Source organism: Vanellus vanellus (assembly GCF_965231255.1).
Source record: "Vanellus vanellus genome assembly, chromosome: Z".
NCBI classification, from domain to species: domain Eukaryota; kingdom Metazoa; phylum Chordata; class Aves; order Charadriiformes; family Charadriidae; genus Vanellus; species Vanellus vanellus.
Window position 1 is genome coordinate 34637495 of NC_138908.1, and position 288358 is coordinate 34925852.

Sequence of the window (288358 nt, forward strand, 5' to 3'; positions counted from 1 at the left end):
GACCGAGGCGCTTGTCTGGAGTGCAATGACATGGCACGTGGGGCCTCCTCCTCCTCACTGAGCTGGAGCCTGACTAGGGGATACTTCTGGAAGGAGTACGCTGCAGGCCTCACAAAGGAAAAGGCGAAAAAATATGAAGGAAGTCAACCCTGTGCCTGCCCCGGAGTCCGCAAGCGAGCCGCTCCCCAGAGCTGGCTGAACGAGTAACGCTATCAGTGATTGAAAAATCGGTTCGGGGCATGCGCACTGATCTCTGCCACTCCTCCCCTCCCCCTCTCCCCCCCCCCCCGCATTTACACAAAAAGCTGATTAACCGCATCTCCCCTGGGTCAGACTGGTCTTGTCGACTGCCCCGCTGCAGGGCCCCGTTACCTTGGGCCGCTTCCTCCCTCGGAGCCCGCCTCTCACCGCCGCCAGCCCTCCCGGAGCGCCCCGCCGCCCTCAACTCCCGGCCCGGCAGCCCGCGCGGGAGGGCCGCCGCCCCGGCGGGGTGTTTCCTCTTCCTCCCGAAGCGCCGCCGGGGCGGGAGGAGGAGGAAGGGGCCGAGAGCGCTCCAGCGCGGCGGGCAGCCCCGCCGCCGCCGCCGTCGCTGCGGCAGCGGGCGGAGCGGAGCGGGAGGCGGCGCCAGCAGCCGGCGGGGCCCAGAGTCACCGTGTCACGGCGCCCGGGAAGCCGCTGCCGCCGGATCCGCCCCCCGCAGGGCGAGCGAGGGAGGAGGAGGAGGGAGACCGGCTGCTCGCCGCCTCTTGTATTTTTGCCCCCTTCCCGGCCCTGCCCTCGGCCCCTCTCCTCGCACCGGCGCTCCGTGCGTGCGGCGGCGGCGGGGGGCCAGGCCGCAGCGGCGCCCAAGCAGCCCGCGGGAGCCCCGAGACGGGCTTGGGCCGCTGCCTCTGGACTAGGATGTCCCGACATGAAGGTGAGCGGCGCAGGGCGCGAGGCCGCGGCGGCGGGGGCGCGTCCCGGGGCCCTGCCCGGCGTTAGGGCCTGGTGCGGCGCCCTCTCGGGCGGATCATCATGGCGCCGCCACTGCCGGGAGGGGGGCCCGTGGAGCCGGCGGCGGAAGGAGGCCTGGGCGGCGGAGGGCGGCGGCCGGGCCCCGCTCTGCAGTGTCATGGGGAGGGGAGGCGGCCGCGGCCGTTACGGCCCGTCTCCCCGCGGGGCCTGCGGCGGGCCCGCCTGCATCCCCCGCCGCCGCTCCGGGCTCGAAGCCGGGGCCTGCTGCCGCGCGGGGCCGGGAGCGGGCCGGCGGCGGGCGCGGGCAGGGAGGCGGCGGGGGGCTGTTCCGCCCCGCTCCTCCGCCTGAAGGACAGGCGGAGGGAGATGGGGCCGGGCCGGGCGGGTTTGCGGCGCTGCCCGGCTCCCGGCGGGCCCGGCCGGGGTGGGCGGCGGCGCGGGGCGGCCTGCCGACGTGTCGGCCGCCGCGGCGGGTCAGGTCGGGCACGGTGCCCCGGGGGGGCGGTGGGCCAGGGGCCCGTGCCGGGAGGGCGGCCTGGCGCCCCGGGGGAGCGGGCTAGGAGCGGGGCCCCGCGTGGTGCCGGGGGTCGCGCCCGGCGGGCGGGTAGAAGAGCCGGGCCCCGGACGGGGCCTGGGGGATGAGGTGTGCGGGCAGCCTGCGTGGTCGTGCCTGAGGGGTGGCTTGTGTGCTGGCAGCACTGGGAGCTGCCTGTTTTCACTCTGTTTTGGCTTGTGGCAGAGGAGACCAGTGCTGATGTAGTGGCATGGTTTGAGGCGTTAAGAGAGGCCTTCAGGGAAACGTGTTTTGTGTGTATGTGTGCCCTGGTCACGCTGTATTTACCGCCGGGGGTGAGTTGAGTGGATAGTTCAGAATTAGTCAAAAAGAGTAGGATGGAGAGAGAGCTGGAAGCTAAGAAAAGAATTTCTACAGGAAGAAGATGGGAGTGTGAAAACAGGAGAGAAAGTCGCTCGATTTTCCTGTCCTTACCACCGGGTAAGGTACTTGGACTAATATTAAAATACTCTGTAAAGTCGGGGTTTGTCTCCTGAAAAGCTAACTTTCTGCCATGTTAGGAACTTAATTCAGCACCTGTCTCCATTTTCTCTATCTTACCTAATTTTTCATTTCTCTCTTATTTAATCTTAAAATGTTTTGATTGAAATGTTACAGGAGAACTCAACATTTGTGGCTAATAATGTTCGCTTCTTATTTATGATTAAAGATGCAGTTTCTGACAATAGTGAATTAAATGAACATTGATCACAAAGTTGTTGTTAGGGATGTGGAGTTATGCAGTCTGTAATCTCTGCTGTGATGCAGAGATTATCCACTATCCACGATAGTTTCTTTAAAGTGCAGTAGTAGAATACAAGCTTTTCTAGCTTGAACGGGTTAAAATTACGGGAGTGATATTTTGTGTTGTTCTTTGGTGTCTTTCAGTGGTAAGTGCATGGACTGTTATAAAAGGTGGTGAAGTTTGCTAAAAAGACATTTCAGTCCTGGAGCAGCCTTTTTGTTAAGACAGAGCAAATTTGAAAGTAGGTTTCTTTGTAAGTATGTTTCTGATGGAGACTATATCATAAATTTTTCTATTGTGTGTTAGGTTCTGTTTGTAGCAGGGAAAATTACATTCCCTTGCTTGGATATTTGTTGATATTTTTAGGAGTCACTGTTAACAAAACCAGGCCTAATACTCTCTTGCTGAAGCAGATTTATCAGTATTTGTTCTTTCTAGACATGCCCTGTTAGGAAAAAATGGAAACAATTTTCTTTCTTTCCTGATAAGTGAGTGTGAGTTTTGGTAACTTCGTATTACAGATGTAGACTCCTCAGATGTGTGTCTGCACACACACATGCTTGAGTGTGAACACTGTGAGATTAAAAATGACATCTGCCACTGTATCATTGTGATATATTTTTATTAAAAATATACTGTCTCTTAGTTTCTCAGTGTTTCTTTTCTTTCTTCACATCAGATGTTTTGTTGTAGTCAACTTTAATTATATGCCTCATAAAAAATATACCTCATATTAATATGGGAGGCATGCTGTTCCAACTTCATGGAAAAGAGGTTTGGAGACTTGGTTTTCCAGATTTCTAACAAAACTTTAGAAATTAAATATTCAAAAAAAGTAATTATTGTTTCAGATCTGTGTCGTGTCATTCACAGATGATGATTTTTGATCCAGTGTGACTAGTTTGGGAAGGGCCGTCTTGGAAGAATAAGGTATAGGGAAAAACAAGTTTTAATCATGTTTAATCAGTGATACGTTTTCTGTGTGTTTCCTTTAAAATGGCACATCGTGGAAGTTACAAGACTCATTGATTGCTCCTGACAGAATCTGGATGTTGTACCAATTTTATGATGGGAAAGGCTGTCTCTGAAAGGGTAGATGCTGGATAAGTTGGAATTCCAAAGTCTTGGGACTTTATGTCCCGTGAAGCATCTGATGGAGATTTAAGCTTACTTTCCATCGGGGTTTCTTGACTGTTTTCTTTGGTGTAATAATCCATAAAATATAATCTGTTGCTTTAAAAAAAAAAAGAGAGTTGTTGCTATCCTTCAGAAAAAGTCTGACCACAGCCTGCCTTTTCACTGTGCTCTCATTTCACATGAGTCTGGGCTCACGTTTCTCCTGAATTCAGGAAAATGGGCACAACTAGAATTTATTGTTGCTCTTTCTTGAAGTGTTCATTCCGTGTTTAAAAGACTTTGGCAATACTGTCAGAAGTAGCTGTGTTTATCCAGCTCTTGCTATTATTACTAGTTGTTTCTAATTTTTCAGGACCATTTTTGTTCTGTGATTTAGTGTTAAGAGACTAGCTCTTATGTGCCTTTGGTTTTCTAGAATGTAACATGAAGTCACCCCCTGGTCTTGGATTTTGTGTTGTTTCCTTTATAGGAGCGACACACTATGTTTCTCTGGGTAAGCCCCTCTGTTGAGGAGTATGTGGTGGTGTAATATTTGGCAGCCTACAAGGAGCAGATAGGTAATTTTTTTTTAAACTCTAGAAAGTGTAACAGAAAGTATTATGCATATGGCAGATTTTCTTTCTGTGGATGCATTTTCTTTCTGTGGATGTGCATCTGGTAGTGATTCTCTTGTATGGCAGTAGACACCACCCAGGACAGCAGAAAAATAGAGAATGACAACTTCCAGGAATATCATTGGAAGACTTTTTTGCAACTTCTTATGTGAAACTAGTTTGCTGTGGTATTACCGGTCATACAAGGGCCTGGCTTCAGGTTCCCTACACCCAGCACTCCAGGAGGCTCCTAGCACCACACTGCCTACACCGCTTGATTCTTGGTCTTGCACACTCTGCAGCCCACTTCCAGCCCCAGTTCCATACTTTGTTTCATATTTTCACTAAGGGATATATTCTTTAAGCTTCAAAGAGCAAGCAGCAATGCAAGTGGTTGTTTTTGATGGTGCCTGTTTGTCAGTGTTTCTTACGAATCGGCAAAGCTCTGCAGTTAGTCCTAGTCCCACGTGAAGCAAAGTTGTGAATGGATGGTGGTAACAAAGCTAGGAAGGGAGAGCAGTGACTGTCAGGACCGTGTGGAGTTTCCAAATGTTCTCTGCTGGCTTCAAGCTCTTTCTGTTTGAGGGCTCCTCTTTTTTGTGAGTGCATGTATAAATGTCTTGCATAGAGATCTTTAAATCAAGTGTTTATTTGTAATAGAAGGGTAAATAAGTACATCTTAAAGAAATACACAGAACTTGGTCTTTGAAATTCTAGAAATCTGAGTTACATTTGAATACATACCAATCACTTGAGAACAGCTAATGTAAGGGTAATGTTAGCTCCAGTGCTCTAGCTGTACAATGAACAGATTAGGATTCTGGTCTGATGACATTTTCTGTATGATCACAACACAAAACATAAACAAAACTTTTATCCCTAACAAACTTTTTGAATACATTTAAAGCAAGAGTAATTGCTACCCCTTGTAATTATGCAATAGCTGTGTCATACTTGAGCTGCAGAAGGGTACTACAAACTTCTGTCAAGACAAATACTACTCAACAGTTAATGCGTAACTTATAATATTTCATCTAGTGTCAGTTATAGAATTGCCACTAAATGCAGCATTAATCTATTTTTGCATGTAAAGCTCTTAAAACAGGCAATAAGATGACATATTTTTCATACAAAGTACTCAAGATACTGTGTTGGTGAAACACTGCATTTAATAATGAAACCTGCATCTATGAGACCAGTTATAAGTTGCTGCCCTCTGATGCATTTGAATACTTTGCTTATGTCTTCTCCAAACATAGAATTTTGCTGTTCCACAATGCAGAAGAATTATAAATTCTTTATGTTGTTGCTTAGATCTATTTTTAAGAAAATAAATCCAGATTAAGTTGTACAGGTAACATAAAACAGTGAAGTTTTTTGAATGTGCACAAATATTTGACTCCAACAAAGCATTTTCTAACTGCATACATTAAAGTATTTCATACTGCTGTTAGTGCTACTCTATGGTAGCGTATTAATGTATATAATTACAGCTGTAGTGCAGTATCCGCAAATGAGTTAATGCGATAACTTAACTAGCAAGAGCTATGTTTAGGACACAAAAAGTGTTAATGTTAAATGTAACTAGCTGTAAATGTGATTGGAAATACTGTAACACACTGATTTATTATTAAACCGTTGTTTGTTTTCAGTAAGAAAAAAATCACCATTTAATAATAAAAAGATCTGGACACATAGGTGATATTTTGACTTGATATACTGGTTTTGAGGAAGCTAGGTTTTCACTTTAAAAAAGGTTTCTGGCTCTGGTGGTTTAGGAAACATACTGTCTGTAAACCAATATGCTGCTGTCCTTGCAGAGTCTGTGAACAAGGTCCTCCAAAGATACCTGTAAAGAGAGACCATTTTTTTTCTCTGAGGTTTGTGATAAGTAATGCCATAGATCAAATCCTCTTTGGGAAACAGGAGAAAAAGATTAAATTGAAATGATCAGTGTTAAAGGATTGATAGCCAGTATCTTAAGCAGAAAAATGAACAGAACTGTGATAGTTTTAACATTATTGGGTGGTGGTGAAGAGAGAAGCCAATGGTGAAATAACTTTTGCTTCCAAATGTTTGTCTGAACTAGTGACTAGAAGGGATTCAGGGGAAGTTTAGAGAGCCATGCAAGTTGCTTGAGCAGTTCTGGACAAATAAAATTCGTACATGTTAAATAAAAAGAAGAAAGCTTTTCAAATAACTTTGCATGTTTACATTACTAATAACATTTGAGGAAAAGTTGTGGGTGTCACTGTTCATAGTTACGTCTTTGTTGTTACTTCAGGTACTGTTAAGAAATACAAAAGCAGAGTAATAACTAATACAAAAAGTGTTACTACATTCAAGAAACTGCTGGACACAGAAGCAGATTTGAAGAACAGTGCTCAGGAGTTAGGATGGGCCAGAATTTAGCACTACTAATTCAACCTTCTTTGAGTATCTGCATTGTGTAATTACACAGCTGCATATTATCTACTCCATGCCATCCCTGCCTCCTTTAAGGTGCGCAGGAAGGGTTTGTATGTTAGGCCACTACTCTGGGTTTGGTAGTATACAGCAAATGAGCAGGTAGAGACATTACAGAAAGACAGGATGGTTGAGGTGTTGACAGTGGCGTTTTGTTGTGGAGAGCTGGATCGACCCTCCTGTCCACTGCTGCAGAGTTTGTGTGAACTGCTAGGCAAATCACTTCAGCAGGAATTCACAGGTGGCTGTTAGCTGTTTGTTCCGGATGTTATGAAGGCCTGATTAGGGATTTTGGGATCAGAGCCTTCATGACTGCAACTGTAGTAACTGAGCAATAAACTTTGAAAACACCCCACTTAACTCTAGAAAATCAGAGCTTCTGAAAAATCTGTTCTTTGGCACCTCAGATTGGGCAACTGGATTCAGTGGTCTTGCAGTTTTAATCTTTACATGCCTTAGTTTTTCTCTATTTCAGAAGAAGGAAGATACTGCTTAGAAGTGGTGTTAAAGTTAATTCTTTGATATTTGTGCTGCACTGAAATGCTGTAGAGAAATGCTTGCGGGGAAAAGGCAGTGAGAAAATCCATAGGCAATGCAAAGTTTTTGAAGTGTGTGAAAAATAAAGGCTTAGACAGACCAGTGATGATAAAATAAATAGAGACTTTTCTTTTAGTTTACTGAACACCACATGCCCTGGTGCACTGAGTGAGGTGGTATTCTTGTAGAAAGGGATGTAGTTGGATTAGCTTGCATTTCCTATGGATTCGGATCATGGGTTGATACTAGGATACATATATTTTAATATGAGCAAGGCTGTGAGTTTTCATGGTTCTTGTTCTTGGAATCACTTGGCCTAATTCCTCCCCATGCAGTGCATTCTTCCCTCTACAGGATTTAGAATAGATGAGTGGATTTGGTAGCTGTAGGTTCTGAAAATGGAGAAGAGGTGTTCAAGATTATCTATAGGCAGCAGTGTTGCTCACCTGTACAGAAACAGCACTATAAGGCATTGTGAGCAACTCGGGCACATTGAGTTCAGAGAACTTGAAAAGAGTGCTGTTAGTGATTCGGGACACATACGAGGGAGAATTACTGTATGGATGGAAATTGAAAAGGTGTTTACCTCACAATGGCTGATATGGAGAGGGAATCTGAAAGAAAGGCATCATCTGTGTGACAGTCAGAAATCTCCCTTTTCGAATACAAGAAGATATTTCTTGAGTTCAAGAGTATGATTAAAACTGAAGTACTTTTTCATACAGTATGTAATGAGATTGTGGAGAAATTTTTCACTGAAGATTCTTGAGGCTACTTAGTATCCAGATTAAACAACTGAAGTTTTGAATTTTATCTTAAAATTGATACTCCTGGTCTCTTAATTATTTCCAATTTGAATGTGGCTGTCAAGTGGCTCAAATCTTTTGTCCCATTTGGTTCCTACACCTTTCCCTGAAACATTGTCTGAACATCTGGTTTGACCAGATGCTTACTCCAGTTGTTTTTTTGTACGTATGGTCCTTATGATTATCCGCATTTTTATCTCTGCGTAGCACTACTATAATATTGACACAATGAAGTAAGACGGCTTTGAATTAAGTGTGAATGTAGAGACAAGCTCATTAGATTCATTGTTTTGAATATATGTATAAGCCCAAAGTTTCAGTTTAGAGCTATTAAAATAGTTTTATTTGCCTTATTGACATTTACGAAGTTAAGTGAGGTCTGTACCAAGCGAAATTGTGGGACATTGTCAAGAATTCATTTTATTGCCCATTTGTCACCCTGCAGTGAATTTTGTGAGTGTGTATTTTTTTGCTGTTGTGATTGCTTTATTTGGAGCTTCTAGGAGACTTTCTCTAAAAGTCACCCCATTTTCAGCTGGAGACATGGGCAGAACTTTTTTGTTACAATTAAACAGGGAACCTGGCCACAGGAGACCATGATGTTGCTCCCATTTGCATGTGGGATATCAGGTGAAGATCTTGTCTTGCCAGAAGGCACTCAGGACAGTCTCCTGTAGATAGGAATTAGTGGTCTTGTACTCAATTGTAGTGAGTTTTATAGATGCAGGTCCATTCTTCCAAATTTTTGACTCATTGGGACATTTCAGTGGCATATACTGTTTGCAGCTATCACTTTATACAACTTCCCTACATTACTTAAAATTTCTTTTTAATTCCAGTATTCACATAGAATTTCACATTTTTATCAAAATACTATTGATCCTGTTCTACATTTGAATTATATCCCACTGTCATCACTGACAAAATCCAGCTGAAGAAAGACATTAATAAAAAAAAAATCTTTTTTTTTTTTTTTAAATATATTGTGAAAGTAAGATGAAGCAACAGACAAAGTTTAAAAAACAAAATCATAACTCCATTTTTTTTTTTTCTTACCTCAGGTCAGATTTGGTCTTCCCCCATCACTTCTGCCACTTCCTGGTGCCAGATTCTTTTTGGGAGGCAATGTTTCTTGTCTTGACTGACAAGAGGTGCTGTCTCTGGTAGGATAAATTATCTTCTTTGCTTTCCGTCTTTTTGGCTTTAATCTCTTGTCTTTCACCCTCTTATTTCCATGTCATTGTTCTTCCTTGCCTTTACTATGCTCTTCCTCTCCTACTTTCCTCCTTAGAGTGCTCTAGGGTGGGATTTTCAAAACCACCTGGGGAAGCTGTAGACCCATGTTGGATTCAAGTGCAATAGAAGTTTAATGCCTGCCTCTGTAAGACTCTTCAAAAAGCAAAGCTCTAGTGTTTCTTAGTAGCACAACTACCCCTTGCTTATTTCAGAAAATGGCTATTGCTGAAAATGTTTCTAGCCAGTGGTTTCTCTGACCTATTACAGAGATGGATTTGTGTTTTGGTTTTGTTTGCTAGATGAGATGAGGTGGCTTTGGTAGCGAAAATGTTACTTACTAGTCTAGGACATGACTGTTGAATTCTTTAATTGTTGAGGAGAGTAATTGTTTACAAAACTCTTTAGTAACAGTTGATTCCTAGTGTAGATGATATTTAAACTCCGACTTCTGTTAGCTTATTGATACTAAAGTAGCCAATATTCTTGGCTGAAGGAGATTATTGGCCAGCTCTCACTGTATGTAACGTAAAAAATGGAAAGGATGAGGTGGAGTCTTTCCCTATAAAGTTAATGTAGAAATTAGCATGAATTAATGTGACAGATGGGATAAAGCAGTTTGAGAACAGCAGTATTCATATTCAGATTGTAATTTTAAACCAATTTCTAAGTAAATTTTGTACAGAGTTGCTTTCCAGATGCTTGATAGTTTGGCGGGAATTTCATGGCAGCTTTAGAATTACTTGGAGGCTGAATGAAGGTGTCCTGGAGGTGCCTGATTGGAGAGCAGTGCTGTGAGCTGTTAAATAGATTATACTCTCTGGATAACTATCTCAAGTATCCTACCTCCAGCAGCAATAGATCACACAAGATTTTCAAGGTCAGAAATGCATTAGGATATAGTCATGTGAGGACTTCTTGTGTGATGGTCAGTAACTTCTGTTTTTACTTCCAAATTCTGGTAAGAAACAATGTTCAGCTTTACTGGTAATGTATTTTTGCATAACTTATCAGTTTGTGTGTGTATTAGCTGTGCATATGTCGTGATGCTTAGGGACATGGTTTAGTGGTGGTTTTGGCAGTGTTAGGTTGATGGTTGAACTTGATGATCTTCAAGGTCTCTTCCAACCTAGGCAATTCTATGATTCTATATGCTTAGAAATTGGTGTTCACCTGGGATGAATTTGAAACTGCTGGGAGTCTGACTATAAACCTTTGTGGATTGGAATTTCTTTCATGATAGTTAGGATGAAATTGGCTCTGAAGAAATATGTAGCTTGGGCACAAAGGCTTGTCTGTGCTCAAGATACCATCACCTCACTTTCACTTCAACAAAGCAAATATTTGAATTACTGCAAATATTTGCATGTGTTTTTAATATAGGCATTAACGATGAGATGTGCCTAACACAAATAGTGTCTGAGGTGTAGATTGTCTCTGGCAAGTGGAAAATTTCTGTAGTGAGAAGCACCTTGTGATTCACTGATGAAATTGACTCTGTGAGAGCAGCTTCACCAATAGTAATAGTGGTGGAACATAAATCGCAACTGGACAGACATAGTTCTACCACTGCAGTTTCTGAAGTTTCTTCTGACTTTCTCTTTACTTTCTGACAGCATACCAAGAGTTCCTTATTCTGGAAGACTTTTGTGAGGAGCTGAGAAAACGGCTTCAAATTTGTTCTCATGTTATTCCAAACTGCTGTCTGAAGTTTATTTAGAAGCAGAGGATCTGCAGGATGCAAATTCTCAAGTTTAACTGATGTCACATTAAAAAAATAATATAAATGGAGGATTTTAATAGGTTTTGGGGTTGTTTTATAGTTTGTTATGACATTATTCAGCTCTTAAGCATTGCGTCCGGTTACTGGGAGGTATCATTCTCATTGTACCTCAAAGCTCAGTTAATTTTTTGTTCCTGAAAACACTAGGAATTCAAGGAGCGGATTGTTGAGAACTACATGCCAGAATACAGTTATCTGTCCAAGAATAAAGTACTTTGGGGTGATAATTGATTGAGGTGCACAACTCCAGACTCTAGCTTTGAGGAATACCATGATGTATTTTTTCACAGCAAATATTTCATGTCATCAGCTGATGAATACTGTTTGTAGTGCTTGCATTAAAATGTGTTGAATTTCTTCCAAACCTATTTTTCCTTTCTTCTAATGTCCTTATTCACAAATTAATGCTTTTGAAGAAAGAAGACACTTCCTTAACTTGTGTAATATGACATTGCATTGTCAGTAATCTGTAAAATGGCGCTGCCTGCACGCTCTTTCATAGTGCTAAGCGTTTGGAGATCCTGGCGGTGTATAGCAATTGTAAAGGTCCATACTGTAGTTTCTTCCACTTAATCCAGGAACTCTAGAGAAGCTGCTGGGACTCTTGAGAAACTACAGAGGACATAACTTTCAATGGTCTAATGACCTATATTCAAGACAAAGCAGACCTTAGGGGTAAAGAAGATGTAAAGAAGTTGTGTGTAAGTAATAGGGTTGTGAATCCTTTTGTTTTCCTTCTGCAACAGTTGTAGAACTAGAAGATGTTTTACACAAGAAAAATGGACTCAGTGTTGGCTGTACCATAGGCTCTAAGTTGCTGTATGTGGGTCTGTTACCTGTACTGAAAGATGTCTGCAAATAAAAAAAAAACTTCAAAATTTTACCTGTAAAATATATTTTGTGGACAGTATTTCAGGTGCGATGTCATACCTCTTTCTTCCCGAAAAATTAATACAGAATTGTAAACTTTGGGAAGGTAAGAGGTGCTGGATTGCTTCTGAGTTTCATTGCTCTGCTGAGAGGTGTATAAGTGAAGCTGTAGCTGCCAGCTTTAGCACATGTGGAAGAGTCTGGAAGGAAAGTAGTTAGCACTTACTGTTCCCTGTAGGAGCTGTGTGTTTTAACAGTCTATAGAGAGCTCAGAAAACCTTTTTAAATAACAGTTGGTGTAAAGTTGTACCGGGAATGTGGACATTCTGTTTTGCTGAATGAATGAGCTGAAGGTCTGGCTTTGTCTCTGCTCCCCATTGACAGCACCTTGAAGACTACCAAGGTAAATGGAATTTCACACAGTTATGGGTATCTGTAGACTAGAAGGCTGTGCTGTTGTCATGGTAAAACTGGTTGCATGTTTGACATACCCAAATCAAACTTGAGAATCCAACACAGTGTGCAGTGAGGTGGTCTTAAAAAATATTTATGTGCTTAGAGAAGGTACTAACTACAGAATATGCAAGTATGATGGTGAGTGGTTTTGCTCATAAACATCTGAGAACCTGAAACAGCTCAGCAGTTTAGTGGGTGGAAACTACCTTTCTGTGTGGAATTCAAGCGGAGTCAGTGGGAAATGTAGAACAGATCTTGTAGGTTAGTCTGAAAATGTAAAGAAAAAGTTGCTGGTTTCAGTGTTAGGAATACACTGTGTCTGTACTTCCAAGATGCAGAAATTGAGGTAAAACAGTAAAAATATCTTTGGAGTCTCCAGCTTCGTTATCTAGGTTTTCTTCAGTAGTATCTTTATATTATAGCATTTTTTTTTTTTTTCTAATAGACAGGTCATTTAAGAACTTATTTCAGTGAAGGTCTATCAGGTTTGTTTGTACAGTTGATTTTTTCCCTTGTCCTTAAAATACTGTTTTGTGCCTTTTGTAATTGCAGCATGGCATCTGAGCCTATAGTAAGGAGTGGTGAGACCTAATGGGTTTTGACACTCCCTATCCTTGTTTCTTAAAAGTACGAAGTGAGGTACGTTATATATTTTGATAAAATACTGTATTACTAGGCACCTGCTTTATTCTTGTATTTCAGCAAATAAAGAAAAACATCTCTATAAATTGCTGTTACTTTTATTTAGAAAAATTTCTTTTGTTAAAGCTTAATTTCCAAATTTTTAGAACTCTGGGAAATAAGATTATTTTTTTTTTTAGTTGTCATTCAATCATTAAATTAGGTTCCTGTACTAAGTATTCCTCTGGGACTGTAAGTTTCAGACTGTTTTCATCTGGGTGTTGATCCTTTGTGCAAATGCAGTTTTCCAAATGTTTTTGAGGTAATTTATTTCTGAATGTCATCTTCTAGAGCGAGGCTGAATGACTGTCTCCTATTCAGAGTAAGGATAAGGGGCTGCAGAAGGCTTTTGTCTGAAGGAAGGTGACAGGAGTTGTGGTATCTGTCTGACTATTCTGTTGTAAGTCAGAATGCTTGGCAATTTGCTTCATTAAAATTTAACATAAGGATTTCAGAGATCTGAGTTTTGGCTGGATAGAAAAAATTTTTTTTTTGTCTTTATTCTACCTTTTAGCTTTTCTACCTGCAACAAAACAGTTACATTGAAACCACAGTGATTGGTGTGTTCAGTGTTATTGTTTTCCCCCCTCCAACTGAAAACAGGTGCCCTGAATATGACCTTAATGTATCTTCAGTTTCTATACAGATAAAGATAGAGATTGTTTTTTCTCTTTGAAATTGGAGGTGGCTACTTTCAGTTCTAGGAATAAAAATTAACTCTTCCTTCCTGTCTTGAAAGTTCTTAATTTGATTGGGATTTTATGGCAAAATAATAGTGAAGCTGATAAACTTGAAATTTCATGTTTTCTACAGTAAATTGATCCTCTGTTATCTGGTTTGACAGACTTAACTTTCTTTTCATGCTTGTCCCAAGTGATGCTTTCCTTTTTAGTATGTTGGATTAAAAATCCAATTGTGTAGTGTTTTTCCTGAGAATCGGGTTTACTTTGAGGACAGGTTTGAACAGAAATATTTTTTTTTTAAAGCAGTTTTTCTTAAATAAAAAAGTCTTGTTTAAGAGATCGAGCTAATTACAGTAAAAAGACTAAGGTACTGAAGATTCATTAACTGTGATCTGTAAATCAGTGATGACTTTTAGTGATTGAAAGCTATTTAGGAAAATTATCTGACTCATTTTCAAGTAGTTGGGGTGGTTAGTAAGTTATTCTGAAAAGTAAGTTGGATATCTTTGTAAAGGATGGATAGGTCTGTCAGGGAAGCGTTCAGAAGGTAATATTCTGATAATCTTTGGTTTGTTATGCATACGTGGTGTGAGATGAGACGAAAAACAAGTAATAAAGCTAAATGGAAACTCTTCCTTATGAGAGGAAGAAAGAGAAAGGTAGGCATGTGGTATTGCTGGCAAATGGTTGGGTTGCCAATCCAAGGAAGATATAAGCAATTAGCAAAGAAGTATGTGCCATGGAGAATCGGAAAGAAGGGGATGGAGGAATGAAACAAACTTCAAGCCTGACCAAAGTAGGCATGAAACCTTTTTTGCTTTAGGTTACTGCATTTCCCACACTATTTTTCTGGTGTAGCTTTCACATCATAAGCAATTGTAGTTTGCAGGCATGTTACTGGCCTGAGAAGCTGTTCACTGTAACAAAGAGTGGGAGTAAAAGTGGTTGCCAAGACAGTCTGTTTATGTTCCTACCAAGAAAAATGCCTGAGAAAGCCCAGGGTAGAATATTACTACTACTTAAAGGAATATGCTGTAGGTTTTCAACCTCCTATTACCATCTTTTAAAATAAACTTATCATTCTACATTGTGTTCAGAGAAATTATTTTTACAAGTTCTTAGATGTTAGGGAAAGATAAAATCATTTTATGACATAGTGGTACCATTCAAAATGGTGATTTTGAAGGTAGGCTGTAAGTGTGAAAGTAGTGTTGTGCTCCTCTCCGTAGACTTAATTGGGTGATAGGGAGGAATCTGGGTATGACTGTCTGCCGTGTATCAGACATCACTGCTTTCTTTAGTGAAGAGGAGAACCACTTCTTTCCCTCCCAGCTGCTTTCTGCATGTGTTTTCCTGACATGAAAAGTCTGTGTTATTCCTGACCACTTTGTTCAAGTCTTTACTGTGAGTCTCAGCTATCCTGAGAGGTGTCACAAGGCATTACTGCAAGAGCTGGACCACTTGCTGCATGAAGACTTTTCTGTCTTTCACTTCTAGCTCTTTGGTTGCCCAACCAGTGCTGTCTGCTTCCTGCACTGCTGCCCGTACTCGATTTTACCTCTTGTCTGTGCTGCAGGGTAGAATAGCTTGCCACGTTTGTCTCTTTGGGGAATGTTTAAGAGGGTCAGGAGTGAGTCTGATAGCGCAAAAGGAAGTAAAGCTGAGTGTGTATTCCAGACACGAGAGCTATGTGTATGGTGTACCTGAAATAGAGTACTTAATTTCTGCTAAGCTTTTTTGCAAAGGTAAGAATTTGCAAGGAAGACAGATGAATTCTGTCTCTGCCAGCTGTGTTGAGTATTGATGTTTTTCTCTTTTATTTGCCTGAAACAGTGGCTCATAGAAAACAGGACTCAAGACTATTGAGTCTTCAAGCACTTTAACTTCTCTGCTCAGTTGAGTCATGCTGCTGAGTTCTCTCCCATGCCTGATGGCACATGTCTTATTTTCCTTGTATGTTTTTCCTTGTTTTATCAGTCTTAAATAGCACTCTAAACCACAATATGCAAAGGTTTATTATCTGAGAAGACCACCTCTTAGTTCTTACAGGGCTCAACAGAGCCCTGCAACTCAAACAGTTCTTCTGTTTAATTTCTCTTTAGGATTTTCTCAGTGTTTCTTATACAAATGAGTTTTATATGTTTGTTATTCCTCCCCTGCCTGCCCATTTCTCTTTTATTTGGTGTTTGCCTGAGCTGGATATTTCTGTTGTCTCTTTAGTCCTGAAAGAAACTCAGGAACCTGGTCCTGTCCTATTAAATGAGAAACTTTGCCACTGATTTTACTAGATACAGGATTTAGCCCAGCGCTCTTACTGTTATTTTTTTTTTTCCCTGGCATTGTTTATGGCTTCCTCAGTTTAAGTATTTTTTGTTAATAGAATTCACATGCTGTTTACCATTTTCCAGATTAACAGCATTGTTAAATAAGATCATGTCTGGTGCCAGTTCCCTTTGTAATGGAAAGCAAACTTTCTGTGTTCTGATAAATGTGTTGCAATTTGTTTAATGTATTTACATTATTTTAGCAGGTTTTGATGGTCAACTCAAATTATATTAATTGATTTATGTGAGAAAGAGTATCAAATATTAATTTAGAATCCAAGTGTGCTTGACTGCAAATTCTTGCAATGTACACTGTTCCTAGTTCTACTTTAAAAGTCTTAAATATGTCTGGCAAAACCTTTCACTGTGAGTCAGTTCTCATGACTGGTTCAGTATTCTGCTGGTTTCTAAATGTTTAGATGTGTTAAATGTAATACTCTATTCAGAAAAGGTACCTGACATTTTTTGTTGAAAATGTAGAAGTCTGCGGTACTCCAAGTGAAAACATCTTTGTGCTGTAGGAGGCCAGGACTTAAAACTATAACCTAATTTTCTCTGTCTGAATTCAAGGAACAATTACTGAAGACTCTGACCAGGATACGAAGCCTAGAAAACACTGTTTAGATTGTCAGTAACTATTTAATATGCTTTTTTTTTTTTTTTTTTTGCCTAATATATCTGGAGAACTTTTTTTTTTTCCTGTTTTGTGGTGTTTGCAGTAACTTACAAAAGTAATAGAACAGAAAATAGAATGCATAGAAATATTTTTTTAGGTGATTTCAAACTCTCCTCTAGTAAAGGTGGGTTACGCATTTATATTTTGCTAAACAAAATTCATTAGATAGAAGCAGAATAGCTAGTTAAAAAATGTTTTAGAATTGGTCTCCTGCAGCTGCTTTCTTATCTTATCTGAAGGAGCTTCCCAGGACTCCTGTGAACTTGTTAAAATCCTTTTTTTATTCATGCTTGCTTGCTATGTTTTTGCACAAGGATGTGTGTTACTTTGTCTGTCTTTTCGGTGTAGACAAGTTTGTTCTCTGTTACGGAGGATGGGAAGGTGTTCTACCTACCTTGTCATGAAAGTAGTTGTTTTGCATCGTAGGCTGTATAATGAATCTTGGTAAAATGATGTCTAGATAGTAAGTCCAGAGTTTACAGCAGCCTTTGGAGCAGTTTCTGGTTTATGTGTGTGGTGTCTCAGCATTATATTTAGAGAGGTGAAAGAATCTGCAGATTTGGATGTAAAATGTTTACAAAAGAAGTGATTGCTGTTTTTTTGTGTGGAGAGAATCTATATTTAATATTGACAAGACCTGATTGAGGTTATGTGTGTGTGCTTGTACAGAACCTGCTTTGGCCTATTTCAGGTAAGAATAAATGAGCAGTATTTAAATTTCACCTTACAGAAATACTTGTATAGTATCTCCTTTTTGAGTGATTTGGTACTTGGGCAAATGAACTTTACAACTGTTTTTGGACAGTGACCAATAAATTCATACTGATTTTTTTTTTTTTTTTGGTTGGTTGGATTTTTTTTTTTGAAAGAGGTAATATTTAAAAGAAAGGTGCATGCACATTACTAGTTGGCTGTTACATGATCCATCTGGAGTTCTGAGAAAACAACTTTCCTCTTTTGGCCAGTTTCAGCTAAAGTGGTAGTGAAACCACCACTGTTTCTGGGGTCCATTTAAAAAAAATTAAAATGTTCACTCGGTGTTTTTATTTGCATTGATGGTGGCAAAGTTCTTGGACCTGCTGTATAAATGTCATTGGTGTCATGGGATGCCATCTACTGGGCAATATGATTGGTACATATGAGATATGTAGAACCTTCCTGTGAGGGCAGTAAATCCTAAAGTAAGGCTACTTAGGAATTTTTTGATTAAGAAGTTGAAGAACTACAAATACTTTGTTAGCATTTCAGTATGTTTTTTGAAGGATTAAAAACAGCCCTACCTGTTACGTTTAGATATTGTGGCCTTATTCTCAAAGTTGGATCTGTAAAAGAGATGTTGAGTGATATTTTCAGTGTTCAGTTAATTTTTGATGGTGTTTTAGGGAAATATAAATGATTGTAATGGCTGTCTTGTTCTTTGGCTGATTTTAGTACTACATTAGTAAAATAATTTGTGTAATCAAATAGAAATGGATGGACTGACTTACACTGGTTACAAATTCAAGCTAGGAGACGGCAAAATGAAGCTGACTAGCATAATTTTATTTCATCTCTTACCCACAGGCCTTAAGATAATAAGTTTAATTACCTGGCCAGATACTAGTTTGCACATGGGACACCCCTCCCTGACTGCCTCAGTGCCCAGGATGGACTGCTCTGAGGATGAGACGTATTCTGTTGCACATCTGAAATAGAGATACGAGGCAGTCAGCTGTTCGAGGTTCTCGTTGTGGTGTCAGAATTGGAAGGCACAATGAATGAATTGAGGAATTCCAGAGAGAAAAGGACAGTTTCATGGGAAAGGACTGTTGCTGTGGGGAGTCGTGTCTCCACTCTGCATGATTCCTGCGTAGTATTGGGCATGTTCTGCAGTGCTTACTAATTGCTTGTTCCTGATAACCTAGATGACTGAAACTGTTCTGTGTATAACTTCTACAACTTGGAATGTGAAAGCAAAAATGGAAAAACTCCTTTTGGTAGCAGGCTGACTGATCATGTGTTAGGACCAAGGCTTGAACTTGCTGGGCCAGCCATACTGCCTGATTCTTTCTTTTTAGACTAGCTCTAGACAAGTACTGGACACTGTGCAAGTGGGCTTCGTGAAACTTGTTGATGACAGGGAGACAACAAGATTGGAGGGGGTCTGTTTCTACTCCAGGCTCTGAAGAGGAAGGATGAGTACTGTTCAGAAAACAAAAGCCTTTTTCCCCCTTCTGGTCTAATGTAGGCCTGATTACCTCCCTTCCCTCCCCACTTTCTTTCCAGTTCTAAGTCAATGTCATCTCTGCCTACAGCTTTAATGCTACTAGTTATTTTAGCAGACCACCTAGTCTGGTTGCTGTTTCTTCTAGTCTGCTATAGGAAGATATTGCATGTTTAGCATGCACGCAGAATGCGTGAAGGGATGGAGCATTTTTAGTTATTTTAAGGATACGGTGTGTGAATTTTCTGTTTGGCACTTAGAGCTGCAAGGGTGATGGAGCATGCTCTGTGTTGTAGGTCTTCTTGATGTTTGTTTTCACAATCTGCTTTAGTAAACACATGAGAAAAAATAAACAAAAGTCAAAGTTCTATGGTTTGGCTGAATTTCTGGTGAAATTTTCACAGAAACAGCAGAAGTTTCTGTTTCTAGAAATTAACCTCTCAAATTAGGCAGTAGTGTGCATTAAGATATGAGGCTATTAAAGTAAGAAACACTTGGCTTTTTTTTTTTTAATGTTAGGAAAATATGTGCCATTTATTATCTTCAGTCTTGGGGGTAATGAGGGGTAATAGAAACATTTAGTCACTGAGGGGAGCTGTTTTGGAGCCAGCCTGACCTGCAGTGGAGTGGCAGATCTTAGTGCACAGAGGACTTTCCGGAGGTAGGGAAATGCCAGGGCAGCAGAGAGACCCACCAGGAGCTGGCAGCTCTTGTGGGGTACACTGACAAGGCCTGGGCATTGCCAGAGCAATCGTGGCCACCCCCATGCCTTTACAAAGCAGCCCAGAGAGTGCGAGGGACCAGGAGCATGGCCAACAGAACAGGCAAACAGAGCATGGGGCATCAGCCAGGGCCTGGCATGGCTGTTGGCGTGGGAGAACACTCAGGGAGGGTACCTCTTTGAAGGAGGGACATTGCACTGGCCTGAAGTGGGAGACTTCAAGTACACATAGCCCAGCAACCAGGCATTATTCTGTGATTATCTGCACAGGTCAAGGACACTCATCCTACCTGAACCTCAGGGCAAAACAGTGGGCACTGGTCTGAGAGCAAATGCTGCAGCTCTGGCTCAGGGGTCTGCACTATCTACCCCAGCAGTGGCCAATGCCTCCACCGAGACGGAGCTGCTGAATGGAGAGGCTGTAGTGCAGACCTCAGAAAGCAGGAGGTGCCTAGACCTTTCTCCTGGTGCAGGGATAGGTGGCAGACCTGCCTGCAGAAGGTGTGCTCAGGTGGAGGAACTCCTGCAGCAGGTGGCTGAGCTGCAGCAGGTGGTAAGGGGGCTGTGTGACATCAGGGAGGCTGAGAATGAATTAGCTGATTCCAAGCCCAGTCTCCAGTGGACCCACAGCCTAAGGCCAAACAATCAAAAAGTCCCCCATCAGAACATGCAGAAGTGAGGGGGTGCAGTAATGTGGGAGAAAGGAAGCTTGCAAAAGCAGGGATCGGGAGGAGAAACAGACTTCCCCCAAAACCTGACATGCCATTGCAGAACAGCTTCACTGCACTGCAGATAGAAGAGGAAAGACCAGATACATCAGGATTGACGCTGGAGCTGAGTAAGGCAGCCGAAGAAAAAGCAATAGGTGATAGTAGTAGGTGCCTCTCTTGTGAGAGGTATGAAGGCAGCCATTTCCTGGCCTGATGCACTCTCTAGAGAGGTGTGCTGCTTACCAGGGGCTCATATGAGAGACATCACTGAGAGGTTACAAAGCCTTGTACAGTCCACTGACTATTATCCACTGGTGGTGTTTCACATGGTGGGCAGCAGTGATACTGCCAGGAGCAGCCTGAGGAGTATCAAGAAGGATTGGAGAGCCCTAGGAGCAGTGGTAAAGGAGTCTGGGGTGCAGGTAGTTTTTTCATCACTCCTCTCAGTCAAAGGGAAGGGACTTGGAAGGGCCAGTCAAATCTGGTGAATCAAGAAATGGTTACAGGACTGGTGCCACAGCCAGGGGCTTGGCTACTTAGACCATGGGACTCACTTTGAGAAACAAAGTCTACTGGGGCCTGGTGGGGTCCATCTGTCAGAGAAGGGGAAGAGCATCCTTGTTCATAGGCTTGCCAAGCTGGTGAAGGGGGCTTTAAACTGAAGGTGCTGGGGCAGGGGAACCTCAATCCCTTCCACTCCTACCAGTATGATGCCGATGCCATCAGTAGATGCCCAGAGAAGGATCACAGGTCAGCAGGATAGCACCTGGAGTGCAGCACAAAGGAATTCCAGCTGCTCCAGGCAGTAAGTTAGCTTGAGCAGGGGCCCACCTGAAACGCCTCTCTGCAAACACAGGTAGCATCGTGAAGAAACAAGAGGAGTTAGAGACGTGCACACACCTGCAGGGCTACGATCTTCTTGGCATCATGGAGACATGGTGGGATGGCTCCTATGACTGGAGTTTTGGAATGGAAGGATACAGGCTCTTTGGGGAGGACAGGCAAGGAAAACAAGGAGGGGGTGTCGCCCTCTGTATCAAGGACCAGCTGGAGTGCATGGAGCTCTGCCTGGGGATGGATGAGGAGCAGAGTGAGAGCTTATGGGTGGGGATTAAAGGGAGGGTACAGACAGGTGACGTTGCAGTGAGGATCTGCTGCAGGCCACCCGACCAGGAAGATGGAGCGGATAAGGACCTCTGTAGACGTGTAGGAGCAGGCTTGTGTTCACAAGCCTGGTCCTAATGGGGGACTTCAACCACCCCAATATCTATTGGAGGGAGAACATAGCAGGGTGTAAGCAATCCAGGAAGTTCCTGGAATGCTTCGATGATAACTTCCTCCTCCAAGTGACAGAGGAGCCAACGAGGAGAGGTGCTACGCTGGACCTTGTTCTCACCAGCAAGGAGGTGCTGGTGGGGAATGTGAAGCTCAAGGGCAGCCTTGGCTGCAGTGACCATGAGATGGTGGAGTTTAAGATCCTTAGGGCAGTAAGGAGGGTGCCCAGGAAGCTCACTGCTGTGGACTTCAGGAGAGCAGACTTTGGCCTCTGCAGGGATCTGCTTGGTAGAGTACCATGGGATAAAGCCCTGGAGGGATGAGGGGCCCAAGAAAGCTGGCTAATATTCAGGAATCACCTCCTCCAAGCTCAGGAGCATCCCAACAAGGAGGAAGTTGGGCAAAACCGGCAGGAGGCCTGCATGGATAAACAAGGAGCTCTTGGACAATCTCCAACTCAAAAAGGGATGCTACAGAGGGTGGAAGCAAGGACGGGTAGCCTGGGAGGAATACAAAGAAATTGTCCAAGCAGTCAGGGATCAGATTAGGAAAGCTAAAGCCCAGATAGAGTTAAATCTGGGCAGGGACGTCAAGGGCAACAAGAGAAGTTTCTATAGGTACGTCAGTGATAAAAGGAAGCGTAGGGAAAATGTGGGCCCTCTCTGCAAGGAAGAGGGAGATCTGGTTACCTGGGATATGGAGAAGGCTGAGGTACTCGATACCTTTTTTGCCTCGGTCTTCACTGTCAAGTGCTCTAGCAACACTACTCAAGTTGCAGAAGGCAAAGGCAAGGACTAGGAGACTGAGGAACCACCCACTGTAGGCGAAGATGAGGTTCGAGACCATCTAAGAAACCTGAAGGTGCACAAATCCATGGAACCTGGTGAGATTTGTCCACACATCCTGAGGGAACTGGCAGATGACATTGCAAGCCATTATCCCTCATATTTGAGAAGTCGTGGCAGTTTGGTGAAGGTCCCGCTGACTGGAATGGGGGAAGCATAATGCCCATATTTTCAAAAAGGGAAAAAAGGAAGACCCAGGGAACTACAGGCCAGTCAGCCTCACCTCTGTGCCCAGCAAGATCATGGAGCAGTTCCTCCTGGAAACTCTGCTGAGGCACGTGGAAAATAAGGAGGTGATTGGTGACAGGCACCATGGCTTCACCAAGGGCAAGTCATGCCTGACAAATTTGGTGGCCTTCTATGACAGCGTTACAGCATTGGTGGATAAGGGAAGAGCAACTGATGTCATCTACCTGGACTTGTGCAAAGCATTTGACACTGTCCCGCACGACGTCCTTGTCTCTAAACTGGAGAGACATGGATTTGAAAATATGGTCCACTCAGTGGGTAAGGAGTTGGCTGGATGGTTGCGCTCAAAGAGTTGTGGTCAATGGCTCAATGTCCAAGTGGCGACCAGTGACGAGTTGTGTTCCTCAGGGTTCAGTATTGGGACCGGTACTGTTCAACATCTTTGTTGGTGACATGGCCAGTGCGATTGGGTGCTGCCTCAGCAAGTTTGTTGATGACACCGAGCTGTGTGGAGCGGGTTGACATGCTGGAGGGAAGGGATGCCATCCAGAGGGACCTGGACCGGCTGGAGAAGTGGGTCCACGCCAACCTCATGAAGTCCCACCAGGCCAAATGCAAGGTCCTGCACGAGGGTCGGGGCAATTCCAAGCACAAACACAGGCTGGGCGGAGAAAGAATTGAGAGCAGCCCTGAGGAGAAGAACCTGGGCGTGTTGCTTGAGCAGAAGCTCAACGTGAGCTGGCAATGCACACTTGCAGCCCAGAAAGCCAACCGCATCCTGGGCTGCATCAGAAGAAGTGTGCCCAGCAGGTTGAGGGAGGTGATCCTTCCCCTCTACTCCGCACTGGTGAGACCCTACCTGGAATACTGCATCCAGCTCTGGAGTCCGCAACACGGGAAAGACATGGACCTGTTAGAGCTGGTCCAGAGGAGGGCCACGAAGATGATCAGGGGGCTGGAGCACCTCTCCTATGAGGACAGGGTGAGAGAGTTGGGATTGTTCAGCCTGGAGGAGAGGAGTCTCTGGGGAGACCTTACAGCAGCCTTCCAGTACCTAAAGGGGACCTACAAGAAAGATGAGGAGGGACTCTTTATCAGTGAGTGTTGTGATAGGATGAGGCGTCATGGTTTTAAACTGGAAGAGGGTAGATTTAGATTAGATATTGGGAAGAAATTCTTTACTGTGAGGGTGGTGAGACTGGAACAAGCTGCTCAGAGCAGTTGTGGATGCTCCATCCCTGGAGGTGTTCAAGGCCAGGCTGGATGGGGCTTTGAGCAACCTGGTCTAGTGGGAGGTGTCCCTGCGTGTGGCAGGGGGCTTGGGACTAGATGATCTTTAAGGTCCCTTCCAACCTAAACTATTCTATGATGCCATGATTAGAAACAACCAGTTAAGTAGAATGTTTTTCTGTAAGGCCTAGGTCACCGTGTGGCATGAAGACTACAGATGAGATAGTTGATATCAAGGAAATTTATTTAAAAAAAAAATAAACAAAAAAAAACCCCAAAAAAAACAAAACACACACACAGCAAAAAAACCCAAAACAACTTAGTGAAAAAGCATCTTGCACTGAAATGTATGAGATGCATATTAAAAGTAGCCTTAGTTATGATCTTCAGAACGTAAAATTTTAATGCAGTACACAGGTTGTAACCTTGTGATGCCTTTTTTGTCATACAAAATTTTTTAATTTTGACTTGTGTGGTTAAGCTGGGTTTTTTGGAAGCTAATTTTGAAAAGTAGGAAATGTTAAAGTTTGTCTAGCCCCTTGAAATTCAGTTGCACTCTTGCATGTAATTCTCTCAGTCTTTGAGAAGGGCAAACCCATTTAGGACGTCAGGTAAGATAGGAAAAAATGCTTAAATAATTGTCACTTTCTTTTTGGAGAACAAATCATTGACAGACCAATTTTTTGTTAACATTGGACATTAAATAAATGCAGTGATCCTCACTCTGAGCACTGATAATTTAAAAACAGTACCCGAATTACAGGCCAGAAGGTTGATTTTTGAACATTTTGCTGCTGACAGGAATGTTAAATGGTGAAACTACTACTCATGAATCTAATGTCTTCTAGTGTGTTGCTAAAACAAAGGAGTTTTGTTCTCAGGGATCACAAGGATTAAATACTGTTTCAGGATCTAAATGTTGCTGTCTTCACTGTTTGAGTAGTTCAGTTGCAGGCTTCATCTGAGTTTTAAATGTTTTCTAGTGACTAGTGGATGGCAATTTTCTCTTAAAAATTAAACAATATATCCAAAGTACTGATAAAGTTTAGCAACTTACATTGTTTGAGGCAGGAACATATTCCAGTGTCTCTCTATAGCTTGTCTTTGATCGTGTATTCTTCATAAGAAAAAACCCAAAACTGCTGAGTTCTCCACAGTTTCTCAGGTCATTTTTAGGCCAGATTATTGGGCTTTTAATATTAGTATCTGAGAAGGCCAAGTGTGTGCATGTGGGGAAGCCCTTTGCTCTGTTACAAATGGGTGTCTGTTCAAGGCAGTAATGGCTTGGGACATTCAGGACACCTTTAATTGATGTTGTACTGTAACTTTACTTGTAGCTGTAAAAGCAGATCAATTCTGGTGTATGTAGTATTTGAACTACGTGTCTGTCCAGTGTTGTTCTCTCTATTGTGAAATCAGATTATGTGCTCTCTTTGGTGTCTCTGTTAAAAGTAAAAGCAACTTCATCTGGCTTTAGTTAATTCCAAGCAAAATCAATTCTATGTCATAAGAGCAAATTATATTTGGCTATCACAGTCAGAATATGAAAGGTGTTGGAGACAGGGGGGTTGTTTTGGCTTTGTAGTCCCCCTTCTCCCCCCCCCGACGTGACTATTCAGCATGCTATGTATAAAATGCCTGTGTGATAATATCTTCCCTGAAGTCATTGTCCTGGACTAGATGAAGATGTGGGATGACTTGACATAAAAGCAGTAATTTTATTGATAGAGTAAAGTATGTTTTATAGTACTGTTACGTATCATGATTCATTTCACTGAAAATATGAAACTGGAGAGACTGAGACTGCTGATATTGCGAGAGAATACTGCTGAAGAAACTTTCAGAGCTTGAATTTTGATAATTAAATTGAACCAAAACACTTCAGGCTTTTAGCTCAATGCCACCCTCTAGTGGAAAAACATTGCATTAAAAAATCCTCACCATTCTTTGTCAGTGAGCAGCAAGGTTTTAATTAGACATGATGTGTTGTGCCGGATATGTGTGTACTTGTATAGCAATAACAAAGTAGAAGATTTGAGCAAGACACCTCTATCATCTATGATAATGAAAATTTAATCCATAACTAAAATGGATATTTCTGACTCTCATCATTCCAAATCATTGCTTTGCAAAAGGTGACTCAAAAGTTCTCATTGAATAGCAGTTCATTCAGGGTTAATAGGATTTCATTCAAGGATTCTTTTAAAAGTCAATAGTTTTTGTGTGAGTCAGAAACGTATGCTGACTATTGAAGTCTTTGTCACACATTGTTCAGGCTCTTTTGGTTGGTTGGTTGCTTTTGTTCCCTGCTTCAAAGTGAACCAGTCCAGACCATGTTTTCTCAAAACCTGTGATTAATATGGATGCATCCAGTTTAATCTGACATTCTTGAATCTGTAATGTAAGTGCTGTATTCACAAATGTAAGTTAAATACAGGGAAATGTTGGACAGGCATCTAGTGAAAGACATGCTGTGCTGACTAGAGTACGTTGTCTTCAAGTATTTACGTTTTGTGCAGGGAACAGAAATGAACTTTTGGAATTTCACAGAATCACAGAATTATCAGAGTTGGAAGGGACCTCTAGAGATCATCTAGTCCAACTCTCCTGCTAAAGCAGGATTGCCTAGAGCACATTACTCAGGACTGCATCCAGGCGGGTCTTGAAAATCTCCAGGGAAGGGGACTCCACAACCTCCCTGGGCAGCCTGTTCCAGTGCTCTGTCACCCTCACCGTAAAGAACTGTTTCCGTGTATTTGAACGGAACTTCCTGTGTTCTAACTTGTGCCCATTGCCCCTCGTCCTGTCACTTGGAACCAATGAAAAGAGTCTGGCTCCATCCTTCTTCAACCCACCCTTTAGATACTTGTATGCCATAATAAGGTCTCCCCTCAGCCTTCTCTTCTCCAGGCTAAAGAGTCCCAGCTCTCTCAGCCTTTCCTCATAAGGCAGATGCTCCAAGCCCTTAATCATCTTAGTTGCCCTTCGCTGGACTCGCTCCAGCAGCTCCCTGTCCCTCTTGAACTGGGGAGCCCAAAACTGGACACAGTATTCCAGTTGTGGCCTCACCAGTGCAGAGTAGAGGGGGAGAATGACCTCCCTCGACCTACTGGCCACACTCTTCCCTATGCAGCCCAGGATTCCATTGGCCTTTTTGGCGACAAGGGCACATTGCTGGGCCATGGATAATTTACTGTCTACAATTTCAACTATTTCAGTTGATGTAAAGATTAAAGTACAGAAAAAAAACAAAATCAAAGCTTTGATAAGAAAATAGTAGAAAGAATAGGGTGTGCAGAGCTTATTTGCCTGGGTATTTCAGTTTCCAGATCCCCGGTTGGATAGATGAGTGAGGTTTTGGCAGCCAAGTAATAGGCTTGAAAAGGAACAGGAAAAACTAATGGACCTGACTTTGAGACTGTTTTAAAAAGGGAAGAATAAATGACATAACCTCTGGAAAAGAGGTCCTACTGGTTTCAGGGTGCAGTCTGGGGATTTAAGCATGGGTTTTGCTCCCAGAGATTTTTAATTTAATTACAATTTTCCCTATTGTGCTTTTCATCTTCTGTTATGCAAAAGGATATAAAGGTAATATGGTACATGCCCTGCTGTCAGCCTGTTTATTGAAGGGGAGCACGTGGTAGTTGTGGCAAAGTATTAACCTTGAAAGATAGAGACAGCATGCTTTCTACAACTCTGTTATTCTCTTGGTCTGACTTCAGCAGCTGTAGTGATGTGTTATGCTAATGTTAGTTTTTCTGTTCAAATCAGACTGGACTTTCTGATAATTGATCATAAGAAGCAAAACTCATCTGTTGTTTGAAAACCTTGTTGTATATTTCCACTGGAAATGTTCTTAAGTTTTAACTACAAACATTTTGCTATGATTTATGTTTATGACTGGATTTCTCCAAAGTTAGTATCACAAAGGGTTGCAGTTCGGAATTATATGGAGAAGTACCAAGGGTAAATCGTGCTTGACCAATCTGATAGCTTTCTATGATGTTATAACTGGTTGGCTGGATGAGGGGAAAGTCGTGGATGTCATCTACCTTGACTTTAGCAAGGCTTTTGACACTGTCTCCCATGACATCCTCATTAGGAAGCTGAGGAAGTATGGGCTAGATGAGGTGACAGTGAGGTGGATTGAGAGTTGGCTGCGGGACAGGACTCAGAGGGTTGTGATCAGCGGCACAGAGTCTAGTTGGAGGCCTGTAACCAGTGGTGTCCCCCAGGGGTCAATACTTGGTCCTATTTTGTTTAATATATTCATTAATGACCTGGATGAGGGGACAGAGTGTATCCTCAGCAAGTTTGCTGATGATACCAAACTGGGTGGGGTGGCTGACACCCCAGAGGGCTGTGCTGCCATCCAGCGTGACCTGGACAGGCTGGAGAGCTGGGCAGAGAAGAACCTAATGAGGTTCAACAAAAGCAAGTGCAAGGTCCTGCACCTGGGGAGGAAGAATGCTAGGCACCAGTACAGGTTAGGGGCTGACCTGCTGGGAGATAGCTTGGAGGAGAAGGATCTGGGGGTTGTGGTAGACAGTAAATTATCCATGGCCCAGCAATGTGCCCTTGTCGCCAAAAAGGCCAATGGAATCCTGGGCTGCATAGGGAAGAGTGTGGCCAGTAGGTCGAGGGAGGTCATTCTCCCCCTCTACTCGGCACTGGTGAGGCCACAACTGGAATACTGTGTCCAGTTTTGGGCTCCCCAGTTCAAGAGGGACAGGGAACTGCTGGAGCGAGTCCAGCGAAGGGCAACTAAGATGATTAAGGGCTTGGAGCACCTCCCTTATGAGGAAAGGCTGAGAGAGCTGGGACTCTTTAGCCTGGAGAAGAGAAGGCTGAGGGGAGACCTTATTATGGCATACAAGTATCTAAAGGGTGGGTTGAAGAAGGATGGAGCCAGGCTCTTTTCAATGGTTCCAAGTGACAGGACGAGGGGCAATGGGCACACGTTAGAACACAGGAAGTTCCGTTCAAATACACGGAAACAGTTCTTTACGGTGAGGGTGACAGAGCACTGGAACAGGCTGCCCAGGGAGGTTGTGGAGTCCCCTTCCCTGGAGATTTTCAAGACCCGCCTGGATGCAGTCCTGAGTAATGTGCTCTAGGCAATCCTGCTTTAGCAGGAGAGTTGGACTAGATGATCTCTAGAGGTCCCTTCCAACTCTGATAATTCTGTGATTCTGTGATTCTGTGAAGTATTTGCACTTAGAACATGTGTAAATGAGAACTTCTTAAAAACACGTGTCTTCAAGTAGGAACAGTCTGGATATTGGAGAGAACACGTGACAGGAGGAGTTTGTTGCAGAGAGGGTTACATCTGCATTAGATCAACTGTTTTGAGCTTAAAGGAGAAAAATGGGGAAAATACAACTTATGGGAGAACCGTGACTTAATACCTCGTCTGGAAGTGTGTTAGTGTCTGACACATTGAATGTGATGGTGCAATTATTTGAACAAGTAGCAGAGATTTAAAAGAAATCACTTATTGTTTGTTCCTGTATTACACATGGTAAAGCTTCTGTTCGGCTGCTACAGAGTGGAGTAGCACAACAAAAAAATGCAAAAAAAAAAAAAAATAAAATCTGTAATTAACGCCAGCCCTCTGGTAGTTAGGCTTAAAAATTAGGGAGGTGGCCTATGTGACTATTTCATTCTGGCAATTTTATTTCTCTCAAGTTGTCTGTGCTTGTACCAAGTTATGAAGAATATGCCTTAGCTGATGCTGAAAGAGGATGTTGCTTAAAACCCTGCCTTTAATTGTATACACTAGTTTCCTTCTTGGAGGCCCTTAAGTCGCTGCTGCAATTGAAGGAAGTTTGTGTTAGACTTGATATATTACAAGATGATGACACTTCTACTTAGTTAAGTAACTAAGAGAGAACTGAAACCACACAGAAAAATCAAAACCTTTGGAAGCTATAAAGCCTTTCTCTGACACAGGCAGTGTGACTACTACCTTACAGTGCAGAGATTTAGCTAGAGAAAGAAAAAGGGTGGAGAGAACTGATGCATCCTAACTTCAAAAAGCACCCTAACTTTTTTCTGTTAATTAAAACAGAAAATGTCCCTAATTTCTACCCCACATATAATGTCAGGGATGGTTGTAGTGTTCTTCAGAATTAAAGTACTAGGAAGTCTGAAAGTAAAGTCTGAAAAGCTAGTGGATTTTTGTCAGTTGTTTTGCTTATTGGTTTTTAATCTTGATCAGCTGTTATATACTGTTCAGCGTTTGGCCCAAGGTTCCTAACTGAACAGTCAAAATACTGGTCATTACTACTAGGTAAAGAGATTTTATAACTTGACCTATTATTATTTCAGGTGCTTGAGTTTGCCCTTATTTTACTTTAAGAATTCAAGATTCTAATTTTGGGACAGCAGTATCTTTTAGAGACATAAATACATTTCAAAATTGTCAGCTGCACATGTCAGAAATGACTGGCTCCTTTTAGTTGTTGAGAGGCATTAGCAACAAATCTGCCTCTTATTTTAAAAAAGTGTATTTATTGCTGTTTTAAAGCAATTTTATTTATTTACAGGTGTCAGCTGTGATGCATGTTTAAAAGGAAATTTTCGAGGTCGTCGATACAAGTGTTTAATTTGCTACGATTACGATCTATGTGCAACTTGTTATGAAAGTGGTGCAACAACAACAAGGCATACAACTGACCATCCAATGCAGTGCATACTAACAAGAGTAGATTTTGGTAAGTGATAATTTCAAACTCTAGTAATTTGCTGCTATGTTGTTTCTATGTTTTTTCACGTTTCTACTTATTAATCACTTTACCCATTAGCACATTGTAAATAAAAGCAAGTTCTCATCTTCTAAAACCAGGCATATTTTCTTTGATTTTAGCATACAACAACTGATGTATATATTTCTTTTAATTGATACATAGATTTTTTTTAATCTTTTTTTATTTTGGTCTGCTAACATCACGTAATAAATATTCTTAATAACAATGACTACTCCTAACTAACTTGCAGTTCAGAAGACGTGGCAACCTTCTCCCCCAGTATGCTTTACGGAAGTGCCACAGTGTACAAGCAGAAAAATCCTGGTGAGGTTTTGTAGGAGTGTTATTCACTGGTGGCTTATGTGGAACTGTAGGTACAGCAGGGGTAGTGATGGAGTGTACTGAGTATGAAAGACTAGTAGCAAGGACTAGCATGTAGTGTTCTTGGAACTCTTTAGAAGATTTACTAATTTTAGACTTATTTCTGACTGTCAACCATGTCAATATTTAAAATAAAAAATAATTGTTTCTGTTGCATCTTATTTGTAACAGGTTGTAACTCTTGAGGTACTTCTGTGACAAACAGCTGCTATACGTCGAGCATCAGCAAGATCTTAGATTTCACTTATATGTTAAGTCCACAGGGCTAGCATTTTAATACAGGTTTTTTTTTTTGTGATTCTGGCTGTATTGTTCTTTGTTTTGAATTCTTTAAATGTGATGATTTCTTAAAAGCTGGAGTCTTATGAATTGTAAATTACTTCTTTACCTTTGTGATCAAAACACAAGTAAAGTCTATTTCTTTATTGCTCTAAAGATTAGAGAATAGTTATATACAGAAACATGCAGTTGTTTTCTCAAAATGGCCTTTGAATGAAGATGTCCTTCATTGTCTTAATTCTCAGGCCTCCACTTGCCCCAAGACTACCTGGTCATGACTTCAAAAATCCAGGCCCATGGAATCCAGGGTTTGGAAGGAAATAACTTAGTGCATTATCAAAAATGCATGCCACCATTTTAGCTTGCATATGTTTCTTCTTGGGCTTCTTTTTTTTGGTCTCACTAATGAGGTAAAATTCTCTGTGTACAGTATATTAATTCAGGGTTCTGGTCACCGTTTGAGATGCACCATTCGAACTTCTTAGCCCCTTAGCAACAGTTATCCTTGGATGTTACACATGGGCTAAAAGAACAGCATTGCCATAAACATCAAAATCTCATGATAGGGATAAGGGGACTGAAACGTGCTTGCTACGAACCTTAAGCTAATAGCAGATGTCAAAGCTTTCTGCATACTGCAGTGAGGAAACTTGTTCTAAACATTACTCTCTTAAAAAAAAATGCTTATCATCAGAACCTAAGAACATCTAGGAAATGTATTTTGTTTCTTGTAATGTCACTATTTCTCTTTTGGAAGTCTTTGATAAACATACCTTTTGGTTTAATGCATTTTATTTGTGTATGTTGTCGGGGCAGAGAGGAGTTATTTTTTACTTTTCAAGTCTGCATGAAGAATACAGGTAGCAAGGTGGAAGAAGGTTCACAGTGAACTATTGAGATGGGTAATAGGATTCCAAGGGCTACTCCTGCATTGCTTGGTGTTTACGCTACTGTGGCTTCTTTAAAGAAGAATAAGAAAACAAGCTTTAGAAATTTCATATGGCTTGATATCCGAGCATTGTTCCCACAGAACCACTGTTAGGAAAAAAAAAAAAAATACTGTAGCTCAGCTCTGCAGCAAGGCTCCTGGTTAGATTAGCACTGTAGAACAAGAACAGAAAAGAATGCATCACCACCAGATTGTGAACCATAGCAAAGGTTAATGGCAGTGGAATACTAGTGACTTAGTAAGCTTATACACTGGAGAATTAATTGAGGAATACTTATAAATAATATATTCCTTAGGGCTCAGGAAGGTCTGTGACATCATTCTTAAAATGCTTTTCTTTCACAGTTTTGTGTAGAATGTAAGACATAAAGGAGTGTGTCTTTACAGTGTTGTACAGATGCTTAGAGAAACTAGGGTAACTTTTCAGAGGGCCTTGAGTAGCCAAGGAGATCATGTGACTTTGAGGAACATCCAAAAAATTAGGAGCTAAGGTATGTTAAGTTTAATTAGAAAATCAATAGTGAATGGTAGGACTAATTTAGTGTGACCTGTTTCAGACTTGTCAGGATAGCTGTACTAGTGAATATTAAAAATCACCAAGGAAGCAGATATTAATGGGTTAAAAGAAAATAATCTCAAGGGGCAGATTGTCAGTGTAAAACTAAATAACATAGAAGTAATAAAGACTTTAGTTACATGCTAGTGACATGAGAAGTCAAATTAAAGGAGAATGTTTTCTAATGTGTGACAGCATGAGTAAGGAGTTTTCCTAAGTAAGGAAAACTTCAGTACAAACACAGAATGGAAGGCTGTTAGTATAGGTAGGTGTGTGACTTGTAGTTTCCCTAGCTATTGACAAACTTCGGTACTGTTGTCTGTTACCAGGTTTGATTCAAAGGTATGGAAACTTTTTAATACAAATAAACTTAGAGTTTTTGCTGATGGTGGGGAAGGAAGTGGACAGCTGGTGAAAGATAGAGTTTTGCCAAGGAAAAGGAAGCAGGGTGGGGGGATCCTTCCATTGCAAAACTGGTGCAAGCTCTTCAGTGGCAGTCAGTGACATTTTTCTAATTTTAAAAGTGTGCATGGGGATCAGTGAGTCATTTGCTCAAGGTCCGTCTGCAGCTGATGAAAAGGACCCTGTACTTCTCGTTTCCGTCACCGATCCAGCCAGCACTGTCTATGTACAGATAACTTTGGAGTTCACTTAAGTACTCTGTGCCTAAAGCTGTGACCAATTTCAGGTTTGTGGTGGACAGTTTATCGCATGGATGGTCCTATGTGTCTGGGATTGTTTCAGCATAGAAAAGGTTAAATATTTTTTACCTCCATGAAAATTCTGATGCATTTTTAGGGTTGCTAGGTACTGTAATGATGTTGCAGAGCATATTGTGAGAAGGTGGACTTCTTAAGGTGCTCTGAAGGAGCTTTTGTTGTCATCTTGATACTTTTTGATTTATTTTCCCTCGCCAAGACTTGGACTAGTATAGGAGCCCCTATAAGAACACTGAAAACAAATAAAAAGCTGTAGTGCTTTCTGGCTACACATGTGTTCACTAGTTGGTGTATTTGTCTTTCAGGGGTTGGTGTATGACCTAGTATTAATTTTGAAACAAGATGGGATCCAGGACAGTGTCAGTGCTATTGATCTTCAGTCTCCACAAGAGACACTGGAAAAAATGCTTTAACACATGCACCAAGAGTGATATGCTGCTGTAACAGGGACAGAGCTTAAAATAAAATATGAAGTCTCATAGGTAATGACAAGTGGCCTTTAAAGCACAAATCCAATTAGTTTATTTCTGAGAGGTCAAAGAGTAGAATTGCAGTAGGCCTGCGTAAAGAACAGGAATGTGCTTACCGGGCAGTCGTTGTACTTTTATGCTTTTTGTAGGACAATTTGTCAGGACAATGGAGAAGTTCAGAGCAAATATCCTGGTTTTCTTTATCCCAAAAAAGAATCCTAAGCTGTTAGTATGCTTTATGATTTTAAGCATGTGGGTTGCACACTACCCCCACCATTTTAAAGGGCTTGTACTGGCAAAGAAATTAATACAAATTGTTAGTAGAATTCTCTGCAAAAATTATGCTGCGTTACTTTGATGAAAGTACAGAACAAGCGTACCTTCACTTGTCAGGTCAAGTGCTTATGCAACAGAAGATTCTGCAACCTTTTGTGCCTAATTCTTAGGCAAAGGGAGCTGCTCTTTTGTGATTTTTTTTTTTTTTTTTTTTTTTTTTTTTTCCCCAACCGCTAGAACAAGATCTCTCTCGTAAGCTCTGTCAGAGCATCATAGAATAGTCTAGTTTGTTTGGAAGGCGACTCTGGGGATCATCTGATGCACCTTCTGTTGGAAACAGGGACATAAGTTGGACTATCCCATCAAGCCAAGTCTTGAATATTTCCCGCGAGGGATCTTTCACCACTGCTGGGCCACCTATTCCAGTGTTTAGTTCCTACAATGAATGTTGGGCTTTTCTTGTTTGTTTCCTGTTATTCAAACATAATTTCCTCTGAAGCAGCTTGTGCCTGAAGCCTGTCACTATGTGTCCTTTTGAAGAGCACACCTCTGTTTCCTCTACAACTACTTTTGCGGTATAAAAAGTTGGAGATGAAATCCACCTTGAGTCTTCTCTATGGTAGATGAACCCCATTTCTTCAACTGTTCTTATGTCAGGTTCTCCAACCCTCCGTCTTGGTGGACACATATGTGTGTGCATACACACAACACACAAAAACTCTCATAGTGCCTCTCCATTTTATTTCAATATTGAATTGAAGAGACACAAACTGAACCCTATGTTGCTGGTGTTGCCTAACAAGTGCCAGGTAACCTGGGATAATCATATCTTTTCATCTGATGGCTGTTCTCTTACTGACTTAGCCCAGGTCATCATTTGCCTTCAGTGATGCTGGGGCACACTGCTTGCTTATGTTTGGCTTGTTGTCCACTGGGATCCCCCAGTCCTTTTCAGCAGAGCTGCTCTCCAGCTAGTTGACCCTGCCTTTGAGCAGCAGCTGCTGTTTTTGCACTGGTCAGTATTGGTAAACAGGCTGCAAATCCTCCGTCATCTTCATTAGCAACTGTGCTCATTCATGGCTTCAACATGTGGTTCTTACAGTTAGGGATCAGCAAGACCAGGGCTGCCTCACAAGGAATAACAAACCAGGAGCTGAGGGTGACCACAGCACAGGCAGGAGCAGTGTGCTCACAGACGGGGTGTGCAGGGCAGGGTTGGTAACAGGAGGAGATCCTGTTGATGGTCTCAGACAAAGCAAGTATAACAAGTGAGCTGTGGGGTCCGTGCAGGAAATGCATCTAAGGCAGGGTGGTGTCTGGGTGCAGCTGCAGCATAGTTTGTGGCCAGATGGTCTGACCTTAGCTGTAGACCATTGGCAAAGGGTGTGTAGGGTGTGTCGTAGAGGTCTGCTTTGAGGCTGGTCAGGGCAGCTAAGGCCTATTGGGCAGCTCAGGGCCCTGAGACCTGCTAGGGAAACAAAACACCCAGTTGCTGCTGGATGAATAACTAAATACCTGCCATGTAATCATTGTCAGCCTCACCAGCATGTCTCACACTGAAACAATTAACCCAGCGCTATCTGGCTGTGAGGTTGAATACCGAGATTGGCAGCTGATGAAATGGCATGAAGAAAAATGGAGGATGTAATGTTTCTTCCTGCTAGACATAGCTGCCCTGGAACCTTGCTGAAAGATTGAAATAGTGATGCTCTGTCTGGGAGGAATGAGCAGCTGTTTCCAGATTCAACAAAACTGGCATTTTACTCTAGCAAACATGGCTCTTGCACTGCCATTGTAGTGAAAGGGGAGAGTTCCAAGTGAGGTGAGTAGAGATCCCACCCATTGAGAGTAGATCCCTACAGTCTGTAAAGCAGGACGTTGATTAACAGAATATTAGTCTAAATGAGTATTACAGCTATATCACTGTGTATCTTTGTTTCATAGGATCAGTCATAAGATAATTCTGATTGGAAAGGATCTCTGGAGGTCTCTGGTCCAACCTTCTGCACCAAGCTGTGAGATCAGACCAGGGTAGTCAGGGCTTTGCCCACCTGGGTCTTGAAAACCTACAGGAATGAAGGTGGCACAGGGGCTGTTTGGGTATCTTGTTCCACTGCCTTTGTACATGGGGGGAAAACATTTTTCCTTATATCCTCTTGTCCTCCTGTACTGCAACATTGTGAAAAACCTGGCTGCATCATAGAATCCTTATGACTGGAAAAGACCTTTAAGATTATCAAGTCCAACCATTATCTAACTCTACCAGGCCCACTTCTAAACCATGTCCCTGAGCACCATATCTAGATGGCTTTTAAACGCATCCAAGGATGGCGATTCAACTTCCCTGGGCAGTGTGGTCCAGTCTTTGATAACCCTTTCAGTGTAGAAGTTTTTCCTGATGTCTAACCTAATCATCCCCTGGTGCAACTTGATGCCATTTCCTCTTGTCCTATCAGTTGTAACTTGTGAGAAGAGACCAATGCCCACCCCTCTACAACCTCCTTTCATGTAGCTGTAGAGAGCAATAAGGTCTCCCCTCAGCTTCCTTTTCTTCAGACTAACCAACCCCAAATCCCTCGGCTGCTGCCCATAAGACTTATTCTCAAGACCCTTTACCAGCTTTGTTGTCCTTCTCTGGACCCTCTTCAGCACCTCAATGTCATTCTTATACTGTGGCACCCAAAACTGAACATAGTACTCGAGGTGCGGCCTCGCCAGTGCCAAGTACAGTGGGACAATCGCTTCCCTAGTCTTGCTGGCTACACTATTCCTGATGCAGGCCAGGATGCTGTTGGCCTTCTTGGCCACCTGGGCACACTGTTGACTCATGTTCAGCTGGCTGTCAGTCAGCACTCCCAGGTCCTTCTCTGCTGGGCAGCTTTCCAGCCACTTCTCCCGAAGCCTGAAGCACTGTGTGGGGTGGTTGTGGCCCAAGTGCAGGACTTAATACTTGGCCTTGTTTAAGCTCATACTATTGGCCTCAGCCCATTGATCCAGCCTGTCCAGATCCCTCTGAAGAGCCCTCCTACCTTTAAGCACATCAAGGCTCCCACCTAATTTGGCATCTTCTGCAAACTTACTGAGGGTGCTCTCAAGCCCCTTGTTGAGATCATAAGTGATCTCCTGTCTTGTAGATATGGGAGTAGCTGTTAGTTGATGCAAAGCTGTCTGCTCCAGGCTGAATCAGTTATGGCCCTGCAGCTTCTTCTTGCAGGGTGAGTGTTCTAATCCTGCCATTTTAATGGCTGCCTGCTGAACTCACTTCAGTTTGATGTCTCCCCTGTACTAGGAGGCTCCAAACAAGATACAGTGCCTGGATGATGCTGATGGGTGCTGAGCCGAGGGGATCACCCCTACTTATACTGCTCTAGGCACATGGTTAGCTCCTGCTCAGCTTGTTGCCCCTCCTGCACCCAGCACCATCTCCTCAGAGCTGCTCCCTGGCCCTGCTGGCATCGCTGCCCAGGTCTGCCTGCCTGGTGTAGGGCTTGGCTGAATTTCATAAGATTCCTGTTGGCCCCATTCCTTTATGCAAATATTTATAAATAGAGGGTAGGTAAGCATTATTTCTTTAAGTTTATAGCAGAATATCTAGCAGATTTTAGAATGTTTTTTGTTCAGAAAATCTGCAGCAAACCAGAACTAACAGCAGTTTTAAGAGTAATATTGTTTTGAGTAGTATGGCTACTTGATCAGTGATATATATGCTTTGTAAAATGTGGTGTGTTGCCACCATTTAGTTTCTTCAAATATTAAAAAAAATCAAACAACTTACATAATACCAACATTTTTATCTATGTATCAGATTGAAATTGCATTACTCATGAAGAAAAGTGAAACTAAAATTCCTGACTGCTGTGTACCTTTGCAAAGAAATATGTCTTAACAGAAAGCAAGGACAAGCTGTTACAAAATGTAGTCCTGACTTTGAAAGATTGATTTTTATCAGACTCGATGGGGAAGGTTGATTTTTCTCAGACTAGACTCGATGGGGGAAGGGGGTATTATCAGGCTTGCCTGTGACAAACCAAGGGATGATGCACGAAGGAGAGGGGGGTGCTAGCGAGGGCCTGCAGCTGTTTGCTCCAAGATGTGCTGGCTACACTGCAGCACACTTAAAGGCTTATGTAGATGGGCCAGGAGCTCCTGGGGTAACAGGAGCCAATGGGGAGGCATTGTTAATACACCCCAAAGGAATGCTGCCTGGAGAGCAGTGCAACTGCTCCATCCAAGTCAGCCTCAATGAGGACACAGCTGAAGTGCCTCTATGCAAATGCACATAGCATGGGGAACAAACAGGAGGAGCTAGAGACATGTGCACGCCTCCAAGGCTATGATCTCGTTGGTGTGACAGAACCGTGGTGGGATTGCTCCTATGACAGGAGTGTTGGCATGGAAAGTTACAGACTCTTCAGGAAAGACAGGCAGGGGAAACAAGGAGGTGGTGTTGCCCTATATGTTAACAACCAGCTGGAGTGCATGGAGCTTGACTTAGGGATGGATGATGAGCTGACTGAGAGTTTATGGGTCAGGATTAAAGAGAAATCAGGAGCAGGGCACATTACAGTGGGGGTCTGCTACAGACCACCTGACCAGGAAGACCAAGCAGATGAGGCCCTCTACAGACAGATAGGGGTGGCATCACGTTGGCAGGCCCTGGTCCTCAGGGGTGACTTCAACCACCCCAATGTCTGTTGGAAGGGTAACACAGCCAGACGTAGGCAATCCAGGAGGTTTTTGGATTGTATTGACAACAGCTTCCTTCTCCAAGTGGTAGGGGAGCCAACAAGGAGAGGAGCTATGCTGGACCTTGTCATTACCAACAAGGAGGGGCTGGTAGGGAGTGTCAAGCTCAAGGGTATCCTGGGCTTCAGTAACCATGAAATGGTGGAGTTTGAGATTCTCGAGGCACTGAGGAGGGTGTGCAGCAAGCTGACAACCCTGGACTTTAGGACAGCTGACTTTGGCCTCTTGAAGAATCTGCTTGGTATGGTGCCATGGGATGAATTGCTGGAGGGAAAAGGGGCCCAGGAAAGTTCATTAATGTTCAAGGATCACTTCCTCCAAGCTCAGGAGCGATGCATCCCTACAAAGAAGTCAGGCAGAAAAGCCAGGAGGCCTGCATGGATGAACAAGGAGCTCCTGGACATGCTCAAAAGTAAAAAGGGGTGGAAACAGGCGGGTAGGCTGGGAGGAATACAGAGAAATTGTTGGAGCAGCCATGGATCAGGTTAGACAAGCTAAAGCCCAGATAGAATTAATTCTGGCCAGGGACATAAAAAAAAAAACAGTGAGAAAAGAAAGACTAGGGAAGATGTGGGCCCTCTCCAGAAGGAAATGCAAGAGCTGGTCACCCAGGACAGAGATAAAGCTAAGGTACTCAATGAGTTTTTTGCCTCAGTCTTCACTGGCAAAGACTGCCACCACATTACCCATGAGGCAGAAGGCAAAGGCAAGGACTGGGAAAATGAAGAACCACCCACTGTAGGTGAAGACCAAGTATGAGACCACTTGAGGAACCTGAAGGTGCATGAGTCCATGGGACCTGATGAGATAGATCTGTGGGTCCTGAGGGAACTAGCAGACAAAGTTGTTAAGCCACTATCCATCATATTCGAGGAGTCATGGCAGTCATGTGAGGTTCCTGCTGATGGGAAAAGGGGAACATAACCCCTATTTTCAAAAAGGGGAAAAAGGAAGACCTAAGGAACTACAGGCCAGTCGGTCTCACCTCTGTGCCCAGCAAGATCATGGAGCAGATGCTCCTGAAAACTCTGATAAGGCACGTGGAAAATAAGGAGGTGATTGGTGACAGGCACCATGGCTTCACCAAGGGCAAGTCATGCCTGACAAATTTGGTGGCCTTCTATGACAGCGTTACAGCATTGGTGGATAAGGGAAGAGCAACTGATGTCATCTACCTGGACTTGTGCAAAGCATTTGACACTGTCCCGCACGATACCGTGGTCTCTAAACTGGAGAGACATGGATTTGAAAATATGGTCCACTCAGTGGGTAAGGAGTTGGCTGGATGGTTGCGCTCAAAGAGTTGTGGTCAATGGCTCGATGTCCAAGTGGCGACCAGTGACGAGTTGTGTTCCTCAGGGTTCAGTATTGAGACCGGTACTGTTCAACATCTTTGTTGGTGACATGGCCAGTGCAATTGAATGCTGCCTCAGCAAGTTTAATGATGATACTGAGGTGTGTGGAGCGGGTTGACATGCTGGAGGGAAGGGATGCCACCCAGAGGGACCTGGACCGGCTGGAGAAGTGGGTTCACGCCAACCTCATGAAGTCCCACCAGGCCAAATGCAAGGTCCTGCACGAGGGTCGGGGCAATTCCAAGCACAAACACAGGCTGGGCGGAGAAAGAATTGAGAGCAGCCCTGAGGAGAAGAACCTGGGCGTGTTGCTTGAGCAGAAGCTCAACGTGAGCTGGCAATGCACACTTGCAGCCCAGAAAGCCAACCGCATCCTGGGCTGCATCAGAAGAAGTGTGCCCAGCAGGTTGAGGGAGGTGATCCTTCCCCTCTACTCTGCTCTGGTGAGACCCTACCTGGAATACTGCATCCAGCTCTGGAGTCCGCAACACGGGAAAGACATGGACCTGTTAGAGCTGGTCCAGAGGAGGGCCACGAAGATGATCAGGGGGCTGGAGCACCTCTCCTATGAGGACAGGGTGAGAGAGTTGGGATTGTTCAGCCTGGAGGAGAGGAGTCTCTGGGGAGACCTTATAGCAGCCTTCCAGTACCTAAAGGGGACCTACAGGAAAGATGAGGAGGGACTCTTTATCAGTGAGTGTTGTGATAGGATGAGGCGTCATGGTTTTAAACTGGAAGAGGGTAGATTTAGATTAGATATTAGGAAGAAATTCTTTACTGTGAGGGTGGTGAGACTGGAACAAGCTGCTCAGAGCAGTTGTGGATGCTCCATCCCTGGAGGTGTTCAAGGCCAGGCTGGATGGGGCTTTGAGCAACCTGGTCTAGTGGGAGGTGTCCCTGCGTGTGGCAGGGGGCTTGGGACTAGATGATCTTTAAGGTCCCTTCCAACCTAAACTACTCTATGATATAAGGAATGCTACTGTAGTTCTGTCTCATTACTAGCCTCCTGCCAAGTTTAAGAATGTATTAGTTAATTTAAATGTTAAATGCAAGCATTGTGTAGCTATAGATGGATGAGAAAGCAAAACTGCTCATATTTTTGATTGAGTGAGTTTTCACATTAAATTTGGTTTTGGTTTTGTTTTTTTTTTTTTTTTCATTCAAGAAAAACTATAGTGTCTAAATACTGTTGAGGTTGAAATCTAACTTCCTAAACTGTTGTTGAGTACTCCTTAAACAGTATTCTGATCCTTTTACTCCTTTGAATTCTTCCTCTAACTGATAAGCTGTGTGGGTAATGAATCTTATCCTAGAAGGCTGTGGTTTTCTTTTTTACTAAGCAACCTTGTCTTCCTAGGTGCTTTGAAAAGAGGACTTTAGAGGTCCAGAGGATTTTGAAGAGTTATGGACCCCTGCTTTAGTGTAGGAAAGTGTTTGGAAAGAACCAAAATATATTACCTGAAAGATTTTTGTGGTCAGCCATCATAACAGTAATACAACTGTAAATGAAAACAGTAATACAATAGTAGGTTGCCTTACTTCTGCAGACGTGGAGGCGTGGCTGTACTTCCTCTAATTGTTAGGGTCTTAGCAAGTGAACCTTTGATAGTCAATAACATGACTGTTCATAAATTTTAGGATTCTTGATGTAAAAACAAACAGATGGAAAAATGTGTTCTGTAACTTCAACGCTAAAATTAGACACAAAGATTCATGATATCACCTAATTACCAACCTGGTTTTGTTTTTTAATTTATGTTGTAGGTTAAAAGAAAATTTATCTGGGGACCTGTATTTCAGATTAGAAAAGGGACAGATTTTGATTGTAAGATATGGAGAGAGATTAAAGTTGAGGGGGGGGAGAAAAGAAAGGGAGGTATAAACTTCCAAAGGAAGAGTATTTACGTTCGCCAGTGACTGATTGCATGTCTGACAGGTGCATTTTTAAATTTTTTTTTTTTTGTTAGATGAAGGTGTATTTATTTGGCATGTGCATGTCCATTTGCTGTGTATTATGAGAAAGATAGGTAAGGAGATATGAGTGGAAGAACATGCAGGAATATATATAATTAGGAGGCTGGAAAGAACTCAGATTTTTATTTTTTTTTTTTTTAACTAATAAATGGCTTGTTTCATACTCTCTAAAAGCAAGGGTGAGAAACACAGTACTCATCAAACTTCTCCCCTGTGTGATAGAACTGTGTACTACTGGAATTCTTGATCACACAATCACAGAATTATCAGAGTTGGAAGGGACCTCTAGAGATCATCTAGTCCAACTCTCCTGCTAAAGCAGGATTGCCTAGAACACATTACTCAGGACTGCATCCAGGCAGGTCTTGAAAATCTCCAGGGAAGGGGACTCCACAACCTCCCTGGGCAGCCTGTTCCAGTGCTCTGTCACCCTCACCGTAAAGAACTGTTTCCGTGTATTTGAACGGAACTTCCTGTGTTCTAACTTGTGCCCATTGCCCCTCGTCCTGTCACTTGGAACCATTGAAAAGAGCCTGGCTCCATCCTCCTTCAACCCACCCTTTAGATACTTGTATGCCATAATAAGGTCTCCCCTCAGCCTTCTCTTCTCCAGGCTAAAGAGTCCCAGCTCTCTCAGCCTTTCCTCATAAGGGAGGTGCTCCAAGCCCTTAATCATCTTAGTTGCCCTTCGCTGGACTCGCTCCAGCAGTTCCCTGTCCCTCTTGAACTGGGGAGCCCAAAACTGGACACAGTATTCCAGTTGTGGCCTCACCAGTGCCGAGTAGAGGGGGAGAATGACCTCCCTCGACCTACTGGCCACACTCTTCCCTATGCAGCCCAGGATTCCATTGGCCTTTTTGGCGACAAGGGCACATTGCTGGGCCATGGATAATTTACTGTCTACCACAACCCCCAGATCCTTCTCCTCCAAGCTATCTCCCAGCAGGTCAGCCCCTAACCTGTACTGGTGCCTAGCATTCTTCCTCCTCAGGTGCAGGACCTTGCACTTGGTTTTGTTGAACCTCATTAGGTTCTTCTCTGCCCAGCTCTCCAGCCTGTCCAGGTCACGCTGGATGGCAGCACAGCCCTCTGGGGTGTCAGCCACCCCACCCAGTTTGGTATCATCAGCAAACTTGCTGAGGATACACTCTGTCCCCTCATCCAGGTCATTAATGAATATATTAAACAAAATAGGACCAAGTATTGACCCCTGGGGGACACCACTGGTTACAGGCCTCCAACTAGACTCTGTGCCGCTGATCACAACCCTCTGAGTTCTGTCCCGCAGCCAACACTCAATCCACCTCACTGTCACCTCATCTAGCCCATACTTCCTCAGCTTCCTAATGAGGATGTCATGGGAGACAGTGTCAAAAGCCTTGCTAAAGTCAAGGTAGATGACATCCACGACTTTCCCCTCATCCAGCCAACCAGTTATAACATCATAGAAGGCTATCAGATTGGTCAAGCACGATTTACCCTTGGTAAATCCATGTTGACCACTTCCAATAACTTCCTGTTCCTCAACGTGTTTGGAGATGACATCCAGAATGAGTCGCTCCAATACCTTCCCAGGGACAGAGGTTAGACTAACCAGTCTGTAGTTCCCTGGGTCCTCCTTCTTGCCTTTTTTGAAGATTGGAGTGATGTCGGCCTTCCTCCAGTCCTCAGGCACCTCTCCTGTTCTCCATGACCGTTCAAAGACGATGGAGACGATTGATGTCTGGATTGAGCTAACAACAGATACTTTTACCTGCATGATAATCTATTTACCTCTCTTTTCAGGTTGGTTGTGGCCCTGTGCCCTTTGCTCAGCTGGGAAGTTGGAGTTGGTACTTCTGCCTTACTTGAAAATACTTAGATTCATGAAGCAGTGAGGTTTATAGGTAGAGGTTTTTAGACCACTTGATAATTTTGAGAGATTTTTTTCTTTTTAGATACTGGATGCAGAAGTTACTTTTATATGCAAATACTCTAAAATAAGATGATTTGCCCCTTTTCACTTGCTTGCCCCTTTGAGTCATCATCTTCTTGTTTTATCCAGACAAGTATATAAGATGCCAGGGCTTGGAAAATTTCCAGAAATGAGTCTGCTCAGCTAAAAAGAGTCCTCAAAGCAAATTTGGCTTGGTGTTCTTGCCTGTGTGTATGTTTGCAGTGATGGAGAATTTCTGTTTTCCAATTGGTAAATAGGTATTCAGTTATCATCATGAGGATCGTACCAAAGCTTGAGGAAAATCAGAGGACCAACTAAACAAACTGTCATTAGCTTTTGTTGTGTTTGTGACAGGTGTTTTTGCTATTCCCACAGGCATACAGAATTTTTTTGCAGAAGTTCTTGTTGAATTATTGAGTTTCAGGGAACAATACAGTGTTTGAGTGTGCAGATTAAATGCAGTTAAATTTGGAATTCTTCTTAACTATTCAGTTCAAAAGTTTGGCCACCTTACTTGTTTTGTTCCCAGCATCTATTTAAGTTCCAACCCTGTTGTATCCTTAGGACACTGAAAAAGTGACACTGTGGAAATAAGAATGCTTTTAAAGCTTTCCTTTTTGCTATATACTGTAACGAATTGTATAAGGAGTTGCTTTAACTAGAATTTTTCTTTGTATAATTGCAAGGCAGATTCTCCCATCCATCTTCATTGAAGCATTTTGCATTTATCTGTTCTAGACAACTATAATTTTTAATCTTTTGCCTTACAGGTAGGTTTTTCTGAAAGAATGTCTGTTCCAGAATCTGTATGGCTGATCCATTTGGAGACTGGTTTAGTGACTGCTTAGAACTTTGCCCCGTGTAAACCTTGTGTGTACTTTCCTTGTTTGAAACCATGACATATGTATAGTCTTCATATTTGAGTATGCTGCAGCATATTGGTAATCTTTTTACCCCCACTCAGTTTTTTTGGCCACATCAGAATGAGAGTCCGAATGGGATTCTTGGGGAAACTTTCAGAGGAGTACACTGTGAAATATGTACTGAAGTGGCACTGATTAGGAGCTCCAAAATCTTGAAGTTAGAATCATAGAGTTGGAAGGGACCTCTGGAGATCTAGTCCAACCCCCCTGCCAGAGCAGGGACACCTTAGAGCAGGTTGCACAGGAACGCGTCCAGGTGGGTTTTGAATGTCTCCAGCGATGGAGACTCCACCACCTCCCTGGGCAGCCTGTTCCACTGCTCTACCACCCTCAAGGTAAAGAAGTTCCTCCTCATATTTAGGTGGAACTTCCTATACTCAAGTTTGTGCCCGTTACTTCTTGTCCTGTCACTGGGCACCACCGAAGAGCCTGGCCCCATCCTCCTGGCACCCACCCTTTAAGTATTTATAAGCATTGATCAGGTCCCCCCTCAACCATCTTTTTTCCAGACTAAAGAGACCCAATTCCCTCAGTCTTTCTTCATAAGAGAGGTGTTCCAGTCCCCTAATTTTGGTAGCCCTATGCTGCACCCTCTCCAGCAGTTCCCTGTCCTTCTTGAGATGGGGAGCCCAGAACTGGACACAGTACTCCAGGTGTGGCCTCACCAAGGCAGAGTAGAGGGGGAGGATGACCTCCCTTGACCTGCTGGCCACACTCTGCTTGATGCACCCCAGGATGCCATTGGCCTTCTTGGCCACAAGGGCACATTGCTGGCTCATGGTCATCCTGTTGTCCACCAGGACTGCCAGGTCTCTTTCCACAGAGCTGCTCTCCAGCAGATCAGCCCCCAACCTGTACTGCTGCATGGGGTAATTCCTCCCCAGGTGCAGCACCCTACACTTGCTCTTATTGAATTTCATAAGATTCCTCTCTGCCCAACTCTCCAGCCTGTCCAGGTCTCTCTGTATGGCAGCACAGCCTTCTGGTGTGTCAGCCACCCCTCCCAGCTTTGTATCATCAGCAAACTTGCTGAGGGTGCACTCTATCCCCTCATCCAAGTCGTTGATGAATATATTGAACAGGACTGGACCCAGTACTGGCACCTGGGGAACACCACTTGTCACTGACCTCCAACTAGACTCTGCGCCCCTAACCACAACCCTCTGAGCTCTGTCTTGCAACCAGTTTTCTATCCACCTTACTGTCCGTTCATCTAACCCACTCTTCCTAAGCTTCCCTATGAGGATGCTGTGGGAGACTGTGTCGAATGCCTTGCTAAAGTCAAGGTAGACCACATCTACCACTCTTCCCTCATCTATCCATCCAGTCACAACATCATGGAAGGCTATCAGATTAGCCAGGCATGATTTCCCCTTGGTGAATCATGCTGAGTACTTTTGATAGCCTTCTCTTCCTCCATGTGCCTTGAGATGACACCCAGAACAAGCTGTTCCATCATCTTTCCAGGGATGGAGGTGAGGCTGACCGGCCTGTAGTTCCCCGGGTCCTCCTTCTTGCCCTTTTTGAAGACCGGAGTGACACTGGCTTTCTTCCAGTCCTCAGACACCTCACCTGTTCTCCAGGACCTTTCAAAGATGGTGGAGTGGCCCAGCAATGACCTCTGCCAGTTCCCTCAGCACTCTCAGGTGCATCCCATCAGGGCCCATGGACTTGTGAATATCTAATTGACCTAACTGGTCCCTCACTTGATCCTCCTCAACCCAGGGGAAGTCTTCCTCTTTCCCTGTTACTTTCTCCAAGGCCTGGGACTCCTGAGGGCCTGGCTGGGTAGTAAAGACCGACGCAAAGAAGGCATTCAGTAACTCCGCCTTCTCCGCATCCTCCGTCACCATGGCTCCTGTCTCATTCAACAGTGGGCCCACAGCTTCTCTGGTCATCCTTTTGCCTCCAATATACCTGAAGAAGCTCTTCCTGGCAAGGGATGTCAAGCTCAACAGGTTTAGTTCCAAGGCGGCCTTGGCTTTCCTTGTTTTATCCCTGCACACTCTGGCAGCATTCTTGTAATCTTCCCAAGGGGTTAGGCCATTCTTCCACTGAGTGTAAACTTCCTTCTTCCACTTGAGCTTGTTCAGAAGCTCTCTGCTCAACCAGGCAGGCCTCCTGCATCCCTTGGCCAATTTCTTGCTCTTCGGGATGCACCGATCTTGAGCTTGGAGGAAGTGGTCTTTGAATACCAACCAGCTTTCTTGAGCCCCTTTTCTTGAGCCCAGAGCTCTAGTCCACGGGATCCCCCCAAGCAGTTTCTTGAAGACATCAAAGTTAGCCCTCCTGAAGTCTAAGGTTGTGATTTTGCTTCTTGTTGTTTTGTGTGTAGTGCCCATGATCCTGAACTCTATCTTTTCATGATCGCTACAGCCTAGGGTGCCCCCAACCTTAATGTCCTCCACCAGTCCCTCTGTGTTGGTTAAGTTCTGTGAATTATATAGGTCTTCTCTGTGTTGTCTCTGAAACAGTCTCTGTTACACCCTGGACTTGGAGCAGGTCAATTTTATGTAAATCTTTATTGCATATCGTGTAATTAAGAGAAGAACGGGAGACTTGAAAATGAGACTGATCACCACCTGGAAAATGTGTGCTGTAATTCTAGAGAAGCTATTTGTCCTGGCTTAACCCTGGTCCGCAGCTAGAACCACGCAGATGCTTGCTCACTCCCCCCAGTTCGGATGGAGACAACAATTGGAAGAGTAAAAGTGAAGAAAAAAAAACAACTTGTGGGTTGAGATAAAGACAGTTTAATAGGCAGAACAAAAACTGTGCACACAAGCAAAGCAAAACAAGGAATTCATTCGCTATTTCCCATTGACAGGCAGGTGTTCAGCCATCTCCAGGAAAGCAGTTGCTTAGGAAAACAAATAGTGTAACTCCAGGCATTTCCCCCTTCCTTCTTCCCCTAGCTTTATATACTAAGAATGATGTCACATGGCAGGGAATATTCCTTTAGTCGGTTGGGGTCAGCTGTCCCGGCTGTATCCCTTCCCAGCTTCTCCCTCCGCCCCACCCCTCCAGTCCCCACTCGCTGGTGGGTTGGTATGAGGAGCAGAAAAGGCCTCGACTGCCTAGCAACAACTGAAAAAAAAACCAATCTGCTATCAACACTATTTCTCATCCCAAATCTGAAACATAGCAGTATGCTAATTGTTAGTAAGAAGGTTAACTCCATCCGAGCTGAAACAATGACAATATTCAAGTCAAAAGATAGTTGTGCATGTAAGTAAATGCAATTGGTTCATCTTGTAGGATGATGTTGCTTAACACCTGTACGTAGGGACTGTCATAGTTCTGAATGCTAGCGGTGCAGTCCTGCCTCAGACCTAGATTTTTTTGTTTCTCTGGTCATCTGCCAGAGTAATTGTAGTACTAGTCTACTCGTATATGATAAATGCGAGCTTACTGTGAGTAATGGAAAGATAGTTTTAAAAGCTTTGACAAGGGGAAATTTGCTGCTGTTCTTGTTTTTGAGCATTCAGAACACACTCTAAAGCTGATGGATACTTATAAACCAAACAAGCAGACTTAAGAGTTTGTAAGAAGCTTTCTTCCAATCTGGTAGTATTGTCATCTTCAGTTGAATATGGTATATTTAAGGCCAGTGACCTCTCCCACAAATGTGCTCTTCATAGCTTCTCTGATTCTTCCCATGGATTTATAGGGGATCAAGTAAGGACAGATGTTGTGAATTAAGACATACCATATGTCTTGTTGTTAGGATGCCAGCTGAATGCCTGACAACCTGTCAAGGAAATGCCTGTCTTTCATGTGTTGGGTGACTCAGATGCATTCAGAACTGAGTCCTGATACATGTTGTGCAACAACCTTTGGGATTCCCTCTAATGATGATTCCAGGCATCTGTTTGTGTCAGTACTATATAAATGACTTTCAGGTTTTGGGGTAGGGCTGCTAATCTTTTGGGCGTGTCTTCCAACTTATGTTCATGCTGACTTTCAGTCTGTATAATTCTCCATTTTGATCATATCTGATATGCAATTCCATTGTCTAATGAAAAGTTACTTCTGTGCCTTATTGTATAAAGCATGTAATGGAACCTCAAATGCTGCTTTGGAGAACTGAGACTTAATTGGCTCGGAACTTTTTATTTTGGGTAGTTGGACATAATGTTTTCCTCATGTGTATGTGAACCTAAATTCAGGATGGCACTCAAGCTTAGTGTCATAGTTAATTTGATGAACCAGTTAAAATGCTCAGTGTGTCAGTCAGTGTTTCTTCTTTGCAAGGCTGGCTGTCTAGTTGGGCTTTTCTTACCATGCCTGTTAAAGGGATATCTTTCTCTCATCTGGCAGCATTTAAATTCTCTGGAAGCAGTGTTCAAATAAGGGGAACAGGGACTTCCTGAACATAAACTTTATTCTGCAGTGTGTTCAGTCTGATTCTGTATCTTTACCTCTGCATATTAGCATGTTACTAATAAGTTCATTTCCTGTATTGGTCTTGATATGTTAGCCCTCAAAACTTAATAATATGTAAAATGCTATCTGTTAATTTAGTGAATTACAGATATGTACATTTCTTAAGCTTACACATCATGTTTTGTAAGGCTGCAGAAATAAAAATGTTGTTCTGTTCTTTCTAGTCATGTCCTAAAGAGCGGTAGTAATAAAAGATGTCAAACCTTAGGAAGCTGTGACTTAAGCCATCAGAGGGACACGTTCCTCACAGATTAGTTAGATTTTTGCCTTGTGGTGCAGAACATGAGTTCTAGTATCTGTTCAGACTTGTCCGATTTTTAATGTATAGCAGCATATTTATAACTCTATGAAAATATTTTTCAGTTACTTATTAATGAGTCCTAGAAAAAAATGTCAGTGAAAAGATTTTAAATTACTTGCTGGAGAAAATGACACTTTTTATCTTGATGTGAATGTAAAGTTAATTCATGTTTTCTGTAGAATACGTGATGCCTTCAGAGTATGAGGCAAGCATTCTTTTCTGGCATGGTTAGATAAATTTTCATGTTAAGTTTGGAAAACTATGTTAGCAACTTCAGAGTGCCTGCTTTCACTGATAGTGCAAAAGTGCTTAAATTCAACACACCTAAAAGTTGCAACCAGTGTGTAACAGATAATCAGATTCCTTTTTCACTATCAATCTTCCATATTACATATTTGAGACATTTCAAAAACTACTTACTCTGAAGCAGTGTTTCAGCTATGGCAGAAATATTGACATGTGGTGTATCACTGAGGACTTTGAAATTTTAATGTAAATTTTCAGGTACTGGTGAGAATTCAGCTTTTGAAAACTCATCTTGTGATTGAAAAATACCGTAGATGACCCCAGTACATGGGGTAAGTAGGGTGGGAGAAGAGTGAAGGTTTGGCGGTGTCAGCATCATCGTCATAGTTGCTTCTACTGAATATTAGAAAATTATGTTATGTTTGCTAATGAAAATGAAATGTAGTCTGTCTGGTTTTTGTCATCAGTAATTGAACACTTGAATATCAGCTTGTGGCCTTTGTACAACATTAAAATAGCCATTTCAATTGAATACCAGATTAATTTGGCAGTGATTACATTGAAGTGCATTTATAAACAGAGGTTTACATGAACAAAATAAATAATTCTACTGCTTTGAATTAACCTCTATTTAAACACTTTCTGTTCCAGATTTGTACTATGGCGGAGAAGCTTTCTCTGTAGAGCAGCCACAGTCTTTTACTTGTCCTTATTGTGGGAAAATGGGTTATACGGAAACATCTCTTCAAGAACACGTTACTTCTGAGCATGCAGAAACATCAACAGAAGTGGTAAGAAGCTTCAGATTTGGCTTTCAGTTGTGGTAGAGATATGTTAAAAAGAGTCTCTCTTCTGGAAAATTAGTATCCTCCTGTTCTTTTTTTCTTGAAACATGAGTTTATTTGAATGCTTTGTAAGAAGACATATGTATGTTTGACGGTGACACCAAAATTCTTCTGTTTCGTGGGTATCATAATATAATAAGCTTGCTTTCTTCTTTCATGGTTGCTGTTTGGTTTTCCTGATGTAAAGGCTGGCATGTTTAGGAGTTTATTATCCTGTACGACAAAATTTAGAACCTTCTTGTGGTTATTCTGTGTAACTGTGTCTCCCTTTTTACAACCAGTATGTAACTGGCCTGGAAGCTCATAGCTGCACCAGTCTTTGGTACCTGTAAGAGAGAGGAAGACATGCAGACAGTTTGGTGTGTTTTTCAAGTAGCTTTTGTAATTTAGCTGGTATATTTATGCAGTGGAAGCTGTCATTCTTTTGAAAATACTGCTGTTAAGGTAGGGTTTTTTCTCCCATGACTAACGATTAGGACCCTCGACATGGTTAAAAACACACTTAAACAAGTGTCAACAGAAATACTTTAATCTGGGGTGTTAGCTCCTGCTATCCTGATTGTCTTTGGGAGTAGGAGAGACTAGGTTAGCAGAATGACATCCAGGGTGCTCTTGTCTGGTTAATGCTGTGGATTACTCATCACTAATACATTGTGAAGAAAATACTTATAAATAGGCTAGCTATTCTAATCTTCTAGTTTTCTTAACTTCCAAGGAATTCTCTGGAAGAAAACGAACCTCTTTCATCTACAAGCCTATTGAGGATCTTGTGCGAAGGAGTGATAGGAAAGGTGGTGCGTCTGCCTCTGAGATTCAAAGGTGTTCTGATATTTCTTAAAAACATAAGAAGCAAAACAGTTTACTTCACAATCAGTTGCACCGGAGGATCATAATTTAACTTTGTGACACACTGCAATTTTTATTGTCCCCTTGAGTTTTTCTTTAACTCTGCAACTTTGAAACATAGCATCAACCACTGAATGTTCCACATTTGGGGCACTTTCTTTGGTGGCTTAGTATTGCAATTCTTACTTGCACCACTTGATGTCAGTGATACGTTCCTGACACAGAATGTTGAGATTCCAGGTTTTTCAATTTCATACATCCTTGTTTGCAGCTGTGACTTCTAGAACTCATTACATAAAGCCTAAATTTGTGATTCTAGACACTTGCAACTCCACTGATTGCTAAAAGTGTTGTATGTGTGTAAAAAAAAAAAAAAAAAAAAAAAAAAATCATTCTTTCCTTTTTGCAAGTCAGTCTGCAATGTTGTTATATCTTTTTATATAGTTCTATATCTAGCTTTCTTGATAAATGGTTAGTGTGTGTGCACATAAAACTACTTGGGTACTGCAGCCTTACTGTAGATAGTGAAAGGCCACAACATTACTAAAGAGGAAAATATTACGGATTCTAAATGTTTGTGGTCTTAGCCTTTCAAGCAATTATTTCTGCTTAGATGCTGAGCTTGTAGCCCTTGTACTATCTGTGTCTGTCCAAAAATGTGTTTTATTTTAGATACGTATTTTTAGATCTTTAATGCAAGTTTACAGAGATGGAATTTCTTGTATTTTACAGCCCCCCCGCCCTGTTTTTCAAGGAATAAGTCAAAGAATTTTTGCTCCATTAAATTTTGCCATTTTCATGTTTGGAGTGGTGCACTTCCCCTGTTGAACTTCATGAGGTTCCTGTTGGCCCGTTTCTCCAGCCTGCTGAGGTTGCTCTGAATGGCAGCACAGTTCTCTGTATTCTCTAATCTAATCCTTTTCTACCGGAGGAATGTCTTCCTTGCTCCAGACTTTTCCCCTGGTCTCTAGGGCCTGGAATTCCTAAAAGGCAGTCTTGCTAGCGAAGATTGAGGCAAAGGACACATTCAGTACTTCATCCTCTTCTGTGGCTTGTGTAACCAGGTCCCCTGTCTTTTAAGCAATGGGCTCACATTTTCCCTAGACTTCTTTTTGTTGCCTTTGTAACTCTAGAAGCCTTTCCTGTTGCCTTTGATGTTTCTTGCCTCATTCAATTCCATTTGGGCCTTAGTTTTCCTTACTTTGTCCTGGGATGCTTGGACAATGTTTCTGTATTCCTCCAAGAATTTAGTTTACCCTAGAAGGGTAACCTCTGTATGATTCCTCTTTGTGTTTGAGTTTGGCCAGGAGCATCTTGTTCATCCATGTAGGCTTCCTGGCATTTTTGCCTGACTTCATATTCATTGGGATGTGGAGCACTCTTGGGCTTGGAGGGGATGATCCTTGAATATTAACAAGCTTTCTTGGAGCCCCTCTACCCAGGGCCATATCCCACGTGACTCCTCCAAGCAGATACTTGAAGAGGCCACAGTCTGCTCTTCTGAAGTCCAGGGTTGTGATCTTGTTTTCCTGTTTTGTCCCTGCCCTGAGGATCCTGAACTCCACCATCTCAAGGTCACTGCATCTAAGGCTGCCTTTGACCTTCACATCCTGAATGAGCTCCTCCTTGTTGTTGAGTATGAAGTCCAGCAAAGCACCTCTCTTTGTGGGCTCCTCTGTCACTTGGAGGAGGAAGTTATCATTAGTGCAATCCAGGAAACTCTTGGATTACTGTCATGCTGTATTGTCCCTCCAGGAGATAATGGGGTGGTTGAAGTCCCCCATGAGGACCAGGGCCTGCAAGTGTGAGGCAGCTTCTATTTGTTTGTAGAGGGCCTGATCCATTTGTTCTTCCTGGTCAGGTGGCCTGTAGTAGACACCCACCACAATATCACCTTTGCCTGTCCTCTCTTTAATCCCAATGCATAAGCTCTCCATTGGTTGTTCTTCCATCCCCAGGTGAAGCTTCATGCACTCCAGCTGCTCTCTCATATAAAGGGCAAGGCCCCCTTCCTCTCCTTTCTAAAGAGCCTATGTCCCTCCATTGCAACACTCCAGTAATGGGAGCCATGCCACCATGTCTCAGTGATCCCAAGGAGATTGCGGTCCTGCAACTGCACTCAGACCTTGTAACTCATTGTGGTCATTCCCTATGCTGTGTACATTAGTGTACAGGCACTTTGGAGAGGCACCCCAGCAAGTTGAGGTCCTGGAGAGGAGCTCCAGGAGGAGAGCTTGATATTTCCTTGAAGGTGATTGTTTTAATTCTGGGTACTTTAATTGAAAATTAGACTGGTGTCTATGGGAGTAGTCATAACTTTTGTGATTAAGTCTCTAAGGTTACACACTGAAAATAATAAATCATCTTATTTTGGTGAGTATTAAACCTCAGAAAACTACTAGTATTGCTTCATTGGTAAAAGTCCAAGGGTAATGGTAAGTGTTATAAGGCAAGTGCAGAAGAATCTGGCTGTCAGTATGATGATTGTTATTGTTGGTGTTGTGTTTCAGGTCAGTCGCTGTTCCAAATAAAATACAGCATTCAACTAGAAGTCTTCTAGCATTGTAAATACAAACATTTTAGGAAAGTTCATGAGATGTCGTCTTTGAATGTCATTTCAGAACAGAGACACAAATTTTCTACTATTACATTGCACTGCAGCAACTTTCTTATGTTTACAAAGGTGGTAGCTAGGCTCCTTGTACATGAACTTCAGGGACTAAGTTGGTGATAAAGTTGAGGAGAACTCTTCTTGCAGGAATGAAATAGACAATCTGAGAATGGTTCCTGTCTCATTCTTGAAGACTACAGTGTGGCTTGTGGAGGTTACAGAGATACTGTTGCTTAAAGTGGTTACCTTGTATGTAAGTAGGGAAGCAGTGGTAATATTAACAGACTTCTGGAAACTAGCAGGTATTCTGTGAGCATGGCTGACTTAGGGCTTGGCAGTAATCTTTCAGGTGTCTTTCAGGGTAACATGATGATTTTTCAATATAAATGATCATAACTTCAGAAGAAACTTCTGACAATGTTTTCTGTTCATCTGTACCATTTGTTCATGCATGTTCTGTTATTTTTAGCTGTGTGATGCTTAATCAGTGATGCTGCAATCTTTGTTGTGATTTTGCCAGAGCTTACGCTTAACTAACTGTTTATGTTTAACAATGCTTCAGTAACTTTTCCCAGTCAGAGACTTCTTGGAAGTTTAGTTCATGTTTAGAATTGCGGTTAGGATACTTAAATGCCTTCCTTCTCATTGTTCCTTATAACTTTTTCTTAGCTGATGTTTTTCTGAGGACTGTATCTCTTTTTGGGCAAATATGTGCTGTTCATAAAGCCTTTGTCGTCTTAGCAAAAGAACTTTATTTTGCTTTGCTGCTTTCAGAAATGTGTGATTCTCATGTTGGGGCTCTGTTTCCTCAGAGTGGCTTAAATGAAAAAGGATTGCTTTCAAGGTATTGTCTCCTGTTGGTATGAAACACCTTCTTGAAGATTAAGCAGCTTATAAATAAATGTATGGACTTTAGAACTATCTGTCCAATGTCCCTACAGGGTAGCTGTATGATAAGTTGGCATAGCTGAGTATTTATATTAAGCTGTAATAAGATGCTTGTAGTGTGTCTGCTTGTATGGCTTCTGTAGTGGTGAAAAATCTGGGAAAAGTTCTGTGAAGAGAAATGCTGAACATTGAAATTAGATGGGAAGGGGTTATAGCAAAAAGCTTTCAAAATGCTTGGTTTTCTGCACAGAGCTGACTACTAAAATTAAAGTGGCATTAAAGATGTAGCAGTTGCTGTCAAAAGCAGCTGAGATTTTACAGTAAACTTATTTCAAGACCTTGTCCTCACTTCTATAAGAGTAAGAAAGATGTGTGTGCTATTATATCTTAATGCCCATGGTCTTTTGAGATCTACTGTAAACAACTTGAGTATATGCATGGTGAGCACTGGCCACCTGGGCTTTGTTACAGCCAGTGTTGCTCCATAAAGACCAAGACCATATGACTGTGAGGAACACAGAGATAAATTCATAGAGAGAAGTTGCATTTAACTGTCAAAATGCTGTTAATTTGAGCGCTTAACATTTGTGGGAAGAATTTTGTGGAAGGGATTTTTTTTGTCTGCCATCTGTAAAACTTTAAAATCAATCTGCAAAACTACTGTAAAGAAAAATGGAAGATGCTTTTCAAGCTGTTTATGGAGTTATTCAGAAAACAAGTCATAATTATGGCAATTGTAATGGCACTGTTTGTGTGATGAAAATCATACAGTAAAAGATGTCTAAATTAGTGTCTGCACTTTAATATGTTTTCTGGGTTTTTTAATATGTTGCTATCCAGGTGTTTGTGAATATCTAGAATATGATTTTAAAGCACAAGAATCAATGTCTAATGATTGACTCAATGGTATGACTTCTGTTTTGTGTAAAATTCATAAAGTTGGGTTTTTTCTTCCTTTGTCATTTCAGATTTGTCCAATATGTGCAGCATTACCTGGAGGGGATCCGAATCATGTCACAGATGACTTTGCAGCTCATCTTACACTGGAACACAGAGCTCCTAGAGATTTAATATCCTTTCCAAGTTGAGGCAAAGAGGCTAGCCTGTTTCATCTAGTAGCTATGACTGCTTGCTTTGATTTTTGTAGTGAAAGGGTTGTGCCTCTGATTTTCCTGGAATTTAAGTTGCTAAAGATCTGTGTGTCAAAAATAAAAAGGTTCATTTGCTAGTTTAAAAAAGTATAAATACCAGATTGTGAACAGACAGTAGGTACACTTGACAGTGCTTTTTGCTCCAACAGCTCCAACTTTGACACTGAGAGATTTTTCTACTTGCACCATGGTATATCTGCCTGATCATTCATCTTGGTGCTGCTTTATGTATCCAGATTCAGTGGTGTGCTGTAGATATTTGTGACACGAAGATGATGATCTGAGGATGATTTGAGCTTAGCTGGTATTGATGAATGATTTTAAACTTGCTTAACTACTTTTAACACCATGTTTTAATCACATAATTTCATAGTGTTACTGACATTTTGTAATCTAATTCAGAAACTTTCAAATTTCCTGGGAAATAGGATGTTGTCTTTCAGTTACCTTAGCAGCGGGTTATGCAGACTGATCCATGCTTGATAGCTGAAGAGCTGCAAATATTGGGATTTTTTTGTCCTTGTTCTAGGAATATTTTTCTTCTTTTTTTAATCCCCCTCTCCCCCCCAGATTAACTGACAAAATATATTTTGGTTTGGGCTTCTTATTTAATGAGAATCAGGCTACATAGCCTACCTACAGTAAGTAATTTCTGTGAAGTATTGCTTTGTGTCTCGTTTAAACAAACTGACGAAAAGACTATATTACTACTTTGGTAGTGGCTTTTCTGTTTAAATATTTTTAAAAAGAAAAAAAAATAATCTAAGCCCTAGCAACTGGAGTGAAAAAAAAAACCAAAACAACCATCCTAGCCCTAGCAACTGGAGTTGGTTACCCTAGCAGAAGGGAGACAGCATTTAAGGAGATGGCTCCATTTCAGTTGTGTTTGATTGCCTTTAAGTTAAGGATCAGAACAGACTAAATGCATGTGTTCATTACTACACAATAATTGGATAAGTGTAAAGGAATTTGGGTGTTTATTGGCTGTGAAGGAGTAACTAATACAAAGAATAGTACAAAGTTAGATAAAAACAGTTGTCTCTACTTCACCCTCTCCCTGTGGACAGGAGTAGGGCTTTCAGCAGTTGGGAGGAAGAGGGTACTGAGTGCAGTGGCTCTGGCCATGTGAGCTTGGTCCCAGGCATCCCTGGAGGTCCTCCATGGTAAGGTGTCCCCCAAGGCAGAGTTGTGCCATCCTCCCTTTTGGCTGGAGGTGGGATGAGACTGATGAAGGGAGAGCATCTTCCAGACCATTGGATCTTTGCTGGCCTTTGGATATCTCTGAAAAGAGTGAGTCATTGAGCAATTCTTGTATTAGTTTAGTTCTGCTCTTTCTACCAATAGTGAGTTTTTAATAGCACCTGCCTAATATGCTTTTCTAACAAAATTTACATTCATAATAACTACTTATCAATGTACCAAATGTCAAACTGTGGGCCTCCAACATTAGCTTAACTGCTCTGTAGGCCAGGAAGTTTAAATTTTCCCAGTTACAGAGATGTATCAGAGATGCCACCAGATGACTTAGTTTGGGAATATTTGAGCTAGAAAAATCAATCTTTCCAAATAGAGTAAGGCTTTAATGTCAGTCATCCCAAAATGGATCTTTCTCAGATATATTTTGGGAATACATTATCTGTGGTTCAGCACTAAAAACAATGCATGTAGAATTTTCTACTTTATTGCTTCAGTGATCAGTGTTGTCAAGTCTCCAAAACCTCGTAAGAAGTGTATCCTGAAGTGACTATTCCATGTTGGGCTCTACATCATTTCTAGCAACAGGCAGGTCTAAAGTAGGAAAAAAGGGAGAGGAGATGCCCCTTTTCATCTAGGTGTGTCCCTTATTCCTACAGTCTGGGGGCAACTTTTTAAAGCCCAGTTTCTTACTTTAGGAGGAAAGTGTTTGAGAATTCATTAAATACAGCTTTTCAGCATCAATCATACAAATAGTTCTCGCATGGCTATTCAGTTTAAATGTTCTGTAAAATCTTTTGGTAATAGCCAGAAGTTCTTTCTTGCCATGAGAAGCTTAGTCATTTCTTTCAGTCTTTAGTTCTTGACCTCCATGACATCCTGAGTTTCTGCACTGTAAATGGTGTTTTATCCAAAGTACATTGGACTCTACTCTTACATAGTAATGGATACCATACGAGTGGGAATCATACTATTATAAAAATAAAGGTCATGGGAAATAGGAGGATTTAAGCTACAAGTCTAGTAACAGTGAAAGAAAATATTCAAGCCTATGCTATTTCATTTTGCACTGGTGAATTATACTAGTGATTTTTGAAATAAAAGGAAGACTTACCTGGATTCTCTTGGAGGAATGAATGTTAGCAACTTTCTGACAAAATTAAACTTTAAATAATTTGTTTATTGTCTCTTAGTTTATATGCGAAAATATATAAAAGTTGTGACTTGAAATATAAGCATCTGATATGGAGAAGGGGGGGAAAATGGGAAAATGAAAGGCATCAGTGTCATAAGTGGAATTAGTGGTATTTCTTTGGCTAAAAGAGGAAAAGAGAAACAAAGGGGTGTGACAGCAGGGAAACCTGCTGAATACTCTGGAAACCTACAATTTCTTGAGGACTGAAATGATGACATTTTTTGGATAAAAGCATGAAGTACAAAAGTCAAAAGGAATACAGTAATTATTATGTTCTTTTGATAAGAATGGCAGTAAACTTTTTTATTATTTTCAATACTTAACATAAGAATTGGGGAAGGAGAACAAAATCCCTATGTCTCTTTAATAAGCTTGGCTGAACGTGCACTTGCCAGAGTTTTCAGATTACTGAGTAGAAAACTTTTGATCTAAAAAACCCTCAGAAATTAAACCTGATGTTTCTTAGATATCATAAGCTAAAGAGATACAGAGAGTTTGGTGTACACAGCACTGGGTATCTTTGAGTTCAGAACAGTCAGTCTGATGTGCAGCATAGCTACAGTGTAGCTTAGCTTTGCTTCAGAAGTTGAATCATTATTTTGTGAATGAAGAATGGTGTGCACCCGAGTATTTCACCCATGAAATGTCCTTGTCACTTAATACTCAATGCCAAACAGTTCTGTTTTTCTTAACTTCTTCGTTACGATGAATCCAGTGGTGTTCGGCATGTACGTAGGATGTTCCACCCAGGCCGGGGTTTGGGAGGCCCCCGTGCACGTAGATCAAACATGCACTTTACTACCAGTTCTCCTGGTGGGCTTTCATCTTCTCAGAGTTCGTATTCTCCAAGCAATAGAGAAGCCATGGATCCTATAGCTGGTAAGAGCTATAACCATGAACTTTACCCCGGTGTCCTTCTTACACAGAGGAAGTAAAATTCAAGGTGATAATAGTTGCCACGCTTTCCGTTGTTACAAAGCTGCATGTATATATACGCTCCACAGTGCAAGTGTGATTGATGGCTGCTTGCAAGTGAGTGGTGTGCTTGGCTGGGTTGTCACAGGGCATGGAAATGCTGAAGCTGAAACCATTACTGGTAGCTTGTGCTTTTATTTCTAGATAGTTGTAAGGCTTATTCCCAAAGCCAATCTATGCACAGGTATTGTACATTTTTGAGTGATTGTGTCCAGTTTCCATCACATACTTTAGTACATCTCATTTTGATTTTCCACATGGATAAAGGTGTTTATGGAGGAGAGTATCTGTCTCAATGAAGATGAAATTAGCTGAATTTGAGTATTAATGGACATTTAAAATGTGTTCAATTTGTATTCAGGCTGACTGCCAGACTTGCTAATATCATGGATTTTTTTTTTTTCAGGTGTACTTGCAAATTCTGATATAGATGAAATGTTGCAAGTATTTACAGTGTATTTCAGTCAAGTTTAGAAAAACTGAGTGGGGGGGAAGGGTTTCTCATTTTCAACACCAGAAAATAATTAAGAAGTGTCTTAAGGATTCCCAGGAATAACTTGTTTGGAGTATGTTTAGCTTTGATGTGACAAAAAACTTTTTTCAGAGGGAAGAAAAAAAAGAGTGAAGAAAATTCTGAAAACAAATGTAACTTTCCCTAAGGGGAAATCTAAATGTTTTTATTCAGTGGTCTTTGACCATGCCAGCATAAGTGTCAGGGAAACCTCAGAACTTCTGCCATACTCCACCTTTGCTTCCGATGCTAAGAAGGCGTAATGTTTAAACTGGAGCTTCCTACTATCATGTTGTGACTTCTTCAGAGGGAGGTAGCCAGCCAGGCAGCTCAATGAGTCATTGCCCCTGAAAGGGAAGCTGTGGCTCTACTGCCTTCCTTAATCATGGTCCCCTTGCCTGCCTTCTGCTGTCTCTGCTGCTCTGCTGGCCTGCTGTGACCTATTTAACACATTAAATTAGCTGGGAAGAGGTATCCCATCAAGAAAAGAAAGTAAGTTAAGTGAGATCACAGGAGGGTCTGAAAAGGACTAGAGTTTGTTCAAGGAGGGAGGTGTTTGTGAAGTCTCCAGTGCAAGACCTTGTCTTTCTCTTACAAGGGCAGCTAGTTCAGTAGCCATTCCACATTTAACTGAGCTGAAGTTTGTTTTCAGCCTTACGAGGCCTTCCCACTTAGCAACATTAAATGTGGGATAGAATGGCATTCTTCTGAATCTTGTCTTATTTGGTGGAAGATGTGTTTTCACATTTAGAGTTCAGTTGCTTACTGAGCTGGGTGTCATACCAAGACTCTGTCTCGAGCTCCCATCTGCTTCCACATTATGGTTTCACTATACTCTAAGCTTTAACTTACAGTGAGAATAAATACATCAGAATCTTGTCTGGGAGTTTGTCTTCCCTTTTCCTGGAGTAGTAAATAGGAAAGACCACAAGAATTTTTCTGTTTAAAATAAATGAAGTTTATAGCATCTTTTACATTTTTCTCCCTTTTTTTTTTTTCCTCCATGTGGCATTTTCTAGTAATTACAATGGAATTAAGTTATTTAATCTCAGTATTAGTGTCAATGCTGATAAAAATGACTTGACCGTCCTGACTTTCTGACATGGAAAACGACTGTGTTTTGCTTTGTTCCTTCAGAGAAAGCCTTATTTAGAAGAATTATATTTTGTTAATGCAACAGAAGGAAAATTGTCACGACCTATATAGTTACTTTGTAATGTAGAGGCGAGGGGCTCTCTTTCTACTTTAGCCTGGAGAAGAGAAGGCTGAGGGGAGACCTTATTATGGCATACAAGTATCTAAAGGGTGGGTTGAAGGAGGATGGAGCCAGGCTCTTTTCATTGGTTCCAAGTGACAGGACAAGGGGCAATGGGCACAAGTTAGAACACAGGAAGTTCCGTTCAAATACACGGAAACAGTTCTTTACGGTGAGGGTGACAGAGCACTGGCACAGGCTGCCCAGGGAGGTTGTGGAGTCCCCTTCCCTGGAGATTTTCAAGACCCGCCTGGATGCAATCCTGAGTAATGTGCTCTAGGCAATCCTGCTTTAGCAGGAGAGTTGGACTAGATGATCTCTAGAGGTCCCTTCCAACTCTGATAATTCTGTGATTCTGTGATACTTGCTCTGCCCTTGCATCAACTACGGCAAGCAGGTGATGTAAGAAGTACCTTCTATACGGGTTGCAGAAGAGATTCTGCAGTAATGCACTAAGCAGTAATTTGCTGCTGGTAGTTCTATCAAAAAATTCTCTGTGCATGAAACTTGCTATAAGCATTCTATCCCTCTGAATTGGAGGACTTAAGGACAGGGGTTTCCTTGATTGCTAGGCCTCCTCTGTACTTCTGGCAGAAATAAAAATTCATACAGCAAAAATGCTTGACCACTCCAGTTTTGATGTGAGGCAATTCTTCACTAAATATTTTTTTATTAAGTATTTGAAGTAGTATTGTGATATTTCTCTCTTTGCTGCAGTACAGCTTCCCTTTAAGATATTGGGAAGGGGAAGCCTGTGCTTTGAGGGAACATTTGTAGGGAGGAAAATAAAATCGCCAAACAAAGCCAAAATGAAGTCACTTAGTCACTTGCTATTCTGACTTGAAGTTTCAGAGAATTGATGTGGAGGACATAATTTGTCAGGCATTCCCTGTAGATTGGCTCTCCTGTTACTTTGAAGGCATTAAAGCTTGACTTATTGGAATAAATCTGCATAAATGAGTCTTAATCTTCCTTACTCTTTGAGGCATTGAATGCTAGGACTTTTTTCAAGAGCTTTGTAGGCTCTTCAGTATTATTTGTTCTTTGATTTTATTGAAAAAAACGAATTGATACACTGGAATTCAGGGTGTATTCATTCTCTTGTGTAATACTTAAAATCTTTTATCATAGAAACTTTCTCTTCTCTGGCAGAGCTTTTATCTCAGCTATCAGGTGTGAGGCGTTCTGCAGGAGGACAGCTCAACTCCTCTGGCCCTTCTGCTTCTCAGTTACAGCAGCTGCAGATGCAACTGCAGTTGGAACGACAACATGCACAGGCAGCACGACAACAACTGGAGACTGCACGCAATGCAACTAGGCGCACCAACACGATCAATGTCAACACCACTATGACACAATCTACAACAACAACCAACACATCTAACGCAGAAAACAGTCAGCAGACTATCCAGAATTCCCAGTTTCTTCTTACAAGGTAACTTGTTCTGTGTACTTACTTGTATTTACCTTTTACCATTTCTGTTTGCCTTAGTCCTGATACAGACATAGAGTTCAATGAAACTTAAGTGTTTGGGGTTAGGCAAATGCCCTAGTAAAATGGTGTCTGATCAAATATATTGCAGAGTTAACAGGCTAATTAATCATATAAAATACATTCACAGTAGATGTCAACAGTGGTCGCAGACTGTGTAATACATAAAACTTGCTTCATCTACATTTCTAGCATGAAAGTAAACCCAGTAAGTATATCCAAAAGATGCAATTGCATCAAAAAGTAGCACTTTATAGCTTGCCCAAAGGGAATTATTGTGCTTTTAGAAAGCTAACTCCAGGAGCTGGCTGCATAAATATCCTGTAGTGGTCTAGTGTTCGCAGTAAAGGAGAGGCAATCTCCCAAGTACACTACTTGTTTTGGTGCACCTAGGAATGTGTTCCGAGGATTTGACTCGAGTATGGATTTCTGCGACTCTTGAAAAGGAGGCTGTTTTTGAGTTTTGGCTGAATAAGTTACTCATGACTCCAGGCAGGGGACTTCTGCCAGATCCTTCATCAAGTCTGTAGCCAACATACTGTGCTTTTGCTTGCATTTGTAACATCTTTCCAAACCTATGGTCTGTCTGCTCCCAAGCAATGGGCAAATGTTAGTTGCTACATCTCAATTTCAAGAGGAACAAAAGGAATATTTCTTAACTAAATTGTGCTTGTTTCCACTACTACTTTGAACAAAACAGGTGCGTTTCCAGTAATACAAGCATATAGACTTGAGCCATGAAGGAGAGGGAGAGAGTCAGAAGGTAGTATTGTTCAATAGGAAAGTAATCTTCAGTAAAAGCTGAAGGTTGAATAGGGGTTTATATATTAATTATTTTAGAGACTGGATAACAAAGCAAGTAAAGGATGCCATTAACTAACAGAATAATTATCTAGAAATTATACTCAGATGCCAGGGTTATTTTAAAGAGGAGTCACCCACTATGTCATACCAGTTCTTTTAAAAGGTTGGCTATTGACCCGAAATAAATCTTTTCTACATCTCCCCTGCTGCACCCCTCCATACATACTTTTGTTTGTCTGTTTGATATTGAGAAAGAGTGTGGGCATTTTAACAGCTCCTGCATCAAGAAACCTGGATTTGAGTTAATCTAACTTTTATCTAACTATAATACCATGTGACACCTTTCAATCAAAAACTAAGTATTATTAATCAAAGTTCCTGCAAGTGTCACAGATGGCAACTTTCAGAGTTGGAGCAAACAATTTCCTTGCCTATCAGGGCATGCACTATAACCTAAGAGAAGTGGTGGAATGGATGTTGTATCATGCTTTGGGAATCCCTAGGCTTTACACTTGCAATAGTGTATTCTGTGGCATATGTGAACTTCAAAGTTGACCTAGAAACAAAACAGGCGTGTAATGAGCATCTAGGAAATTACAACAGCCCTTTTGAAAAGACTCCTAAATAGCGGGAAACCTCAAAAATAGTTTTTTGTTTTCCTCTAGCTTTAGGCTGCGTTTTGAATGCTTTTGTAAACAGGGAAGGGGTGTTTGTTAAATGTATGGCTGTTGTACTGAGGTGTTGGAGGTTGCCAGAGCTGTACATGTTGAAGGGCAAGAAGGACTATCCTGAAGGAGCGGTTTTTGAGTGCCTTTTGGCATCTGTCAGTAGTGTCATCAGTGAAATGGGCTTTCACCAACTGCTTGTCTTCTCTTTCCTCTCTACTGTACAGGTTGAATGATCCGAAGATGTCGGAAGCAGAGCGTCAGTCAATGGAAAGCGAACGGGCAGACTGCAGCCTGTTTGTTCAGGAGCTTCTACTGTCCACTTTGATGCGGGAAGAAAGTTCTTCCTCAGATGAGGATGAGCGGGGGGAGATTGCAGATTTTGGTGCTATGGGCTGTGTAGATATTATGCCTCTAGATGTTGCTTTAGAAAACCTAAATTTAAAAGAGAGTAATAAAGGAAACGAGCCTCCTCCACCTCCTCTTTGATGACATCCCACTTTGCAGACAATGTCCTCTGTGCTGTATTTGCCAATGAAAGTGGACAACAACTATCTTGGGTTTGTTTTGGTGATTGTAATTTCAGGTCTGTCACTCTTGTTACATTGTGTACATTCAAAAGAAAGAGAGAAAAGATATATATGATAATCATTTCCACTTAACTAATTTTTACTTCTAGCAGGTAAATGTAGGTTGCGGTGCAGAGCAAAAAGCTCTGTGTCCTGTACCTTGACATGCAAAAGGCTCTCCTAATACTCCACATTCAAACTGAAGAGGAAAAAAAAATGAAAAATCTCTAATGAAGCTGCTGTGTGTATTTATGAATATTAATGAATAAAAACTGCTTGGATGGTTTACCTTAACTACTGCATGACGTTTTTTGCATCGTGCATGAGTTTTAGTGACCTTGTCATTTAAAAATTTAAATACAAGGAGTAAAACTATAAAACCCACAGCTTTCCCATTATTCAAAGGTTACGTGACAAAAGGGTTAGTGCTGACTAGCAGTTTGTGGCCACAAAGTAGCTTTTGAATAATACGTGACAGAATAACATCTTTATGTGCTGTTTCTGCACAACATGGAAACTCTGCAGTGGGATATATTGTCATGACCAGGGTGTGGCATTTTGCTGTATGTGACCATTATGTTGCCCTGTTAGCCATCACCTCAGTGTGGAGTTGAACTTCATTTTATGCATCTGTAGGAGACACAACAGTAGGGCCACTGCTGGAAGCCACTGCAAGGGGCTTTTGCGTACCCTAAAATCAAATGGTGTTCACTTTTGTTTAAAGTTTTTCCTTTTTGTGGTTGTTAAAATTTTTTTAATTGTTAAAAATGTTTTATTCAGGTGTAGACAACTCATATATTCACTGTGTTTAAACAAAAAAAAGTTACCCTGGATCATGTTGGTTTAGTTTAAAAAGCTTTTCACAGTCTCAATCATATTTTGATTTATTTATGTATTTGCTTCATAGTTTGCAGAGACCTGTCAGTATCAGCAGAGCTTGAGGAGTTGGATTCCCAGAATGTCAGTATATTACAATTGAATTCTTAATGCTAACTTTAGCACCTTTTATTTATTGTTTCTTTTGGTTATTTTTGCTGGTATAAAAAAGTTGAGAAACCCTTTTAGTTGAATCGTGCCACCTACATGCCTATACTGTTAACCCTACTGGTTTGGGAAAAAAGAGGGTATGGTGTTCTTGTGCACAAACATTTATAGTAGCCTCAAGATAAGAACAGAAGGGGTGTGTTTGGTTTTTATTTTCTTCCCCCCCTTTTTTGGGGGGGTGGTTGGTTGTTGTTTTTTTTTTTTTTTTGAATGTTAGATTATTTTTGAAAGTTAGATTATAAAAACAAAAGTGCACACAGCTTCTGATGAAATTTAAACTAAGCTTATATGATAGTGCGCTTCCAGATCTTTCTCACCTCACCTCCTCTCTCTTTCTCTTTCTCTGTATCCTTCCATCTCTGCAGCATTGCTAGCATTTTAGAGTAAATTTACAGACTTGAACACCAGATGGTGTTCTCAGCAGAACTGTGATGTGTATGCTAATCCAAAATAACAGCAGCAAAGAAGCAACCCCATAGACTGAAGTTTAAGTTCCTTTTTAAAAAAAAAAAAAAAAATCCTCAAATTGTGATTGTTTCCATATAGAGCAGTACTAGCTTTGTTTTCTTTTAGGCTCTGTAACAAAATATTTCAAGGGAAACTTTACATGAGGCCTCTGGTTATCCTGAGAGTTAGCCCCAGTAGGGATGTTTTTTATTGGTTGTTGAGGATTTTCAAGTTTTTCAAGCTGTAGTCTTTTCAAACACATCTGCACATTACAGTAAGACACACGGTTCAATAAAGCATTTTCAATACTGCTGTTTAGTTGATTTTCTTTGGTTTTCATGTATTACCCAGACAGTTTCGTTCCAGAAATTTCTGCAGCTGTCCTTAATTCCAACTGTATACAAAATCAGTTCATGTAGAAATCCCAGGTGATTGACATAATCATATTTTAAAACCACATGCTTTGGCAGGTACTGAAATATGTAATCCTAAACTCTTCACAGGTAGGTGAATTCAAGTTTCCATAAAACAAGATGCATTTAAAATAGGCTCTACTCAATGTGGTGGTATTTAGAATTGGTGTATGGCTGGTCTCCAGAGGACACTTGCGTTACATGACTTCCAAGCTCCACTCCGCTTGCTTTGAAGAGGATACAAATCATTATTATCCATGTTTATTTAGAGAGTGAATATATGCTGGCTGGGATTTAATAGTATTCTTGGGCATCACATTAACTCCTACGAATCTTCAGTTGTTTGGGGCTTTTTTAGGTTTAGAAATAATACAAAGTGGCTACTAGGAAGGTGTTTATTGCAAAATTCTTGGAATGCAGTGAAACCTGTATAAGACACCAGTGTTTGTTCATAAACTCTTGGTGGGAGCCCTCACAGAGGTTTGATGCTGCATACACGCTCCTTCGTGTGCAGGTTCGTTTCTGGGATGGGAGAGGTCCCAGGCTGCCTGTGAGGTGCATGTGATAGGCCAGATCTAGTGCACCAGAGGCTGCGTCATCTTTTACTGCGCTGTCAGTGGAGAGTGTGCCAGCTTTCATTCTGGCTTCAGTCTTCAGCTAGTAAGGACTGCCAAAGAGCCTTTTCAGGGGAGGAGGCAGAGAGAAGGGCATATATTTTTTGACAATATTTTACAACAGTTGAAGGCATACACAGACGTTGTTTGAAGGTGGTGGGGAACAAGACCCACCAGCCTATCCATGGAAAGCTTGGAATTGCACAGTGTTCTCTTTGCAACTTCTGATCTCTGTTAGACGTCTGTTATTTTTTTCTGTGTGGGTGAATCCTAAAGAAAGACACTTCCACAAAGTGGTGTGATAAACAACAAAAATGCATTTTAACTTCCACCTCCAGTTTTAATTTTAGTTGTAGTTATTTACTGCCTTCCTCAATTTCCTGGCATGTTTTAGGGGGTCAGGATTTGTTGCTTTTTGGGGTTTGGTGGTTGTGGGTGTTGTGTGTTCTGTGGTTTTGGTTTTGTTGTGTTTTTTTGTTGTTGGTGGTGTGTGTTTGTGGTTTTGTTTTGGTTTTTTTTTTTTTTTTTTTTTTCCCCTTCCTCTGCCCTTATCTCTGGAAAGGTTTGTAAGACCACCTTTGTCAGCGTGGAGTAATGCTCCCAGGTAGCTTGTGGACATTGTAGCTTGGTCCAGAAGCCAAACATTGACGTGTTTACATTTTGCAGTTTTGAGACAAATGTCTGTTGGGAAGGAGTAAAGGCAATTCTCTGTTACCAGCCAGAAGTTCCAGGAGGCAGAGATGCTCTGCTGCCTCCTGGGGCTCTCGGAAGACCTGAAAAAGGGAAGCAGTTGGATACATTTGGTATGTGAAGTCTTTTCCAGTTTAGTCACTTAATCTTTCTTTCCTCTTCCCTGACATAGCTGACCTTCACTTCTGGATCTGCCTGCTTTGCCAAATAAATGGGTCGCCTTGCTGTTTTGAGGTTGTTTTATTCTTTTAGCTACTAAGGAAAAGGAATTAAGTATGTGTGCCTAGCACTGCTGGAAACTGCCCTCTGCTGTGTTGTGTCCTGTGCTGATGTGCGGAGTGACACCGCCCTCCTGGGTGGGCCTGCAGTCTTAGCAGCCAGTCTTGTGCAATCTCCCTGCAAGTGCACTGCACCTTCCTACAGTGAATACAGATGTGCTGGACTCTGCTTTGTTGCACAAAGGATCTTGAGACAGGCCTATGTGCACAAAGACTGATGTGCAGATATTTACACGCACGATGTAGTGTTTGAAGTTACTTGTGGGAACTGTGCAGCTTCTAGCTTGTGCTAGTGCATGTCCTTTTAACACAGCAGTGGCTGTTGCCTCCTGCAAAGAACATCTAACACAACACAAGGATAAACACACTTTGGGTACAGTGGTAGATGCAGCTGTGGGGCACGTGGGAGAGGTACCAGTGGATGACAACCTGCAGTGCTGGCCCTGTTGGGCCAGCAACTGTTGAGGGGCAGGGTGAGGGTTAGGGTGAGCCACAGTTCCCCACACACCCTGTGGGGCATAAGGAACTGGGTAAATGATGTAGGGAGGTCACTGTGGCCTTGCAGGAGTTGATGTGAGGAGTCTGAGGCACAGGGAAGGAAGGAGGGAGGCAGGAACAAGGGATGCTGATGTGGGTCTCAGAGCACTGGGGTGGGCGTGGGGGGCACTGGCAAGGAAAAAACATGCAGCAAAAAGAAGGAAAGGTTGGCAGTGTGTTAAATAAGACAGCAGAGGGGATGGTGGTCGGAGGCAGGAGATGCTGAATTAATGACCAAGGTGAAGAGTGTCTGGGGTGGGGGGACAGAAGACCAGAGTGACTCACTACCAGCTGGAGGTGAGGGTCTGGCAGCTCCCTGCCTCCACCTTACGTTGTCTATAGCTCAGGAGAGAGCTGGCCACCCCTTCTGGGGCCCTCCTGCCCTCCCCAGCCAGCAACCATCTCCCACTCCCACCCCATTACTGCCACAGTGATGCTGCAGCCCATGGCAGCACCTGGCAGCAGCAGGCAGGCTGGACTGAGCTGGCACCAGGGGATGCAAGCAGGGGACCCTACTGATTTTGCTCTCCTGCAGGGGTGCAGCAAGGTCTATGCACGTCCTGCTCACCTCCAGCACAGTGCATGACACTCGTGGGTGCAGTATCTCTGCTGCTGTCTCTTTCACAACTAACAACTTACCCATGTCTGACACTGCCTCCTCCTCCCACCCCAGGTGGTAAAGCTGATTATCAATGCAGAAAGGAAAGACAATTGTTTCTGTCCGTGTATTAGCAGTGGGTTCCCCTCACCCCTTCTTTAGCTATCTCTGTAGCTAAACTTCCATCAGCAAGAGAAAAATTGTATTGTATTACTTCAGCCGTTTAGCCTTGGCCCTTTGACAGGCAAACCACATCGGGCAATTCTTGCTGTGACGGGGCAGCCAGATCAGACGCTTTCCAGCAAAAGTCAGGAGTTTTGTGGTTTCTGGTGTACTCCGGCTGCTGCCTTCCTGCCATTCACCTTCTTTTGCACAGTTCTAAGAAATGCACTTCCAAGATATTGCTTGTATTTCTAAGCATCAGACAGACTGTGCTTCGTTGAAAGTCTAATTTTTTTTCCTGGCTGTTCCATAGTGACTGATTATAAGTGAGTGCATTTAAAGGCAAGGTTTGTATTATCTGTTACTCCCATGCCACTGAGGTCCCTGTTAATCACCAACTGGACCAGCTACCATGATCTCACACAGCAGAACAGCACTTCAGGCTCAAACCAGTAACTTCAACATGAACTGTGCATTTGCCTCAGTTTATAACCAAGTAAAGGAAAAACAAGCATTTCCGTTTTATATAAGCATTTATTTACAACTTGTTTAACAACTGTACACTCTTCTGTCACCTTGGAAGCATTAGTGTATTTGACCGGGAAAAAAATATTAAACCTTTTGATTCCAATGATCATTACTGAGTATTTTTTTTATCTATATACAGATATGTATATTAATACTGCTACCATGACAATCTGGTAGTTACACCATTTGTAGATGAACTGAAATGGGAAATTAATGTTTTGACACTCTAGGAATCCATTCTTTTACAGAAAATGTATCACTGGCAACTTCACAAACAGTTACTTTGATAATTGGTCAACACTTAATTCAGGACTGTCAAACAAGCTGCTATTAAGAAAGTAAGAGAGTATTCTATGCAGCACAAATGAAGTTAGTATATCAGAGACATGCTGGAGATCACCTCTGAATTGTGAGCTCACAATCACTTCATGACAGAGATGCTAAGATAATCTAAGTAGCCAGCTTACTTGCTGAAAGTTACTGGCTCCACCTGACATCTCTCTGTTGCATTAGTGAACTCAAACAATTCTTGTCAAGCTAAACACACTTAACATACAAATGTCTTCAGGCTCAAAAACAGTAGATACTTAGTCTAATTTGCACAGACCACTTGGAGAAATGAGGTACTGCTCGGCTTCACCTTGGGACACATGCGCAGAGGCAGGTATACAAAAACAGTCATCCCCTCCTGCCCTGCACAGAGCCCCTGGTTTCAGGGTTCCTGCACCCAGCCTGGCTTGGGGCAGGGTGTAGTCCCAGCCAGAGCAGCACTTGCAAATGAGAAACAAACCATGCTGTTAAGACCCAACAAAAAGAAGTTTTTCTAGTAACACTTGCCCTGACACGTAAAAAGGGATCAATGGCTGGGACCTGGAAAGACAACAAATCCTTTAGCTCTCTGTTGGACTCAGTCTGATGAAAGTGCTGCTGCCTCTGCTGCAGGGATACCTGACTTATCACCAACAAAACCCAGATCCTGCCTGCAGGTCATGTCAGACTTCACTGTCCCAGGTCCTGGTGGACCAGGAAAGACATATCCCCTTCCAGGAGTCTTTCCGGACTGCTGTCAGCCAGAGCACCTGGCAGCCATAGGCTCCCCAGTCTGGTACGGTACCCAGAAGGGAAAACACCACACACTTCTCACCGGGATCTCAGTGCCTAACCTTCCCTCTCCTACACGGTCTGCTTGGAGCCCATTCCTACTTGCCCTTCCCGTGGCTGGGTGGCACAGACCGCCCTGTGGGGACATGATCTGTCTTTTCTCCAAGCCATTCTGCACAACACTACTGACACAGTGGATATCGGAATCCCTGGCAACTGAACACACAGGTGTCTCAGCGCACGTGGTGCAGCACTGCCCAGAGCCTCACCTGATGGGCCAGGGACAAGGCATGCACTGTGTTTTGTGACCAGAAGTGACTGCAGAGACTAGTGGAAACATTTCTCCAGCATCGGGGTGCTCACATGGAAAACAGGGCTGGTGGTTACGCTAGTGCTTGGACAAGCAAAACCATGCACGGAGAAAGCGGAGTACACATGTTCATACTTTTGCATTTTATACTATTTACTTTATATTATTAAGATCCAAGTGAGCAAGAATGGGGTTTCCCTAGAACTGGACTTAAACCAAACCACTTACAGTACTCATCATTCAGACTCTCTTCAGACTTTCTGGCAAGTCCTATGGCTTAAAAGCCCCTTTCCCCTTTTGTTACACACTAACTCCTATACAATAAACTTCTTAACTTACAACACTACAGCACTCCCTCGTCTTCTGAATCTTGCCAGTACTGGATGTCCAATACAAAACAAAGATACAGTAGTACAAATGTGCAGATATTTAAGAATATTAAATAAGCAGCTTTTTAAATTAATATAGGCAGTACAAAGCATTTTGAGTTACACTGTCTACATATGGCAAATCTTATAGCTAAACTTCATCATACAAAGAAACAGCCAAGCTAGTGCAATTGGAAATTAAATAGCTAAGACTGCAATAAGGAGACAAAAAAAAGAAAAAAATAGTACAGGTGAAAGATAAACGACCCAAATTATGAACTGGCAAGAACAGTCTGCATAATACTGAAAGTGTAGACGGCTTTCATATTTATCTCCATTCACGTTCTTTCCTCAGATTGTTTTAACAACTGTACACAGATTGAAAAAAAAAGTTTCTGAAAGAAACCGACAACATAGCTAAAATGTAGAGAGAAAGATACAACAGCCACAAACTACTGTGTATATACATAGTAAAGAAGCAGGCAGTGTCTGTGAACAAAATACCTCCCGGTAGTTTGCCTGGCTCGGAGATTATCAGATGAACCTTGCCTGGTTTTCTAAGGAAGATGGGATGGCCAAGCAGCAATTTGTTAGTCATTTCTCCTGGTAAAACACCTCCTTTGTTTTACTTTAATTATTTAAAGAGTCAAAGTGGATCCTTTAAGGGTGCAGGTGCTTTGAAATTTTAACAGTAACCAAAAGGCGCTTATAGGAACTCATTAAGACTAGATTTTTATAGTTCAGAATATGAAAATCTTGTAAGAAGTCTTTGTGTTAATACTGTTAAGCAGAATTAAATAAAGTGGACAGACGGAAGTAAAATCGAGAGCTGACAGCGCTCCGTCAGTTTGCAGAACACCTCCTGTCGAGTTCTGAATACTGGATTTCCTCTCTTCTAGCCTCATAGGAGACTTTTTGTGAAGAGAAACAGTAAATGGAAGCGGGAAATGGGAAAGCCACTCCCCAGGATGGTAAACTTCTCTGCAAGTAGATCCCCCTTTGAAATCAGATGGCCATGATTCTTAAGTGTAGAACTGGTTAAGTTTTGGTTATGCAGTCTGGACAGAAAAGCAAGTCATGCACTGAACAGTCCCTGTTATAATAATGCTGCAGGTCATGCAACCACATCACTGCAAATAAAAGAATAAAGAAGAAAGTTAAAAAGCAGATAAAAAATTACCATTAAAAAAACAGAGAACAGAACAGGTATTTTTCAGAGCAGTTGAGTAAGGCCGTCTTTACTTAGAGTTGTGCAAATTGATGGCGAAAACATCTTTGCCAGAGCAACTCTTCAAGCTAACAGGAAGGTTACATGCCAGTAATTGGAAAAAGCAACAAAACAGCCTTGAATAATATCTAAATTTAGACATAATTCAGACAAATTTAAACACTTCTGAGTAAAGTCCTTCAGGGCACCATTCTCAACACAGCTATGGAAACTAAGTTTGCACAGTGATGAAAGAGTCTCAGGCATTCCTGCTGTCTGTGAGTACAACAGTTAAAAAACCAAAGCAATATAAAGTGAAAGGTGCCTGTCCTGCATGTGTTTACATACTAAAAGACAATCAGGGTCATAATGACTGTCTGAGCCTTTGAGCTCTGAGCACCACCAAAGACTTTTACGTTTCATCCTGTGTGTTAGGCTACAACAGCATTACTGTCACACTACAATGGAAAGTTCTATCTGTTGCATGCAAATACAGGTTTGAATCGCAAGAAAATTATATGTATTCTTGTTAAAATAAGCTGAGTAGGAGCCACTGAGCAGCCCAAAGAGCACATCACAACGCTGTGGAAGTGAATCGAAGTTTCAAACAGAATTGGGGAGGTTGGCGTATTTCTCCATCCTTGCTGATGCACCCTATTTCTTGGCCAGTATAACTGGATAGATAGATTGCTTTACTAATACAGCTATGGTGCTTTCAGCTTCCCCAAGTAACACAAATACCCCTAACACAGCATGGCATAGAACTAACTGCTTGTTCTCATTTTCACATGCACTCACTGTGATGTTACAGAGCAAAACAGCTTCACCAGGCTGAAACCAAAGCATGCAAACTGTTTCTCTCCTCACTTCCTTCTCCATAGTATTGCACTGGTCAAAAATGATTCTAAGAACAGTTCCCGTGACAGAAAAATCCAGGTTAAATACATAAGGAAGAATAATTATAACTAAATTCAAGGACTTATTACAAAATTCTGCATTTCTGCTACTAGTCCCACACCTTGCATATTCCTCTTTTTTTCCTTCTCATTCACCAACCCAGAATAATAAGCGTAGTTGAAAAACAAGTAGAAACATATAGACATAAATGGAATAAAAATTTTAAAAAATTAACACATTCAACACATTCAAAGCAGACCTCGAGAGTGTAAGTTGAGTAATCATTGTCTGCTAAGCTTGCTTGGCACTACGTGGGTGCATAAAGTTACAGAGTTCAGGATTAATAATATGAAGATTACTCTAGTTAGTCTATAAAAATTAGAAGTTCAAGCTACATAAGCATGTATCCATTCTATTGTGCATAAACGAATATAATCTACTCCTTTAATTTCACCTGGCTATTACTTAGTTCAGACTTATTTAGTAGCACTTCAAATGTCCTGTTGCACATAAACAGAAATGACATTGTATGTTTCTCTTTGAGAGAACAGTACTTTTGAGAGGCCTTGTAAACTCAGGACAGTATATTCTCTTTCAAGGATGTAAGAAATTAATCTTACAAGGATGTAAGAAATTAATCTTTCCTGACTAGAAATCATAATCTTGTTCTAAATAAAAAAAAACTCTGTTAATTTCTTTCTCTTGGAGAACTCCTTCAAAATTAATATTTTGAAGCTACCTGTTGAGGCAGCAACACTTCAGAAGACAACAGAATCCTCTAGGTTGGAAAGGACCTTTAAGATCATCAAGTCCAACCATCAACCTAACACTGCCAAAACCGCCACGAAACCATGTCCCTATGTACCATGTCTACACACGGGGATGGCGACTCCACCACTTCCTTCAGGAGCATGTTCCAATGCTTAACAACCCTTTCTGTGAAGAACTTTTTCCTAATATCCAATCCAAACCTACCCTGGCGTAACTTGAGGCCATTTCCTCTTGTCCTATTGCTTGTTACTAGCAAGAAGAGGTCAATTCCCACCTCGCTACAACCTCCTTTCAGGTAGTTGTAGAGAGCGATAAGGTCTCCCCTCAGCCTCCTTTTCTCCAGTCTAAACAACCCCAGTTACCTCAGCTGCTCCTCATAAGACTTGTTCTCCAGATCCCTCATCAGCTTTGTTGCCCCTCTCTGGACATGCTCCAGCACCTCTACATGACCTCACACCACTTGTGACCGGCCACCAACTGGATTTAACTCCATTCACCACCACTCTTTGGGCCCAGCCATCCAGCCAGTTTTTTACTCAATGACAAGTACACCCATCCAAGCCATGAGCAGCCAGTTTCTCCAGGAGAATGCTGCAGGAAACAGTGTCAAAGGCTTTACTGAAGTCCAGGTAAACACTATCCACAGCTTTTCCCCCATCCACTAAGCGGGTGACTTGTCATAGAAGGAGATAAAGTTTGTCAAGCATGACCTGCCTTTCATGAACCCATCTGGACTGGGCCTGATCACCTGGTTGTCCTGCATGTGCCGCGTAATGACACTCAGGATGATCTGTTCCTTAACTGTCCCAGGCACTGAGGTCAGACTGACAGGCCTGCAGTTCCCCGGATCCTCCTTCCGGCTCTTCTTGTGGATGGGCATCACATGTGCTAACCTCCAGTCAGCTGGGACCTCCCTGGTTAGCCAGGACTGCTGATAAATGATGGAAAGTGGCTTGATGAGCACTTCTGCCAGCTTCCTCAGTATCATCAGGTGGATCCCATCTGGCCCCATAGGCTTGCGTGTGTCTAGGTGCTGAAGCAGGTCACTCACTAGTTCCCTATGGATTATGGGAGCTTTCTTCTGCTCCCTGCCCCTGTGTAGTAGCTCAGGGGTCTGGGTACTCAGGGAACAACCGGTCTTACTGGTAAAGACTGAGGCAAAGAAGGCATTAAGTACCTCAGTCTTTTCCTCATCCTTTGCTACTGTGTTTCTGCCCCTATCTACTAAAGGACAGAGATTATCCTTAGTCCTCCTTTTATTGTTAAGGTATTTAATAGAAACTTTTTTTGTTGTCCTTAACAGCAGTGGCCAGGTTTAGTTCTAGTTGGGCTTTGACCCTTCTAATTTTCTCCCTACATAGCCTCACTACATCTTTGTAGTTCTCATGAGTGGCCTGCCCTTTCCTCCAAAGGCCATAAATACCCCTTTTTTCCCTGAGTTGCAATCATAGCTCTCTGTTCAGCCAGGCTGCTTTTCCCCCAATGGCTCATTCTTTGGCACATGGGGACGACCTGCACCTGTGTCTTTAAGACTTCCTTCTTGAAAAACATCCAGCCTTCTTGGACTCCTTTGCTCTTGAGTACTGCCTCCCAAGGGACTTTGTCAACCTGGCTCCTGAAAACACCAAAGTCCGCTCTCCGGAAGTCCAAGGTAGCAGTTCTGCTGACCCTCCTCCTTGCTTCTCCAAGAATCGAAAACCTCTTCTTTCTCCCGATGCAAGGCACAAAGTTGAAATGCAGTGCTCTTGCCAATATAGAAGGGAGCTGGACTGCTCAGGTTTGGGAAGGGACATGTGTCTGGGCTGTGTGTAGTCTGTAAGGTTCAAAACCTCATTCACTGAATTTCTTGCTTATCCAGTCTTTAAAGTGTAACGATTCACCTCTTCATTTTAACAGCACGCTAAATGTATCATACTGCCCACGTCAGTTAATACAGTTGTTCTAAGGAAGGGCTTCTGAAAAGGTTTCTTTATAAGTGCTTTTTGTCCTGAGATCCCATTTCAGCCATAATCCAGCTATTGAACTACTCTGTAGACAACACCACTGAAGTATGACTACTTGGCTTAAAGGAAAAAACATCACTTGAAAGTATTTCCTGGTGGAGCAACGTCTTTTAGCTACTTATTTGCACAATACCGGTGAGGAAAATGCCTGCAAAATTTGATAAACTTGTTTTGGAGATACCGAAGTTTATCAATACAATATTACTGCAAAACACAGAGTCCACACTCTACCTCAAACTCAAGTGCAAAAACCCATAGAAGTCAGTATTGCATAGCTGACTTTGAGTGCAAAAATACCTCCCTCATCAATCCTTGCTAAAATTCAAAATGTTGGGCAGGAATAAAAATCTCTATAAAACGAGTAAAATTCAGGTACTGTTTTGCTTCATAAAGAAAAAGAAAAATCAGCCACATTCAGGACAGTCTTCCTCCAAATCACTAACTAGAAGAAAATCAAGCGGTGAAATTAAAATATTTTCGAATTAACAAATCTACAGAAAATGTCAACACATCAAGACAATTAAAAACACTAAAAATCATCCAGGAAGCTGCTAAGTGGATAGTCTCATATACTAGAGAACTGAGGAAAAGTAAAAGCTACTTGCACCAAGAACTTCCTCTTAAATTTTCTTGACAACTTGCACATACCACTTACTGTTTAAGATCATCACAGAGCAGTAATAGGAATATTCACTGTTAATTCTTTCATAAACAATGAATATAAAATTGCTGGTGCTCCTCACATGAATAGAAAGCCACAGAAAACTTGCAGAAGCATTACTGCTATGTCAAATGACATCAGAAAAGGACAAAATCACCATTTGCTTATTTCCAAAGAGATAATGAAAAGCATCTTGTAGCCATTACATATTTACTTCATTTTACAATATATAAAGCTGTGTGCTCCAGTCATTTATTTTCCTTTGTACTGTGGATGGAACACACAATCTTTAAATTAGATTACTTCAGTTTTCACAGCACATGAGAAATAAACGTTATGATCCAAGCGGTTACGTGTTCCTACCAAGAAAATGGAGAACTTGAATATTCTTTTCTGTTATGTCTGATCAGATATTCTTACTTAACTCTCCACAGAAGTATACAAACTGGACTGCACACACATCCTTTAAAAACAGAAACTAAGCTTCAGCTCTGAACAATCAAAATATTAATCCATTTAACTGTTACCTTTTATTGGCATTAATTAAAGTCTTTCAGAAAGATTATTCTGGGCAGATCAATAGCGCTCAAGAATGTGCTCTCATGAACTCTTCAGCTGTTTTATCACTGCCCTGGAGAATCTTTTCTCTTGAACCTCAATCTGTAGGGGTTTATTTGTAGTGTATGAGGACGGAATATAGCATTAGTTTAATAATTATCACTACAATTTTGATGTAAATATTCTTTGTTGCACCGGAAAAGTGTTCCTAAAAGCTTCTTAGAAGTATCTAATGTACTGAGAGAATTCTGGTTTACAGAATTCTTTTGCTTATATTCTTTTATTACTGAAGATATGACAAATAGACCACATTCATTGATAGCTCATCTATACATGTGCTTATTCCCTGAAGTCACAGTCTAAGCCTCTTCGTTTTCTTAGTCCCACACTACTTCCAATGCTACATATCAAGCAAGGAAAACAATGAAGCTGAACTCTTTCAATAAAGAAGCTGTTCTTGTGAGAAGGAAGGTTTAATGATGTTCAGCAACTGCATTCATCCACACCTGAAGATTAAGGATTGATGTATGCAGCAAATAATAGAAGTAAAACACTGAAGAAGGTGGAATTAAATTCCTGATGATTACCATTAGAAGACAGAACAAATGACTCACTGGAAAATGGACAGCAACAAAGTATATTTCTGTAAGATTACAGTATATTTTTAGTTTTTTATATTCAACACAAATTCTGAGAAATACCAGAATTGCTACAAGTTTGAGAATTCTCAAAAGACAAAATGCTTGTTCAATCTTGCCTAACAATTACTATGAGCAACGGCAAAAGACAGAATCAACATTAGTCTTGTTTTGCTCTTTGATGCTATATAATGATGCTATATATTCTTGTATTCCTGAACCTAACTATAGAAAACACTACAGTGTCTTATCTTAAGGGAGAAGGAAAAACTGACCAAAACCACAAAGCAGGAGATAAAAACAAACAATAACCGAAAAGTGAAAGAAGCCACGAGAGACAGGAAAGTAAAAGCTAAAATTGAAGCTCCTAATCAATATTTGTGCATCTCCTAACCATCAGGGACATTTGCCTGTCATCAAAACTTTGGAGGCAAAATAGTAAAACAAAAGTTAAACAAAAGTTAAATCTTGCTAGACAACACATATGACTTCTTGTCCCTTTAGTATTCCATATATCAGTAAGAGACAGCAAAATGAGCTACAGAAATTGTCCTAAACTTCCTTTATATTGTTATCCTTCTGCACAGAAGATACTTCACTATCTAATCTTGCAAGTATAGCCCAGACATGTCATCGTTGCATATGTAAAGAGAATTTTTAGAAAAATTGAGTTTTTCCAAATGTGAGGAATAGAAGACAAACCTACATGCAGTTAATAGATTTCAGCATCTGCTTTCATATCATGGGGGGTGTGGGGTGTGGAGGGGCGTGAACAGAACTGATATATTTTTTCAGACACATATTGAATGCATTTCTTAGCCCAGATTAAAACAGACGATGTACTTGAAGATAAAACAGTACCTAAAAGTGTCCTTCATCTGTTCCTCACACTTTAATGTCAGTGTGTTTGTTTTCATTATCCTTTGCTCATTTCACCCAAATGGTGAATTAGCATTAACCTTCAGATAATAAATAAATGCTAGTATGTCTTTTCTCTAAAGGGATTTATAAAAAAATGTTTTCACTTGGCAGGGCATTAAAATTAAGTATAAGAATAAATCTGTAAACCAGACTGCATGTGCATTAGGGACCAAACAGTCTCTCAATGCAAAATGTTTAAAACTGGAACACCACAAGATGTATGTATATGAAACTTTCAACCCATACTCAGGCCCTCTCTGTCCATCAATTCTTTGGCAAAAGTGATAGGGAGAGCATAGAATTAGTCAGGGAAAAAGCAGAACGTTGTAGGAACAGAACCTAAATTAGTAGTAGGGGCCACCATCCACCCCACTAGTCAACATGAAGGTGCTACAATGAGTGACGTACAATTACCCAGCTACACACTAAAAAGGCAGTACAACAAATTGCAGCCAGTTTCCAACAAAGTCAGCAACAAACTCACCTGAAGGCACTGGTACCATTAGTAAGGCAACTGATACAATTATACCCTGAATCGATATATTACAAGCAAGTCTTTTGGCAGGGGATGACAACTGGAATACAGTAACATCAACAATATTAATCAGGGCTTTGATCCATTATGTTCATCTGTAATTATAAAATTTTAAAGCAAATGTCCTTTTTACATGGATGATGCAGTAGCATATTAGAGCATTTCTCAATCTTTTTATAATATATATTAAGCATACACTTTACCAAGAAGAGTGGAACAAACCATTTGAAAATATCCAGCTCTGTCACCAAAAGAGCAAGACCAGTAGATAAAGAAAAACCTGGAAAAAAATCATCCTGCTTCCTTATTAAATGCTAAGAATAAGAGCAATCTTTGCATGTAGGAGATTAAAAAAAATAAAAATAATTCTTTTTGCTATTGGTAAGCTTTTTCGTAGCAACTATATTTCACAGTAATATTATATACTAATTTTTAATTTCTGTAATTAGTTTTCAGCATTTTCTTGAAGCAACAGGTTACCTGATGAAATAGAAAGCCTAATTCCCTCTGAACAAAGACTGTCTTATAAAGCGTAACAAGGCTTATAGGCACAAATGTATCAACTGTGACAGGAAATTTATATTGTTACACAGCCCATATGAGGCTTTTCATAAGAGACCAGGCTTCATACAAGACTGTTATACAGCATGCCTCTATATGTTTTCAAAACTTTGGCACATTCAAAAAATGCAGAGAGAAAAAGAGAGAGAGAGAGAGAGAGAGAGAGAGAGACGGACTCCAAAAAATATAAGCAAAGGGCATTACAGAACAATGAGAAACCATAATAAAACCCTTTCCTGAACTGTAAAATAATAATAGCAACACGGGAGAAAGAGAAAGGATGCTGGCTGATTTTTCTTGAATGTTGTCACTTGCAACAGAAGTGGCCTGGATCACAGGGCAGTTTTCTTTCTAAGGGCAAGGCTTCTCTACCTTGCTGTTGCTGGCTGGACATGACCAGGGTAAGATCTCCTTGTGCTCGTGGCTTGCCTTTGTCTAGCCAGGAAGGACTGTCCTGAGCCTGTACTAGCCAGTCTATCTTCTGCTGCTTTTTTATGCAGAGTCATTCCCTATGGACAAAGAGAAACTTCTCAGTGAACACCAATACATAACACTGAACAGCTTTACTCATTTAAGTTTTATTATCTCCTTCTTCAGCAGCACTGGCTAAGCTATTTTGAATTTCAAACAAAAAGCATTGTATTTTCAAGGATAAAGCTAAAATATGCTTCCTAATTCTCTGTATGTTTCCCCCCCCCCCGCCCCTCCCCACCTCCAGTCATTGTCCAGGTTTGGAGTAACTCTTGAGAAGGAGGTCCCCCAGTGTCCCAGATATGAACATATGCTTCTCCACATAAACACATGGAAACTGGACAAGTCTTTTCAAAAGTGCTTCCCCTCCCCACCTTGGTCCCCTTCCGCATGTTGAGCCAGAAGATTACTTTTCTTCTGAATATGCTTGAAGTATTACCATCTCTGAAAATACCAGCTCACATGGCAAGAGTACATCTTGAGAGAAAGTATGTTTTCAGCAGGAGTAAATGCAAGGAGGAAATGAGGGAATCTGTGATGGGTTGTGTAGTTGTGTACAAAAGCAGAGGCTAACTAGAGAAAGAGACAGACAAAGCTATCAATGCTCATCTTAGTGCTCATGACAGCTCTCAGCTCTGGCTTGTCTTCTGCTTGTCAGTGAGACTAGCATTACAAAATTGGTCAAGGACACTAGTCACTTGAAAATGCCTTCAATACTTAAAGGATTCAAACACTCCGCTTAAGTACCATTTTTGGCTTACTATTCATGGACATAACAAGAATGTAGAACAGCAAGAAGGAAATTCTTTCAAGGGAAGACAGAGAGAAGGAATTTGAACCCTGTGATGAAGCAGAATGAAACATGGATGTTACACAGGTCAGGGATTCTTTCTATCTGAAGAGCAGTTTCAGTGCAGCCACACTCTGCCAAAGAGAAGGCTTGAACACATTTGATGACGGTGAAAAATCTCCCAGCATACAGGTCCAGCAAAAGCTGTATGGCTGCACAGATCACTTCCTTACAGTTTGCATAATTTAAGTGAGGGTCTTGCCTCTGTGCTCATCCTTTGAATGGGGCTAAACTTGCACCCAAGTTAAAGGGGCTGTTTCTCAGAGCACTTACTGTAGCAAGTAAATTGTATTGCTTTTCTTGTGTCCCTTCATTAGAAACAACTGGAAGACTAGAGAGTGGAGAATCAAAGAAGAAAGTAAATTTGAGCACTGTAAAGTCAGTATAACAGAAGGGCTGGTATTGCAAAATAGTAATCTGAGGTATCCTTCCCTCTAGAAAGTGCCACTTCTTGCTTTAAAACTTGAAAATAACAAACATGTTCTTTTTCATTTACCCCAAGGTTATCATAGGAACACACTCTTATATAGTGATAGCTTAAAATTATTAAAAAGCATTTGCTTCTCTGTGTGTTGAAAATGCTTTTCAAATAAAAAAAAAAAATGGAAATGAATGAGTACTGTTACAAACAACCCAGAAAAAACAAATATTAATAGTTACTTTCCTTTTTTTATTAACAAAAAGTTTGGGAGATTCTTACCATATTGTACCAGGCACTAACAATAAATTTCTCCTCCATTTCTCTTTGACTTTTTGTTTTTTCATATTCTTTCTATAAAACAAACATCAAAAAGGCATACATTTAAACCAACATATAATAAAAATACTAGTCTACACCTAAAAAACAATGAGGAAATATGCATCTACCAGGAAACATGAGGTTTACTACCTCCAATGAATGAAACATTCTGTCCCGCTCCTGCAACTGATTTTTCAGAGCCTGAATCTCAGGAGCTGCACCCTGGTTCTGTTTAGGATCTAAGGTGCGGATCACCTGTAAGAGAAAAACAGTTTCTTTTTAATTAAATCCTGCAAAAGCAATCTAATTGAAGGGAAAGACATCAAGGAATTACAACCTTTTAAATGAGGTTAAGAAATAAAAAAGTGACATAAAACATGTCAGTGCTAAGAAACGACACTCCGAAATGTGAACAGAGGGATGTGCAGTTTTAAGAGGCTGACTCCTGTAAAATAATCTTGACAGCAAGCATGACAGAGGCTCTGCCTCTGTCCACCAGCCATGATATGTTAGAGCACCTGAACCTCTTCTACAGGACTGTGAAACAAAACTACTGATAGGAAAAAATGACACCTAAGAGGTTCACTATCCCAGATTCACATATGCAGTTCCTACTCCTAGCTGCACTCCCTTGAGAAGTACCACTTTGGTCCTTATAGAAAAGTGCCATGATTCACCTCTGTGGAGTACTAGGTGCTGTCATTTCTAGACAGCACTGTTAAGCCAAGAAGCATTCTATGGCACATGCATGATCATTATTTTACTAATAAGATGAAGGGACACCTTGTTATGTTCATATGTGTCATCCACCATAGGTACTACCAAACACAGAGCTAAACAAAGAACAAATGCAGCAAAATGCCTAGATTCATAAGAAAAGAGCTTAAAACTTTTAACAACCCCTGGATATAGAGAAAGAAACTTCACATCTCTTGTCTTTCTACCCATTTCAGAATCATGTCCAGATGCTAAAATAAAACAATGCTTTAAATTTTAGTAGGTCATTTTTACCAAATGGTAGTCATGAAGGAAGATTCATAAAAGTATACTATGTTTCTATGAAAATACACATTAAATCTTGACACAGTTTCTGTAGTGGAAGCCTATAGTAATTGTACTCTTCACCAAAAAAAAAATTTAAATTACTGAAAGTTGATAAGAAGATCAGAAAAAGCTATCCAAACTAAAATAATTAATGTTACTGTTGTATAAAACACCCTATAGTAACATAGTACATACAAAGAAACAAATCTTATTGAAAAGGGACACTGTGACTCTGTCTTTCACTGGAATACTCTGAGACACAGTCAGCAGCATAAGATGTAAAAAAAAAAAATAAAATTAAAAATTATTTGCTTAGATTTCCTGAAGACTTTTGAAACATCTCACAAGAAGTCATTGAGGAAACTACAAAGAGGTAAAGGAAAGAAGCATAAAGCTTTGCCAAATTAGGAACCTACTTACAGATTCCAATTTAACGATACACAGCCATAGTAAAGACCTTGATACTACCATGATCAGATGAATAGAGACACTGGCATGCTTTTAAGAAACTCTAACAAAATATCAAAATATAGCAAGAAAAGAAATGGGACTATGATTGAGACCACAATATTGCCATTTCAAAGCTGGTAGTATACCCACATCCTCAATATCATACTTAAATACTAGCCACCTTCTGAACAGAAGCATTTATTAAACAGTTAAGACAAAGAGAATGCTGAACGTCATCAGAGAAATGTAACAGATCTCAAAGGTGTTTCAGTTAAAAAGATCACTTTACTTGGAAAAAGCATCAATTGAAGAGTCTATCAAAACAGTTTCTAAACCAGCTAGCTAAACCACAACATGATTAGAAATCAGGGGCAAAAGGTGAATAAAGAAAGCAAAATCAAATTTAAATTGGAAACGATGGCTCTAGCACATGTGTAATTAATTACCTCTGCTTGTAAATTCTTTTGAGTCCCTCAAAAAGAATAAGGAAGTTCTGCAAGCAGTTAGGACCTGATGAAATCTGAAGTAGCTAAAAGCTATATTTATGAAAAAGTGTATCAAATTATCTGCTTCAGGTAAGACAGACATTACTGACTGAGCACCACAAGAAGTCCACCATCCAGAAACACACATAAACAGATGCAGCCACCTGTGAAGGAAAGAATGCTTTTCCCTCTCTGCCAAACTGTTAAAACCAGAGTTCGTTGGTGTCCTGGTTCCGGCAAGGATGGGGTTAATTTCCCCAAGGAGCCGGCAGGGGAGGCACGTATTCCATACCACGTGACCCATGCCCCGCTATAAAAAGAGCTAGCCGGGGAGGGGGAGTCAGTCGCCACTCGGGGGCGGGCTGCGGGGGTGCGGGTCCGGCCGGTGCGCTTCGCGGCGGTACTGTAATTGCGTTCTTATATTCCTTTACCGGTGTTATTGTTTTTCTTTTTTTCCTTCCCTTTGTCTGTTCTGTTAAATTATAATATTTCAACCCACGAGTTTTGCCCTTTTCTGCTGATTTTTCCCACGGCTGTGGGAGTCGAGCGAGCGGCTGCGTGGTTCTCTGTTGCTGGCTGAGGCCAAACCACGACAGTTGGTCTAACTGTGCCTGTACTTGGTGTTACTAATAGGCTATATCTCTGTGTACAAAGAGGCAGAACTCTTCATGACAACTGTGCCAGAAGTCCCCAAAAGCCCCAGTACAAATGCTGCTTAAAGAGTACTTTTGCTTCCAGAGCTTCCTTGGAGTTGGTTTGAATGGGTGGTTTTCCAATTCTAAAATGCAGTACAGCTATTTCAGTAATTTCTATACTACCAGTCCTAGTATGGACACTGCTTTAGCTGATCTATACATTTGTCACTCAGAGACAAAAGTCCAAAGAATTTCTGCAAAGAAATAGGTTATCACAGCATTAGAAAGGGTTTAACACCCTTTCCTTGTCATCAGCCGACATGAAAGCATGCTTAACAAGGTTTGTCTGGGTGACACTCAAAAATCTGTAGCAGTGGTATACATTTGTGCAGAGGCATCAGAAGGGAACAGTCATGAACACAAAACCAGAAATCTTCTGCATAATTAATCAGTATTAGGTACCATAATGGTAAGTAGATAGAAAGAATTCACTGGGTCTTCCTTCTCTTTCACTTGCTAGTGTGTATACAGATGCCTCCTGTATTTTCATTCCTGCAGAGTTGACATGGATCATTAACGTGGAACACATATACTTACACTTTTGGCCTTTTCCAAATACTTTTTGTATCGCTCTTCCATTTGCTTCATTTCCTCCTCCTTTTTCCGTAAAGCTTCTTGTAATTCTTCAATTTTGAGGGCTTTATGCCAGGAGATGCACACATTGGAAAATAACATAATTATATTATGTTTATTTTAATGTTTTTCAACAGAGATTTAAGGCACAGCTAGAATTTGTTTCAATTAAGAAAAGCTAACATAGGGAACCTGATGTAGCAGATACTATAGTTTTAATGACTGAACAGCTCAGAAAAAACATTAAAATGTGTACTACTATATAATCTCATGACATGGCTGTTTTGTACACAAATTTTTCGCTTCTTTAAATTATGAAAAAATAAAGAGAAATGGAATCATAAATCAATCCCATTACTGAACACACTTAGTAAATGAGTTTACTAATGAATTACAGATTTCATATCATCTTGGTATAACTCAGATAAATGAGTTTTCCTATTTTATGTAAGATGAATAATTCTTAAAAGGCACAGCTCTTGCTTAAATCTGCTAAGCTGTAACACTGGACACAATTTATCAGACTTGTGACATGAATATACTCAATTTAATTTTTCCCCTACAGTCTCTTCTACCAGTGTCCGAAAATATTCTCAAATTAAAACAGGGTTCTGAAAACACACTGAAGGAACATATATCGGGAGTAAAAAGAACCTGGTGATGGCAGCAAGGATCTCCTAAATTAGGGTCTTAGGAGATATGACAGCTATGACCAACTGAAGTTCAATGACAGGTATGACAGTGACTCAGTATTTCTATGGCCATCGTCATTTCTTACTACAGTGGTGTCTAAAACGTGACTCCCTACATTTCAAGTGTTAGAAGCATCTTTTTGGTCAACATAGCTTCCAGAGAAATTAACAACATACATATCAATGCCATTTAAAATGCACATTTTGTTTATCTTGCACCACCTATAGGTATTTTAATTAAAAACCTTCCATGTGAAATACTTTACAAAGAAAAGAAATGGACAGCACAGGTAACTCACAACTGTTATTGCATCTTGGTTCCAAATCTTCAATAATAGCTCGTTTCTTCTGTAGCTCATTGTTAGCTTCATGGAGCTTCTCACTGTAACAAACCATAATAGCACATATTGTTTTCCCAAGATTAATACTGTGCTTGAATGAACATTAAGCGATACAAGAAGTCCTCAGCGATATATTTCTGAGAGCATGACTGGTATTTCCTTTGAGGCATGAGGACAAATAACAATGTCACCATGGAAATATTTGTTAAATAAGCTGAAAAACGTTACAGTGTAACATTGTTACAGACCTGTAACAACAAACAGCTTCATTTTTCAGTAATTATACTTAATTTAGAACTTACAGTTAATTGTACTAAATGTACATGCCTAAAATGAATACTTGCCATTGAGATTACATTGAGAAAGAATGGCTAAGTCCAAATGCAGCAGAAACTACTGTTTTTGGGGTTTTTTTGCAAGCCAGTCATAAAGTAAACAGCTTTTTGCATTTTAGGGAAGTAAAACAGGTGCAGAAATAGCAGACCAAAATGTTAACACTTCCTTTTATGCCATAATGTATAGTAAAAAGTAAACAAATTAATTTTAACATGCTTTTCTGAAACCAAAATTACTTACTCCTCATGAGTAAAGATTTACACAATATTACGCAAAGTTTTCTAACCACCACAGAATGATGGTTTCTTTACTGCTCTTACTGCTTTCACAAAGGTTTTCTATGAGATGAAAATAGTATCTGAACTGCAGACTCCCAAACATTCCTGTGTTATCTAATTTCTCTTAGTTATATATTTTCCAGATGCATGATTAATCACTGTCTGCCTTCCTTACCATATGGAAAACAATTTCAAATGGCAAACAAAATAGGCAAAAAAAAAATACTTACAGATGTTCTTCAAGTTTCTTTTTCAGAAGAATTGACTAAAATAGAAAGTTAAACAATTATTTTAATATATTGCAGATATTTAACATAATTTCAAAATTATTTTTAAATACATAATTTTGGTATTCTAACCAAAATCCAACTTTTTACTTCAGTCAGTTTTAGATCACAAAGCATTTGAACTGGCACCATCACTTATGTCTGATCATTTAGGAGACTACTGTCCTCTGTGGTAGCAATCCTTCTCTCCACAGCTGTGTAACTTTCCTGAAATTAGAGTGCTTTATAACTTTAAAAATATTTTCCCAGGAACTAGATCAACAAAAGCAAGATCCATAAGCAATAAAATTCTAAGGCAATTGTTTTAACTTCTTCATTACTTCTGTAATTAGACTTAATAAATTAACCTGAAATGGAAAGTGCAGCAAAATTCTCTAGAAGAGCTTTCCTATCAATATTGCAATGCAATTTGCATGAAGACATGTAGCAAATTAGTCAAAGTAAATTCCTGTCCCCAACCAGAGGGAGTAGAATGTTTGTGACTGGAGTATAGCAGAAATTTACCCTTTTTCTGTTTCTCATCTTTACTGATTACAGACACAAAAAATATCATACAACTTACAGTGTTCCACTTTCTGATTAAATCACATTTAAATAAGCTCTTTGAATAAAAGCGTCAAAGAAAATTTCATTTTAATTTTAAACTCACTTCATATACAGTGAGTATCTTTCAAAAAAATATACCCAATAAATGTCTATAAACTGACAGTAGTGTTAAGTAAATAGAAAGCCATACTCACAATAGCCTTGAGCAGAAGCCCATGCCAAGAAACAGAGATGACATTAGTATAAAGCAAAACAGCAGCCAACAGAAGAAACTATTTAGAAAGTCATGAACAGAAAAAGTTAAAGCTATGCATTTTTCACACATGCACATTTTTCTCCTTTGTTCTCATCAGCAGTTTCATCCTGTAAAATTTTCTAAAACATATCACTAAAAGCAAAAATATAAAAATAGTAAAGAAGCATATTTGTAAATCATTGTGTTTAAAACAGAATTTCAAAGCAGAGCACTTGCTACTTAAAGTAATTTTAAAACAAAAATCATACAATTAACAGGAGAAAACAAAATCGAGAAAATATGCAGTCTACTGGGCTACAAACAAAATTAAGAGATGCATGTGTTTTTGTAGAGTGATTCTGAACTGTGTTATTGCTACACTGATTGAATACAAGACAAATGTAGAATATTTAAATCAGAAACTGCCTTTTTGGTTTGCATTTATCCAGTACCAATCACATTGGAGGTCTAGCATATGACTGAACGCCATGAAAACAAAAGATAATATCATCAACAAAATTACTTCATTGCTTTTTCTCCAATGGCCTTTCAACAAAGGTTTAGACACCTAGCCAACAGAGACAATTACCATGTGCACCCAAAAAAGGTTTGAGCTTTGTTACAGTGTAAATACTTCGAAATAATGTCTTTGATCACGCTCCTGGGTCATGCTTTTTCATTATTTCAAAGTTGGATCTCCTTATTGCACTAGAAGAAACAGGGGGACCATGTAAAAACAAGCCACGGTGACTTTACTGACTTCAGAGTCAGAAATTTGTAGCAGCTAAGGATCTGCGGGTTTTGACCATTTGGCTTTTTACTTTTCCAGTCAACAACTGCAGTACAACAGAACAATTGCAGTAACACCATCTTTTCTGTAACAATTAATGTTTGAATGCATCTTTGTTGGTCACAAAGTGTTTGAACTGGCACCATCACTTATGTCTGATCATTTATGAGACTACAGGTTGGTTTAGACAAGAAAGGGAAAAGTTACCAACAGTGCCCATTTTCCTAAGATAAGAAAATAAAAAATGAACTCAGCTTTTCTTTTGCAATCCTTGTATTGCACTTGGAACAGACAAAACTACTTGTCAACATTGATTCCACTGGTATATTTTCATATATATTATTTGCACAGTACCAGCATTGTTGTGGGAGTAACCCCTCTCCCATCTAGACAGATCATATGTTCTCACAAGCAAGAAACTAACAACGATAAACAGCACACACAATTAAAAGAAGCAGGACTGAGTTTACTCAGAGTAATTTACCTGAGACGAGATTAGGAAAAAGAATAAAATGTAAAACGTGCAATTCCAGCCACCCAAAGATCCTGTATATACTTGTAGCAAGGCAGGTAAATTCAAATAAATTATGCTACAAATGGGCAAACATTACTTTTTTTTTTTTTTTGAAGTCTCAGACAGTTTCAAAGCCATATATCCAAATCCTCTGCTCCTAAGAAGTAATCACTGTAACTGTTGTTCTGTCATAGGAAGACCAGTCTCTTATAAAAAATCCCTATTAAAAAAAAAAAAAAGTGCTTCATCTAATTTTGAGCTAGTTTTAAATTTAACTTCATTCAAATGTTTTATCTGTTCACAACAGAAGAACATTTCTATAACAAAACTGTAAAAATAAGCAAATGCACACTTGCTATTTTGCTTTTTCATCCCACAGCTAACAAGTTCCACTTACAAAACACCAGAAAACAATACTATGGTGTGGTTTTAGAAAACAGGTATCCTCCCCAGTATTTAATTGCTGCTTTTCTTTTAAACCAAAAAAACCCTACAGAAATAAAGCCTTTTTGCTGGAAATTTATTTCATGCTTAAAAAAGTCATAAGAACAGGTCTGTCCCCTTTTTGAGGACAAAGAAGATGACAAAAGTTATAAACAGCACCACGAGGGGTGGTCAGATGCTAAGAGTATTCACAGAATCAGAATAGTTTAGGTTGGAAGGGACCTTTAAAGTTCATGAAGTCCTACCCCTCCTGCAATGAGCAGGAGCATATTCAATTAGATCAGATTGCTCAGAGCCCCATCCAACCTGACCATGAACGTTTCCAGGGATGGGGCATCAACCACTTCTTTGGGCAACCTGTTCCAGTGTTTCACCAAATAAGCAAAGCAGCTGAACTTCAGCGGTAACTGAACAGGTAACTGAATTTTGGAGACCTTTTAGGGAGTCAAGTCAGGAGTACTTAGTAACAGCAGGCATCAGTAACAGCATATAAGGCCAAGACTGAGTATTTAACAGTATGAGAAACACCAGACGTGGTATGGATTTTGCAAGACTAGGTTCAGTGGGGCAGAAGTACCTAAAGACAGGTTGCTTACATAGAGAGGGATTAGGGCAGAGAAAGGGAAAACAAGGATGACAAAAGAGAGTGATAATAAGGCATGCAAATGATGTAGTCAAAGCTGCTCAGGGTACCTGTTGAGCAGCCCTACACATGACCACTGCATTCTGGACAATAAATCAAACCTGCTATTCTGATCACACCAGGCATGTCTGAGTTGATTCTGTAGTCTGGAAGACCAGAGTAAGGAGGCCTTTCCCCTGCTAGCAAGTCAACAGCTAGGATGGACTAATCATGCATCTCAACAGGATGTGTCAGCGCCCATTACAGGCCTAATGGCACTGATATTTTCCTAACATCTGCCTTCCAGTGCACTTCAGTACAAAATCAAAATTGCTTCCCCATGTGGACCTTGGCAAGCAGCATGTACCATTGCAATGATATTTGCCTGGGTTAGGATGGTGCTTTTACCACTTTTTGGGCAAGCCCAAAAATTACATCAACTTTGAATACAAACAAAAACAAAAACAAAAACCACCCCAAGCCCTCATCATACATCTCTGGACAGAATACAAATGGGATCTTTGGTTTTCTGGGTGGAGCATAGTTACATTGTAAGTATACAAAAATATAGATTCCAGTGCATTGTTGCAGAAAAGTAGTGAAAAACAGAGGAAATGTGCTGTAAATGATGCACCAATGAACTGTATGTCATGTCTGTCCTTATCCTTTTTCTCATACTTCTGAAGAATCACTCTATTTGAAAGGATATCTTAAGGATAACTCAGGTGGTCCCAGCACAACTTCCATCTACTTAAGAAGCTGGGTTTAACTTTTAAGTTTGCTGTGCTTTGTGTGGAAGACTGGATGAGGTGTCCACACCTTCAGAGGTTCTTGCAGCTTCAATACTTCTCTGAGTCTACATTTTCTCTTTCGCATCTTTAAAAGAGTAAATTAAATCCTACACACTGGACTCAGCAAAACAGCTCATGGGATTAGTGCCTATAAATCACCACTGGCGCAGGCAGACCTACGCAGAAGCCAGGAATGCAACAACTGCATCATGAACTTGCCAGTTCTGATTTGACAAGGGCTGCCTGGTACACACAGCAGGCTGTACTGTGGTGTTGTGATGGTGGTGATTTGCTGTTAACAGAATCATCTCAGATGATGCCTACATAGGCTGCAACCAGTCCTGGAAGTGAGCTGCAGAAATGTCCTAAATTACTGTCCAAGCCAGAGCCTCAAAAAAGAGGGACACAACTAAAGTTGCAGTAAATAAATTCAGTTGGACAAGGATCATTTACAATACTGATTATCTGAGAATATTTTTTTCATATACATGTTCATCCAGAAAAATCTGATTTTGGCCAATAACCAAGACAACAAAGAATATTTCAGACTCACGTAATAGTATGGACCTATTTTTAAATGCATTCTAAAACACATTCTAATTTACTTAGGAAAACAATCTTATTTGAACTTGATTAGGTATTTTTCTTTCATATTCTGAAAATTAAGAGGATAAGCTAAATTAAACACACTCTGAAATGAAAATAAACAGCTCAAAAACTTTTACTCTTTTATATAAATTAGTTAAAACAAATCCACAAAAATAGAAAGCAACACATTACAACTTTTTGCCAATTAGCAACACAATACACTGAGATTGTGAGCATACACTGTGCACGTACAGTCCAGCAAATCACTGCTTTCAAAAAAGTTCTAGAGCTTCTTCTCTCAAATACAGGAGATGGCAAACACAATTTTTGAGTGGAAGACTGAAAGTTGTTTTCCACACTAACTCTGCCACAATGTGTATTCTTACATTAAAAATAAAGTTAACTCCGTTTACGGAAACAGAAAATGCTGCATTATGTTGAGGACCTAATTATTTGACTTTTTTTTTTTTTAATTTTGGCCTGCCTGGGCTTCCACTGGCAGGAAAGGCCTTCACTTTCATTATGAAAACTAAACAAAAAATAACTTCAGATACTTTATTAAGACATGGAGAATTAACATTTCCTTAATTCCTTGCAAAACTCTCTATTCTCTATTCTAACACTGTTTACTATCAGAACAGACACAATTAATCAATTAAAACACACTTAACACCTTCTCTACATAGGATAGTTTTCTTTTCTAGACATGTCTTACTATGTCTTACATGCTATTTACAGAAGCACAATTTAGTGACAACACCATATGAGTAAATATGGAAAACTATCAGAAATCTCTATTTGCATACTTCTTTTACATATTTTTTTTACAAAAAGGCAAGAGTTTCAAAAATGGTAACTACTTGAATGTAAGTTTGATGCACATTTTTACTTACATCTTCAGCTTTTGAACCTTGATCCTGCAAAGATTTTTGTAGTTCTTCAACCTGGGACTGCACTTCTAGAAGTCTCTGATTTACCAATCTAGGAAAGAGACAGTATTTTGTTTTTCAGAAAAAAAACAAACAACTGCAAAAGGAAGCCTGAGATTTTTAGTTTCCAGTGTTTTCAGGTCATCTACACAAGAGATGCAATACGGCATTTAATTCACAGAAAATTTACAATAACATTTAGTTAGAGCATACAGCAGTACCAGAGATTATAGCCTGTAGTCATCCAGAACGTTCTGATACTCTTCCAAGACAACATAAATGTATGTATTAAGAAATCATTTCTATATATGTGAAACAAGAGTTTCTGCCACTCAGTTTTACTGTGTGAGAGCTGCTAGCTTACTGCTTTTACACAGTCACAGAATCCTATAAACCTGTAGGTTGGAAGGGATCTCTAGAGATTGTCTAAATCCAACCTCATCCTTAAAGCAGGTTCACTTACAGCAGATTGCTGGGAACCATGTCCAGTCCAGCTTTGGACACCTTTAAGGATGGAGGTCTGACAATCTCTTTGGGCCTCTCTTCCAGAGCTCAGACCCATACTCCATATTGTGTCTGTTGCATCTTGTCAATCTCCGAGAAGAGTCCAACCCTGTCTTCTTGACACTTTCCCATCAGACAGATGTAGATCACAGCACTATCTCCTCTATGACACCTTTTCTTTGGCCTGAACAAACACAGTTTTAAGTCTTATCCCAAATATCACATGCTCCAACGTCCCTCACCTTAGCAGTATTCTGTTGCACTCCTGTACATTCAAGTCTTACTTGTACTGAGGAATTCAAAATTGTATGCTATGTACAGATGCGATCTCATAAGTACTCATGAGAGGTGAATGACCATTTGCCCAGACTGACTGCTTGCACCCTGGTGAGGACAGCCCGGTTCACAGTCAGCTGCAAGGTCCTCAGCCGACACATCCTCCTTTGCTGCCCACTGGAACCCCACAGCTTTTGCAGCAGAGCCGCTCCCCAGCCCACTGGTCCCACCCACCATTGCCAGGCTCTTCCCAGCCAAGGACAAGGCTCCCATCAGCTCATTTCTCTGGACTGCTGAGCTCCTCTAAATAACAGCTCTCCATTTCAGCACATCAGTCACTCCCCCCAATCTGGTACCATGCTCAAACTTGCTGAGAGTACAGTCCCTAATGTCAGTCAAGTTGTTAATAAAGGTGATGAACAGCATCGGTCCTCGTATTCATGCCTGAGGAACTGGGTGCCAGTTGGACTTTGTAGCACTGATGATAACACTTTAGGCCCAGCTGCCCAACCAATTTTCCACTCACTTTACTGTCCAGTTTATATTCAGTTTATATCTATCTATTCAGTTTATATCTAACAATTCCGAACATAAGGATACTATGGGAGACCGTGCCAAAGGCTCTTCTAAAGGTAAGTACCATCCACCGTTTCACCTTTCTTCACATAGGCAGTCATCTCATTGTCAAGAAAATTGGATTAGTTAGGTAAGATTTGCCCTGAATAAATTCATGATTGCCTTTCCCGACTACTTTCTTGTCCCTCACAAGGCTGGAAACACATTCCACATGGACTTGGTTTTTGAAATTCCTAGAAAATGAGTTGTGTCTGACCAGTCTCCGTAGTTCTCCGGACTCTCTCTCTTGCCCTTCTTGAAGATGAGTGCAGTATTTACCTTTTACCAGGCTTCAGGAACCTTCCCCAATCAAAGGGGAAGATTAGACAGAGAGCAGATTCAAAGCTTCGATAGAGAGCAGCCTTATAACAATATCAGCCAGCTACCTTAGCATGCTCAGATACGCGCTATTTGTTCCCATGTATGTCTGTATGCTGATTGGCTTAATCTAGCAGGGTCAGTTGGAGCAGGCTACCCAGGAACACATCTTGTTGGGTTTTAAATAGCTTCAAAGACAGAGACAACCTCTCTGGGCAACCTATTACAGTGTTCAGCAACCCTTCCAGTAAAAAAAAAATAAATGTTTTTACATAGCGGTGAAATTTAATATGTTTTAATTTCTGTCTACTGCCTCTTGCCCTGTTACTGGGCATTACTGAGAAGAGTCTCGCTCCCTCAGACTCCCCTTATATGAAAGATGCTGCAGTCCTGTGATTACATCCTTGTGGCATTTCACTGGACTGACTCCAGTAATCACAGAAATCACGGAGTTTCAGAGTTGGAAGGGACCTCTAGAGATCATCTAGTCCAACTCCCCTGCTAAAGCAGGATTGCCTAGAGCACATTACTCAGGACCGCATCCAGGCGGGTCTTGAAAATCTCCAGAGAAGGGGACTCCACAACCTCCCTGGGCAGCCTGTTCCAGTGCTCTGTCACCCTCACCGTAAAGAAGTGTTTCCGTGTATTTGAAGGGAACTTCCTGTGTTCTAACTTGTGCCCATCACCCCTCGTCCTGTCACTTGGAACCATTGAAAAGAGCCTGGCTCCATCCTCCTTCAACCCACCCTTTAGATACTTGTACGCCATAATAAGGTCTCCCCTCAGCCTTCTCTTCTCCAGGCTAAAGAGTCCCAGCTCTCTCAGCCGTTCCTCATAAGGCAGATGCTCCAAGCCCTTAATCATCTTAGTTGCCCTTCGCTGGACTCGCTCCAGCAGTTCCCTGTCCCTCTTGAACTGGGGAGCCCAAAACTGGACACAGTATTCCAGTTGTGGCCTCACCAGTGCAGAGTAGAGGGGGAGAATGACCTCCTTTGACCTACTGGCCACATTCTTCCCTATGCAGCCCAGGATTCCATTGGCCTTTTTGGCAACAAGGGCACATTGCTGGGTCATGGATAATTTACTGTCTGCTAGGACCCCCAGATCCTTCTCCTCAGAACTACTTCCCAGCAGGTTCGCCCCTAACCTATACTGGTGCTTTGCATTCTTCCTCCCCAAGTCCATGTCTTTCTTGTACTGGGGAGGCCAGTATGGGACACAGTACAGTCAAAAGTATAATGCATTGTTAGAAAGTCAATTGAAATGGAGAACAAAACTTCTTACCTGTTTTCTGTCTCCAATTCATTCTTCCGTAAGTTTGCATCATCAAGAAGGCTCTGCAACAAGGCGATCTTTTCATTGTCAGAACCTTCTTGGTTCAACTTTAACATCTTGTTCTCATGCTGAAGGCGAATGAGTTTCTCCCTAAAAACATGAAATACAATTTTGTTGAAAAAAGTATGCCAATCTCTATAAAGAAGAAAACAGTTTGCCCCAGGAGGTGTAAATATAATGTAAAGATCATCTTCACCTATATAAGGGACACAGCTGAAACAACAATCATGTCTTCAAACCCCCCGATTAAACAAACCTGATTACAGGAGGTGTACCTGTAGAAAGCACAACACAAGGAAGTTGCTTGAGTGCCCCTATTATATCTGAGTACAGGTGGACAGATTTATAGGTAGAATGTGGAGAAAGTAAATCTTGTTGCCAAGTGTTAAGGGAGGTTGTATTCTCAGCTGTCACTGAACTACTGCCTGAACCTGGGCAAGTCACTTCTACCCTGTTGGTATATTTTCAGAGAATCATAGAATCATTTAGGCTGGAAAAGACCTTTAAGATCATTGAGTCCAATCATTAACCTAACACTACCAAGTCCACCACTAAACCATGTCTCTACACATCACAGTCTACAGGTGCCTTAAATACCTCCAGGGATGGTGCGGCAGATGCACCTGCCCTGACAAAGACCTGACAAAAACCCACCAAAATTTCCATCTCACAGCTCTTGTATCTAACAAAGACTTGACAAAAGCCCATGAAAACTTCCCATCACAACTTTTGTCATGGCCACATGGTGGTGGCCTGCACATATGCATTTCAGTCACATTTGGTTGAAAGGTGAGGATGTTGTGGCTCTCAACCAATAAGAGGTGGCATGACCATATATGACCACATATCAGATTCAATGAGGATATAAATGCAGCCTGCTGGAGGGCAAAGTTTAAGTCATACTCCTCCTAAGCAGCAGGTATGCAGTCAGAGACTCTCCCTGTCAACCAGGATGCCACATATGGTTTATCTCATATATAGGTTGAGAGTGGTCATGTTATAGGTAAGTGATGATGCACATTTTTGAATCATTTCTTGAGTCAGTCATGCAGTATTAATTCCTCGTACATTCTGAACCTCTGGTTTACTGATGTTGTTGGAGTGTTAAATGATTTTGATACTACCTCATTGCCAGTTGCTTCTCTGCTAAACAGTTTTTGGTTGGAATAAAGCTTCTTTTGAGCTTATCACCTGTTTATATTAGATTTTGTGAGCCTCTGTGATAGATGGTGACTCAATCACTTCTCTGGGGATAACCCTTTTTGTGAAGAATTTTTTCCCAATATCAAATCTATACCTCCCCTAGCACAACTTGAGGCCATTTCCTCTTGTACTATCACTTTTTACTTGGGAAAAGAGACCAACACCCACCTCGCTACAACCTCTTTTCAGGTAGTTGTATAGAGAGTGATAAGGTCTCCTCTCAGCCTCCTCTTCTCCAAGCTAAACAACCCCCCTTCTCTCAGCTGCTCCTCATAAGACTTGTTCTCCAGATCCCTCACCAGCTTCGTTGCTCTTCTCTGGAAATGCTCCAGCACATCAATGTCTTTCTTGTAGAGAGAGGCCCAAAACTGAACACAGTATTCGAGGTGGGGCGTCACTGGTGCCAAGTACAGGGGGACGATTGCTTCCCTAGTCCTGCTGGCCACACTATTTCTGATACAAGCCAGGATGCTATTGGCCTTCCTGGCCACCCAGGCACACTGCTGGCTCTTATTTAGCTGGCTGTCAACCAACACCTCCAGGTCCTTTTCTGCTGGGCAGCTTTCCAGCCACTCTTCTCCAAGCCTATAGAGTTGTGTGGGGTTGTTGGGACAAAAGTGCAGGACCTGGCATTTAGCCTTTTTGAATCTCATACAATTGGCCTTGGCCCATTGACCCAGCCTGTCCAGATCCCTCTGTAAAGCTTTTTGACCTTCAAGCAGATCAACACTCCCACCCAACTTCACGTCATCTGCAAACTTCCTGAGGGTGTACTCAATCCCCTCATCCATATCACTGATAAAAACATTAAACAGAACTGCCCCATCATTGAGCCCTGGGGAACAGCACTTGTGACTGGCTGCCAACTGGATTTAACTCCATTCACCATCACTCTTTGAGCCCAGCCATCCAGACAAGATTTTTACCCAGCAAAGGGTACGCCCATCTAAGCCATGACCAGCCAGTTTCTCCAGGAGAATGCTGTGGGAAAATGGTGTCAAAGGCTTTACTGAAGTCCAGGTAAGCAACATCCACAGCCTTTCCCTTCATTCACTAAGCAGGTCATCTTGTCATAGAAGGAGATCAAGTTAGTTAAGCAGGACCTGCCTTTCATAAACCCATGCTGACTGGGCCTGATCATCTTGTCCTGCACATGCCGTGTGATGGCACTCAAGATGATCTGCTCCACAACACTGACCCAGCTCTGAGGTCATACTGACAGGCCTCTAGTTCCCTGGATCCTCCTTCCCTCCCTTCTTGCAGATGGGTGTCACATTTGCTAATCTCCAGTCAACTGGGATCTCTTTGGTTAGCCAGGACTGCTGATAAATGAAAACCTCATGAAGTTCAACAAGGCCAAGTGCAAGGTTCTGCACCTCAGTCGGGGCAATCCCAAGAACAAATACAGGCTGGGCAGAAAATGGATTGAGAGTAGCCCCGAGAAGGGCTTGGGTGTGGTGGTTGATGAGAAGCTCAACACGAGCTGGCAATGTGTGCTTGTGGCCCAGAAAGCCAACCACATCCTGGGCTGCATCAAACAAGCATGCCCAGCAGGTTAAGGGAGGTGATTTTTCCCCTCTGCTCTGGTGAGACTCCACCTAGAGTCCTGCGTCAAGCTCTGTGGCCCCCAACATAAGAAGGATCTGAACATGTTGGAGCAAGTCCAGAGGAGGGCCACAAAGATGATCAGAGGGGTGGAGCACTTCTAGGAAGAAAGGCTGAGAGAGTTGGAGTTGTTCAGCCTGAAGAAGAGAAGGTTCTGGGGAGACCTTATAGCAGCCTTCCAGTACTTAAAAGGGGGCCTACAGGAAAGATGGGGAGGGACTCTTTAGTAGCAAGTGTCATGATAGGATGAGGTGTAACGTTTTTAAACTTGAACATCCATTGCAGCTCTCCGGTTGTGTGAGCCACCCAGCCATGTTTCTGTGATGGCAACTACATCATAGTTTTCTAGCTCCACAACAGCTTTCAGCTCCTCCTGTTTGTTGCCCATGCTGCATGTATTGGTGTAGGTGCACTTCAGCTGGGCTATTGATCCTGCTACCTTTTGGGGGGAGAAGCCCTAGTCCCTGTGTGACCGTTTTCAGGTGTTTCTGTGGTTTCTAATGCATCAACAGCTCTTACATCTTTGCTGCTGTGTGCATTTCCATCCCCCACCTCCACTGAGATGGCAAAGGTGCTGCATGCATTAGCACAGTGACATTTAAAATGTGCTCATTGTGGAGCAGACTGAAGGACTTTGCTAGCACATCGTCCCTCAAACATTGGCATGCCACTCCCAGGCTCATTGCTAGTAAGCCTGGTTTTATCCCTTCCCCCCTTCAAATCTAGTTTAACACTCTTTCAATGAGCCCTGCTAACTCCTCTTATCATCTAACTTGTTCATTTCCTCAGGTGTAACTGACAGGCCACAGACTGAACCTGCCTCACAAAACTCTTCCATTTGGTCTCCAGGTCTTCTCTATGAACAGAGGAAGGTGCTTGAGCACAGACCCATGCTCTGTCCCCACAATGGGGAATAGGAGAGCAGTAGTAGCTACTCCTATGGGTGGGCGGCCTTGCGCAGTCTTCCCCCTTCATCAGCAGAAGCAGCAGCCCAGACCTCCAGATCTGGAAGTTCGAGTCCTACAGCAGCTACTGCTACTGTTCACCTCTATCATGTAGGCATGGAGGCCAAGTTTAGCAGCTGCAAAGAGTATGCATAGATGAATTCTGGATTTTATACAAGCATATATCTTCATGAGCCAAAGACGAAAAACCAGTGAAACAACAGGCTGTGCTTGAATATTTATTGCATTTAGGGTCCTGTCCTCTATCATACAACCATGTGGAAGGACTATGGAGTAATCCTTCATTATCACTGCCTCAAAAAGTTTTTCATCGCTTCGTTATTTCTAAACAAAACTAAAACCAATTGCTCTTCTAGTAAGGTGCAGCAGCACAGCTGGAAGGAAAAAAATATTTTCTATTATTAGCATTCCAGAAAGATATTTTACTACTGAATGATATGTTTTGACCCATATTGAGCTTTCCAAATGTTAAAATATTGTATCAGTATTGGCAGAGATAAAAGAAAAGGTATCTTGAAGAGCTAACAGATTTCTGAGATGCAACTGTCTTAAAAACTTCTAGTATACTGGCAAAGCTGAACATGGCCTGCAACATCTTAAGATATAATGATTTTCAGCTCTGCCAGTGCTGTTCTTCCTTTTAATAGTCTGCAAACATTTGCCATGATACAAAATGGATTTTTTATAATTATATATAAAATAATGTAGGTAATATATATTAATATAGATATTATAATGTAATCTACTCTTCCTTTAGCAATTTTAGTAATTTTTTCCTTGTACAACACCACATTTTTGTTACAAATATTCTTCTCTGTTAATGCACATATAAGCTGCAGTTATATGAACTCTCCATAGGAAAAGAAGAGACATGATGTGAGGACAAAAGGTTTTTTTGTTTTCTCTTTTTTCCCCCACAAACTCGAGAGGTCAACTGAATTTTGTCTTAAGTACAACAGCTCCTGTTGTGCAGAAATCCAAAAGGAGAGAAAAAAACCCCAAACATTAATTGTAGAAACTTTCTGACACTGAAAACCAACTAATTATCTATGGGTACACTGTAAAGGTTAGTAAAACAAAGCACACATTAGCTTACTTTATTTCAGGAGTAATAATTTCTGCTGCTAAACTGTCTGAAGGCTCTTGTCTTCCCAGAGGCATCAATCCTGGGTTAGGAAAAGTAAGAAATTCAGGAAGCAGACCAGTAACTTTTATCTTTAAAAGATCAGAAGTAAATACTGTTCTAGAAGTTTACAGTTTTAGAGTAATACTAGACAATGGAACATGACACAAAGTCAGGCTACAGCAAGACAGACAAGCACTTTCATTTGGAGAATAATCATTATTTCTGTCTTCACCCATTTGGATAAAGTGATTTTGTGGTGTATTTTCTGCTCATTAGCTTATCTAAGAACTAAAAAGCTGTGCAACATTACACATATAAATAAATTGCAACACATGAAACATCATAGACACATGAGAAAACAGTATCTCTCTAAAGAAAATTATGTAACTACACAGAAATCTGAAACACATTATAAAAATAACACATCAGGGAGGAGACTAAAACTCCTGATTGGCTGAAATAACATTTGAAGTTTTCAAATGCTTACAAAGTTATGAATAGTCAAAGCAGCTTTTCACTGTTGATCTTAGAGGAGCTTAAATTTATTCTGTGCTAAACAAAAGTGCATTCAATACTCTTCGGAGAAGTCCTGTAAACTTTAGAATAGACGCATTTAATCTCCTTATTTGTCCTATACCTGTAGTGGTGAGTTGACCCTCCTGAGCTTGTACACATCTGAGCTCTTCAATAGTTTCTTTCAAAGAATCCCTTTCTGTTCTTAGTCTCTGAATAATTAGAAAGAGAATGAATATCAGTCTTGGCACTACAAATCCATCTTTAACAGTACACAAGTCGCAAAAGACACAGCGTTCAACACTTTAAAAAGAATTTAATGCAACTCTAGAGATTATTTTCAAATTAAGGCATCTCACTCTATTTCATAACAGAATAAATATAAATATATATACACAATCTGAACAGTGGTTTTTCTGAGAAGGGTTGCTGCTCTGTATTATACTTAGGGGGGTAAAATTATCAGGGTATAAGCTTACAAAATCAAGAGATTAGTGACACAAAGTTCTCGTACCAGGTAGTAAAGAGCATCCACTGGGGACACCCACTCAGCCATCCTCCTTCTTCCCCTCATCGGGGCTGATTCCAAGGGAAAGGGAAGTGAATTAAGAGACCTTAGACTTTTTCCTCACCAAGAAACCAGCCAGGAGTGAAATAAAAAGCAGCTGAGTACACAGTCAACACAACAAACAAACCGCATTAACTTTGTTTGCCTTTCAACAGTGAAAACATGAGCAGCATTTCCATATTCCCTTCATCCTTTGTGTCAACTGGTCTTGCCATTCACCAGCATCTTAGCTATGGAAGAAAACTAGTTGCTTGAGGTTCAATCCAAAGAGAACTGAAGAACAGGACTCAACCACCTTGGGATCTAGACAGATGGGCTCTTCAGTAGCATCAGGTAACTACTCTCCCAATTTGGCACAAGCCTTTTTTGGCAAAAAATGAGAATCTACAGGTAACATCAAGTTTGTTTCCAGAAGGCTGCCAAGATTCAAAAATGAAAGGAGAAAATGGCAACTATGTAAAGATCCAAGCTGTAGTTTGCTCCAAAATCAGACATGTCCAGTGTTACTAGAAGTTCCAGGACAGACCTTGGCTCTGTCTAGGTATGGAATTGTGTTAGTTGACAGCTCCTTGCATTTCATCCTATTAACAGTTTGATTCAAATACATTTTATATTTCAGCCCAAATGGATCCAGGACATGGAATCACTTTGGCAAAGAACATTTTGGTGAAGTGTGACAGAGGTTTCTGCTGTATTTCTGAATCCTGCAAGGTGAACTCTGGTGCAACTGTCAGAACGATCTGAATAAAGTGGACATTCTATTAGCACTGAAAGTCACTTCAAAAACATCACAGGTGAAAAAACTTTTTTTACCATAAATACTATAGAAGAACAGCCACACAGAGGAGTGCTCAAACTCAGCTGCTGAAAGCAAGGGTTGTGCAGCCTGCTATCATCAGTCAGAAAACACCAAGCTGATTAAACAAATGCCAAACTATTTTAATGAATAGAAGAAGCTCTAGGGCTTCAGGCTTCATTTGTACACTGCAGACAGAGTCAACTCATTAAATTATCTTAGTACTTATCATACAATGCACCACAGAGGTAAAATTCCAATCTACGTAGCTGAAGATATCAAACACGCTACCACACTTTGCCAGAACATAAAGACAAGGACAAAATCAATGTCAGTAACTGTTTCCAAAGTATAACTGACAAGATACTGCTCGGGAGCTTGTGACTTGTGGTGGGCAACCTTACTGATACATATGTGATAAAAGGGAACAGAAAGAGTAGGTAACACAGATAGTGAATCACTAATTCAAATGTTGAGAGACTTCAGCTGTATTCTACTTCTCAGAGGTGCACAATCATTCAAAAGAATGTACTGAAAAACAACATCCACCCCAAAAAATGCTACTTGTCAGGGAGTAAAACAGAAAACTATGTGACAATGGCCTGCAATTCAGATCCTTTGTGCAAGATGAAATGGTCCACCAAGCAATGGGTAAGCCACAGACACAACCTTATCATTGTCAAACACAACACCACTGGAAAAACAGACTTTAAATAAAGAGCAGGAAAGAAAGTCAAAGCACAGTACGAATACATTTACTATGGGCATTCCAATCTGAACTTGAAGGGCAGATGGAAGTGATACCAAGAACAAGTGTCCACAATAGTTTGAAAATATAGTAAGATATGAAAAATCAAAGACCTATTGAACCAAAAATAGCTGAAAACTTTCAGTTCAAACACTATTCAAGTGCAGGGGCTGGAAATCTTGGAAAGAATTGGACAGGAGATATGACAAGTGATGGAAAAGCCTACAGAGATTCTGACTGACAGATAGATGGACTTATACTTAAAACAAGCCTAAGAAATTGCTAACTCAAAGTGCAGGCCTTGGTTTGAGGTAGTTTGAGGCACCTGTGTATACATTCTTAATAAACAAGTTGAAATAAACTGGTGGGAAACAATAGTGAGCAAGAGAAGTCTGAAGGATCATTCTTGGCAAGACAGGACAGAGCAATTAATAGCGGAATCACTAGAAGTCAATGACAGCAAGGAAGGGAATAGACCGGTATCCATCGTGTGTGTTCCGTGTTGGCAGTACAACAGATCAATAAGGAGCTGTTATAAAAGGCCAGATTGCCACAAAGGACACATCCCCCTACATGACTCCTAAGCTTCTTGCTGCAGTACTGAGTCATGACTCCATGAAAAGAAGCATACTGATGGTACCTCAAAGAATGCTTTAGAAAAAATGCAACAGGAGTTTAGTTCTAGGATGATACTGCAGAAACCCTACTTTAAATAGTTTTTCAGAATACATTACAATTACCCTGGTTGTTTATTAAACTTCTCATGGTAAATGGTCAAGAAACAACTTCAGATCCCAAATATGAAGGCTTTTCCTCTTAAAAATGGGTTGTATGTGTTTTTGTACAGTCACCTTATTCCATGCTGTACAGTTCTTAGGTTTAAAAAGGAACTTGTACACAAACATTAGAAAATTTTAAGTGAAAAAAGACTTCCTAATTTAAAATCTTGCTGTAAATGGCTAACTTTAATTACCATATCTCTGTGTTATAAAGGACAAAAAGTTGCCATCACTACTACCAAAAAATAACACCTTGGCACTTACATCTTTTTCTTTTTGGAGGCTGTCTACTTTTTCTTTCAGTCGTTTGCATTCATAATCTAATTTATCAGCTTTCTTGGATTCTTCAGATAACCTGTTTTGTAGTTCAACTGCCTGTGAGAACAAGAATCAATAATTTGTCTGCAAATATTAAAACAAAATACACAAGACAAAGTAGCCAATTACCATGCACCATGAGTCATGTTGTAAACAAGTGAAATAGGTAACTATACAACATACTAAAAACTGCTTTCATCAGTTGTTCTGTGTTTCAGCAAAATGAACAGCATTCAAATATTAGGTCTCAGCACAAGCAAAAGAAGCAAAAACTGTGAAGTATTTTCAGTACATCTTAAACCAAGCATGGTTTGCAGGAAAAAGCTATATAGTTCTATGGCTCAAAGAGCTTAGAAAAAGTAGAAAAATTCTTCCTGCAGTCTGAGAAGCCTAGGAAAAAGAAAAAAAACTCTGAAGAAAGCAAATTATCTACACCTTTTGTTAACTCTATTTCACAAGCCTCACTCAGAATTCAACCACAAGTTTGTGCAGTCAGGTAACATTTCTTAACCTGAGATTTTCCTAATCATTTTTAATACACTAATATAATGATTCAGCCACAGGCTCACAGTTTCCTTTATTTCAGAACAAAACATTGCTAATAAAGTCGTATGTATACTTTTCACTATAGATCAGTGAAGAGCTTTTAAAATTAAACAAGCAGAAATCTGAAAACTGAGCAGAAACGATCAGTGAATGGGAGGCAAATCAGTGAAGTCTTGCCTTTTCAAAACTCTCAGCCTTTAGTAGCAAAGGCTCACTCCCAGAACATTAGTACTGCAGAGAGCTTGGAAGCAAGTAAGCTGAATAAAGACTGACCTGCAAGCACAAAAGCTGAATGAAGACTCAGCTAAAGATGTACAGCTGCTTCTGAAGCAATTCATAAGAAGGCTTTTTCATGGCTTTTAGATTACAGAGAAAGTGATTAACTTAAACTGTGAAGCAAAGCGGTAGCCATACCTACATTAAGACTGTCTAATGCTTCTAATTACCTTTTATTTCCAATGTGTTTAGCGATAGCAAAATAACTACCGGGCCTAAAAATCTGCATGGTCTTAAGTCTTAGAGAAGGACCTTGCTCTTCTTGTTCTTAAATTAAAGGCTGCAAAAAAGTACAGGCCTGCCATTTCTGAGATTCTCAGATTAAAAAAAAAAAAAAAAAAAAATCAAAATGTTCACATGAAAATATTTAATTTCTCAGATGTGAAATCTATCACTGGGGCTACAAGAATAACTGCGAGTATAAAAATAAAATTCAGGCCTGCACCTGTGATTGTTCTACCACTTGCAAAATAAGTATATTTTCACCTCAAATGGAAACAAATGCATTATGTTTGTAATCACTCATGCTATGGTAATGGTATGTAGGAAAACACAGCAGGAAACAAATTGTCTTAAATCAGGACTTGGGAGTGTATAGAAAGATATACAGCTATATGGTAATGCAGAGGATTAAAAAAAAAAAAAAAAATGAACTGCCATCACATTTACTGAGGATTATCTGACATGTGGAATGAGTAGAGCAGGAATCTTGCAGCAAAGAAAATCAAGACATACTGTTAAAAATATATCAGAATGCACATGCACAAAGGGGCTGAATTAAAATCACAAAAATTAATCCTGGAATCTTCACGTTTCAATTCTTCATGCTACAACAAAAAGTTTCTTAGAAAATGCTTGTGCTTGCTTTCAGAAAAGTGAACAAAACCTCTTAAATAAATAATGCTATTACATCTCTCACCACTAACCTCATCTCACAGAAACTGCTGGGTGGGGTGAAGATGCGATTTCCTTGCAGATCACTATAGGAGTTTGAACCACGCACTTTCATCTGCAGAGTACAGAGCTCCTAAGCCAAAGAAACAACTCCTCTGATAGCACCATCATAAGTGGGGTTGGATGCTTCCCACACCAGACAAGACACATTCCACTACAGGGCCACAGTGGTGCTCAGCAGTGACATAACATCAGAATCCTTATTTATACCTGGCTTAATTCTTATAGCACAATTTAGTATTCCCAGAAATTAACTTTGTGACAGCTTATGATTCGCAGGCAGGTCTCAAAAAGAAGCCCAGCCTCACAGACACTGTGTTCATTTTGAGGCACTGTAATTAGGTGAAGAAAACTCATATGCACCATGAGACACCTGAGCTTTATTCCAGTCTCAGTCAGTGAAATAGTTTTGTATTGTAGAGGAGCTGTAGAGGAACAGCTCCTCAGGCATTAAATCCTACCCATAAAACACAATGAATGATGAAGAAAAGCAGGAGTCCTTTTGCAGCACAAATGATGGGTCTGCCCTTTCCAAAATCCTTACTGTTGGTGAAACAAGAATTATCAGATGCAGATGTCGAGGTTACACAACTATATCACATGCTTAGCTGTTCAGTGGAGCAAAATATTTATTGCCAGTAAACATGATACAACTCATGTATGAAAAAAAGGCCATTGCTTTCTACATTCACTTTTCCCTTTGATTGTCTGTTATTTCAGCGTTTTTCTTGTCCAAGTTCTTTTTTTCTGGTGGAATCATTTGGGCTGTGTTGACAATTACCCCATAGAGGCTGAAGCTAGTTGTCTCAGTAACTAAGGTGCATGGAAAAAGCTATCAAGCCTTAGGGACACACATTGCTTGTGCACTTGCAATGTTGTTAGTGGTTGTTTCTGTATTTCTATTCTGTCATAAGATGATAAATTGGGACCTCTGTGCCATGACCATTCGAGGCCATGAGCAGGCATAAATACAGAGCAGGCACTACTACTCTGACGAACCACACTCTGTCTGGCCCTGTAACAAGAATGATGTCCTGTCAATGTAGCATAGAAGCAGAGAGAAGATCAAGCTGATCTTCTACCTTTACAGAACTAGAATCACATGGCACTTTGATAAGCAGGAGGCCTTTCACTCCAGAGAGTGTGCTGGTGACACATTTTGTACCCAGCTGGGTGCGTACAAACAACAAGGATGATATGGGACCTTCCCTCTTCATAACTTGACAAATTCAGATGTAACTAGAACCTTAAAAACAAAAGAGTTACTTAACCACAGGAATAACTTACCTTAGCTGTGGTGTGTTCCTCACTGCTGGAAATTTGTAAGTGAAAAGCAGATACTTTTTCTGAAAAAAGAGGCTCTAATTCAAGCCCAACTACCGAATACAAATTAGGAATAATTTGAGAAGAAAACTTAACATCTGTTGATGTTTTAAAAGTAAGAAATACTGTTTATTGGCAAACTAATGTAAACTTGAAATAATGATAAGAATTGCAGGAAAGGAGGCAAAGGTAGTACCTACAAAACATTGAATTGGCCAAAAAGGCCAATGGAATCCTGGGCTGCATAGGGAAGAGTGTGGCCAGTAGGTCGAAGAAGGTCATTCTCCCCCTCTACTCTGCACTGGTGAGGCCACAACTGGAATACTGTGTCCAGTTTTGGGCTCCCCAGTTCAAGAGGGACAGGGAACTGCTGGAGCGAGTCCAGCGAAGGGCAACTAAGATGATTAAGGGCTTGGAGCATCTGCCTTATGAGGAAAGGCTGAGAGAGCTGGGACTCTTTAGCCTGGAGAAGAGAAGGCTGAGGGGAGACCTTATTATGGCGTACAAGTATCTAAAGGGTGGGTTGAAGGAGGATGGAGCCAGGCTCTTTTCAATGGTTCCAAGTGACAGGACGAGGGGTAACGGGCACAAGTTACTACACAGGAAGTTCTGTTCAAATACACGGAAAAACTTTACGGTGAGGGTGACAGAGCACTGGAACAGGCTGCCCAGGGAGGTTGTGGAGTCCCCTTCTCTGGAGATTTTCAAGACCTGCCTGGATGCGGTCCTGAGTAATGTGCTCTAGGCAATCCTGCTTTAGCAAGGGAGTTGGACTAGATGATCTCTAGAGGTCCCTTCCAACTCTGAAAATTCTGTGATTCTGTGAAGTCTTCTAAACACAAGGAGCTGTTTGTTCATAATTTCTTTTTTACTTTGAGGTATTAGCCACATTAGAAGACAAAGTGTTGAACAATACAGAGAACTGTTGCATTGATGATATCTGTTCTCACCTGTCTCTTGTATGTTTCCAGCTGACTGCGTGCTGCGTTGGCCTTCCTTAGTTCTTCTTCCAGGCTCACGGTATTTTGCATGTATATTGTATTCTTCTCTTCTAAGAGTTTCACTTGCCGTCGCAAATCACCCAGGTCTTCCAATTTCTTTTTGTATGACTCTACCTGGCTTTCTAACTTGGCTACTTTATCAGAAGAATGCCTGGAGGGACAGATTTGTATCAAATTTGTACTCTGAAAATTAACAAAATGAAATGTCCTGAAGCTTCCTCAGTATTTTGCCTTAATGCAGAATACATTCTGAGACATCATGGGGAGAACAAGAAAGTAATCGTATGCTCCTATTACTAATGTTTTTACTTTTGTCTTTTTCCCTCCCATAACTATTTGTCAGCTCAAAGAGTTGCTGATGAAGGTATTTTTAGACACTATCATTCTTCCTAATACAGCCTTCTTATCTGCTTCCAATCTTAAAATAATAGTTAAAGCACCTTCACTCCCACCCATTTTCTTTCAATTCTAAATTGATCCACAGTCCTGCATTTTACAGGGTAAAATATAAAATTTTCTACCCTTCAATTTGTTTGAACAATAGCCAGGAATAAAATCATAAAGATCTATCTCCTGGGCAGCATATACTTGATGACATGGAAGTACCATAACAGCTTTGAGCCTGAATCCTTCTTGTCCTGGTTTCAGCTGGGATAGAGGTAATTTTCTTTCTAGTAGCTGCTGTGTTTTGGATTTAGTATGAGAATAATATTGATAACACATATTGTTTTAGTTGTTACAAAATAATGTTTACATTAGTCAAGTTTTTTTTCAGCTTCCCTTAGAAGCTGAGAGAGAGCATATACAGGACAAGCTGGTCAAAGAAATATTCCATACCATAAATTTCACAGTCCATATATAAATGGGGGTTGCCCAGGGGGCAGGAATGCACAATTGCTGCTTGGGACAGACTCGGCAACCAACCATCAGGTGGTGAGAGTGACTTGTGTTGTATCACTTTATTTTGTATATTCTTTTACCATTATTATTATTATTATTATTATTGTTATTATTTTCCTCTTCTGTTACTGTTCTGTTAAACTGTCTTTATCTCAACCCACGAGTTTTTTTTTCCCCTCTTTTTCTCCCTCTTCTCCCAACCCTACTTGTGAGGGAGGAGGCGAATGAGCAAGCAACTGCATGGTCCTAGTTGCTAGCCGGGCTGAAGCCACGACACTTTAAAAAAAAAAAAAAAAAAAAAAGAAACACCAGGCTCCGTTCATAATATTTCAGAGTTTTTTCAATCCATCTGATGCACTTCCAGGATAGCCCTCACTCCCAATCACTCACACCCCCACTACTATTACTGTCCCCAGTTTCATTTTAGAACCAACTGATTGACAGACTCAATTTCCTATGAAATCTGGAGAATCCTCCATTGAATTGATGGTCAGTTTATGGGACACTGGGGCAAGCCAAATCTCCCAAATCACACATGAAGTGCAGAGCCTCTCCCTGGGCCAAGGACTTACTTTTTGAACTCATGCTGCCCACACAGATATTTTATGGAATTGTGCAGTCTGATGGGTTCATTCCTTATATTAATTACAGAGGAGGTAAAGACAGATAGCCTTGGTAGAAAGCTGCTGGTGAATTAGAAAAAGCAGTATTAAAATAAGCCTTGCTAGACTGTTCTGGATAACCCATGGCATCAAGACGCCACTACTGAAGGATTATGTTCCATAGTAAAAAGGGTTTCCCTACCCTATAAACCCCTAGCATCATCAAGTCATGAGAACTTTGGGTGCTAAAATCCAGCGGCAAAGAGAACTGTAACAAATGTTGTTCATATTAGCATTATCAAAAGCACCACCCAAAGTTCAAATAATGCAAACCCAGGAAAGGAAGTGGTCTAGTTCCCTGATGAGAACAGATGACCAAGGCCTGATGAAGGTGAGTAGAGAATACTGAAGAGACTAGTGAGTGACTTGTTATGACCATGAGATGGTGTAGGACTACTAAATTTACTAATAGTTATTGATTAGATACGTAATACTAATACATACATAATACTAGTAAGTACATAATACTCATTTACTTAAGCAGAATTGTGTGGTGGTCTGTGTACTTAACTGGAGGATCTGAAAGAACACTGACATTGAGAAAGCTTTTATATTTAATATCACAATTATTTAAACAAAAGCTAATGAAGACTAAGTACACAAATTATATAGATTAAAAGTTAATAGTTAAAAAAGGATTAATGGAACAGAGTTTACCTGAGTACATCTATCTCATCTTTCAAAGACTGAGCCTCTTCTGCCAAGGTAGTAAGCTCTTCTGTTTGTTGTCTCAATTCAGCAATTTCCTTTTCTAGTTCTTCACAGCGTATACGATAGTCATCTTTGGCAGCTTCTAATCTGTAGAAATGAAGTCAAACAGAAAATAATTTCTCATCTTCAGCCACAGTTACTTTTCCTGATCATCATGCTCTCTAAAAACACATGAAACAGCCTTCTGGTGCAGTGAAGGAGAACAGCAGCCCAATCAATATGCTTATACAAAAATGTAGAAGCAGATTGAATTTTTTGAGGCTCCTAATTTGATATCAGTCTTTCTATTTGGAAGATCACGAGGTAATGTATGTTCACAGAAAGAAAAATCCTGAGGTTTTTCTGTCACAGTAATTTTTCACAACGGAAGCTCAAGCAGAAATTTCCACCTCTTTCATCTTGGGGCATACAAATTTTGAGCATGACATCTTTATCCAAGGACTTTGTTCAGCTGTTCAACTCCTACACACCTTCAACAATATTGACCTGTCAGATATTCTAAATGCTGTAAGGGCTCTCCCCAAGGTGGCTTTATTTATTCACTTATAAAGAACCTGTGCCTGCCCAGTACCTCTAAAAAAAAACAGGTCATGCATTTAGTTATCTACTTAGTATGTAAAGAACTCAGACCAAAGTTTCTGGAATGAACTACTTGCATACAGTACACACAGACAATGCTGCATTAATCTGGCAGTGAACAAAGGGAATAACTAAGAGAAACTTTGTTAAAGCATTTTGAACACATGGAAGAGGACACAACTTGGATCATGAAGTCCTATTGTCATTTTGATCTGAAATTAAAATAAGAACAATCCAGAAAAGGAGGTACGGGCATGAAAAAAAGGTATTTATCCATTAATTCAAAGAGTCCAAAAAGAATCTACAAGAATGGAGATAGTCAGTAGGTCATCTAAACCATATACAACAAAGATTTGGATTGTGATAGACCCGAACTGTCAAAGAGGCCAGACTGGGAGAAAAACTGTTGTATCACACTGGACGTCAGTTAAGCTGTACATATGTTGTGTTTGGTCAGGTAGAGCTGGAGAAGGAACACACACAAATTGCCATTAGAAACCACATGCTATGAAAGCAGAGGAAGGAGGTAAAGGAGGCTGGGAGATGAGTCTCATGTGAAAAGGGTTTAGAAAGACCTTCAGAACATGAAACTAGAGTAACAGGCAGTGCAGATATTGCATCTGGGGAGAAAACCTGTTCAAACAGTAACTGATAATAAACTGAGGTAGGAATCATTCCAGAGCATGGAGATGAATAAGGAGAGATAAAAGAGGACATAAGAGACATCACTATATCATTCCTTTACGTGGTCAGTGTATAGAAAGAAAAAAAAACAAAAAAAGAGAAACACTGAACATTTTTCAAGAAATTGAAGGCAGAGGGTGTGTCTGAACATGCAGGAAAGAGGCTTAGCAAAAGGAAGTGGAAAAAGAGCAAAACAGGTGAAAAAGGAAAGTTACATAGCAGCTGACATAACAATTAGAAAAGGGCAACCATAAGAAGACAGAAAAAGAAGAAAAACTGCTAGTGTAAAGAAATACCATAGTTTCACTCACAAAGGATACGGAACAAGAATGAAAAGGAGATGGTGAAATGGACCAGCTTTCTTCAGCAGAATAGGCCTACAGAGCCTGAAAGCAACAATCAAAAGGACCAGGCAAGACATTTAAAGAGGAAGTGTCCTTCCACATGTTGAGGAAATGCAAATGAAGAGCACAGCTCACTTGTGGATAATCTCCAAGTTTCAGATATGAAACAATTTGTTTTCAACTCAGAAAAGGATACACCTTGCTGTATAATAACACCACCTGTAGTACTGCCCATAGCAAACTTTCAGGTAGGAATTCCTACACCTTAAAAATACAATCAGAATAATTTACATAGAGGAAAGCATGCTACTTTTCATTCTCACTGATTTTGAAAAACATGGGTGAAATGATTGCACACAAACAATTCAAAATAACTTCACAGAGTAGAGAGTGACATGTATACAGCACTTCAGCATTAAGAAATTATGCCTTTTTTTCATGCTGGAGCTTGTAAAGAGGTAAATCGTAACATGTGCATCACTGTAAAAACTTCACTAATGTGGTTATACCACCCATTACACTAATTCATAATTGCCATCAGGACCAGAAGCGTATAAGTCATGTCTGTTGCCAGCTACAAACAAACAATCTAACCAAGCATAGCTTTTCTACCTGAATGTTTCCTCTTGGAGTTGCTCTAGTTGTGTCTGCAGCTGCAAGTGCCTACGACCTGCAGGGCTGTTGGGATCTTCAATAGAATCAGATTGATTTAAACGTTCCATCAAAATCTGGTTCTCGGCGAGCAAGCTGCTCTTCTCCTCCTGGAGGGCTGCAACCTGTTGTAATAAAAGCATAAACTGGAATAACTGAGCTATCCAGCTATAAAGAGAATTTTTTTTCGTGTGCATAATAAAGCATCAATACAACCCACCAATGGAAACACACAGGCTTCAATAATCACATTCCACAAGAATATACTGTAACATTAATAGGTATTCAATTGCTATGTGATGTAACCAACATATTGCAACATTAGGGGCAGATTTATCACTTAACTGTATTTCGCAGAAGCATCTAAAGAACAACTCTGTTATAATAAAGTCTGCATACTTTCCCAACAAACAAATAAAACTAGCACTCTACAGCAAAGCTGCTAAAATTGATTCCTAAAAGAAACAATGTCTATCAATCACACAGAATATCCAGGTCTGGATACCCAAGAGATGGCTATGCCCTTCCTAATTATTTTTTTCAAATCGAGTGGCCAATTGCAAGTAGACCTGAAACAGCAACACAGTCCCACACATGACTCATTTTCCGCCAATGTTGTGAAATCAGGCAGTAGTGCAAAGAACCCCAAGTGCTGCAACTCAAACAACAGCTGAAGCATGGGTTCATATATTATTAAATAGAATAGAATTAACATGCAGGAGAAGGAGGGGAAGAGAGGGAATGTGAACATCTCAACAGAAGGAAATGCTTCAATAAGAAGCATTAAATCATCAAATACACCAAAATCAACCATGACACACAAATCAGCAAAACAATTATTGAACAGCTTGGCAAAAACCTGAATTATACTCCAAAGTAGGGTTGCAACGGCAATGCCTTTTGAGGCTTCCACTTTACACTCCTCATGTCTTCTGGATGTGGTATGCTTGATTTACAGTAAGGCTTAGCCTAAATCCATACACAGCTTACAGACTACAGTGATTTCTGATTGAGATTTAACTCTTAACTGAAACTGTTGCAGCAGCATAACCTCTATTAGTTCTCTAATGCAAGAGTTGAACCACACAGCTCAACTCCTTCCTACCTGAATAAAAAAAATAAGTCTTGTTACTGTGAATCATCTTAATACTGGCAACACTGCATCAAGGTAAGAAAACAATGAAATTCATTCTGCTAGCACAAGTAAAGCAAAATAATTACTGATAAATTTTCATCTCCCTTTTAAAAAATATGTTTCCACACTATACTTACTGTTTTCAGCCACCTAAAAACTAACACATCTCTTCGCCACTTCCAAAATAATATGTACAATATAGCAAACCTACCTGCATATCTAACTCATGACATCTTTGGGCGATTTCTTCTTTTGTTGCTAGTGCTTCATTTAATTCTTCTGTAGTTTTCTTCAGCTGCCATGAACAACAAAGATTTATAGTTTCACCACTCTCTGTGAAGTGTCTAAAAATATTCTGAACTACGTGACATCGTAAAATTATTTCTACATTTAGGTAATACATTAAATTTTTGGAAAACTGAAGTAATTCTGCTCTCACAAAGAAACAGAGAAGCAGATATGACTACTGTTCAGTTTGTGTGATAGTAAAAAGTAAACATACCTAAAAGTAATATTTGGTCTTACAAAAAATGTATCAGAATCATCACATCTGTTCTATGAATTGAGTCAAAAGAAGAACTTGGCTCTGAAGAACTCATCAACTCTATACACTGAAAAAATTGTCACTGCCACTTTTCTTTACGGATGCAAAGAACACATAATTTCACTTTTCAGTCTACTTTTCAAATACAGAAAGGACTGGAAGGTGGAATACAGGGAATGGACAATAAGGGTAAAATCTCTCTAGTCATGGGAAGCTATTCTTAGTGCACAACAGGAATACAACACAGTGAGGGAGAAGTCTGCGCTTCTGAAAAAGGGCACTGAATCTTGTAAGCATTAGGAAATATTCAGATATTTCCCTTCAAAGGCTTTATGTTCAAAGATGTGTATCTTGCGTGTTTGCATATGAGTGCAGTTAAGACAACAAAAAAACAGCTATAAGAAAATTGGCCTGATAAAACAGGTGCATGCATATTATGCATATATATATAGATATGTATTATTATATATGATGAATTTCAGACGGCCTTTCACAAATGGCATCATAGTATCTAATTTTTTCAAGTTTAGTTCTCAAGGGCCTGTAGACATACAGAAATCAATTCCCTCTGCCAGAATTTACATACGTCTGCAAAGAACACATGGTAGAGAAACACAAGGAACACCACTGTACTATACTTCTCAATTAGAAAAAAAACTGAGAAAGTAGGACAGTGTTAGCATGAGGTTAAGCTAGTAAAAAATCAATTTGTTTTGCATATTCTTTACATATATCAGATAGGGAAGGATTCTTTTTGAAAAATTCTCTTGTATATTGTAATAGTTCCCACGACTGCTTTAAGGATTTTTGAGCCAAATCTATGGGCTTTTTTTAAACCTACTTTGGAAGTAGGAACTGGCAAAGTAAGTTTTCTTCAAATATTACACATTATTTTATCCTTCTTTCTCAATATCGAAAAATTTGCACCAGTCTGCAGTTTTGTCAACAGCTGAACTTTATTTTCCAAATTGAGTTTTTTTCTCTTTTAAATACACAAAATGGCTAAATTCAATTTGTAAAGCAAAAGGACTTGAAATACTGAAATTTAGTTTTCCAATCCTTATTTGAATTTCCCACAAAACCATTTCACAATTAAAAAAAAAGACACACTTCTTAATACAGCAAAATTACTTGCTACTGATGTGCTATGATTGAAGGAAAAGAAAATCTAGTCTTAGATACCTGCCGATCAAGGTCAACGTAAGCATCATTTCCAACAGAGACTGGAGACTCTTTACTCATCAACTGCAATTAGATTACACTGGATTAGAAGAGCAAGGATTTACTTTTATATTAAAAGCTAAGCTTCAATGAAATACCAAGTTGATTTTAACTTCTGGGAGCTTCAATCTGATGTCATTTGGAAGTTTTCAACTTCATCTTTATATATGACATATGCAGAAACAAGTACAGAAAGAAATCTTTAGCATTTACAATGTTGAAAGCACTATAAAAAAAAATATTACATTGTCTCTTTTTCTTCTGAAAATGCACATTCTTTATCTATGATGAAGCCTACAGTACACTCTGCTAAGCATTTTGCTGAAGTGGCTTGGAATGATGGTAGCTATCAACACAACGTGAAAGACCTGCTTTTAATTGTTCTCTGCCAGTCATTTTCATTTTTTGATCACCTGGAAGTTCAATTCAATTTATTTATGAATTTTACTAAAGTTGGGGAGCTAACTCAGATAATTGTGCAAAACAAAGACAATCAAAATCCCTGCTCTGAAGTTGTCTGTAATTTGAAAATTTGAAAAGAAAGTCTATAGAGAGTACTCCTGAAATGAGTATTACATTTCCTTGTATACTAACCTATTTTGTTGCAGGAATGGCTGGTAGTGGTTTTAGTCTAGAAAACATTACTTTTAGCCATGACTTTAAAAAAAAAAAAAAAAAAAAAAGGCAAGCAGGCAAGCCCCCTTCAATTTACTGATGTGCTTACTGAAAGATAAAAAGCTGATAAGTAAGTTTTCTTTTCTTTCAGTAACTCAGTGATCAGATACACAGGTAGTTAAAACAAACATAACAAAAGTTGTAGCCCAAAGACCTCCTCCCCACCACCTCCAGGTAAAGTTATTACTGAAAGTTGTAAGAGACAAAAAGGAACAGTCTTCCAACTGAGAAATATGTTGTAACTAACTCAAAAGGCAGCATTACAGAACTGCACTGACATCCTGTCAAAATGTTTTATGACTTCTCCAATGACACAATTCATGGACATTACAATCAAAAAGGCCCTATCCTAACCAAAATCAGGACAAGATTTCTTTCCTAAGGCCTCCTGTCCACCCTGGTTACTCTCTCCAGAGACAGGACTTCCTTTATTCCTTTCACAAATCAGTGCTTTTACATTACTTTTCACTGGCAAAGTTCTTCAGATACACAGCACAGAGTTTTCATTTCTTCTCCATCCTTTCTGTTTATACCACTGTGTACAAGAGAAAAATCTGTTTGACATTTACGTCATTCAAATATTTATACACTCAGTTTCTCTCCCTTTCCCCATCTCCTCAATTGGGATTTAGCCATGTACCACATGCTTAAATTCATCTATCTGTCCTCAACAGTCCTGCCAGACTTTGACAATGTTTGTTGCTAACTGCTGAATTCCTTCCATTTTGTCTACATCTTTACAATGACAAACTACTCTGAAACGAAGCATTCCATGAAGCCTAGATGTTCTGTAACAGTAATTAGAAGGTCCCTAGCCTCAGAGCTGTCCCCTGAAAAATGAAATCACATGTCTTTTTCATTACCATATATAGTGGCAGTATAAACTAGTATATCAATTTAGGGCCATGTTTTCTAAGATGATTATCATTTTGCCATCCAAAACAAGAATTTCCAATCCCTCTCTGCTCTGTGATGTTTATACATATTTCAGTTACTCCATTTCCTTTGCTACTGTTTAAATGCTTTCCCATTTGATTAACGGGCATATCCATACTAAACAAATACTGAACTCTTCACCCTATTGTATATCCCACAACACTATTCACAAACACACTTCAGACGCTAAGTAAATTCCACCTATTAAGCCAGTACTTTCCAACAGCAGGTCCAAGGCTGCATGCAGCCTATAAAGGCAAACAATGTCTCTGATAGCCACCACCCCTTTCTGGCCCTAGCACAGCTTCCTCTTCAGAAACCCAGTTTAATGGGCCTGCCCGAGACTTACTGTAGGAGGAACACAAAAGGCCATACAACCCACTAGAGGCCACTGTGGTATTGCTGCTTTCTGTGGATTATCATAAAGGAATCAGGCTGAGGCCAGTAATTTATTCCTTTTTTTATTCTTTATTCTTCAGTGGGTTTTGCCATCTCTCCCAAAACTTCCTATCCTTGAGAACCCTTAGCAGAAATGTCCAGAAAAGAGGACACTAGCTGGAGAAGGATTAGGCAGTGCACATACATGGTGTGGGCATAGCGTGACTGTTATACAGAATTTGTGAATTTAATTGCACAGGGTGCATCAGGAACATCACGCAAGTACGCATGAGGCACTGAGGGCAAAAGCCACAGCACGTATACAGACAACTCTGTGCAACAAGAGGCATTTTTCAATCTTATCTCCTGTGATATGGTCAGGATGCTAAAGAAGAAATCTAAGGGATTGTCAGATTGCCAGATTACTCACAAGTAATACAGGAATCCAAATTCTGCTGATCAGTTAACAATAAACTGAAGTTAAGAAGTGGGGTGAAAAGGGAGAGTCATCAGGCTGGAGGAGTGCCTCCATCTTTTCCCTTTACATCTCCCCACATGTTGGAGAGGACAGCAAATGTCTTCATTATGCTTGGCTTCTGGACTGCCTCAAGAGAATAAAAAGCAGAAGGAAGGGGGCCTTCTCATTCTCCCTCCACAGCTGCAAGTTTGGTTTCTTCAGGAGCAAACTACAGGTGAGCATAAAGCTCTACCTTCACAATTTAGCAGCACTGGAACTGGTTTTTAGCTCCAAACTCACAATTTAGCTTAAGTATAGTATTATAATCTATTTTCACATGTCCCTTTAACAGATAATGATGTGCAGATATTTTACAAATGAATTGATTATAAAAGGGGAAATCAAAAAAGTTTCTGCAAAATCAAGCAATTACATTAAGCCTCTACAGTTGAAGGAATAGTCTGCTTAAGAGTTTCCCACAGTGAAAAAGCAAGCAACTAGCATTTACTTCCTTCCCCTTTTCCTTGTTTATTTTGCATATTTAGAATGAAGACTTGAAGTAGCATAAGTATTTTTTCAAGTAATCAAAGTGTCATTTAAAATCAAAAGAGCTTATTTTATGGTTAAGAAGTCAGTCTGGATTTTACATGGTACAATAAGCTGGACAATATGACAATTTTTATAATTCTTTGTCTAGTTTTATGAGGAGCAGTTGTCATTCAGTGTTAATCTATACATTTTCATGCTTATAGCTTTGGCACAATGTGTTACAAAATACTTGTAGATCTGCTAATTTTATATTATTAAAACCTTCACTTTTTAACTGCTTTGCTAATGAAATGCGAACAAGTTGTGTTGTCATGGATACATAAAGATTAGAGAAGGGGTAAAACTATCACAAAATCTGCATGCATGAATAATCTGAATTATGAATGCCTTTTTTTCCCCTACACATGATTTGCATGATTTTGCAAATGCAGCTGCACTACTTAGTTGATGATGTTAGAAGCTCAAAACATTTCCTTTATCTGAAATGCTTCCTCTACAGTTGCTAATATTGTACAAGCTCATTTAAGTGTCCATGAAACAATGTCAAAATCCAGCTTCTGTATTCAGAAGGGTTTTTTTTTGTTTTTAATGGCATTATTTCTTTGTTTGCTTTTTAAGAGTCAATTCTATGTATGACACATTCCTTTAATGCAGCTGGACTTTCTTCTTCCTCCAGACCCAAGGAAATATTTTTCTATCATTTTCAAAATTTCATATTCAAAAGCCACTTTTACTTCAGATAAGATGAACATTTAAACAGTCAGGACAAAATAGAGGGGGAGAAAAAAAAATAAAAAACAACACAAAACCAAACAAAACCTACTTTGCAGAAGCAACACAGTTGGTATTAATCCAGACAGGAAGTACCTTCTGCTCTACACCCCAGGCAAGTTTTGACACTACCTCTAGTATTTTGCTCTTAAAAGCCTATTCTGACTCTAAGTATGACCTGCACTTACACCTGCTAAGCGATCAAGTTTTGAGATGTTCTAAACAGCATCAATAATGAACTTCGCTGCTCAAAGAAAATACTTGGAAAATGACAGCAGAATTTCCAAAGCATGTCAAGGAAAGGAAAGAGAAATACATCGTGGCCAAAATAATTTCTGTAAGGAAAGACTTTGGGCCTTCAAAAAAAAAATCTGCAAATTATGAGATTAAAATTATACATAGTAATATATTAATTGCAAATAATAATAAATTATAATAACATAAACAGAATATAGGACTTAATATGTAATTATAAGTTATGTATGGTATTGGATATTCTGTATATTCTGTAATATATTTTTTTTGCAATATTTTGACAGCTATATCATTCTCTGTCTTCTATCTTGTGCATAGCTTGCATTTAGAAATGCACATCTGCAGATCAGAATCTATGAATCTAGGTGGTGGCAACACACCAGATCAATTTGACTGTACTGAAAAAAATAACAGAAAAGTACTGTTCAATTTATAAAACCTGTATAGAGCAAGACACATTTTATTATCAATATTTTATTTTAAACATTTAAATATGTGAAGAAAGGAAATGCTGAAGAGTCACAACTTATTAAAAAAATGAAATAATATAATAAAGTTTAAAACATAAAAAACTTTTTCCATTTAAAAATCAGCTTCATGCAAAAAACAGGGCAGAGGCTTGTTCTACTGTGCCTCATGAAGTATTTTCATGAGTAAGATGATTTATGAAAACCAAAGTATCAAAAAACATTTATATGTGCTTTGCTGAAACAGAAAATTTAATTACATAATACATCAGCAAAGCTTAGAGAGGTCTTTTTACATACCTGATTTTGAAGAAAGAGTACCTGCATGTCAAATGGTTTGAAATGTTCGGATTAGGTGACAAACCAACTTTTCAAATATGAATATAGAGCTATTTTCCTAGACAGTTTATTTTGGTCCCTCCTACATATTGCTCAGTCCAAGTCACTTGGATTCTGAGAGCTGCTCTGAGTCCAAGAAATAGAAAGACCTCCTTAAATCCAGTCAAGTTTCACCCATCCAAAGATACAGACTGCAAGTGCAGTTCTGAAAATACCCTCTAGATCTAAACTCATGTCAGAATCATAGCATATTTAAAGTTGAAAGGGACCCATAAGGATCACTGAGTCCAACTCACTGCTCCTTGCAGGACTACCTAAAACTAAACCATATGACTAAGAGCATCGTCCAGATGATCCTTGAACTCTTGACAGGCTTGGTGCCATGACCAGTTCCCTGAGGAGCCTGTTCCAGTGACCTACCACCCTCTCAGTGAAGAATTTTTTTCCTAATGTCCAATCTGAACTTCCCCTGCTGCAGCTTCACAGCATTCCCTCCCATCCTGTCACTAGTCATCAGAGAGAGATCAGCACCTCCACCTCCACTGCCTGCTTTGAGGAAGCCATAGACTGCGATGAGGGCACGTCAACCCTTCTTTTTGCCAAGCTGAACAAACCAAATGACCTCAACCGCTTTACATCAAGGAACCCAAAACTGCACAGAGTACTTGAGGTGAGGCTTCACCAGCACAGTACAGACTGGCACAACCAGCTAGCTATGCTATGCATGATGCACACCAGGACATGGTTGGCCCTTTTGGCTGCCAAGGGACAATTTTGACTCATATTCAACTTGTCATCAACCTAAAATCCCAGATCTCTTTCTACAGGGCTGCTCTCCAGCTTCTTGTGCCCCAATTTGTACATATAACCAGGATTACCCCGTCCCAGCTGGAGAATCCAGCACTTCCTCTTGTTGAATTTTAAATGGTTGGTGACTGCCCAGGTCTTTAGTCTATCCAGATCTCCCTGTAAGGCTGCTCCACCCTTGAGGGAGTCCACAGCTTCTCCTAGTTTAGTATCATTGGCAAGTTTCTTTAATGTATATTGGATTCCTGTGTCCAGATCACTTATAAAAACATTAAAGAGCACTGGCCTTAAAATTGACCCTGGCAGAACCCCACGGGTGACTGGCTGCCAGCCCGATGTAACCCCATATAATATAGCTCTTTGAGCCTGACCCGTGAGTAAATTGCTCACACAGCATATTATGGAGTAATCTAAATGTATGTTGGACATTTTGTCCAGAAGGATACTGCGAGACAGTATCAAAAGCTTTGCTAAAATAGAAAAACCCCACATCCACTAGACTCCCCTTGGTCAACTAGACAGGTGACCTTGTCATAAAAGGAAATTAAGCAGCACTTGTCCCCTTGTGAACCTGAGCTGGCTATGACCAATGACTGCACTGCCTCTTGAGTGTTTTCCAGTAACTCCCAGAATAACCTTCTCCATAATTTTGCCAGGCACTGAAGTGAGACAGGCCTGTAATTACCAGGGTCTTCCTTCTTTCCCTTCTTGAAAACTGGGACAACCTTTGACACCTTCCAGTTGACTGAGACCTCTCCAGACTCCCAAGATCATTGAAAAATAATGGAGAGAGATCCCGCTCTCAAAGTGTCTCCAAGTTTTGGAGACACTTTCTGGCCTCTTCATTGTGCACCTGAGACCTTCCTCATGCGATTCTGAATGCCTTGGATTTCTAAGCAGCTTTGAAGGTAGCATTAAAATCACTCAGAACTGTACCACTATCTGAATAGTAAGCTTTTTGATTGACTGAATGTCACAAATCTGTTCCAGAAGAACAGACCCTCATCCTGTGATTTCTCCCCACATCTACTCCTCATCCCTGAGAAAGAGCACAAACACTAAACAAGTTCAAAGCCTACTCATGAAATCCCAAAAATTGTGGGCTGCTTCAGATCTGGCTATTTTATCAAATGAGGAACATTTTTACAAAAATCACACAGGAGATTTTCAACAGAAGGATGGAGAATAAGAAAAGGTTTACTACTTAATGGCAGTGCAGAATAAAGTGATGCTGAAAGTTGGGTTTAATAAGAGAGGACATCAGAAAAATCCACCAAAACATTGTATTACAGTTAAAAAGAATGCAAAAGTAAAACATCCCAAAACTCAGGCAAACTGGTGCTTGGCAGCACGGACTGGAAGATGATTTAGCATAAGGATTCTTTCAACGCTCATTTCAAAAGGCCTCCCTGCAATGTTACAGAGAGCAGTCCACACACAGACAACAGGATGTCCAACAGCATGGACAGCACGTTGGTCAAAGTGGTAACAGGGGACAGGGTCCCTATAGGCTCACTGACATCTCTTTCTCTGTTCAGACATTATAAAAAAGTATAATTGCTTTAGAGCTCAACGTGGGATTTAGCTTCTCTTGTTAAGGTTCAGAAGAAATGGGATTACCAGCGATTTCCTGCTTTCCTTAGTGGCCTGCCCTATAGTAAAACCCCATCTATGAAGACTGATAGGCACTTATAGGCACTGTGGGCTCCTAAGAAGTCACATGGGGGCTTCATGGCTATAGTGGTCACTAAAATCATGGTTTAATTTTCACTGTAGTTTTAATTTACTACTGAACAGCACTTTTACAAAATAATATACTTACTAACTTGTAAAAACCTATTAAGGACAAATACCTTCATTAGGCTATTCATAACACTACAGCTAACAAAAAAATACTCTGCTATTTCTCTTTCTTTTCACTTGTCCAGTAAAAAAAATAAATAAATTAACAGTTCATGGAGTTTTGCAATTTCAAGATACAAAATTTTTAAGAAATTCTACAGTATTTGGTTGTTCATGTAAAAGCAGCCTAGTGCACTTCAGGAGCTACAGGGTAGGAAAGGTAAAGGAAAGGGAACCCAGTATCAAAAATATCTAGAAGTTTCAATCTTCTAGATTTAAAGAAAAGTGGGACATTCAACTAGAGTTCCTTGACATAAAGCAAGCTTTACTGATTTGTTTTCCTAAGGAAAAATAAGATATTTATCAATGTAAAATGGCAAAAATCTATGCCCCTTATTTTCTTCACTTCCAACTAAGTTTTTCCAAAGTGGGAAAAGGCATACTTTTGTAAAATACTGAAAGGCTGAACTTTTACACACTGTGGGCATCCCAGCATACCTCCTGAATGGCTGTCATGACAACATGTTGAACCGATTCTTCCATCATCATTATGGTCTGGATGTACTCTGAAAATAAGAGCATTCTTTAGTTGAAACTAAAGTCACACAGAATATGAGGTCAGAAGCTGCACCCTTCCTACAAAATAACAAGGTGCCACAGATGACACAGAAATGCATAATTACAAGTCAAGTCAAACCCCAACAAACTCAGTAAGACTTTTCCAGAACTCTGTTCAGACATAAATACAGGCTCATTGGAACTCTGCAACAATGAAAAAAGTACATGACCGTCATTCACTTTTTTTCCTTCTGGCATCTCACACTTCTGAAATAACTATTTAAAATCCTTTTCTCACTTTGTTCCGAAACTATTCAGGCTATACAAATATGTGATCCCCACATAGGTTGTCCTTTTCCATAAGTTTCACAATAATGTCCTGCCTTCCTACAGCATCCTCATTTCAAGGCATTTTGATAGCCATTCTTGGTTTCTGTTCTTATTTCTGTGCTATATTGCAAATAAGTCCCCTTCACTTTTTCATTCCTCACCTATGTGTGTATGTGAGCTACACAATAGGTACCTTGTAAGATGATACAGTGGTTAGACATTTAGAGCAAGTCAAGGAGTTTATGATTTGTGCGTTACCAGATGGTTTCCAGTCAGGTATGATCACCTTTACATGTGACCTGTATTCTTTTTATTATTTGACCAAGAGGAAGATGCCGGGAATCAGTCACCTCAAAGTGATTAATTAGGGCATGCCAAGTCCCATCAAAGTATGTAAAACTAGACTGTTCCAATATCTCAAACATGTACATTTCTAATGTTCAGACTGAAAGAGTAAGAGAAACATAGCTATAAGATATACTTGCTATTTGAGCATCCTGAATAATCACCAAAAGGAAGGTAGGTAATTTTACATAAAATGGAGAGGACAGGAGGCCTAATGATACAGTTATTTAGGTATTCGTGGAATAAAATGACCCCTATTTTAATTAAGACAATAGCCAAACTGTCTCCTGGTTAAGGGAAGGATAAAAGTAATTTCAGAAGGAGAAATTAAAGTGTTTTAGACACCTGATAAAACTGGAAAGGGGAAACTAGCTGTTAAAGCTAAGATGCACCATGCAAGAGGAAGACAGAAGGTCTGAAACCCGGTTGCCATTTTGTCAGAAAGGAAACCAAAATTAGTTAAATCAGGAAGAGATAGACATTTGATGCAACTGTAATGTAAATACAGTAAACACGTTTATTTACCCATATGTGTATTTTATAAACGTGTTCCTATGCTTCCTAAGCGTTAAGAATAAGTGTTTGCAGTTGCTTTGTTACCTTAACCTGGCTTGAATTAAGTATAATTTGAGGCAACTGCACCCAAAGCAAGTTTAGAGCATGAGATTTGGGGCACTTCAACAAGTGTCTCGGTTGTTCATCACATCCTCTGTGGCATCTGCATTAAAAATGAATGGGTCCCTATTTTACCTGTGGAGGTCAGGTAGACAGTTGGTCCCATGGGAGTCAAGAGAGGCAAAAGTCTTTCAGTGACTGCTGAAGTGGGATTCAATTGCCTAACAGATCCCTCAAGTGACATTTTGGATGCATTAAGGTATCGTGCTCAGTCTTCAGCTGCTGTGCAGAAGGGCATAGTTGCAAACCCCATGCAAAAGTCTCAGAAACTGCAGTATCCCAAATCATGCCAGACATATCTTCAGACCAATGCCCAGTCATACTGATGGCTCTTGGCCATGTACTAAGATGCTAACTGGAATACATTCCTAAAACCACGAGTCACAAAGAATAGTGCAACAATCACATTTTTGATTCTTAACTGTCCCAATATACCTCCTAAATGGTTAACGGGTGGGCCCAAGATTTTTTCTTTCTAGAGTGCCTTTTCAGCTCAGCAAACAAAAATTGAAAATATGTATGTTGGAAGCAAAACCACTTCCACAGTTTGAGACTCCAAAACTAGTGAAGCTTATAACAAAACAACAGTTATTATGACAAAATAATGTCCTGAAAAAAAATACATTTTGTCTGACAGAAACCTGAGAAATATATTTTTCCCCTAAGTATTTACACAACAAGCTGGATTTTCATTCACTGCCTAGGAGAAAACATGCTTTCAAAATTTAATACCTTGCTTCTGTTCACAATTCACAGCACATCCCAAAATAAGCTGAAGCATTCTCCCGAGCTCCGCAGCATCAGCATGCTCTCCAATCAGGTTAACATCAGGAAGGGTGAAGTCATTAATCTGTTGCCCCAGAATCTGCATAAAGACCCAGTGCATACATATCTGTATCACTACACATATACATACACACACATTTCAAAATACAAAGTTGATAATAACAAGAGCAATTCACTCATACTTTAACATAGTTGTCAATCCACCGTTAAAACAAACTAAATTGCCTAACATCTAACATCCAAATAGTAAAACATATTACTAGACACAAATAATACTTGGGAGAAGACAAATTGACTGTCTCAACTAACAGGTAACTATTACTTCCAAACTTAGCAAGATTTTTTTCTTCAGATAAGAAAGGTAACAAAAGCAGGCTCCCACAGTGGTCAACAATACATGGATAATGAGGGTTTTTCTAAAGCATTCCACTAAAAAAAAATCTAACACCTAAAAACACCTTCTGTAGAATAAAATTATACACAAATCTCACACTTCTTACCACTAGAAAGCCAGAAATTGAAATAATTCATTTATACATGGGTCTAGCACTGATGGATGACAAATATAAGACAGTAAAAAAACTCCATCACTCAGCCTTACACTTTTCGAAAATTTAGGGTTATTTAGCAAGTCTCAGAGCCAAGAAAGCTGGTTCCATGGAAGAGAATTTGAGGTAGTAGTGCAATACATAATTAAACAGCCCACATGCAGAAAGAAAAAACAAAACAAAACAACCCATGTGATTTACAATTAATGTAATCTGATTTATAATTAAGAAGGATTTACATTAATGATTGTCATTAGAAGGAATTAAACAATTCTGCTAAATTCTTCACAAAGTGCTTTCAGGGGGCTGAAAATATGAATATGAAATATGGAATTAAACAAATCTCTGACACATTAATTGCAGATAAAAAGAAACTGTCACTTCTTAAGCAAGGTGCAATAAAGAAACAATGACTATGGAGGGAATCAGTCATTTGTTTGCTGGATGCCCTTTTTTGTGTTAATACTCAAGAAAAACGGAAAATCAGGTAAAGGTATTTATAAAAATCATTTAACAGATGTATATGAAGAATACATGGAAATCAAGCCATTCAAAAGTTTTCCAGGGTTAGGCTTCATGGAATTGTTGTGGTTGAGTTTGTTCTTGTTTTGAATGGTGTTTTGTGGCATTATTTTTTTAAACAGGTTTCTCAAAGAACAAGCATCAACACTACTAAAAATCTCTGTATACTTTGAAGGACCCAAATTCTTTCCTGTTGGAAAAGACTTCCTTTAGGTCATTCTAGAGAGAAAATAAGACTTCTGTGAATGCATCAAGGATAATGGAAAATATTACCATTGTATATAGACTGCAATAATAGAGAAAAACACCATATTCTTTGAATTATACAAATCTGATATGTTTCTATATATTGATCTACAGTTCCTGAATTTCTTTCAAACGCAATGCCGGACTTAAGTTAGTGATACTACCATGGCTTCATAGTTACTGATAAGTGCTGTTGAAGAAAGTTAAAGGGAAGGGGCATATCAGCAGGGACTATGAAGAAGCCAAGGATGAGAAGGTGTGAACAGAGGATTTTGAAATAAACATGAGATACAATTTTAATTAAAAAAAAAAAAATTAAAAACAAATGAAAATGAAGGATAGACTCTGCAATAAATACCTTGAGATGAAAAGGAGCGTTTTTCCTCTTTTTAAAAAAAATAAATATAAAAGACCTTTACAAAAACTGGAAGCTTCCATTCCAGAGCAGCAGAATTCTGCAGCAAGATTACTGGGGCACAACAAAGCATGCAAGCTATAAACAGGTAACTTTGGCTTCTTGTTTTTCCATACTCTATTTGACAAAGACAGCAATTTAGGATAGCTATTGAACGACTGTTCTCCTGAATGTGATACAAATTTTTTCATTTTTGAAGGTGAACAAAATTAGCATATACATTCTTCAAAGGCTTTTAGCTACATCAGGTAAAATCCATATACATTCACATCTATATTTTTGTAGAAGGTGACTGCTAGGAGAGGGAATTGGGTTGAAGAAAACATAACCAGGATTCAATCCAGATCATCTCCATTATCACCACAAGCATTGCCTCAGCAGAAAGAAAAGAAACCACACCAAAATCCAGTCAAACTTATAAATGTACATTATCTTTGCGGAACTTAATCAGCTTGAAACAGCTAAAAACTTGCTTAGTAGTAAAGTTTTCACACCAGAAACTTAATCATCATACATACCAACTATCCGAAAAGAAGCTGGCATCACTTTGTCACAGTAATATTAATTTTCTGTAACAAAAAAACTTACTTGTTTCTTTCTAGAATTGTCAGTTATGACCAGCTTGCTTAGCCATCAATTTTCAAAATTTATTTCAACATGGATGTCTGACCATTTACTGATTACAAGCTTATGAGTTTTTTTCTTTCTAAAAATATGTTCATTTTTAAAGACTTACATTTATTAACAAACATCTTTCTCTCCAAAGAGCTAAAAATGCTCTTTACACTCTCTCCTCAGAAAAAAAAAAAAAAAAAGAAATGGGTAGGTTTTTTCTGGAGCAGAGGACAAAAAAAAAAAAAAAAAAAAAAAATCAAACACAGCTACTGTTAAAGTCCATCATAAGGACATAGTCAGCAAAGACACCTACTGTTTGTATGAAAGAATTTGCACAGACTACTCTGGAAGCCCTGAGTATTCAATAAAGCAGGTGAGAAGTTCTAGAGAAGGCTAACACCTTACAACAGGCCATGAAACACTCTGTATGCCAAATACCTTGCAATAAAAATTCAGAACTTAATCAGTAGAATATAACTTACACTAAATAAGTTAACTAAAATATGTAACAAAAAGGGAATTGAGATGTAGATCACTTAAAATGGTTCTTACCTCATGGTTGTAATCCAATATTCCTTTTAAAATTTTCTTCAGGTTGCTTACCTATTTGACAAGAAGGAGGAAATAGAATAAATGCAGGGAATAAATAAGAGAAATGATCATAAAGTAGGCAATCACAGAAGAATCGCACAAAAGAATCATATAGTTATGTCTATTTGTACAATGAGACTTCTGTCTGAGCAGTTAAATTTAGAATCATGAAAGTTACGCAATAGTGCCTTATGATCAGACTTCCAGACCTCATCACATATCTTCATTAATTGAGAGAAACCCATTTAAATTTATGAAAAACATCACATTGCCTTAGGTAGGCTTTAGATCAGACTATAAAGCAGGAATCTTTTCTGGAGTACTTGTTTCTCTTAGGATTATTTTTGTATCCCGAATTTGAAACATTCTTTTCCTCCTTTCTTCTCATAAAGTAGTCTAGCGATCTACTTTCTGCAGAGATAAATGTCTTCTTCCAAACCAAAACCAACTACTGCTCAATATCCTCCTTTATTCCTTACCTATGTAAGCTTAGTTTGTTAACCTTTTCATTAATTATTCCTCTTAGTTCTTTCATTTTTGTTCATCCCACCTATAACAGTTCTTTACAACTGAATGTCTGTATCAAGGTAAAATTCACCTTTCTCAGTGATGCCTTCACTGCCATACAAAGATAGCTTCTCTTCACTTGCATAAAAAACAGCATCAGTTAAGTGTCTCCTGCTGTATAGAATCTGAGACACACATCTCTACTACTGAGCACTGCTCCTTTTCTGGCAAAAATCCATTTACATCAAGACTCTGAGATCCAGAGTTCATTTAAAAATTATAAAAATGCCCAATGGATCTCACAGGTGATGTTTAGGAAAAAAAAAAAAAAAATCTTTTCTGAAAGTAACTGCTACAGATTCCCACCAATTGCTGTCCCAGTATTTAAGCAAGGAATTCAGAAAATAATAGCAGCGCACTGTCTCCTGTGACGGAGGAGTGGCTGAAGGAAGTGGGGTTGTTTAGTCTGGAGAAAAGGAGGCTGAAGGGAGATTTTATCACTCTCTACAGATACCTGAAAGGAGATTGTAGCAAGATGGGAGTCAGCCTCTTCCCCCAAGTAACATGTGACAGAATGAGAGGCCTCAAGTTGTGCGAGGGGAGGTATAGATTAGATATTAGGAAAAATTCCTTCACCAAAAGGGTTATCAAGCACTGGAACAGACTGCCCAGGGACATGGTTGAGTCACTGTCCCTGGAGGTATTTAAAAGACATGTAGACGTTATGCTTAGGAACATGGTTTAGTGGTGGACTTGGCAGTATTAGGTTTATGGTTGGACTTGATAATCTGAAGGGTCTTTTCCAACGTAAATGGTTCTAGGATTCTATGAAGTCTATAAACAGGTTCTGCAGAGACTGAAGCTGACTGAATTAGGATTCACAAAATGCTGTTACTGACATCAGTAGCCACAGTGAGAAACTGTGGAACTATAATGAAGGGAGAGCAAAAGTTCTCAAATCCCAACTGTCTTTAAAGCCCACAATAATGTCTATATTCTTGACTACATTCCAAAAATATCCAGCTAGGAGATTCTGTCTACTGACAGAAATCACTTATCTTCCAAAAGATCCGAGGAAACACTACAGAAAACAGTTACGAAATATGGTACTGAAATCCAGGGACAAACTCAACACTTCAACACAGTCAACAGACAAAATGAGGTAACAAAAGCAAAATCAAGTCTCTTAGAAAAGAGAAACTCAAGACAGGAACAGGCTACACACACTTTAAAAGATTTAGCCATGAAATCCAAAGTGACAATGATCTGATTACCTTATTCCTATTAATCCACTCCCTTTTTGAAACAAGTAGCAAAAGCTGAACACTTAAGACATAAGTATATCCTGATTGTTTTCAAAATCACTGAACTTTTTGTCATACAAGAAACAAAAATTCACTTGGACTTGAAAAGTGACACATTGAGTATTCTGACAACCTAGAATGAGAACTGCAGATGCTACATTATAGCAAGTATATAACAACATTTACTGTCCCTCTCATAACAACATAATAATTAGTTTACTTTCAGGTTTACACCTTCCAATTCTAAACACATACTATTTCTGTAATATTACACATAACACATCATGGTTCTGTAAGAACTACAACTATGTTCTAGCTGTCTGCCTAAAAGCAATCACCACCACCAAAGGCTATGCACAATCATAACCAAAGTCTGCAACAGATTTAAGAATTTAAAGAAAGGTAAATAATTTTATTTTGATGTCAAATCACCACAAAGAATGCTACATTGATTGGAATATAATTTGCAAACTTGATTCATCAAAATCTTCTGGTTTGTAATTTACCTGAGTCTGCTGCAGAAAGTGCCACGGAAACGCAAAGGCCATGTTGCAGAATTTAAGTCCAGTTTACCGATGAGAACATTGTGAGGAACCTTGAACTTGAACATAATCCCAAAAAATAAGAAACAACATGGAAAGCACCCACCTACAAACTACTTCTTTTCCCTCTCCTTGTAAGCATTGTTTGAACTAAGATCCCTTAAACATAAAAAGTCATCTTCCTCCAAACAACTTTCATAGAGCGTAGAGTTGAGATGCTGGAACAAAGTCAATATCATTCAAAATCTGTCATCAAAACTAACATATAGAGCAGCATCCTCGGAGAAAGAAAACAGCAAATGAAAAAAAAAAATCTAGTCTTTGAGGTCCTATTTTATTCCTCTGTCAATCAGCAATACTAGACTAACTTGCTTTCAAGAGTTAACTATACCATCTTTGTATCTGACACACAATGAGACAATTATAAGGCTAAAGCAGATTCTTTATAGACTGGCTTATACTTAACAATGATCTTCAGTATTACTTGAAGGGCTCTCAATTTTATTTTTTTTAAACTTATCTGCAGTGAATACACTTAGATGATTCTACCACCACTGGCAAAGAATCATCATGGGGAAACTACCACAAATGATTTCTATTTTGAGATTCAACTCAGTAGCTCCAGTAACATTCGTTACATAAGTTCTTAAAAGGAAGACTTCAAACAGAGATGAATGAAAACGAACAACAGCGCAAGAAAGTGTTAAAGACAACCAGTTACATCAGAATTCTAAATCACAGCAGGTGATTGTTGTTCAGATTTTTTTTTTCTCTTTTTCTTATGCACACAGGGAAAACCTAACTGTAACTAGTTAAAGACCACTGAATCATGCAATGACAGAACACAACAGAAAGAATTTTCAATATCGATCATGACTACAAAGCACTGTATCTTCCTTTGGAGATCAGCCCACAATCACATGGGATACTTATTTGCTTGCATCAGCAACCTGACTTCCTCCTTTTACAAACAAAGCATGTACACTACCTTTCCCAATCTGTTTCACATTGAGTCATTTTGTAGGTGTTCTCAGACATTTCTTGGCCAGCTTTTCCACAGCTGCCACAGTGAAGGGACAAGGGAGACTGTCTTCATACTGTCATACTTTATTAATCACTTCATTTACAGTTGGTGTGTTGGCATCAGATCCTCCCCAGACCGTTGTTAACAATGTGTGGGAATACGTTGACGGTGCACTTTGTACAAACTTTTTAGTATAGATCATTTGCATGGCATTTCATCAGCCTATACAATCACTTGGCAGTCACTATAAATCACCTCTCGCACAGCCAGTTCTCTCAGGTACTTAATAGCTTTTTCCATGCTGGTCCGTTTGCTTGGATGGCATTTGATACCATCCTTAAAGGGATACCTGCACTTTACTGATGACACCAGTTTCCTCCAGAGCCTGAGAGTGCTTGTCTTTCTCCCAACCCCTTTATTGATACCTCCATTCCTGGCCAGGTTTCCCAATTGCCTAGCTTCTCTGCTGTCTAAGTCTATGGTATCATCCCCACTATTCCAGCATCGTAGCAACCAGGAGATGAGTGTTTCACCTTCATGATGACTAAAGTCCTTCCTTGTATTTTGCAAATCCTTCATAGATAAGCATTTAACAACTATCTACATCTGAGTCTCCTGCATTGATGCTGCCTGATGCTGCCCTCTCCTGAATCTGCTTTAGAATGACCCTCTCCTTTATTTGTTTTAAAAGGTCTCTTTCCTTCACCTGGTTTAGAAGGACCTTCTCCCGGATCTCCGTCAGAACTCTCTCCCAAGCTATCTGGCTTGAGCTGGGCCTTGTCATACGGGACAGGGGAACAAGCTGACCTCTTTTTCTGCTTCCTAGTTACCAGGGCAACTTGTACTGGTTCTGATGGAGTTTGAGCAGCAGTGGTACTCGTTATAGAAGCAGCTGGAATAATGACAGTGCTCGTTGTGGTGGCTGGAGTAACTTTTGCCAGGACAGGCAGCAGTGGGGCCTGTGCCATTACAGGGGGGAGGCAGCTGATGCAGATGGTGACAGCGTGACTTTTACCTCAGGCTGCAAAGTGGATGGTGCCAGTGGGGGTGCGACTTTCGCTGGGACAGGCAGCAGAGGAGCTTGTGCCAAGCTTCAGACGGTGGCGGAGTGACTTGTGCTGGGATGGGCGGCAGCGGAGCCTGTGTCGCTGCAGGGGTGGGGGCATGGCTTTGGCAGGGTCAGGCGGGGGCGTGACTTGCACTGCTACAGACTGAGGAGCAGCTACTGGGGTTTGAGTGGCAGCAGTGCATATTACCCTGTAGCTACCCCTGCACAGATATTTCTATAAGGAACCATCACTGCAACACATGCAGGAAAACCGACAACAAAATCACAGTCTTGTCACAATCCTTATCGTCACCACCCAAAAGTTTTCCATCCCCTTGCTCTGTCTGTGTCACTTCAGTATAATCAAAGGGCAAAGTAAACTTTCCCCAGGTAAAACTCAAAGTGTAATTAGTAACAGAATCCATCATGCGATGTCCAAGATAGGCAGTTAGAACCATTATCCAACTAATCATATTATACACCTGAATTGCGAATCACACCAAACCAGCACATTTAAACCTTCAAATAAAAACACAAACAGTAAATAAACATATTTGGCAGGTTAAACAGAGTTGACTCAATTAAGTGCAAACAAAGCTCTTTAAAGGCACAATACAACATTTCATTTATGAACAACATGATGCGAGCTGTCTGTTCTAATCTCTGAACAAGCTGGAATTCAAACTATTCAGGCAATCTATCAAAGCTCCTGGTCAAGCCCTGCTCGTGCCCCATGTTGGGCGCCAATAAATCTGTCATGGTTTAGGCTGAATTGGCCACTGGGGACATGGGGCACCCTAGATGGGACCAACAGATGCTCTCCCCCCACCTCTCTTCAAAGGAGGGAAAGAGAGACTTATGTGTTTAGAAGGAACTAAACTACTTTAATGAAAAACTAATAATAAAACAAAAAGAAATGAAATATATACAAAACTGTATTAAGCTCCCAGGATGACAACCACATCACCGGCTGGCACTGGGGAAGTCCCAGACTGGACTCAGTGGTGGGAACTGGAGTTCAGATCTGGATTCAGGATCTGAACAAAGGCAGATGAACAGACAAGAGTTCTCCTCGGATGCCGGTCACTGAAGAAAGAGTCCTGACCCTTTAATCCCTCAGCTTTTATACTGAGCAAGAGGCAGATGGGATGGAACACCCTGTTGGTCAGTTTTGGTTCATCTGTCCTGTCCGCTCCTCCCTGCAGGTTGGACCCCACTGCAGTTTTCCACTTCCAACCATCCAATGAGGCAAATAAAGTTATCTGGCCTTGGGTGTTACAGCAATAAGTATAAGCAAGAGCCTCTCTGCATACCATTCCTCGGCATCAACTATAAACATAGGTCTTACCACTCAGAGAGAACAGTGTCTGCAAAATATGCTGCTAATTTCAGTAGTTAGAAGAGGCCTAGCTATGAATCAAAGTTACTGAACAAAATTGGTGCTATTTTACCTCAAACCAGGACACTGGCTAATTATGGGTAATTAACAGACCTATTTCCGTTCACACAGGTTATAATTAAGCAGCTCATAACCTCTGAAGTGTTGCTAGAGCACATTTGAAATTGGTGAGAGAATTCTTAATCAATCAGCTTCAGATATCTCATTAAGGCACATATTCCTCCTAGCTGCACTCAAAAGGAAAGGACAGGGCAGAGGGAGCGAGAGTTTGCATGCATCGTTCCCACTACATACATTAGGTTTCTGCTCAAAACTGTGGGAGCCTGTCTCTTCACTGTTTATAAATGGAGCCTAGATAGAGATGATAACCCCCAAAGCTAGTGGTATCCACCTCTGACCTGTCTTCTCCGAAAAGAAATCCCAAAAAGAACAGACACAGACACTTCCTTGAGTTAAATGACAAGAAAAAAAAAAAATTAAATGCAGCTCTGAACACAGTGAGCATTCCCACATTGAACTTGCATTTGGAGACATTGTTGACTGAGGAATTAAGGGATATCGAAACAGAATTAAATATATTAGTTGTTAATTATCTTTTTGACAGAAATGAACACTGGTTTACCACGTGCCTATAATCTCTGCTTCTTGCTTGCAGAAAAACATTCACATGACAGGCTTCCACTCATCAGAAAAATACCTCTAAAAGGAAGCTGATGAATAAGTGCTCCCTCCTCTCGCAAAGGGACAAGAAAGTAGCAGAAAGATGATACTGTACACAGAACACTAGCTTCCATTACTCTATCAGCCAACCCAGCTTGTACCATAGAAGAATTCAAAGCAAAACTAACTGCACTACTGCAGGGAGTAAAAATTAATTTTTAAAAATCAGGTTTGTTTACTTAGATTACAGCACTCAGTAGCCTGTGCTCTAATTTCATTGGTTATTCTGTTTTGCAATATTGTATCAAACACAAGGCATTCAAACTGTACTAGCTGCAGAAAGTCTCGTGGCTCCTATTGTTTGAATGTGTTATTCAGTAATGGAACAAACACAGCTTGCTACTATAAACATGGATATAATTGTACTTTAAACTTATGTTGTAGTCTGAATGCCAAAGTGAAAAGTCCACAGGAAAAAGTCAGAAATCAAGCCGAACAATGTATTTCCCTCTTTCCTAAGCTAGGTACAACCACACTGAATGGAAGGGACAGGGGGGAGGGGAGGGTGTCGTTTTTATCCCATCCCACCCCTTAGACAGTCAACAACTTACTCTGTAATTGCCAAAATTGCCATGTGTGTATCAAATCATTATCTGTTTAAATTTCTGTTCTGTTACTGGTATTCCTGTATGACTTGACACTGAATTATGCTTATTTCTTGATTAGGAAATTTAATTCCTGTAAAATCTTGGCAACAGAATTCTTTTTCCATTTTCAATAAAGGCCATTTTATCTTCAAAATGCCTTCATCTTCACTAGTGTGTACACAGTTTAAACTCTGACTGTATTAAAGTGTTCAGTTGTACATCAGGAACGAGATATGTCTTTGTTTTTCTTTTTTTTTTTTTTTACCACAACATAAAATTGCAATTAAGGCAGCAGTGAGAAGTAGGGTTTTTTGTTGCCCAAGGGAAAACATAAACTACTATGCACACTAATGTATGCTATGGCCCAGAAATTTTAACCCCAAGAAGTAACAGCATGTTTCTCTACTAAACACAGAAGACAAAGGTCTGGTCAGCTGTAACACACAGAATGCCTGCTGAATGCTTCCTACTTTGCAAGTCCCTTGAATTCTAACATTTCCCTTTTTTTACCCTTCGCATTGCTCAAGCTCTCAAGTCAGACAACCTGCCCTGAAACTAAGAATATAACAACATCCCTTTGAATTTATACATTTGTTTTAAACTGGTACATCGAGAGGAAAAATATTTTTAATAAGACTGCATTCTTGCAGTTACTGGAAAGTGAACTGCTGAACAAAAAAAATAATGAAAGCTGAGCCATGTATTCTTGTTTATTCCCCACAGAGGACAGCATCTAATTCAAAGTTAACAATTGCATGACAGAGTATCTCTTTCAACAGCAGTTAGGAGGGCTGTATCAGGCCTACACTAACCACCAGGGCCTCCTAACCACTGTTCCACAAAGTAGAACTACCTGCACATTACATTTTGGTCTGTTTTTTTTAACTCATTTCCCCTACTAGACTGGTGCCTTTATGTAGTTCATAATACCAAGACCTTGTAGAAGTGGTGACTATTACACCATATGATATCGGAGGGAAAGAGCAACCATGTTTAGCAATGAGAATATAATTCAGCTCATTTTCATGACTTATGAGGTAGTGAGATTACCCAATTACCATTTCTCATAGTGTTTTTTTAAATATGAAGGGAAATCTATATCATCGAGTCATGCAGAAGTATGTTGCCTACATTTTAAATCTAGTGACAAGCAAATAGAAGTGCACAGTTTGAAAGTGTTTATACAAGCCAGACTATAAATGACTGATTGACTGATAGACATTTGAACAACTAAATTACTAATAGCGTTTACTCACATATAAAGTAGAAGACAGTTGGCAAAGTATAGGACTACTTTCCTGGTTACAAAATAAGAGTTAAAATATCACATTTGTGCCTTTTAGTATTCTTCATGAAAAGAATGTATATAAAAAAATGTATACAAAAAGCTGGAGTATACACCTCTTAAAAACATAATCAGTCTTTAGTTCTTATTTAGATGGATATATGAAAAACAAGAAGGAATGACATCAGCAAGGAACTGAAATTTGACTTAATATTTTTGCAACCTCAATCTTATAAAGAAGTTACTAGATTGATCAGCTCTTTTTTTTTTATTATTTTATTCACACCTGCTTAGCCTTAGTATCTGCCAAATTGGTGGTAAACATAAAAATGTATTCCTCAAGCTCCATATAAGAGTTACAGAAGCTGCTGCTGTGCTTTCAATCAGCTGAAATGCTATTATAACAAACAGTTCTCAATTTGCTGTTCTCCCAAATTTAACAGGCAAGACTTCAATATTCCTTAGAAAAAAGCCACAGAAATATTTTAGAGAAAAATAAAACCTTGTGTCCAGCTGTTCACTTGCAATTCCACATGATACTTTGAAAAGTTCTTTTAAAGTAACTGCTCTACAAGCAGCAGAACTAACAAAGCCTGTTTAGGTATCATGTCTTTTATTCACCAGTCAGTCAATATACCCTCATCAATGTACTCACATTTTTGCTGGCAGCCCTGGCAGACAAACCTTCTAAAGCAGCTCAGACTTGCACAGAGCTGGCCAGGCAGCAGAGACCACACTGACAGGTCTGCTGGCCAAGTCAAAACATATACAGCAGCAGTATGCTCCATCATTGTCTCAGGCATGGTTTTATAGGAAATATGAACTAACAGACAAACCATCACTATTTTGTTTCTCCAAGTAGTCAGGCTGGAAACTACTTTCTGGTCAGAACCTACAAAAACATCTGCATATGAAACTATGTTCTTCAGGCCATATAAATCAAAATGCTCCTCAGCTGTAGCACTGCAAATTCTATTGCTCTAAGGTTTTCAGAGAAAGTACTAGAATACCAAGTGATACAAGCAACCCAGCAAATAGACCATGGTAAAAAAACATGCTGAATACAAACAACAAAAAACACAATTTCCTCTCCTAAAGCTAGTAGTTGTGCAGAGCTGATAAAGTAAAAGGAAACAACACTTCGCCATTTTTATTTAAATAAATTGCTTATTATTCTGCTATGTTTATGCAGCTGCTTCTCAGACCCCTTTTTTTTTTTTAATGTTTCTTTCAGACTGCATTTAAAAAAAAATCTTTCATTCAACATCTGAAAAACAAAGAGAGGTAATTGATGCATAAAATTTATTTTAATATTTTCCTTTTAAATTATTGAAACCTATTTACAAACTCAAAATATCTTTTGGCTAAACCGTGCAGGACTATAACATCATGAAAAACAAATAAGTCTAATTAAAATGGTCTAAAATTCCAAATGCTGTACTATAAAGCAAGGTCTTAATCTAGAAATATGCTAATATTTAGATACAATATTGTATTAATAACAAGTACAGATTCACAGACAAGAGAAGTAAGTCAAATACCTTTAGTCTCCAATTATCTCCTACTTCTGTTTTGATTCTGTTCAGCCAATTTTCATCAAAGTAAGCTGGATCTCTGAAACACAAAATATGTAGAGTATTCATTAAAAAAAGGTTAAAGAAACTGTAAGGGTAACTCAGTGATTAAGCCCCTACCTCAGGCTGAGGTTATTTAAATGACCAACTCCGTATCCGATGCATGGCCTATATATAGAAGTTCAGAATCCTGTTACTACTCACTTTTCTAAGGCATTGTACTCTGTTGACAGCACAGCTTCATTTGTGTGCCATGAGTGGCTAACACTTTTGAGGAAGCTGCTGTACTTGGAATGCATTTTGCCAGTTTTTCCCTCTAAGTTCTTCTAATTTATCAGCTGGTCTGGAGCAATATTTGCTTGTATTATTTGAAAGTGTTACAAAAATTAGTAGTTTTCCACATATTGCAGATCCCTACTGCTATACACTGCTTACAACTATTCATCTTCTAAATAGAAAGCTTGAGACTGAACAATACATATGTATTATGTACCTTAAAAGTTTTTTTATCTTCTGCACTTTTGATGAAGCAATCAAGATAAAGAACAGAAGAACACTTATTGCTTGTAGAGTATACTTCTCTTTGTATAAATATACTTTTCTCTTCCTTTTTATTACAAGCACCTTCTATAAGTTGCTTATTCGAGACAACTCCCAAGACTCTCTTGCAACCAAGTTCCAAGATCATCTAAAAGGCTAACATTTTCTACTGTTCTCTTAAGTGAATTTTTCCTTATATCATACAGAATTTTGGAAATCAGAACTAAGGAGAGAGAATGCACTACAAATAACTGGTTTAAAAGGAGCAGGTCAACACAATATAAGGAAAGGCACAAATTTCATATAAATATAAAGTTAATATAGTCAGGGGGAAAAAAACAACCTTTCTTTTTTGTAAGCATAAGGCTCTTAAGAGTCAGTGTGGTTGGCCAGGTTAGAGTTTCATGTGAAGTATTCTAACTTCTGGACTTACACTGATGCATTTGCCACTGAGTACTATTAGATGTACTGCTGTATCCTCTACAGATACAAGGGTTCTGGACTGAGCTCTTTTTAAGGGCAAGATGCCATGAGCTCTTTTGGCAAAAGCTTAAAAAAACTATGAATGTGTCTGGAGATTCAAATGCAATTATATCATATATATGCTGTAAACTAGCAATTACATCACTACAAATCACAGACTTTGTAGCCACACTGTACCTGATGCACAGTATGTCCTGTACTCCATCTTCCCCATAAGGTCTTCTTCACAATGCATCAAGATCTGCATGCAACCCATGATACAATACCCAGCAATGGAGAGAGATCACAAACAGCAATGTTTCTCTACTGACACATTCCAACTGCTATTTTTACGCATTCTGTTACAGACTCTGGTGAAGATTACAGCATATTTCCTTTCCTCTGACATGGCATCCGCAAACATATAGCTGGAAGAACAGCTTTAATTACTAGTTATGTTGATGACTCCAAATTACTCCCATTCAAAAACAGTGCAGTTCGAGCACAGATGACAGAATCTTAAACTATGAAACAGAAAAAGCAATGTCTTATCTAGAGTTTCATCTGTTTTTGAAATAGATCTTTTCAAATAGCTTTCAAATGGTCACTCTGCCCTCAGAAAACAGGTAAACCTAAGAATGAAATTGATTCGAATACATACAAGATCTACTAGATATAATGAAGGCTCACATTCAGCTTTTACATGAAACAAATGGCTCTCCTTGCAAAGCTTTAAATTGCCTAACTTCCACTTAACCACAATAAAATCATCTGGACAGTAATGAAAAAAATGAGAGTTCAAGCCTCATGTAGCCCTGCTTGATTCTGTCTGAGGTGTGGAGTTCAAAAAGCACCCTAGTATCTTTCAGACAGGTCTTGTGGGAATTGCCAGCAGCCAAGCGAGCCTTGCTTACAACAGACACACAACCACAAAGTGTTCGTGCAGCTAAGTAAGAAAGCAGGTAAACCTTATTACCTGTGCTTCACCAGTAAAAAAGACCAATGGGACTTTCTTAAGGACTGTATCTTGTAATTTTAAGGATTGCACTTGGTCACTAACATCTCCAGCTGCTTCAAGGCTGCCGTGCCATGAATATACAAATTCTTGACTTACCACTTTCACTGTAAATCATTACTCTAACAAGTAACATGGGTAAGCATAAACAACTGCTCACAAGCAGAATTATATTTGGACTTACTGGATGGCTAATATTGCATGCCTGATTTTAAACAATATGGGCATCAGCTGAGGAAGAGTAACAAAATTTCAGGGTCAGCTCCAACTCATTCCACTCTGGAAGCCTGTACTTCAATAGCAACTAAGCAGCTTTTCTCAGCTACTACTGCAATAGAAGTAACACATGGACCAGGAACTGGCCTTCACTGTCTTGATGGAAGTCTTGGGCTACCTACACCTTTAGATATGTCATTAGACATATATAAGGTCCCTGAGAATTAAATCTAAACTCAGTTTAGTAGTTCCCTCCCACAGATCCCACTTGTTTTTTAAGTATACAAAACTCATGGAAATATCCAAGGGTCCAGCAGCTGATAAGGAATCTACTCTAAATCATCAACAGAATAGCCAGAATAGTACCAACAATTCACTTTAGAGCATCTCCATGCAGATTACACAATAATTAGTACCATATTGCAAAAACACTTTGCCAGGAATACAAAAAGCAGAAAAGCAACAGGTTAGGTATCAACACCAAGCAAATCTGATCTATGACCATCCTTTCCTCATCCATAAATCACTTCAGAATCATTCCTAGCATGCCATTATAATTTTATTTCTGTCCTCAAAAGTTCAACTAAGTTTCAGAATTAATACCAATAGCAATGCTTTCTCTGTATACCAAACTAATGGAAATCAAATCTGAAATAAAAATTTTTCCATTAAAATTTCTAAAAATACATTTTAAAAGCAGCTTCCAGACATCAGGTTGTTCACAGACCTTCCGGCAAACAAATCTCCCTCTGCTGAATCTTTAGGAATCATGATTTAATCACATTCAGAGTTCTTTAACTCTCTTAGTCCATGTCATTAAGAAAGATGCTGTTATTTCTTACAGTGTTTGAAAAAGCATCATCTAAGCAAATATGAAAATGTGTGGTTGAGAAGTGGCTGTGATTACAAAACCTACCAGATCATTTTGAAGAGGTACTGCATTAAACAAGGGCAGCAGAAAACTGACCAGAGCATCATGATTACCATGACATGATTTGTTTGAACAAAGCCTTTTGAATTCAGTAAGTTCCTGAGCCTAGATCCAAACTTGGACAATGTCTTCCAGTGGATAACTTTCCAGGTTTATAAAGGTATTTGTATATCAGTTGATTGCTGCTTAGTATCGGAATAGTAACACAGATAACTGGGACTATTCAGAGCACAAGATACTTACATTGTTCTTAATGCTTTACCGCTTCATGTGATGTTGTTTTCAGCAGTGCTCATTTATACCTTCTCCATCTTATTTTGTATGCAAATTTTCCTTTATTTAACTGATCATCTCTGCACATCATAGATGCCAAGAGACAGAAATATTCTTCTGAAGAAAACCAACCCACGGAGCATGTAGTATAACTCATGACTATTACTCATTTTAAGAGTCGCACAGTAAGCTGCATTAAGAAATGTCTGTTTACAAAAATTTCCCTCCCCCAGTGATATACAAAAGCATGGCTTTTGTGTTCTGCATGTGTAAAAACATACACAACATGCTGCAATGTATAATATAACAAATGAATAATTCATCAAGTGGGGCACAATGCACAGATGACAAAAGAAAATATGTATAATCTCTTACATTTACCAAGGCCAGTATGACAGACAAGGAAAGCATTAAAACCAGAGGGACACCTGGGAATAAACAGTCTCCAGAAGGGATGAAAGGAAAATTTAAAACCGTGGTATAAAACAAGGAATTGTGCTTTTTTAGGGATACCAATGGACAGTGAAACCATGAGTAGTATCAGTGAAGGCTACAAAAAAACATGAAGAAAAGGAGGATGCAATTCAGAAGCAAGCTATGGCACTTCTATCTGCTCTAAACAGCATAAGCTACATGATTTTAGACAGACAGCCTACTCATAGACAGTTCAAACACTTTCTTTTGCTTCCAAACTTTACTCCTGGAGTATAGCACTCTAAAATAATCATCAACACTGATTGCATACAGGCATCTTATTTTACTGTATTTCAAACCAATTCTAGTCAGAGGGACCAGTAACCTTCACATCTGAACACAAATGAACAGTGAATTCTACAGAATAATACAAAAAAAAAAAAAAAGCTGAAGCACAGGCTGAATTTCCTCCTCCGAGATAATATCGTTAGCACTGGAGAATTCCATTCAATGCTACTTCAACCTGAAATTCAAAGACAAAGGTTTTATGCTAAAAAGAAAGAAAGCATCCTTCGGGGATTTACCAAGACCTGTTTATCAATGACTGAATCTGTAAGCAAAATGTTTATGCTTGGTTACATAGTACACATTTCTGCCATTTTATATCACACACTAGATCAGTGAAAAGCTTCTGAAAGTGTCAGTAATTCCCTCTGTACCCTTTTCTTCTCACAGCCAGCAGTTTTATTACGGAAAATTCTGGTATGTGAGTTGTTACGTCTGACGAAAGGCCCTTACTTACAAATGGGCTGCCACCTTGAGTGCAAAAAATATTGAGAACAATGGAGACAGCTGCTGGCCACTTCTGAACCCTTGACACAAGGCACAGCTGGTTTTTATCAGCTGATGAACAATCTTCAAATCCTACAGTTGTGTTGTGCAAATTTTCTGTGTTTCTAAAGCAACTAATTCCCTGAACTAGGGATCTCTTTGAAACTGTTCCTACTGTCTCTATCTCCTGCCCTCCTAAGTACCAATGGACTCTTTCTATGAAGGTTAAAAAAAAAAAAAAAAAAAACCACCACAAACAGAAAGAATAGAGAGTCCAGACTTCAATTTCAATTTTTCAAGAAGAAATGCTATCCTTACTCTCTTATGGAGATATATCCAGATCACTGAATCGCCCCAACAATCTTTCCATTTTCATCAACATTCTGCCTCACTTGAGTTCTTCACTGACAGCATTTTCTTCATTCACAGTAAACTCTCTCTTTTTTTTTTTTTTTAATTCTCACTGGATATATTAATCTGCTCTTTAAGCTTCTTTTAAACTTTAATTTATTATAGTAAAAGTCCTGATGCACCCAAAAGTTGTCAGCATTCTCCCCTCGCACCGTTATGTAATTAACATATTAGCATTATTAGCCTCAAAGAACACACATTGATGAAGAACCCCAAATGGGAGGCAGCTCTACTGAAAGACACCCAAATTTCAAGGAACATACATTACAAAAATAATTTACCCTTGTCAATGGAATATAAGTAACAGCGTTTAAGCTCTGTGTCTCCAATTGAGACAATAAATTTGTCCTTTGAAGATTAACTTATTGAGACATTTTCACGTCAAAGCCACAACTGTTCAAGTTTTCACTGCAAATGACATCTGTTTGCAGTGACCTGGTGCTTTTAGGCCGTGCTTGCTCTTTGCTATTTATTTAACATCACTGCATAACCTCGAGGACCCAAATGTCTTGCTCTTACACATTTCAATACCTGCAAAAATTGTCTTCTATATGGTTATCTTTCTTGCCACAGAGAGGGAGCCAGTGCTGCTAATATAAAAAGGGTAGACTGGAAAAGCCTGCTGTAGACTTGCTTCGTATCATTGAACATTCCCTGATTCCTGACTACTTTTTCTTCCCGTGGTATCTGTTTGAAGGAAGGAAAGGAGGATTTCACTGACAGTGTGGAATTTGGTTTTGTTTTCAAGAAAGAATACTTAAAATGGCTTTGTCAACATGCTCCTGATCAGTTTTCTAGTCAACTATACAAATGCTTATTGCAGTATTTGGCCTATGTTCCCATCTCGCCTGTCCAGGGAAACAGACGATGTCTGGCTACTATGCAACCCTTAGTATCTACTTCAAAAATCAATTGGAGCCATCTTCTGCTATTACAAAAAACAAAAAAAAAGCAATAACATTTTCCCTCAAAAATTGTTCATATGTCATCATTCTCGTTTCACAATCCAAGATTAGCTTGCTGCTGCACTTCAAAGTTTATCTCAACAGGAGCACAGTCATGATTTAGCAATATTATTGCTAAATCTCTGCATGATAATTAATGTATTCATTGCACAACTACGCAAAATGGTAAAACTGAAGCACAACTATCAGAAAGACAGACAGCCAAATACTAATTTTGTCAGGTTCAAATTAGTACCTAAGGTATAGAGAAAGAACTTTAAATTGCTTAGCTGATCTCTACATATAAACTGGGTAAACTAAAGAATTCCCACATTCACTGTCAGCATGGCAATTGCTACAGGAAATATTTTAATATCATGCTACAGAAATGCAATATTTGTATTGTACTTCTCTTTTAAAAAGATCAGTTCATCAGCTGAAAATAGTCGCTCAGAACCATTTTTCTTTCTTAATATCGAGGCAGGCAGAAAGGCAGTATTTCAAGTCATGGGAGTACCAGACTAAAATAGTAAGTTCATTGAGGGGCCTTTGACACTGAAGTTTAATTTTGGTTTGTATCACAGTATATTATGTTTTACATCCAAATTCTGGTTAGTCTTTGAACTAGTCCATCAAGAATATATACATTTATCAACTACTGACACATCATTAAGTTCAGTGGAACCTGTGCCCTACGAAAGAACTACAGAAGTTCATGACAGACCCATATTAAACATGTCGCTATTACATTTTTTCTAAATGCTCTGAAAACAGATTCACAGATGATTATGCTGAAATCCTGATTTACTATAAAGTTTACTGAACCCACCATTTATATGTTCACCACCTTTTTATACACCAGTAGGTAAAAAAGGACAATATCTTTCAAGTCCTAAAAAAAAAAAAAAAAATACATTTATGTTGTATTCACCCTTCAGACTTGTAAACTTGATGTTCAGACTTCAGAAAACTTACAAGTGAGCTGATTTAAATGCCGGGCTGGAAAATCCATTTCTACTGGGGGGTGCTGTGTCTCTTTTCTGTATCAGCAAAATACATTAAAACAGTAGAAAGACTGCTTCAACTACTCTGAAGCAAAAGAACTGCTGACATTACTTGAAATTAGTTCTGCTTGATGCAAAAATATGTAAAGATTGGATAGTTTTGGTAAGCGATCCCTCATGTTCCTCACAGAATGAGTACTTAGGTGCAGAAAGAAACTTTGCAGCATTTACATCTTCTTTGAAGTTTCAGGTAGGAAAGAAAGAAAGACTGTTCTCTACTTCAAGCCTTTAGGATTCTATGCTCCAGATCTTACCCTTCTACATGCTAAAAAGTGTTCCCTTGAAATATTTGACTCCATTGAGATTTCCTCTTTCCCCTGTGTATCTTGTGTGAACGGGCAGCTCTTTCTTTCAGTAGGGGGAAGGCTCTTGCTTCACCTCAAGATTTGCAACCACAGAACAGATTCAGTGCTCTCAGAGCAGTTAAGGGGCTAGGAGCTTTGTCAAACGAATCATTTGTGTTCAGTAAACCTGTACCATGCAGCAGCACAAGAGGGAAGTTGCAAGCATTAGCAAGGAATGGAGGACCCTTATCTTCTTAGACGACTCGTCATCCAAGGGTTGCTGCTTGCTAGTGGTATGAATTCACAGCATTGCTGTAACTCTGCCAAAGCTTGTCCAGCCCTCACACTATTACTCCTGCCAAGTGGTGTTCTCCCCAGTTGCACCAGTTAGCTGGAGGGGTTTGAGAAGCAGATAAATCCTGCAGGTCAACAGCCAGCTGTGAACTGGTGTTGGCAGCAGGGTTTTGGTTTCTATGACCATAGAACCCTCTTTGAGAATCAAGGACTGCTTGGAAGAGATAGGATCCACCTGACTATGGTAAGAACAGTTTTAAACAAGGAAAAATACAACCAAACATCAAGTGACAAAGTAGTGGACTCCGTTGGCAAGCAAAGGGTGTGGGATGATATGAACAAGAGATGCCTCATAGTCAAAAAAACAGGGCTGAAATAGGATCACCCCAAGCACATGCACATAAATAAGGAAAGGCCTACAGAAAAACACTCCAGGGAAAGCTCTCATTCTGGGGAATCGAGCAAGACCAGATGCACATGTGAAGTGCCTGTGCACTACTGCATGCACTGTGGAGAACAAACAGGAAGAAACAGAGTTCTGTGTAGTTACAAGGCCACAGTCTCATTGGGATTATAAAGACATGGTAGGATGGTCATATGACAAGGTTGCTGCCGTGAATAAATACAGGCTCTTCAGGAAGAAGCAGCTGGGAAGGCAGTGAGAGGCAGATGCCCTTTGTGTGAGAGAAAAGCGCAAACGCATGAGCTCTGCCTTGGGATGGATGATGAGCCAGCTGAGAGGTTACAGGTCAGGATGACCAGGCAGACAAATATAGGTGACATTGTTAAAGGTGCCCACTACAAACTGCCTGATCAGGGTAACATCCTCATGGAAAAACTGATGAAGCATGGCCTGGGTAACTGGATAGGGAGGTGGGTTGAAAAATGGCTGAACTGCCAGGCTGAAAAGGTTATGAGTAGCAGCATAACGTCCAGCTGGAGGACAGTCCACTAGCAGCATACTCAAGGGGTCAACACTATTAATCATCTTTAACAGTGACCTAAACGATGGAACAGAGTACAAGTCTTCAGATAATACAAAACTGGAAGGAGTGTTTGATACACCTGATAGTTGTGCTGCCACTTGGAAGGACCTTGAGAGGTGAAATGGGTTGACAGGAACCTTGTGCATTTCAGCAAAATTAAGTGCAAACCAATATATCCTGAGGGCCAACTGGTTGGAAAGCAGCTTTGCAGAGAAGCAGCTTGGTAGAAACCAAGCTGACCACATTTCAGCAATGACTCTTTGTGGCAAAGGTGGCCAGCCACGTCCTGGGCTGCACTAGGAAGAGCACTGCCAGCAGGCAACGTAAGGTACTACTCAGCTCTGGTGGACCACCTCTAAAGTGCTGTGTCTTGGGCTCCTCAGTATGAGAGAGACCTGGACATACAAGGAAGCTCAGCAAAGGGCAATTAAGATGATTAACAGACTGGAGCATCTGTCACACGAGGCGAGACTGAGCGAGCTTTGTCTGTTTAACCCCAAGAAGAGAAGGCTCAGTGGAGTGTTATCAATCCTGTGTATAAATACCTGACGGTTCCTTCTTCTTTTTATTCTCGCATAATCTTCTTAGTCATGTCTGGTAAACAGACAAGAGGTAGTAGACACAAACTGAAGGAGAAGTACTTCAATCTGAACATAAAGAAAAAAGTGTCCCCTGCTTTTTTTGTTTTGGTTGGTTTTTTTTTTTGTTTTTTTGTTTGTTTGTTTTGTTTGTTTTTTTTTTTTTTTTTTAAAAACTATTCCAATTGAATATTGGAACAGGTAGCCCAGAGGGGCTATGGAGTCTCGATCCTTCCATAGACTCAGAATCTGACTGGACACAATCCTGCTTTGAGTACGTGAGTTGGATTAAACACTCCACAGATGCCTTCCAACCTCAACTATTCAAAGACTCTTTGATGCAAACCAGAAGAACTCTACAGAAAGCTGTTCATATCTATCCTGTACCTGTCCAGTCTTCATTTTCAACAAATTACATAGAAAACACTTTCTTCTGCATTTACAGTCAAGACATTACCCTCTTCACATTAAAAGGAATAAAGCAAGTCTTTTTGTAAAAATAAAGGTCTGTAGGAACTGGCATGGTCTATGAGGACTGCTGACTTCAGTAAATGCTGCTTAAACGCTGCTTAAACTCATAATGAATGAAAAAAACTTGTTTCTGCGAAAATAGGTAATTCTGCATATAGCTACATTTCAGATGCATATCTGCAGTCCCCAGAAACATTCTAGATCACACCAAGATAGTAAACTAATGCATTTTATGTTATTTAATCTTAAAGTTCAAAATAATAAAAACATTATCTAGTGTAACAGCTATTATTCTTTCACGTACTTTCAAGAATGTAGTAACTTAGCCAACAAATAAATTGACAGTTCCAGTTTATGACGGAAGTGTTACTGCATGAAATTAATTCTAACATTACTGATATACTGATTGTAGTTTCAAACAATGACCAGGACCAATACTTTACCTTCCACTGGTTCCAACTTTTTAAAAACGTTTGAATTTGTGAGCTTAGTTTTAATCCAACTTACTTTCCAGTAAGCTCACACTTGAATAAATACCTTCCTAAAACTTCCTAAAACAAAACTTTCTTTTTTCATTTAAGTCATGTTCCAGATTACAGTGCTGTCTAAGCATAGGAAAAGCCACATCTTTATGGAATACCATCCAAGTTTGAACGAAAATACACTTAAATACAGAAATGTATTGATAATAAAAATGTGTGCATTTAGTTCAGTAAACAAAAAATTTCTTACATTTTTTGAAGAACCTGGGCCATCACAACCCCATTTGTTAAATCTTCCACGGTTTGGCATGGTGCCTCAACATTAAACGTCTGGATCTGTGGGGAAAAAGGAAAAGGTTATATTCTTTTATTTTAATGTCAAGGGATTTTCAAAAGTATAAGAAATACTACCAAATAGCAAATAGAATGAAGTAAACCCCACAAATTTAGTGTACATGTTAGAAATTAAGAAGCTTTAGATTTAAGAGCAATCAAGGAAACGAACTAGTGACAGGGCTTAGCATCTTTGTTTTCACAAACTTGTAAATTTTGCTACAATTAACAGCAGTACAGTCTCCAAAAGGCAAATTGTCCACAGCGATTTCTAATTCAGAAAGTCACTGGGACATCTGTTCTCCCATTCAAGTACTTCTGGAGTGCTTCCTCAGAGCTCAAGAACTTTTGATCCCCAAGTGTAAGAAATCAGGAAAGGAGGGCAAGAGAGTGGCATGGCTGAGTCGAGACCCGCTGGTCAAACCAAAGGGCAAGAAGAAAATGTACAGGCAGTGGAAGTGGGGACAGGTATCCTGGGAAGAGTGTAGGGACGCTGCCCAGTTGTGGTGGAATGGGGTCAGGAAGTCCAAGGCGCAGCTGGAGCTGAACTTGGCAAGCGACGCAAAGAATAAGGTATGTCTACAGGTATGTCAGCCAGAAAAGGAATGTCAAAGAAAGCATACGCTCCCTGATAAGCAAGACTGGCAAACTGGTAATGATGGACAAGGAGAAAGCTGAGGTACTCAACAACTTTTTTGCCTCAGTATTCACTGGCAACCTCACACCTCAAGTGGATCGACCACAAGGCAGGGACTGGGAGAGTAAAGTTCCTCCCACTGTAAGAGAAGATCAGGTTGTGATCCCCTGAGGAACCTGAACCTACAGAAATCTATGGGACCTGATGAGATGCATTCCAAAGTCCTGAAGGAACTGGCTGGTTGGACAAGCCACTCTCCATGATATTTGAAAAGTCATGGCAGTTAGGTGAAGTCCCCAGTGACTGGGAAAAGGGAAACAATGCACCCATTTTTAAAAAGTAGGAAGGAGGACCCTGAGCACTACCGACCTTTCAGCCTCACCTCTGTGCCTGCAAAGATCATGGAACAGAGTGTCTTAGAAGCTATGCTAAGGCACATGGATGACAGGGAGGTGATTCGAGACAGCCAGCATGGCTTCACCAAGGGCAAGTCCTGCCTGACCAACCTAGTGGCCTTCTATGACGGAGTGACTACATCAGTGGACAAGGGAAGAGCTATGGATAACCTCCACTGGACTTCTGTAAGGCCTCTGACAGGGGGCCCCCCCAACATCCTTCTCTCTAAACTGGAGAGGTATGGATTTGATGGGTGGACTGTTCGGTGGATGAGGAATTGGTTGGATGATGGCATACAGAGGGTAGTGGTCAACGGCTCAATGTGCAGATGGAGATCACTAATAAGTGGTGTCCCTCAGGGGTCTGTATTGGAACCAGTACTGTTCAAATATCTTCACTGATGACATAGACAGTGGGATCGAGCACACCCTCAGCAAGTTTGCTGAGTGGTACAGTTGACATGCCTGAGGGATGGGATGGCATCCAGAGGGACCTGGACAGGCTCGAGAATTGGGCCCCTGCGAACCTCGTGAGGTACAACAAGGCCAAGTGCAAGGTCCTGCACCTGGGGCAGGGCAATCGCCAGTATCAATACCAACTAAGGAATGAAGGGATTGACAGCAGCCCTGCTGAGAAGGTCTTGAGGGTACTGGTGGATGAAAACCTGGATGAGAACCAACAATGTGCGCTCACAGCCCAGAAAGCTAACCGCATCCTCGGCTGCATCAAAAGAAGCATGCCCAGCAGGTCGAGGGAGGTGATTCTGCCCCTCTACTCCACTCTTGTGAGACCCCACCTAGACTACTGTGTCCAGCTCTGGAGTCCTCAGTATAGGAAAGACATGGACCTGTTGGAGTGGGTCCAGAGGAGGGGCACAAAAATGATCAGAGGAGCAGAGCACCTCGCCTACAAGGACAGGCTGCGAGAGTGGGGGTTATTCAGCCAAGAGAAGAGAAGGCTCTGAGGTGACCTTGTGACAGCCTTCCAGTACTTAAAGTGGGCAAACTTTTTAGCAGGGCCTGACGCAATAGGACAAGGGGTAATTCATTTGATGCAGCCCAGGATACGGTTAGCTTTCTGGGCTGAGTGCACATTGTTGGTTTATGTCCAGGTTTTCATCCACCAGTACCCTCAAGACCTTCTCTTGCCCTCCTTTCCCAATTTCTTGCACCTAATTAACTTGGCAAAATGCAGAAAATTTAATTGAAATTGCCATGCTGACAGACACCTGCTAGAAATTAAGCTGCAAAATCCAATATTCTTTCTCATAAATATTTCAGCAACCAGCATTCTTATAGAGTACAGTATCTAACTATATATAATGGTAAATTAACAAGACTAATTTAAGTTCATACCTTAGAAGTAGGCAGATTTAGTAGGCTACCAGTAATATTCTAGAACATAGAGGATGTACAGGTTTTATATGTATGTCTGTGTGCACCCACATATATTTAAGCATATATATACCTATATATACATATGATCCAGAATACTGCTAATAAAGTATTGGTTTATATGTGTATGTATGTGTACATATTATACACAAACATACACACATTTGTGTGTGTATATATAAAAATATTTTTATGTGCTTGTATACAAAGATATAGATACATGCACAGCATATATATACACCATACATATAGGAGACCTATGCAATATAAATTGCTGCTATTTTAGGAAAATTGTTATACAGAACAAGCTCATTTCTACTGGCACGAAAAAGAAGCTAATGCTAATAATATGTCCACATGAGCTTTACTTATTCTTCGACTTTGAGATGGCTCCTTCAATTGCCTTTTAGTTTTCCACTGTCAAATTGTTGACTCTAAGTCAGTTGATCCTAAAGGGAAAGACTAGCAATGAGGTGTTAGCCAGTCTGTTCCCATCACAGGTAGCTGTTAGGAAGCTCTACTTCAGGTAAAAGAAAAGGGACTCTTTATTCTATGATATGATTTGTCATTTATATCTTTCTTGGTTGGTTAATATATGCTGGCTTGCACATCCCTGAAACGTCTGCTAAATCTTGCAATCCCACTATTGATCATATTAGGAAGTATTTGAAACTTTCCGGCTTCCCACGTTGCATTTCGGATTACATAATATGCTTCTTTAATCTTTGAAAGTGACTTTTGACTGCACGTTAGCAAAATCTAGTAGAGAATATCTATCAAACTAAAAGCAGTAACAAAATTTTTCTGTGACATTTCTTTTACCTACAGAAATTCAAATTCATTCAGGTATAAAATACATACTTTTTGTCCCAGCCCTTCAGCACTGCATGAAAAGTATTGCTTATTAGATGCTTAATGTGATACTTTCATTATTCTCAAGAGGAATAGAAGTTAAATAGTTGTCCAAATAACAGGTGAAAACTGAATCCATAGATTTGGATATTACATATTCTTATGTATAATATAATCCACGTTTTCATATAAACCATAGAATCATAGAATGATTAGAGTCACAAGGGACCTTAAAGATCACCTAGTTTCAAGTCCCCTGCCATCGGGAGATCATTTTGTCCTGAATGAAGATTGCTAGGCTACTAGAAACCTGAATAGCACCATACAAATGTGACCAAATTGATCCATACTAAGATAAAGGACATGCAGCAAGGCATAGCTTCTATTTGGTGACATAAGGCAAAGCAAAGTCCATTAACTTCTTGGCTAGAGGTTAGCCAGAAAAACTTTGCATACTAGTAGTCCAAATATATACATATTTCTAATATTACTGAAACAAAGGAAAAAAAAAAAAAGTGAACACAGATGACAGCTTTCCCCTTGCAAAATACAGAAAAAGAGGAATTAAAGCCCACAACTCCACCCTCTTGCAGCTATAATTTAGATGAAAAGTACTGTCTCTATTGACAGCTTGAATAAAGAACTCTCCCCCAAAGACACAGAAGATGAATCCAAAAGCACAAAGTTCTACTGAAATATCTGCACAAACTTTCTAATCGTTCTGGAGAAACAGTCTTTCACAGGATCACAAGAGTACAAAAGACGTGGCAGCTATAAAATAGGATTCAGAGAAAGCTGGCACTAAGTTTTCACCAGGCTAAGAAATTTCACATTTAGCAGATTCTAGAACTGGTAATACAGATGTATAGTACGTGACTAAATTTAGCATATCTTGCAGTTCAGGTCTTCTCCATTTCCAGGATTTATATTTCAGCAAATATTTTCCTGAACTTCATGGAGACTATGTAGGTATTCAGAAAAAGATTTTTCAGAGGCTGACCAAATTCCATGCTTAAGGAAAGCAGGAGCCACCATGGAACAGGCTGCCATCTTCTGGCATTTTCCATAAAATAAAATCAGATAAACCATGTTGGAGTGATCAAGTCCTGCTGGGTTTTTTTCCTAACCACCAAAGGGGTAGTAGTATTGCTAGAACAACCATAATCTCTGTTGCAGTTAAACAAAAACTTATTTCTACTTATTACTATCCTGAGGTAAAACTATGGGTACCTTGCTTCCATGGCAAACAAGTTCACTCAAAGGTTTATCTTATGTAATCCAGAAATGTAGGAAAGGCTATAATCCATTTAGTACTTCGCAACTCTGCAATGAATAAAACACAGATGCTGATTTCCCAGATCTAATGGCCCCAAAACATACATCACATGGGTGTGAGTATCCACTTGTTGTATAGCTTAAGTATCTAAACTTAGCTACCCTGAGAGATTTAACTTCAAACAGTGAATGTGACTTCCACAGAGGACACAAAGCACTACACTTCCAGTGTAGTACACACTTGCAAAGAAGCTTGCTGTTAAATGGCATGGAAGAGCCCTATGAATTCTAGGGCTGAAGCACATTATCATCAGATTTACAATGCATCTTTTTGTGCAATACTTCCTCCACTACATGCACCACTCCAAAAACATTTCCTGTATGCCCCCTTTGAAAAGCTGCCATCCCTTTGTGGCTCCAGCTAGTCCACTGAAACACAACTCCTGCTTTGTATCCATTCAGAAGCTTTTGCCTGCTCCATGCAGGAGTGGAGTGCTGGCTGGAGTCCCCTCACCTTTAACCTTAGAGAGCTTTTCCCTCCACAAAAACATTCCTCCTCCTTTCCATGCTGTCTCTTGTTCATTGCCCTGAATGAAAAGTACTAACTCATAGGAATGACTAAGTCACGTATGGCAAAGTAAGGCAGTCAGGAAAACAGCACATGCATACTCTGTAGGGCAGGAAACCACTACTAGTAGGCTGGGGAAGGAGTTAATCCCTTTCCCTTTCCTACGTGGCAGGATGTGCCAGGCTGTTGGCAACAAAAGCCACAAGAAGGACACTACTACTCTCTTCCCCTCACTTGCAGCCATGCATTCCTGCCTTAACCTTGTCCTAGTGTTAGTTGCTGTGTGGCCAATAATCTCATTGTTGTTTTGTTTGGTTTTTTTGTTTTGTTTTTGTTTTGTTTTTTAATTAATGACTAGGACTTGCAAATTAAATTGGTTAGGCAACTTAGACTTAGCTCTCAAGCTGGAGCCAAACCAAAGTTAGTTAAGTTTTTCTAAACTATGACAATGCCCAAGAGTCCTCAGCTCAGCCAAGAAAGCAGATAGCAGCAAATGCAATTGAGTCTTGGGTCCCTCTTCTTCTCCCTCCCCTCCTCCACAACTTGAATGTCTGCAATTCCTCTACAGAATTCAAACACATTGCAGCAAAGACTTTTGATGGTCCAGGAAGAATAGAATGTCTTCCAGTTCAAGAGCCTTGAAATGTTCTTACAAGAAAGACAAAGATAAATTGTGAATTTTGTACAACTGACTTCATCTCTTTGAAATAACTGTTTAATTATTTCAAAAAGAAGATAGAAACAGGTTTCTCTCCTCACCTCCCACTTTAAGATTAACATGATAACAGAAAAGTTGCTTCCTTTATACTGTTCAAGGTTCACAGTTCTCAGCAGCAAAATCTGTTTCTTCTCCAAGCAACATCTCATAATCTCCCCCCCAAAAATGGGGGGGGAGGGGGGGGGGGCGTGGACCAGGAGCAGAAATTGAGCACATACTCAGTCACATGTAAATGTTTTTTCTGCAGACAACTAGCAATTGTTATAAACATACCACTGCCCTAGAGCAACTTTTCAGAAAGGAGTACATTGAAAAAAGGCAGAATTTGGAAAAAGGCCACAAAAATGAATATTGAACACTATGTCAAAATGCACACATGAAGAATAACATCTGCACCTCCAACACTTCTGTGTTCAGCCTTCCTGTTGTTGACTTAAAAGAAGGGGGGGAGGGGAATACATGCAAACTGCATCTTATTATTTTTAATTATTATATTCATATTTTGTTGGCCTTTATCACTCGCTCTATAATACAATCTTTAAGAGAAGTTTTTCTGCCTCTGCTTGACCTGTCAGGTCAAAAAATCCCTATAATTTAATAGTGGTGCTAGACACCCCAGCTCCTTCAAACATAGTGAATGATACGCTCAGAATATCACTGTCTTAGACAACTACCCCTAAAAAGGGATAGTTGACCTCTTAGTGAGAGGTCATCAAAAAATAAAAAAAAGGTTGCTTAACTTTCTGTTCTGTCACAGCAGAGACAGGGGCTGTGATCTGCCAGATACCTCAACCCATGATCCATGGCTGCTGGCAAGCTCAGTGTTTTTTCCCTTCTGAACAGCAATATATTCAAACAAAACTATCTTCTTGACTTAGTGTCATCACCAGCACAATCAACCACTCCTGAAATTTGATGTTCAAGAGGTAAGAGATGATGATGTGATGATATCATCAGAAGAAAATGAAACCCTACAACTTTGTGGTCAATGATCAAGGAATGAAAGAAGAAAGAGTTTAAACACGCTTAGCAAGTTTCCTACAATCTTTGCATCTACAAGAAACCAGACGAGTGTTTAAAACCATAGAGGCACAAGGATCAAGAACAGTATAGTCTAAAAAAAAGAGGTAGCTGGCCAGTAGGAGAAAACACAGATTTCCTAGTAAATTCCAGCATTCGATCCTCTCTGAAAAGGGTGCGTACAAAGCATTTACAAGCAGCCTTCTTGAGGAATCAAAATCTGTTTCAGCACTTGCTCACATGGTCTCTACATTTCAAATTAACACAGGCAAATCCTTCCAGCTGGGGATAGGCCGGCTGCCACACAGAAGACTGCGAAATTTTTCAGTCAAAAAGGAGAAAGGTCAAAGGACTGATACCACATAAATGGCCAGACTGATATTAAAGTGGAGGGTGCTGAAACAGGGGCCTTGTACAGTGTTTATAAAATCCTTGCTTATCATAAAAGTTATAACAAGCCTACCACAGAAACTATATTTGGCCTTAAGGGATGGAAGACAAGGCAAGCAAGATGCATCTTGGTGGAGGCAGCACAAAGCAAATTAAGACATATTTATCATAATGAAGGAAAGAAAGTTCATGACGTTTCCACAGCAATCTGCTACTTATAAACAGAGAGCAGTGACCTCTTTGAGAAAGCCTGCTGTTTACATGCCAATGCTAAACAGTCTTTTCAGTATCATATCTTAGTTCTATGTTAAAAAAGAAAATTTATCAGATTACATAGCAAAAGCCTGTAGACACCACACTGATTTCAGGTATAGACATATTAAAGTGTAAATGCCACATGCACATTTGACAGTTCTCCATGTTTTAAGAAATGACTCAGTGATGTATCTGCATTAAAAGCACTCCTGACACTACCCACAAGGTGAAAACAAATTTAACCCCCCCCCCATGTGTTCATATGTGGACAAGGCATAAGTTTTAAACAGAAAAGATGCTGTGAATCTGTATTACATATGCTGAAACAATTTTAGTATCATTGCAGGTTTACCTCACAGCCACATTTTTCTAAATTGCTTTGGCTGCAGCGCAGCTTGGATAACCATACCACAGTGCCCAGAATAGTCTCAGAAGAGGCTTCTGGGAGATTTTTGGTAGAGTAATAATTCTGCAATTACAGTAGGCTGCAAATGCTGCTAAAGTATAAATATCAGCTTTGAGATGTCAGTAGTTGGGCTCCAGCCCTTCTCTCAGTTTCACTTGAGTTGCCACCACCCTGGGTACCTCAAAATAACATCATGGTCACCTGCTAAAGTTGTAGGAAGCAAAAGCTCTCCCAGCTGTTTAACAACCTGAAAAGAAATTATTCAGGAACCTGAGAATTACACCCCAATCTAGAGCATAACAACAAAAGTGGGGGCACTTGTGTGAAATATTAAAGAATAAAACAAAAGGTATTCACAGGTAAGCAGTTTGCTCCACCTTAAAGATACCAGAATAGGAATTGCAGGCATGCAAAGTAAAAGGCTTGAGGGATATTCTCATTCAGTATAATCATGAGTTGGCAGAAGGAGGAGCAGTTTTATCTCACCCTACATCCATCTGAGCAAACATTCAGTTTAGGCTGATCAGGTTCTCATACTTGTGCACAGCCTTATCTACTCCCCTTAAAACACAGACAAACCAGTTCAAGTACTTCTATATGAATGTGCAGCAAGCAATCTGGGAGGTTAAACCAGTTCTTAAGAACAGCCAGCTTCTCTGGCATAAAGGAAAAGACTGGCCATCCCAGGTACGCATAAACTGCAATTAAGACAGATCTATTCTCCCATCTAAATAAACAGTTTCCCAGGAATGATTATGGGACTTGAGTGAAAGCCAGGCAAAAAAAGCATCTTGTTTATACAGCTAGTTTCACTCATAACTAAAATCTTCTTTGCCTCTTTTGCAAATTTCATGTATTTCTTTTTTTTTTTTTTTTTTTTACAGTCTGTTTCAAAGCCACATTTACACAAAAATACTGAAATTGTAAAAATAACCCATAATTCCACACATTCATCTAAGAAATGTGTTGACTAATTCTAATGTCGTTTAAAAAGTTTTTACTAATATTTCTGCTAACCAAAAAAAGATACAGCTGGTTTCTTCATTAGCTCAATATCTGAGAGGGTGCAAAAGTTAGAAATATAAAAGGATATGCATGGACTATTACTACAGATAGGACGAGACTCCACTGGATAGGTATAGTTTGGGACAGAATACTAAATACTGCTCAAACATGATGCCACAAGACTTTTTCTGTTGCTGTGATTTCTCTCTCTAAGCTTTTCATTTTTATATCTACTTTTCCGGGACAGCTTTCTGTGCCAAGGTAATTCTATTTCCACTGGTTTAGCTTTTCTAAGAAAGTGCAAATTATTTTCAAGGGTAACAGTAAAGTTTGCCGCTCAACAAATCAATTTCCTCGACTACCAACCTCAAACATGGCAAGGAAAAACAAACAAGCAAAAAAAAAACCAAAAAAAAATAATCACTGCTAGTTCTTTCTCCTATTTTTTTTTTTGTTTAACACAAGAAAATCAGTGGTCATTTTCAGACAGACTTCACATAGATACACTTGTCCTCTTCACCTCCACAAACAAGAACAAGTGACTCTTATTTTATTTTTCCGTCAAGACTAATCCAACTTCCACTGCATGTGAACATGTCCAGAAGTTGAAAAAAAACCTTCTGAACACATTAAGCCACTGGTTTGTACTATATTTGTCTGTATAAAGAATTTGTTTGGGGAACAGGGAAGTAGTCACTGCCTTTTGACTCTGCATTTTGTGATCTCCTTTACCATCCAGCAAAAACCTTAACCTTATGAAGTTTTAAAAACAACTTTATTGAAATATTAACACATAAAAATCAAATTTGAACAGAATGCTTAAATAACAGAATGTTGGAATGCTTTTAGTTCTGAAATCTTTTCAGACTTGACAAAGGGTTCTGCACAGATACTATAATTCAACGAAATATTCTCAAGTCATTAACAATTTTGTCCAACCTGCAATTCGATAACAGGAAGAATCAACAGTTCAAATCACTCCTAACAGGCCAACACCAAACAAGAGAAAATTCAATCTCTTTCATTCTGCAGCAGCTTACGTGTTTCGAGTACAGTAGTCTCATATGCAAAGGAAAGAGCTAGTCTGTTGGTTACTTGGAAATCTAGGGAGTTAGGAATGCATTGGGACTACAAACACTTGCTAAGTAAGCTTTCAAGCTTATGCTTCTCCCATTGACACAACTGCTTTACTGTCAGAGAGCGCAAGACAAACTTATCTAAAACAGGTAAAATGAAACCACATGGAAACCAGCAGCATATAGCAACATATCTTCCTCCACATCCCCCAGTAAGCCTTCCTCTTTCTCCTAGCATTGAGCCTCTTACTCAGCCTTTCTTTGCCAGGATTCACACACATTGACTTCCTCATGAATTCTATGGGTAAAAGGACTTTCATTCTCAACACCTGAAAAAGACAGTACTGGAAGCCAAATGCAGGTCAAGTAGCCAGCCGCAACAAAGATGCAAAGACTGGCAGGAATGTGAAGGAAAGAGAAACTGGGTTACTTATTCCAGACCTCTATGAAGCACTGGGGCACGCTCTTCCCCAAAACCTCTGCCTTCTGTACTTTCCTGCACACCTCTATCACTGAATTTCCCTTGCTCATACTCTTTTGACTTTCACAGAGAAACCTAATCTGTCATTCTCCAGTAACTTACTCATCACTACCACAGCTTTAGCCAGCTCTAACCTTGCACAGACTAAATGTCTAAAAGAGAAAAATCTCTGTTTCTCTTCAACAATCAGTTGTACTCCAGAGTTTCACATAGTGTGTATTTCCTTGGCAATTTTGCTAACGGAGGGAGAAAAAAAAACCCAGCCCCCAACACAAATCTAGTGATTCCAAACAGCTAACCAATAAACCAGCTGCTACAGAAATACAAATTTCATGGTGATATTACAGTCAATGCTCAAACTATGGGGTAGCTGCAAACCCAGGTTCAACATCCACTACGTTTTGGCTGCTCTGTTAATGATGGCACACCCTGAAGATGTTTATGGACCAAGCTCTGAACATTAAAACTGGAAAAGGTAATTCTTATGTTGATACTGTATTATCTTCGACTTCACAGGTGAATTTTGTCTCTCTAGGCTCAAGCACTACTTAAAAATACAGAGAAAGAAACAGACGAACATAAAGTTTCTAGTTATAAAGCCTGGCTAGCGCAGCTGGCAGGTTAGAAAAACGCGGCACTGACACACCGGAGCCATGTCAGGATGGGCGCAGGGGACGGACCGAAGCTACGGGCAGCACCTTGCCCGCCAAGCCCGAGCGCACGACGGGGGGCGGGGGGCGCACCTGGACGCGCTTCCTCTGGCCGCGCCGGCGCAGGCCCCGGCCCTCCCGCCTTGCCCGTCGCGGCGCCGCGGGGCGCCGGTTCCTTTGTTCCCCCGACGCGGGGATAGAGCTAAGGCGGCGGAGGCCCTCCCCGGGCAACCCCCTGACCGCCTGCCCCGCCGCGGCTAGACGAGGCGGGGCAGGTCCGCCAGGGCTCCGCCAACCCCAGCCGCGCTGGAGCCGGCCCGAGCCCCAGGGCGCGGCCCGGGTAGGGGCTGGCGAAGCGAGGCGAGGCCCCTTTCTCTCCCGCCGGCGCAGGGCCAGGGCGGGGACGGGCGCACGGAGCCGCGTCCCTGCCAGGCGGCCCAACTGCGGGCGGCGGCCTGGCGGCCGCGGCACTCACCCAGGTGAGGAGGCTCTCCCCCAGCTCGGCCCGCTCCAGGCTCTCCACGTTGAACATGGCGGGGCACGGCGGAAGGACTAACGGCCGCGGCCGGGTCGGGTCGGGTCAGGTCAGGTCAGTACCGCCGGCACCTCTCCTCTTCCCGTCCCGTCCCGTCCCCTCCTGGGCCGCGGCGTCGACACGTCAGAGCGACCTAACAGGAACCACCCGTGCGCGCCTGCGCCGGGCGGAGGAGACGACGAGACGCAACGCAGCGAGGCGCCGTAACGCTGCCGGGGGGCGGGGCCGCGGCTGGTGGCGAGGGTCGCGCGCGCCGGGAGTTGAGGTACCGCCGCGCCCCTCCCCGCGCCGCTGAGGGGAAGGGGCGGGGGCGGGGGCGGGGGTTCTCCTCCCCCCGCTCTGCCATAGCCGGCCGGGGGGGCAGGGATTGTCGGCCCGTGGGGGGTGTCAGCGGCGCCGTGGCCCTCTGCCTCGTCGCTCGCGTCTCTTCCGGTCCGGCCTGGTTCAGTTGGTGTTCGGCGTGGCGGTGTCTAACCCCGGTGCCGGAGGTGGCAGCGGGCGGGGTCTAGCGCTGCGGCGAGGCGAGGCGAGGCGCGGTGCGGTGCGGTCTGCTGCAGGCCGTGGAGGCCCTAGTACGCCGCCGAGCCCCCCGAGGCGTGCTGGTGGGGGGCCGCAGCCCTCCACGGGGTCTGCCCACTTCTCCCGGCCGTGTGTGCCCTTGGCTGTCGCTGCGCAGGCCGGTGGCAGGTAGGAGCTAGTTGGGAGGGTCTTTGGTAGAGACGGGAGGGACCCGCAGCAGCACCCTGAGCCCCGGCTGCCCCGGCTTGGGGACCGTGGGCTTGTCAGGACGCTGCACCCACAGACATTCTCTTGCTTGTAAGTGATATGGCTTGGCTTGTGGTCAGAGCAGCCTCCGCAGGGTTTTCTTGTCTTTTTGGAGTAGAAAGTGACTAACTTTGTCTCAGCAAAACTCGTTGTAGTAAAAAATAATTGACGTAAAATAAAAGTTACTTATTTAGTATTAGCTGCAGGTAATGCGGTTAGTTTTTCATTTCAAAGACAAGGTTTGTGTTTCATGCATGGCCAGAGTCGCTCTGCATCCTTACTGCCCCAGCCAGAGTAGCCTCTTCATCATGCTACAAAGACATTACCTGAAGAGTTCAAGAAACTCCTCAGTAGTCAGTTGAATTTTGGCCTATCCAAAGTTTGCAATGAGAATGGTGGGCATCATAATAAGCTGTACAGTTCCCACCAGTCAGCAACTGACCTGACTTGCAACAATACGGAGTAGCAAGCACAGTGCACTGATACCAGTTGAGAGTTGGATAAGCAACCAAGAAACGAAGGCTTGCGGATCCAGTAGCTGTCACTTTGTTCCTGTTTTCTCACGGTTGCTCCATTAAATAAGTTAGTAGCATGGACAAATTCTGAGTGTTCCTTTACGTCAACCTGTTTTGAATTAAATTGTATTGTAAAAGCTATGAAAATTCTCAAGTTTTCCCAGTAAAGTACCTTCTCACTGATCTCATTGTACAACCTGCTGTTTTCATTTTTAAGTTATTAATTTGATCTCTCTTTGTTTAAAGGTAGCTTTCATGTTCAGGAATGAGTTGAAAAGTCTTAGAAAGCTCTGTAAGCTGCATAACTATAACTTTCCATTCCAGGTTTTAATGTGTACTTTATGCTATACCCTTGGTACTTTTGACAGGTATATTTCAGTGTTTAAGATTTTCTGCCACATCTTCCTTAATGTACCCATTTCCCACTCTGCTTTGCCTACTGTCATGATGTGTATTTCATTGATGCAAACAAATACAGTCATGCTTTTTTTCTTGCTTTCCATTTTAGATGTGAGGTTGTGTACGGCAGCATTGCTTTCTACAATAAAGAATTCTTGGGCACTTTTCTTAGAAGAGATTTAAAGCCTTTTAACGCATAGCTGAAGTATTACCATATTTCAGTAAACATTACTATAATTGAGTTACATTATTTACTTTCTCTTCCCGTCCAATCAAAAAAGTCAGATATCCAAACTGAACGCTCTTTCTCATGTTCCTATCTATGCATATGAATGCAGTTCCACTCTCTGTTTATTTTAGAAGTCTATACCTTTCAGCATGTTTTCAGCCTTTTAAAGTGAAAGACTTTGTTGGGAATCTGGTGTCACCCAGACAAATATTCCAAATAATAATGCTATACAGACCATTGAATTTGTGTTTTTGCTTCAAGCCATCAACATAGTTTCAGGCTCATGAGAAAAATGATTGGAGGCTTTTTGTTTTCCCAGTAGAATGGTGTATTAACTTGGGATTATTTTCCCTTACAGAATTGCATCTGGAGTTCGCATCTGTAGTATTTTTAATTTGCAAAGCATAATTCCACCAGCAAAAGCAAACTATCTACTTTCTTTTTTATCTCTTTAGGAAAAAAAAATGTGTCTCAGAGACTGCTGACCTCAGACCTTGCAGAGACCTGCTTTACCAGGCAAGTGCTTCAGTTGGTCAGTTCTTAAGGTACATTGAACAAAATTATTGGTTGCCTACTGAACTTGCCCTCTCCCCTGCTTTGGCAAGACTCTTCAGGTTTTTTCCTTTCTCTTTTGCAAAGAGCATGCATGCACATAAATGTAGTCAGAATAGTCCTGAAAGCAAAGGTAGTTCATAGTGAACGGAGAACCAAATGTGATACAGCTGAATTTGGCTATAATTTTGCTGTACCAACTGAGCTGATTTGTGACTCCAGAGTTGCTGATAACTCATAATAATGCTATATTAACAGACTGCATGAAATCCTAGTAAGATATTCCCAAATATTTTTTAAGTCTTCTCACAGAATGTATCTTGTCAGCTTGTATGTTGCTATATTTGTTTGGGTTTTTTTTTTAATTTCCTTAATAAATGTGCCCTTTGGGTGCTCTCCTGGTTTTTAAAACATATGGAGACACTTAATACTAGAAATATTGTGTGTGCTTTATTCAAGTAAGACTATGCTCACAAAAATGAAAAGCTAATAAATCCTGTTTCCTCAAAACCACTTTTTCTGAGTATACTGTCTGTTGTTTCCCTTATTTCTGTTTTGTAATGTTACATATGTCTACACTGCTATTTCAAAGCCGGACTTCAGTACACTAAAGTACCGGGATAAAATGTATCAGTTCAGGATTTACCTGATTTAGGAGCTAGGCTAATAAACTTGTGCTAGAGTCTTCAGTGCTGTTTATACATTTACTGTTCATCATGTGTGCTTAATGCCTGCTGTTGTTAATGCCTTCTGAATGCGGTCTAGGCATGCCTTTGAGCTCTTCGTGAGGCAGAGTAAAAATAACTGTAGGATCCAGTTTGCGGGGTAAAATCCATTCACAAACTCCAATTCTCAACCATAGACAGTGGCCATGACCTGCTGCTACTCTGAAGTAGGAAGTAATTAGATAACTTCTAATGAGAGAGAGATCAATTATTGCCCAACATTTAAGAATTTTTGTCTATTTGGGGAATTTATGTCTGTTTTTCTCTTAAATTAAAGAAAACCACTGAATTTATGCCTTATATATTTCAGTATCAGCTAATATGTGTGCAGGAGGTGGGTTACAGAATAAATACTCTCTATTTTAGTATACTTAAATTCTTAAAAGTTGATTTCTGTTATCTAAAATAGGTCAGTCTTATTAGAAAACTGTTGATACAAATGAAACTTTTTTTTTTTCTTCCTTACACCATGGAAGAAAATTTTGAGGAGTTAAAGCCTTTTTGGTCTTAAAAAAATGTGACTCGGTATTTTACTAGTTGGAGAGGACTTTGCTTATCCTGGAAAACACACAATCTCTACAAATTAAGCACCGTTTTTAAGGAGAGGGGTAATGCTTCTGCAGGTGAAAGGTATTCTGACTTGTTCTGACTTGCATCCTGGCCCACCACCACTGTCTTCGTTCTATAGTTTTTTCAAGCACTGAGGGTGGTTGCTAGTACTGCATCAAGAAGAAAATACTAAAAATAAAAATGAAGTTTTTAAAAAAATCAAAACCGAAAAAAGAAAACAAAAACTCAAACCCAGTTGTTCTAATCCAGTTCACTCCCAGCCTATCCCTGAGAGGACACATTGTTATTGAATGTATCTTTTCAGATGTTGAGCAAATCCTACAGTGCTCTCAAAGTCAATAAAATGTTGCTCTTAGTTACTAATTTGTATCTCACAGAAGTATTGCTTCTTTGTTATCTCATTGTTTACTTCTCCCACATGAAGATAGCCTCTTAGGGCTTTTTCACTATGCTTGCATATTCTCTTGGTGTGGGCGCTAAAATCTCTGTAGTTTTGAGAGGATATTAGCATATGGTACTTTCCAGATAAACTTGGAAAAGTTCAAATATTTCAGAAAGCTATGGGGATATTGTGATTTTGGATAGCTGGCACCAAGTGTTTAATATATCATTGCAAACACTGGATTGTTTTTTGTTGCTTTCTGAATCACGGCATGGGCTGTTGTTCTAGCTGTGCTGTATGTTGAACATTGAAAGTCTTCATAATACTTCTTAAATCTCAAAAATGAAGAAATAATACATCCACACTAGTGTATGCACTCATGCCCTCATATTTCAGTGTGATCTATATGAGTTTCCAAGAATAAAAGACATTGTAATCACAGTATTGCTCGTTATGGTTCTCCTTTTTTTGGCATAAACCTGCATGCGTTGTTCATACTTAACTATAGAGGAGAAATGTTACTTTTAAAGCCTGCAGTTTCTTAATTGAAACGTAAGTAAATCAGTGTTGCTTTCTGTCAGTGATCAGTCTCAGAAAAACTGATAATAAACAAGGTTATTTTTTGTTCAGTTAGTCTGTGACAGTTTTTACAAACGATAAATTCCATTCCTTTCTATTTCCAAGCATTTTGCAGACAGTTCAGTCAGAGGTTGTTTACATTCTGTAGCTATCAAGAATCCTAATGCAGATAAACTTGATCCCAGTCTAAGTACTGTGCTGCAAAGTCCAGCTGTAACGTAGCTAGCCCAAGTGGAACAAAGGAGTAACTCCTGTCTTTTTTCCCCTCACTGAGCAGTCATATTGTTTTACTTCATGTTAGTTTCAAGATGAGATAAAATGAAACTGGAAATAAAGTTTTGGGCTCTTTAGTTGTTGGTTATAATGTCGGGAAAAGGCCCAGCATTTTTGACAGATTTTTAAATTTTGCAGCTGATACTTCTAACATTCTGAAGTTGATTGTATAAATCCCAGTTTTGATGTGAGTATTGTTAGATGTGGTTTGGTTTTCATCCCCTAGTTGGAACACAGGGTGGGGTTATGCTTTCGTTTAAGAAAACTATTCTTGTTAAATGGATAAAAACAGGAAAAATCCTAAGTATAACCAAAATTCAATTCTCAAACTTTAATCTGTTTTCAATTAATGCCTTTTTTTTGTCTCAGAAGTCATTCTATTAATTTGATACTTTTCTCAGAGAGCTAGTATAGACAGGAATTAATTTCTTGTATAAAGTAATAGAGGCACACCATTAAAAAGTTAAAAACTTCTTTGTAATTATTAAAATAAACAAAAGTGGCTTAAATCTACAGTGAAGAAAGAACAGCTTTAAAATTATTTAATGTCTGAAAAGCCTGTGGTGTAGAGTGCTGATCTGAAAAAGGATTATATGATGAAAAGGTTTATGAAATACTGTGATTTTTGCATAGTGAGACAAATGTAATGGATCAACATAAAAAGGTTGAATTTAATGTAAACCACATCAAGTTGCTATTAAATGACATCAAATTATTACCAATTATTATTTTAGGAGAGATTAGATATCTGTGCTAAAGTCTGGTTCTAGAAGTCTTCTCTGACATACACTTAGTCCTTGTCAATGCTGGTTGTCTCTAAAGACTGAAGGGTCATCATTACATCATGTAAGAATTAAGTCTCCTATAGCCTGCTTATTAATTGTACCAACTGAAAGAACCCCACTGCTAAACACATGCGCTGAGAGGCAAAATTCTTTAGCAGGTTTTTTAGGACTTTTAGTCTATTGCAGTCAAACCACTGTGGGTGTGTTCATTGGCTGTTGTGGTTGCACATGAAGAAATGTGAACTGCAAGCTTGCAGTTGTAGATTTTTTGTTTGAAAATGTTCAAAACAGGCTTAGATCAGAAAATTCTTTCCTCCTGCAGTCAGACAATTTTCAAATAGCATATTTTAGCAGTGTTCTCTGTGTAGCCAATGCTTTTTTTACATGCTAGCCCAGAGATAAGAGTAGAAGGAGATAGTTACTGTCTCTACTGAGGCTTAAATGACAATTCTGAGAAAGCAAGTATTGATCTTTTGAAGTGACACCCTTCTGTTTGTAGTTCCTAGTCTACACAATTCATGTCAGCCCTCCTGTGCAATGGTCTGATTCAGGAAAAAATGCTAGAGGTAATGAGGGGAATATGCTCAGCACATGTTGGCTGTCCAGAAGCAGCAAGTAAGTTAAAACATGAACAATGTTGGTAGCCTGTCTTCTATAGAATTTAGTAATAGAAGCAGCTGGGAGAAAAAATGAGGCTGAGATTCCACTCCCCCCTCTATACATCTTGGTGGTATTGATACATAACTGAAGACAAAGTGGTTGAGGGAGAAGCCTTTTATGTAGCCAAGAAGACTATGCAGCAATTTCTTTTGGATGCTAAGTTTATGTGAAAATGGTTGTTAGGAAAATCATATGTGGTAAGGGGTGAAGGAGATGCAAGTGACTGACATTATGTGCAGGAAAGAAGAAAAAGTGAGGATCTGTGTATTTCTTATTCATATTCTGCTGCTAACCTTGGCACCATAGTTCTGCATGAGCAGAAATGAAGGCAAGCACATGTACTGAGTGCTATTAATCGTAGGCCGATAAGGGTTGAATGTTGTTGCAAGGAATGTGCAGAGAAGGAGAGAGACACCTCTGAACTGGATGTCTTGAAGGCTGTTCAGGCAAACTGAGTTAATGTTGTGTGATACTGACAAATCGTGTATTGGTTTCAGAGTGCACCAAGCAAGCAGTGACACAGAAAGCCTTTCAGGTGTCAATGTGAGAAACACTTGCCATCCAAAGGTGCAGTTAAATCATCTGTATGTCTCTGCCACAATGTGTATTTCTGAAAAAAAGTGCATAATACTTAATGGGATGTAGTCAGAATTTCCACAGCTGTGGGAAATTACTGTCCCAGAATGTTGTATTGTAAGAGAGCAGCTTCTTGAGGGATGGATATGCAAAGAAATAAAGTATATAGGTTGAAAATGTTGAGCTGAGGAGGCATCACAGCACACCTACCAGTCCAGACCCTCAGCACCAAGGAACCGCTGCTCAGAAAACTTCCACAACAGCTTAGCCTCATAGCTTTAACTATAGCAGTATAATTGTGTAACTAGCTACACAGTTAAATGCTGTATGTCTTTGTGTAGGCTCTTGTTCCTATGTTAGACCTTTCCACGAAGATTTGGTCTTTTATTCATTAGTATATATGAAACCTGTGTCAATATTGACCTACTTTAAACATGGGTCTTGAAGTCACTGGTGTTCCACCTTTGACAAAAGTTACTCTTTCCAAATATTAACTGACATTTCAGTAGTTATACTGTGACACAGTTGGTTATGGAAAGCTGTAATTAGCAAAAATTACAACTACAGTTACAGAAATAATTGCCTCAGTTCAGATTTGGACACTGAGCATAACTTAATTTATTGTTTCACTTCGTATATGCTACATTATTTCATTATTTTTATTTTTAGAAGTGGAAGCCCAAAAATACAACAACAATTAAAGGAATCTACTCTTCGTTCTCCATGAATTTTCTCTGCTTTTATGGTACTTAATTATACCACATACCCTTTTTTGCAATAATGTTAGAATATACCATCTTCTCTTGCATTGCTGCTACAGAGGGCAGCTCCCACAAATGTAAAGAGGCTTGGAAAATCTCCACGCCTCATACAAGAAAAGCTCTGGAGGGTGAGAGTAGTTAGCTTATGGAAAAGATGACACTTTTATATTACCAGTACACTGGCATGTTGAAGTCTTGCCAGGGTAGTCATTACAGGTATCCACTAAAATCCTGATGACTTGTATTCCATTTCAGTTTTGCAATTAATTCAGAGCCAGGCAGTGTCTGGTGATGTTTGCTAGACAGCAAAGTTCAAATTAAAAAATGACACAAGCTGTGAAGTAGAAACACTGATGAAAGCTTGCAAGCTTCAGACACACGCACTGGGCCAGGAAGTAAATTATACCAGTCTTACCTGACTTGATAAACTGATGCTGAGATTTTATGTCAGCTCTATATGAAAAATACTTTAATTGTGTATGGACACAGCTTCAATATGACTTTTTTGGTCATGTACCAGAGTTAGCTTCACTCGCCTGGTTTCATCATATTCACAGCTGTAATTCATTTCACTTCTTGATTTAGCAGTGTATTGGGTACTATTTTATTTTGCTTGTCTCCAGCTGTATGTTAATGCTGTAGGTTAATAAATGTTAGTGTTAGCAAGTCATTCTGATTGTTGCCTATGTGAAATTAACATAAAACAAATGAGTCTAACAAGGGGAGCATGATAATACTCTTCTTTCAAGTTTTTCCCATGTTTCCAGCTGGAATATGGTAAAGCATAGAAAAGAGAGATAAAATACAAAGTGTGTTGGGTGATTCCTGTGTGTCCAGATGGGCATTTAACACTCTAAAAACAACTAAACCCCAAAGTTCCTTGTTTCTTTCTTCACATAAATGGTGAAAATTAGGTTTCTAAAAATCATGTTGTCTCAGCCCAGCAGCAATGATGTGTTGTGTAATAGCTAAAATTCATGATAATGCAGAGTCATTATACTTTTTTTTAAATGAACTGTCCTTAGAATATGTCTAATTCAGCAGTGACCTATTCATAGATAAGTTATCTGGTAAAGATTCCCAGGTAAAGTATCTGTCTGATGTTTAAAAAAAACCCTTTCGGTCACAACAGAGTAATTTAAGACTTGTTTGCTACTGCACAAGACAAATGTTTTACAGTCCTCTGCAGCAAGCGCAGTGTTTGGTAAAAATGCATCTGTTCCCTCTTCTTTTACCATTTTTCTCCCCAGCAGTGACTAATCTGTTGCTTCAGGAATTTATTGTGTGTATGAATAGATGGGTATACAAATTATTTTTAACTATGTTTAAAATATATGTGTGTGTGTGTATGTTTTTTTTATATGTATATGCTTCTTTTTATATTTTAGAGCTGTGATGGCCAGTCACCAAGCAGAAGTTCAGAGTTTGAAGCTAGATAATGATTCAGTTATAGAAGGAATAAGTGACCAGGTACTGGTGGCAGTTGTGCTCAGTTTCACTTTCATTGCTGCTCTGGTATATACACTTTTAAGGTGAGAATATGTTGACAGGAATTAATCAACATAACCGCATTTGTAAAATTCTAACTTTCAACAAATTTTTGCATTGGCATATAAAACAACTGTGATTTTGTGACATTTAAGGAAATGATTGTTTGATCACTTACTCTATTTAACTATTTATTTGCTTAGCAGAGTTTCATAATTTAATTCACAGTTAGAATGAACTGATGCATTTCTCAAAAGTGAAGTTTAACTCTTCCTTATCTTCAGATGATCAAACTGAATAATGTTTGTCATTCCTTAGGACTGAAGATGGCTGAATTCACAGTATATATGGCTGGTGTGTCATATTTTGTTACAAAGTACAGATTTGTCAATAATGACTCCACAATTAAGACTGGCTATAATCTTCCAATGTATGTTCTAATTGCAGTCTCCTTCCAAAAAAAAATTCCCCAAACCATAAACCTGAATAAATTGACTGATTGGTTTATAAATGAATAAGCTGGAAAACAACGGACTTTAATATCATAGAATCATACAATGGTTTAGATTGGAAGGGACCTTGAAGATCATCTAGTTCCTACCCCCCTGCCACACGCAAGGACACTTCCCACAAGACCAGGTTGCTCGAAGTCCCTTGCAGTATGACCTTCAACACCTCCAGGGATAGGGCGTCTACAACTTTCCTGGGCAACCTGTGCCAGTGCCTCACCACCCTCGTAGTGAAAAATTTCTTCCTAATATCTAAGCTAAATCTACCCTCTTCCAGTTTGAAACCGTTACCCCTTGTCCTATCACTATATGGCCTCAAGAAAAATCCCTCCCCAGCTTTCCTGTAGGCCCACTTCAGATACTGGAAGGCTGCTCTAAGGTCTTCCCAGGGTCTTCTCTTCTCCAGGCTGAACCCCCCTAGCTCTCTCAGCCTGTCTGCATAGCAGAGGTGTTCCAGCCCCCTGATCATCTTCATGGCCCTCCTCTGGACTCAGTCCAACAGGTCCATGTCCTTCTCGTGCTGAGGACTCCAAAGCTGGACACAGTACTTCAGGTGGAGTTTCACAAGAGCAGAGTAGAGGGGTAGAATCACCTCCCTCAACCTGCTGGGCACACTTCTTTTGATGCAGTGCAGGATAGAGCTGGCTTTCTGGGCTCTGAGCTCACATTGCCAGCTTATCTTGAGCTTCTTATCAACTAACACCCCTGAGTCCTTTTCCTCGGGTCTACTCTCAATCTATTTTCTACCCGGCCTGTATTTGTTCTTGGGATTGCCCCAACCCAGGTGCAGGACCTTGCACTTGGCCTTGTTGAACTTCATAAGGTTTACACAAGCCAACCTCTTAAGCCTGTCTTGGTGCCTCTGGATGGCATCCCTTCCCTCCAGCATGTCAACCATGCCATACAGCCTGGTTGTGTTGACAAACTTGCTGAAGGTGCGCTCAATCCCACTGTCCATGTCACCAACAAAGATGTTAAACGGCACCAGTCCCAGTAGTGATCCCTGAGAAACGCCATTCCTTGCTGGTTTCCACTTGGACGTTGAGACATTGATCTTGGACATCAACTCTTTGAGTGTGGCCATCCAGCCAGTTCCTTATCTGCTGAGTGGTCCATCCATCAAACCCATGTCTCTCCAGTTTAGAGACAAGGATGTCTTGTGCAACAGGTCAAATACTTTGCATAAGTCCAGGTAGATGACGTCTGTTGCTCTCCCCAACACTGTAACCCTGTTGTAGAAGGCCACCAAATTTGTCAGGCATGACTTGCCCTTAGTGAAGCCATGTTGGCCATCACCAATCACCTCCTTATTTTCCATATGCATTAGCAGTTTCCAGGAGGATCTGCTGCGTGATATTGCTGGGCACAGAAGTGAGACTGACTGGCATGTAGTCCCACACGTCTTCCTTTTTTCCCTTTTTGAAAAAGGGGGTTATGTTTCCTGTTTTCCAGTCAGTGCAAACTAAGCCAAACTCCTGTGACTTTTCAAATATAATGGAAGGTGGCTTAGCAACTTCATCTGCCAGTTCCCTCAGGACCCGCGGATGGATTTCATCAAGTCCCATGGACTTGTGCACCTTCAGGTTTCTTAGATGGTCTCATACTTGATCTTCTCCTACAGTGGGCAGTTCTTCATTCTCACAGCTGCTGTGTTTGCCTTCTGTGACTTGGGCGGTCTGGTGAGAGCCCTTGCTGGTGAAGACTGAGGCAACAAAGTCATTGAGTACCTCAGCCTTCTCCATATCCTGGGTGACCAGGTCGCCTGTTTCCTTCCAGAGAGGGCCCACGTTTTCCCTAGTCTTCCTTTTATCATTGACATAAGTTTTTCTTGTTGCTTCTGATGTCTAAGACAAGCTTTAATTCTATCTGGGCTTTAGCTTTCCAAACTTGATCCTTGGCTGCTTGGACAGTTTCTCTATATTCCTCCCAGGCTACCTGTCCTTGCTTCCACCGTCTGTAGGCCTCCTTTTTGCTTTTGAGTGTGTCCATGAGCCCCTTGTTCATCCATACAGGCCTCCTGGCTTTTTTGCGTGACTACTTCTTTGTTGGGATACATCACTCCTGATATGCTTTCCATAATACTAAATGTTAAGTTCTGAATTCAATAACTTTAATGGTCAAGTAATCAAAGCTTATTTTTCATTTCAGAGTTTTTCTTTGCAATATAACAAATGTCTTAGCTTATGTGTTTTGGGAAAATAAGTCTGAGCTTGAGATTAGCTCTTTTTTTTATGGATGTCTGTACATTTCTGAACACAGAAGAGTTTTAACAACTAAGAGAACTCAATTTTAGTGACACATTGGCATTGTGGAATTTACTGAGGAGGATCTGTCCGTATGAGAAGTATTAGCAGGGCAGGAGGTACTTGAGAGCAAGATACAAAAGAAACCAGAAGTGGGAAAGCTTGGAGTTCAGTCACGATTGGAGTTCAGGGAGACAATACGTAGATGATGAAGGGTTACCTGGGGAGGGAGAAAAGGGCTAGTTACTAACTACCTCTGCAGTGTAATGAGTTAAGTAAAACGTTTGTCTGAGAATCCTGTTACATGCCCTGATGGTTTATGTTCTGGAGGGGCAAACAAACTCGAACACAGAGCTTTCATAATTTGGAAATCTTGAAGCTTGTTTACTTCTGCAGTGTATGACTGACTAGTGAAAGTCCTGTCAGCATCCTCTTAGGTCTCCACTGTGCCTTCTGGTACCTTGTGAAAATGTCTGTTCAGCAACATTTTCCCTCTACCTCCTTTGTATTGCCTCCATCAAAATCTGCACAGTACAGTAGAAAATCTGTACAGTACAAAAAGTACAGTAATTTTTATTTATTTAGCACTGAAGGGCAAGTGGTGGAGAAAAGGAGTATTTTCTTTTTCTTCCCTAGTTATCTTAGGCAATACAGTGGTCTGTGTGTTCCTTATACTCTTTCCATTACGCTAGTCTCTTTGCCACCCAGACTTCTGTATGCAACATCTGAAATACTTATGTTGGGTAGGAACAGGTCCTGGACATGAATACATGAAAGAAAGCTTAAGGTAATGGAATAAGATTGCAGGAACTGAATAAAAAGGGAAAGTAGACAGCAAGGAGTGTACGTTGCAGTAGATTTTTTAGGAGGCAGAAGTGGAATATGGATAGAACTGTTAAGGGATATGGTTGCTGTGCTTGTTTCCAGCAGGGAGAATTCAATGAAGTATCACATCAATCCATGAGCTGAAAGTCTCTGTGCTTTTGCTGGAGAAACTTATTAGCAGTAATTAACATATATACTAAGTTGCAGAAGTTTCGTTTAGTCACTGTAAAATACTTTTGCAAAGCCTGTATGTCTTTGAGTTATAAATTTTGATAACAGCAGCCAGATTTTTTCCATCATCTTTAATTTGTGAGTAGGTTGTCACATTACAAATAAGACTGTGAAAATTTAGTTTATCCAACAAACTAAAGGGAGCCTGATCCTCCAGTGTTTTGTATCAGAGATTCCCTACTTGTCCCAGATGACTTACCTAACCCATGTTTATGAATCTGCAGGTTTAAATCTTTTTCTCTCATTTTTCTATCTCATCATATGGTTTGATTATGTCAGTATTTTCAGCAGAAGTGAGATCTTCATCACTGCACAGTGATACACCAGTCCCCATGAGTATTGTCCCTCACTCTTCCCTTTGTGAAACTGGACACAATCAGTAGGCAGCCTTCCTCCTTCTGGTAATGATAGTTGGGTGGGACCCTTTGTGGTACATAGGAGGATCTTTCCACATATGGGAGTTTTTTCCTCAACTTATGGAATGCTAACGCTCAGAAATGGGGAAATTAAACAACTCCACATCTAACTATTTCTTTCTGGCTTGTGATTGATAATGCTTTTAATTACATAGCACCATACTGTTTTTCATTTATTTAATTTATTTTCTCACAGTAGTTGCATGACAGAAGTTATGAATTGGATATGTCTTGAGCTCTGCCTGTCCCCTTCTGGACATTGTGCAGTGTTCTCCTACCTCAGCATTTTATGCATAAGTGGCAGATGTTGTAGATACTGTACCTCTACAGCTCTACAAACACTTTCATGTATTCAACATAGTATGTAATACCAGAGTAATGTCATATAAATGAACACTTTAGCAGCAAATTTGCAATTAGTTTTTTATGAAGGAATCAGAATAAACTGTCTTATAATTCACACCTATCACTTGTGTGTGATTTGAATTGAATTTCAATATATATCAAAGTTCTGGCAGATGAAGAAAACTGAAGATGCATTTTTTCAGAAAACTGAAGATGCAAAATATGCTTATTTGTAGCGTCTAAACAGGAAAATACTTTTATACATATAATATGTATGACAGACAACATCCACAAAATCTGACTCATGGAGACCCAGGGTGGACAAGAAAGGCTTCCCATCATATAACTTTCATGTATATGACACTCACATTAGTGTTAAATAAATTACTTTTTACAGATAACCATGTAATTATTCACATTAAAAATATGGAGTTTGTCTGTTCCTCTTTGAAGAAAGAATGGAGACAAAGGTGTCAGTAATGCAGTATTATGATTGCCCACATCAAATGAAGGAAAATATTGCAGAAGCTTCTAGACCCGTTGAGGAAATTATATAAATAGAACTGCAACCAGAATATGTCCTAAAAATTCAGCCAGTCCAGCCATCAGCCCTGACAGAGGATCAACTTGCCTAGATCATCTCTGGAAGCAGTGCAACCTTGTTTTTGATTTAACTTTTAGTCAATGATAGATCACAATACCCTGAGGTAACCTTTTCTGATTTTGTACACTTAGCGGTGAGAAAAGTTTTTTCCACCAACCTTAGATAACTGTGGGAAATAATTGCTCATATTTACAGAATGAAAGCCTTATCCTGTCCCCTTTTCTCTCCATGAGTGGTCTTCTATATGAACTGACATTTCTTCACTCTTTCTCTAATGTTTAAAAAATGTGGACAGTAGTTCTTATTCTCTTCTGAACTTCCTTCAACTTCTCTACATGTTGTTATGAGTTTAGTCCAAAAAGGAAAACAGAATCCAGCTGAGAACTCAACAATGCTGAGCAGACTGCTGAGCACATGTTGAGTGAAATCTATATGAATAAATAAAGCATAAAAATTCAGAGTTTTGAATGTGATGGTGTTGACTCATATGTATTGTACCTCAACACCTCTTAATGTCAGCATCATTTTTAATTCCAATTCTGTTCCCATTGTGCTTTTGAATTTCAAACTTGTAATATATCCAGCCTTCTTTCTTCAGTGAGTCCCTTCCCTGTGATTCCCTTGAGCATCTCTAACCTGTAGTTTTCTTGCCCGTAGAGTCTTTCTTTTTAAAGATTGATTTTAAAAGAATGATTTCTTTTTATATCCAGTCTGCTGATAGTTACATAAATTCAACATTCTAAACCTAAGAGTTTGCTACCCCTTCTTATGTAAATGTTAGGTCTTCATCTTTCATGTAGCAGATAAAATTGAAATAATTAGGATTTTTCAACTTAGGCAGTGAGTGAAAAAAAAAAAAAGAAATTTACAAGTAGACCAATTATACAAAAAGTAGCAGTGGAGACAAAAATTAAAAATATTTCTTCACGATGAATATGAAAGCTTTCAAGCAACTTGATTTTTTGCAGGTTAATAGCTTAATTTTGTTTCAGATTAAAATCTAGTTTTAACATTATTTAATGATAGTTTATGGACTGTCCCTGAAAAATCTTGATGCTGGTGTACAGCTTTAAGTGTCCAGAGTAACTTTAGGATCTCAAATAAATGTCCTGTTTCCTTAATTGTTTGTGTACTTCCTTTAAAATCCTTTATATCAGGAAAGAATTATTTTTGCCCTTTGTTCAAGTTTCATTTTTTTTCAATGAGTTATTTTTCAGTGTTGGGTCAGTGTTCAGTTTTTCTTATTGCTTGTATTTCCTTTCACAGAAATGAACACCAGAACATACACCCGGAAAATCAAGAGCTAGTGCGAGCTCTTCGTCAGCAGCTTCAAACTGAGCAGGTGCGGTGCTGTTTGCATCATACAACTATCTAGTGTTGACTTCTCTGAGGTTCTGGAAGAAGCTTGAAAGTTATGGAAGCTTACTTACTGTACAGAGGCATCCATGAAATTTGCCAAGTAATGAGATAATGTAGGCCTTTTTTTATGAATAAGTTATTAAAATCAAATACTTGACTTGTTCTTTTTTAAACAAGTTTTTGCCACAAGGTGGAGTATGTTAGATTATGGTGTGTGCTTCCTGCAATGTTCCTGGGAACTTAGTGGCAAAGGAAAGGAAATCTGGAGTACAGCTTGCTGCCACAGGACAGAGGTTAGATGTTTAGACTGATAAACTGTGTGTAACAGAACAATGGAACAGCAACAAGAGCCAAGCAACAAAAACTGACAGAGAGAAACTTTTAACCAAAGCCTTTAGTGACAGGACAAGGGCCAATGGTTTTAAACTGCAAGAAGTTAGGTTTAGGTGGAACACAAGGAAGAAATTTTTTACAATGACAGTGGTGAAATATTGGTCCAGGTTGCCCAGGGATGTTGCGGATGCCCTGTCCCTGGAATTGTTCAAGGTCAGGTTGGACAGGGCTTTAAAAACCCTGACCTAGTGACAGATGTCCCCGCCTATGGCAGGGGAGTTGTACTATGTGACCTTTAAAGGTCCTTCCAACCCACACCATTCTGTGGTTCTATGATTGCATCCAGTTCTGATATGTAGACAAGTGGATGGGAGAGTTTAGGCCAGTTTACTGGAAATTGCTGAGCCCCAGCCCTAGAGTGAAAAGCCATCCTTTTGGGGAGCATTGAGGACAGTCTTTCATCATAATACTTGAAATAATGACAGATTTTTAGCTACAGTGCATATTTATGTGGAAAACAAATTGTCAAAATGGGAAGAAAAACCATTTCATGCCAGTGACACACACAAGCTGATGTCTATGCTTGGTCTTGGGAACAGTAAATACTGCAACTGGTAAGCAATGGAGTTTAGTTACCTAGCTGTGGACAGAACTACTTAGGATAATGAAGTGATAATCTAGATCTGAGTTGTTATTCATGCTTCAGCATGTCTAACCTAACGTAATGTGAAGGACCAATGAGGGTCTGTTTTTGCGGTCTTTAACTGGATTGAAGCACACATTTATATAACAGATGATGGGAAAATAATGGGCTTGTCACAAGAAGAACTTGCTTAGTGAATCAGGTTTTGCATTTCAATATGTTTGATTTTTGAATTTAAAAATGTTTCTTACATTTCACATAGTTTTGCATTTGACTGACTACTAGTAAATGAACACTGGTTTTATTATTATTTTTTTAAACTCGGTAGACATATAAAAATAGTATCTCTAACACTTTGCATTTCTCTTCTGTTCTAGCAGGATGCTTCTGCCGGTGATAGACATCACTTCTATACAGATATGTCCTGTCCAGTGTGTTTGCAACAGGCTACATTCCCTATAGAAACAAATTGTGGACATCTCTTCTGTGGTAAGCAAGAAAAGCTCCATCTGCAAAGATAAAACCAGAACAGAAATAGAAACTTTTGACACTAGTACAGTCACCCTAATGCAAAGATTTGTTTGATTTTAACTGCTTATCTTCTAGTCTGCATTAGAAATATTTTTTATATAAATTGTTGAGAAAATACATTTGTGAATAAAAGGTCACTTTGAGAGTGTGCTGCATTTTTTTCTACGCTATCAGGATTGAAACTGACATTAATTTAAAAATGTCAGGGACAGAGAGTGTAATTCATTTCCCCTTAGTAAAAAACCGAAGAGGCTGAAAAACACTTGGAAATATACCATTTAAAAAAACTGGTTTAGAAAGAGTAAAAAATTCTGCTTGGTATTATCTTTATCTCAGTGTGGGTTTTTTTTCTTGGAATTCCTGAAGAATTAAGACTAAGTTCACGATGCTTAAAGTGTCTGCCTTTTTTTTTGACATCCAGCTATTCAAATGTATATATAAATGCCCTACACAGCATTTTGCTTCATCTCCTTCAGGGTCCCAGTAGGATTCTTTCACTGCATTCATCTAGTTTTATGGAGTATATAGTGCATATCATGCCTCATCATTTCAATGAAGAAATTTACAGATTTAGAAAACAGTTGAAGCACTCAGATTTTTTTATATCCCTTCATCTGTTGAAAATCTAATAAAGCCAGGTTTTTAGGATGAATTTTACATCTCTTGACATTTTTGTCACTTCTAAATTTTGAACTGGTAAAATTTTTAATGATTTGCTTCTTTGGTTAATGATTAAGACATTGTCTATCTTTTCAGGAAATAATACCTTAAAATTAATGATGCAGTTCAACCTATTCAGGACTTTTCTCATTAACAGCAATGAATTTGAACACATCGGTTATTGATATCTTCAGTGTATGCTGTATACAAAATTACACCAGACAAGATAGATTTAACCTAACTGCTTATACACTTTTGTTGTTTTCCTTGGTGTGTAATGTGTTATTTCATGCAATAGGTGTTTAAACTCAGAAGTTTAAATATCTGTAACTTACCTTCATCAGGTTCCTGCATTATTGCCTACTGGAGGTATGGCTCATGGCTTGGTGCCATCCGTTGTCCAATCTGCAGACAAACGGTAATATTTTAAGTAATCATGGGCATGGTAGTTTGGCTATCTAATATAGCTTACCAAAAAAGCACTTATATGTGAACTGCAATAGTGAGACTGACAGAAGAAGTCTGAGAAACTCAAAGAATATGGATATGTGAGATGTAGATGGTAGACATTAAGTTTTTTTGAACTTTTTGCTCTTCCAAATGGCTGAAAAAATACAGATTGTTCCTGAAACTCAAATTTAAAAGAATAGCGCTGATAACTCACCCATTTCTCTGTAAAGGAGTATACGAAAACAGAAAATTGTAAAAACTTAACTGATTCTTCCATGCTTTCTGTTTGGGATATGATACAACTTCTTTACCAGAGCTTGCATTTGAAAGACCTGGCTGTTGTGGAAGACTGCCAGTACGCAGTATACTACTGGTTTCTGAGAAGTATCCTCTCCCTTCCTTCTCTCCCTGCCAAAAAACCTACCTAGGTCAATTTCATATTTTGTCCCTATTTTTAGTTTGTATGTATTATTAATTTGAGTTTTGTAGAGCAAGCATTAACTTACTTCCTACGCAACTTACTTGCACTGTCAGTTTGAAATATGTCCCTGCAACTCATTAACACTTAAGGATTTCTGACTCTTATAGTGTATGTTTTAACAAATGTACATCTTTATTTTAACAGTGCACGAACTACAGAGCTAGTAACTTCTGTTAAATTATATAACATGTTTTACACGCTTGCTTATATCCTGCTTTGATTGTGTGTATCAGCAGGACAAATGCTTGTAAGAACACAGAGGAAGGAAAGAAAAATAGGTATGACTAGTGAAAGGATTAGTATATATTAAAGCATAGCCAGTGAGGAGAGAGACACAAAAAATAAAGGTGAGAAACATGGAAAAGGTGAAAATAAATTACTGGGTTTTTTAGTGTCTCTGCTTACATAGATATTCCTCTACCTTCCTCTGAGTAGCAGGTAAACTGGGAGGTAATGCTTGCATGGTTATGCATTCATTCTCACCCTGTGAAGTAGGAAAAGTAGGTCTGATTTATAAATAGGGATGGAAGTATGTGCTCATGAACAACATGAGTCATCCAGAAGGTTTGTGGCAGGGCTAGGAGTTTAGTGTAGATCTGCTTGTGCTGTCATTTGCTAAATGTGACTGCTGCACATATATAGGGTATATATTTGCTGGCCAGGTACAGAGGCAGCTTTTGAGGACTGTAATAATTTAAAGTGCTGTGCATTTTCTGTTTCCTATGATAATATGCATTTTATACCTGAACATGCTTTCAAATGCAAGTCTTTAAGTTTTCAGGAACTCCTATACAGACAAATAACACAAGATATATGTGAATATGACCTTACATATTTTTCTGTGTTTGCATGAAAGCTAACCCAGAACATAACAGAATTCTCTGTGCTTACAAAAGAGCTGAAGGTTAATATCTTTTTATGTTAACTTATTACTCTGTATTATCCTCCTTGGTCTTGGTATGTTGAAAAGTGTGGTCCCTGTTGAAAAGTGTGAATTTTGCTTCTTGTGCTGAAATGCAAGGCCATTCTAAAGATGGAAGAAGAGTGGCCTCATTGGTTGCTTTATTTGATTTTCATTTTAAGAAACAAAACTATGTTAATTTGGTAAATTAACTTTATTCTCCAAATGATCTGTTGCGCTTCTGAAACATAAACCACTTAGATGTTTCAAAAAATTACCTGTAAGCCTCTCTTAGAAGGAGGGTTCTTATGCTTGTTTTTAACAATCTTTTGAAACATTAATATTCTGTAAAGAGTTGTAAGCAATGAATTTGATAAAACTTAGAAGCAGTATCCATGTTAGTAGTTTTCATTTTATTTTGCTACTGCATATTCAACTAAAACAAAGTTTGTTCCATGTAGTTAACTGAAGATTACTGTTTTCATTTATACTTCACAATGCCCCTGCATTTAAAAGACAGTGGACATATAACAAAATCTCCCTGCTCTGTCTAGGTAACATTGTTTTTACCACTCTTTGGTGAAGACCAGCAGGATGCAACCCAAGTATTTCAAGATGTTAATGATTACAATCGGAGATTTTCAGGACAGCCCAGATCTGTAAGTTGTAGGTAAATTTGGGTGGAAGTCGGTGATTTTAGGGAAGATTAACAGTACTTTTGTGATTTCTTTTTTTTCCCTTTTTTTTTCCCCACTGGGATATGAATTTTCTTTTCATGATGCTTAGGGACTATGCACGTTTTCCTTAGGAGATTCATGTTTATTTCCTTAATAAATTTGTGTAATTAGGGCAGACCCACAACCTTGAAAATATTTATTTGTAATTTGTGGAAATGTATGGAAACTTGCATTTTTTATTTTTTGTGAAAACTGCTAATAAGTCTTGAGTTCTTTATTCACGTGTTAAGCTCTTTTTTAATTGTGACTCATCAATTTGAAAGGATTAATAATTAGTCAGTAAAAGTACTTAATGAAATACATGACCTGCAAGGAAGAATGTTCACTTGATTGACCTCTTCACATTGATTAGAAGAATATGAAGTTCTACTTTGTGCCTTTCTTCCTCAGGTTTCACGCTATATGCTGTCTTGATTTTTTTATTTTCCTCCAAGATTATATTACAGTCTTTATTCTGCTCTCTGAGTGAAGAAAACAGGATTTTTTTGATAAATAGCGAAGAGAGATGGTTGAAGTTCTATGAACTTCAGAAATTCAGCCTTGTGAGCCTTTCTTCTATGTGCATGTTCTGACCCACAAGGTGAAATGCACATACATGCATACTAGTAGCTTCCCTGCTTGTCTTCATCTGTTGATTGGGTTTGGAAATACTAACAAAACATTAGCAAGAAAAATTTACAATCCAACAAGACAAAAGAGGTGTGAGATGGGATCTTTTTTTTTTCATGTTCTAAACCATGAAACAGTTACGCTTGTGATCCAGAATAGATTGAAGCTACCTTTCGGGCTCCGTTAGACTTCTCTGTGGGCTGTGTATCTAGTCCCTACTAACCTGTCCGAGATCATGCCAGAAGTCTGCATTAAAGCCCTAATCAGATTAGATAAATTGTCTTTGATTTATACACAGTGTGTTGCTTTAGCCACATACAAAATTCTTTTCTAGAGAACCTTTTCAGCCGTGGCAATAACTTATTTTAATGTCATAGGTCTGTGTAGTAACTGTGTACAGTAGAAAAGGAATCAATATCAAAAACATTTCAAATTTCACCCCTCCCTATGCCTCACAACGAAATCCTGAATGTTTTCTACTGAGCAGTCCCTCACTAAAACGACAGAATCGTAGTAGAAAAATGGAAAGGAGCCAGGGATGGATTCATTTAAAGGTTCTTTAGTTTACTTTAAAGCTTGATCCATCCTTTACAAACTTATGTAAATCACTGGTTATATGCTAGGGGAGGGGGTGTTGTGTTTCTGAAGAACTGCAAGCTATTCTATTTTACCTATTGTTTTTTTCTTGCAATCCCTAGTTGTCTTCCATTCTGATCAATATTTCACTCCAGTTAACTTGTTTGCTGTTTCTCAGTTTCTCAGTCATTACTCTACTAGTCACTGCTTTTCCTTCTTAATAGATGCCAATGGATTTTGTAGCGAGTTAAATGTATGTTTTACAGTATAGAATAACACAGTTAGACTGTTTCCTGAAAACATATGTATTCTAAATCTGACATCTTACCCAGCAAAAATAAATCCAGGAAGCTTGTCTTACTGTTTTTTTTTGTTTTAATTCTCAGGAACTAACAGATTCCAAAGCTGTAATGTAGTAATAGAAACTTCAGACTGAAAAAAGACCCATTTAGCATGGGCCTGCTGCTAAAGCAAAATACTAACTTTTGGTTTCTTTCTCCATAGATTATGGAAAGAATTATGGATCTGCCCACTTTATTGCGGCATGCTTTCAGGGAGATGTTTTCTGTTGGAGGCCTCTTCTGGATGTTTCGAATCAGAATATTCCTCTGCTTGCTTGGAGCCTTGCTCTACCTGGCTTCACCTCTGGATTTTCTTCCTGAAGCCCTCTTTGGAATTCTGGGGTTCTTGGATGATTTCTTTGTCATTTTTCTTCTGCTGATATATATTTCTATCATGTATCGAGAAGTGGTAACTCAGCGGCTGAATAGATGAAATGGACGAAAATAACCCAAATGCAGAGGTGGTTGTGCAATGTTTTAAAAAGAGAACTATAACATAAGTATGATATAGCAAGGCACCTGTGTACAGTTTCAGTAGTTGCAATTTCATAGCTGGTCATCTTATACAAATATGAAGGGTTAGTATGTGGTGATGCTTAACTGGAATCTTTAATTTGTGTATTACATACGTTTCATAAGGATGAGGCTAGATTTATAATTAATAAACTACCTTCATCTACTTCTACCTGATGAACAACTGTATGTAATAAAAGCAGAAAGCACCTTTTTTGGTGTGTGGATTGTGAAAAAGGAGTTCTAGTAAAGGACTTCTAACAAAAAATCCATTTGGATAATGTAGACAAGTATATGAAAATTCAGAAATTCTTCACAGTACAGTTATCACAACTAAGTTGTTTAATGTCTCCGTGTTGTGGGCTAGAGTTTTTTAAAATAAAAGTAGCTTTGTGTGTCTCTGTTGAAGAAGAAACCCAAAGACCACATAACAATTACCACCCTGCAGTTTGCTGTTGTTCACATGCTTCACAAAACCAAGGAGAACACCTCAATATTGCTTGAACTGCACTATGTACAGTTGCATGAAATTCATAAAATTTTATTTTTATATTTGGGAATATGCAGAGTATCTGATCTAGATAGAGAAACTGGTATTATGCACGCCAGACTGGTTAGTGCTCTGTTTTTAAATGGGAGCATGTTTTTTCTCTTCAGGCTTATATATTTGGTAGGTATATATATCTTGGAAGTGGGGGTTTTATGCTGCTTTGTGTCAATGCAATATATCTGAAGTGAGAGTTTGCATTTGTTTAGTTGCATTAAAGCATTTAGCCAATGGAGGCAACCCTCAAATTTTAGATAGTGGTTGAAGAAAAGAAGTCAGAACTGGATGTTTACACTACACAACTTTACCTTGAATGTACATTCTGCAATACAAGTATTAAACAACTTAGATGTTGGGGCTTTTGATTTTCAATTAGGATTTTCTTTTTTGGTTGGTTAGTTGATTTGAATGTGAGTAGAGGAGGTTCTGAATTACTTTGAAAAAGATCTGTGATAAGGGACGACAAAAAAAATCTGGAAATGTTTTCAAAAACACCAGGGCAAGAATTACCCTTCAGGTTGATTTGTTTGGGGTTTTTTTCATGTTGAATTTGAATATAGGCTCTCAGAGCTACAGAAGTAATTTGCAAATATTTTCATTTTAAGAAATGAAAGGCCAAGGATATGATGGATATAGGTACTTTTTAGCTAGAGGAATTATAATTGCCATTTTCTTTTAACTTCCTGAGCACTTGAAAGACAGTGATTAGACAGGTGATTTTACACATTTACATATATGGGATGAGACTTACAATGAAAGGGACCTTTTCACAACTTCTGTGTTTTGCCCATGCAAGTGTCTTTCCACAGCACCTAGGCATGTACAGGAAGATGATAGAGCAGGCATCTGACATGTCAGTGGTTGGGACATTCATTTAAAAGTAAATTCACTGATTCTTCATTTGAAAATTTACTTTTGAAAATCCAAAGACGTATTTCAAATTAACTGGAAAGCTAATTTTTCCCTTGTTGCTATTTGTTAGAGATGGGCAAGAGAAGAAACAGGAAGTGAAACAAGGATGGGTGGAGGAGAGCAAGACAGAAAATTACATTTTTTGGAAGCAAATGCTATTGATTTTGGCAAACTAACTGTTCTTGAGCATCTCAGTTGAGCTATTCATTTTGTGTTGGCATCACTAATGTATGGTAATGGTGTAGTGGCTACCTCAGTTAAAAGTCATTAAGATATTATTGAGTAAGCACAGGATATTCATAAACAGTTAGGTACATTTACAAAGCAAGATAGTAGTTTAGGATGTTAGGTAAAACAGCATTTTGCAGTTTTGCTTTAAGCATTGTTTTGGTTTGGGTTTTTTTCCCCAAGAGATACAGCTGAGTGAAAACTCCAGAAAGGTATTTTTAATTGAGTAAATTTAACACCCCGTTTTCTCCTGGAGTTTAACTTGTGTGTCTGCTCGGAGTGTGAACTGCTGTTGTGGAACAACTGGAGCTTGTTGATAGAATCTGTCAATCTAGTCCTCTTCCATATGTTTATCCTATGATTGTGTTTATACTTTTTACCATGAGTCTAAATCCAGAGTGGATATGGGTGTCCACAAAGCTGCTTACCAATTTGTTTTCATTGAGCTCCCCAATTCCACATGCTACTGTGAAGTTCATGCAGAAATATCCATCTCAGGGGTCTTCTGGTGAAGTCACATAAAAGCCACATCTCAGTAGCTATGTGAAGTTTGCCTGTGTTCTGTTTCTTCCTTCACTGCATTTCTGCTAGCCAGAAGGGTTTCTGTCAGAGGCTTCTGCTTACTTTTGAATACTGAGTAAAATTGTAAGCTTAAATTCAACATGTTAAATACTTGACAGAATTAGGACCAGCCTTCCTTTTCACCAATATGTGTGCTTGCTCGTGGAGACCTTTTTTTGGTCCTGCAAGTCACTAATGAACAGTATTATGTCTTGCTCAGGCCTTTTTGTGAACAGCTGTAATGTGAAGATGCATCTGTCCTGCAGTGTCCGGCTGCTGCTCCTTTACACAAATATGAAGTAGCTGTAAGTTAGCTATCTTGGGTACTTATCTTGAGCTTAACTGAAGCTGTAGAGCTCCCAAGAAGCTGGACATTAATACATGAGCATGTAGTGTTCCAGAACTGTGCACTGCCAAGTTGTTCTGGCAGCAGTGTTAAAGGTAATTGCTAAAACTGAGCACTGGCTTCAGAATACGAAGGAAATACATGATGCTATGTAGAGAGTGACTGCAAACACCGCTGGGGTTTTGTCTCCTGAAATGGGGCAGCTGTGTGACTAATGAGGGAAAAGAAGAAAAGGAAAACTTTAGCAGCAAAGAAGAGATACAGAGAAAAAGTACAGTTCTAAAAAGTTTCTTACAACTTCACCAAAAACTGTGTGAAATATTTGATTGTTCCAGCAATATTAACAAAGGGGAAAGCTAAAGTTAAACTTAGTAGCTCTTACAGAATAACTTGAAGCATCTTGATGCCTAATGATCGTCCTTATGACAAGTGCTGTATAAAGCAATCTGTTTCTGTGTTGTTTGTGTGTCACACCATTGATGTCTATGAGGATGAGGCAGAACGGTGTGATTTGGGGATACAGTTTTGCCATAGGTTTCATAGAACTGTAGCAGTGACCTGTGTGTTACACTAGATTTTTAAGACAAAGGATTTAAACCTACTTGTTACTTTTAATGATAATAAATTGCTATTAAAGTAAGAGATTCTCTTTGTTTATTTTATTTACTTTCTGGGTTGGAAATCATTTTATTCTCCCTTTTCCCCTTTCCCTGGGCTAAAGTTGGTGGTAGCTCTTCTGCAGTCTTGACCGATTCTTATCTTGGTGTCCGTATACAGGAAGTTCAGAGATAACTCAATGATTTTCATCTTCATTATTGCCATTATAACAATTACAAAATTTTTTAAATCTTAGTCTCAAAAGTATATTGTGTGTTAGATGTGTTTTCCCTGAGCAGTCTGACCGGTACTTTCACATCCATGGGCACTAAGCTTTCAGGATGATAAACCACTACAGATGATTAATTAGTACCTTCACATATCAATCCTCCAAGCCAACAAAAGCATGAAGTAGGTGGATGAGAATCCAGTTAGTGAAGTAAGGTTGAAGGAAACAGCATATAGTCCGTAGGTTTACAGGAAGAATGAGGTTGGGGTGGGGCAAGGAAGAGCTGGATGTCACTGGATGTGGACTGTGCTGCAGTCCTGTGCTTTTCCTGATTCATGCCATGAAGGGCCCCTGGGTATCAGGAAGACATGATCCATTCTGCTAAGAAATGTCCAACAAGTCCTAACTGGGAAGTTCAGGGCCTACTTGGGCCAAGTCTTCTGGACTTGGGGGTGAACTTTGTAGCCTGCTTTGGTACACAGTTCCAGCGTTTATGGAAAAACATGTAATTGCCTATTTGGTAAGAAGCTATTAAATCACATTGAAAGTTTGATGGGTACACACTTATTCTTCCATCTGATGCCTCTGTTTGCTGTGGGAAGCTCAGCTAAACACTCAAGAGTTCTTCAGCCAAGGCTGCCGGAGTAGATGGCTATTTTAAAAGATCTGTTTTACAGTTGCAGTTGTAGGTAGGTTTTCTGCTTTCAGGTACCAACCAAAGAAGCAACTGCCTGTTACTCACCAATACTGGAAGTCACACAGGCATTTGTTCTAAGGAGACAGAGCAGTAAGTCTCATTATCCATGTTTCTTTGAGATGTAGCATCCTAATGGGTTGCCTTCTTCCCTGTTGTGAGCACTGGGATTTTGGCCTGGAGAAGAAGCTGCTAAATTTCATTCCATCTATGATTCCCTCAGCTCAGGGACCCGCAGGTGTTTAGGGCAGAGATAGGGCTGCAGGTGTTGTTCTCATGTGGATAGCACATCATTAAACACTGTGGTAAGTAAAGGTGCTTTCTGGAAATGGGGGATTTTGTTCATTCAGGGAGTGAGAATCCCATCCAAGTAATAAAATCAATAATTAATGCTGCAAAGTGAGGCAAGCAGGAGGTTGGAGTTGAGTTTCCTATACTATGACTTGGATTCAGTCTCTTTGTATGCCCCCGCTCTGTATCACATTGCCTTATGTAAGATGTTTGTCACTTGAGCATTCACCTAAAAGTCTATTATAGATACATTTTGTTTGTGCCTAGGTAATCTCAGATCTTGCCATGGGTACTTCTATTGCAACTTTCATGGTAAGTGTTAGGGCTGCTCTGTTGAGCAGATTAAATCAAACGGTGTGGCGCAATGGAAGGGAACAAAAAGGGTCCTCCTAAAGAAAATTCCTAATTGTGTGATCCACTCTTATCAGTACTGTATGGTCCTGCATGAAGGCATCTAAATAGCTTGTCTCTCTTTGTTTATGCTAATAGTAAGCAAAAGGCACAAGAATGATGAAAACTCTAGAAAATACATCCAGGAGGAAAGGCTGGAGAGACTGGTATCTTGCCTATAGGGTAGACTGAGGAAGACATGAGTCTTTAGATATGTTAAAAGAGAATGCTATTGTCTGCATTAGGTATGACTGGAGGAAGTAGCAGTGAGCTTGAATTGCAGCAAATGAGACTTAGATTAGAAGAAACTTGCTAAAGTGAATTGGGAGAGGACTGTGTCTAGGGCATTGGTGGAACCCCCACTGGGAGGCTTCTGAAGGCAGGCTAACGTCTGTGAGGACTGGTTTCTGCACAGCTAGTCCTGCCTGCAGAAGGGGCAGATGAATGAAAATGTGGTTGCTTTCAGGGCAGCTGGTTTGGGCCTTAATAGACATGGGACCAGGGAAGTCCTGATCTGACCAAGTCTGTCTTACTGCTGGTGTTTCAGACACATGCTACCTCTATGCATCAGCTGTCAGACCTGACCAGCTTATCTTTCCCCAGGAGTTTTGCTACATAGCAATGCTTAAAATCCCCAGGGTAACAATATGGCTCCACTTTATTTCAGGACACCTTAATGATTATTTACAATAATATACCATTTTATTACAAAAACTCATTGTTTGTCCCATATTTTCCAAGAAGAGGATCATTTCTCATGATTAACAGATGCTTAACTGGTGGGAGGGAAGGAGAGGAGAAAGGAACATAATTGATAATATTGAGTCAATTGCTCGTTGTTGGCAGGTAACTGATGGGGAACCATGGGTGTATCAGGTGTTACTAATAGCTTGGCTAGAATATGTTGCATGGAAAGCTGTTCAGCTTCACGCTAGCATATGTTGTGGTTCACAGTCAAGAATCATTTTCTCCCCCCTCCCCCTTTCTGCCTTCATTCTGGAAACTTATTTCTTCTTTTACCAAGATGGGGAGGCAGAAGAATTGGAAAATAATCCATGCCACACTTTATAAAGGGCAGTGCAAGCCATCCTGAGTAAATCATCTTTTTCAGGGAGACACCTCCCATTATCCCATGGGACATGTCCTTACCCTCCAAAGCAGAAGGTCACACTTTTGTCTTTCTTGCCTTCTTCACCACCTGGGTGCCAGGGGTTGGTATTGCCTGATGCTGTTGCCTTTGAGCCTGGTCTCTAAAGAGCTCGTGGTAAACAATTTAATGCAGGTTGGCTCAAAATAAATATTTAAATATGCCTCATCAGTGAGCTGGTTTATGACAGTTTATGGTTTATGTTTTCATACCATCTAGGGTCTTCAGCATCCAACCTGAAGATGTTCTGGTCTCATTTTACTTTTCCTGGCAGGTTTATGTAACTTTGTTCATTCCCCTCCCACTTTCTTATTGTGGTACATAAGGACCACAGTAAAGATCACAAAGCAAACTTTAATGAATCACTTGCTCATATACCACAACAGTTCACACCTTACCCCTGAATATCCTTTCCAGCCAACCTCTTAACTCTTTTGCATCTCATAGGCCATGCATCAGGAAGGAAGACAGAAAGGTGTCTGGTTAAATGGTTAAATTCCTTATGTAGCAACCTGAAGAAGACAGTTCAGTACAGCTCCATGATTCTGCCTCCTGCCCACACGAGGAGCTGAGCACCCTGGGTCTGCTGCCTTTCTCCAAGAAGGGTGAAGGACCTGAAGTCCAGCAAGCTTATGGCTTATGCCTGTAACTTCCCTCAGCAACGCCTCCTGGTTTGATAACTGCAAGCAGAGAATGAAGACCAGTAGAAGCACAGCATCAAAGCAGACCTCCAGTTACGCAGGGCTGTATTTGCACCTAGGAGGCTGTAGAAGAGCTATTGCATATAGTTTCAGTCATGTCTGGAGAGATACTGGTTTTCTCTGTCACTGAGGTTGTCAGCTGCAAGTCTTTTCTTGATGAAAAACAAGGCATTGCTTTGAAAAATCTCTGTGGTGTTACCCTTAATTTATATACAGGTATTTTCAGCCCCTGGTGTTCCTGTTCTCATGGTTTTGTTCACAGCTCCCACAAGCAAGGATTGCCTCAATATGAAAAGAGAGAATTTGCTAATCAATTTGCAGCTGCAAGAACCCTAGGGAAAAACAAAACAAAACAAAAAAACAAAACAAAACAAAACAAAACAAAAAAAAAACACAAAACCAACAAAACCCAACATATAAGACACATGATTAAAACCACAAGGACTGGCAACATGGAGTCAGAAAAGCTGCTTCTCTGGAAATCCCATGAACTTCCTGTTCTGGGCTGCGAGACAAACCCTTTCCTGGATTCAGATCTTTGCTGTCGAATCATTTCACCTTGCTCAGAAGAAATGGGTGATTGATAGCAGTAATTTTATATCAGCAGCAGGAGTAGCAATGCTAGCCCACTAGCAGCAGACCTTTTCCTGTCCTACCTCCTGCTCTGCAGTGGGCTGCTGCCCACATCGAGTGTCTCACTGACTTGGAGGAGCATTGCAGACATTATGGTAGAATTGGGGCAGAGGGGTGTAGGGAATAGAAGAAACATCTCCTTGTAAGCCAGGAGATCACTGGTGTTTCACTGCCAGGAATGGGAGAGAGAAGTAGGCAGACCTTTACCTTTTGGATGACAGAGAGGGACAGAGTGAGCCAGAGGACCACCTGCCTGTTGGGAAATGCCTGAAAGAACAGCCCCCATTAAGGAATGCTACCTTGCAAAGGGTAATGAGATCAAATCCTGACATGTTGATCCTGTGAAAAGTGAGACAGCCAAAAAGCAAGGCCAGGGTGCAGCTGCAGCCTGGGCAATGGGTCCCAGCATCCGCAAGCTGATGGAGGGGAGCCACAGCAAGCCAAGATCTGCCCCACTGCACCCTCAGTCTCACAGAGCAGCTTCACTGCATTCTGGAGAGGCAAGCTGATCCCTGGGGCCAGTGCTGAGCTGGAGGTGGCGGCTGGCTCAACACCCCTGCAAGCCAGTGGCGTTGTTAGGAGCGTGGGTCTTCTCACACTGTGCTCCTTGATGTGGCTGCAGGGCTCTCCAGCTTTTTTGAGGGCCAACCTGGCTTCTCAGGGCGTCTATTGCTGCCTTTCTTTGAGCTGCTGCAGACAGAGTGACCTGAGCCCAGTGGGATTGAATTAGATGCACAACACTTCATAAAAGAGCATAGCATCAGCTTGCTTGTGTCCTTCTTGCTTTGGCCAGGTGAGTGACTCCTGGATAGTGTTGTTCCTGGTAAAGATGATGACAGGTAAGCAGAAGCTGCATGGTCCAACCTGTCCCTGTCATTATGGGAAGTTTCATAAATATAGCCAGGATGGGCGGGCTCCTTTGGCATAGTTTCTTTTGCAGTCTGCTCTTTCTGTGCATTTTCCTTAAGTATTTATGCTTTCTTGGAGGGGCTGTGTCCTATAATCTCCATTGACTTTGCTGTTATTATAAACTTGGGATTTGCTGCTACATATAAGCAGTGTTGGGGTACTGCTGTAGAGCCAGCCACTTGTCCTTGTAGCATGTGAAAAATCACAACAGGTAGACCCTAAATGGTTAAATTTTATTAAGTACCAAAATATAGTGAAAATAAAACAATCCGAATGGGAAAGGGGAATCAACTTGGGGATTAGTCATTACTGAGTAGGATTTACAGAGGAGTAAAACTAGCGTAAAAATGTAAACTAGCTTTGCATCCACCCACCATACCATGTTTGCTTGCTAAGAAACACCAAGCAAGAACCAGTAGGCACATCATCTGATTTACTGCAGCAAGGGTCCATGGGTCAAAATAATCTAGCAAAAGAATGACATCTCAGACAGCAGATGTACATGCCTGAGCTGGGAAAGACGTACTTACATAGTGCCCACTGGTCCACTGGCCACCAAAGGGTCCTGCAGCCTTTGCCCAGAGCTCCATCTGCAGATCTTGGTATCGCCTGTGTGCTCATTGTCTGAGAGATATTTCACAGGGACTGTTGCAATCAAAAGTGTTTTCCACCCAAAGCTGTACTCTACTCCTTCCTGTTGGCACAAAGCAGATCAGATACTTGACTACAGACAATATTACAGCATTGATGAGGTTGTGGACAGATATGCTACCCCACGGAGGGCTCCCTTCCCTCTGATATGGCCCTTTGCAGTAAGGATGCAGATTAAACCCCCGTTGTCACAACAGCCTTCTCATGTGCTCCTCTGACAGCCCTCTCCCATCAAGCCCCAGCCACATCCTAACAGATGGCAGCAGCCCTGCACATTGCCAGTGTGCAAGGCTTGACACTGTCCACAAGGATGATGCTTGTGTCTGGCAATTTTGGGGATGTTTTTCATCCCTAATCATCCAATGACCTTTTGCTTTCCAGGCAAATTTACTCCAATAATGAGATTTCAGTATCTCAGCTGCTCTTCGTGTATCCTGTATCTCTTCCCATGGCATCAATAAGTGCCTCTTCTTTTCTTCTGACAGCATCAGCACTGCTGTGTCAAATGAAGCTGGCAGCTTGCTTACAGCCCCAGCTTTGGGATTCACATGACCATGGGAAAGTCCTGGTTTACATTAACCCTCCTCCCCAGCAAGCCTCATATTTCCTGAGAAAAAAATGATAGCACAAACCCAGTGCCTACAGCCTTATGCCTTATATGCCACTAGAAGAACAAGAAGAAAGCAACTGTTGAACTCATATTTTCCTGTTTTATATTTCTGAAGCATGCTTATGCTTTTGTAGGACTTGAGTCCTATCAGTCTTTGAAAGTAGGGTTTGTTAGCACTAATGCTTCTGCTCTTCCCCTCCCCTTCTACTACTGCCCAGAAGTTCATTTCTTCTCCCTTTTGTCTTTCTTGCTTCAGAGCTGCCTTTTCCTCTCCCCCTTGCATGATTGGGAGAGTTTCTGCTTGTGATTGTCTCTACCTGCACCTTTAGTGTAACACCTCTTCAAAGGAGGCAATGGAAGGGTGAGAAAGGTCCTTTCACTAAAGACCTCAGCATTGGTGCTGTAGAAGTAAAAACCACACGCTCCAGAAAATTTGTAGTTTTAGATACATTTTCCCCCTAATTTGGAAAAAAAAAATTATGCCAAGCCATCTGTTGCTAATGTAAAAAAAGATGTAAATAGATGATACATAGTGTACAGAGTGTCACATGAGTGCTCCATCTGCTGTGGGGAAAGTCACCACTCCCCAGCAACAACACTGGGTGCTGAAGTGCAATCCAGGGTTTGGAGCAGCTTTAGGCTTTCCAAAAGCATAACCATCTCCAAAGGCTGCCCTGAAAGGAAAACAACTCAAACAAGAGTGGATGGGATAGATCTCTACATATCAATCCTTCCTCTCTGTTTTTCTGACAAGTAGCAATTGTGGCTGTGTTGGGGACAGGGTAAATTATACCTTTATGCTCTTGTTTCACACTCTTTGCAAACTCAGGGATCCTGCTACCTTACTTGTGTTTTCAAGGTTTACCTGGCAGCCAGGAAACTAGGAAGCTGTATCTCTTTACTTAATGACAGCAGAAGAAGCAATATCAAAATAATTGGGCAGATGAAACTCAGCTTCAATGAACATGAAGTAGTGTGCGTGTGGCAATAGAAACCCTTGCCATGCCTGCAGACTGATGGACTCCATGTCAGCTGTTGCTACTCAGGAAGGGACCCAGGAGTGCTGTGAATGGTTTGGTGTGCTCAGTAGCGGTCAGAAAAGGAAATAAAAGGTTGAGAATTATGAGGAAGGGAATAAAGGTAATTAATTAATTCTCTAGTGTGTCTGCATCTTGAGGTCTCCACCTAGTTCTGGTCTCCCCATCTTAAGATGGGTGCAGTGACAGGACAGGACAGACTCCAAGGAGCTGGAAGTGTGGAATAGCTCTGTGCCAGGACATGGCAAAAGTACTTGGACTCTTAACCTGCAAAATAGAGAAGGTACGGTAGAAGTCTAAGAAACCAGCACTCAAATGGGAAATATGAATAGGAAAACCACAATTCACAGCTTCTCATGCCACTAGGTCTGGGTGATGTTCCATGGAGTTAGCAGAGAGTAGGTCCTAAATTCTGCAAAAGGATAAGCTGCTTCACAAGATGCATAGTTAACTTCTACTGCCAGAGCTGGTGACGTCAGGAGTGTATGTAGTTTCCAAAAGCTTCTAAACAAATCTGTGGCACAAGTTCCGTGAGAACTGTAAAATGTGGAGACCCCAGAGCAACCCCTCCCTCCAAAAAGTTCCCAAATGCTCTTCAGCAGTAGATGGAGAAAGACTTTTTACCCTGCCTTACTCTTTTCTGAAGTGCCTGTTGCTGTCAGCCAGGGAGCTTGTGTCAAGTGGCCCCATGGTCTCACCAACTTTAGACCAGCAGTTTCCCAAAACCTGGTATTATGTTTTCAGCTTGCAACAGATTTGGGACAACAAGGGAGTGAAAAGCCACACAGATAAAAATCCTTTGCATGGCCCTGCAGGAAGTACTGCTTGGTTGAGAAAACGGTGTCCTTCCTCACAGTACCAACAGCCCTTCCTCCCACAGGTGCTCACTGCGGGGTGTGGGGTGGATGCCTGCGGGTGCAGACTTTTCCCCCAGGGGCAGAGCCTGTGCTGCCATGGCCTGCACACAGCCCAGAGATGGGGAGAAAGGCAACAACACAGAGGGCAGGGCAGGTCGTGGTGGCTGGACCCCACGTGGGGCTCCGCACTCCATGGTCTCCTCCTGCCCCCAGCAGCTACTGCAGGGAGGAAACATTATCCAGTTAGGGGCTGGAGAGTGAACCATCCCTCGGGGACATGAGTGAGCATTTCTTTTTCTTTTCAGGTGTTGGAGTGTATCATCCAGCCCCTCTTCATTTCCAGAGGGGCCAAGAGGTTTCCTCCCAGGGGTACAGCGGTACATTAACAGCTTTTTACCCCTGAACATGAAGGTGATGACTAACTCAATGTGGATTTTCACAGTGAAAGGATGACTGGGAGAAAACTGAGGAGAAACCGTCTGAAATCTTTCGGGAGAGTGGCAGTTTGAAACACAAGGATGCCCTTGTGCTCCCTGCCTGGCCCAGAACCAGGGCTCCTTGCTCCAGTGGTTCCTGGCACTGGGGGGCACACGGACACAGTCACATCATGACGCCCACTTCTGGGGCCAAGACAGCTGTTACGGCCAGGATGAAGCCTCCCTTGTGCTACCAAATATGTCTGAGGAAGCAGGATACACACAGGTTTTGCAAACAGCAAAACCAGGTACAAAAAAAGAAGACTGTCACCCTCTCACCCCAACCTGAACGTTGCTGATCCAGAACCTGAGTTTTACTATTGCTCAGAAAAAGGCACGACAAAATACTATTTTCTGTCTTTTTTAATCTGATCCCTCAAACATAAAGGGGTCTAATTCTGCCCAGCCCAGTGGTCTTTTGGGGGGAGGAGGGGAGCAAACGGAGTGGCATTGCATGGCCCTTGCATCTTACCAGGTAGCAGAAAGGTTCCCAGCTGGGTGGACCATGAAACAATCAATGCCACAGACCCAGCAGGAGGTAAATGCAGTTTGTTTGACCATGCAGTAAGCAAACAGTAGGTTTGGAAGCCCAAGATTGGGTCAGGAGCTGGTGCCAGCTGTGTTCCCCCTGGTCGCAACCTCCCCAGCCAGAGCTCATTGAAGGGCAGCTCCTGCTGCAGACATGGAGGAAGAGAGACAGCACAGGAAGGTCTTTTCCCTTCCTCTTCCTGCCTGGAAAGCTGCTTTTCAGAAGTACAAGCCAGCAGATCAGAGGCAGGTGAACCACGTCTGAGATGGTGCTCATGCTTGCGCTTGGAGGGCATTAGTGTAGACCTGCTGTGACTGGCCCACTCCTGTTTTTCACCTTTTACAGCTGCTTGAGAGGCCTGAATGGCCCTGGTTTTGCATTTATGTCCTCTGCATGGCTGAGAAAACAAGCAGGGCCCTGTCTCCACTGGACTTCTCCACCCTTTGCTGGCTGCCTTTCAGTTACCTGCCAAAGTGTATTGCAGGCAAATATTTGCTCTGTGGTCTCAGACGCTACCTCACTCCTGTTTGCCCAGGTTTTCACTTCAGTGCCTTGAACATTGGGCTTACTCCGCCCACACCCTGGGGTGTTCAAATAGATACCAAGTCACAAGGGCACGGGCTTTGTGTTCACTGCTCTCCTGTGTGCCTTCTTTCCCTGGCGCTGGCCAACATGGAGGTGGAAGAGACAAGACAGGGACAGAGATGTACAGGCTGTCAAACCCATCTGGAGTTTTTGCAACAAGCTTGTCCTTGCTGAGGAGCACACCAGCCATGCCCAGCACAGCAGTAAGCACCAGGAGGCAAAGAGAAAGGGCAGACACTGGGCCTGTTTTCCGTGGACCCTTATGTAAATGCTAAGCCCTTGTGTCTCAGTTTGCTGGTCTACTGCAAGCCCAGGCAAGTGGAGGCTTGGGGTTGCAGCTTTTTCACCCACTTGCAGGTGCCTTGTGTACAGAGCTGTCCTTGGGAGGGCTGCATTTAATTATGTGTGTCAGTTTATTCCACTGGGCTGTGCTCCCATGAGGAGCTGCAAGCTAGATAAAATTATTAGTTGTGGACCACAAGGAGTGCTGTGCCTGAAAGAGCCTGGAAGGCCACCTGGGTGTCCTCATCTCAGCAAAATTGTCTGATTAAGGCAGCTGCGAGGTCCACCCTTCCTGGGACTATCTCAGCAGGGTGCTCAGTTTGGCTGGGTACTGCTTACTCCCCTCGGAAGAGCCCTGATGTAGTGCTCAAGAAGCAAGAGAAAAATTAAGTTCCCTGTTCTCTTTTCCTTCTTATTTTTTCCCCCCCTCTCCTGAACTCACAGCTTCAAAAGCTCGCAAGTGCAGCCAGACCCTTCCTGTTACACGGCAGTGGGGCAAAGACTCCTGAAATGCTCCCTATGTACCCTGATAGCATAGATGGCCCTCGTGCACCGAGGTCAGTTTAGGCTTGACTAACACCAGTGCTAATGCGAACCCCAAGAACTGTTGGAGTGGAGCAGCAGCTTTGAGGAGGGCCCCACATGATTTTAATTTGGCAGGCACTGGGGAAGAACGGTACACCGAAAGGTCAGGCTCCAGCTGTTTTAACAATTCCTGGCCAGACAGACAGACAGACAGACACACTCTGCTGCAGGATGCCCGCTCTGGGGAGGCAGAGTGGCACGGCATGAAGTGGCATGAAGCAGTATGAAGGGGTAAATATGACACACCAGCCCTGCTGCCAGCACCATGATGCCCAGTAGTAACACTCACAGATCTGTCCAAGAAAGAGCAACTCACCTTCCTGCAGCTTCTTGCAAAGCTGGTGTGTGTAGCGAGGAATCAAAGTGTGTGGTTTTTATAAAGCAACATGTAGTGAATTCTTCCCTTCAAGCAATTTCTCTTTCTAGTCCAGCACATTCACTTCACATAAAGGCAATGGAGGACAGTAGAATGTCTCTCCTGGTTCTGGCTGTCAAAAGCAAAGTAGCGATGCTAATTGTGAAAGGTGAAGGGAAACGGAGCAAGGGCAGAAGGTGGCTGCACATCGATCCCAGCTGCACGGCATAAGATGGGCACTCCCCTGGACCGCACATTGTGAATTTGTCATTTTCCGAAAATGACAATGAGTCACATTTGCCCTGTGTCTCATTTAAAGAAACTGAAAGTATTAACTGGTAAGGCATTGGGAAAGGTTTGTCATGAGTCATGCCGCCATAGCCATAGCTATGCATGCACTGGAAAGTCCATGTGGCTGTTCCCAAGCAGCGGCCTGTGGGTAAGAGTGTCCCTTAAAATCTCCAGAATTGGTGACCCCAGCACCTTCAGAAAGGGACAGGGTGATCCAAGGGGGATATTGAGAGTTGAAGATGTTCCATGATTGAATGAGATGGCCAGTCATTTGCACAGCTGGATTTTGGCTTGGGTCTGTTTTATCCACAGTGCATGCTCTCACGTGGTTTGGAAACAGACTTCAGAATAGTCAGTGAGAAAGCATTTTGTCCACCACCCACTAAAAATAGCCACACTGTGGAAGAGAGAAATTATAGGTGAAGAGGGAGAGTTGCTGATCTCCTGAGATCAACCCAGCTGGCCAGCACCTGGAGTTGAATCTCCATCTCTCCTCAAAAGACTACAGTGAGGAGAGAAAAAGACTGGAATACATCCCCCCCAAGTCAACTCTTACTTAATATCCAACTGCAAGTACTGGAGAGCCTTGCCCTGTGGCAAAACAGCAGAGGTAATCTGGCACCTCTATTGTGCTTTCTTAATTACCTCCAAGTTGCTGATTTTCTAAAGCGTGTTTTGGGGAATAGTTACAAGTCTCTCCATGCTGGTATTTTACCCCAAAGTATTTACATTAGTCTCAACTTTGTGTAATTTTCTCTCTGGGGTTTTCCTTCATTTTCTCCTCCATTTAATCATAAACACAAACCCCAAAGAGAAGTGAGATCCAAGAGCTCCTTGGAGCCAAGGGGCAAATCCATAAAGCCCACCCAGTTTTTAGGGCCACGTTCTTACTGTGGCTTTACCCTGGTCCTGCCCAGCACAGGATAGCAAGGCTGTGCTGACCCTGCAGGCTCACAGCACTCACATGTTAGGCAGGGTCTCTCCTCTGTACATGAAGAGATGAAACCATGGAAGGGAACACTGCTTCTGGTGTGCACTCTATTTGTCCTTTTCTCTTCAGCAGGGTGTACTCAGCGAGCTGCAGAGCAGTGAAGTACCCCCGCACACCTGGGTGAGGAAGGCAAGGAGAGAGGGAGGGGAGATGGGGAGGCTGCCAGCTGCAGCCGGAGGGAGCAGATGGAGACGCCGCATTAGGGTTAGAGAAAAGCAGTGAGTGGGAGGCACCAAAGGAGAGCTCAGGCATAGAGAAAGGATGGGAACCACGTGGAGAAGAAGGCAAAGAGTTTCTCTTTGCAACTCTGTATAAGCATCGGGACTTGCGGGGCATCAGGAGGTCCAGCTGTTTGCTGAGGAATAGGATAATGCAGGGGCGTGGCTATTCCACTATAGAACAAAGGCCATGGGTAGCTGGAAACCTTCTTCAGGGGTAGTATTTGCTTAAGGGCCCCTCACTATGTCTGCTAAGCAGGTGTGATAGTTGCAGCTAAAAAATCATTTTATACTCCTTTCATTTGGGCCCACAGCTCAGGGCCATGGACAACTGAGTTGTTTGCTGTCTTGCCTGCCAGTCACCAGAAGCAGCAAGCTCCCTATGGAAACTGCAGAGACACTGCTTTACAAGGTCAGAAAGAAATAACTTGCTTGATTAAAGAAAAAAAAAATACAACAAACAAACAAACAAACAACAACAATGAAAAACAAAAAAACCACAACAAGTTGAGCAAAGGATGGACATTTAATCCCAAGTTTATTTAGCTTAGGTAGTGTGGTGTTCAGAGCTGTTGTGTTGTGGGTTATATGAGTCTGTGGCTATAGGTGCACAGGAGCTGCCAGGTCCAAGCATAGCAGGAGTCTATTTAACACAACAGTATGGCTCAGAGAGTGGCTCCTTCCAGGTGCATCCACAGATTAGTAAAAGCTGCAAGAAGATGGTCAGAAATGATGTGACTTGGCTGCCCTATTTGTCTCCTCCTGTGCCTCCTGGTCCAGCTTACTTTATTCTTGAAAGATGAGCTTTGAAGTACCCTCCAAAACTCAATCATTAGGATGCACTACCCACAGCAGTCAAATCATGGTACATGACACGTATCCAGAGAGCCGTGAACGGCCTTTGCAACTTGGACTCTCAGAAATCAGGCCTCCAGCCCTGCCTGATGTGCAGACCACAGGCTGACAGTAGAGAACAGTCTTCATCCATCCAACAACCTCTCTGAACTGATGCACCCATCGGTTACAGTCCTCAGCTTCCCACCTACCCTGTGGCAGGGTCTTTCTGGAAATGACATTTGAGAGCTGCAGCAAGAATTACAAAGGCATGAATTTTGGATTCGGCAGGATGGCTCAGATGATGAGACATCTGCCCAAATGTGCTGAAATCTTCTCATTCACACTTCCTGACCTCATTTACTGTTGGTGGGGGGAAACCCAATGCAATTTGTGTGTCATATCTTGCATATTGCTATGTCACACGAGAGAAAGGGAAAACTTTTAAAATTTACTTTAATGCAGCCAGCTGCAAGTGAAACAGAAAGTAACCAGCCCACATCAGGACAAGTGAAAGAGGTTCACAGCTTTTTTGTGTCACCTGCTATTTGACTTCTGGCAACTGATGCAATTGCCAAATCCACCTGAAGGGTGTATGCGAGAACCTGAGTCACCCAGGCTGAAGGAAAAGAAATAGTAGGCTGCAAGACCACCATTGGGCCTTTGCCTTACTTAGCCTAGGAGATGGGCAGTGCCCAGGAATAAGTGATGGCCTGTTGAATTACTACCTTAGGATACTGTTTGTGGAAGCTATGCAAGGGCCATGCCAGTTCCACTCTTGCAAGGACCCGAGAAACAGAAGGGGAGGAGAAAGGGACCATCTCAGAAGAAAAAAAAAAAAAAAGAACACAATCCTGCAGGTTATTCAACCAATGCAAAGCTCCCAGCTTTTACTCCACACCCTGTAGATAATAGAGCACAATCAGTCTGAACTATCTCCTCCCTGAGGACTTCTGAGGGCACCGCTTTGAGACACTCAAGGCCAGAAGAACTGAAAGCTTAGTAGATTGGTTCCTATACCACATATTCAAAACACTTTTCTAGGGAACTAGGCTCTGAAGCCCAAATTGACATCCAAAATTAGCAAGAATACCCTCAAGCATCTATCAAAGCATTAAAGGCTCTCACCATCTTGTTGTTCTACCTCCCCTCTGTATTTAATTTGGAAAGCATCAAGATTATTGCAAGAGTGCTACAGAGTCTTCCAGGAAGAAATCTGTATTAGAGTGGAGTGGAAATTTGCAAGGAGTGGTCTGGCCAGCATGTGTGAAACGCAGCCTGCAGCCATGCACAACATGGAGATTAAAAAGCATTAAGTAACTCCCAGAGCACTGAAGGAGGTATGGTTCACATTTAGAAGTCACAGTAATCCTAGACCAAACTGATTATGTGGTCATAAACTGTAAGTGCCATACAACCATACAACAGCTTGAACTACAGTGTGTTCACAGCTTCCTTCCGCGCCCCGCCCCTTCCCCCCCCCCCCCCTTCCCCCCAGCCTCTAACTTCTGCATGTTTCTGAAATATTAGTATTCATACCTTAAACCAGAAGAAACGGTCCCTCTACCATTTCTTCAGTGTCAGATCTGGAACCCATGCACCTCTAGAGAAAAAAGCAGGGTTGAGCTGTGTGCCAGGGTGTGAGCTGGCGTAACCAACGCCACCAGCACTGCCGCACTTATTGGCTCTTGCTTGAACTTGGCATCCTCAGAGCATTCTTGGTGGGGCTTGGCACTCAGTCCTTCCCCTCGTCACTCAGTTTGGAAGGATGTATCCAGAAGGCAGGGCTGCCTTCCCAGAGCAGGGGAGCTTTCAACTGGGAATTCAGAAGTGTTTTTAGCACGTGGTGATGTGACTGAGTATCCCTCCTTTGAGAATATGTCAAGATGTAGCAACGGGCTTAAGAACGATCATGAGAAAGAAAAAAAGTTGCCTTATTCAACAGATTTGCTCCAGATGTGGCTTCAGAACTGTTTAAATGGCAAAAAGTTTTTACCATCACTTGTTCTGCTGAAACAGAAAAGTCAAGACACGGGCAACTGTAGTCCCATCCCACAGTGCTGACGACTCCCGTCAGTTTTTCCTTAGTAATGGCCTGAAATCTGATGTCACCAAAACTGGACTTTCTCTTCTCTTTTGCTCTTTTTAAAAGTTTACATGTTGAGTCTGCACTAGCATATAAGGAAGTTACCCTGAAGAACAGCATTTTTACAAGACAAAATTCTTCCTTCCTTGCACTTCAAAATGTTGATACGATCAAAAGAAGCAGCATATTAGGCATGATTAAGAATATTTTTTAAAAGCCCAGATTAACAAATTCTTCTTGGATTTTTCAACAAAATGACAACTATGCCTTAATCTGACTTCTAAGTTTCCTGCTGAAATAATGAAAAACACAGCCAAAAATATGAATATAAAGCAGTTTTAATTTTCTTCTAGATATTTATATCAAAGAAATAATACTCATGTCCAAGTACTGTACATACAATATCTTTCTTATAAACTCTTTAGTTTAAAACACATGTACAAAATTGCACATTGCAGTTTGCAAAAAATCATAAATACCTTTTTGCATGTAAACAATTCCAGCACAAGGATCAATGTTATACATTCCAAAATGTCTAAGTGTCTGTTCAGAAACAAACAAAAACAAACAAAAAACCCCACTGTGATCTCCATAAAGGTCCTAGTGTTACAAATCAATCATTAACATATTTCTAACTGATGTACTACACAAAGGGATACATAAATGAGCACAAGGCAAGTCGCCTTTTAGTCATAAGTACTTAAGACAGAGGCTTGGAATACAATCCTGCTGCCATTTAAATCCATGGTATCCATCCCATGGTATTTAGTGGTAGCAGTATTGAGTTAATTTTTCCAAGATTGCCAATCACAGTATGCCTTGCTTTTAATTCTTAAACAAGCTGGCTACCACTGAACAGTAGGAATTGGAAAATTATTGTAAACACAGTTATCACCTTTGTATATTCAGTAAGTTACAGTATTCTCCTAAACACACCACTAAATTAAGAAAATGTTTTACATTTAATCAAGTGCAAGATGTCAACTAATATTGTCCACTTTGTCTTAGAAATAAGTATTTTGAATATAATACTACACAGCTTGTAAAAGTAACATAAAAAGATTACAATGGACATAATCCTCAGTTGTATATTATTAAGCCCTGTAGCTTCTGTTTACATAAAAAAGTATCACCGCATCAGAAAAAAAGCTGTCAGAAGTGTCCTTGATAAACCCCTCCTGACCAAATCCAGCAAATGAGTAGCTACTGAATTTTGTTTCACTATTATTACCTCCATCTGTGTGCAATGTCCTTGCCAGCACACCTGTTTGAAGAGTTCCCAAAAATAATCAGGTTTTAAAAAAAGGGGAAGTATTTCAGTATCCATATGAAGTTATCTGTTTTGTTGGGTTTTTGTTTGTTTTGGTTTTTTTTTTTTTTAATCTATTCAAATACTGTAATTTTTTAAAATTCCTCCTGAAGCAGAGATTTTGAAACGGTTTCTCAGAGGCATCCTCTGTGCCAGCTAATTTAATAAGGCAGAATAAGAAGGTACACACAAACCCAACTTACAAGAACCCAGGAAAGGATGTAGGCAGACAACCACCCACCGGCTAGTTGCACGTAAGCTGCTGGAAGAGCAAAGCCAAATCTGAACTGCTCTGTCTCCACCTTTCGTTTTGAACAGCTACCCTGAACAAGAAAGTTTCAGCGCCATGCCCGAAGGCCTAGGAAGAACCAGTTTGGATTTGGGAGCTGTAGGAAGTGGCAGTTTGCTCACACTTCTCCTTTTGGACAAAGAGAGAGCTTGGGGATGCTGGTGGTTACCCAGCAGGGAGGGGCTGCTTCTCCTTTCCAGGAGATCCCTTTGGTCTGTTGATCCACATGCGGCATGACTGTAATCCTAATGAGGACCACTGGACTTGCATGATCCTAGCAGCAGCCCCACAGGACATTAAGTGTTTTCTGCATCATAGAAGTTCAGCAAGAACCAGGCACCAGAAACCACTGAGTGCTTTCAAAGCTGGGTCTTAGTGCCCAAGAGCTCTCTCCTTTTTAGCTGATGAGAGTTAGTTGCTCCATTCAATAGATGCAAAGACATACTGCTCAAAGAATGATGGATTTCATCTTTCACGGTCTACACCTATCTGGAGCTGTTTCTTTTTCAGGTGATCTATTTTGAGTGATACAACATTAGCCAGCACAAACACCACATGGCAAGGGCACATGTGCGGTCCTCTAAACCTCAGATAGATTTTAATCTCAGCAGAAACTGCAGGAAGAACAAGCCAGCCTTAGATGACCCACTTCAGGAAAGAGAAACTGCCCCAGAAGAATGTCCTACAACTCCACAGACTGAAAAATGTAGAAAGCTGAAGAGCTACTTCACCAGCGAGATTTATTCAGCAATAGAGACTCAGCCACCTTTCCTGGTAAGACCCTGCACGGGGAGCCTAAGGATTACCTTCAGACATCATGAACTAGAGGTAATCTAGTAGATTAACTTGAGTTTTAAGGCCCAGGAGCCGCAGGATTTTTCACAGCAGAACATCCCCAATACTGCCCTCTCTTAAGATCTCTACCCTTCTCTCCTTTTGACCTTAAGAAGCCAGTAGACCCATTCTTAATTAAGAAGAGTGGGAGTGGTAAGGATCAGTGGCCAAATTTTGGTGGGTGAGACGCCTATGCAGACTTGCTCATCATTTTCTATTTGAATGCCAGGAATTGCACAATACCACATTGCAACACTTATTCCCTTCCCTTTGGTCCCTACAAAGTAGCTAAGCACAACTAAAGCAAAATCACTGGTGCAAGTAAGTGTTTGCATTGATGGCTCGCATGTCAGAACTCCTCTAAGTGTCTCTGTAATTAACAAATAGTGCTTTGCAACAAAGCGAAACAATCCTCCAAGATTTGCTTGTGTTGCACCTTTTGTTCTGGGTTTAGGTTTTTTAGTTTGGGTGGTGGGTTTTGTTTGGTTGGCAGGGTTTTTTGTTTGGTTTGGGTTTTTTTTTATTGGGGGGTGGGGGGCACTGAGAGAAGGAAAAAAATAACTAAGCCTGAATATCTAATCTGTAACATACAGAGGAATGCTCAAGGGGCTCGCAAGAACTTGTTTTGCTACATGTTGAGCAACACCACATGGGAAAGCCTTGAAATTAGCGCAAATGCTTGAAGACAGGGCGTAGCTGTCTTTTGGAGCTCGTCCTTCATGAGCCACATTTTATTAGAGAGCAGACCTTTGCATCATCAGCCAGCATTCAGACCTGGACTTTACTTGACGACATTTCAGTATGGTGGTTGCCATGGCTTTAAATAAATAAGGGTAAGTGTGAAATTACCACTCATCAGGAAAACAGGGAGGGGCATAGTTTCCAAAGAAGAGAAGTTTAGAAGACACTTAAGCAGTAATAACAAAACAAAATCAGGTAAAAAGCATTGTGAAGAGCAATCTTAATTCTCTGCCACTTAAACATACATTAAATATTACCATTAAATACTGTATCAGAGATAAATTTTATTTCTTCCTTGGATTCTTTGTTTTTTCTTCCTGTTGCTGATTATTCCACCTATCATCTCTAACTATTACCATAGGGAAAGAAAAAAAGAGTAGACTATTACATGCTTTTAGCCTGCTGGGAAAGTGGTATCGTACCACAAAGATACCACAGACATGCCAACTTGTGCTGTGATTTCAGTTACAGTGTGCCCAGAAAGACTTTCAAACATGGGAAGGATTTACACTACCATTTTAGTAACTGGGACAAAATGGTTCAGACTGGTAATGATGCTTAGGCAGCGTTTTAGGAATCCCTGTTCTAAGGTGTCATCTTGCAGACTGGAAATAGAATAGGTGTCCTAGCTACTTATGGCCATAACTTATACGACATATAACAAGATTATTTAACTCCCCAAAAGTCAGTATGTTCCCACTATTTCTGTCACCCTTCCATGAAGGATATTAAAAGACAGAATGGTAAAATTTGGAAAACAACCTCTGGCTGTGTTCATTAAGAAGGGCAAGTTTTACAACAGTATCTTCTACTGGTATCTTTCCCTAGCAGCTATCAGGGAAAAAGAAGGAGGGTGTGCTAAATATGCTCTCTGGAACTGTCCATTAACTTTATTCTAGGCCACAATGTTGCTTGTGTCCTGCATTACAAGAAAATCTGGAGATTTATGAAACAGAGGTGTGGGAAAGGTTCTCAAGCTTAATATGTTATCCTTCAAGAGGCTCAGCGTGAACCACAAGACTATCTTTATAAGACTTTTTTTAAAGACTGTTCATTTGTTCAAGGTCAATTTTCCATGTCAGGCAGGAGGGCCACACATCCCTCAGGGTGGTGGGAAGCTTTCTGGAAAAGACCAGAAAATGTTATCAAACAGAGCTACAGAGTTCAAGCTACTGGTCATGATTTTTCAAATGTTCATTCCACGGTCTGAGAACAGGGTTGCAGTGATACACCTGACTTTAAACAGCTTCAGCTTTCTTCATCTATGACAGAAGTAATACCACAGTCTCACTGATTGTAACTGAACAGTTGCAGATGCTTCAAGGTACTTAGCAGAAAGGTTTTCAAATTTATTTAAATACATTTCAAGGAAAGAGTGAAATAGAACTTAATCTAGAAAAATAACCAAACTTGCAAAACCAAAGCCAAAACAAACAAAGACTGCAACCAAAGATTATTTTTTTTCTGGGACAGGATGGAGGGTCTGTTACCGATCTCCGGTGACACAGGTCTCCAGACTGTGTGGACCTTATTTAGGTGGCTTAAAATTCCACCCTGAACTAGTTCTTAACGAATAAGTAACAGTAGGCATACATCTTATCAGCAGTGTGCTAAATATCACAATCTAGCAGTGTATTAGTGCACAGTGAACTGGTCATATCTATTATCTCCATGTGTTAGCAAGGCTTCATAGTCAACCGTCACTCCACAGCATTCCTACAGAAACTGTAATTCCTCCAGAAAAGCCATTTAGCCAGCACACATACTCCTTAAACTATTGCAGACCATATTTGTTACTAGTACTAGAAATTCAGAGCAAAACTCAATTTACAGCTAGCCACACTATGGATACAGACCTTTTGATAACAGACAAAAAAGCAAATGGCAGGTAAGTAATTATTTAGGGTGACTCCCTTGCAGACATTATTTATAATAATCTTCCCTTCACTTTGCAGCAAATTACTACATATGAACTGCAGCACTTCAGATTACATTAAGGCTAAATGTGACTTTAAAGTAAATTATCTTTTTTTTTTGTTAATTTAGCATAACAGGATTTGACAGACCTCCAATTTGACTGGAAGTCAAAATCACCTTGCAATCACACACAGAATTGCAGCTTAGTTTTATCCTGGGACAACTTGACCACAACAAAGAAAATGAAGATGACCCATCGTGTACCACCGCAGCTAAGAAAATCACAGTTCCTCCATTTGACCATGCCCTTCTCTATGCATGCTTGTGTCTGTGCAGAACACCTTGACATGTGGCTGTGGGTATCTGTGTGCTTCAGAAGAATTTGTTGATAAAGTTTAGATCTGATGGCTTTTCCCATATCAGTGGCTGATGCTGAGTTGAGAGGATAGCATCCAAAGCAGAACTCCAGCACAAGAACTCATGCCCCTGGCAGGCGCAAGACCAAGATTCAGTGCTTTTACATCAGTGACACTCTTTTGTCAAGACTACCCAACAGAAAGCTGCATTTCAAAACACAGTGTTGGTGTGAAGATACAGATCCTATACTGGTTTCCTTCCTCTCCCTGCCACTGTTTCCTCAGCAGAACCCTTCAAAGACAGCTAGAACATGGCATTCTTGTTGACCTACATGCAGTGGACTGTTTCAACATCCAAGCAGAGATCCAGTTTCTGACTATGTTGATGCAGAAAGTAAACCTTCTGGTATGCAATTGCTTAGGAAAACTGCTTCCAAACTAAAGCAAGCAGCAAGGATCAATGCCTGTAGCAAGTCAACAGGATGGTGTCTCAGAAAGCTGCCCTCATTATGAATTAAGTATATACATTTCTAGATTCTCTTAGCAACATATGGACAAAAGCAGGTTCTCCACTCTGCACTCGCTCTTGCGGTGTTTTTCAGAAACCTACATTTAGTTTGTCACACGTGGCCACTTTGCGCAGAAATTGCTTCTGTCCTGCCTCTGAGTTACTACCACCCATTCTGAAGAGAGAAGTTTCACAGCACAAACAGTTGCAAGCCACTTCATAGGCAGGATAAAAAGAGAGAGATCTTTGAAACACAGGACAGAAGTAACTGGGAATCAATAACACCTCTTGTCTCCCATGATGTGCTCTAATGGCCTAAGTCTCCATAAATTCAGATTGAATTCATCAACACTATGTTTCACCATGTGCGGTAGGATTAACAAAATTATAAGAAACTTCAGATGCTGTAGTTTGACACAGGAATATTTATCATACTGCATCAGGTACAGTAAACCCTGATGCAGCCCCACACCAAGTGACTGTGACATTAGAAAGATAAGTCAACATTTGCAGCATTATTGTGCACAATGAAAGCTTTCTGTTCAAGGCTTTTTATGTTGATACAGGTCTTGCCAAATGTTAAAAAAGGTGAATGACTGACAGATTTTACTGGCCACCTTTGCTGTAAGATGCACAGTCACTGCACACAATACTGGTCAGACGAAGCGACCAAAGAGTGTGAAAACAGCCTAGGAACTATTCAATACTCATTCTTGGTTACAGTAAAACTGAAAACAAACTACTGGGAAAATGGAAGTGGTTTTGTACAAATCAAATATGTACACAGATATGTCATACTCCAATTTGTCTATTTGCTAAACATAGAAACTAAGAGAAACAAGTAAGTAAAGAGCAAAATTATCCAGCAGCAGTTACAGCTGCACATAAGAATAAACAAAAATGTAACTCATCTCTTTTTCTTGTTTAACTTACACTCCAAAAGCAGAAGGACCACATAAATTGTATTGAAGAATTACTTATGTTACCAGTAGATATATTTTTTTCTTCCATATTAATTTCAGACATAGAGAAATTTTCTCTAAGAAGCTACTGGATTCAAACAGCCAAGACTTGGGTTACAGCAGCCAAGTCACTATTTTCAGCACAATTAGTAATTCAGACTTAGCATGCATCTGTACTTCAAACACCACTGAACAACACTATACAATAATTTGAAAAGTACTATTGAGCTATGTAAATGATTAGGAATCTGTTGCCAAGTAAAATTTCCACTTTAGCAGCTGCAAACTTCAGGTTGCCTTGGGGCTTAACTTTTGGAGATGACTCCTTTGTCAAAGGTGGGACAGACGCAGTCAATCAGATATTTAAATGAAGAAAAAAGGATGCCTCATGACTCTTCCTTCAGTAATGACGAACCAAGATAACAGAGAATTGTAGTAGGGATACCCTTTGATCTTGAACAGTGCATGGTAGTCAATAGTAATTTATGACATACAGTGAAGAGTCCAAATACTTTGAGGTATTTACCTCTTGCAAGACCGTCAAAGGCTCATGACAAAAAAGTCACCACCACCATCAGAATCACCCCTCTTGGTAATCAGGACTTATCACCCCAAAACACCTACACTTCTCCAAGTATGCAAAGTACTTGTGTTTTGGGAATTGCTTGCTAAGCCTGCCAAATGGGCTCAACCTGGAGTCACAGTGAAAGTTGTAAGAACCATTTGCCAACCACCCAGCCCTGTCTGGACACCTTGTGATAGACAGATTTCACTACCCATTCTGTGCTGGGAGAAAACCAGTCAACTTTTCTAGTAATGGCATAATTTTAGTCAGTTGAAGCAGGGTACTTTCCCTGCTCTCAGCGCAGACAGGGGCAGATTTGATGGAGCTCCTCCCTCTGCCCAAGGAAGGAGTGAACAAGACTTCCCTCACCACGAACACTCCTACTCTAGTCCCCAAGACAGAAAAGATCTGATAACAATTCAAAGAAATGAAAGTAATCTATGAATCAAACTATTTTGCTGTAGCACCTAAATAGGAAGGCACTTCACATCTAGATAAAGACATTGGTTTGAGCGTGTTATAAATCTGCTGATGAGCAGCAAGCAAGATTTGCACAGGAGCAAACATCCACCAACCAAAACAGACAAAAGAAGGGACTGCATCACTTCCAGAGCAGATATTACACGTAGGGCAAAGAAACATAGAGGGATGTTTATTTGTCATGGGTTCACAACTGGAATGCGAAACCAGATCAGAAGGGCATGAGGGTAGCCTGCAAATCAAGCCACACAGTGAGTAGCTTTGTAAAGACAAGCAAAAGCATGCAAAAGTATAAAAAAAGGGTACAATTTTGAAGGATGAAGAAAAATGTTTTTTTGTTTGCTTGTTTTTGGTTTGTTTGGGTTTTTTTTTTTGTTTTTTTTTTTTTTTTTTACAGTGACACTTATACAGCCAACTTGCCTGAAGTTACTGAAAAGGAGCTACATTGATGCAAATCATATGAACAGTCCGGAAAATTTTTACCCAGTATCTATCTTTTAGGATCTCACAGTGACCAAAGATTTCGGCAGAAAATCAAAACCTGAAAGAAACAGACATGAAAAACGCTGCAACAAACTGAAGAAAAAAGGTAGGACAAAATAAAGAAGCCATATTTAAGATTTAGGAACACTGAGGGGGTAAAAGTCAGGGTACTGATACATTTTAGAAGACAGTAACAATCAAGCCTGACAGCTGCAGCAGGCAAGTGCTCCTGAGTTGTTAAATTGGTTCAAACTCTTAGGTGTTTAGGCTATCCACTCATATCTCTACTACAGATGCAGCAATGTCTAGCAGAATCAACAGGGAAAAAACCCAAACACCCCACACTATTCTCAGATTTTGGTCATGTCAGTGTTAGATCTTAGCACATTAGATCTTAACACATTAGTGTTAGTCTTAGCCTAAATACCAGACAAAAGAAGGCATTTATGAAGGTAACCTGCCACTCTACAGAAAACACATTTCTTTTGGATAACTCTACTACCAGAATAGTAGCCTCTGGCAGAGAGCTGGAGCCACAGCCTCACTAGTAACCTCTTGTCAGTCATCAGGGTAAGAGAGTTCGCCTGTCAGCACTTCTACCACCTAACAGATGTTAGCTAGAACATAAAGCAGGCTATCAAAGAAGTTACCACATCTTTGAGAGGTTGGACGCAGGACTGCTCTTGCAGGAAGTTCAAATGGGAGAGAGGTAATGTGTGGTGGTTTCCACCATACTGAAAAAGGTGAGCTCATTATAACTCTGCCAGGCTACAGCCCATTATAGCCCTGCCCTTGGCTGGGAAGGGGAATTGGAAGTATTTCCCGTGTCTTATGGATCACTCACTTCTCCTTGGACATCACTACTTTATTCTGACAAGAAATGGTAAAATAAGTAAAGAACAAGTACTGCACAGCTGCATTTATCACTGTCCTGTGTCCTACCACATGATCTTTACCTAGCCCTACACTTATTTGCAAATACAAGAACTGAAACAGCAGTGTCCACCCATGTAATTTTTACGAATTTTTCCAGGATTTCCTAAAAAAACCCCACCTCACTGCACATACAGTAAAGCTAAGCATCTCACAGCAATGTATCTATGCAGCAGCATTACCTCTCTGACTAGGGAAATTGCGTTAAGTGTGTGTGTGGGGAATGTCTTTATCAGTTGCTCCAGTCTTGCAGCATCTTTGCAGATTGATGATGCCTGCCACATAGTAAAAAGCAGTTCTTTTTCACTCGGTTATTATATAACAGGCAGTGCTACAGATTCTGTGCTGTCTGGTTCAGAATACCTTTAAGAAGTCTTTAAACCTGTGTCAAGATCAAAATAATATTTTATCTGTTCATTAGTATTTTTAACAGCAGAAGGTACTGTTACATGCAATCATTTCAACCACCGAAAAAGGCTCTGGTGACATGATTAAACAGTTATACAATGATTAATATGGCTTCTACCTAATTTGCATATGCATTAAAAAAAGAAATATTCTCAGAGTATCTCAGCTACAATAACACAATTACTATGCATTGTCATGTCATTTCACACATGTGCCAGGAATGACTATGCACTAAAAGAAAAAGCTAACACACTTGACTGCTGCAGCTCAACTTTCTGAACAGATAGCACTCACATATCCCCAATAAAAGCAAGAAAAACTGTGAGTCTATCCCATTCTTTCAAAGCATCAAGTGTAGCCTTCAGAAGAAGTAAGAGATGTTTAACAGCTCCTGAGTGGGTTTAACTGATCTGAGCAATGGCTTGTACACATAAAGATGTCTATGCCCCCTTAGCTCCTCATACAATCCCCCATTTTCACCAGCTGGCACAGACAGATATCCCCATGTAAGTTTTGCCTCTGAGTTCAAGCAGAGTTTTTAGCACAGTTTCAAAGAGGTGAGCGGGCCCTGCTCTGCAGCTGGATCTGCTCAGGAGAAGCCCTGTCCTCCCCCCGTGGCAGGCCCAGCCCGCAGCCCCCGCATCAAGGGGCTTCTGGTGGGGTGACGGTCACACTCCGACAGACCCTTCCCACTGCACCACGCCACAGGGCTCGACAGCGCTGCGTTAGCGGCTATGCTCAAAATACACAGGTGCAGCAGAAGCAAGGTAGGCAGTAGTACCAAGCAAGGGATCTAAAGCTTTCAAAAACTTATTGAGGATTATGTCTAATCAGAAGAAACAGTTCCTTTGTGATTCTCTTCTACTAGTAAAATCTTGACAAAGAAATAAATCACTCCAATTCTTCCCAACCAGAAAGACATTTCACGTTCTAGTGCTGACTTTCTGTCTCTAGAGTATTGCAGAAAGTTTCTTTAGAACAAAGTAGACCAAGAAGCAAGATACAGATTTCTACTGAAAAAATAAATCTACTTCTCCACAATATTTCTGTGATTTATTCAAACAGAGTACAATGGAATTACCACCTTTATAGCTAACCCACCCCAAATCTGAGCCCTTTTCTGTATAGCACTGAATTGTTACTATACTACGTAAAGAGCAAACACTACTGGAATGTACACAGTGAAGGACAAAAAAGTAAAGCTCTTCTTGCCAAAGTAACCATTTTCACTACTAACATGTTATCTAGAAAAATAATGTCTAGGCAACGTCCAAAAGTGTTCAAGTTTCAATAAATAACTATCAATGCCCCAAGTTTGCACTGGCACAAGAAATATGGAGCGTACAGTTTAGAAAAGTATTTTTATATGACTGAGTCAGCAATGCATTTCATCCTGCTTAAGATTTACAAGAAAAATCATTTCCCTCCAGGGTTCAATTTTAAAACCGAAGCCATGTTAGTGCAAGAGCACCCACATAGTTGTCTTAACTCTCAATGGCAAATTAAAGCTCTAGAGAAAGACAGTATTTTAAAAAAATTTCTTTATCAATACCAAGAAAATATACATAGCCATATTATGCTTTAAATATATATATATACACGCACATCTTTTCAAAAGGGTACGATTCTGGCTTTTTTTTTTTTTAAGTTTTAAAAGCTTATCCATTGCTATACAGTTCCGGAAGGTGTATTAGGAAACACACTTTTTATATCCCCCATGAAAATAAAGTTGAATCTTTCTGTAAACAGGAATTTCCTTAGTTTCCGAAATCTCCACAGACCTCAAGTACTTCACTGAAAAAAAAAACAACCACCTGCCCCAAAACCACCCACAGAGACCCTCGCTGCTGAAATGCAACATCGACAGACCTCGGGAAACGCTTAGCAACACCCGGCTCCTGCAACCGCCTTCTTCGGGCGCAAATAAATAATAATAATTAGTAATAATAATAATAATAATAACAGAGGAGCGGCGCTGGGCGAGCACCTCGGCCCCGCGGTGCCTCGGGCACGGGGACGGAGGGCGGCGGGCCATCCCTCCTCAGCAGGCGCTGGTCTCCGGCGCGGCGGCCGCCTCGGCGGGCGTCTCCCGGGGCTGGGCGGCGGCGGCGGCGGGGGGAGGATGCCCGGCGGCGTTGATGTGACAGCCGGAGGAGAGGTGGCTGCGGACGCGGCCCTGCAGCTGGGTGACCTGGGCGCGGAGGAGGTTGGCGGTGGCGGCCAGCTCGGCGTTCTGCCCCTTGAGCGCCTTCACCTTCTCCTCCAGCCGGGCGATGCGCTCCAGCTTCCGCCGGCGGCACTTGGAGGCGGCGATGCGGTTCCGCAGCCGCTTGCGCTCCGCCTTCAGCCGCTCCTGGCTCTCCGCGTCCAGCGGCGACAGCGACGGCGGCGTCGGCGCGCTGCTACCGCCCTCCCCGCCCGCCGACGGCGGCACCTCGGGCACCGTCTGCGGCTCCTCCAGGGACCGCGCCGGCGGCAGCCGACCACTCCCCAGACCCGCCGCCCCGAAGGCCAGGCCTGGCGGTGGCGGCGGCGGCGGCGGGGCGGAGGCGGCGGGGTAGGCGCTGCCCGAGGGGCTCAGAGGCCCCGCGGGGTTGAAGCCGCTCAAGTTGGTGTAGACGGCCGGCGGGTCGGCGGCGGCGGGGGCTCCCGGCGGCCCCGGGCGGGCGGTGCAGCAGGGTCCCGGCGTGGAGAGCGGCGGCGCCGCCAGGAGCTGGTTTTGCTTGTGCAGGTCGGCCAGGGCCTTAACGAAACCGTCGGCGAAACCCTCCTGCTCCTGCGTCACCGGCTGCCTGTAGAGAAACGGCCCCGCCGCCGCTGCCCCGCCGCTCCCTGGCCCCGGCGCCGCTGGCCCCGGGCTGCCGGACCCCAGCCCCGCGCCCCCCTGGATCAGCAGCTGCTCCAGGTCGGCGGCCGGCGGTAGTTTCAGCAGCGGGAGCTCCGCGGCCGAGCCCAGCGCGGCCTCCGGGCCGCCGCGGGCCGCCGCCGTCGCCCCGCCGCCGGCCGCCGGCTCCGCGGAGCCGGCGGGCGGCGGCGGGGCGGCGGCGGCGGCGGCGGCCGGCGGCGGCGGTAGCAAGCGCAGAGCCGCTGCGCTGCCGCGGGCGCCAGCGGGCGGGCGAAGGGCGAAGGGCCCCGGGAGCGGTGCGGGGGCGGTGGCCGCCAGGTCCCGCTTCTTCCCAGCGCCCAGCAGCAGCTTCTGCCCCGCCGCCGCCGCATCGGCTGCAGGTCCACCGGCGGTACCGAAACCCGGCAGCGGCACGAAGTCGGGTAGCAGCTCCAGTCCTTCCTCGGGGTAAAACGGCGCTTCCATCTTCACGGCAGATCGCCCGCTACGCCCGCCGCTCATGCTGCCGCCCTCGCCGGCCGGCGGCGGCGGCGGCGGCTCCGGTGCGGCGCGGCGCGGGCAGGGCTGGGCGCCTGCTCCGCGGGGCCGGCCGCCCTCAGCTGGCAGCGGGAACTAAGCCGCCTCCCGGCACCGCCGGCCCCACGCCACGCCCCGGGCCCGACGACTGCCCGCCCCGCCGCCGCCGCCGCCTCCGCCGGTCCCGCCGCTCCTTCCCCCGCCCGTCGGGCTTGCGCGAAAGGGCTTCCCGCCGCAGACCCGGTGTTGCTCAGGTGGGGCGTCCGTGAGGAACCCACGCAGCTTCCTCCCGAAAACTCGCCCCCGCGGCTGCGGTGCAGAAGAGGAGGAGCTGCCGGGGGCTTCGCCCGGGACGATGGGTTTCCCCTGGGCATCACCCGAGGATGCTCCAGCCACGGCACATGTCCTGCAGGAAGAAAGCGAGCAAAGCCCATGCGTGGCGGCTGCTGTGGGCAGGTGCTCGTGCGTTGGGTCTGTGATGGACGGGCACATGGTAGTGCAGGCGTCGAGGGTTAATGCTCCCTGATAACGCTGGCTGGGAAGTTTGCCGGGGAAACGCTTCACTGTCGGGAAAGATCACTGAAGGAGATGGACCCGGCACAGCTTTTCTTCTGAAAAAAAAAAAAAAAAAAAAAAAAAAGTTTAGAGAAAGGGTGTGAAACAGCTTAGACGTCTTTTCAATGTTATTGAAATGTGAAAGTACTGTTTTACAGTTTGGGGGTGGTATTTATTTGTTATCTTCACTTGAGACAATACGCCCCGCCTCTCTCCAAGTCTCCAAAATTCTTAGAGGATGTGGAAATTGCTTTCCACCCAGTCTTTTAAAAATCCTCTCTGCTGGGGATACAAATGTGATCCTGACAGAGCTGCTGAAAGCTCTCTTTTAAGTCAGCTTGGTGACTGAGGGCCTCAGCAGCTTATCTACACATTGACCCATTCTCCCCATCCATGGTATGATCCACCAGCATCCACTTAGGCATCGCCCTTCTGCAATCTGCTTGTGCTTTCTCTCCAGACATTTCCTCCCTGCACATCAAGAACAAATGTCTCTTCTTCCAGGGCCTAGTGATGCTGCTGAGTTCTGCTGTAGCCTCACCCTGTGCATAGCCACACTGTGCCTCCACTGTGCCTAAGTTCACTTCAAAATCAGGAATGGGGGAGGAGACAGAGACACTGGTGTCAAGTCAGGAAGGACTTTGCCCCAGACATGCCACTTCAGATCCACAGAAGAACCAGAGTCTAAGTGCACTAAAGCCTTGATGACCTTGACTCACCTACCTTGGGGCCCCCAAATACACACCCTGCCTGTGGGGCAGGAGCAGCATCTCAACTGAGCCCCGAGGCCTTCAGTCCCTGCCAAGCTGTCGCAGGTGTTCCTCTCTCCAGCCCCATCTCCTGAGTGAACTTTGGGCCTGTGTTTCCAGTTCTGTTCCTGACACCATCTCCCACTGCTCCTGCCTGGACTCCCTGGGTGGACCTTGTACCTGGTTCATCACCTCTCCTCATCTGGGTGGGTGTGTCAGTGGGTCCAACCACTAGTGCCTCCTCTGCCTGCCCTGCTCAGGTGCTGCAGAACTCTGCCCAGACTGGTGAGGGCCACCGCCTTGGCTCCAGCCACCCCCAGCTTATCTTCCAGTGCTACAGCCCTGCTGTGCCACTCCCTGAGGCTATGGCAGAATCCTTTCCCAGAAAACTGGTGGTAGTGGTACACCAGCCAGAAGAAAGCCATCAGGCAAAAGCCAGAAACAGAGGCATTAGTGTGGATAGGGAAGGAGTAAGCATGTCTTTTTTGGTGAGGAAGGTGGTGCTAGAAAGAGCTTATTTTTGTTTCCTTGTCTCTTGGCTGACCTATCAGCAGAGGAACAGAACTAGTAGTGCTCAGCCAACACTGAGTACAGAAAACAGTGAATGTGAGTGGCTTTGGGGAAGTATTGCTGCAGCGGCTTGCTGTGTGGGCTTTTCCTGTCATAATCCTGCAGTAGCAAATGGAAGTGACTGGTACCTTTTCTGCAACTGGGCAAAGTGGGCTGTCTAGGCAGAGAAGCTGCGGCCTCCAAGCCAAAGTCAGTACAGCTTCTCTTCTTTCCCTTTTGCAGCAAGTGCAGAAAGGGAAAGTAGACTGAGGGGAAACTGAGGTCCTGGGTGGGGACGGAGAAAGAGCTTGAGACGTTCACTTGGTTCTCTGGGCATTGTCAGAGAAATTCCAGATATGATTTGATACATGGCAGAGACAGAACTAAAGGTATGTGTCCTCTGACAAGACCTGTGGCTCAGTTATATGGGATGGTTTTACTCGCTGATCTAATGCAGAGTTGGAAGGTGAGCCTACAGAATAGAAAAATGCAGAAGCTGCTTGAAATACTTATTTGTAATGACAGATCAATTTATTCAGATTGCTAGCTAATATTTGCTGATACACCTGCAAGCCAAGTCTTGATGAGTGAAACAGAGTTGTTTTACACAACCTTAACGCAACTGTGTTATGGCAATGTGGTCTTTCTGCTGTTTTCTTTTCCTCCCCCTTCCCCCCCGGCCCGCCTTTTTTTTTTTTTTTTTTTTTTTTTGGCTGAAGAGAGCTAGGAAACCCTCCGAGGCTCTCAGCACGAGCCTCCCGCGCATGTGACAGCCACCTTGTGCCCAGCCTCCGCCCGCAGCCCCGCCTGGGGCCGGGGCGAGCATCCCCCGACAGGGCCCCCGGCAGGGCCCGGGTGGACGAGTCTCCCTTCCCGCAGGCACGTCTTCCGCCGGCATCACCAGCTCGTGGCCCGCGTGGGCTCCAGCCCCCTGCTCCGCGGCCCGCGGATCCCGGCAGAGCCTGCCGGCCGCCCCGCGCCTCAGCCCGGCGGGGGCGCCTCGGCGGGCACAGGAGGGCGCGGCAAGGAAGGGAAGTGGTTGAGCGCCCCGTTCGCCGCTGCCCAGATGTGGTAGCGGGGGAGGGGGAAGGAGGGCGGGGCACTGCCGCGGGGGAAGGGGCGGAGCTGGGGGGGGGCCTTGCCTGGCGCTCGCAGACGGCAGCCCGATTGGAGGGCCCGCCGCGGAGGCTCCGCCTCCGCGCGCAGCCCCGCCAATGGGCGAGGGCGGCGAGCGCCACTACCGCGAGAGTTGCGCTGAAGCTGGCGCCGCCATCTTGGAGTTGGGAGAGGCCGCGTCCCGTTCCTGTCCCTCTCGGAGGGTCACGGGCGGGGGGGGGGGGGGGGGCGGGAAGGAGGGGAGTATGGGCGCTCGCCCGTTGGTGAATTAACGGCGCCCGCGAGCTCGTCTCCCTGAGGCTAGGCCGCGGCGAGCCTGGGGGAGGAAGGATGGTGCAGTCCTGTTCCGCCTACCGCTGCCGGAACCGATACGACAAAGAGAAGCCCATCTCCTTCCACAAGTGAGCGCGGGCGGCGGGGCGGGGCGGGGCCGGGCCGCGGCGGGGGCGGGGCCGGGCTTGGGCTCGGGCCCGGGGCCGCGGCGCGCGCCGGGTCTGTGGGGAGCCGGGGTCGGGCGCACGGCGCGTCAGTGAGGGGCGGGGCGGGGCGCGGCGCGGCGGTGTGAGCAGTCGCTGACGGGGGGGAGCCCGCCGGGCCCTCAGCGCCTCGCCTTCCCCGTCTTGGGCCTCCTTGAGGAGAGCCGAGGGACGGTACGCCTTTTGCCACCTTTTTCAGTGAGAGGGACACCCTCTCCCCCTCCATCCACCGGGTTTTTAGAGGGCTGAGACCCCCGGCCCGGTCTGTGTGCGAGCTCTGGGTTGGCAGGAGGGGTTTGTCTCCGAAGAGGTGCCCGTCAGAGGAAAAAACAAGCAATCACGCAGTCAGTCGCAGCAGCGCTTAGCTGTAAGCCGACCCCGTGTTAAAAAGCTTTCCAGAAAAGCTGAAAGTACTTCTTATTTACAGGTTTCCTCTTACAAGACCTGATCTTTGCAAGAAATGGGAAGCTGCTGTTAAAAGGAAAAACTTCAAGCCAACCAAGTATAGCAGCATTTGTTCAGAACACTTTACTCCCGATTGCTTTAAAAGGGAATGCAACAACAAGCTTCTGAAAGAAAATGCTGTGCCCACAATATTTTGTTATACTGAACCCAGTGAAAAGGTAAACCCAAAGCACTCGTAGTTTAAGATACTGGAATGCGTGTATGTTGCTCGTATTAGCCTTGCGGGGCTCGATGTAGCAGAGCAGCGGGGAGAAGATGCAGATTGTGAAGGATACTGGCAGAGCATGTGCACCTGGAGGCACGTGGAGGGCTGTGGTGGCTGAAATGCGTCCAACAGCTGTTCTGATTTGCTTTGACAAGAGTGGAGATGTAGGCTGTCTGAGGCTCTGGAGCACGTAGAGTGTTGTACAGACATACAGTTGCTCTGATCTGCTCTTGTGTGCATACACAGAAGCCTGAGCAGTGTAATTTCATTGAGAATCTTGTGCTGAATTAAATGGAATGTCAACAAAGTCACAAAGTATTGCCCTGTAGTCAAGTTGTTCAGCTGTATTTGTGGCATATTTGGAGTTTTAGAGACCCTACAATAATACTTGCAGATTGCACTGTCCTCTCCCATGCTGACTGGTGGCTACTGTTAATGTTGAAAAGATGATGGACCTTAGTTCTGAAACTTATCTGTCCCTAACTTAAAGGGCTCTGTCCTCTGGCTTTGCAGAGTTAAAGCGGGATGCAAACAGAGGGGCAGAACAGTATCTGCACCTGCTATCTGTCTGTGCTGAAACCATCTCTGTCTTGCCTTAACAGTTACTTTATGTTCATAAGCCAGGCTGGTCCCTAACTTCTGTCTCTGAACTTTTGATGGTAGTCTCCTGTGAGATGTTTTGTTCCCTTCACTGTGCTGCTAAAGCAGCTTACTGTGAGACACAAGTCAGTTATGAGTTCTTCCTTCCTGCTGTGATAACTGCAAGACAAGAATGGAAAAAATTGATTCTTAACTCCTATAAAGGATAAAATATTAGATCTCTTGCTACTCTGCTGTAGAGGAAGTGGCAAACGAGAGAATGGATATGATAGGTCTAGGTGCTGAAAGACTGTAATGGGATGGAGTGCACAGAGGAAAACTTTCGCTTGTTTGATTTTTCTCTTTATATATGGTATTGGATTTGATGCAGAAATAAAAAGGGAATGTATCTGAAAAATGAAAAGTGGCTAATAACAGAGAAGAGGATATAAGCAGAAGTTATATAAGGAAACACAGACAATTTCCAGGTAAATACGTCTGTGTTAAGCTTTTTGTTTGATTATGCTTCCCTGCTGCCTATATGACACACATTTTCGTTGTCATGTGTAAAATAGTTGCAAAATTTTTTACAGTCTGAAAGTTGAATGGGTGTAGAGGATAATCTGCAAAAGCGTGATTGCTGCAGCAGGATTAGTGGTAGGCCACATTCACCATTTCTTTATGCCTGGGTCTACAAAAACACAAGAGAGCTCCTTTTAATTATGGAGAAGGATTTAGTGCTATTCCTATTTATCTCACGGCACTTTTAAATGAACTGCCACACATTTTCAAGAAATAATGTAGTAACAAAGAATAATTGAACCCGCACTGATTTTGAAATACAGCTTTTTATCTTTTGCATTATGTAATTTGAAATACTTAGTTTTTCTTTACTTATGTCTTGGGAGAACCATTTATTGGTTGTAAGAAGCAGTCAGAATTCACTTATGATGTGTCAGGTCAGTCATACCAATGATCTGTTCTCCATGATGTGTTGTGACAATAGTAATGTATTTATAGAGGTAGCATGTGCTGCATAAGCTGCAAATAGAAGTCTCTGTGCGAATTCAGCTGTCCAGCAATGACCTTATTTTTGCTTGAACTTCTCTGCCAATTACATCTTTGCCTTGTTTTTTTAGTAGAAAAGTTTCAAAGTGATAGCTGATAGAGTCTAACTGTTTAGAATATTAATGTGTGAATTAAATAGGAACAGTTAGCAGCGATTTCTCATAATTGAGATACAAGAGTGGTCATTGGCTGGTTTTGTACTCCAAAGTGAGCTGTAATATTTGAGTGCATATGAAACTTCCCTTCAACACCAATCACAAAACTGCCTTCTCAGTTACTGTCTGCCAAGCGTTGTGGTTTGCACAAGAGGGATATCTAGACCCTACAATATCAAATAGTAGCTTGTTTGCATGTTAAGTCAATGAAGTTAATGAAATGACCTTCAGATCTGATGAGCTTGATATTTAGGTGATGAGGATTGTCAGCTGCTCTCATAGTCAATGTTGTCCCTGTCCTTATGCTTTTATGTGTAGTAATAATATTGGCAACAGGTTAGTAGTTAGAAAATTGGTTCAGTGCCTCTTTCACTGAGAATTTCTTAATCTTTCTTTCTGACAAGCAGTATGCAAGCTTTTGTTTAAAGAGTGCTTTTTTTTTTATCATTGTGTGAACAGAAGCATTTCTGATTTGTACTGCATTCCTTTGGGGCAGAAAGAATCTGATTTTCTGCTCTGGCCCATACTCATGTGGTGAGGGATCTGTGTAGTCCTGAACCGTACAAGTGAACCTGTTGAGAGCAGTATGATAAAGACTGCAGTTTCATGTGGAGTTGAGCCAACCCGTATTTTGCTGCTGCCAAAAGGGAGAATCGTGCTTCTCCATCCCATCTGCCAGCCGTGCAGTCCTGTTTCTCACTCTTCCATATACCAGCACAGGTGTAGGTCATACCTCATGTGCATTGCTGTGTGTTTTAATAAAGGATGGAAGATTTCTGCAGTGATGGTTAAAGCATGAATAGCTTTTTGTCATCTTAGCAACTTACTATGTTTGAGCAAAGAGTAAATACCAGTGCTGGGAGGGCTGCTTTGCTGCTGAAGAGCTGTTTATTTTGGCTCGTTGTGTCTCTTGAGACCAAACGTTTATGCTGCAGCCTGAAACCAGTGACACAGTCCCTTCCAGTTGTTGAGAAGCAGGCCTTACTGTGTCTACCTCTCTGCTCTGCCAGCTTATCAGCCCCCTCAGTAGGTGACCCTTATTCTACCTCAGCAGAAGATTATCTGCTTCTCCTGTGTTTTTGATTAAGTTAGCTGATAAGTTCAAAGTATATAATGGTAAAATGCACCAGAAAGAAGGAGGGACAAAGGGGAATGGGATGGCAATGATGAGTTATTAGGTCAGCTGAACTTCGTTTTATGGAACTGCGGCCTGCGTTTTTGCTTCTTAGCTAATCATGGATATGTGTTTGATCTAAGTCTTCAACTGAGAGTAATTGGTATGTGTCGTTGTTGGTGAAGCAAAATTTTTGCCAAATTACTTATTACATTGGGACGGACACAACACTGAACATCAAGTTGTAGCAATCCAATTTCTTTATTTAACAAGCAGTGCTTTTTTATATTCTTTTACCGAGGTGCTTATCTATGCATATATTCTAGCATTCTACTTTTGCCCGATACGCTCTCACATCACACGCTGTTCATGCTCTGGTCAAAGCCAGGATGTTTGCCAACCCTTATCTTTTTACTTAGCTCTTCTCAGGACTCCCCATTCTCTTCAAGGGTACACGGATATCTGCTCAAGGTCAATGTTAAACTTGCATTCTGATCCCTCGGACCAGCCGAGGTTTCCCACAATTCCCCCTTTTTGTATTTCTGCTACAAATGCCGCCCCCATCACCCGCTGCAGGGCCCTTTGCAGTAGGGACATGAGACATGGCACCATCATTAGCACAACTACAACTATCAACAATATTATTAATCCTGCTTTGACCATTGAAACCAGCCATCCTGAGAGTCCCCAGTTTTGCAAAAGGTGATCAAAAGAGAAGAACCTATCCTCTTCCTTTAACTTTTTCGTTCGTTCCGTTAACTATGCATGCATGAATAGATTGAGAATGGTCTGATAAGTTCATGCAGCACATCCCATCAAAATCTTGACAACCATGACCTTGAGCCAGCAACAGGAAATCTATTGCAGCTCGATTCTGCAGTGTGGCGTGTCTAACTGAGTCTACATCTAGTAGTAAACTACTTAAAGCTGAAGATGTAGCATTAGATTGCTTGGCCAGCCAACACCCAAGCTTGTTAAGCGTAGTGAGCACTTTAGCTGATGCCACTCCGGGGCCTAAAAAGGCTGCCACGATTATTAGGTCTTGCAGCAGCACTTTTGCTCCAGGACCCACCCGTTCCTGGGTCACAAGGGAACCAAAGTGCCAAAGAAGGGGTGGCATTGCAGCAGGAGTATCATCAGCAAGCTGCAAAAAGTTTAATACATATACAGCTTTAGTTAATTGTGCTTCAGGGGTTTCCCCTATCATTCCCCCTTTTTGTTTTTGTAAAAGACGTTTTAGAGTACCGTGTGCACGCTCAACAATACTCTGACCTGTGGGTGAGTGGGGGATGCCTGTGACATGTGTCACGCCTCAGAGTTGTAAAAAACAAGCTACCTTTTGCGATACATAAGCAGGACCATTATCAGTTTTGATCTGTTGTGGGACACCTAAAACAGAAAATGCACACTGCCAATGGCGTAAGACATCTCGAGCTGATTCTCCAGTGTGAGCAGTGGCTACGAGGGCAGAAGAAAAGGTATCGATTGATACATGTATATACTTTAAACGGCCGAATTCAGTAATATGTGTGACATCAGTTTGCCAAAGCTGTAAAGCGCGTAATCCTTATGGATTGGTGCCATAATAGACAGGTACGTGTTCATCTTGACAATCGGGGCAGGCCGCAATAATATTGCGGGCCTCAGTATTACTAAGATTAAACTGATGTTTTAAAGCACGATATCCCTGATGATAAAAACTATGCGATGCTATCGCTTGCTGTTTAACATTGGGCACAGGTCCCAGGGCCACTGCAGACACTAAAGCATCAGCTTGTGCATTGCCTTCTACAATAAATCCTGGTAACTGGGTATGACTTTTAATATGCATCACACAATATTCCTGCTGTCGCCTCTGTATTGTTATCCATAACAGTTTCAATACACCAAACAGTAATTCATTAGTTACATTACCTAAAATAGCTTTATCTAAATGTTGTACCAGACCGGCCACATAAGCTGAATCTGTCACAATGTTGACTGGGCCGGGGAAACTCTGAATCACCATGGTCATCACTTGTAGTTCTATGACTTGGGGCGAACCTTCTTGATGTTCAATCTTATGTCTCCATTGTGTTCCTCGTCTCCAGACAATGGCAGCTTTTCCACTTTTTCCTGACCCATCTGTGAACACTGTGGGGCCCTCCACTGGGTTTCTACAACTGAGATTTTTTTGTCCAAAGGTTATTTGTGTGCCCAATTTAATCAGTGGGTGTGAAAGTAAATGGTCAACGCTTTTGCTACAGACCATTGACAAATTGTAGGCAAGTTTTTCATACCTTGTGGCAACACTTTCCACTGATACCTTTTGGTAGGCTCCATGTTATTCACAGACGGAACAGTAAATGCAAACTTTTCTGTCTTGTTCTGCCAGAGGGATGGTAAAAAACCAATCTTTTAAATCTATTACAACAATTTCCCACCCCGTAAGTATCATAGTAGGCGAAGGTAATCTTGGTTGTAGTGCTCCCATTGTTGCCATGACATCATTAATCTTTCTCAAATCATGCAACAATCTCCATTTCCCCGATTTCTTTTTGATAACAAATACTGGGGTATTCCAAGGGCTATGTGAGGCCTCTATGTGTCCTGCAACAAGTTGTTCCGTTACCAGAGACTGCAGGGCCGTTAATTTCTCTTGGCCAAGGGGCCACTGCTCAACCCACACCTGTTTTTCTGTTAGCCATTTTAGAGCTAAAGTGGGTTGAGAAACACCCTGCAATACAGTGGCCCCGACTAAAAATCTGTAGTTATGCAAACTCCCCATTGGCCTAAGCAGTCCCTTCCCCATAGGTTTAAAGGAATTGAGGTCACGTATGGCCGCACTGTAGCCCTTTGCCCTTCTGAGTTTACAATCACAATAGGGTTAGTGGACATACAACTATCGGCAACTCCTTCGAGTCCTGCAACTCCCAAGGCATTGAAGATTAATGACCAAGCAACAGGCGACTCCCGTAAAGAGATGATCGTCACATCTGCTCCAGTGTCTAATAATCCAGTCAGTTGGATCTTCTTGGGGGTGGCATCATTAAGTTCAAGAACACAATGCATTTGTGGGCGTTGATTAGATACTCTTTGCACCCAATAGACTTGTGGCTTTCCTGTAGAGCCAAAACCATCATTACCGCATGTAACATTGTTCATTTGTGGAACACAACTTTGAAATGGGATTAACTGAGCAAGTTGACTTCTCTTCTCAATAGTCACAGGTGGTGTAGCTGTTGATAGCATGGCACATATTTGTCCTGTGTAATCAGCATCAATCACTCCAACATGTACCATCAGGCCTTGTAAGGTGGTACTAGATCTTCCTATGAGTAAGGCACTTAAACCTTTGCCAATTGGTTCCCCAAGCATCCAGGGGCACCTTATGTACCTCTTTACTACAGGAAAAGCAGCAGGCTCAGCAATTTCAGTACAAGGAGACTTGGCATATGAAAGTGAAACAGGTATTTTCTCCGACAAGTCCCATACACCCAATTCCGTCGCTTTTTGCTTTACCTCCCTCCAAAATCGGACAGGGTTTCGGGGTTTAACCGTCGCTTGAACTGGTGGTAAGTCCCAAGTTCGGGGATACTTTGAACAACAGAGAGGACCCCCTTGTTCTGTTTGCGATTTTACATCAGTTGGAGAAGGACAAGGGGGAGGTGGGGCAGAAGGGACAGAAACTGGAGGAGAATTGCTCCAGTCAATCAAATTGCTTTCCTCCTCATTATCCGATTCAGGGGGCAAAGGTGGATAAGGGAACGGTGGATTAGGAGGTTCACAAGCGATAGGCACCTCCTCTGGAGGGGTCTTTTGGACCTCTTCACTGTTTTTGATTTGGTCTTTAGGCAATACAAATCCCTATCGGTTAGCACCTTCACTTGCAACTTGGTCGCAAGGTAATACATATTTATGTTGTTTATCTTTTGTGTTCATCGGGAGCAGTCCTTTATTTTCCCGAGCAGCAATCTCCTGTCCCTGTAAATTACCAACAAGAGGTTTAGAGACAAACGGAACAGGGGCTGTGGACGGCTGTTCACTCCCTCCTGCTAAATCTCTCTGCTCCTTAAAGTTCTTTAATGTCTCTAATAAAAGTCGCCACGTAGTTAACAACTCAACAGCCGTTTTTGAGCCCCGCGTAGCTTCCTCAAATAAAGTCTGCCCTAGCTTTGTCCATTGCATTATACTAAATGCTGTAACCGACGTTACTTCTACTCCCCGTTCTTTTCCCCACAATAGCATTTTTTGCAAAGTCACTTCAGGGAGGATTACACCTTGCCGTTTCAACAACAGCGTCCATGTGGAGAGTATAGTCTGCTCCTCCTTAGTTAACTTCCCTCCCATGTCCCCGGTGGCTCACCTACTACAGGTGTCTTCTTAAATATGATCTGGATCCAGCAACAGCTATGCCTGCTGTCCTCAGCTTCACTGGGCTCCGTCCCCATGACTATTTCCAGTCATCTTCTTCCTTAGAATCACGTCGGGGTCACCAGTTATTGTTGTTGGGATGGACATGACACTGAACATCAAGTTGCAGCAATCCAATTTCTTTATTTAACAAGCAGTGCTTTTTTATATTCTTTTACCCAGGTGCTTATCTGTGCATGTATTCTAGCATTCTACTTTTGCCCGATACGCTCTCACATCACATGCTGTTCATGCTCTGGTCTAAGCCAGGATGTTTGCCAACCCTTATCTTTTTACTTAGCTCTTCTCAGGACTCCCCATTCTCTTCAAGGGTACACGGATATCTGCTCAAGGTCAATGTTAAACTTGCATTCTGATCCCTCGGACCAGCCGAGGTTCCCCACAGGTATGTTCTTCAGTTTTTGATTTATTTGAGACATCAAGGACTTGAGTTTCAAAGAGCCCTGAAAATGAAGCTGCTTAAAAATACCACCAGTTGAGAAGCCAGACAAAACAGGTCCAGAACTGTTTGTCAATTTTGAAAATCTAGGCTTTGAAATTTATTTTATTAATTTCAGTCCTGGTTGTTTACAACGTTAAGTGTGAAAATGTACTTTTTTTTTTTCTTGTCGTTTCTAGCCTGAAGAATTTGTAGAACAACCAGAAGATCCACTACCGCCTCCTCCACCGCCACCACCGCCGCCGCCACCACCACCACCACCACCACCAGCGGCTCCAGTACTACCGCCATCATCTCCATCAGCTCCTTCTTTTCATTTATCTCAAATAGATGCTAGATTTGTAGATCCAAGTATTGGATTATTGATGCCTCCTCTCCAGACCCCTAGCAATCTTGCTGTTTTTTGTGATCACAACTATACCGTAGAGGATACAGTTCATCAGCGAAAAAGAATTCAGCAGCTGGAAGAACAAGTTGAAAAACTGCGGAAGAAGCTCAAGACAGCACAACAGCGATGCCGGCGTCAGGAAAGACAAATTGAAAAACTGAGAGAGATTGTTCAGTTTCAGAAAGAAAAAGACATATTGGCAGGAAAAGGCTATGTGATTCTGCCTAATGACTATTTTGAAGTTGTAGAAGTACCTGCCTAGAAGTCATGAACATCAGTTTTCACTTTGCTAGGCCAAGAAATTTAGTTTAAAAACTAAATGCTCTCTAATTCTGTGTGTAGGACTTTCCAGAATTCTAAAACAATAAATAAGGAGTCATACAAATGAGATCACATTTTTTCTTCATTGTCATGTCAGTTTGATACACTTTTAATATATTGAAAACGCAAGGATCTCAGAATTAGAATATGCATTTAGTTTACAAAATCTGAATTGCTTTACAAAAGGAAATGTTGCAAGGTTGAATACAGTTAAAATCTGTTACTTTTTTTTTTTTGGTTGGTTGGTTTTTTTACAATGGTTGTCTTATGGTTACAGGGGATATGGAGCTGAATTTGGCTGAGAGTGAAGTTGAGGTTGTTGTACACTTAGTGCAAAGCTTTGTCAAGGCATTTAACGTTGGCTTTGGTGATCCCCAGGAAGTAGTTTTCACTGATTTCAGAAGGAGCAGAATTAGGCCAGCTAAGAACACCTGCAAGTGTTGCAGATAAAGGTAAGATACACATTTCAGCCTGGGAAAACTTCCAACCTCAGTTTGCTATGCCTTCAAAGCACTGCAAAAAGTCTAATTCCTGGATCCCTTTGGCAAGGTATGTAAATGAACCTCTTCTTCTGCAGTAACCTTTCACCACGTGTGTCTTGTGAGGGAGATGAGGAGAATTCATTGGCAGAGCTGATGAGAGCTGTAGAAGAGGGTTTTGTTTTGAGGGCACTTACAAATACTCCTAAGTGCAGTGCTGCACTGAACACATATGTTATTGGACTGTTGGCAGGATCAAGAAGGCAGTGTACTGTTTAGGGTGACTGCTTTTCACAAGTACCTTGATACAGTCCCCAACATGTTGGAATGTGATGTTCCCATAAACACTGTAACAGGTAGAATGTTGTTCTGTTCTTTGAAACTGTTGATCTTAACTCACATCTCAACTGTGTGTAGCTTCAGGAAATGAAGAAGTTTTTTTACTTATCCAGGGTGTCAGGCATTTGTGACTTTCATTGCAATATACTGTGATTTTCTTTCTGTTTTTTTTTTTACCGCTCCTCAAAAGGCATCCACCAAAGGGCAGTTACAGAATTAGACTTTGGGAGTTGCTTGGTGCTAGACTGGTTTTTAATATCTCAAATGCTGCTGCCTCTCCTTCAGTCTTATTAAGACTCTTTCTAAAATTGAATTTAACATGACAAAGTAGTGCAGCAGTTTGCACTTACCGTCTAATAATTTGCTTAGTCAACAAACTCATTCAAAATCAGAGAAAATGGCATCGTGCTAACCCTCTTGTAGTCTTCACAGCTGAAATTCCTGGATATATTAGACGTGAGGAAAATTACTTCTCTCAGTCCATGTCAAACTTGTGTGTTGTTTGGATTTTAGCTCTGATATTAATCAAGCCCTGTTCATGATGGCTTTAAAAGCTTCCCTTAATATCCTGTTAGCATGACATTTTGAAATGTTTCGAACCAGTCTTGATACTTCTGACCTCACTCATGCCATGTATCTACTTTCCCTACCATTTCATATACTTAAGATGAACAAAAATGCCGATGCATCTGTTTGTGTACATTTATTATACCTGATTAAAAATAAAAAGCAAATGGTGTGTTAGATTTTTAACTGCTCTCTCTCCTCTTTTCCCAGGACTTTGCCAGAACTAACTTAACATTCTGTATATTTTTTCTAAAGTAGTTTCTTGGTCTAGATGATGTTTTTTTTTCTAAAGTGTTCCCATCTTGTTGCTGTTACACTTTATGCTTAAAATAAACTTGAAAATGCTCAAATTCAAAAAGTGACAAGGAAGAGACGTTTGAACAACTGTTGCTATGCTGTTGGCATGTGTGGCCAGAGAGCAGATTGTTTCTGTTTGCAAAATACTGTCTCTTCTTACTTTCTGGGAATTTAAAGTGTGACTTCCTGAGGCATGGTGGATTGCTGCAGTCTCATCCCCTGTGACGGGGTGCTCCTGCCACTCCCCTCTTCCCACTGCCATTTGGCTGTGTACTCACATATAGTTCTGGTGCTGGTTGAGTCCTTCTATGGGGCAATTCAGCTCACTAAAGCAGCAGGTTTGGCTTGTGGTGGAGAGGCAGAGGAAGACCAACAGTATGAGATCTGATACAAGAAAAGGCAGGGCCAGGAGGTGGGGATGGGGAGGAAAATGTCTTCTCCTCCATCTGCCATGAGCTGTTGCATTACATCAGCTTCTTCTGAAAATAATAAAGGTAACTTCATACTCAACGTTCAGCACTGTTTCCTTCTAGCCTGGCCAGAAGTGCCCATCTCCCCCCACCTTCTCTTGCTGCTGTGCTTATTGGGCCATTCCTTCAGGTGTTTTAGCTTTGTAACCCTTCAGAAAAGCAGCCAACAAAAGTAAGTCAGCAAGATAAATTTAAGGCATCCTGATAGATGGGTGGTGTGCAGATTTCTTGTGTGTTTAAGCTTTTCATGTTGGTGAAGTTGGTTTAATGGCTGACTCAAGTCAGCATTCCTTCCATTGAGAGGGGTGATTATTGCTTGTCTTGAGGGTTTCAGTAGTACTGGGTTGAAGAGGGGACTGCTCCCCAGTTGCTGGCACTTCCTTTCCTATTATCAAAGGATTTTTCTAAGAAGAGATGCAGTCCATTCTGACAATGGGCTTGAATTTCTCCTGCAGCAACCCTTTTTTTAAAAAAAACAAACAAACAAACAAAAAAACCCACAAACAACCATCTTTAACTCCTGATGCAGTGATGCTAGGGCTAGGTGTGGACTCTGCTCGGCCCATGAGGGCTGTCAATATTTCAGAGCTCTGAAGGGGGGGAAAAGGCTGGCACAGAAACAACTGATTGTCTTTCAGCAGTTTACTTTTCCTGCACTGTGCACTAACCTGCATTATACTGCAATCTCTCTGATAGCAATGTAGAAAAAGGAGATGAAGGCTATCTGCTGCTGGCCAGGTTAGGAAAGGAATTCTAGCTTTTTATGTGAAATTAATAAGCACAGTTTATTCCCCCAAGCATTTGTTAAAATTTCCTCCTCTTTTTCTTTTTTTTTAAAGTGGTATCTATTACATTCGCACAATCACCTGTAAAAAAGGGGCTGCATCACTTACTGTTTGTGTTGGCCACAACTGGTACCTGCACATAGCAGCGAATTCGTAAATATCTAAAAAAAAAGTGATTGGAAGTTAAAAAGCGGAGGTGGGAATGTAGAATGGCATATGCTTGTCCAACTGTGCATGAAGTAGCTGACATTTGTTCAAATGCATGTAACTGCACTTCACTGAAGCCTATTTTATAAAGCAAACAATTCAAGGAAGTTAGAAAGTATCAAAATTGACAAAAATGCTCCATCATTAAAATCTGGACAGAAAGATTTGTTTTGAAATGGGCTGATGCTTCAACAGGGAGAAATTAGAGTGGCTTCTAAAAAGGGAAGTGTTGGCTTACTTCCCCTTATTGCTCAACTTTCCCTTTTGCTAATCTGGCCTGTGTGTAGTGTTTACTTTTTTCTCCTTACATCTCTGCAAAGTATTAGATTTTCATGTCTAACTAGGAAAGTTCAAACTCAGAGGTAGGTTTATGGGCAAAAAAATGAATAGCTAAATACTTGGATTACTGCTTGTCACGCTGAGGGAGTCCTTCGTCACTGCCCTTTTTCTCCTCTGTTTCCAGTTGCCATCTTGTCTACATTGTTACTAGCATGGTCTTAACAACTGTGGTAGTAAATTAATGAAACAGAGATTTCCAAGAAATCTTCTATCTTGCTGAGATTTCATTTTCCTTCAGCTCTACATAGGGTTTTGGGAACAGGTGCCTTGTGTGAATTTTGAAGTTCTCTTGCAGCTGAAGAAAGTGCAATGCTTCTCTGGAACCATGCAGTTATTCCTAGTTGCCCTTTTGCTTTGTTTCTTTCCTGAGATCTGTTTTAGGTTTTAGTCTATAGACTTACCCATTTCCTTTCAGCTTACACCTTCATCAGGTGGCTTTGCCAGAGTGGAAGGGGGTGTTTTGAGCTATTGTCTAATTTTAACAACTGAAACACAATCTGCCAAAGCATGTTGATGCTTACAGTCTGTCATGATTACAAGTTCAGGTCTGTAACTCCTGCTGTTTTAAGCACAGCAGGTTATTTGACATACTTTAGCCATGATGATGATTTATTAATAAATGAGAAAGAGCAAAACAAGATGCATGATTCAAGAATATGATGATAGTAATTGCTATTACAGATTTCTCTCTGTGCCTGTTCAATGCTTTCAATGGAAATTTTTTCTTCTAGAGATCCTTTGATGGAATTGCAGCATTTTATTGCACAAATTGGGCAGAAGACCTTACAGTGTTATACAGACTGAAGCAGTTTAAAAGTGTGCAGAAAAAATATGTTGCAAAGTTGTTGTTTAATCCACTATGAATAACTTGAAACAGTTCCCAAAGGAAAGTAATCTTAAGTACTCTTACGTCAAAGATTTAAATCAGTTACTCAGAAGGAAATTTTCAAAAACCTCTCTTGAGAATAGATACCTTACATTGTCATAATTAAATCATTGCAATGATTAAATCTCTCCACAGTCCTGGCACTATTAGTTCATTCAGCACTGAGTATCAAGCATTTTATTGCCTGTTGTGCAAAATGATCTAGTGATCCTCCTGTAACTGGGTCCTCCCATTGTACAGGGAAAATAGGTTGTAAGGTCACACAATCCTGGAACCTCTGGAAAAGTGATTTCCTCTGCATCTTAATTGGTTCTAGTGGTCTATTAAAAGGTCTTTTAGTTAGGGAGGAGCATGGGGAATACCAAGAGCCTAGTCATTTTTTTTTAATTGTCTGGGGGGTTTTTTTGGTGTTTTTTTTTGTGTTTTTTTTTTTTTTCTTTCTTTAAATTCAGGGAGGCCTTGAGCAAATTATGCAGGCTTCTAATTTCCTTTCAGGTTTCACTGGATGTGACTATTTAAGCTTCAGGCTCTGTGGATATACCAGTTATCTATAGATGAACCAACTCTTCAGTATTTGAATCTGTGAATAAATGTGGTTTCCTATTGGCAGATCTTCAATTCAGTGACCTGAGACAGGTAATCCAGAAAAGAAGAGGACATCTTGCCTTCAGTAATGATTTCGTTTGTCTTGGGCTCATTTAACAAGTTCTCAAAGATGTACCCAGGACTGATTTAGCAGAGTCATGCAGCAATGTACTGAAATTGCAGCACAAGCACAGTATAACAATTGCAATATGTAGCAGAGTCACAATACAAACGTACTGTACAAATTCCCATTACTGGTCTCTAAATGCTTGCCATCATGACACTGTGTGCTCCCAGTTACTGGGATGGAGTATGCGGGTTAAACACGGCTCAAGCCGATTTCTATCTTTCAAGCTGATTTTGTGAGTTGTTCAGTTTTTATACTTTATATTGGGCTGAGTCACATACAGACTCCCCTCCGATGCTAGCCTGGCTAGGTCAGGAAAACGTTACTCTTGACTAGTTATTTCAGGAAAGGCTGTTTATGCAACCTGATGACTGAGTGTCACAGCTGTATACCTAAAACAAAGGTTGCCATCCAGTCTCCCTTGTGTTGAGATAATTTCAGCTTGCTTTATGAAAATTCATTGTTATTCCTTCCATTCTTCCCTGGGGTCATCGTTCTTGCCTATCTTCTCTGGGTCTTCTTCCATTGTAAGGGTCAGTCACACACCACATACCATCTCCTTTCACAAGTGTACTCACACATGTCTTTTGCAGGAAGAAGTGAACTTTTTTCAGGTGCTTTACAGTCTGGACTGTGGCTCAGAAAGGAAGGAATTTTCAGGGGTGGTACTTTTTTTTATGTTAAGGGGGAGGGAACTTATTTTGGGCTTAAGAAATTACAAGACTTCCACCTGCACTTTCAGGTTTAGGATAATAAGTAGAGCAGCGGGCTCTGCAGAGAAGGAAGCTTCAGAATACCCACTTTCACAGCTCAGTCTGGAGTTCTTGTTCTTTTTTGTGTTTGGTAGGGTTTTTTGTTGTTGGTTTTTTTTTTTTCCCTTCTTTTTTTCTTGTATTGATATCTTCATTCTTGTATTGTATCTTCATTCATCAATTCACTGATGTTGATGCACTCGGGTCCAGAGGAATGGTACCTACATGCAAAGAAAATCTAAATGGAGAGAGACGTGTTCCCAAGTTGGCTGTGAGACACTGAGGTGGAGTCTTCTGTTCTTGCTAGAGCACATGCCATGTAAGCTCAGGCCACAGAGGCTGGCTTTACTGATAACTTTTTACATTTCTAGTATTTTAAGCTTGTTCTATACTTGTGGGCTTGTCTTATAGGTGTCCTGAGCAGATGTGGTGTTTTATCAAGTGCTTCTGTGGTAGCAGTTTATCTGAGGGACTCCAGGAGTCACTGCCAGATGAATTAATATTTGTGGTGTTATGTCCAAGGACTGGAAAAGAATTTACTTGTCAACAACCTCAAATTCTGTAGTCTGTATGTACATTCAGCTCTTACCTTCATTTCTCCCTTTTTGAGACGAGATAAGAAGATCTTTTTTTTAGTTTTCTTTTCTTTGACCGACAAGGAATGAAAATTGCTCAGTTTATTTGTGTTCAGCATGGCGACGAACTGGGCAGATTCTGCACTACAGGTACTACAGCATGGAAATCTCCTGGTCGTGGATAATAGCAAGCATGTCTATCTCCACAAGTGAATGTGCATGTAGCTATTTCAGCTTGAGGAACTCTAGTTGTTTGGAAGTAATCTATTTAAAATATATTCACACACATACCACAGTTACAGTATCACTGGAGTTATCTTTCTTTGATACTGCTGTCAGCTGACAAAATCAGATTGCCTGGTGGTAACTTTTCATATAACTAAAAACCTGTATATACATATATATGTATATATGTAATATCTTTTATACTCCAATGTTCAAGCAAGCTTATGATGACATTATAATTAATCTAACAGTATCACTGTTGATAACCATTCTTCCATCAGTATTGACACTTATCTCTTGGCCTCTCTACTAAAGTTGTTATGACTTACATTTTGTACTTCACGATATACCGGTTTAATAGCTGTCAGGTAATTGACATGTATAAAACTTCAGTGGTAAGAAGTAATTATATGAAACTAATATCTGCAAATGATGCTTTCTTGTGTTGTTCCCAATGCTGCCCACCTGATAGGCTGGACTTCTACATCAAATCAAAAAACAGCCTCCTTCAACATCTTTTACTTCTTCAGTCACAGAAATCATAAGCTTACACATGCAGTAGATGATATTGGCCATGCTTATTTTTCACAATATGATCACCACAAAGTCTTGTGAGCATGCTGTCTACTGAATCCATCATCTCTGTGGTGAGATATAACTGTAGAAATAAGACTTTCTTCCCACTAGAAATCTTTTTAATCTTGAACATTATCTCATTTTCTCTTTTTTTCTTGTGTGCCTTGCCTTGCTTCTCTACAGCATCACTCTTCTCTCGCACCAAAGATTCATTTAATCTTTTTTATTAATACTTTGCTTTTTCTGGTCCTTTATATATGGTAAAGAGCTGCTGACCTACTCAGTTACAGAGGTCAGCAATTCAGCATTGGGGTATTTGGAATGTAGGGCAGTAACCTTTTGTTATGGACTGGTAACTTTTTACTGTTTCATACTATAAAATGTGCCACAGAGATGAAAATGCAAAACGCTGTTGGAAACAGCTTTCGAATGAAAAGCATGTCTCAGCTGAAGACTGCTTCAGGTTAATGGATGAGTTTGGCCTGAGGAAAGAGGAGGCTTGCTTATTATTTCACTTGGTTTTAGTCTCTGTGCTTTCAAGGTGATTTTTTACTTTTATTCTACTTGTCTCTTGATTCTTTTATATATAAAACAATATATATGTAAAAGGTATAAAAGTGAGCTCAGCAATTCTCAGGGGAGCTGAAAGTTTTCTGAGCAATGTCTTCTTCACCAGTGGCATAACTTTCCTCCCACAGAAATCAACAATAAAAGTCTTGCCTGTGCTGAAATGCTGAAACCTAACTCTGAACATTCTGGGCAAAGCCTTGCTGAGTCCCATGGGGCTTGGATTTCTTCTTTGTATTGCTGAAAATGATATTGTTGTATTGTTGGAAAGTCCACCATGGTTTTTTCTCATCAGCCTTGTGCAGAAGAGGGGGCACTGGGGCAGAGTCATTGTCTCAGAAAAGAGTAAGCAGCATCGTTCTTTGGCAATGAAGTCATGAAGCCATATATGCTGTTTGCTCATGATGTCACGATGCAAGATGGGATCCACAGCAGTGTGACAGTCTGCTGCGCTGCTGTGAGATCACAGTAAGGTACAATCCAGCTGCAATGATAAATGCTTGTTTAGCTGAGTGAATAAGGCGTCTGATAGTATTTCTAGCCAAACGGTCATTCCCATTACCCATAGAGGAATTAAACTCTGAAGCGTAACTGCAGTCTTTTTTTGCTCCTGTCAATTTTGCTGATTGTCTGATGCACCTGGAGTTAATGCCTCGTGCTCTCTGGGATTGCTGAGACCCTCAAAACATTGCAGACTTCATGAAACCAGTCTGTTGGATGGCTGAAATGCTATTTGAAGAAGTCACATTGCATTGCAAGTGAATGTGCGCCTGTGAGGACAAATAAGGGTGATAATATGGAGAAGGGTGACAGCAGCCCAGTTTGTTTTGCTAGGGCCTGAGGCAGTTCAAAGGCCTTTTTGGCCTTTGTGTACTTTAATGGGGGTGGCATTTTTTCTGCAGGCTCTACAAAAGCCACGGCAAGTTGTCTCCTGGCACTTTTCCCTATCATCCATAGACCTGCCAGGATCTGGCCCTGCGCTTATCAGCCTTTCTTCAGAGGGCTGGACCTCTTCCCAGCCCCGGTTCCCCTGCACCACAGGAGTAGTCTGCAGAGCATTTTGGCTGTGGTCCTATACATGCCTCGTCCTCCTAATACAAAAAGTTCAACTGTGCTCCCAGTTCAGGGAGTTATTCCAACCCAGCCTTTGTTTGCTATTAGATGAAGTTACCTAAATACCTTTAATTAGGTTAATTATTCTGACTAGGTACAAACAGGCCATTAAAACAGTTATAGGAAATATGATATTCTGGCATGGTAGGAACGGCAAATCTAATTTTTACATCTTTTCATAAGTAACATCTATTACGCCTTCTAGTGAGGTGAAGCTGTAAATATTTGGGTTTTGTATTCAGCTTCTCTGGTTTGTCAGAAGCAAGACAAATGACAGATATCAAAGATGTCATTCAGTAGAGAAAGCTTTTTAGGTCTCAAAACCTCTCAGTTTTCTGTTTAAAAACATTAAATTATTCGATGAATTTATGTAGTTTTAAGATATACCCATTGGTTACATACATCACCAAATAATTACAGGACATTCTACTAGCTAATATTACCTTCACATCCTTTCTGTTATGATTATATGTTGCCTAAAAGTTAATTTTTGCAAATTACATCAAAAACATACTCTGACTTCACTCAGAAGCTGTGAAGGTATCTGATACACTGTGCTTTGTTTACACTCATGTTTAACATCAAATGTTTCCCAGAGTCCCAGGCTAATTGTAGTACTCAAAACTGTTCTGTGGTAGATATAGCCTACTATGCATGCATGTCACAGAATCATAGAAGAGTTTGGGTTGGAGGGGACCTTTAAATGTCACCTAGTCTAACCCTCCCTGCAATAAGCAGGGACATCTTCATTCAGATCAGGTTGCTCAGAGCCCTGTCCAACCTGACCTTGAACCCTAATTGGGTTTTGTTTGTACATATTCATGAGCACAACTGTGAAAAACTTTAATGTAACAAGCAAATACCTGTAGATAGACAACACTGAATTTTAAGCACACAAGTAGACATTCAAGGGGACTATATCTCCTTTTGAACTGGAAATAATGGCTTCACATAGTAAGTTATTATGGCTAGGAAATTCCAGAATTTGCATGTGATAGCTGATTTCTGGGTCTACTTTTAAGTGTACTGTCTGTTCATGAGCCAGTGAAAATGGAAGCCCAAAATATGCTGCAAATATTCAAAATTATGGTCCTACATATTCTATCTCTTTGGTTCCTACCTGTGAATATTTCTATCTAATCTCAAAAAAACTTCTAGAAGGAATAAATAGTATTCTTTATAAGTTATTTGACATTAACCCAAACAATACAGACTCAGCATGGCAAACAGGTATCTCTGGATAGAAGGCTCACATCCCAGCTCAAACCATCATGATGTAGTCTTCAGAACAGCAGTGGGCTGACTTGATCCCTGCTATGACATGACTAGAGAAGGACAGAAGTGAGTTAGTGGGAGGTATTAAACAAAGAAACTCTTGCAGAGTCCCCCAGGACTGTTTTCCCATGAAGAAGTTGTCTTTATGATGCTGGTTAGGGCAACCACTGTGACAGAGGTGAGGTCCTGTCCACTGACTGGCTGCTGCCAGAGTAGTTTCTGCTTTTTAACCAGTGATGATCTGAAGTAAAATGCACACACTTCGTAGTAGCTGTCCCGTTCAACTGAGTGTCCTGACTGCAATGTTAAAAATCCTACTTTGTAAAATTCTTGGCTGTAATGTAGCTGAGTAGGGGCACTTTGCTCTTGGTGTGCCACCAAGCACACCTCCAAATACGAGTCCAGGCTGGGTTCAGCCCAGGGCCCAGACCTCCTTTCTCCTGGACAAGAGTTGCAACCATTTGATATCATGCAAAAGATGGGTGCATATCAAACATCAGGGATTTTGCTCACAGGAGAACTAAACAGCCTGGATCCTGGGTGGCTGAAGATGCTTGGCGTTGCCAATGGCTCCTAACTTAAGCAAACCCAGCCAACATTTGGAGATGGAGCATTTCTAAGCAGAGCAGTCTCAGTTTCCCTTTGCAGGACTTCAGACTTCAATATCTTTTCATTTGGTGGGCACCTAGAAAGTCAGGCATGTAAAATCTCAGCAAAGTGATGCCTGAATGAGGTGGCCATACTGCACTCACATCATCTGCCACCCAAACAGGGAGCCTTTTAATATTTTTGTGTCTGGTTTTGAGAGGGTGGCAGAAAAAAAAGCTAGAACAACTCACAATGTGCAAAAATTCAAGTATGAGGGTTGGGTTCATGAAGCACAATCTGATAACGCTATTGTGTACTTGCAGATTTGAGTATATAATATATAACATTTTTCCACAGAAAAGCAATTCCTAATACACATGCTGAAAAGCAGGCGGCAAGAGGCATAGAACAGCAGAAGAAAATGCTCAACAGCAATTGCATTTGTTTTTATTGAAACATCATGAAAAAAGCCACAAGCACTGGAACAACATCCGGTAATGTAATGAAGAAAGAGACAAAAGAATATGGGCCTCCAAGCAATCCTAACAAATGTGTTACGTTTTAATCCTTTGGACAAGAAAGAATTATTATGTGTGTCAAGATATATTTATAAAGCTAAAAAGAAACCACCTTGTGAATCATGTGTGCATGATGTGGACCCACAGAGCAACCACCTCTGCTAACTCAGGAAAAAGATCGTAAAGAGCGAATGCCCTCCAACACATGCAGCAGCAGAGCTTGTAGACCTCATCCACTTTCTGACAAAGCATTTGATTTTGCTATGGTATCTCCAAGGCAGTTCCCCACCCTCCCATGCCAGATACAGCAGCTCCAAAAAGCAAGTCTGTCAGCTACCGCCATTCAGTCTGTGTGGGCAGGGCTATTGCATCCGAAGAGAAGCAGACAAAATGAACAAAGCTGCTGCCAGGATTCAGGCAGGTTATCGAGGCCATAGGATGTAGCAGGAAATTTCCGTTTGGGTTTTATGAGTGCCTTGATGATAAAAAGTCTGTATTAAATTGGAAGGAGAAAGCAGAAAAGAAGATAATGGTGCTCCCTCTTGTCATGGAGTGCTGTGTGTGTTGGGATAAGGGCTCCCAGGCACCAGCTGTTAGCACTGAAAATGAGAGGCTGAGAGGCAGATGCAGAGATAGACATGAACCAGGTCTGTCTGTCATTCCCAGAGCGGTTTTCTGCAAAATAGAGTTTTCTCTCACACCCTGCAAAGTCTTGACCCTTGTTAATAGTTTGCTTACCCCTGAAGTCTTCCAAGCCTTGACATCTGAACAGCAAGTCCGTGATGCTGCAGATAAAACTTGGCCTGTGAGGAGCGTTTACCAGAGCAGAGATGAGCTTGATAAAATGGAAAGACAAGCTGAGAAAACAGCAGAGCCTAGCTAGATCTTCATTTACAGTTATCAACTCAGACCAAACAGTTGTGAAAATGATCACATTTCAGAATTAGTGTCACCAAAATGCAGGAATTGACCACAAAACCCCAAGATATGGTGTCACATACTGAACGAGATCTTACTGCAAAGTTAGAACAGAAAAACAGAGTCTAATGCAGAGGGCAATGCCCTATTTATTAGAAATATTAATGTGCATACAGTCATGAAGAGCTTGTGCAACTCCAGAAAGTCCATCTCCTGATGTGCCTCTAGCCCCAGTGGGGGATTTTTACAGGGAAACAGGCAGTGGGCAGTTGCATGGACTGTACACTGTCAGAAGGCACAGGGACTCAAAGCTGTTTCAAGTCTGCATTCACATAAATGTGGTGGAAATGGGAAGAAGGGCAGGCAGGAATTCATCAAGGTAGGAAGGCAGAAAGGAAATCCAGGATCGGAACAGCTGTTGTTCTGCAAAATCTTGTCCCTCTACTTGCAGAGCCTGGTCACTGCTGAAACAACTGTCGGAGCACACCTTGAAAGTGAGTTCAGTTCTTGCAGCCTCCGTTAAGAGTTCCCATCAGCCTTTTCCCAGCTTGCTGTGCTAAGTGGCTGCTTGTTCCCTAGCTGACACAAAGACCTTTTTTCCCTTGCCCACTATGTGAAAGAAGTTAAATCTCTTCAAGCAAGCTGTAATTGCTGCTACAAACGGGTCCATGAGCAAGTGCAAAACTCTTACGTATTTTAGAGCTTGTTATTAAGTGCAATTAACATTATGCAGAGTTCCAAAATAATTCAAAGCATGCGTTTTCACACAGCATGTAATCACATTGTAGCCCAAACAAATCCGACGGACCAATTATATCCACAGACCTTAACATAGCACGGCCCTGGGCACTCCAGCCTGGCTGCTGCCTGCATCTCAAGGTAGTGCTGCCTGCACTGCCCGGGTCCTGCCAGGGAGGGGTGCTGAAACAGCACGGGAGACGAGGGAGGGAAACGTCCACAACTGAGAATGAAAAGGAAAAAGGCTAGGAGAAGGTGAAGGACCTTCTCTCCGCGTGAGAGAACGAAAAAAAGGAAGAGGAGGAAAGTGGGGGCTGTGCTGCGGCACCCCGAGAGAGATGAAGGGCGGTGGGATGCAATGCAACTATCCGTGGGAAAATGGTGCATGGAGGAGGAGGAAGGGATGGAGGGCAAACAGCAGGGAGGGAGAGTCTGAATGGGGTTGTGCTTGGCATGGCCTGTTAAGCAAGCCAAGAAGAGTGACAGCAGGAAGGTGCCTGGGGGAGACAGGGAGCTGGAGGAGAGTGGAGAGACATCAGGGTGTATGGGCAGGTGGATGGATGGCTGCAGACTGTGTCCTCTGGCACATGGAAGTGCCTGGTACCGCAAAAGTTGCTGGCGAGCTAGGCTAAAATCACCCATTTTCCGTAGAGGATGCATGTTTTAGGAAGCTGCATACAGGGAAATACGTCTGCTGACAGTAAGGACTGAAAGCAGAGAGGATTGGAGGGGAAGGGCCAGCGCAAAGATGAGGCTCCAGTGCTGCCCTATCCTACCCCCCTTTTGTTCCAGAAACTGTCCTTCGGCCCTTGGGGGCTGGTGTCCGCCTGCTGGCTCCCTGTGTGGTGCGAGATGGCACAAAGGTGACTCAGTTCTCCCTTGGCAGTTCTGGGAAGCTTGGCTCAAATACCTTGGGTATGACTCCCTTGGCTTCTGTCACACCAGCCCCAGGGAGCAGGGGGGAGGCTGACGTGTGTTGGGGATGGAGGAGGCACATTCACTTGAAAGGAGCCTCCTGCCACTAGGTGCTGCAAGAGCCTCACCTCTGCAGCCTCCCTTTTCTCCTCCCTGAAGCTAACAACCTCAGCAGTACTGCAAATCCCTCTCCAGCTCTTGGTGCTGGAAATGGGGCCTCTCAGGTTCACAGCATCTCCCATTTGTGTCCTTCCTTCCCACCATCCTCCCCTCTGTCCAGGTTCTTCAACCATCAGTCTATGGCCAGCACTACCATCTCCCCCTGGAAAATGCATTTTCCACACTCAGCTACATGACACTTTCAGGTAACATGGCATGGGACTCTCTATCATAACCTCAAGTTTTCAGTTGCTCCTAATATTAACCATGTAAGCTCAAAGTGATGAATTTGTGCCTCTAGGTGGATTTCTCTCTCTCACTTTTTTTTTTGGTCCCAGGAGTTTGACCTGTCCAGAAAGTGAGGCCCAGTTCCAGCGTTGCTTGTACTCAGGCAGCTCCTCGCTCTTTGCAGACTCACTTCATTTAGAAATCCCATGAAACCTGTGGAAAAGCAGACAAGTTCTCACCAGAGAAGATTCAAGTTTCACCCTGGAATTCATTCACTGTCTCAGGGTGGATGCTTCCCCTGCTTCATGGCCTGGCTGGAGTATTCATGCATACTCCCTTCCCAAAATGTTGGGAAGTATGGCTGAATAAAGACTTGTACACAGAAAGCATCATCAGCAAGCAAACAGAATTATTTCTCCATATCCTCCTGTGGTTGCCAGATAACTCTGGAAGCCAAAGACCAGGCAAGCTAGGTTCTTACCTCTTGTCATGATCTAGGCAGTGGGTGGGTAATGGTAAAGCAAGCATACATCATATTTCCCTCCAAGCAACTATCATGTAGTAGCAAAACACCTACTCCAATAGCAAGCTAATAGATTAACATTACACCAAGGCAGCAGGTTAAAGCCTTATGAAAACAACTTTCTCTGCAGTTTGTGATACAGCATTGTCTAACAGACAGTGCGTGGATGTGATATCAGGCAGTAATTACGATCAGAGGTGTCAATGGGCAAAGTCTGGGGCTTGCAGTCATGAAGCTGTTGTTCCGCAAAGATGACGGATAATGCCTGAGGGTGCTGAGCCCTGTACAGGACCAGAAACATGCTGGAAAGCACAGCGTAGTCTGCACAGAACATTTTTAAGGGGTAGCTTTATTGCATCAGGCAGGATAATTGTGTTTAACCCATGCTCAACTTTATGACAGGTTGTGGCGCTGTCTGTCTTCTTCACTCCAGCCAAACGTCTGCTGTTCTATTGATGCCAGCATGAAAAAAGGACGCTTACTCCACACTTCAAGTCATGTGCTCAGGTCTGGATTTAATAGGTAAACTGAGAAGTCTGGTAGTGACAGCAGCCAGTGATAACAAGACACTTCATTCAAGACAGTTTTGTGATAGCACTATTGTTTTTGAGTTGCTTTCTGCAGCTGGGATGAGGAAAGGTGCAGAGGAAACCAGCTGCTCCTCCAGCCCTGCCAGGTGAACACTGGCAGAGCTGAGGAGCTAATGAGTACATTTGCAGATTTCCCTTGTGTAGTACAGTAGTGGAAAAGGCAAACCAGCTGCTGCTGGTGGCCTGCTTGAAAGCGATGGATGAGGCAGGCTGCAAGTCCACAGCAGCACAAATAAGGTGGTAGAACACTACAAGAAGGTCACTTGTAGCAGAAACGTGACTTTGAACCACACTGAAATGACATAATTTTCATTACAGGAAGCTGAATAATCTGCTAAGGTTACAGCTGCCAGTTATCAATCCTTTGTGAGGACCTTAGATACAGCAAATCTGAATCACATAGCTTATGACTGCACCAAAATCTGGGCTACTGCAAGAAATGTGCTCAACTGTTGCTGAAAAAAACAAGCTTCACATACAAAAGTCAGCAAAGAATTAAATTCCTCTAGGTTATTAATGTGTATCAGCGGATGAAGACAAACTCTGATGATATGCAAATAGCCACGAATGGTTTTGTTTGCAGAAAATGTTTGGGATTACAGAGACAGAAAACATAGCCAGAAAGAATAAATAAAAGCAGGAAGAGTTTCAGGTCTGGGTGCAAACTAAAAGAACTTTGCACCATGCTTCCTTGAAGTTGAAAAATTCAGGCAAAAAGTTCTGCTTTGGAGAAAGATGGCAAAGTCACTTTCATTTGGGAAGAAAACTGAGAAGATCCTGAGATCCCTTGGCAGAGGAGTGGCAGGGGGACAGGAAAAGCGGAACATGCGTCCTTTTTGATACCAGCAATTTCTGGCAGCTTCTGAAAGGAGCCCTGTCCAAGGACTCACAGGGGAGGAATGATACCTACAGAGGAACTGGCTAAATAATCAAAGGCCCCATCACTTTCATTGCTAAACACAAGGGTGTGGGGCAACACATTCTGATAAGCTGTGTCAATAGACAGAACTGTGCAAGCATTTCTGTGCTGTTGTCTGTAAAGTTCTGTGTATGGTGATGAAACATAAATTTAGAAACCAGCCCTGTTTTCCCACCTATATCTAACTGTTTTTTTTTTTCTCCCAAAATCCATTTTATAGCTGTAAAACAACAAGTGTAGTATGAAAAATGAGTAAGTTAAGGTAGGTCTGTAGGAAGGGTGTCTCTTTTATTACACCGACAGCTGGAGCAACAGACAATCTTTCACGCATGTGATCTATCTTTGGGTCTGATCTGCAGTCTGTTTTTTTCCCAGCTGTAATTGGCAGTGTAATAAAAGACATTTCTTCTTAAAAACCTTGCTTCACTTCTACTCCTAGACCTCAGTGGCTATAGCCACCCAAATACCGCCACAAACAAATCCGTCAGAGTTTAGGACCCAGAGCCCTGTTTTAGTCTTATGGGATGTGACAGCTGACTGAAAATCAATGAAGTGTGATTTACGGAGCGTCATAATGAGGTAAGACAAGGCTCAAAAGGTGCTGCCTTGCCTTGCAGACTCAATTGTCTGCCTTTATTTTTAACTAGCTTTTATTAGTCCTCTGCCAGGATGAGACCAATTTGCTTGTGAAAACAAAAGACCAGATTTAAAGGAAAAGCCACGGCGGTGCCCATGCTTTGCCTAGTGCTCTTTGTGCTGTGTCTGAGCCACCCAGGTAAGTGTGATTTCTTCTTCTTCCAAGCTGAGCTGCAGATGTTGAAGATTTTTTTTCTGCTGGCCAGTTAGCTGCTGCTTGCTGGGACAAGGTAGATACCGGCTTCCCTTGGTCCTCTTGTTAACACTGTCTGACTAGCAAAAGAGGGTTGTATCAACTGCTGCCTTTGTATTGCAACCACAGCCAGTTTGACAACAAGGTTTTAATAATTGGAGCAGGGGAGTGATCGCTGATTAGAAGTTAAAAAAATCCTAAGCTCAGCTGTCAGTGCTACAGGGAGTTATGTGAGAATCTCAATCAACAGGAGAAAGACTGAAATGCCTCAGGCGAGCTGGTGAAAGGCTGAGTGTCCTGTCTGTATTTCTTGGGGTGTTTTGCAAGTTTGTATAGCAGACTCCCTGCCCCAGCACTCTTGCTCCTGCAACTGGGGGGAACTGGTCCTGGCATGGACCACAGAGAGAAACAGGAACCTGGGGGAGAGGGGAGATGGCAAACAGTGCCCGGTTACTTGTACATGAGGTAACCTGCCAGGGAGCTCCCCAACTTTTGCTTTGTCTGTGCACCATACGGTAAATTCAGGGATGCATCTGTCCTATGACCGCTTCTCAGTTTTTTCAAAGGCAGTGCTACTTTGTTCAGTGTTTTTGCCATGGCTTTATCTAACTTAATCATCAGATGGGGTTTGATCAAAGGAGCTGTTAGGCTATTTTTTCTGCTTGATATGTCTTCCTTCTCATTAAATACCTTTGCTCTTAAACTGTCCTCCTGCAAATGCTGAGGCTGTCTTATTAGCACCAATCTTGTTCCTTCTGGCCTTCTTTTTTGTGAGACTTCTCAAGTCCTTTTCACTCTTCTCTGTGGCTTCCCCAGCAGCTGAGAATCAACATATCCACCCCCTAAACCAGCTTTACCACCTCTATGCTATAACCTCTTGGAGCATTAGGACCCTTGGACTTCATGTGAGGTATGGGCACTGTTTTCCTATGAGGGAGTTCATGCACAGCCACGGACACTGTGCCTGTGGGGTGTGTAGTTGCATATGTGTGTGCAGGGAGTTATACTTAAATAAACCCAGGGCAATGTATTCCAGCATTAAGGCAAAGCTGGGTTTGATCATGCTTGTTTTGGGGTCATGGATTTTTTTTTTTTATTCAATGGCTTTCCTATTAAATTTCCTGTGTTTAATAACCATGCACCCCTATGAACGTCCTAAACGGAAAGTGAAAGGGCAGGGAGCTGGGGTCTCTGCGGAGACTCTTACATGCCAGGGGATTAGACCACTGAGAGGGGAGAAATATGTTCTTTCTCTTTTTTTCGGTTGTGGATGCAATGCCTCTCTGGCATGTTTGGGGAGGCAATCCAGTCTCCTAGGACAGACCCCAGACTCTGTCCCCCATTTGCTGTGGTGGAACTAGGGTTCGCCCTGGTGTGAGAATAAACCTTGGAGCAAGCAGAAGGGGCGTTTGTGGTTTCCTGGTTGGTAATAGCAGACATAAAAAGTTTGTGACAAAGCAGCAAGACACAGGGTGGCTGCAGAGGCTGCTATAAACTGTATTGACAGCTGCACAAGTCTATCGCTGGCTGTGGTGCAAAGCAGGTGGAAAGGAGTGTCAAAGCTCCCTCTGAGCAGCTGGCCTTCACCTCCCCCGGGTTTGGTAACCCCACCACAACTGCACATCCAACAACAGAGGACAAGCGCTAGAACATCTGATGGAAAAGTAATTGTTACCCTGTGAGTGGCAACCATTAGGCTTCTCAAAGAAGAATGGGCATTTGCTGTGACTGCAAGTAGGAGATGACAATGCTGCTTGAACCTTGTGCTATTCTGAGAGAATCCAGACTGCATTAGGGAGCGATTTTGTCCAATGGGAAGCTCTGGCGTGGCAGCAGGTTTTTACTTCAGGCAGTCCTTCAGCTGTGCCGCTTCCTGCCAGGTCTCCCTCTGCCCATGGCCTCATATAGACCTCGCTGAGAGAGAGGAAGCTGCATGGTCTGTCTCACCCAGAAGAGCAGGAGCAGTTGCTGGGGGAAGGGGACACGGGCAGTGGTAGTGGTCTGTGGTCACACCCTTTCGTCCGTGCATGTAGCAGAGCATTACCCTCTGCCTCCGTTTTTCTCTCTAGAGGGGTTGCTGGACTCAATGCCCTTTCCTCTCTCCCCATGGCACAGGAACTCTGCCAGGGGCTGCCTTACCTTTGATGTTTGCTGCACAGTGTGTGAATCCCTCAGCTGTGCCCCACTGCCAGGAGTCTCCCATCATCCTGTCCTTGCACTGTCCCTCAGTTGTGACCCTCTGCCTGCAGACCACTCCTGCACCTAATGGTTGGCAATCCAGACACAGGTGTCTCGCTCACACTGGGGCTGGCAGGGCACAGATGGCGAGGGAACAAGGTGGGCCCTGGGCTCCTGTGAGGTCGTCTTCAGCTGCTGGCACAGCAATATTGTCTGTGCCCCCCACGGCACAGAGCTGATCAGCACAAGGTCCTTTTTCCTCCATTGTGCCTTTGAAGAGAGGTGAAATCCTTCTCATACTTGGGTGCTCTGTGTGTGCAAAAGGGAAGAGGTGGAGGTCATGTCAGGACCTCAGCATTACGGGGAGTGAGGCTGGCATTTGGGAAAGGATGGAGGGTCCGAACTGCCTTTCCCCTATCATGGTAGCAGGAGGACGGGGGACTGTGGTGGCAGGGACTGTGGGAGTCCCAAGTCTTGCAGTTACAGACCATGATGGTTCCGTGCTTGGCTGTGGGCAGACCTGGGTCTGGCTGCATCATCCAGTTTCTTCTGCTGCCAGATGAGCTACTTTTGCTTTTTGCTCCACTGATGCTGTTGCCCACCCAATCCACACCCCAACTGGGAGAATTCAGCTTTCTTGACGATTTGCTGCTATCCCTGGTTGACCCCAGAAGTAGGATTCATTTCCAAGTGCTGCAGAAGGCTCCCTCAGATCTGGCTTGCAGGCTCTGAAGCTTCCAGTAAGGAAATCCCACCACTCTAATCCTTGTGAAGGGCAGCTTCCATTTCAGAGAGGTCATAGAAACTGACCAAGTTCAAGTGAAATCCCTGTGTCCTGAAATGCCCACAGTGTATTGCTGCTGTTTCTAGCTGCAAGCCAACCAGCCAGGGATTGCCCCACAGTGGCCAGGTTTCCCCTGTGGCCTCAGCTCTCTGTGGTCCACCACAGGTATCTGAAAAAACAGAACTCTTTGTCAGAATGGTGTTTATTGGGCTGGATATTTGCTATTCAAGAATGAAAGGGAACAACAGATGCTCTGAGCCTGCAGATCTTCTGAAGAATAATAAACAAGATAGACTGGGCAAGTACATTGACTCAAGACAAAACAGCCACAGAAAACAGAAACCTCGTACAAAGTCATCACTGCTCTGGTCCAATGATTTTTTTGTATGTGAGTTGGGCTTGGGCCATCTTGCCTTCCCATCCCCTCCCCGTGGCTCTGCTGAGAGTCTGTGCATCTGAATTCCTACAGATTTTACTGACAAGAGCTGCCCAAAGATTAATTTGACTCACATCATCGGTCTGCCTCATTTCTTCAGGTTGTGCCATTCTCCACGTCTGCTTTCTGTCATGCCTCCACTCTGTTGCTCTCTTCCAGATGTCACTGCCTTCAGTTCAATTGCTGAAAATGAGGACGCGCTCCTCAAGCACTTATTTCAAGGCTATCAGAAATGGGTCCGCCCCGTGGAAAATTCCAATGACACCATCAAAGTCCTTTTTGGATTAAAGATATCACAGCTTGTGGATGTGGTAAGTTCTGTGTTGGGCTTGGTAAAACATCCCTTTTTTTATAGAGTCGTGCACCCACCTGGGAAGGCTGGTGATGACATTGGCTTTTGCCTCCTGAATCGTGAAATGAGAAGTGATGGTCAGGCAACAAAACACTGAGTGTGATGCAGTGCTGGTAATAAGCCCTCCTGCCCCATGCACAGCATGGGCTTGTTTATTAAAGACTTGTTTATTTTGCAGCAAACCTGAAGGTCCTTTTTTCCCCACTGTTCTCAGGGAATAAGGCCTCATTGCATCAGGTGTTAATCAAAGAGACCATGCTAGACAGTTGCTGGTGCCTACATTTGCAATTTAATGACAAGGCAGATACAGGGCAAAGGTGAGGAAGGGTAGAGCTGGTTGGATGTTGTTCACTCTAAGCAAGCCTGTATCCAGGCCAAAGGCAGCTCATATCTGGACTCAGCTGGCCACTCAGATGTGGAAAGTTTCCCTTCCACCACTGCAATGCACAGTGGAATTTGCACAGCGCCCAGAAGTACCCATACAACAGTGTGCTCCTCGCATCCCCTGGACCCTGGCAGTGTCCCCTTGTGCCATGGAAGGCAGACTCTAATTTTGTGCTTTATTTTCATGTTCAGGACAATGTTTCAGCTTGTATCTTCCCAAACTCACCCCAGGCTGAGTAGTGTGGGGAGATGAGCCATCCTGTGAGCCCACAGCTGTGTGTGTCCTGAACCTACTTGCTGGCTGAGCCCTGCTGCCTCCCTGCCCTTTGGCATCTGATATGCCTTCAGGCTGCTGTGAAATGCCAGACTTCAGTTTTCCAGCCTCAGGAACTCCCAGCGAGAGCAGGAACAGCACCTAGAAAGTCAGTTCACTTTCCCCAACAGTAACTGAAGAGCGCAGGCCCATGGGGAAACAGGACCATAGGGATCTTCTCTGCTTGGCACAGGGTTGGAGTCAGCAGGCATAGGGTCTGTTTCTGCTGTTTGTTTTGGTATTGCAATCTTCTCTACCTTGTGTCACCCTAGGATGAGAAGAATCAGCTGATGACAACCAACGTGTGGCTGAAGCAGGTAAATTAGACCAAATCAGACCTCCCTGTTCATTGCAGGGCTGCTGAGCTGAGTGGCCATCCCAGCCTGCTGCCCACTGTGCCATCCATCCCCTTTCATGAAGCCAAGTGGCCAGAAAAAAGCAGCACCATGTTACTTTGCCTGAAGTTTTTCCTTTACTCCTTTCACCTCAGCAAATGCATAAAGGGGCAGAAAGGCAGGCAGATGGGCCTTTAGGAAATACCCTTTTCTTTAGGAGTACCCTTTTCTCCTGGTCTGCACCCCAGCTGTGCACTCAAGCCATCTGTATTTCAGGGAAACAACATCTCCAATACTGCAGTCTCTGTGTGTGCCCTGAGGGACTATTCTGTCTCAGACTTAGAGGTCACTCAAGTACCGTCTCTCTTGCCTGAGCTAAGAGTGGTGCGCCTCAGATGGATTTATTCTTGATCATAAGTTAAGAGAAAGAAAAGCCCAGCATGTTACTCCCCCTAAAATTAAAATCTATGGCAAGTTAATCAGATCTCTCTAACATAATTGCTTCTGGAAGTGACAATTATGTGTACAAATGGGGGAAAGGTGCAAGTTGAACTGTTAGGTCTCTTTCCTTTCTTCTTCACTCCTGAAGAACACTGCATTTGGTTTAGATTACATTGCACCATTTTATTGACCTTGTGACAACTATTTTAAGTCTCTCAGACATGTGAGTATCTATAAACATGTCAGCTGATCCTAGGTAGAGGATATAAAACACAAACTGTACTTGAAATGATGCCATGGGAAGTGGTTACCAGGGATCACTGGGCTGGTGGAGGAGAAATGCGGCTCAGTTCACGGTTTTGTTCACGGTTTGGTACCTGTAGTGCTGCAGTGAGAGTGAGCTTCTGGGTGGACCAGGACCCCTAAAGGTTATATGGACATTATATGCAAAGACAGCCTCTCCCTTGAAGAGGGAGAAGCCCAAGCTTCCCCTTGCTGCAGAAGGGACAGGACTTTTTCCCTTTTGCTGCGGAAATTTCCCACTGATCCGAATCCAACTTCTGAGACCCTACCCTGAAAGAGCTGCAGTGTTTAATTTTCCCCATTTTCACCTGCAATTGCAGAACCCCTCATGTGCTCTGGGCCAGATCTTGGCTTCCTTACTCTGCGTAGCCACTTGGGCAGACAGCAGAGCCATTCTACAAAGGTAACTCCTCATCTTTGTCTGTTCTCTCCCCATTCCCATCCTCTCTCCTTGCAGCATGCAGCACCTACCTCCCCCTGCAAGTCCAAGCTCTGCAGTCTGCAGGTGTAACATCAACGCACTTCACCCTCCTTATTCTCTCTGTTCCTGCTAGTGTCCCCAGAAAGATTTTACAGCCCTTTGCAGCCTTTGACAGAATAGTCCTGGGTCTGACTGCCTCCTTCTTGCAGGGCCTGTGTCACCACTCTTGCTGTGGGAAGTCATGTTCTGCTGCAGGTTACTCCCAACATGCTGCAGGAGGTAGCGACATGCCACCATCCACTCATTGCCTCTTGGGTGCAGGGGAGGATGAGGATGAAGGGGAAGCCACTTTATCTGATCCTTCTGCCTCATGCTGTGGCTAAAGAAGGACCTGCCAAGGAATCTGCACTGTAAACATGCAGATTTCTCCAGAGGCCTTTCGAGGCTGTGCTCAGATTTTAGCCAAGGCAGCTCCCTAGGGTAACTCAGCACTGTGCTTTGTGACTTGATGATGTGCATGCAGGCAGACATACAAGCTGCAAAGGAGCTTTTAGTGGTTGCTGAGAAAGTATCTGGGTTCGAGCAAACTATGGAGTCTAGGAGCAAGGGTTGACAATCTGGGTCCAGTGTTTCTTGGTCCACTTGCTATGGGTTAAGCACTTAAGCCCAGAGATAGGAATTTGGCAGAACTGGAGGAAGGGGAGAGCAATGGGAAGGTCTGGAGCAGCTTGGAAGAAATGAAGAAGAGAGGAAAGGGCTTTTTGTATCTGCTGCTACAGTTTGTGTCTGCATAGCCCATAGGGAGATTCCCATTTTCAACTGAACATCTTCAAAGTCTGCACACAATCTATTTTCCGCTCTAGTAAGAAGACATTCAACCATTTGCCTTGCAGACATAAAAGAGCAATTTAGCTGAGAGAGAAATCAATGCAGAGCAGGGGGGAGGCAGAGTATTGCAGATGCAGCAAATAACCCAGGCCAAGGGGCTTCTCCAACTCCACAGGACTGATTATATCTCCAGGTGGCTCACAGGGTATTTGCTTCTGTTGTGTTAGGGCAGGCTATGAGCTGACTGTGTTGGTTACTGCTGTCAGCCCTGACTATCCCCTTGCATAACAGGTGTGCTTCCAGCCTAAGCCCCCTTGCACCTATTACAGGAGGTGTCCAGGACACATGTGAGTCTGTGCCCACCTAATAGCCCAGGCTGCTGGAAACATCTAGTAGATACCCATCCACAGAGAAAAGTTCACATTAAAAGTGGTGTGCTCTGTCCTTGCTGCTGAGGCTAAGGCCAGCAATGTTCCCTCTTCTCTTTCCACATCTGAACAGCTCCAACCCCTCCTTCATTATCAGGAGGAGCCAAGGGTGGAGGGCTATGCCTGATAGCTGACACCAGCCATTTGGGCACTTCAGAGAGTGGGTCCATGTCTCTTCTGGTGCAGGTAGTGGGGCCATTAATCCTGCCATGGTATCACCCTGGACAACTGCCTCCTTTGCTTGTCCCTGGGCCAGATTTTAGGAGGGTTCTAGCAGCCACCTGCCCATGACCTTGGGCACCATCGCTTTGCTGCACCTGGAGCAGGAAGACACGTGTTCTCACTGTCTGTTTCTAGGACTCTACTGAGGCTCTGGGTTGCTGTCACACTGTAAAGGACTGCAGTAACAACTGTCTGTAGGTATAGCTGTGAAAAGCATGTAGAATCAAAGAAGTGGTTGAGTCACCATCCCTGGAGGCATTCAAAAGACGAGTAGATGTGGTGCTTATGGACATGGTTTAGTGGTGGACTTGGCAGTGTTAGGGTAATGGTTGGACTCAACGATCTTAAAGGTCTTTTCCAACCTAAATGATTCTATGATCCTATGATTCTCAGTAAGAGGGGAACAATATAGTGGGAAGAGAAGCAGAGAATATTGCTTTTTGGTTCGTCCTTGAGTTATGGAGGAAATTGCCCAGAGAAGGCTGAGGCCCCCACATCCCTGGGGAGCCCTTAGTGCTGGAGCTTAATGGAAAGCCTTTCATCTTCCACTTCTTGGTATTGACCACAGCCTATGGCTCTTGCTTCCTCTCACTGCTATTCCTGTGGCCAAATGAAAGCCCCCATCAATAATGAATGGGGATCAGAAAGCTGCTTTTCCACTGCATCTCTGTGGAAATCTTCAGGTTATTAGAGCCACTTTGCAAGGATCTCCCCACATGAAAAACAAAAAAAGGAGAGAGAAAAATTATTCTGGAGTTCAGCATGATGAAAATCAACGGGACTTACCCTGCTTTTGCTCCTTTAGTGTTATCTCTTCAGGACTGTAACCAAATGCTTTACAATAGCACCATATTATTTTTCCTGCAATAGGGTGCAGGTCTTTCTCATGAAATAATAGTGATTTCGTTTGCAAGGACAGTGTACAAATATGAGCTGTTTTATTCTGTTCACTGAAAAAAGCTAGATTTCTGCTGAAAAGCGTTTGGAGGCCACCTCTCTAACTTGTGTAGTAGTAGCCATGCCAGCTGGCTCTTCTATGGGGTCAGCGCCAGCCAAAACCACCACAGGCTGCTTCTCAGAGGGAAGAAGAGGTGCCATACCCAAGTGGATTGGCTCGTTCCCTCTGGACTACCCCCAGGTGGGCTGGGCAGGGTGGTGAGTGAAGTGAGAGTCAAGTGCTCTCAGGGAGTGTCTGCCTTGAGGTTGCCTGCAAAGGGATGGGTTGCTGGGGCTTAACTGTGGCTGGAGGTGCAGTGCTTGTGGGGATTAACATCTTCCAGCTATGCCTGCCTGGCATCCTCTCTGCAGCTGAGCAGTCTTACACCAAGCTCTGCCCATTGTGCTGTGCAATGCAGTCCCTCTGAGGCAGGTGGTGGGAAAAGGAATGAGGCTGTTGTGGTATGACTGAGCAGAGGATTCTGTTGGCTTGTTACAGGAATGGATCGACCACAAGCTCTCCTGGAATCCAGAGGAATACGGTGGGATCACTGCCATCCGTGTCCCCTCTGAGTCCCTGTGGCTTCCTGATATTGTTTTGTTTGAAAAGTGAGTAGCATGGCACCTCGCTCTGGGCTTAGGCCAGAGCTTGGGCCAGGTATGTCAGCCACCATAAATCCTGCACGTGTTGTCAGAAGGCTGCTTCTTTAGGCAGTATGAATGTTGGCTTCCCTTGTGCTCCAGGTGATGGGTAGAAAGCAGAGTTGTGAGGGGGTAGGACTGGGGCAAATGTAGTCCTGAACTTGGTACTGTTTTTTCCTGTCCAATTGCCAGTGCTGATGGACGTTTTGAAGGATCCTTGATGACCAAAGTCATAGTGAAGTACAATGGAGTGGTGACCTGGACGCCACCAGCCAGTTATAAGAGCTCCTGCACGATGGACGTGACCTTCTTCCCCTTCGACAGGCAGAACTGCTCCATGAAGTTTGGGTCATGGACATATGATGGCAGCATGGTGGACTTGATTTTGGTGGATGAAAACGTAGACAGGAAAGACTTCTTTGATAACGGGGAGTGGGAGATCTTAAATGCCAAAGGAATGAAAGGCAACAGGAAGGATGGGCTGTACACTTACCCATTTGTCACTTACTCTTTTGTGTTGAGACGCCTTCCACTGTTTTACACTCTTTTCTTAATAATCCCCTGTCTGGGATTGTCTTTTCTAACTGTCCTGGTGTTTTACCTGCCCTCAGATGAAGGAGAAAAGCTTTCGTTGTCTACATCCGTTCTAGTCTCCCTCACTGTTTTCCTTTTAGTGATTGAGGAAATAATCCCTTCTTCTTCCAAAGTCATCCCTCTGATTGGTGAGTATCTTCTGTTCATCATGATTTTTGTGACCCTTTCTATCATTGTGACTGTTTTTGTGATCAACGTCCACCACCGCTCCTCAGCAACTTACCATCCCATGGCTCCCTGGGTTAAAAGACTCTTCCTCCAAAAGTTGCCTCGGCTGCTCTGCATGAAGGGCCATGTAGATCGTTACTCCTTCTCAGAGACTGAAGAAAAGGAAACCACCTTGAAATCAAAGCTCCCAGGAAAGCAGAAACACAAGCAAGCAAAAGACGGAGAAAAAATTATTATTGCCTTTCTGGAAAAGGCAGCCGACTCCATTCGATACATTTCCAGGCATGTTAAAAAGGAGCATTTCATCAGACAGGTAGGTGAAGGGAGGGCAAGGAGGAACCACAGTCTCCTTGTATGCAATGACTTCCAAGCTCTTACCTTTCCTGCATGCCTTTCCCTTTGCCTCTTCCTCCTGCCCTCATCTGAGACACATCCCCTGCTTGATGAATAATATACTTTTTGGTAAAACAGTTCAAGGAGAACTGTATTGTGCGATGATTCCCCACTCTTCACAGACTCAAGAGGCTACAGCAGCCTTTTCTGGAGGAATTCCTGTTTTGGGATTATTGGAATAATCTTGTCTTGTTTAAGTTGGCGATAGGCAACCTCTGGTGATGGAAAACCTCTGAACTATCACACGTTCTGAAATTGTATCTTTCACAACACTTAAAGGCAGGCTCTGCGGCGGTTGCTAGGTCCCAGTTCTCGCCTCCCAGTGACTATACACAGTGTAGCTGCACTGTTTTGAGTGGAGGCCTTCTGGATTTTCACTAACATCTGTTCAAATTAGACCCTAACTACCACCCTTCTCCTCCCAACAATCCACTTGGCTATTGCAATGGCAAATTACAGTGTGCATAAACAATGCACCTCATGCGAGGGTAGGACAGCAGAGAAATGCACCTAGCAGCATATGGAAAGACAAAAACTTCTCTTAGCACCCTCCTAGCAAAAGCCAGGGCTTTGTTCAAACTGTGCTGAGAGGACTTCAGCAGAAAGATGACCAGTAATTCAAACATGAAGTATGTGAGCATATAGAGTCCATGACTGAAGCCTTCTGGTTGAAGCTGAAATATTTTTTAATAAAAAAAGTCCCTTGAATTGCTTTTATAAATAGCTCTTTTGTGTGTTCAGAGTTGTGCCAGTACTCACAATGCAAACTTCCCCTCCTGAATGCACACAATCTGAGCCAACAGAGCACTTAAGCAAACACAAGCCAAAAGGAGCCCTTGTACTGGAAGCAATGTCTGTGTGTGTTGTGCTGGAGTGGTCCTGGCACAGTCCTAAAGTGCTGTGCTAGAGCCAGGTCCTGGCACTTCAAGGGAAATGCAGTTCTGTGAAGAGACCCAGTTCATTATAAAGCCATCTTCAAGCTTGAGTCTGTAAACTTTCACATACGCGCTTAGCTAAAAGATTTTGCATGGGCTGAAAGAAGTCTGATTACCATGTGCATAAAACTATGGAATTGTTTTGGTGTTTTGAGTGACTTGAAGCTATGGGTACTGAAAAGGTGATCCATATCAGTTTTAGGATACAGCACACTACAAACTTCTAATTTTACAAACAGATTTTTGGAGCTGAAATATATGTAGCAGTATCAACGAAGTACTGGGCTCATAAATTTTTCTGTTTGTTCTCCCTCTCTCCTTCCCAGGTTGTCCAAGACTGGAAATTTGTAGCTCAAGTCCTGGATCGTATCTTCCTGTGGTTATTTCTGGTAGTGTCAGTGACGGGTTCAGTTCTCATCTTTACCCCTGCATTACAGATGTGGCTGAACAGCACCTTGTAGAAAACGGTCCCACGGTAGCCTATAACAAGTACAATGCCAATGGATGGTGGTGCTTTTGAGGTTGGTCTCTGTTGTGCAGGATAGGAAGCAACAGCAAGAACTAGGGAAGGTGATGGTAACAGTGGGCATTGACTAGTGTTTTCTATCTTCATACAACTCTACCAGTTGCAGATTTGGCTGAGATCAGGGAAGGGCTTGGTGTGCAGCCAAGTCCTAAAGTGAATTGGGGGTGCACAACTGGGTTGTAAGTATTTTACTAGTAGCTTGGTTACATGACAATAAAAGCCAAGATTATTAGTTAAAATTTGAAATAGTACTTCTGGCACAATGATTATACTTAAAAGGTAGATCTGTCAGTTAAAATGCTACTTTATGCAAGAAGTTGTAGGAACACAAATCTGTTTATCTATATTTCCAAGTAAAACCCACAAAGGCTCTAAAGATTGCTTTGTGCATGTGTCAGAACTGGCAACTGCACAGCATGTGCATCAGAAAAAGTACAAATACCTTTTAGAGTTGATGTCTGAAACCTTGACTCTGTGGCCTCACCTAGCTGCAGGATCAGCTCAAGAACTTACCACTCTGCCCACCTGCTACCAGCCTTTATGGCATGCATACTTCATCTCTACTCTTGGCCATCAGGCAGCTACAAGGTGTTACCCGCTTTTCAGTATTATTTGCAGTTTTGCCTGCTGCTTTGTAATGTACTAAAAGGATGAACAAGTAAGGATTTTTCCCATGCTCCGCATTTAGAAATTATGATTCCTGCACCTGCTTGTTCATAAGACAAGTGGAAGTGGAAGATCACCTGAAGCATATTGCATGGAGAAAGGCAATATGCTACTCCATAAGGCAATAGTGATCTTCCTACACAGTTCAGTTGGAGGGAAGCTGCAGACATTGCTTTCAGCAAATGAAAACTTGTAGTTGGTGCAGAAGTGGAGTTTCTCCTGAGAGCTGTTGGGTGGGCTGGCTACCGGGAAGATCTTTGGGTGTTGGCTTGCTCATGTTCCCCAGGCAATACAGAATTTCATTCATTTGATTCATTTAAATAGGATCCTTCTGCATGATTAGAAACAGCTCTTAATAGTGTAAATGAGACCTGACAGAAAATGCACAGGTTAAGTTCTCACCACTTTTGCTGGGGCAGTGATTTGGCAACATGGAGTGCTTTAGAAAATCCCATTCAGAACTTTCAGATGTTTTCAAGGCTAGCAAGGGATTTGGAGATCCAATTCTCAATAACCTAAATGTGAATCTGGTGTTAAATCCTTAGCTAGCCTTGAAACTTTCTCCCTAGGGATGGAGGTTAGAAGGTGTTAAAAAAAACATGGCAGTTTTCTTGTGCTTGGATTATATGTGCACACCAGACCTCTGTGAGTTCATATCATCCCATCTTGTTGTGTCACTGCAGAAGATTCTGTTCACTTGTGCAATCACTATTAATAAAGGTGTATTCAGCAAATGATTCCTGGGGTGAGAGTGCTCATATGTGGGGCATACGTTGTTTTGTTGTCAACAAAGTCTAGATTGTAGCCCATTTTAAAAGCCTTGTCTCAAACCTATTCAAACAGAGGGGTTGTCACATTCTTGGAAAATCCTCATAACTTTTTAGCTCTGTGTGTGAGTTTGAGGAGGGAGCATTCAGATTTGGTTATTATATTGCAGGAACCTAGAACAGACCCATTTAGTTTAGTGTATACAGATAGATGTCTTAACATAAGACACTGGTATAAAACTCTAACACATTGACCTTACTACCTCCTCTCTTTTTGTATTGTTTAAGTCAGTTTGTTCCCCTGGCCAGTACTGTGAAATACCCACAGAAAAACAGCCAGGAATCTCTTCTTTCCAGTATTTACAGACTCTTGAAATCAATTAGTGACAGGTTTTCTTTTTGAGTATTCCTGCCAGGGGGCTGCCCATCAGCCATGACAGATGACAAAATCCTGTCCTGGGCAAGTGTTTCAGGTGTTTAGCTGGCAGATAGTCCTGTCCCCACCTTGCAACATTGCAGTTGCCCACCCGCAGCCAACACATGGCTGTGTCTCACATGGGTATGTCTGATTGCAAGCTGCTTTTTCTGTCTTAGGCTGGTAAAGGTCAGCAGGGCTCAGGTCCTTTGAGTGGGAGATGTATGAACACTGCACAGGTATGTCTTTTGGCCTCTGGCCTTCCTACCATTGTATGTGGGACTGCTACATCCGTAGTCTCACTACTCGCCATTTCCTTGCGCTGTTTCTGAGCTTCCCTGAATCTCTTCGCTGCTGGCCCACGAATGCATTCAGCACGTCCCACAGTCTGGCCTGCCACTAAAAACACAACCAGGGAGGACATCTGGGCAGACAGTCCTCAGATGGGCTCCTTCCCTCTGCTCCATGTGCTCTGCCTGCGGAAGACAACACTGCAAATTTAAAAAAAAAAAAAAAACCAAAACAAAACACGAGCAACCTACTGCCTTACTACTACCTCAACACTGCCTTGATTTCTGAGCACTGGTTTGCAAGGGCCTCGGCCCTGCTTGGCAGGATGATGTGTATCATCCATTCACCAAAAGAAAAATATGACAAACTCCTCCAGGCCTTTCAGTGGGAGGAAAGTGGAAAGATGCTCTCCCCTGGGAAAAAAATGTAACAAGCCAGTCAAGCTGTTACTTGGGCATGGTGTGCAACACAACTCAGCATCTGGGACAGCACCAGCTCTGGTTGATAACTTTTCCCGGTATTTCAGTTAAAAGGTCCCTCAACAAGGGTTGGGGCAAGCAAAACTGTCACTTCTATGTGGGTTCTTCCACGTCTGCTCAGACGTGGGCCCCCACTGCACCTTTTCTGAAGGTGAGATGCTTATCGTGTCCCCCATCCCTACTCTCTCTAATCAGCCAACTACTTTCACAAAGCTGACAGGAGTGCGCAAGGCTTGAATGTGACAAACATAGCTGAAAATGGCAAAAGAAGGATCCAAAAGTTACTGGGTGGGGGGGAAGGAAGGGAAAATAGTACACGTGCCTGAACACGACTTTGTAAATCTTAATTTCTTAGGATACCAGACTGATCAGCTAAATTGTGCAAACCCTATGTTTGAGGACCAGAGGCAAAACAGAGATGTATAGTACTGTAAGTGACAAAGACAGAGAGCTGGTTCTGGGGCACGGAGGCCTCCTAGCTGGAGATGAGGAGCTGTACAATTGTGAATGCTTTGACAAAAAGCCAGGGGTTTTGCTAAAGTCAGCTTACTGGCTGTGAGGTAGTAGCTATCATGCCTAAGACACGAATGCAGTACACCTTCAGCCACAATATTTTCATTGTTTGTATGGTCATAGACTGCAACAGTGAATGCTGGCAGTCAAGATGTCTTTCCTGTAGAAATGGAGCTTTCTGGCTTAGAATGCAGCTCACCTCTTCAAATTTGCTTTCTTTCCCCTCGCCTCCTTTATGATTAAAGAGCCAGCATAGCAAATGTCATTTAGTAGCATCTCTAAACACATTGTATAGCACAGATTTATTTTTGTTTTTAAATACAAATTCTTCAAGAAAGTATATCCCAGGAATGATATTTAATTGACAGGCTGACAAAACAATCCATGTTTGTTCATACATCTGTCTGCCAGTTGCTACACAATTATGCAACATCTAGGGCGATTACAGAAAATACAGTTTTCTTCTAGAAAATCATGACTTTACATATTTCAACTACTGGATTAGCATAGTTATATTCTTGTCATTCCACCTTTATCTCCAGCATATATTATTCAGTGCTATTCTCTTTATTACAGTGCATCAAAAAAGAGTAAAAGGCCAGTCAGGGACTTCAGAAAGAGGGAGTCATACTTTCCAAGGAATGGAAAAGTTCAAAGCAGAGACTGATACATGGCAGACATTGAAAACACTGTACTGACACTGTACACAAATTTTGAGCCTCCTATAAGAGAGAAGGGCCTTTTACTCTTGAAGCCATTGGCTTTAATTGGAATGGTGCCTTTTAAAGAAGTATCTTTCAGCACAAAACCAACAGGAATATAAACAGATGACAGACCTGAGGGTAAACTGTCCACATAGTACAGAAACCACATCAGGTGCACGTTTACAAAGTGTTTCAGGATTAAGTGCACTAGCATTGGGAATCTGGTTACACAGCAGCAACCTCAGCCCCAGGGGAAGTGTCCCTACAGGTACAGGTTTGCACACACAGCACTGATCCATGAAGAGTCAGCAAACAGAAAATTGCTGCAGAGCTGATCAGACAAAGCTGTCCACTTTTGCATGGCATTCATGATCACCAGCCTTCTCCTGCTGCGATATGTGTAATCCAGATTAAAAACACAGGGAAACTCAGATCAATCCAATCCTGTCAAGCCAATTCTGTCTGTGATGAGACAGGCAAACCCTTCTCTGTTGGGCTTATGTGTGAGCCTGAGCAAGCACGAGTGTTCAGAGCAGAACCTGTGGACTGAGACCAATGTTAACCTGACAAGAGAAATGTGGCTTGGAAATCCTACTGGAGCTCACCAGGGTCTTGGTATTCTGTATCAGGAAGTAAAGGAGACTTTGATCACCTGCAAAGTTAAGTGGCAGATTAATTAGTTTTTACAGGTCTTAGAAGCATGCAGATTTCGAATGTGGATGCCTTACATGGTCACCAGAGATAGTTCAGTTTTTTTCTGGTTTTCCATAGTGCCTCCAGGTTATTCCTCTCTGCTGACTCTAGGATGCTTCAAATGATGTCAGCAAGGCTACAAGCAGTGCAAAATATTAACTTGGTTTGTCTTCAACTATGATTAAGTGCTTAAGACCTGTCTGACTTCAAACATAAATGTAAATGTGTTTTGTTGATCTGGGACTTCCATTTGTATACATGCATTGCAGAAGATGGGGAGCCTGTATTTTAGATTGTATTGAAAATGTTACAGGGTCAAGGGATTGGTTTGATTGGACTTTTATTTTGATTATTGACTGCCATGACACAAGAACACTACAAAGAGCATTGGTCCAGTCAGTAGGGCTTTGGTACCTCATCTAAATGCCACACCAAAGACCAGCTGTTGTACAAGGAAAGAAAAGGAGAGGAAATGTAAATTAATTAAAAGGTGAGGAATAGTTCTTATCAGGAGAGAAAAATGAAGCCAGGTAAAGTCTTCTTTAGCCATTGCACTCAGAAGTCCCTGAACTGTCCTTATAGCCCCCTGTACTGAAGCCAAGGGAAAAACTCAGTAACTTCAATCTGCCTCTCCGATCCTGAGTGTAATTGTTGTTGCTTATGGGAAGCATTCTAAAAATCCCAGGTGTTCTGACATAGAAATATCACATGCTCATCTGCCATTTTCAGTCCTTTTCTCATTCTGTTTTGGGTTGTTTGCTTTCCAAGAGGACCTCTCTTTCTCCTTTCCTCTGTGGCTGGGTGCTGAGGGGGCAATGAGCAGAGGGGTTTTGTAAGACAAGAGAAATACAGGGGACAATTCGAAACCAAAAATGAAACAAAAACAAAAGTGGATAAAAAGCAGTGGATGAAGTTACGTATCTGCTATTAGTGGTTGGATAAAGAGCCCTGCAGTCCCAAACACACAAAGGATTATAAATACCCAGAGAAATACCCTGTCTATTACCATAGCTACATATTTCCAATCATCTTCCACCTGCAAGAGAAAAAAAAAGAAAAGGATAAAGTACATGTAATGTAACATGTAATTGCGAGTTGACATTATGCAGTAGAAATGTCCCTTGTGCTTTTGAATGTGACGAAGAACACACAAGCAGTCAAGAATGTTGCTTGTCGTGCTTACAGTTGCTGCAGTTTTCAAGTGTCTTTAGAGGGGGCTGATTTTCTAATAGTACTTACCACTTTTGGCTGAGAACATTCAACACTGTCCTAGTCTGCTGAATTTTTCTAAATATTCAAGTCTGTTGGCAAGCTATGGCTGTGATTCTGACATTAACAAATAGGACCTGATCACATGGTGGTTGCAGGGTGGGGTGGTTTAACAGCAGGCAGAATCACCATAGCTTTACATCACTAGACCCTGTGAAAGGATTTATCCTGGTAGCCCACACAAGAGACAGTTTGCTATTCTGGCCTGATTTGCCACACTTTCACTCCAATCAAGCCCCATTGATTTCAGCAAATTGGACAGCTGGACACATGGACTACAGCAAAGCAAGGGTCCTGACTGAATAAATCACAGTGCTAAGCAGGCCAGGGTGGATTTTGTATGTCTGAGAGGTATACCTTAGAACCACATTCAATGAAGTTGCTGCTGTCCTTTAAGCTACGTACAAGGACCACCGCATCAGAACATTCACTCATATAAATCCAACGACTGGTTAAGAGCTCTCTGCTGAAGGATCTTCCAATTTTTCCCTCTTTCTTGATAATTTCCTCCAAGTGGCTGCTGCTGTGCTTCTTGTGAAAGAAAACGCAGCAAGAACTACAGCTGCTTTAAATGTTTCCACAATTTTTAAAGGGCTTTTATTTATACGGGACTAGTGCATGATATCAGCCATATGACTTTCTATGTCTGGCAGAAGCAGCCTGCAGAATCATTTCCTCAGTGATTGCCTGAGAACAACCCCCCCTTTTCCCCCAAAGAGAGGATTTTTCTCAAATGAAAAATCCTGCTTTCCATCCCTAGTACGTTTTGAAAGGTAAGATACAGAGCTGCTGATGCACACACCAGACTAAGAATACAATTTCACATGGCAGCAGAGATTTGCAAAATGCAAGTCATCAAAACTAGCAATGGAAGACTTCTCACGAGCTGTATAATCAAGGCAGCAAGTTACTCAGACTGCTTCACACAAAGCCTCTTCTTTTTTGGAATGCACTGGAGAAATCAGCTGAATACGGTACATGGATATGTTTTGGGCAGCTGGTGTGTCAGTGAGAGCAGGGCAAAATGTTGGAGTCAAGCAAAACATTAAGGGCATAGTTACTAAGTGAGGCTCAGCTCAATGCCCATCCTCCTCTGTGCTGATAGGTTCCTGTCTTTTGCTTTGAGCTGTCATCTATTACCTGCTCACCCTAAGAATTCAGTCCCCAGGCCTTAACCGTAGTCCTTTATTTAGAAAATTATGGACTTTGGTTTCAAATGAAACTTCTTCTGCAGGACATAAAAAAGGGGAAAAAAAGTAATTTTTGGGTGGCACAGAAGTTGCATGAATTTCTGCTGATTTCAACAAAATTTTCTGATAGAAACAATACTTCTTAACGTTTCCCTCAAAAAGTATTTGTGTTTTTCAATACAAATACTGCAGTATTTAATTTTTAAATTTATTTTTTCCATCCTAGACCATCTAAAAAACTTCAAAACCAAAGGAAAACATTTCATGACAGATCAAATATAAGTGGTTCATTATGTTCTAAACACTTTTAAAAAACATTTTGAAGTGTCAGATAATTCCTATTCCTTGTGACATCTGGGTGTGGGGGGATGTCAGATAATCTTTTTTGGAGCTGCTTTTAGTTGTTTCTGTTTACACCCAAGGACAAGGTCCCAGAATTCCTTAAATTCCAACATGCATCATTTTCTATGACAGTAATCCCAGTTAGGATGAAAGTTTTATAACCTTATACAAGCAAATCCATTAGTTCAAATGTCAACTGTCATTTTTAAAACCCCCTCTCTCTTTTTTTTAAATCTGTCTTTAGTCATCTGTTGGTTGTTTTTATTCAGCTGTCTTCCCACAAAACTCAACTTTTATTTCAATGTACGTTTGTCACGGCTGAAAATACTGTATTGCTGAAGCCACAATTAGTCAAATCACTATAAAAAAATCAGAACACACCAGACTGAAACAAAGTACAGACAACAGCACTCTGAAAGGAGTATCTTTACCAGATTTATCACTGGCTGAGAATAGTTCTTCTCCAGATCAACTACTGTGCTTCTAGGCAAGCCCTGTTCTTTAAAACGCAGTTCCCAAATTTGCTTGTTCCATTACTATCACAGAAAACACCCTGCTTGGCAAATAGCATTTAGTATTGAGATGTCTCTGCCTACCAGGGCTGAGCAGTTGTTGAGCAGTGGAAGAGGGTTGCTTCTGAGGATCTACAGAAGAAGGGTTGGAAGAGACCTTGAAAAGTCCTGACTAGTTTATCCCCTGCCCCATGGCAGGATCAACTCTGCCTGAACCACTACTGATCAAAGTTCATTCCTCATGTCCGCAAAAGGCTGATGCTCCTTTTCTTTTCCTTTGAAGGATGTCTAATCTAAAACTGTCTTGCTGCTTAAATTATCCACTGGGGGTAGACGAAGAACAGATGACTTTCATCACTTTTCTTGTTCCAGCCCCAATGGATGATTTATCTCCTCCCTTTCTGTAGGAAACTTTGACCCATTCACAGGTCTCAAAATTTTCTTCCCTAGACCCAACAACTCCAGTTCCTTTGGCTGGCCCTCCTAGATCATGTTTTCACTTGCTGGAAGTGTGACCCCAAGCCCAGCTGAGTGGTTACCTCCCTTACCTCTTTGGTTTCATTTTGAGACCTCATGTTCTCTGCGATGAACTGAACGCTGCTAATGACATCCTTCACTTCTGGGGAGTACTCCATGTGCTCTGCCATCCATTTCAGTGACTGATGGCTCAGTCGTCTTCTTTTGGTGGCAGTGAGTTCAGTGGCCTTATCACAGTGACTGCATCGCTGCTCTTTGTGTAATTTGGTATCTTTGTGTTTGCTGCGCTTTGACTTCCATGACGTATCGGCTGATCCTTTCTTGGTTTTTTTGGAGATGTTTTTTTTCTGCTGTTCTAGTGGCCTCTGCATCAACAGGACTTTGGGGAGCAGGCTAAGAAAGACAGTTTTTACCCATTTGGGCATTGTGTGTGTGGTTGGAGTCCTGTAATGAATATTCAAGACAAACACTGTGATGACAATTGACAGTGTCACAAATATCATAGTGAAGAGTAAATATTCACCTACGAGGGGAATTACTAAAGAGGTGGATGGAATTGTTTCTGTGATCACCAGTAAAAATACAGTCAAAGAAAGGAGCACAGAGATGCAAAGTGTCACTTTCTCACCACAGTCAGACGGCAGGTAAAAAACTAACACAGTCAGGAATGAAATGAAGAGACAGGGAATGATCAGATTTATGGTGTAAAACATTGGCAACCTTCGAATATAAAAGGAATATGTTATATCTGTGTAGATCTCTTCACAGCAGTTATATTTAATGTCATGTTTGTAGCCAGAAGCATCAACTATTTCCCATTCACTATTTTCCCAAAAGTCATTCATATCTACTTTGGATCCAATGATCAGAAGATCAATTTTGGCTTTGTCATAGGTCCATGAGCCAAATTTCAGTGAACAGTTCTGATGATCAAATGGGAAAAAGGTAATATCCATAGGACAGGAGCTTTTAAAGATAGCTGGTGGTGTCCAGGTGATCATTCCATCATAGCGAAGGAGGGCTTTGGTCTTCCCTTCAACTTGAAAATCTCCCACAGCACTAGAAAGATAAATGAGGCAAAGAATAGAAATGAAAGTAAAACGTCTTTCATGGACACTGCAAGAGGATACTTTTTAGAGAAAGGGTAAAATGGAAAAGTGTTACTCATACTTATTATACAAGACAATATCTGGTTTCCATATTTTATCTGCTGGTACCCGAACGAATTCAATGCCATCATATTCTCTGGGATCCCATCGCAATTTGTAGTCATTCCAAATCTGAAAGAAGAATGGACATGGATTTTAAACCCCTGTATTATCAGCAAATATCTGCTTCTCAGATCTTCCTGTAAAATGACAGGGTATTATAGAGACTGAAAGTGCAGCACGTGTAGAAAGGGACAGTGGTCTGAAAGACAACAAGGCCATGACCTGGAGAAACACCGGACATTAATGAATATTGCTCACATTGATTTGCTGCTTCCTCCTCTGTGAGGGGATGGTATGCCAATTATTATCTATTGCTGACATGATGAGATACCTCCTCTGTCCTGCTACATCAGTACAAACCCTTACTTGTGCAGGGTTACCTCCCCACTGCAGAGAGGAAATAAAGCTCTTGCTGCTGCTATCATGAGTGCACCCCACAGGTGCACAGGAGGCCAGCATCAAGGAGAAAGGAGGTACAGATGCACACTAACAGGCCGTTGCTGCCAGGGGATATTATTGTTTCCACAGGGGTAGCCAATTACCAAATTAGAGGCAGTGAGGGATGCCCAGAAGTTCTCTTGCATTGCTGTCTAGTGCCCTATCATGGGGCCATGCCCAGTGTTGTCACAGCCTACCCTGAAGATCCTGATCATAAGTACAGTATCTTTAACAGAAAGGCCCAAATCAGCAACTGGAGGAAACTGATTTTGGTGGAAGTTGGCTTGTTTTTCTCAGCAGTTTAGGTCCTCTAAGGATCTTTGCCCATGTATAAATGCTAAAACCATCAGGAAAAATGGAGGTGTGTTCCTTTTGCTAACAAATATTTTGTTTGGAACCTTCAATATGGAGATCACCTAGGACCACAGAGCTGCATATTTAATCACTCTTTTAATGGATGTATCCAGCTAGATTTATCAGATGATAGACAAATGATCATGAAGTTGGAGGAGAATATACCACACAGGAAAGATGTGAGATGTAACTTCTTGGAAAATAAGAATAAAGAAACGACTTCTTCAAATGTGGCTTTGGTTAATGGAGCTTCTTCTTATTTATACCTTTAAAATCCTTGTTATAAAACAAACACTTATTCTACAGGTGTAGCTTGCAAGGTAACACACAGTTCATCATACCAATGCAAAATGCATGAGTAATACAATGCAGTCACTTACGTGTCTTAGCCACAAATTTGTTTCCATAATCTGATTGACTTCATCCTAGAAAGAAACATAGGCATGCACATCTTCACTCCATAAATCAGTTACAGTATCCTGAGATGGCCACAAACTTACTCTGATAGAAATGGAAACTAGAATTCTACATTAACTGATACCAGATTTTTTCCAGCTATTTTCAGAGGGCTTACATATAGCGCACAGTCATGTGTAGCTCTACTGAAAAATTATTAAAGCTCTACTGAAAAAATACAGCCCACAACTATCAGACATACAAAGAGCTGCACTGTTTTGCCGGGGGCCTCAGTACTTGGAGAACACAAAACTTAGAATTGCTCTGACCAGTACCAGAGGAATAAGGTTCTGCTGGTGGCTGTGTGTTTTGTTGGATTCAGTGTTCATAAAAGCTCTGTTTACAGAGTACAGTACTGGTCAAGATTCAAGGAAAATGGCATCTGTACCACAATGTTCTTGCATTTCTATGCAAACCTCTAGAGCAGATGCACTCAACCAGCACTAAATTAGGTCACTCTTGTACTGAGACCTTCCTTTTACAGTCAATTATTGCTATTGCCAATCAGCAATGAATCAGGAAGGTGCTGCAAGAGACACAAAAATAAAACATTGGATCCTGTTCTAATGAGCATTCAGCCTAAAAGTATACAGAAAGACTCATATTACATACATTTATGAAAGCGGGCTGACATTCACAATGCAAATAACTGCAAGAATATTGCTTTGGGTAGTTCTTAGTTTTTAAGTATGTGGTCTTGAAAAATTTAAGATATTTACAAGCCAAAGGTAGAAAATGTTGAAGATGAATTTTCAACACTGTGTACTGAAGATTAAGCACAAAGATAATTTTGAAAGACCTGTAGGGTTCCTATCTATGGGTTAAACTACCTAAGTTCTTGTAAAAATCATGACTCTTGAGAAAATTCAGCTGATTTACTTATGATGTTACTTTTTTTCTCCAAAGACAGCACTGGGAGCCAGGTGCTGCAGTGTGAGACAGAACTGCTGAAACCTACCAAGCTACTTGTAACATGGAAACAAAATACTTTGACGAAGGAACTCCAAAAGGTGAGGTGACAACTGCCTTCACCATGTGGACTTACAATGCCTTCATTTATACCCGCAAGATAACTTAGTTCCCTGTCTGCTGTTGAATATTGCTCCTCACCGTTTGTCTGTCACTTCATTACGGACTCAACCAGGTACCTCAGAATCAAAACTCAGCCCCTGTTTTGTGGATAATTTGCTTTACAGAGTGGAGTTCAGCAAGGGTTAAGGTCAGGTTTTTCTTTTTCCACAGTCCCTCTGCCCTGCCCAGCAGCTCTGCCACCTCAGAAACACTCACCCTTGTATACAGTGCACCCCAGAACACAGAACATTCTGCCCCAGCTTCATGCTTTAAAACACCACTCTTCAGGCTGCACATCTCATGTTATTTTGACACTGGGCAATGCCACTGGCCCCACAGGAGAACTAAGCCACATGCTACATAATACGGACACAATCAGGTGTCTCTGGAGTGGGCTAGCCCTGTGGAGACTGGACTTGAACATTTGCTACTGCTGCTCTGGGTACTAGAGGCTGCTGCCCAGAGTGGAGGGATTTCACGCTACAGAGTAAGCAAATGAATCTGTGTAGTTCAAACTGCTTGTTTGAGCACCTGGAACAACTCGGCTGACAGAAGAACAGAAAAGGTCTCAGCATGTACACATATGTACACATGACAATGTTAGTTGTGAGAGTTGTAGGTGCAACCATCACAATTATAGGTGCTGCTTTAGCAATTGGTGTGTGTTTGCAACCATCCCCAAATCTCAGCAGTAATGAGTCTTACCACATTTGTAAGCTGGGTAATAGCCACCTCAAAATACACTGTGACAGGATCAGACACATTTTCCACTGGCCTGATGAACTGGTTGTACTGGGAGAACAGTTTGTGAAATAACCGTTCCTCCGATTCGCAGGCTGTGGTACCTGCGTTGGTAAAGATAAAGAACAGCTATGTCAGAGGTAAGGAGGAGGGAAAGAAGGTGCTGGATAACATACTAGTCCATGCAATATTTCTGGATCCTGTGCTTGTGACCATGTATCAAGACACAGGAGCACAGAGAGAAGAGGGCTACCAGTATGCTGCCAGTTGAAAGCATTCTCCTATATGACATTGCCCACTGCTCCCTGTCTCCTCAAAGTGTAAGTTAATGGCCCGAGTGGAAATGTCTCCCGTGGGCCTCCATTTGGCCCACCCTGATATCAGACCAAAGCAGAATAAGGTGGTGTGAAGTAGAAATAGTAGAAATGTGGTGGATTTCATCTTTGGGAGTTTTCATTGTAAAACTGAGAGTTTATGAAAAGCATAGCTACTTACTCAGAAATTAAAAGCTTGAGGCTGCAACTACTGGATCAAAATCTATGCCAGGGACTCTGATTGGGAGATTATAATGATGTGTCCTGGTTTTAAAAACTATGACTATATTTTATCCTCATATTTGTTATTTCAGCTTTTTAGATAGCATAATTTTTGCTCTGAAGGAAGGTAAGTTATTAAGTTCTATGAGAAAAACTAGTGGAAATATTAAAATTTCTTGTAGAATAGCATGCATCTTTGTAATACAGAGCGATTCTCTGGAAACAAGCAGATCACAGCTGTAACCCAGAGCCAATGCAGGACAGACTGGATGGCTTAGTGGGAATAAGGCACTGAGCTGACTCACTGCAGAGCCAAGAATAATGCTCTTAATCTGTTACACACAGCTCAAACCTGAAAGAGTTATTTTCACAGTGCTAAAGGCTACAGACTTTGATTTCAAAAGGAAAGATTAAATCATGTGGACTCGGGTGACATGAACTCAGAAAAATACTTTCCTTGAATAACTTTGCTATTTCAATCCACTACTAAAATTCAGCACTTATTCTTCCTCACATAGAGCACAGCTGTGTTTTCAAAGCTATATGATGATGCCAAAGATACTACTGACACAACTGAGGAAAAATCAGTTTTTCAGATAGACAGTCATAAATTTTTGCATTAGTCCCAGACTGCACTAGAACACGTCCGGAAAGCAATCATGATAAGCCTTTATGACTGCAAATATTAAACATAGAAGGGGTTTGTGTCAAGCAGCGTGGTCTCTGGCATAGCATGGGACATAAATTTGCTATTTACATTTTCTTCAGTGAACACAAGGGCCTGTGGTTGCACAGATGTCCTACAGGGAGATACTTAGTCCCAGTATACTGCACTGTTTTCACGCCTATAGACCACCCTTCCCATTTTTAAAAAAAAATGACATTTCTGCCTCTAAGGTGACGAAAAGCATGCTCAGATCCAGGGGATTATCACAATTAAAAGTTGAAATTTTGGTTACTGGTGACTTACATGTATGGAAAGAAAATTTTAGGAAAACTTCCATGACTTGATGTTTTGTTTCCTCCTTTTAGCAACATCCAGAGAAGACACATGAACATCTATAAAGTTTGGATGTTTGTATATCAGGTATTGTGCCATTCAAAAAGGAAATTCCAAATTCCTTTTCAGATTTCCTCATCATCATCCATCACACTGTGACTAGAAGTACCTTACTGTGGGAACATGAGTTTCTTACCAGTCTTATGACTAAAGCTGGTGAGTCTAAAATTATGTTTCATTTGAAATTTTCCTACTGGCTTCTTAACACACACACATTTTAAAACAAAGTAATAGAAAGAGACAAGTATTTAGGCCTTTCATTTTTATACTTCAGTTACAGATTCTCATCCCATTGGTACTGCTTTAAGACAATCCCTTATGCCATACTAACACAAGCACTGTAATTCATATGTGTCTTGGTCATCAGCAGAAGTGAGACTTTCAAAAAAGATGTAGTGTCTTAAAAGCAAAAATCCTGCTGAGCCTCAGTGAAATTTGTGTATGGAAATCACTCCAGCATATTTAAGCATAAATCACAAACACCAGTGAACAAAAATAGATGAAGTTCTCACTTTTGAAGGTGTGAGTACCGAACGTGCACATCTTTAGCCTGCATTATTTAAGCAATTGCAAAATTCAAGCACCAAATGAAATTACTAGAACTCCTATTTCATATCCATTCTTTGCTAGAAACAGTTTGTCAATTAATTATCAAGCCAAAATGAAGAGTTTTACGTGTGAAAAGTAGTATTTCTTTAGCTCTGTTAAAGTACTGTTGAAATGTTACAGGTTTCAGGTTAGAAATAGCTAGCAGAAGCTTTACATTGAATTCATTCCAGGAAACAGGAGCAGAGACAGTGATCAGAAAATATTTGAGAGACTAGTATCAAAGAGAGCCTACCTTTAATCACGGATGTGAACACGAATGCCCACACACAGAAAGCAGGGTAACACCAAAATAGCCACCTCTCAGGATGCATTGCTAGCAGCAGAATAGAGGTTCCTTTTAAGAAGAGAGGTTTGGGGAAAGAAACAGAAGGCAAGAAGACATACAAGCCCCCTGGACGGTAAGTAGGCGGTACAAAGATGGATTTCAGTTTTGCATTTGTAGCAAACTCTGCAGTCTGCTGAGCAGAGCAAAGCCTTGCAGAGTTACTTCCACTATCACCAGGCAAGGAGAGCTAATGCTGTGCAGAGAGAAGGGAGTCAGGCAGCATCTTATCAGGTGACTTTTCACATTTCCAGTCACCCTCACCCTTGCCTCTGGGGGAATGTGTAAGAGTGCAGGAGAGAGAGGGAAGGCAAGACACAGGGCAGTCAGCGTGGAGCCGGGGGAGGATTTCGCTCAGCCCTCCACACACTGTTTAAAGAACACTTATCCAAAAGCAGCTGCTTTAGCTATTGCCTGGTGCTCACCTGAGTGAGTCCATCAGAATATGCAGAGATGAAACAACTTCAGTTTCTTGGCTGAGGACTAATTCTGCAGCAGGAGAAATGGATGCTATATGGTCTTAACACCTCTACCAGAAACCAACTGAACCTTGAAATAAGCACAGCATCATGTGATAGAATTGCCTGACAGTACTCTGAGTGAATAAATCTAATGCAAGTAGGTTTATGATTGCCACTGACAGGAACAACTAAGTATGCTAAGTTCCTTCCTGTCAGACAAGTCAGCTGACAACATCAATGTTTCTTTTTTTTTTTTGTGTGTGTGTGCAGTGATTCCTGTGCCAGTATCCTGCTAGTGTGGAAATGAAGTAGTAGAATAAAGGAAAAACACCAGGTGCTGTTACAGAAGTGTCTAACAGGGCAGGTTCATTGGGACAGAGCATTACTCTTAATCACAGAAGTCAAAAAAATGGAGATCGTGATCCTGTAGAGATCAATGCATGTTCACTCCTCAAGCATTCGGTATGTATGTCCCTGCAACAGGAATGCCTGAAAAAAAATCTGTAGACAAAGGGTCTGAGGAACCAAGAGCCTTGTTTAACTACAGAGAAGTGAAAGGCACCAGAGGTTACTTGGTACCATCCAGCCTCTCAGAAAGCACCTTGGACAGGGAATCTCTTTTATGTATGCTCAATCCAGCATGAACAAGTCTGAGTGACTGGATGAATGATTTGTTCAAAGCAGAAATGCTGCTGATTTCCAGGCACTTACATTGTTTTGTAAGTGTGGAGAGAAGAGAAAAGCCATAAACAGAAAAAGGAGGTAATATTGCAGCTCAGGATGAGAAAGCGATTAAAGGTTGTTAAAATACAGGTAGAAGGGAAGAGGTCTGCCTGGAAGAAAGAGATTTAGGAATGAGTTACCTGCATAGAGAAGATACGTGAAGTGGACAAAGTTGCCCATGGCAAGTTTTGAGGGATGAAAAGGCAGTCTTGGAGGATTACTAACAGAAGCACTGCTTCAGAGCTTACTGGAGTCAGGGAGCCTTGAGCAGAGAGATGAGAAAACAAACAAATAAAACCACAGGAGTGTTTGGGAGGCTGGGAGTCATCTTGCACTCTCAAAAGAAGCAGCAAACTAAACATGGTTGCAACCTTTGTTAGAATAATGTTAACAGTCCAGGTCCATAACCTTGCAGTTCTCTCACCTTATCCAATGAAGCTCATACTTCCTCCTTGAATTTATGCTGCCCATGGTGATCTGCGGCTAACAGAATTACGCAGCCATGCGGCATCACACGATGCCTGTGGCTGGCTGTAGTCATGACATATGCACTCCTGTTAAAGTCCAGTGCTTGTCAAAAGATGACATATGGTAACACAGTCAGATGCAATTTGAAAAAAACCTGACCCCAAATTAAAATGTTTTGACATTTCCAGCCTTTTTGTTCTTCCAAAAAACTGACAGGCCAGGGACTAGGGTCTGAGAAGTTAACATAACTGCAACCTGAGTTAAACTGAAAGGTGTTCACAAGTAAGGGTAATGAGCATGTTTCCCTCCAAAGAGAAGGAGACCAATGGTAGGCCAGCTGGCAAGGTGATCCTTACTGCCACACTTGAGGTAAAGAGCTGTTTGTTATGGGGAGGAAGGGACTGGGAAAGCAAGCTGAGCTAGGAGGCAATGCCAATCATTCATTGGGCAGATGGCAGAAGGGATTGTGCCACACCTGCCCTGCTGGTAGGACCCTGCTGAAGTTGGTGCTACCTTTGGGAAAGGCTGAAGAGGAAGGCTGATGTTCAAACCGGACCACGATAAGTGGCTGATGAGGCATACACATGGAGAATCCAGAGGGACCAGCTGAGGGACTGCCTCAGCAACAAGGAAGTCAGCTGGAAGCAGAGCAAAAAGTTTGTGAATCATTGCCACTAGGGAAGATACCTAATTGAATCTAACATGAACTGGCCACGGAAGGTGTCAACATGCCAGGCTCAAACAGCAAGCACATACTGAAAGGCTTTTGCTCTTCCTTTGCCCTCCTCGTGTGGAAGGAGAGGCTGATTTAGTCCGTTCACATGTGCTTTTACTCTCCAAGAACATACTTACTCAGAGCAAAATCTCTGGCCTCCTTTCTTCAGGTGAGGTGCCTCAGGCAAAAGAGGACAAGCAGCTTGCAGGAAGGCACAAAATCTGCCCATTATAAAGGTTTCTAGCACACAGATGCACTTCATCACTGCAGCTTAACATTGTAAAAGTTGCATGGTGTTAACTGTGAAAAAAACATCAGGACCTGTTTGAAGGGTTGCCTGTGTGCCCTGTAACTCTGGCTGAAGGCACATGCCCCGGTGCTATTGTCAATCCTAACAACAGATCCTGCCTTTCAGAGTCAGGCTTAGGTTTGAATGGCTGATTTTTCCCTCTAGACTGAAGTAGTTCATTCCTGGAGAGCTATATCTGAACAGTTTGTAGGCTTTGACAATGCAATGGGTTCATCTGCAGTGGAGCTGTGATGAACACGTTTTCCATGGTGAGCCATTCATGCCCTGACCACCTGCTGAAAAGGCACTGAACCCAGCATGGGACTTCACTTTGCAGCCCGGCTGACTGTTTGCTAACTACCACTAGGCAAGTCAGTTTGCACCTAGGAGCACCTGTTCCCCCTTCCATTGCAGGTCTAGAAGCACTGTGGGGGATGAGCTGCTTCAAACTGTTTTGTTGCTCAGGATTACCTGTACATTTGCTTGTTAGGGCTGTGCTGAAATTGTGAAGATGGCTGGGATCTCAGCAGCACTGTGTGTTATGTCTAGTCTGCTACTTACTGCTTTTGCAAGCAGACAGCTGTTAAGGAAGCAACCAACTCAGCTGCAGCTCACTCCTATCTGGGTATTCACACATAGCACTTCCCTGGGTATGGGACACCTACTATTAATAAAAATGATGCAGAGGAAGGAAACTGTAATGGGATAGTGAAAGTATCAGTCTTACTGACAACATCTTACTGACAGTTTGTGTGTTAGCCAAGTTAGGTAAAGAGGGAACTTGGTAAAGCTCACAGAGGCGAGATTTATAAGAGTGGGAGACACTTTAATTGAGCAGCCAAATGAAGGACAAACTCTAAAGGCTGAATTGCAGGCTCTGAGTGATGAAGGCATAGTTTAGCTTGCAGAGGTTGTTGGGAGTAGTGCTTCTTCCATGCCTGTTCTGCACGGACAACTCAGCTGCTTGTGAACACTGACATTTTATCTTAAAATGCTCTGTTCTGTTTCATGGCAGTTGGAGACTGTCACCTTACAGGTCTTTCAAGCTAAGCTGCCTTCCCTTGTCAGGCATAAATCCAGTTGAGAGTAGAAACAAAGCAAGGTTTTTAACTGTTCAAGACATTGCAGACCTTAGACAGTGAGGCAGAGGCCATCTCTAGGACAACCCTCTGAGAGAAGTGCTCTATCTCAGTGAGCACTGGGCTCAAAGTGGAAATCACAAAGACACATTTTTCATACAAGTAGTAGTGTGAAATGGTCACAAAGATTTATACCTTCTGGAGGCAGAAACTATTAATTGTGTTGTCAGAGTTTCCTTCATTAACAAATGTTCATATTACTAAGGCAGAGTTGCTTGCATAATGGCTCCCTACGTTCTCCCTTCTGATATCATCTGGAAGGTGTTTCGTCTCAGGTGTTTTCCTTGGTTACTTCTGCTCTTTGTTTCTGAACCACATTGCCCCAGCACTACCCCTCTCTCCCAATTCAGTAGGCAAATGCTTGTCTGATGGGCTTTAGGTTTCTGTTCCACTTCTCTCCTTCCCCACCTTTAAGCCCTCTTAGTGTTCTCCTTCTCATGCTATCTTTCTGTCATTTCGTCATGGCACTGTCCTAATCTCCTGCGTCATCCCTCAGCGATCTAGCCTCTGCCTGCCCTCCTGCACCCACTTTCTTTTCCTCCCTCTCCCCTTCACTCTGCATCTGTCCATGTTGAAAACATTCCAATTACCACAAAGCCTTCCACTCCAAACCTGCTGCTCTCCTCCAAACCTGTTTCCTTCTTTTTCCTCTCATTTTTTTCTCCTCTCTTCTGTATCTGCGTGTGTTCCTGCCTCTTTTCCTCTTGTGGACAAAGCACCAGAGGATCAAGAGGTGATGAGAAAGACAGGAGAAGGAGAGAAGAGTGGTAAATTATGTCCTCCTTCTCTTATCCCTTTTTGTTCCTGTTACTTGTTTTTATTATTTTCTCTCCATTTATGCCTGCTACAGACTCTGTCTTTCTAGTCCTCCCTCTTCTTCCCCTTTACCCCGATATCGGAGATTGCTTCATCCCTCTCTCTCTCTGTGCTCCCCCTTCTCTTCCTCCATTAATTTTTTTTCCTCTGAAGCCTGCTCTGCCTGCCATAGCTTGATCTTCCAACACTGAAATGCACAGCACAAAGCACAAACATGTATTGGCTTCCACAGTTGCTGAAGCAGCACCTCCCATGTTCATGTTGAGACATGCACACAAACACCCTCACTCTCAGACAACTCTGACAACTCTGAATACATTATGTTGTCTTCCCTCCTGCATGTGTGTACATGTGCAGAGTCATGCACTTCCACCTATATGAAATCTGGCATATCTTCTCCATAAATGCTTTACATGGAAACCTAACTGGTGAGATCAGTCTGCCAAGTCCTAAATTCTTTAGAGAACCAGTAAAATTTCCTACAGCTGCACAGAAGCAATACCAACAGCAGCATGTCTCCATTCCTTTTTTTTTAAATTCTTATTCTGTGGCATGAGAGCCATATGGAAGTATAGAAACACTTCCTGGGGCACTTGAAGAACAAAGCATTATATTGGTGTTTGCTCTGACCTTTCATAAGCTGTACCTGCCTTGTCTGTGCCAATTAGTCTCATCAGGACAGAAGATTTCTATTGACTGTGTTAGTGCTGAGTGCAGTTGGGATCCCGTTTTGTCTGACTCCTGGATATCACTACAATAAGCCAGGCTAATAAAGCATTTATCAGAAGAATATTCGGAATCCAGTTTTCACTGCCTCGTTGGCAGTCACAGAAGCACTTCCAGGTCACTAGCCTTTGCTTAAGTGTTAGTACAGTCCAGCTTGTCAACACGCTGAACAGTACATTCACACAGCTGGTTCACCTCCTGCCCTCCCTGCAGCAAAGCCTGGATCTCACCCATGTGTAAGCCCTGGGCTTTGGCCTCTCTCCTGCTCTAGGACCTCATGTGCCAACAATGTTTGCTCTCTGATCCACTAGGCACTGACCAGTGGCTTCTAGCATGCAGAAGATATGAAGCATGAGTGACAATGGAACTTCAATGACTACCATGTGCAAATGTGCACAGTAATGTGCTCGTGCTTCAGGATCATTTATATGAAAGCATTTTTTTGTTAGTCAAATTTTAAATGATGGGAGGGAAGAAGCCTTGTAGCTTCTATTGATTAGGGCATTTCCATATATTGAGCATAAAAATTCTTCAGTTCAGTAGCTTCCTCTGTGATACAGTTCTTTCTTCCTATTTCTTTTGTTTTGAAGAGATTGAACCACAATACCTCTGTCAGACTTCCCCTGCTGCCCCAGCTATAAAGTCTGGTAAGTCGGGCAGTCATTAAACATGGAGTAACCAAGTATAATAACTGGGGATGCCTATTCCCATGATGCTGCCTGCTAAGCAGCTGCAGTACCCAGAGTACAACACAAATATCCATGTTTTATAATCTAAAGCATCACTGATGGCAACATCCTCAAAGCACCTTCCATTGTACATATGGGGTCAAATGGTATCACTTTTTTTTAGCTTCAGAGACCTCCAGCTTGGACCAACTCTGCTTGTAAATTGATGGAGACTTACACAGGCTGATAAAACCTGATCCATTTCAAGGAACTAAAACTCAAACCAATCACCTCTGTTTGGCTTTTCTAGCATTCATACTAAAGGAACAAAACCTGCGAGCATGTTTTCAACATGTAAAATACACGTTTCCACACTTCACTAATGTAAATACCTTTTTTCAGTGCAGACATACTTTTGGATTGTAGGGAGGGGTGGATTGGATGTTTCTGTACTGTCTTTTGACCTCTTTGCCATAGATACCATTTCTCCCTAATCCCATAAATGAAAATCAAGACATAGTTTGAAGCAACTCTGAAGGGATATAATAGAGACAGACCAGCAGACAATCTCTTTGTTTATGCACATAGTTGTGATAACATAAATAATGTAAAGACCACACAAGCTTGAGTAGGCTCTCTTGGAAGCCACCTAATTCTACACTGACATCTCCAGTGCCTCCAGGGATGCTTGTCTAGCCAACATTTTACTTCTAAGAAATTTAGCATCTCAGAAGCAGGGAAAAAAACAAAGCAAGCAGTGCTTGCAAAACAAAGCAAGTAAATGGAAATGCTCAAAGGGATGCTCAAAGGAATGCTCAAAGGGATGCTCTGACATAATATCTTGAAATGATGGATTACTGGATTCAGTGACTGTACCGGGTTCTCCTAATGTCCTCTTCCTGTAATAAGGATAATGGGTATAGTAGCAATATTGTTAGGGAAAATATGATAGCAATGAGTATGATGACTCGAAAGGGTAGGCATCTTGGAAGGTATAGTAGCAATATTGTTAGGGAAAATATGATAGCAGTGAGTATGATGACTCGAAAGGGTAGGCATCTCGGAATGAAAGGTACAGGGTCAAATTGAGAAAGAGAGTGATGGGAATATGCAGTAGAGTCCCAGACTGAAGGTCTGAAATTTCCTAGCCTAAAAGGGATGAAGGAAAAGAATATTAGAGGATTTAGCACAACAGGGAATGTTGCTTGGAAATGGAGAGGAGTATGATGGCCCTAGAAAAGAATTACTGGGGGACAATGTGGCTTTGTCTGTGTATAGGCATCAAGCCAGATTTCTTCTCCATCCACATTTCTTTCTTGGAAGAATGAACTGAAGTTTAGGCTGCTCAAAATGACAAAAAAATGCCCAGTTTTAGCCCTTAGGAGTTCATTAAATAACAGACCATTGCAAGGAGCAGGTAACTCAAGCACCATGAGAACAGAGCCATACAGACAAAGCACACTAAACAGTGCTCTTGCTGATCTGACAATTCATGAATACGTTCATACGCTGGCTGAATGACTTCTCTGAGGCCATATTCCAGTGGACTGAGATTTCAAACTTACAAGTGTTTTTGCAAATTCATGGGTGTATTCCAAAGAAACAATAAAATTCATGGGGAACTTCATGGCTGGAAACTGAAGAAAAACAGACCAAAAAAACCCCCACAAACCCTTGAACTAATTCACGTAGAAAAAATATTAATAATTGAAAAAAATTATCGTAGTTATCATGAGGGAAATAGGCTGGTCTGTGAACTGGAGGACTAATAAAACCATATTTTTTGTACATGCATCTTTTATCTCTAAAATTCCCATATCTTTTCTTCTCTTTTAGATCCCTAAGGGATACAAAGCAGCACGTGTAGAAGCTAGGCAGGAGCTATGTGTATGCTGATTAGTGGACTAATGTATATGTGCTCACTGGCCATGTGGCTACTCCAAATGAGATATATAGTCTGCCTGTTGCTCCTTTAGATGGAGCAAAGTGGAAATCTCATTTGGATTCTTCCTTTTGTGCAGTTTTTGACTGACACCAAATTTACAGAAACTTAATTATTTTTAAAATTCATTATAAATTGGCCATTGGAGAGGTCAGTGAGTAGACAGAAAAAAGTATGTGACAACATAAATATTGCTTGAACAGGAAGGTGGGCTGAAATAAAGAACAGTTTTTTTACTCCTGCTTTAACTATTAGCAACATACATAGAAAATAAAACCCTCCAACAGGAATAAGTAAAATACAGTATCTCTCCCAACTTTTATCCCAAAGTCTGGAGTAAAAAGAACACCAAACACTTGGGCAAGCAGAAGAGAGAGATGCAGGATAAATCTTGTCAACATAGGTGTGTATCTCCTGGAAGCTTCCTGCCCATTGCATGCCCAAGTGCAGCAGAGATTACAAACACTCGACTACATAGCGATAACACTGTATCCATTCATGTCTCATTAAATGTTATATTCCACCTGGGATAGAAACCTCAGAAATGCACCACATCTAGACCAAGCAGCTTGACATTCCTCTGTCCCTAATTTTCTGTCAGAAGATAGAAACTGAAGAGAAGCTAAGTGAAGGAAAAGCTTTTGTCAGGTTGAACACCTAAGTAAACCCTTGTACCTTGCTGATATTGGACGAAAGCCTTAACAACGCATTGGGTACTCTGAAAGTCTAGCTCCCAGTTGGCACCTCAGCCACTACCAAGAAAAATGCCATTTGAGAGGTAAATGAAGAGGTGAAAAATCCATCTCAGCAGGAATTCTGACATTCACTTCTCCAATTTCCCCTGTAATAAAACTAAACCAACAATCCATTAAAAATACCTATGGTACCTCTGCCTGAAGTCTGAGACACTTTTCCAGGTGGTGAAAATGCTGAAGGACACGGCTTCCCCACAGATCATAAAGAGGCCATAAACTTTGAAAGTTGTCAAGACTTCAGTACTTACTCCTTTTTCTGGAACACTGGTATGATTTACAAATATTTCTCTTAAAAATTCTTCATGTCTGCCCCCCCCCCCAACATCTCCCAGGGCATTAAACATTTTAATGGACACTGCAAGGGTGTTTGCACAAGGTAAAGGGGACTCTGACAGAGAAGGATATCCTTGTGGAAGCAAGATGCAGTATTTTGTAAGGGCTCAATATATTTAAGACATAACTCTAATGGGAATTTGCCATATCCAGTGCAAATGAATAGAAAATAGCTGAACAAAAATATAGAAAAAATTATCAACTCCACTCTCCCATCTTTGTTAACATGAGCCAGGGAGCTGGGAAGGTTAAGTAATCCTGTTCATTTCAGAGTCTGTGCGATGCTTTCATCCTTAGTGTCCCGTGGCTTTTGAAGAAACTATCTTGTTTGGGATTATTGTGCTCAGCATTATGAGTAGTTTTGATCCCTTTTGATTAGTAAATATTAATGTTGGTTTTTTAAACTGGCTTATTCCTTTTCTGCTCCTAAAGACCATATCCTCACTCTGGAATAAGAATAATATATAATAATAATAAGTAGTATTAAAAACATTTAGGTATGAGAGAACCCAATATTTCTCTTTCTACTTATTTTTCCAACCCTTCACTAGAGGTTTCTGGAGTTTCTCAAAGCCAGTGGGAAGTGAAGATGCAGTCCTGTAATGCAGGGGCAGCCACATATTCCAGTATCGAAAAGATCGATTTTGCATGAGCTCTGCACAAACACACTGACAGCCAGCCCGCCTTCAAAGGAGTCAGTATCTAAACTGGCATAGGAGACAAAGCATGGAGGAAAAAAATCTCAGTGCTCACATGAACATCTGGAACAGCCAAAGTGCTAAGATGTCAACAAAAATTGAAGAGGAAAATGTGGACTTTGGGGCACTGACCACAAAGCAATACTTCCTGGACAATCAGGCACATTCACAATCATAATTTCATCTGAAACCAAGCCCCTATTTCTGTTTTTCATCTGATTTCACTGGAAATTGGTCAGCAGAAGCCCTTCTGGCAAAAACTAAAGACACAAAATCTTGAGAAATTTTGGAGCAAAATGAATGATGGGCAGGAATTTAGTTTGCCAGACCTCAATAGTCCTGCTATAATATATATAATATTCCACGTGGAACTGAGAAATTGTGTAAATGTTTTTCTTTGGACTCCATTAAAACCTACAAATATATGCAAGTTTAGAGCAGCACTTATGTCAAATCCTTGACATGCAATAAAGCACATTAAGTGTGCTTGGATTTCCCATCAGCTGAGAACTTTGGTCAGAATACTTCTCAGGGAACATTTTTCTTCTCCAGAAGAAACTGGTGAAAGTCTCTGGTGAATTTTGTCCTCATTGAAAGAGAAAATTGTTATCTCAGTGCTAAAATTGTGTCTGCACTGTGCCATAGAACTTGTACTCAGATTGTGCCAACATGTCTTAGCAGTGTTGTTTTAAATAACCCAGAGCTATTTCTCTGAGCCATTTCTACAGTTTGTCAGAAAATCATGCACATTTTCACAAGACATTTTCATTTCCTTTTAGGTAAAAAATGAAAAATAAGGATAAGAAATATTTGGCCTAACCTCCCTGACAGAGCTCCTGGCAAGGAGAAGAGCACGCTATCACTGTAGCGACATACAGCAGCCTTAGAAAAGCAAGCAGCCAAGTGACATCTCCCATGAAATCTCATGCCGCCTATGTGAAATATTTCAATTTTCAGTTGATTTATATGAAGGGCAAGGAAAGGACTCTTTTACACTTCGAAAATGGTGCCATCCTTCTGCAACCAGAACCACTTAGCCAAAAATCCAGACTTCAGCTGAAAATATATTTAATCTGCTTTATTCGTTACTTAATTGCTGGCCTCAAACAAAGTGCACTGAGAAAGAGAGCTATGGGACTCACAGAATTTACATCAATCACCATCTGCAGAGGCACAAAGAACAAAGACACTGCAGTGTAAGTGACCAAAGGTCCAGTGGTCCTAAAACATGTTACTCTGGCATACCTGAGTTATGATCTTTTTAACCTTTTGAGGCTGGCCTAAGTTTGCACGTAGAAGGACAGCATTTCAAGGGTGCCAAAGGACACTAGCTGCCCATTCCCATTAAAATGGATGACAAATTAAGATCCAACTCTTCTGGTAGTTCAGAAAGAAAGAAAAAAAATCTATCCTCTGCTATGTGAGGAGCAATCCTGCTATGAAAACCGTAACCCTGTAACTGAAAGCACAAATGGGTGCATTCAGGTTAACAAAAGCCAGGTGGCAGGATCTTGCTTTTGGTAGGTTGGTGGACTTGTCCACCTCTCCTTTCACAGAATCACAGAATTTTCAGAGTTGGAAGGGACCTCTAGAGATCATCTAGTCCAACTCCCTTGCTAAAGCAGGATTGCCTAGAGCACATTACTCAGGACTGCATCCAGGCAGGTCTTGAAAATCTCCAGAGAAGGGGACTCCACAACCTCCCTGGGCAGCCTGTGCCAGTGCTCTGTCACCCTCACCGTAAAGAAGTTTTTCCGTGTATTTGAACGGAACTTCCTGTGTACTAACTTGTGCCCGTTACCCCTCGTCCTGTTACTTGGAACCATCATATTAGTGAGGGAGGCATGGAGGCCATCAGCAAAGTTGACTGACTTTCTTCTTTATGTTGCAATGCTTTATTTTTGTTAAATGACTGTCTGACAGCTACAAAGATCTGTACGCTTCATTTAATGCATGGTTTTGTGAACCTTATGAGTTCAGACGTTTCTAGGACAGGCTGAGCCATCAATACCTCTTGTGCCTCTGGCCAAAAAATGTAAGGAGAAAGTCCGCTGTCATTATGGTCAGAAACCATCTTTTCTGTTGTGCCCTGAAAGACCATTTGGAAGGAAGAAAGGAGAATAACAGCAACCTCATAATAAGCATAATAAGCATTGTGACTGAGAGAGGGAGGAAGTGGAAAAATTAATTAAAAACATCATCTGCTTTAGTTACACAAGTATTGACACTGAGCAAGGCAATGTCTGAAAGGCACAGGTTTCAAGTTTTGTACATAGGCTTGGGAGTGTTTGGTAATCAGTTGCCATGCCATAATCTTTGTGTTGAGATATTCCTATCTTTGCTTCAGGCAGATGTAAATAATCTGCTTAATGGGGAATTAATTCTATCTAACTCTAGCTATCCAGAAATGAGGTGTCCATTTCAAGGCTTCCTCTGTATCAGGATGAGAGGAAATGGGTTCAAGTTATCTCAGGGGAGGTTTAGATTGGATATTAGGAAACATTTTTTCACTGAAAGGGTTATTAAACATTGGAATAGGCTGCCCAGTGAGGTGGTGGTGGCAAATCCAGTGTTTTCTTAAACACTGGAAGTGTTTAAGAAAAGGGTGGATGTGGTACTTAGGGACATGGTTTAGAAGTGGTTTTGTCAGGGTAGGTTAATGGTTGGACTTGATGATCTTAAAGGTCCCTTCCAACCTCAGAAATTCTATGATTCTATAAGTGTAAGAAGATTTGCTGCTGCAAAGTTTGACTTAGAACAGGGACATCTCAGAGCCTGTTCTGCAGGGACTAGCTAACTCTGCTTTCTGGGTAGCCTAGGTCAGGCCAGACAGATCCTCCCCTTGTTTCATCTGGCACAACAGGATAACAATGCTTTGACTCTTAGATCTTCTCTAAACTCTGAGACTGGCACAAACTCTCCATTTGCTGTATGCTTGTACCACCTGACACCCCCTAAAATTTATAAAGTAGGCAGTAACAAGAAGATGTTCAGGTGGGTAATAATTAAGCAGAAAACTGGATGACAGAAGTGAGAAAAAACATGATGATACCTTTGCAGGCTTCCAGAGGCTGTGCAGCGAGACCTATGTTTGCTTTCTGTGCTATGTGCCATAAGGCATTCTAACTATAATATTGTACATATATTGTATTTGAGCTCGTGACTCATCTATATCTAATGAAGCAAAAATTGGTGCAGAACATATGATAGTAATCAGCAATACAGTTGGATAGCAGAGTCCTGTAACTAACTATTGTGGTTTGCTTTTTGGTAGAGTATCCAGTAGCACATTATTAAGAGTATTTTAAATTAGCCTCCATTACACGCGCAAGGAGGAATATAAATAAGCAGTCACAATCAAAGCTGAAGAATGTATTGAGCTGGAATGTGCAGAGCAGGCCAGGCAGATTTCAACTGTCATTCATACTACTACAAAAGATGCTGCAGTTTTGAGTAAAGAGTGGTGAAGAAGGTAAATATAAATTGGCAGGACATCCCTTGGCTTCAGAGGTGCAAATTCAGCTGCAAAGTTCTAGGGCCACAAATGCAAACATTAAAGGAAAACATGATCTAGAGCAAGAAGTGACACAAAGTGGCAACCGTGATCCACTGGGCATCACAGCAAGTTGGTGCCATGTCAAACATCAGCACCAAGACAGGCAAGAGCATTTCAGTGCTTGTATAACATATTTACATTGTTAATGACCTGCAGCTTGACAAGAGTGAGCAAAGGGTGAAATTCCCTGAGTAGACCCATGAGGACTGAGCAGCAATGACAGCTAACATCTGCTGGAACTAAGATGATGCTGGCTCAGCCAACAGGACCTCCTAGTTTAGAGATGGCTAGAAGCCTTGTAATTCAGACAAGGTCATGGTTTGAAAGAAGGCAAAAAGAGAACAGACATATTTTTTGCAAAGACACCTCATTTTCATTGGCCACCTCTATGGCCAGTAGAAATTTTTTCAAGTATCCTAATTTGTGTTTTTTTAAGTGATTTCTCTTTAGAAGAAAATGGTTAATTTTGTGAGGGATGAAAAAACCTAAAGTTAAAGCCATTCTGATAAATATCTCTAGATTTTACTGCCTTTGTTACTTGTCACAGAAAAAGCTGTCAAAGAGATTACTGAGTTCTATTCTGTTTCTATCATTTCTAAAGTTTGTTTCAACCTTCCACCTTTAACCCAAAAATTCCAATGACTCTGAAGAAAGTCTTATCAGTATGGCTGAAGTTTGCAAAATACAAGCCAAAGAAGAGGATATGATTTGGAAAGCAGAGATTCCAGTGCTGATCCTTTTCCCCCAAAAGTCATCCTTTCTCACCCACTTGGTCAGATAGAAACTGTGAGTAGTAACATGGAAATCTGGGAGCAGTGAAATATGCTCCATGAAGAAAAATGAAGCCACCATATAGAAAAATGATCATACAGCATGTCATTACTCTAAGGAGACCTGTTTGCATGCAGCAACCTCTGACTGACAAGAAATTGTCAGGAGTTGACACCCCTGAGAAGGGGAATATAAATCTGTGTGGTTTTGTGTGTGGATGCATATGAATCTAATCACGGTGATAGGTTGGGAAGGCCCTAAGAGTGCAAGGCATACTTGAAACTGATGCATTGTGCTAATCTAAACCCTCTGATGATCCTGTCCTGTCCAGATTAGGCTGCAACACAGCGTGTAAGGTACAGAAACATATGTCCATAAAATCCCAAATGAGTGTGCAACGCTCATGTCTGTAGAGCTGCTAAAGCTGCTTTGGACTTAGAAGGAAAGCAGTTGTACTCCAGTGCAAGGAGTTTACCAGTTCATTTTCAGAAAGCGGTAAAACCGAGAAGTCTAACTGAACAAAAGAATTCACAAAGTCTATTTAGGAATCATGTGTGCACCCCTGAAGCTGGATGACCTTGTGTTCTGTTTTAATATACTGTTTGAACTTCAAAAATTGCCAGTTTTAACGTGTATTATTTTAAGAGTTCTGTTCCTTGAAAAGAAGGATTCAGTTAACTTAAGCACATCCACTCCACCACTGTGCAAATGGGAAAACCTTGCCTGAGAAGCTTTCCCACGAATTATCTACCCACTAGTATAACCTACACCTTCTCCTTGGACTGAAAACTGTGGGCAAGCATAGCAACAATCTTTCAAGCAACCCAAGAAGTCCATCTTGCTTTAGCCTATGCACACATACTTTTTAGGGCTTGCTTCTCTCATTCTGTATCAGGCTAAGAATGAATACAAGTCTGAGGTGCAAATCCCAAGCTCTTCTTTTCACATGAGTGCACTCTGTGTTCTAGGAGGCTCCTCCTGCCATTACAAAAAGCTTCTAGAGAGCACTGCATGAAATGGTGGAGCAGCTGGCAAGAGGCTGTTGCCCTGGGACTGGTCATTGCTCTTTTAGAAGAAGGATGGGCTTTCTGAGGAAGCTGTATGAAATGCTGGCACGAATATTCTGCACTGTCATTTCAAATGTCAATGAAATGGGAAGGTTATCACAAACTGTCACCATCTATTTATGGCTTGTGTACAACTGTGACCACAGGTAAATCTGTCAAGGTACAAGATCTGTTATGAGTCTAAGCCAGGTAATGCAAGGGAGGGAATATGCCTGAGAATTATATGCAAGTACCTAAAGAGACCTTTGGGGAGCATAGAGGAGAGGCACAGCCATTTCACAGACAGCTAGAGATTGTCCAGCCCTGGAGGGGCAAGGGCACAGACTTGTTCCTCTTCTAATGCACTAGCATTAAGTCTCTGCAAAACAAACTAACACAAATTAATAAATCATTAGGCAAAGTATTTTGAGTGGCTTTTCTGAACTTTATTCCTTCAGTTTCTAAGTATCACTTAGTGGCCTGTTACTCTGCTCTGTTCTGCAGTTCATGACTAAAATAGAAAGGATGCAAAGCTGTGGGGAAGATACT

At 41.4% G+C, this 288358-nt stretch overlaps 7 protein-coding genes and 1 long non-coding RNA gene across 9 annotated transcripts; 4 read left to right on the forward strand and 4 right to left on the reverse strand.

The window, feature by feature from the left end:
- The first annotated feature begins 544 nt into the window (after window positions 1-544).
- KCMF1 (potassium channel modulatory factor 1) lies at window positions 545-65271 on the forward strand. 2 transcript variants are annotated; one of them, XM_082497585.1, is made up of 8 exons: window positions 545-916; window positions 1886-1948; window positions 30219-30386; window positions 50628-50767; window positions 56135-56236; window positions 59411-59585; window positions 62600-62882; window positions 64636-65271. In XM_082497585.1, the coding sequence occupies exons 1-8, from the start codon at window positions 901-903 to the stop codon at window positions 64895-64897; spliced, it is 1209 nt and encodes a 402-aa protein (XP_082353711.1). In that variant the 5' UTR covers window positions 545-900; the 3' UTR covers window positions 64898-65271. The 2 variants fall into 2 exon arrangements, with proteins under 2 accessions (XP_082353711.1, XP_082353712.1); XM_082497586.1 differs by lacking the exon at window positions 1886-1948 and having other exon boundaries at window positions 62579-62882.
- Window positions 65272-80721: 15450 nt separating this feature from the next.
- On the reverse strand, window positions 80722-162100 carry HOOK3 (hook microtubule tethering protein 3). The gene is made up of 22 exons (XM_082497968.1): window positions 161944-162100; window positions 150263-150348; window positions 139784-139856; window positions 129788-129838; window positions 126836-126968; window positions 124694-124761; window positions 116681-116743; window positions 115166-115249; window positions 113781-113944; window positions 111508-111648; window positions 109238-109439; window positions 105135-105245; window positions 102104-102191; window positions 101437-101506; window positions 96517-96657; window positions 93484-93571; window positions 88004-88038; window positions 87118-87200; window positions 86091-86191; window positions 83030-83134; window positions 82841-82912; window positions 80722-81328 (listed from the first exon to the last, which is right to left on the reverse strand). The coding sequence occupies exons 1-22, from the start codon at window positions 161998-162000 to the stop codon at window positions 81188-81190; spliced, it is 2157 nt and encodes a 718-aa protein (XP_082354094.1). The 5' UTR covers window positions 162001-162100; the 3' UTR covers window positions 80722-81187.
- A 9069-nt stretch (window positions 162101-171169) lies between these two features.
- Window positions 171170-184490, forward strand: RNF170 (ring finger protein 170; the record flags this gene model as incomplete). The annotated part of the gene is made up of 6 exons (XM_082496985.1): window positions 171170-171306; window positions 177702-177777; window positions 179151-179259; window positions 180306-180379; window positions 182348-182452; window positions 184220-184490. The coding sequence occupies 6 exons, from the start codon at window positions 171170-171172 to the stop codon at window positions 184487-184489; spliced, it is 771 nt and encodes a 256-aa protein (XP_082353111.1). The 3' UTR covers window position 184490.
- LOC309682876 lies at window positions 179122-193435 on the reverse strand. Its single transcript, XR_014270166.1, has 3 exons — window positions 193285-193435; window positions 180297-180366; window positions 179122-179279 (listed from the first exon to the last, which is right to left on the reverse strand). It is a non-coding gene; the product is annotated as an uncharacterized lncRNA (long non-coding RNA).
- A 20577-nt stretch (window positions 193436-214012) lies between these two features.
- Window positions 214013-216299, reverse strand: LOC309683226 (transcription factor JunD-like). Its single transcript, XM_082497441.1, has one exon. It carries the CDS (start codon window positions 216270-216272, stop codon window positions 214968-214970), a length of 1305 nt encoding a protein of 434 aa, XP_082353567.1. The 5' UTR covers window positions 216273-216299; the 3' UTR covers window positions 214013-214967.
- Window positions 216300-219526: 3227 nt separating this feature from the next.
- Window positions 219527-228904, forward strand: THAP1 (THAP domain containing 1). Its single transcript, XM_082497522.1, has 3 exons — window positions 219527-219657; window positions 220160-220355; window positions 228350-228904. The coding sequence occupies exons 1-3, from the start codon at window positions 219587-219589 to the stop codon at window positions 228818-228820; spliced, it is 738 nt and encodes a 245-aa protein (XP_082353648.1). The 5' UTR covers window positions 219527-219586; the 3' UTR covers window positions 228821-228904.
- A 16967-nt stretch (window positions 228905-245871) lies between these two features.
- Window positions 245872-257522, forward strand: CHRNB3 (cholinergic receptor nicotinic beta 3 subunit; the record flags this gene model as incomplete). The annotated part of the gene is made up of 6 exons (XM_082497873.1): window positions 245872-245914; window positions 249526-249677; window positions 250688-250732; window positions 254829-254938; window positions 255164-256046; window positions 257388-257522. 6 exons carry the CDS (start codon window positions 245872-245874, stop codon window positions 257520-257522), a joined length of 1368 nt encoding a protein of 455 aa, XP_082353999.1.
- Window positions 257523-263028: 5506 nt separating this feature from the next.
- On the reverse strand, window positions 263029-272692 carry CHRNA6 (cholinergic receptor nicotinic alpha 6 subunit; the record flags this gene model as incomplete). The annotated part of the gene is made up of 6 exons (XM_082497872.1): window positions 263029-263151; window positions 265977-266964; window positions 267076-267185; window positions 268289-268333; window positions 270141-270280; window positions 272614-272692. 6 exons carry the CDS (start codon window positions 272690-272692, stop codon window positions 263029-263031), a joined length of 1485 nt encoding a protein of 494 aa, XP_082353998.1.
- Window positions 272693-288358: the final 15666 nt, after the last annotated feature.

What these genes read in the sequence shown, in the direction of transcription:
- KCMF1 (XM_082497585.1), top strand. An exon ending in ACTAACAAGAGTAGATTTTG is followed by an intron (nt 30,387 to 50,627) that starts GTAAGTGATAAT and finishes TTTCTGTTCCAG; the next exon opens with ATTTGTACTATGGCGGAGAA. An exon ending in TCCCAGTTTCTTCTTACAAG is followed by an intron (nt 62,883 to 64,635) that starts GTAACTTGTTCT and finishes TCTACTGTACAG; the next exon opens with GTTGAATGATCCGAAGATGT.
- HOOK3 (XM_082497968.1), bottom strand. Translation starts at nt 162,000, where the DNA reads ATGTTCAACGTGGAGAGCCTGGAGCGGGCCGAGCTGGGGGAGAGCCTC. An exon ending in ACGTTGACCTTGATCGGCAG is followed by an intron (nt 115,250 to 116,680) that starts GTATCTAAGACT and finishes TGTTCATGGCAG; the next exon opens with CTGAAGAAAACTACAGAAGA. An exon ending in TTAGTGCCTGGTACAATATG is followed by an intron (nt 81,329 to 82,840) that starts GTAAGAATCTCC and finishes CTTTGTCCATAG; the next exon opens with GGAATGACTCTGCATAAAAA.
- LOC309683226 (XM_082497441.1), bottom strand. Translation starts at nt 216,272, where the DNA reads ATGAGCGGCGGGCGTAGCGGGCGATCTGCCGTGAAGATGGAAGCGCCG.
- THAP1 (XM_082497522.1), top strand. Translation starts at nt 219,587, where the DNA reads ATGGTGCAGTCCTGTTCCGCCTACCGCTGCCGGAACCGATACGACAAA. An exon ending in AAGCCCATCTCCTTCCACAA is followed by an intron (nt 219,658 to 220,159) that starts GTGAGCGCGGGC and finishes TCTTATTTACAG; the next exon opens with GTTTCCTCTTACAAGACCTG. An exon ending in ATACTGAACCCAGTGAAAAG is followed by an intron (nt 220,356 to 228,349) that starts GTAAACCCAAAG and finishes TGTCGTTTCTAG; the next exon opens with CCTGAAGAATTTGTAGAACA.